At 52.0% G+C, this 229344-nt stretch overlaps 9 protein-coding genes across 15 annotated transcripts; 3 read left to right on the top strand and 6 right to left on the bottom strand.

The window, feature by feature from the left end:
• Window positions 1-26992: 26992 nt before the first annotated feature.
• On the top strand, window positions 26993-82341 carry RIMS4 (regulating synaptic membrane exocytosis 4). The gene is made up of 6 exons (XM_084296855.1): window positions 26993-27304; window positions 59109-59250; window positions 70632-70744; window positions 71393-71494; window positions 71779-71918; window positions 74519-82341. Exons 1-6 carry the CDS (start codon window positions 27208-27210, stop codon window positions 74735-74737), a joined length of 813 nt encoding a protein of 270 aa, XP_084152981.1. The 5' UTR covers window positions 26993-27207; the 3' UTR covers window positions 74738-82341.
• Window positions 82342-84503: 2162 nt separating this feature from the next.
• Window positions 84504-88026, bottom strand: KCNK15 (potassium two pore domain channel subfamily K member 15; the record flags this gene model as incomplete). Its single annotated transcript, XM_084296603.1, has 2 exons — window positions 84504-85595; window positions 87744-88026. 2 exons carry the CDS (start codon window positions 88024-88026, stop codon window positions 84685-84687), a joined length of 1194 nt encoding a protein of 397 aa, XP_084152729.1. The 3' UTR covers window positions 84504-84684.
• An 8743-nt stretch (window positions 88027-96769) lies between these two features.
• On the bottom strand, window positions 96770-97807 carry LOC311215630 (P2Y purinoceptor 1-like; the record flags this gene model as incomplete). Its single annotated transcript, XM_084296903.1, has 1 exon — window positions 96770-97807. The coding sequence occupies one exon, from the start codon at window positions 97805-97807 to the stop codon at window positions 96770-96772; it is 1038 nt and encodes a 345-aa protein (XP_084153029.1).
• Window positions 97808-100064: 2257 nt separating this feature from the next.
• Window positions 100065-104787, bottom strand: CCN5 (cellular communication network factor 5; the record flags this gene model as incomplete). The annotated part of the gene is made up of 5 exons (XM_084296902.1): window positions 104668-104787; window positions 102453-102660; window positions 101663-101908; window positions 101309-101502; window positions 100065-100295 (listed from the first exon to the last, which is right to left on the bottom strand). Exons 1-5 carry the CDS (start codon window positions 104725-104727, stop codon window positions 100065-100067), a joined length of 939 nt encoding a protein of 312 aa, XP_084153028.1. The 5' UTR covers window positions 104728-104787.
• Window positions 104788-121025: 16238 nt separating this feature from the next.
• On the top strand, window positions 121026-153386 carry ADA (adenosine deaminase). 3 transcript variants are annotated; one of them, XR_014618910.1, is made up of 12 exons: window positions 121026-121123; window positions 127448-127509; window positions 129572-129694; window positions 129791-129934; window positions 131121-131236; window positions 133095-133219; window positions 133853-133924; window positions 134042-134143; window positions 134534-134601; window positions 134872-135001; window positions 136166-136358; window positions 153034-153386. XR_014618910.1 is itself a non-coding variant. In XM_084296945.1 (12 exons), the coding sequence occupies exons 1-11, from the start codon at window positions 121088-121090 to the stop codon at window positions 136265-136267; spliced, it is 1080 nt and encodes a 359-aa protein (XP_084153071.1). In that variant the 5' UTR covers window positions 121026-121087; the 3' UTR covers window positions 136268-136307; window positions 153034-153386. The 3 variants fall into 3 exon arrangements, 2 of the variants coding, with proteins under 2 accessions (XP_084153071.1, XP_084153070.1); XM_084296945.1 differs by having other exon boundaries at window positions 136166-136307; XM_084296944.1 differs by lacking the exon at window positions 153034-153386 and having other exon boundaries at window positions 136166-137840.
• PKIG (cAMP-dependent protein kinase inhibitor gamma) lies at window positions 139651-155355 on the bottom strand. The gene is made up of 4 exons (XM_084296946.1): window positions 155199-155355; window positions 150072-150139; window positions 141679-141854; window positions 139651-140592 (listed from the first exon to the last, which is right to left on the bottom strand). The coding sequence occupies exons 3-4, from the start codon at window positions 141827-141829 to the stop codon at window positions 140513-140515; spliced, it is 231 nt and encodes a 76-aa protein (XP_084153072.1). The 5' UTR covers window positions 141830-141854; window positions 150072-150139; window positions 155199-155355; the 3' UTR covers window positions 139651-140512.
• A 14496-nt stretch (window positions 155356-169851) lies between these two features.
• SERINC3 (serine incorporator 3) lies at window positions 169852-177623 on the top strand. Its single transcript, XM_084296512.1, has 10 exons — window positions 169852-169957; window positions 170123-170284; window positions 170774-170967; window positions 171954-172033; window positions 172730-172867; window positions 173732-173901; window positions 174590-174680; window positions 175059-175236; window positions 175647-175874; window positions 176687-177623. The coding sequence occupies exons 1-10, from the start codon at window positions 169919-169921 to the stop codon at window positions 176823-176825; spliced, it is 1419 nt and encodes a 472-aa protein (XP_084152638.1). The 5' UTR covers window positions 169852-169918; the 3' UTR covers window positions 176826-177623.
• A 533-nt stretch (window positions 177624-178156) lies between these two features.
• Window positions 178157-186944, bottom strand: TTPAL (alpha tocopherol transfer protein like). Of its 2 annotated transcripts, XM_084296853.1 has the most exons (6): window positions 186894-186944; window positions 185550-186002; window positions 184651-184844; window positions 182440-182550; window positions 181555-181752; window positions 178157-179848 (listed from the first exon to the last, which is right to left on the bottom strand). In XM_084296853.1, the coding sequence occupies exons 2-6, from the start codon at window positions 185986-185988 to the stop codon at window positions 179789-179791; spliced, it is 1002 nt and encodes a 333-aa protein (XP_084152979.1). In that variant the 5' UTR covers window positions 185989-186002; window positions 186894-186944; the 3' UTR covers window positions 178157-179788. The 2 variants fall into 2 exon arrangements, with proteins under 2 accessions (XP_084152979.1, XP_084152978.1); XM_084296852.1 differs by lacking the exon at window positions 178157-179848 and having other exon boundaries at window positions 181142-181752.
• An 8945-nt stretch (window positions 186945-195889) lies between these two features.
• Window positions 195890-228212, bottom strand: HNF4A (hepatocyte nuclear factor 4 alpha; the record flags this gene model as incomplete). 4 transcript variants are annotated; one of them, XM_084296576.1, is made up of 10 exons in its annotated part: window positions 195890-196032; window positions 196691-196813; window positions 197483-197719; window positions 198010-198165; window positions 198647-198734; window positions 201976-202131; window positions 204302-204408; window positions 206696-206790; window positions 208618-208792; window positions 228164-228212. In XM_084296576.1, the coding sequence occupies 10 exons, from the start codon at window positions 228210-228212 to the stop codon at window positions 195890-195892; spliced, it is 1329 nt and encodes a 442-aa protein (XP_084152702.1). The 4 variants fall into 4 exon arrangements, with proteins under 4 accessions (XP_084152702.1, XP_084152700.1, XP_084152701.1 ...); XM_084296574.1 differs by lacking the exon at window positions 228164-228212 and adding an exon at window positions 212620-212740 and having other exon boundaries at window positions 208618-208795; XM_084296575.1 differs by lacking the exon at window positions 228164-228212 and adding an exon at window positions 212620-212740.
• Between the last annotated feature and the right edge of the window lie 1132 nt (window positions 228213-229344).

Below are 229344 nucleotides of genomic sequence, written 5' to 3'. Positions count from 1 at the left end.
CCTCAGTCCAAAGGTCAATGACTTTGGAAAGTCAGGAGGAAAACCACTCGGCGCCCATGCTTTATCTCCAGCCACGAGCACTGATTCAGCTGGAGCAGTTCTTACCATCTTTCCCTTGTTTCTCCTCCCAGGACCAAGCTTTCTTTTCCCCTGCTCTTCTCAACAGGCCTCATCTCCTTGGTTTGCACCCCGGGCTGCTCCCAGCGCTCTTGCTGACCTGTGGAGGTGCTGGGAGAGCTGGGAGAAGAGCTCCTAAACTTTGTGAAATGACAGCCATTATCTCAGGGACATGCTTGGTCCATGAACAAGCTCAACGTGTCCCCAAAAGAAGCATGTCTCAGGGGAACACGACCATCGTACCTGGCCCTGGCAGCTCATCCTGTGGATGTGCTCCAAGATCCTGCTATAGAAAAAAGAGACAGCCGACGGGGAGCCACTGTGGTAGAGGACAGGGTCGTGGTGTGGACAGAGAGCTTTCGTTCAGAAATAATATCTTGATAAATTACTCAGTTTTTGTAATTATTTTTTCTGTCATTTTATTTTGGAAGCAGCAGATCTCAGCTGATGTAGCTACCAGAAGCAAACAGGTGATGGCACTGCATGATCATCGTCCCTGCAGTGTAGGAATCCGTGGTTGCCCAGCAGTCTGTCACGGAATAAAAAATTCTCAAAATACTCAAAATATAATTGTGATCTATTAAATATAGTTTATTTCTTGATTCTTCTGTTACTTCGTTTTCTCTGTCTTCTGCTCTATCTTCCCTATCTCTTTGTGTTCTCTATCTACAGTCTGCACATTTCAGTTGTTCCACAGCTGGATCACATAGATCACTAAATCATGTACTAAGGGTAAGGGATGAATCCCGAGTGGTATCAGCATATTGGTTTATGGCATCTGCCATGGCTTCCCTATTAAAGCTGGTGAAAGGATGCCAGCAGGAGCCCAGGTGGTACGTTAAGAATTTCATCATTTGTCAGCTCTGGTTGTGGGGATGCTTGGAGTTGTATATGGTGGAGATAAGAAAGGAACCTAGTAAGGAAGCAACACTGAAGACAAGTGGGGAACCACCTTCATCAGAAGGGATGACAATCAGTGTCTTTTCAGATGGATACTTCTGCAATAGGAAAGAAAAAAAACCCAAGGGAAGAATTTCTACATTTCATGTCTGTCTTGTGTTTTCTCTCTGTACATGAACTGCTTGTGACATTGTGAACAGCTGTGACAAAGTTAAAACTGGAATTAGATTAGTTGGAATTAAATTTGCAGAAGATACTAGTACTTCTGAATGGACTGAACCTAAACTGGGATCGGGGATAAACATCTTGCATAGGATAGAATTAATATTAGCACTGTCAGTAACTTTAATTATAGTGACATTTAAAGCAAAGAGCAAAAGGTTTTTCTCGTGGTCTCTGCTAGTTAAATACTAGACTAAATAATACTTTCTTTGGGCATCTTTCAGTTCTTCCTTCTGTCCAAGGAATGCAAGTGGTTTAGTACAGATTTCTATTAAATGCAATTTGGACTGAGGTCAAAATGGCCATTTGAATTTGAAGTTGTTTGAAGGTCTGAAGGTGACTTTACAGAACACAGGTAAGAGCATGACTGCAAAGAGACAGAGCAACATATAGCAAGCGACTGTGAGAGCAAGAAAATATAAATGACCTAAATAGTATAAAATAGAATGATGGGAAATATGGGTAGAATAACTGTCTTGGACGGGATAGGAATTCAGCTCCAGGAATGCAATCTTGGCAATAGTGTCCCAAACAGAGAATGCTATTTCTGGGGAAGTGCTCTGAACTCTAGGTCATGAATCAAACTCAGGTAATTTATGTTCTGCTCATGAGTAGTGGCAGTGCAGAAAACAAACATAAATGGAACAGAATATATCGCTGTAAATTTTGGAGCTGTTGAGACCTGTAGAGTTGCTGTGCACTTCTGATGCCAGGTAATGGCTAAAAATACCAAGCCAAGGAACAAACAGCAAAGTCTTCAAAGCTGCCAGCTCAAGGACACCCAGCTTCCAAGCAGGGTAGGAGAGGGCTGGAGAAGTAACGTCCCAGCCCTGGTCCGTATTTATTAGCTGTTTCTGACAAGCCCTAAAAAGAGGCAGATGTCTTGATGTTTTGAGACTGAACGGCAAGTGTTCACTTGATAGGTAAGTCTGATCTTTAGGCAGTAAAAATACTGTTCCAGTTCTTGACTTCGCATGTTTTTCCTCTCAGTGTTTCCACCCATGTGCTGTGTCCCAGGCCAGCATCAGACCCTAGGCCTGGCTGCCCATGGCTCCGGCCTGCTCACCAGCAGCCCTCCTCCAGCTGCCTCTGAAGCATGGGTTCTGTTAGAAAAGCAGCTAGGAGAGCCCATAGCTCCATGTTGTGGTCAGGGCCAGGTCTGCTTGATTTTGGATGGTGTTTCACCCCACGGAGAAAGCTCCCCTAGGCAGGAGGAGGTCCTTTTGGGGCCTGATGAGTTCAGCTGTTGGGGCTTGATGGGACCAACGTTTGGGATCTGATAAGACCAACCTTTAATGAATGATGGGACCAACCCTTGGGGTCTGATAAGACCAACTTGTACAAGCCTGGGCTCCCTATGGCCCACATCAAAGAAACCTCCCCCTAGCTCATGGCACAGTGGAGCTCCTTTGGTGGAGCTGGACGTTTCTGCTGGATGGCAGCTCCAAGTCTTTGCAGGATGGCAGCTCTTGTGGCTCCATGTGTCTGGCTCAGGCCATACGTCAAAGCTCACCCTGGGCTTTTGATGTTTGTTGTGCTCTTTTTAAGTAAGGACTGTCTGGAGGCCTAAAAACCTGAAGCTTAAAGAATAACATTAGCTGCCTAGAGCACTGGAGAGGTTCTTTATAATGTTAATAAGTGCATGGATTGTTTAGCTTTCATCCTGTGCAAACCCTGACTTTCAAAAAAGAATTTACAGCATAGGGTGGAGCTTTATCCCCTTCTAAATAGGACAGTGATCTCCCTCCTCCCATTTCTGCCCAAGATCTTTGGTTCTGTTGTTTGATGTATCAACTGCAGAAGAAGAGGTGACTGTTCCTCCACCTCCCCATGCAATTGACTCTCAAAGACTTAATTGTTCTCAGTGAACTCATGGTGAGAGCTCTGAAGCAGCATGTCTCCAACTGGATTTTTGATCTTTATTCTGGCTTGTGGTTGAAGGTGTCTTTTCCTTAATAAACACCTACCACTAGACCATTACCAGTTTAACAATCCACAGGAGCTTCCAAGGAGATGGCTACTAGTGGTCAGAGCTGGGAAATAACTCTGAGGATGGCACAAGGCTGATAAAAGGATTAATAAGTCACAACACTGAGAGCTGCAAGGGCAGGTTTCTCTGAGACTGGCACTGAGGATTATTTCGTATATTCAGTGCTCGTAATTGCTTTCCCATCCCAGAAGTTCAGAATGAAGTTTTGGGATGGGCTTTCCAGAGCTTTCCCCAACAACCTAGACAAGATTTCTTTCCAATTCATGTTTATACTCCAGTGCTATCAGGAAGCAAGCTCTTGTATATGAGGTGTGCTGATTAAACTGATACAGGCAGAGGGCGTGGGGTGACACCCACTCTCACATCCATCATGGCAAAAGTAGAATATTTTTGCAGATTAAAACTGCAAACTACTCCAGCCAAGCTCCACGACTCCACTTTTCTTGGAATTGTTCCGTCGGTTTCTCTGAAAATTAAAGTCTGTTTTTCCTCCTGCCACCTGCTATTTCCATATTAAAGAACCGTTCTATCACGAAGGTAGCATCGCTCCCAAGGGCAAGCTAAGGACATTTCATCACACTGATCTGCATGAAATTTGAGGAACCAAATTCAGTACATTCCTAGAACTGATCTATTCCTTCACAAAGCAGGTAGAGCCTTGCAGGGAAATCTGAGCTCGTGTCTGTGGGTATTTACAAAGCAAAATGTAATCTCTCTGCTGAACTGGAAGAGTCAGATCCGGCAAAGCAAGAAAGAGAATCCAAAAGCAAGATTCACTTTAGCACTGAGTTGTATCTAGTTACAAGCATTTGGAAACCAGGGTATGTTTTCCAAACGCAGACCCTATTTTCATCCCAGGCACAGATGGAAGGATGCTGTGACCAGAAGTTTCTTCATGTCAACCTCTTGGTGAGAGGAACCATGGGACAACTGAGGTAGCCTGGGGTTTGTCTTCTGTGCAGAACAGCTTTTTGCAGATTCACTTGTGCTTTTCAAAAAACAACTTAAATTGCCCTTTGACTTCATGAGAAACTCTCCAAATAAATCATCTTTCACACCCATCTTCTAATGAAGCTTAACATCATGAGCCGGAGGAGAGCAGGGCTGATGATTCTCCAACAGTTTCTTCAGCAGGATCATGCTGACACATTCCCAGGTAAGAATCACAGAAAACTGACTGTCTTTCTCATGTTTGTACAGACAGAAAATTACAACCCAGCAGAGAGAGACAACACAAGACAGCCAGGAGTTTAATGTGCTGTTACTCTGTGTCTGCGGTCCTGGATGCGCTGTGGGAGACACCCACCAGGCTGCCCAGAGGCTTCTGCGTGGAGGTGGCTGGGACGCGGGCTGTGCTTTCAGCTATTCCCCAGGTTACTTTTCTGAGCAATGCAAACACAAACATAAAATGCGAAAAGACTGCCCCTTTCGGAGCTGTATGATTTCTCCTGGAAGCCTGGCATTCCCCTTGGTTGAGATGTACTCTTTCCAAAAGCTAATAAAGCATCTTTAGGGATGGAAAGGAATAGCCACTCTTTTGTTGCATTGACAGCTGAAGAGAAGACATCACTGATTTTCTGCTTAAATTCCCAGAAAGCCACCAACCATCACCAGATCTCTGGACGGGTGTTACAGCGGGTCTGAGAGTTTCCAGGTTCAGAAGAACAGAGAACCACGGAATCACAGAGTTGGCAGGGTTGGAAGGGACCTCTGAAGATCATGGAGTCCAACCCCCCTGCCAAGCAGGATCAGCTGGAGCACATTGAGCAGGATGGCATCCAAGTGGGTTTTGAATATTGCCAGAGAAGGAGACTGCACAACCTCTCTGGGCAAAGGACATTAGGAGCATTGATTTGGTTTTGACTCCTTTACACTTTTGTCCAAGGTGAATCCTGCAGGAATAAGGCATGGGGCCCATAACATCCTGAGGCTGTCTTGAAAATCCCAGCTGAGACTTCCCTATTCATATTAAAGATCTGCCTGTCTCTGCAAAACTTTATTTCAGACCTGATTCATTTATTGAATACTCACAGATCCACCAAAGGCCAGGAAAGTATATGGGAAAGTGTTAATGCATTTACCTTTGCATTGCCAGAACATTATCTAATTACCCATGTTAATGCCAGCCGCCTTGGAAGGCAAAAAAGCCCTTAATAAAGAAGCAACAGTGGCAAAGAAATTGCTGAAACGAAAATAGCAGGGGGTGGCTCCTCAAGCTGGGTGAGTCTGAGATGTGAATGGATAACAAAGCCACCATAAATGCATTCATAAACATTTTGCAAACCTAAGTGTATCAAGGAACGAAGCTATCTCAGAAACGGAGCCACATATCCACTGCTTTGTGCACGCTGCTTCTGCCTTCATTTAATTGCTCTGTCTTGTTGTTCAGAAGGTTTTGTGGATGTGACACGGGAGGAAGTTAAGAACAGGAAAGAAACAGAACGTGGTTCAAGCTTTCCAGGTCCTTCCCACCAAAGGTTTTAGAGACATGCACCTTCCAACATCCCAACGCCCACGCTTGGAAGGCCGAGGTCTTGTGACTTACCCGGTGACACCTCCTCTGTCCTCGCTCTCCCAGGCTCACTTGCCATTCGGTTGCTATTTCTTCTCTGCCAGAGTCGTAACACAGTCACACATACCAGGAACCAGCCAGCGTACCCAGTAAGGGAATGGGAGCAATTTCGTGTGATTCACCATCAGTCACAACTAAGCAACAAAGCAAAATCTTTGGCATTTGTTCCTGGGAGTAAGGACTCCAGAAAAAAAAAAAAAAAGATCTTGATCAGATTCAAAGAAAGAATGAAGCAGAGGAGTCTGCAACCTCCTCACAGACAGAAAGGGAGGCAGATTAATCTGGGACATTATTTTTGCAAACCACACATTGTACTGCTGGGTGAGGAGGGAGGAAGGTTTGTGTCTTAGCCACTGCCGTGCCACCACTTGCCTCTTCCCAACTATTCCTGCCAGAAGATAAGGAGAGTTGCAGGAGATAAGGCTGGATGTGGTAGCGCAGGGTTCTTGCAGTGCTCTGATCTCTTGCCTCCCCCCTCTGGGATATGTCAGGCACTAAGCAGGGTGAGGTAAAAATGGGGTTTGGAGGCAGAAGGGCTGCATGGGGGCATCTGCTCTGGTTCTGGTGCAAGCTGGGTGCTGTCATTTGTGTGTGGCAGGTCCTGAGGATGAATGAGAGAGGGCTAATGAGAACATCAGGAGGAAGCTGTTTCATAATGCTTTCCTTGTTAGGAAAATCCATCATATCCTTCTCCCCTCCCTTCCACCTTCCTCACACCCCAGTGGCACTGGGTGACGTTTTTAGCTTAGTCGTTTCATGAAGCCCGTGAGATAAATCACTGCCCAGTGAGGGAAATGAGCTCTGCACCATTTTTAACAGTGTGGGCTCTCATGAAATCTTAATGCAATGACCTCTATGTAGGAATAGAGCCAATCCACGCCACTGTCAGGGCACCATATCCTATCCCCCCGGGAAATGGATTCGATCAAATCCCATCATGGGCATCTCTGACAGCTCCGAGCCTGTGCTGCAAATAGGCCCCGCTCTGAAATGTGGCTCTCATTTAGTCTGATGAAAGAGCGCTGAGAGCTCATTTCTGCAGCCAGAGCTACCGGTGGAGAACCAAAGCCTTTTTCCCAGGCAGCGCTGGAACCTTCCAGCTGGTGACAGAGCCCTCAGCACCCAGGAGGGCAGGCACAGGCTCGGCGGGGTGCCCTGGTACCATCTACAAGCAGCGGGGAGGGGAGCGGGGTGTGCTGTGGCCCTGCTCTTCTGCAGTTTTCCTGCAGGAGCTGCCGGACAGGACTTTTGGCAGCACTAACAAAGCACAGTGACCCCACGGAGCTGCCGTGTCACACTCGGTCCCGGGGGAGCCCCGTGGCGGGCAGGGCAGCACCCAAACCGGCACAGCAGGACGGGCACCTCGCGCGGCACGGAGAGCGCGGCAGTTCGTGGCACGGCCTGGGCATGGGCAGTACCCGCGATAGGAGAGGGCAGCGTGTTGGCAGCCACATCCCCAAGGCCTGGCAATGCCAAATTCTCGCTGCAGCGGCCCCGATGGTGGGAGCAGATGGCAGCGGGACACGGGGCAGAGCGGGCTGTTTGAGCAGCTGAGCTCAGAGAGCCCAGGCTGCCGGGTGGCCCTGGTCTTCAAAGGACGGTTCTCATCACCCTTCGTATCGTGGTCCATTGATGCCCACTTCTCTCATACGGCCGTGCCTCTGTGGTCTCCTCTGCACGTGTATCTACATGACAAGAGAAATCAGAAGCTGCGATGCCGCCATGACCATCACCATCGGCCAGATCTGCCCCCCGGTTACAGATCGCTTGTGCCGCTTTTCTTCCAGAACCACGGGCATAAAGCGTTCCTTGGCGCAGAGAAGAGGCGCTGCCAGCTGGGCGTGATGCAGCAGATGGAGGTGGCCCAGACGGGCAGGGACAAGCAGCGCTCCTGGTTCGGCTGCGTGGCTCGTCCCCACCACACAGCAAGGAGGCAAAGGCGCAGCGCTCGGTGCCAGCGACAGAGGAGCGCTCGTCAGAGGCAGAGGGCTGCTCCTGCCAGCAGGCTGAGCTCCCAGCAGTGGGCTGCTGCTGCCGGGAAGCCTGGCAGAGCCTCGGGGAGCCGGTGACGCGGTGCTGCCTCGCCATCACACGCACGCCATCTGCCACCCCGCTGCGGGGCTGCTCGGCAGAGCAGGGCTGGAAGTCAGCTCCGAGGGGGGGTTGGTGACCACAGCCCCCCACACAGGGTCCTGAGCACAGCGTCGCAGTGAGCACAGCACCCGGAGCATCTCCCAGGCCCGGATACCCCCCGGGGAACACCTGCAGGACACAGCCTGTCCTTAATTCGCAGCACGGCCAGAATTACACACACCTTGCTCCCTCCCTGCCGCAGGGGCACGTGAAATGTGGAGGTGGCCGTGCCCTGGGCTCAGCCCCAGGGAGTCAAACATCTCCACGCAGCAGTGCTGGCAGCCAGCACAGTCTGCAGACACTGGGATGAGGAAGCCCCTTGGGACCTGGGGGAGAAAACAGCAGCCCCAGGCGGGTGTCGCTCTCGGAGCACAATTCTGCCATCGCGTGGGAGGCTGAAGGCTGAGAGAGGCTGCGACGGGGCTGCTGCTGCTGCACGCCTCTGCCAGGCCTTGGTCACCATCCCCAAACTACCAGGCACCGGTCTACCACCCAGCTCAAATTCAGAGGCTGCAAGAAGGGATGACTCTTACTGAACGCTGACTTGGTGGGCTCCTTCCCAGCGAGAAAAGCGAGGCTTTAAGGTGCAGCTCGTGTGCTCTGGTGTGTTACAGCAGTCAGCTGCAGCCTGGTAGCGCTGGGGCAATTTCAGCACCCCTGGGGCCGTGCTGTAGGTGGCAGAAGCCGGACAGGAGGAGCTGGCAGCTGTACGATTGCCCCTTGCCTGACCTTCTGCAAACTGGGATCAGGTTCAGCTGGTGAGGCTCGTGCCATATTGCGTTCGTGCGCACTGCCAAGCAGAAGGCACAGAGCCCCGGGACTCGTAAAGAGGCTGGGAGGTGAGCTCAAGCCCAGTGACAAAACTGACTCCTTCCTGCCCGAGGGCTGGGTGAGCTTCACAGGACGCTCCTGCAATGCAGGGTGAGTTACAGTGCCTGGAGCTTTTCCCCTCTACCCCCAAAAAAAGCCTCCTTCCTGAGGGAGGCGGTGCTGGAGTCCTTGAGGGGCTGTGTCACACTGAGCCAGCCCTCCTGACCTGTGCTCCTCCCGAGGAACCGTCCTGTGCCCAGGATGTGCCCCTTCTGGGGCTTGTGCCAGGCTGCCTTTGCTGATCATACAGGGCCAGTGCACCGGGCTTCCTCCTGGAGGAGACCAAGGTGCTTTTCCAGGAGCTGCTTCTGCTCGGTGCTCCTGAGCCTGACGAAAACCCTCTTGTCCCAGAGGAGCCGATGACCCTGGCTGAGGCACAGGAGCTCTGCTGGCATCGGGGACGTGTTGGGACCCAGGCACCGACCTCAGCTCTGAGCCCTGAGCCTCCCCTGGGCCCTCTCCTATCGCCGTGCGTCCCATCGCTCTCTAAGAACCATTTTTCTACTTAACCACCAGCCCCAACTTTGAAAGTTAATTGGGGCTGGCGAGGTATAAATAGACGCTGGGCCAGATGGAAACTCTGTCGTGATTTATAGCTAGCTGAGCTATCACATGTTCCTCCGGTAGCCCGAGCAAGGGCACTATTAATGATGACACTGCCCAGGCAGATTGCAGGGGAGGCTACGACAACGATATTCGAGCCGAGGACTTAAATATAACCCGGCTGTGACGTTTTGCTGAGTGAGCAGGGCGCGGGCACAGCCTGCCTGTTGTGGCCGCACAGTTTTCAGGGCGTTTCTCCAGCAAGCCAGGGGGCAGTGGCATTTTGGAGAGCTTCGGCTGGGCAAACACAGCCTCACTGCTACTTTGCAGTGACCGCTCCTCCTTCTCCAAGCGAAATGCAGTGCAGCCGGGGGCATTTCCTCTGTGCTATTTTCTCAGTTCCTGTTGCTCTCCAGCAGCTGCTTTGAGAAGAGCCCACGTTAGAGCATCTCCTTCTGACCCTGACAAAATCTCCTGCTCCAGACAAGGAATTAGGATGGAGTTTCCTCTGCAGGGCTTCTCCTACAGCCATTTCCATGCTGTGCTGGCTGCGTGGGGCATCTCCTGCAGGCACAGAGCATCACAGCACCGGTCCGCAGGGACACGATGCCCCGAGGGGCTGCGGTCCAGGCTGGGGGAGAGGGACAGGGGACTCGTCCCTTCCTGGGGGGATGCAGGGAGCAGGGGATTGCTGCACGTCCCCTGGCACTGCACCAGCTCTCATTCAGCTCTCCATTGTGAATTGGGATTTTGCTAATTACTGGAAGAAAGTGAAGCCCTGGGGCACAGGGGGCAGAGGGGAGGACGGCTGCTTCTGCTTTATCCTAAGCTTTTAGTCCCAAGGAGCAGATCCCCCTTCTTTTCTGAAGCAGGCATTTAGGGAACAGTCTGCAGATGTCCTGTTTTTTTTCTGGGACCTACTGCTAAGTGGTAAAATGAGAACAGGAGCGCAGCCTCCTCCTGCCTTTAGACACCATCGGCCTCGTGCACTGCGAGCACCGCGCGGTGCTCAAACCACACCCCAGCATCACGCAACATCCTCAGACATGGAGGAATCTTTGCAAAGCTTCCTTGGGAGCTCCTTGCATCACAGGCTGAATCAGATGTGCAATTACAGAGCCATGCCTTAAGAAGATAAAACCCTTCTGAGCTTGATGGAAGGTATCCGACTTACAAACAATATGGAGAAAGAATTTAATCTCGCGGGGACTGCAATTATTTGAGGGGAGAGATTGCGTTTGGGATTAAGAGCCAAATTACTGCATAAGTTTTTATTAAGTCTCTATATTTTCAGCCATACCTTGTTATGACTGTTTTGGGACAGGATCTTGGTTTTACGATGGGCATAAATCCAGAAAAATGTTGCAGCTTCTCTGGAACAGGCAAAACATGAACAAAAAAATGGATTTGGATCCTCTCTGAGCTACCGACTACTTAAAGCTCACATACAAATGTTTCATTAAGGCACGCAATTTTCCAAAAAGCTTCAAAAGGAGAGACAAATATCTGACTCCCCCGCTATTCCCAGAAGCCAAAGGGAGCCCCGAGCAGGTACCTACACCCCTCATTGGGAACCCCCCTTTCTGCATGCACTCCCGCTGGGCTGCACGGGGCCGAGCATCCCAGCAGCTCTGTTTGGAGCTGACCTCAGCACTGCCCCACCACAGCCGTGTTCACTCCGGGGCCCAAACTCCCTGCTCTGGTGGACCCCAAGGGACCCAACCCCATCCCCTCCTGTTCTGCCTGGGCCCGGACGGCTGCAGCAGCAGCGGGACGTGGTTGATGGCTTTGCAGCAGCGTGGGGTAACATCGTGCTGTGCGGCTGCCCCCTTGTCACCCGTGGCTGTCACCTGCCACCGCAGACCGAGCCGGGCTGAGGGCTCTCTGTCAGGCCAGCAGAGCGTGTCCGGGAGCAGCCGGGTTGGCTCCTGGCCCTACAGCAGGAGGGAAGGTGCCAAGCGGGAGCCGCTCATCCTGGCACCCAACGCAGCTCCAAAAAGCTTGAGTGATGCTGAGTGCCTAACGTGGGCTTGTGCCCAGCCAGCCCTGTACATCCTGGGACCACGCGGATCTGCACCTAGCACAAAGCCCCCGAAAATGTGTTGAGGAAGCATAGCGGGAGGTCAGCCCTAGCCAGCAGCTGCCCCTTTTTCAGAACTCCTCCCTCACTCACCTGCCGCTCGCTGTTGGCAGCTGCCTCCAGCACCCCGTGGGCCAAGGCTCCAGGTCGGGAGGCCACCCCGGGGCCCCTCTCCCCACATTCAGCTGCAGCTCTGGTGCCACCCCACCCCGCTCTGTGCCCCAGGTGCAGCAGGATGTGCCCACAGCCCAGCACATACAGTGCCCTTCTGCCTCGCCGGGACCCGCTGGCATGGAGACACAGCCAGCAGCAGAGCAACGAGACCAGGGCTGGCTTCTTGCTGGAGAAAGCAGGATGAGGGCTTTAATTTATGGTGACAGGGGGAAGCAATTTGATGTTTTCTGGCATCCGCGCTCCTCTATGAGCCGTAACTTAATCGCAGCTGTGCGGAGAGCTGGCTGAGCAGCCTGGACAGGGCTTCTCCCCGAGCACAGCAGCTTGGTGCCACGCTGCTTCCCCAAACTGCAGCACCAGCGCTGCAGGGGTGCAGCATCGAGCCGCCTCCCCGAACCCTCCCAGGATGGAAAAGATGCCCTGAGCACCAGCTCCGCAGCAGAGGGGGACCAGCGAGCCCCTGCCCTGCCCTCGTTGGTGGCCGGGCTCCCCTCCCCGCTCAGCCCCCAGCGACCCCAGCTCACTCCCGCTGCAGTGCTGGGTGATTAATTCGGCGTGAGTAATTTCGGAGCGGATGATCTCACTCACGTGGTCCCTGCTCTTTCTCTGGCGGAGAAGAGGAGGGGGCGAGGTGCTCGCCGTGCCTGCGCGGGGCACTGGGAGCAGGGCCAGGGCAGCGGGGCAAAGCGTGCGGCCCCCCGGGGCTGGGGGCCCTGTCCCAGCTGTCCCTGCAGGCACCAGGCTGTGGAGCATGCCGTGCTGCTCGCTGAGCAGAAGGAAATTTGCTGGCAAGTTGGTTTCCCTCGACAGAGGGCAATTTAATCAGTGAGGGTAATGAGGGCTCGGTCTTGGCTTTGCCACGGGAGCTGAAGGGCAGCCCTGCTTGCTCAGCTCCTGGGGGGCTGAAGGGCTCCTGAAGTGGGGTGGCCGAGCCATTGGGGGCTGCCAAGCTCTGCCCCTGCTAGGGCACAGGGAGGTTTGTGTCCCCTTCTTTTGGGGACCACAATCCTCTCTTACCAGTGGGGTTCCCATGGGATTTGGCAGCCTCCGGCTTCCTACTAAGAGAGCTGGGGATGCCAAAGAGATCTGAACGTGGTCCTAATCCATCATGTGTGCGTATGGGTGTGTAAAGGTGCAGGGCTTCACAAACACATCACAGCTCCATGCGAGGTTTGTGCCACTCCTCGTGCAGGGAGCAGAGCCGGGCTGCTGCAGAGCCCCAGCTGGCCCCGGGGGGCTGCAGGCTCGGGATGGGATTAGCAAAGCGGTTGAATTATTCTAAGCTAATAAATGCTCCAGTCCAGATGGCTCCCACCATCAATACTCTTAAAGAGAAAAAGTCGGGGTAAATTAGGAGATTTGAGGCTAACGCTTTTAATTCATCTGCAGAAGATGCTCCAGGGGTGGGAGCAGCCCCTGCCCCCCGGCTGCCTCCAGGGGCAGAGGGTTGGTGCCTCCCCACAGCCCTGCGGGGAGCAGGATGTGCTCCTGCCCACCCAGCTGCTGTTGTCCTTCCCTCCTGCTCTTCTTGCCTCCAGGCACTGCTGATTTGGAGGTCATGGAGCAATTTTCCTGCCACTTGCACTCAGACCTTGCTCTGGCTGAGCTCAGCTCTTCACACAGCCCACATGAGGAGCAGGCTCCTGATGGAGCCTCCCCTCGGCTGGCAGAGGCAAGACCCAACATTTCTGGGGCATTTCTGCTTTTTGAGGCAGTCTAGGCACTCTGCAGACCTTACAAGCTATGTTTTTAAGCAGCAGGCAAGGGGCCTGCAGGGACAGGGAGAAGCTGTGGCAGGGAGAAAGGAGCTGACTCCATCCTCGGACAAGAGGCGGCTGGCGTGTTTGGCTGCTGAATTACCCCGATGAGATGTTGTTATTTGTCCTACTTGATCTGAAGAAAGATGCCAGAGCTCCAGGAAGCTGCGGGGCAGGCCTCTGCTGAAGACATTGAAAGCCCTGGCTTAGAGGGCTGTTGGACAGGGTGAGGTGCAGCAATGGGCAGTAAAACCCTTGTTGTTCATTTCTCTTGGTGGTTTTGGGGGCTCTCTGGAGGTTGATGTGACCAGCGTGTGTGCCCAGCCCCGTGCTGAAGCTGTGCTTGCCCAGGAATTGATTCTCCATGCTTGAGATGGAAAGGAAGAAAGATTAAATTTAAGCGATTTGTTCACTATCTCAGTTATGCAACTGGACATCGAAGATTAGGGAAGGTGACCTCCTGTAGCGCAGGGGGGATTTGCTGACATGTTCAAGCAAATATTACACGTCCTGGGATCCAGCACGGCTCAGCATGGAGAAGGAGAGGGCTCCAGCCCCGCTCACAGCCGGCATCGGCGGCTGCACCGCCTGCGCTGTGCCCCTGCCCTCCCTGCTGCCTGTCGGAGGCCACGGGGCGGTTCGGTCGCTCCAGAGGCCATTAGTGGAGCAGCAATTTAAAATTTTAATCTGCGTGCTTAAAAAGGGAAAGAAGAGGAGCACGCTGGGCGAGGAGCACTGTGTGCCTTGCAAGCTGTCAGCGCCTGCTTGCTGACAGGTGCTGACTGACAGCAAGGTTTGTTGGAGGCCTTTGACAGCAGAGCGAGGGCTGGGGTGACGGCAGAGCCCTCCTCCTCACCGAGGTTTCTGGGCCCCGAAGGCTGCCCTCCGGCACCGACCTGCCTGAAACCCCTCTGTGGAGGAGGGGAAGATGCCTTCGTGCTGGATCCGCAGGGTCGTGCAGCTGCTGCACCTCTGACATCCCTGCACAGAGCCATCTGCCCGGGGCCAGCTCCTTCTCCCGCAGCCCTGACCTCCCTCTAGTCCCTTCCCTGGCTTCTTCCCCATTCAGACAACTCGTGAATGACCCAGGTTTGCTCTTCTGACGTGAGGCCTCCCAAATGGAAATGATTTGCCAGGAAAGCATCTGTTCCTCAGGCAGCGGCTGTACCACTGCAGGCATCCTCCCGAGATGTCGCTGGTCCTGTCTGCAAATGTTACATGAAATAAATAAATCAATAACAGCGGCGGCGGCAGCGAGGGATTTGGCTGTCCACGCTTGGAAATACCTGAGCCATGCAGGATAATCGCCCCGCGGCCACGCATGGATGGGTTTTCTGAGCCCCGGGACACCTGCTTGCTGACGGAGTGGTTCAGCCCATCTGCTCAGTGCTGGGCTCGCTGGGAAATTGTTTCTTTGCTTTGGCTTTAAATGATGAATTGTTGCCTGACAGATTATCCTTTGTTTATCTCCCTTTGTTCCAGTGACCCTCTTTGCTGCCTCCCCTCCCAGCCCAGCCCAGCAGCGCAGGACAGGGGCGTTATTCCCAGCCCTGGATCACGGGGCAGGGGCTCCTGCGCAGGGACAGGGACAGGGACAGGGACAGGGACAGAGGGACACGTGTCAGGGCTTGGGAATCACACCTTCAGCCCGAGAGGCTGCTGCTGCCAGGGCTGGGCACAGGGCGAGAGGTGCTGGGCTTGGAAGTGGCACCCGTGGGTGGCCCCAGCTCCACCCTGGCACCCAAAGCAGCAGAACACACGGGCACTTGGATGACCCGCAGGGTGAGGCCACTCAAATTGCCCCTCTATTTTGCCTTTCTCCGGCAGAATGGTCTCTAGACTAGGAATTTATCAGCTTTATTTGTGGTTTTGATGATCTCCCTCAGAAAAATCCCCGGGCCGTGACTCTCTTTGGGGTGCCAAGCCCAAACTGGGCTTGGTTTGCTGCTCTGGGGGTGCGCTGTGAAACCTTAAACACCCCAGGCCAGCTGGGGCTGCACGTGCCTGTATAAATCGATAGAAACAGAGACCCTCGTGGGAAGCTCCTCCTTCACCGAGGCGTTTCTGAAATCTGGAAGCCTGCATCCATCTCCATTTCCTGACAGAGCGAGCACGGAACAAGGTTTCCATGCAGATGAGTTTGCTGGGGGGGGAGCGGGGGGATCCACTCACCCGGTTTGCTCACAACTCACTGCTTGGACGAACGCTTCTGCTCGTTCGGGGGGGAGAGCAGGCATGGGCAGGCAGCCGAAGAAACCCAGCCATTTGCAGAACGGGGAGAGGCTCCCTGAGAAAGCCTTGCAGCATGGCACAGGAGGCAGAATAAAGCAGTGAATGCCAGGATGGGTTTGGCTGTAATTCGGGTAGAGCTGGGGTGGGGAAACTGCAGAAGGTCACGGTGACACTGGAGAAGGAACAAGTGTCTTGTAGCAAAGCCTGCTGAAGTTTTCGTGTCTCGGTAAAGGAGCTGGAGCATCTATAACTAGTAGCAGGTTATTTTTGGCATCCTAACCTATTTTGCAGCTCCCAGGAGGATGAAACTGCTTCTATTTGACTTTGCAAAGCCTGGATTTCTTTCTGTGTCTGCAGGATGCTGGAAGCTGCATTGAAATTCTCCTGCTGCCGCCTGCCTTAGCACAGACACACAGGTCCAGTTACTGTCCTCGCTTTGCACACAGCAGAGAGCCCACAGCCTGGAAGAGGGCTGCGTTGGCCAAAATGCTGTCCAAAATAACAATGCATAAGGCTGCCACGGCCTGACAAAGCCCAAAGTCTGAGCAGATGCGATCGGAGGGGGCACTCTGTTGTTCCCTCTCTTATGGCTGCATCACTGGGCCATGGACATCTGCCTGAGGTCACTGGGAGAGGCAGAAACAGAGGCTAGTATGGTACCAGAGCTTGGCAGGACTCATCCATGGCTCTTCATCTTCATTACCGTGTCCTTCCCCGAGCCGCCGATGCGCCCACTCCGTGTTCCCACCCTTCTGAAGGCTGTTTGCTAGGTGGGTGCCAGATCTCCGGTCCTCCAACACACTGGGTGACATCTGCTCTGCCTTCCCCGCACTTTTCCTGAACTGAGAATTAGAGATAGGCAGAAAAAATATTTAAGCCAGAACACACAGAGCCATCCTAATCAAAGCACTTTCACAAAACTGACTGCATTTCTCTGGAATTTTGTTTTGAAAGGAACCAACCAAACAAAAAGGTCTGGCAGCATTGAAACATCTTGTTTCGGCGTTTTCAGGAGAAAGAAAACCTTCCTGTTCTATTCTGAAAAGGCTTTTCACTGCTGAAATTGTTTCAGAAAATAGCTAAATCAAGCAGAAAGCAAATTAAGGAATCAAAGTCTTTTGGAGATGGGTCCAGTTTCCAGATTGTGCTGTGATTGGCAGTGCTGCTCCGAGCATCCCTTTGGCTCCCCGTGCGTGCAGGGTGTGCAGGTCCTGCTGCAACAGGAGAGCTTTAGGGAATCAGTGCTTAAACCTGGCCTCCGGTTACCCGAACATCTCATCTCTTGGAGTGTCAGCACTTCACTGCTGGATGTGTGCTGGCAGCAGCAGCACGGTCAAGCTGGGCAGGTGCCTGCAGGGTCTGAGAGAGGGGCGCGTGGGGCAGCACCTCCTCCAGAGTGTCCAGGGCTCCAGCACCAAGTGTGTTTAGCCTCGAAAAGCAAAAATAAGCAACTGCTCCAATCGCCATGGGAGCTGACATTTATGCTCACGGCACACACAAGTTTAATCAGGTGCTTTGTCTGGGAGAAATGGCAGTGGGCTTGAGCCACTGGAGCTCCCACGGAGCTGGATCAAAGGCTGAGGAGCTCGTTACCAGTGCAGAGCAGGGCTTGGGCAGACGCTGCTGGACAAACAAAACTACTGCCTCCTTTGAAGTGCATTTTAGATAGGCAGGAGGGAAAGAAACAAGTGAGGCGTTTGTAACACTGAAGAAAAACCTAAATCTGAATGTCCCTAATGGGTGTTTATGGTCCATCCAGTTCCCCGCGGATCCAAAGACGAGCTGCTCCCTTATGTGCAGATACACAATCAGTGATGTTACCTTCTTTCCATATTTCTCCATCCTCCACAATGCTATTGAAATAAACTGCAAGCAATTCCCGGGCCTTGTAAGACAAGGTAGTTATCTCCACAGCCAGCCAGCAGCAGATTTATCGACCTCGAAGACACATTAGAACCATATTTTCTCTCATATGACAAGTGTGCTATTTTATTAAAACAGTTTTTCAGCAATTCTGAATCCCTGCTGCAACTCCATTTTGTCAAAAGCAAACTGAAGATGTTTTCCACCAGAGACAAGGAAATTGAACACGCTGCCGTCCTGGCCTGTGACAACAGGGTGAAAAAAAACAACAGTTGAGACAGGTTTTGAGACAATAACGATCAACTCCTTAATAATTGAGCTTGGGAGTGAGGGAGTCCTTTTGGCAGCAAAATTAAAAAATCTGGTAAACTGTTTTCATGGTACTTTCACTGAGTATTTGAAGGAGTGGGGCTAATATTTTGAAGACTGGAAGCAATTTGGATGAACTTGAAGATTTCTGCCTAGCAAGAAGTGTGAAACCCAGCAGGAATTGCATTAGTAACGTTGGCAGCGCTGCACTCAAGAAGATTGACAAAGGTGAATGATTTGATGAGCGTGCAAACGTAAAAAAAAACAACATTGAAATTAAATGTGAAGAGGGGAATAAAAATGAGATCGGCGAGATAGGAAGTGGAGTGATATATTCAAGTACTTCGTGCAAAATATAAGCTCAGTAAAAACATGAAAACATTATCTGTGGTTTTACTGGCACTACCAGGAACCAATGTATCTTCACAGACAGATGATAAGAAATACAATAGCTCTGAAACCACTAAAGCAATCAACATAAAAATAAATTCCCAAGATATGCTTGCAGTGTGCTTTAGATTATGCTCCTTTAAATTTAAACTTTTGGAAGACATGCTCTGCCCAGTCCCTCAAATCCCCTCCTGTAGTTCCCTATAGTTAGAGACCTAAGAAAGGAGTTGGAGCACTCGGAAAAGCAGTCTGCTGATGGCACATAGAGACGAGGCACTTTGAAAGGTACAGCACATTATTTTTGGTTTTGGGACAGGTTATGTCAGAAGAGGAAAGAGTTGTGAAGCTAAATGTGAGCTTGCCGGTGAAGGCTCCAGCACATTATTGAGCTCTCTGCTTACTTTCAAGGTGATGCAATGTTTTAGGGCATTACGATAAAACTTGTGCTATCAGTTGGTTAGGCTGACCTTCGGGTTGTAGTTACATAGTTTGAGTCACAGCTTCGAGTTATTTGTCTTGTGTCGTCTGCTATAAACAGTCTGCTAAGGGTTTCTTATGTAACACCGTTCCTATCAACTTCAGCAAAAAATGCTGCGTCGTGAAAAATGTGCATAATGTGTAACAAATTTAGCCCCGTCGGTACCTACAGACAAGCGAGTCCTTTTCATCATTTTGGAGCAGTTATCACAGCCTGAAGGGAGGAGGAGGGGAAAAGGCAAAGCAAAAGAAGAAAAAGGGCAAAAGCAGCCTTTAAGGCAGCGAGCCATGAAAATGCAACCCCGTTTTGCCAAACTGTTGCTGGCTTTCGAGGTGAAGGAAAAGCGTTTTTGCCTTTCCTCCTCGGCTTCCAGGGTGTCGCCCAGCTGCCACACGCTGCAGGACACCGAGCCCTCCCTGGCTGCTCGCCGAGTCCAGCCTCAGCACAGGTGCCGGAGCAAGATGGTGACATTTGGAGTGAGCTGTCCTCAAGTGTTTGCAGCGACTGCGCCTTCCAAATGCAGCTTTGCAGTAGCTGCTATGTTGCATCACCTCTCATTCTATAAATCTGTCGCCGTCTATCCAAAGCCCGGAGCAAATCCATTTGCTACAACTTTTACAAGTACTAAAGCCCATCTGTGGGAAGTCACACACGGGATTATTTCTGTCCTCTCCTTATTACAGACTCAGCAGTCTCATTTAAAAGCTGTATTACCCAAACCAGGCTGGGAACGGGTGCGTGGCAGTCCCACAGCCAACGACTTCAGCCATGCCCACGATGCCCAACGTGCAGCCCCCGCGGAGGGAGCAGAAATGCCGAGGTGAGGTGTGCTGCAGCGAGCAGCACTTCGTCCACGTGGTTATTTGTTCCAGCAACCAAAGGACCCAGCTCATAACATTAAATCTGAATTAAATTACCATCCGCTGAGCTCCTTACAGGTACCTACTTTAAGAGGGTGTTTATGCCGCAGAGCTGCCCAAGCAAACCAGCTCCCAGCTAGCCCCCAGGGAGCATGGAGAAGCCCTCAATTTGCTGCTGCACAGAGCTCCTGTGGCCTCATCACCTGGGTTTGTTGGGCTCCTGGCCAGGGGGCTGCCGCTAGCCAAGCCACATCAAGCTGGCCCAGTGCCTCAGGGTGCCCAAGGCATGGGCTGGCCCCACTGCGATGGCTGGAGGAGTCCTGTGCTGAGGGCTACCAAACCCCAGTGCCTGGGGCCGGCTCATCCTAACCAGAAATCTCAGGTTCACACTTTCAGACTTAGAAGCTAATACTGGAAAGCTGAGAAGCTTCCTGTTTTCCTTCAGACCTGCAGGCAGGAAATTGCTAGTTGCACACGTAGAAGAGCTTCGCAGTCTTGGCACTGAATTTTGATGTTTCAACTGGATTTAAACATGTATTTGCCTTTCACACACACAAACATATGCCTACGTGTGTGCACAGGGGAATGGGGGGCAACTGCACTCCTTTTAAAGCCGGTGAGAGAAGTAAAGCCTGAATCTTTCTAAGCATGACTTGGGATGGGTGCCATACTATTGCTATGTAATTTGTCTTCATAGCTCTGAGCCATCTTAATTCTCCAGCCATCATTACTTTGCTTGGTTATCACTCATACATTTCTATATGCTAGTTTGCTTGGAGGAAAGAGGTTGGAAATTTACAGCCAGAGTGGATGAGTCTATATTTTTGGAATTGGAGCTAAATTACCCACCAGTTGAAGCATTATTGTGTTTTACAATAATTGCTGATTAAAATTCAAATGCACTAAATTCCACCTGTCATTCCCAGCATCGCCTCCGCTTGTGACAATGCCAAAGCCACGAGCGGGTATGAATGAGGGGAGGGAAGGAAGCAGTTTGTCTGCACAATTCCTTGCTTTCATTCAGCCACAATCTGCTAACCCCCCTCTCCCAAACTCTCATGATATTTTCCACAAAATGTCTGCTCCGTAGGATGCTTTGTACAGCACAGACACCGTGGTTCAGATTTTCAGAAGCAGCCTCTTTGTTTTGACACAGATGGAGGACAGACAGACATCTGCATGAGCCACAGCTCTCTTATTTGTGGCCAGTCAACCTGCTACCTTAATACACTTAACGATTGTTGATCTGTTTTCCAGGCTGGTTTTCCTCTTATGAAGCTTTTGAAAGGAGCTAGATGGGCTGTTCAAGTATGTCAGCTCCTACTTAGTGTCCCAGGTTTGCTCCTGGCCATAGGATGTGCTGCAAATCCATTTCTTTCTACCTGTCTTGAACTTTGCCATGGCTGCACAACTTCTTTTGACTAGTTAAACTCTCCAGTCTTTTCCTTCTCCCTTTGTGCCTCTTGCAGCTCAGCATTTTTGGTCTTCTTGCTTTTGATCTCCTATTCTCTTTTTCCCAGCTCTTCCAAGCTTCTCCTCACTGTGCCTAGCATTTCTGAGCCTGGAGAGCTGGGGAATAGCACAGCCCCTTGTGTTGATGATAAATCTGGGCAGTGGATACGCAAGTACCTGCTCCTAGCAGTATTTTCTCCACCTAGATATTTCTTCTTTCCTTTTGCTTGTTGCTGAGTGTCGCAACAGACAGCACGTGTCTGCAAATGAGGACTACATGCACTTCGTCAGTCTGGGCCCACAGTGAGCTGTTCAGAAAAGAAACAGCCTGATTTAACATCGTTCTCCATCCTTGCTGCCTGAACAAAACAAAACAAAGTAAAATAAAGCAAACAGGCAGACAAAACAACAACCAAACAAACCCAGCAAATAACATTTGGGAAGGCACGGCGAAGCAGAAGATGCTCAGCTCAATCATGTCCCACGGCAGTAGCCAACCCATTCACACACTCCAGCTCCAAAGGGGTGGAAGCCACCGGACAGCCTGAAGATGTCTGGATTTAGCAGATGCCAACAGTAATAACAGTGCAGAATCCAGTGTGAAGCCTCGAGTTTTCCTAACCCCTGGGAAAAGGCTGGCCAGACAAATGTGAGAAGAGGCAGGGATAGCAAGGAGAGGGAACGTGGGACCTAAGGCTGATGGCTCAGCGTCGCATTACTCACCCTCCCAGCTCTGTCTCACCACTGGTTTAGCACCTTTGTGGGCTTGGTTTTGATAGCTAAAGAGAGAGAGATGACTAAGACAGGATATTAGGAGAGAAGGGTGGAAGAACAGCAAGACTGTAAACAAATCTGCTTCTAGGTGGGGCTGGAGGTTTAAAGAAGGGCAGTGCAATGTGAACTGGTCCATGCATACAGCGTGCTGTGCTGGCTAGCTCCTGGCGGCAGCGTTTGCTGTGCCACAGCAAGGCAGGGATGTCGATGGGCTATCACAAAACCAGAGCACTCTCGGCTCACCTGGATCCCAGCCAGCAAAGGATGCTGTAAAAGCCTGTCTGGCTGCTTGGGCAATGTGCAGAATTTCCCATGGACAGTGTAATTTTGCTGAGGCCAGAAAATCAGAATGTTTGTATTAGTGGAAAGATGAAGGTAGGCTTGAGATCAAAGCAGGAAATCTGCATTCAATTCCCTGCTCCAGCAGAGCTTTTCCTTGTGGTCTTGGGCAAACCAAGTAAAACTCCCATGCTTTATACCCTGCACCGTATAAGAAAAAATATACTGCCTTCTGGTTTTTGTCTAGACTATGTAGACAGCGAGCACCTGGGGAAGAAAAAGTCTTTCACCGTTTATTTATACTGTGCCTGGCTCTTCGGGGCATCAGTCTTCAATATCCTCTCAGCACAAATAATGAAGAATAACAGATAAGTTAAAATGAGAATTGTTACACAAACGCACAATAACCAAATCCAGCCTAACTGTGGTACTCGGTGTAATTGGCCGTGAGTCAGTATCTCTCAGCGTCATCCCACGTCGATGCAGTGCCACCAGACAGGAGGTGGCAATGCCAGGCCGTTCTGCCGGGTTTAGTCCCCATTTCTGTGTCCCCATACTCCCCACGATCTCCTCTCCTGCCCTCCAGGCTGCTCAGGAAGACCAGGAGGAGCTCACATCAGGTGGGGGAAGCAGTCACAGCCCCGGAGAGCAGGGTGATCCATTTTGCATCTGCTTTTGGGAGCCAGAGCCCTTTGCATACCGCCAACTACACACTGCCCAGGCACCAGCAATGGCTTTGCCCTGGGAAAGGAAAGGGCAGGACAAGGCAGGGAGTTCCTCAGCCCTCCTTACTCTTAGGGCTGTTTGTCCTGAGCAGATTTATGCACGTGACGTGTTCTCACTAGCAGGGTTTGTCTCCCCACTGTGAGCTCCCAGCACAGGAACCCTTTTGAACAAGACAGGGCAGAGAGAGCATTATAAAGAAAGCAGGGAGTTTTTTTGTTTTGTTTTGTTTTGTTTTGTTTTTTTCCAAACAGGCATATGCAGAACAGTAGAGGAGTACAAGGGGGACAAGGCAGCATATCCTCCTACCCCAATACACGAAAAATAATCTCCCAGGCTGACCCAGACACCTAAGACTCACAACAAAAATATAAGCTACGTGACTAGCTGGAAGAGAAAGAGAAAGCAGGAAAAATCTATCAGAGCTTTCCATGGTTCAATCAGTCAGAGCCTGCTCCACTGGGAAAACAATCAATTAACCACTTCCACTAGTGCAGACACAGACGGGCTACTCTGGAGGTAGTAAATCTTTGAGTTTATTTGTTCTCAGTTGACTCTCAACTTATTTACAGCATGGCAGAAGTCTTCCTCCTTGCTTTTCCTCACTCCTCTGTTTCTCCCAAGGATCGCTCTGTCCACACTGACTGATGAAGAACACTTACAGACGAACATTTTCCAGTTTGACTGCTTATTTCCCTGAAACAAGCAACCAAAGCAAACTGTTTCCTCCAGGCATCTGGAGGCCATTGCAGCTTTAACTGTCCATCTGAATTCCAGCTGCCAATACATTTCATCTCACTTTAAGGCAGAGGTTTTTGGTTTAGGAAGCTTTGGACCAGCCAGAAATCAAGGAGCCTTGCGGTACACAAATTAGGCAGGACCCTGCTATGAGAGGCAAATGTGGGGTAGATGACGCCAAAGCTAAGGGAGGATGCTGAGGGCACGCAGCTCAAAACCCTCTGTAGTGGCAGGTTGCAAGAAAGGACTGGAGCACAGCTGGTACCACGGGTATGGTAAAAGAGACCCCTCTTTTTTACCAGGGTGTGAGCCTGTAAAAAGCACACAAAAGGAGCGTTGAGAGACATAACTAACATAAAGGGCAGGGCTCCCACAGGGATTTTGGAGGAAGTGGTGCTGAGAAGCTGCACAGGCACAAGGGGCTCAGACTGTGCCTGGAGAGGGAGACGAGGCTGGCAGAGGGATGGAGAGCGGAGAAAGGTGCACAGCTGTGATCTGGATGATGGAGATGTTCCTCCTCGGTGCCTGATATGTAGATCTCAAAGCACTTCAGTCCCAGTGTACAGCTGAATTAAAAAAAAAAAAAAAAGGACAGAAAAAAAGCATTGGAAATCACTTGGCAGCGGTGAGTACAGAGATCAGTCATCCAAACCACAGGCCTACGCTCCCTCCATTAGGCACTGCTACCTCTGCCATCACTGTGCTTTCAAAATGCAGTGAATTTGCAGGCATTTAGGTGGCCACAGCATAAAGTCAAGCCTGAATTGCTATTCCTTCTTTAAAATTTTCCTCCCTTGCTTTGAACAAACAGAAAGCAGCTCTCAGCACTTCTAGGTAGCTCCTGTGCCTGGGAACCTGGAAGCAGTTCTGATTCACAGATGTCCCTTGCTCCTCGGATCGAATGCACTGCCAGGACTGGTAGACAGGAGCTGTCTAACAGCTTTAATGCACTTGGATTTGTCCCGATAGTGGCGGTAATGCCTTGATTGGTGCTATTGAAACCTCTCCTAAGCATATGTTAATACATTCCTCACTGATGTTTCTGCCTTTCAGAACTCAGACCTGGAGTCATCGTTGTCTGCAGTAAGTTCATTCTGTTCCTGCTGCTTTACTGCCTGCCCAGCCAAGGTTTGATGAAGGAATTAATGTTATTTCAGAACAAACTTTGATTAGTTTTTGGATTAAGAAATATATTTTCTCTCGGTAAGCCTTGCAAACTCAGTTTGGCTTCTGATACTCAAATGACCTTCGCTATTCTGAATGGATCACCAGTAACAAAAACTGTGGATGTCAAAGCCAGGGAGTGCCTTAATTACCCTTATTTACTCTTATTACCCTTATTTACCTTTAATTACCCTGATGAGCCTTACCTGGGACTCCCACCAGACACTTCATTTAACCTGGGGTTCCTCCCTCTTGGAGGTGAGTCTTCCCCAGATATGTTCTTGAGCTGGTTTTTGGCTTTCTTTGGTTGACTTTGGAGCTGATGTATCAGTAGGACCCGTTTCCATTGCCACCCTGCTACCCCTGGTGCAGGAGTGTGCCTGGTTGGTGAGGTTGTTCCTGCCCTGAGCTGGGGGCTCCTTGCTCCCTTTCCCAGGCAGCAGCACTGCTCTGGCAGCCACAAACACTCTGCAGCTCTGGGAGGGTTTTCAGTAGATGCAAGATTGTTCATGGGCTTATTTATTAGCTGTTTGAGAGAAAAGTACAGGTGTTATTATGGACTATAATTCTTATGTTTCTTACTGCGCATGGAAATAAAAAAGAAAAGCAATGTTTGCAAGTATGAGGTCTTCAGCTCTGTTACAGCCTTAGAGCTTAAGTGGGGCTGAGCCAAGCCTTAGGCATAGCTGATCCCAGGGTGTCCTTCCCGGTCGTCTGCTGGTTTTCTGCAGCTGGGTTCTGGCACTTAGAAGTATTTTTTTAATTCAGGCTTTTGTTCTGCAGCACTCAACTTACAGCAGCTTTCTCCGTGCTTTATTCCTGGATGGAGACATAGGGCTCTGATATGCCTGTTGTAAGACCAGGCCTGTCACGTTGTTTGCTGTGGGACGGCATCTCCTTACAGTGATGGGTGGACAGAACAAGCATGTGAGAACGTCTTCCTTTGTGCCACCAGATGACAGCATCCTCGCTGGGGACACTGCGCTACAGTCAGCAAACATACTCCATGTCTCCATCTGAGGCCTATAGGCAGTGAATAAATCACAATAGGGCAGGTTCCCTTCCCCAGAACGGGCACAGGCGATGTCACGATGTCTGTGGCACTTGAGAGCAAGCGGTGTTCAGCTGGCACGTCTGAACTGGCACTGGTAATTCCTCACGGGGCCTGCCAGCAGAGGAATCCAAGCAGCCAGCCTTTGGGGATGAGCTGAAAATTCACTCTGTTGCTGTGGTGCCCCAAATTCCCAGCAGCATCTATCAAATGGCGTGTCGCAGAACCAGTTTAAATGCTAAGCAAGCTCTGCCTGGTAACTCAGATACCTCCACATTGTGTTTGTTTTTTATTTTTTTCTTGTTGATTTATTTATTTACTGGTATCCAAAGAGAATCATCTGGGGGAAAGAAGATGTTTTCTGATGAATGCCGATGGCACTGCCCTATGGCATGTGGGATGGGGGAGGAAGAGAGGCGCGAGGAAGTTCAACGCATGGCATTAAATGCCACCACGGCCAGGCTGGGTACAGACTTCTCCACGGCCGCAAAGGGACTTCTGAGACATGTAATGAGTGAAACCTCTTCTCAGAAATTTTCTTCTGAAGCAATTATTTCTGAAAATAAATGTTTCAGGAGAAAAAGGTATGGATTCTCCCATTGCTGCTGGGCCTTTAGTCTACAGGAACCACCGATGCCGTTCTCTGTCTCAAGTCAGAGCACTACGAGTGAGCTGCGTCCACCTCCTCTGGGGGACCTCCTGCCAGCCACCCCAGGTCTTCTCATGGCTGTTGCCTCTCTGACACGGTGCCCCTGGGAGCAATGTGCCCACCCCGTGTCCTAAAACCCTGCAGAGCATGGGGAAATGGGGCCCTGAGCCGTTTATGGCACCGAGCTGGGGAATGGGGCAGCTCCTGGTGTCCTTCACCTCCTCCATCCCCACATGGCGCCTCGCACCCCCTGCCAACAAATATCCTTCAATACAACCAGAAACGTGTACAGGGCAGACGGAGGCGGTAGGGCTCAGCGTGACGACCACCCTTGGGACCACATTTGTGAGAAAAACACCTTCAAACTCTAACTTTTGTGTTTATTTTTATATGGGGGAGGACGGGCACCGGACCGCAATGGCGGCACCCCCTTCACCGCACTGAGGCGAACCCGCTCCCGGGGCTCCCCTCACGAACCAGAGGGGCCGGGGGGCTGCGCTACGAGCCCGGCCGGAGGGCGGCGAGCCCGGGCTCGGGCCCTCCATCCCCTTCCCCTTCTCCTCCCCTCCCTCCCCTCAGGGCCGCCATTGGCGGCGCCGGTGCCGGGCGTGAGGCGGGGCCGCGGCCCCGGAGCGGGGCGGTGCCGGCAGCGGCGGGCGGCAGCAGGTGGCTCCGCACCGCTCGGCTCCGCTCGGCTCCGCTCCGCACCGCTCCGCTCCGCTCGGCCCCGCAGCGCCCCGCACCGCCTCGCCGAGGCCCCTGCCGCAGCCAAGACGCCGCGGGCCGTGCTCCGAGTGAAGAATGGCGCGGCCAAGCTGGCCAAGCCACCGGCGGCGGCGGCGGCGGCGGGGGAAGCCCCCGGCGGTGCCCCCGGCTCCGGGCTGTTCATGGAGCGGTCGCAGAGCCGCCTCAGCCTCTCCGCCTCCTTCGAGGCCCTGGCCATTTATTTCCCCTGCATGAACAGCTTCGACGAGGAGGACGCGGGTAGGGGGAGAGGGAGCGGTGCGGGCTCGGGGCTGGGTGGGGGAAGGAGCCGAAAGGGGCTGGGGAGGGGCTGTGGGGGGCGAGGGGACGGTGCCTGCCCGGCCACCGCTGTGCTGGGAGCGGGTAGCGAGGGGGCTGCGCTCCCAGGGGTCGGGGGCTGGCGGGGGAGCTGGGGGCTGTGGGGTGCCGGCACTCGCCCTGGCCCAAGGTGAGGGCTGGGGGTGTCGGTGGTCCCCACCTGTGGGCTCCTTTTGTGGTCCCCTTCGGCTCCCCGGCCACAAGGAGCGGCTGCCCAGGGGTGGTCCAGCGCCCACGGTGTGCCTGGCACTGGGATGCCCACCAGTATGCATCAGGGAGCGTGTGCCCGCGGAGGTTAGGAGGGAAGGCGTTTCGTGGCGATGAAACATGCTCTGTCTTCCCATCGGTATCGAAACCGGGGGAGATTTGCCAAAGAACGGCTTCAGCATCAGCCGCCTGGTGCTGGCTGCCTCCAGGGAGGAGGTGGGTTTGCTGCCGGACATCGCGGCCGGCTCTCAGGCTGGTTGGGCTGAGGGGTGCTGAGCCTTCAGGGCTGGGGAGCGGGGCAATCAGTCCCTTTAAACGAGAGTGAAGTGGATCATGACATACATGGAAGTGCAGAAGCCTCGCAGAGCGGGTGCGGTGGTTTTTGTCTGCTTTGTAAAGACGTTTCTGGCCTCAAAGAGTTGGCAGTGTCCATAAAATGAGACCGAGCTTCAAAAAGAGGGCTGTAGGGTAAGGAAAAGCAGGAAAGAAATTGGATTGAATGGGAAAGGAAGGGCACCGGGTGCTGGAGAAGGTGCCGGGAGTGGAGGGCAGCACAGCAGCTGTGTGGGTAGGGAGGGCACAAGGCAGTGGATGCAGTGGCTGTAAGTGCTTCATCCGTCCCCAGCGGCTCACTCGTAAATGAAAGATGTTTTTCACAGTCCGTGCTGTGCAAGAGACCGAACCCATACATGAATCTGAGCAGCAAATAATGAAAGTTGGTAACTAAGGCGTGTTTTAACATGGACTGTCATGGTTGCATCCCTCAAAATGCCGGCATGCTCCTTTGTCTGGGAGCTCATCCCAGGATGTGCAGATGCCAGCAGGAATACATGGGCAAATCAGCACTGCTGCACCTTTAACATTGTTGTTTCTAAAGGAATTGACGTAAGAATAAATTCATCATCTGTGTGATTAACTTCTGATTGTCATCAGCATCATGCAAGGATGCCAGGCAGCAGGCAGAAGATTGTATCCTCCAGTGGATAGATATTTATTTTAATGTTATCCTCAACATTTTGCTCTTGATTTATTTTCACTTCATGTTTGGTTTGGATGCCGGGGAGCATGCATGGCGATAACGGGAGCTTTGGGAAGTCTTGGCGCTGTTGCTTCAGAAATGACTGATGGTGAGACATGCTGGAGTACAAGCACCCGGCGCGAAGCCCTGAGCAGCATTTCGTTCCCTGCTGCCCAGCCCCTTTGCTCGGCGCTGGGCGATGGTTTAAGCAAATGCTTCCTGTTCCAGCGCTTAGAAAAATGGGTTTGCACACAATTGTATTTATTTATTCACACTTAGTGAATGCTCATGCATGAATGCTGATAGGCTGTCTTTATACAGCACAAGTGCTCACCTCTGAATTAAATAAATGTACAATTAAGACCTCATTCTCCAGCAGCTTATTAGAGGATCTTGCCTGTCTGAGTTAGCCTCATCAGTAAAGCTGTTTGGGGTGCTGTGCAGCACACCGGGGATGTTGCAGCGTTTGTTTCTGTATTTTGTGCCTTTGAATGTGTGTTCAGACACGTATGAGCAACCAGTAAGGATGAGTGTGTGCTGCTTTGTATTTGTGTGTGTGTGTTAAAACCAGAAGCCTGGATTTTTTTTTTTTCAAGGAAGTAAATGTCACAAAAGGGAAATGATAAATGATGAAATTGTGCCAGAAGAGATTCTGTAATTTTCATGCCCATGCGTAGAGTGAGGTTCTGACCAGTTTGGGTTGCAGTGTGATTTCTGTCCAAAAAAAAAAATAAAATCTTGATAGCTCATTCAGGGAGGTGAATGTTGCATATGGCAAGATGTTCTCCACAGGAGGTGGCAGCAAAAAAATAAATAAATTGATCCCACGAGCATTGGTAAAGTAAGCAAGCTTATTTCAAACAGGCACATCATCCATTTTGTCTGAAGCTGAGAAGCACATCTTTAGGAGAATGCTCATCCTACGGAAAAAGACGAGGAGTTGATAAATGGCCACACCACTCCTTCTGAACAGAGGTGCTTGGGAACTAATGAGAACTCAAATCATCAAACAAGGACAATTTTTGAGTTGTTTCATTTGAGTTACTACAGGTGGGTCAGATTAAAGGGATTAGAAGGAAGTTTTCAGGAGAGCCCATGCTGAGAGGTGTGGTGACATGGAAACAGCTAGCCAGGTTTGGCCAGTGCTGGAACCATCTGGGGGTTCTAGGATGTTCCACGTTTTCTCTTGAAAAATGGATCTGCTTTTGAGAAATGCTTTTACTTGTAATGTTTCCTTTTTTGTATTGGCCCTTTTGTTAGTGTCCATCTTTCAGGCAGCAGATGAGAAGGCTGTTCTCAGCTTCTCTTCTGCTTGCCACAAAACCGGTGATGATGTGAGAAAACTGATTTCTCGGCAGTGGAGTGGGTGCAGATGCTGCTCGTATCACAGTGCACAGAGGCTGGAGGCGAGTATACACAGGACAGTGATGGCAGTGAAGGACCTGGAGCGAGAAAGTGGATTTTCTGAATGCTTCCAGAGCTAATCACCCCGTGGGGAGGGGGTGATAGAGCCTCAGATGTGTGCCGTGGCAAATAAGATCACGTGCCTGTCTCTCCAAAGAGATGGATATGGAGTGGCACTGAAATTTGCTCTCCTGTGTTGTAATACCCTGTTCATTCCTCAGCTGCTTACACAAAGAGGATACTCTGAGCAAACACTGAGCTCTGTTCGCTGGTAAGCTGCAGTGGGGCTCTGAAATAACAGAAATTACTGTCTGCACTCAATAGTGTAAGGACTCGAGGTTAATAACTCTTTTGATCTCGGCATGGTAATGTTGCTGTGCTTCCTGCCGGCTGAGTGCTGCTGCCTTTGCTCCACGAAGGTCCCCATCAATGTCAGCGGAAGGTAAGGATTCTGAAACCGCGGTTATTATCTGCTTAGGTGTTGGTTTAACTTATGCAAATGCCTGTCCTGAACTCTGTTAGTTTTTCCCTAATGGAGTAGTAGACTAAAAAGAGTTGTTTGTTTTTTTTTAAAATTAAGCATAAATGTCCAAACGGTTACATGCCTCTCCGTACAAAGCAGGGTGGTTTGCCTTGGTTGCACTTGTCCTGGGGATTATTCCTCTGCCCTGCTGGCCTTTGAGGGCCTGCCTGCCATCCCGGGGCCCTCTCCTGACTTGCTTTGCCTGCTGTCCATCACCAGCATGTTAAATGTGACTGACTGCACTCTGTGCACATTTCTCTAGAAATGCAAGCCTTAAACCCATGCATATTTCTAATTAAGCACAAATCTTGGTTGTGTGAAGGATCCGCCTTGCTCCTGTTCTTGCTCCTGGCTGGAAGCAGCAATTTGCTGTGCTGGTGGCAACGTGTCAGAAGGGCCTGAACTGCCAGGTGGCAAGTGGCTTAAAAATAGGCTGTCAAGGACTTGCGATGGCTGTGGCAACCTGCCTTGGGGACAGCTCGCGAGCTCTGTGTGCAGGTTGCAGTCAAAAACCCCGAGCAGTGTGGAGCAGGGTGCTGGAAATCCACCGCGAGAGGTCTTGGCGCTGTCCAGGACCAAGGAGGATCCTTAGGGTCAGTGGGGATGTTCTGCTGAACCCTCTGCTTGCTGCAGAGGGCCTGCACGTCCCAGCTGTGGGGCTTGGAGTTTGGGGAAATTCTCTAAAGCAGAGCAGAAGGCGAGGATTTGGTAGAGAGCAGTAGCAGTGACTTGGAGCTGTAGGCGAAAAACCCGGTGGGCTTTGGGCAGGAGAGGGGAGGTGGTTGTACAGTGGGGGCAGTTGGTGTAAGAGGGGTCCTGGTGGGAATCCAGGAGCAGCCCTTGGCTCTGAGGAGAGGGGAGCCTCCAGCCAGGACCCTGTGCGCTGCAGAGGACACAGATCCTACCTGAAGACACACAGGTAGGGAAGGGCTAAAGATCACTGAAGTAAGGGCAGCCTGCTCTGAACTCTGTGGAACCTGCACGTCCTGCGGTGTCTCTGGGGAGTGGCATTGTCCTGAGTGCTCTCAGAGCTGGTCCTTGGGGTTGCTGGAGACACTGTGCGTGAACCTCAGGATCCAGGAGCACTTCTCGTGCCCGAGTGTCTGCTCCAGCTGTGCTGGGACTGAAGGGTGAGGGGCAGGCATGCACCAGCTCCTTTCTCCTCCATCCCGAGTCCTGCCTTCCTTGGGAAGGAAACCTGTTTGCACTGGGAGCAGGCATCTAAGGCATGCCCCGACAGAGAGACAGGTTGGATGTCTGGGAGCCTGTAACCACGGGTCGTGTTGCAGATACAGCTGCCCTGAAGTCCAGGCATCCCTGAGCATCCGCACAGGGGTAAACTCACGTGAGTTACAGGGATCCTACACCTGTGAAAGCCTGGAGAGTGAAGAGGCTTTGATGAGGAACCAGCAGGAGCCGTGGTGCAGCTGCAGAGGACACGTCGGAGTGCAGCAGGTCAGCGGGCCACGGCCACGAGACGGCAGGAGGAGATCGTGCCTCAGCCAGCTGGAGCCAAGTGTCTGGCAGAGAGAAAATGGTTTCCAAAGTCAAAATGTCTCCTAGATACTGCCAGTAAGCCTTCTTGTGGCAGCTGCTTGTTCGGAAGAGAGTTGAGCTCGAGATAAAATTCAGCCTCGGCTGCTGCTTTCACACGCTATCGAGTACTGGCAGATGCGCTGCGCCACGATCAATTGCTTTGAAGAGCAACTGTGTGAAATGTTAATTCAGTGGGTTGGTAAACGTTTAATACCGGGCTGGAACAATGGGCTGGGTGCAGGCTTCTAGGTTAGTTTAGAAAACTTTTTTGTCTGGGTTGTATCTGCTGAAATTCTCTAATTTTAAACATTTAACTTCTCTATAATTTTAAACATTAAAGAGCCGTGAAGTTATTAAATAGAGAGATCCCCTATGTAGGTTTTCAAGTTGCCATGGATATTTCTCAATGGCAACACTGTGCTGGATTGGGGTGCACATAATGTTAAAGAAAATGATGATTCAAGCATTAATCTTTTTTAAAAATATATATATTGAAATTGTTAAGTCCTTGTGGTCTGCTTTTCCTTCTTTTGGATGAAGCTAAGAGGTTTACAGGCTACCCCAAACCCACTTTTATTAATTATTTGGTAGGTAGGTAACCACATTCACACAGAGAACGTACGGAGGACAAGGCAAATTATTTGCACAGTGGGGATATTAAGTATGTTTCCTGTTAACCTTTTACAAGTGAGATGATAGTTCATCCCTGAAGCCCTGCACAAACCTAAAATCTGGGGCTCATCTGGCAATGCGTTACCCAGGGGATGCTGCAGGGCAAATCCGAATCAGCCTTGGAATAACCGGGTGTGGAGGGAGTTTGCTTGTGGCCTGATCCCTGCTATGAACCTCGCTGGCTCTCTTGTGCAGGAGGCAGTGAAAGCTGTGGCTTTTCATGGAACCATAGAATGAAAAAACATGGCTTTCACTGCCTCTCCGTGGGGTGTACCTTGGCCTCAGGTTGTCCTGGTTGGAAGGAGTGCCTTCCTCCCAGCTGGGCTCGTTCTGGCTCTGTGGAAGCAGACCTTTGCTTTACAAAGGGATTAAAACTAAAAATAGGAATGATTTTAGAGGAGCTGCTGGAACAATCACTCTTCCATCAAAGGAAGGTGTATGGAGTGAACCAACAGCAGAGGTGCCGTGGCTAATGGCTGCGGAGCCCTGTCAGGACTGAATCCGGATCAGACGTGATGAGTATCTTCCACCGCAGACCTCGGGTTGGCACGGAGCTTGCTGGATTGTGCTGTTCCTGCACCTCCTGTGCAGTGAGGACGCTGCACTGAACTCTTGGTCCTGCGGATCCACTGCCCGCTGTGTGACCGGTGTGCACGGGGAGGGCTGCAGAGACACAGTAAGGATTTGTTCGCCTTCGAGACCAGAAGGGAGCAAGAACCCCGTGAAAGAGTCAGCTTTAGGAGCGAGGGACTTGAAACCTTTTCCTTATTTTCCCTCTACCCACAGAACTTGCTTGCAGTCGTGGAGAGCACAGCGCTGCTTCCCTCGAAGGTGACGGCGCCCAGCCGGCCGTACATCTCCTGCCGGATGCTGAGAGGATGTTGGTGCTCCCCAGCCACGTGTGCAGGAGCTGTGGAGGGCTGCCTCTGCGTCATCTCCGCCAGCCACAGGGGAAGCGTCTCTCTTCCCCTTGTTTTGCTGTCAATTTGCTGCAAATAGAGAAGTGTGTCCCTGGAAAGCTTTCTGTCTAGGAGAAACTGTTTCCTTCCTGCTTCTATTTCATGTGAAATTAATTCTAATGCAACATTTATTAATTCAAAAGCACTCTGTTCTCCAGGCTAAAGAAAATAGTCTTTACTCCGTCAGGTTCCTGCATCAGAACAAGCTGGGAAGTGCTGGAAGTGCTTTGCTTCAGCGTTTCTGTTTGACAATGTATGAACCTGCTTCGTGTGGGGGGATAATCACGTTTGGTTGGAGTAGCTGTTCTGAGAAATAATTTATCTGTGCGATTATTTTTTGAAGCCCTATCTGCCCGTATTTGAGTGCCTCGGTTAGATTAGAAACATGAGGGTTTTAATTTAGGGGATGGTCTGCAAGCTGCCGACGCAGTTAGTGGGCAGTGGGACCTGCCTTACGCGGGCTTCTCGGGCCTCCCATCTCCTCCGCCCCTGCTCTTTCCCGCAGCCACCTGCCTCGAAGCACGGCCAGCATGGTTGAACGAGGATTTCTAGTCCTCTGCCGAGCTGCTCGGCACCATTTGAATATCCGTGTACCCAGGAATGCTCCTCTGAGGTTTGGCTTTGGCTTCTGGGACAGGCTGTGAGAGCTGCGCTGTGTGGGGATGTGTCAGGGCAGGGATCGTGCAACACGAGCGAGGCCTCAGCAGGTGCCAGTGCTCTGACCAGCTGCTGGCAGCACGCACGAACGGGGCACGCTCTGCTCGTGCTACCAAACTGTGCTTGCCTGGGATCAGCTTTTAAGCTGGATCTTTGGCTTTGCTTTTGCAAAGCAGCATGAATAAAAGGACTGGAAGCCCTGAGCCAGCTGAACTTCGCATAGGAATAAAGCAGAGCTCAGCACCCCCTGTTTTTTAACCAAATCTAGCCACAGTTCAGTCCCCGTGGCAGTTAATGGGTTTCAGCCTCGTGCCATTAGCGTTATATCACCTTCTTCCAACACACAAAGAACTCGCACGATCTTGCAGAAGCCAGTTAAAATGTTCAAGTGCTCAACAAGCTGGAGAGTACAGCGTGTACAGGGGTGAATCTCACATTTCTGTTAAACCTGGTTTATGACTAAGGAGCTCTTGCTCATGTCTGCGTGTCCTTACTCCGAGGAGCATAGGGGGGGGAGGTGTCCTTGAGAAGTCACTTGTCAGCACCCCAGCTTGTTGTCATCTTCCTGCTGAAGTTTCTAATTAGAAGGACAGCTTTCCCGAAAAATTCGACCTAAATCTTCATTGAAATTAAGCGCCTTACTGGTGTCTTGCTCCTAGTGACGCGGGAGGCAGCCGATCGCTGCTGGCTGTAGGGGAAGGCTTCGCTCCTCTTCCCCGTGCTGATACCCCGACGTCAGGAGGTGACCGTCATCGCCACGGTCACTCTCTCTCGTCCCTCTCCCTCCTTTTTAGCCTCTTGCTTTTTACACTAAAGAAGCCTGATTTGGTTCTTAGCACGGAGCACTTTGCCAGCACTGCGTTGCCCTCATTGCTGTGTGCAGGCTCTTGCTCGCGGAGCATCGTGCACAGTGCTCTGGCTGAGCTCTGCCCGGCTGCTAGCAGAGAGGAAATCATCCCCCACGCTTCGGGGACGACGTTCCTATAAATGCACAGCATTTGCAGGAGCACCCCTCTTCCTGACTCGCATTTGGGATGTGATCCGTGCCCCTTTCTAGATTGTTCTGTGCAGGATTGCTGCCTGGCTGCTCATTCCCTCTTTGGCCTTTGTGCATTTAATTTCTTTCTGCGTTCGGAGCCACTGCTTGGTGCCTTTGCTGAGTCTCCTCTCACTGATTTGTGGGGTGACCTATTTTATCCCGTCGGTACCCGCCTAAATTCTGTGTCTGCCGTTTACCCAGACCTGTGCTGCGGGACGTTGGTGGGATTTGGGGTTGGGGATGTGGCTATACCAGGGAGCTTTGTCCCCCCGGCTCTGGGCGCTCTGCACCGTTTTGGATGGTTTTGGCAGCCTGAGAAGCACAGACCTAAAACTGAGGATCCACAGGTGAACTGCAGCATCCCTGCAAACCTCTTGGGACTGTGAGGTGTCTCCCTCCCCATGGCACGTGTGATTTTGTCCCTCTCTGGATCTCACCATCCCCGTAGCTGTAAGAGCTCGGTGTTTGCGGGGTCAGGCCTGCCTCCAGTGCTGTGGGACTCCCGCCGGCTGCCCACCGATACCGCGAGTACTGACAGCTAGCAGGAAATGTGTCCTGCCACGGGGATGGGAAACATGGTAACTGTGTCACAACCAAGATGTCTAAGAAGATTAATGGTTTTTTTTTTTTTTTTTTTTTTTTTTTTTTTTTTTTTTTGTTGGAAATCCAGCTCCTCATTTAGCACTTCTCAGCATCTTGGAAGGATTGTGTGGGTGGCTGGTGTTTTGTTTTTGTTTTTTTTTAATTTTATTTCTACTATTTACCTTTCCTTTCTTGTATTCGATGCGTGAAATCGCAGCACAAGTAAAAAGGAAAATTTGACTCCAAATTTAAATGTTGCTGCTTTATATCCGTATTTTGTTTTTAATTGCATTGTCAGGGAAATAAATGAGAAGGCTTTTCCTCTTTCATGCTTGTCAGATTTCCAGCTGTTGTAGCCGGTTTGTTCCTAGAGAGCCACATCATGGCAAATACGACCCAGTAGCGCTCTGATGTCCATCACGTGCCGCCTCCCGCTGGCTGAAGCCCTGTTAGCCCATACGAGGTCTCACTGGTGGCCCATGGGATCGGGGCAGTTGCCCTGCAGCAGTTCTGCGGGGCCCTTTTACCTCCACAGGGGTTTTAAAATTCATCCGATGGTGCAGGTAGGTAGCGATCCATTCTAACTTCTGTGGTTTGATAGTTGGCCGCTGCTCCCCACCTCAACAAAACAAAAACCCCACAACCAGGATGAGTTGCTGTCACAGCCCACTGTTACGTTTCCCCTTTGGTCAGAGGTGATTTCGGTACCTGTCAGGAAGCACACGGTTTTGTACCTGGTCTGCCTGATCCCTGTACATCTGCCTTTGGGAATCACAGCCCACAGATGCATCCCCTCTGGATTTGGGATTTTTGTTTCTTTGTAATAAGATGAAACAGGCTAGGCTGGTGTAGCTCAAGATAAAAACAAGCTTTCTGCCACGGATCGTGGTTTTGACAACCAGAGTGTGTGCTTGTTTTAAATATTAAATATGGAAAGTTGGGCAGAAATGCCTGTGAGTTTTGGGCTCTACTTTTTATCGAAAAGGAATGGGATTTCGGGCCGCATCTGCCCACAGCCATTGTGAAAATCAGCAGCAGTCCTGCTTGTGTGAGGCTGAAGCTCTGCTGGTCCGGGCTTGAGCCAGCAAGCGGAGGAGCACCCTCGGGATGGGAACAGGCTGATGGAGGAGCACTGAGAACGCTGGTGTGGAAACCAGGGCAAGAAATGCCCCAGGTGGGTGTGCAGACCAGCGCCCGGCCTGGCAGACGGTACACATGAAATCAGAGTGATTTATGGAGCTGGTTTTGTTAAAAGCTTCCTCGTGTGTTTTTGAAAGCTGCCAGCTTGGTCAAAACCCACCACCCGGGCGCTCCGAAGGGGCTGCAGGGACACCCGTGGTGAAGCTCTGACAGCCCCCTCGTGCGGGTGTTGCAGGCTGCCACGTCCTCGCTGCCTCTCGGAAATCAGACGGTGTCAAAATGTTGTGCGGTACGAGGACATTTCCATGGTAACGTCAGCATCCCATGGCACCCGCTCCTGTGCCGTCGCTGTGCCTTCCTCCTGCGGCTGGGGCCGTCGCGGCACCCAGCTACGGGCTCTGTGAGCTGCGGGATGGGGCTGAGGCTGGAAGAGGTGCCCTCCGTGCCCGTCGGGGTGCCTGCAGTAAGGCAGGTATTCCTGCTTTCCACGGGGCGGTTCCTGCATAATTCAGCTTTAAAGCATCTGCCCCTGTTTTCCGCAGTGCCGGAGGAGCAGCATCTCGCTGGAAGATCTGCCGTGCTCCTGGCACCCCCAGCACCTGCTCCTACCTTCGGCTCCTTGTTGGGGGCTCCAAGATCACTCGATGGGGGAAATGACCTTGCCACACGTGGGGCCAATCCCTTCAGCAGCCTCCTGCATGCAATCCATCGGCTGCTCCGGGCGCTGCTGGCCCTGGGGCCACCTTGGACAGCAGCCTCAGGTCTTTGGGTAGAGCCCCCATGGTTTTGGTCTGCCTATAAATGCTTCAGTTCCTGCTGCTACTTCTGCGCTCACAGTGTCCCGCTAGGGTTCTCAGCATTTCCCATCTGTTTTTTCCCCCTTTTCTTTCTGTATTTACACGTTTCCACCAGGTGATGTTTTCCAAAATTAGCATCGTGGATTTCTTCGCGGTGCAGACAACACATGTTTGTTGGCTCCTTTCCCTTGACATCCAGAAAGCTGTTCTCAATGTTTTATTGATAAGCTAGAGACTTGGCAAGGAGCAAGCTGAAGATACTCTCTGTATGGCAGCCCGTGGCCGTTCCACCACTGATATTTTCCACTCCTGCTCGACTCTCTGGAGGAGCAGTGCAGTGGTCTTGGTTTTATCAGTGTGCACGTGCTGCTTCTGAGAATTGCATGGGTCAGGAGTCATTTACCTAGTGGTTTGTCTTTCTGAAATGCATGAGGTGAGGATGATCAAACCAGCACCACGTGAGTGCACGGCAGGCCCATCTCTCACATGGTGCTGTCGCGTAAAGGGGTCATGGTATCATGTATGATAAAAACCAGGCTTGTGGCTTCCCCACCTGGTCTAAAGGACTTCACTTGAAGGGAATGCGAGGATAGATGGAAGACTGGAGAAAGCACCGGTTGAAAATAAGGGAAGAGCTTGACTTTTGATCACGTCTGTTCCTTGGGACCCTCTTCTGGACTGTTTCACAACAGCAATTCTCAGCTCTCCCATTTGGCAGAGGGTTTCCTCTGCTTGAGCAATGCCAGAGACTTGAGCTATCTTTCTATAAACTTGTTTTTCATCTGTTTCCACTGAAATCCTAGCTTCTGGCTAGCATCACAAGTAAATCTGTTCTTGTGACCTGTCTGCTCTGTGTCTGGAGAAACACTTACTGCTCTGGGACAACAGTTTGTTTTTTGTTTTGTTTTGTTTTTAAATCCTAAACTCAATTTTGCCAAGACCCAGCCCAAGCCAGGTGCCCCTACCATGGCATCATGTTGGTCCTATTTCACTGTTTCCTATTTTTGACTCCATGCCACCCAGTTTACCTACTAGAGAGGCCCATGAAACATTGTATGGGTGGTTGAGGTGAAATTTGGCTTGCAGCTGTAGGAGTAATACCAGGCTAATTATCCACAGTCTGTTTTCGTTGGTGTACTTGACACCGTTTTCACAGTCTGTTCGCTGCAACCATCTGCTTGTAGGACAGACTGACTGTGGAAAATCAGGAAGTCTTCATTCGGGCCACAATTGTGCTTAATTTCCTGACATCTCTAAAACTGTTTATTTCCCTCAGCACCTGCCGTGGCGTCCAAAGGCTGGGCTTCCAGAGCTGAGCTGTCCAGGATATGAACCGCACACGAAGTGTTCGGGAGGCAGGCGGTGCAGGGGGAAGTGAATCCTGGCGGGGTGACATCATGATGGGCTGAAAACGTTTAATTGATCAAAATGCTCATGAATGATTTCCCAGGCTTCTGTCTGTCCTGTTACGAATGTTTTTGTGTACGGGCTGACTGATGCAAAAGTGTTCTGCAGGTGTCGTTAATGTTGATTCGAGCAGTATTTTGCCTCAGTAAATGGTTTGAAAGCTGGATTTTGCCTGCTCTAATGTAAATATCTATGATAGCAAAGATTCTCATCCTTTTATTTCAGTTTGTAAGGAAAAAAAGAAAGCTTAACATCTTGATATGAGTGCGTCTTGCTAGGCATTGTGAAAGATTCATTGACCTGTTCTCGTGAGCTCTTACAGTTCTCAGGTTCGAGATGAAATTGCAGTCAAAAGCAAACATTTTAAAACTTGCTGATCTAAGTGGTCTAATAGTCGATGTGTTTTTTCCCTTAATTTTCCTGTGCTTATCTCTTCAGAACTGCAGGTGTTCAGTCCACTAAGGCTGCAGCGCACAAAGAGGAAAAGAGCTGAAAAACTAGGACAGAGTTGGATTATATTTAACAATGTTCTATTTCAACTTGACAACCAGCTATCGAACACCTACAAGTTTGCGACTGTGATTCACTCGGAAGCTGACATAACTGATGTCACGTTGTATTAATAGCTACAGAATCGTAACTGCATTTAGCAGTGAGTTTCATTAACAGCCTCTACAAACACACTGACAATCGTTTGAAAACCTGAAAATATTAGGTGTATATAAAAATGGATTCTGCCATAAAGGAACCTCCCGATACTGCCAAATGTGTTTACAGCAAGTTCTTGCAGGTGTTATGCATAATAATTCCTCTTTAGCACTTTCAGTAGGTCTTACTGATGGCAAAAAAAAATAATGTTTGAGAACTGATCCACGCTCCTAAATTAATTCCAAGCTGCTGATCTGGTCGGGTTACACACGAGCATGCTTGGCGCTTGCGGCCACAGCAGTTTTCTTGGCAAGTGGAAGCTGTCCAACAGCCTCCTGAACGGGGCAGGCCGCTGTTTTGGGAGGCAGTCGGTAAGCCTGCAGGGGTTGTAGTTAAACACTTGGGTTTCAGCTGGAAGTGTTGTTCTGAAAGCTGCGTCTCAACAATTCTCTGCGAGCTGAACGGAGCTGCCTGAGTTCAGCTCCCTGTGGAGCTCCGCACGTTTTCCTCGGGTGGGCTGCTAGCCACCTCCGAGATTTTCCGGGGGAGGTGGGAGTGCTGAGCGTTTCCTCCCAGCTTTTTTTTGGAGATGCTGAGTCAGTAGCTAGCGATGGTGGCGTGTAACCGATCCTCACCAGCCTTGGTTAGCTGTCCCGGGCTGAACGAAGCCGTTACTCTGTGGCCTTTCCACTCTCCGTATGCACTGTCTTAGCGTTTGCATCACTGGCAGGAAAGGTCAAGACTGGCTCCAGAAGCGAAATGAAAACTGAGAGTCCAGAGGGCGTGTGGATGTCAAGATACGTGCTCAGACTCTTGCTGGGACCTGCAGCCTCCCCTCCCAAAATGTCTCTGGGAGTAATCTGTGGAGCCGTACGTACATTTTGGGTAGGCTTTCTAAACTCTGGGTACCTCTGAAAAGCAGTCCGCTGCTCCTCACGGCAACCATCTCCTTCCCTCAGTTCCTTCTGCCTGTTACATACTTTGCCTGGCCTCTTGTCTTCCTTCTTGCTATGAATAATTCAGTCGGGTTTAAATTTTATGATGACGCCTGTCTCATCCATCTACCACCCGTATTTGACACCTGTCACTTGGCTTTTGCCACATCCTGGCTTTTGCTGACCTCCGACATCCAGGCTGGCCTCCCCTGCCCTCTTTGAGAGGCTGCCAGTCTCCCGAGACCAGCAGGGGTGAATGACGAAAATGCAAACAACAGCCCTTTGAAAGGCAAGGGAACAGCATTATTTATTTTAAAAAGATGGAAACCATTGACATTTTTTCTCCTTGTACCTCACAGGGTTAGAAACATCGTCTTCAAGCACAACACCAAATGGCCCCTCTCCCTTCCTCCCCATAGAGTCCTAAGTAGCTGTCCAGACAATTAAGCATATTTTGTGATCTTCCCATGACGTGGCTTTGTTTTAAACGTTGCAGTGGCAAATCTGCATTGGACACAACCCAGCAAGCGATCGCACCACCTCGGGCTCACCGTGTCTGTGCTGAAGCAGCCTATGACAGCGAAGGAGTGTAATTAACAAGGCGCACAGAACGAGATTGAAAAAAGATGTGAAAATAAGCAGAAGGATTTGAAAAGGATTAGGAGAGTAAATGACAAACCAGTAGTTAAATGGTGCATGATTAATGACTGTAGAAGTAAAAGGTTGACTAAATATTGTGACTCTGTAATGGCTGCCCCAAAGTAATAGAAAATACTTAGTTCAGAAGGCTCCAGAAGTGGATTTGTATCGACGCATGCTGACTCTGGGGTTAGATGTGGCTTAGGTCTTAGACATTGGCTTAGGTCGAGGTGAGCACCCCGGGGCCCTTTCCTGGTTGAGTCGATGACCTGAAATCCATCTCCCACCTCTAATATTGCAGATCACCACCGAAGAGTCAGGTGCCCACTGAAGTCCTGCGGGGGTTTATTCCCGCTGTGAGCCTTGGCACAGGTGGTCATATCAAAACTGCCTGGAGTCACCGAGTCAACCGGTGGCTTTTTGTGGGATTAAAGGAAGTACGTCGGTACTGCAACATGTTGCTGTGTGCTGCAGAGCTTTGTGTGGGCAAACAGAGCCTGGAGGAGGTGCAGCTTCCACGGTGGTTAGAGGAACACCTAGGAGTTACTTGGGGTGACTGGAGGGAACCTGGAGTACCTCGCTCTAACTCTGTCCTCATGCTGCCTTTGTTGCTTCTGAACGTACCTCCTGATCTGGGGCTGGATTTTGTCTTTTTTTTGTGTCATTATTTCTTCATCCTGATTTTCAAGGAGGCACCAAACTCCTGTGTATATTTAGCAAATACACTGTTGAGAACTGAGCAAAATATGGGTGTTCTTTATTGATGTAGCACCCGTCTCTCTCACCTCTCTACTGTTTTAGGGTCCTTGCTGACGTTGTCTTTCCCTTCAAACTGTTTTCTTTAAGACACAGAAGAACAGATCTGAGGATGGCTGGAGGCCCCAAGCTGTATCGTTAGGTTTTAAAGGGCAAGATTTGTATCAAACCTCTAAAAGCCAACAGAAGTTCAGAGTGCCAACCCATAATATTGAGATGCCGACCAGAGATTTATAGCTGACCCAGTTTTTCCATTAGGAACATTAAAGCAGAGCTGCAAGGTAGGGAAACTTTGAAAGCAACTGAGAGGGCTGAGCACACGGTTTTGGCTATCATGAAGAAAATTTGCTGAGCATATTCTTTAACCTTTGGTTTTTGGTGCATATGCTGCTTAGAAGGGAGGAAGCTATGTAGGGCATCTGCTCTCTGTTCCTCACTGGGAAGATGTTCAACATTGGAGGAAACCGTTTCTATGGTTTTCTTCTTTTTTTAAGCAAAATCTCATTACTGTCAAGAGTAACATTTTTCCTTGTACTGCTTTTTTATGACAACAGCGTTGGCCATAACTCGTGAAATATAATTACAAGTTTCTTAGGTCTTTTTGCGTGCGGGCAACCAGCACAAACCTTCCTGAAGGGGATGAGATTTTAGGGAGATGGTCTTGTTGACTCTAGCAAGGAATCCCACAAGTCTTCTGGAGGCTGTAGGCACCTTCCCCCAAGTCAGAGGCCTGGGGTGTGCGGCGTTAATAGCCTGTAAGGCTGTAAATAATGAACTCTCAACAAAATGTCTGAGTGACTTTCATCCTGTTGGTAAAGTTGGCGTTAAAGGTGTATATTAAGAATCTCTTACTGTTCAAAGATAAAACCATCTATATAAGATGAGTCAATATGAAACGTGCTGTCCCTGTGGGATGAGGGACTGTATGAGAGATGGATTTCTATTACCCATTTGCTTTATAATTGGGATCCTTGAATAAGGTTCTGTGTTTGTTAAACACGAAGGAGTGTGTGAATTTAATTTGATGCAACTGCTGTTTTGTTTGTAGTGCTTTCAATAGGAACATCTTTCCACTGTAATATAACGGGCTGTGCAGGATGGGTTTGGCTATGGCAGGTAGGCTTTAGGAGAGTTCAGTTCTCTCCTGGGTGCGTTGCAGTGGGAGTTACTGGGAACAGCCAGCTGTGAAAGGAGAAGAATGGATCCCCAGGCCCATCCTGCATGTAAGAAATCTCGGAGGACTCTTACGCAGCGCCAGTCATATAAATTGAGTTCAGATGGAGAAGAGAGCTGTAAATAGGTTACTGTCAGCCACCCATCATCCGCCTCTTGGCTTCAGTGGAGTGAAGGTGGGAAACAGCCGTATGAAAGAACTCAGTGATTGCAAAGAGAAATTGCTTCTTAGATGAAATTGATGTCATCACTTGCCATGTTTTAACGAAGAGATAAGATGCAGCGTTTCCTCTTCCAGATTTTCAGCGGACTGGCAGCCTGAGCATATCAGTAAAGCTGTCCCAAGGAAAATCAGACTCCGTGTTCAGCAGCTCCCATCTTCTGCAGTTTAGTCTTTAAGCATTAAATTGCTTTGAGCTCAATAATTTATCTCCCTCCAACTGCCTTATTGTCACTTTGATTTATTAATGCGTTGGCTTGGGCAGCCGTCCTAATGCTGTATCACAGCAAAGCAAAACCAAGGGCTGTGCTGAGCACAGATTGCAAATGTGAGCACGTTTTGTGTGACCAATAAACCCTTCCTCTGTAGCTGGTCCCGGAGGGACGATGTGGTTGGTTGAATGGGCATGCAAAAACTGGAGCTCCTCAGCTCTAACCTCGTTTTAGCACTCGCTGTCTCTCTCTTCCAACACTCACCCTCTTCTTACCTTCTCTCGTTGTAGAAGAACTTGAGCTCATGCTCTCCTTCTTTCTTTTCCTTCCCAGGAGTAGGTTGCGATGCTTAATTAGATAATGTTTGCAGAGCGGTGAACAAAAATTGCCAAGGGTTACTGTCCTCGCTGGTATTATTAGAGCTGGAGAAAGGCTGCCAGAAGGTATTGATTACTTGGTAAAAATAAGCCCTTCAAACTTCTTTGGTCTTTATTCATTACTGCTTTTTATCTCTGCTTCCTGCAAACATTTCAGAGGGTGGATTTGTTTGCCAAAAGATCAAAACAAAGCGTTGACAAATCCCGGTGCCAGTTTGTAGCCTCCTGTGTGGGTGACATCAGAGGAGTTTTTGCAGTGCTCAGGAAAGTCTTTCTAGGATTTACATCCACTGGGATCCTGGAACGGCTTCGTGACCAAAGCGTCCAAGTAGCCAGGTAGGGGTAGGAAACGGAGTATCAGAAATAAGGAGAGAATTTCTCTGGGGTTTGTGAAATGCTGTTATTTGTAGAGGCTTGTATATAGTCTACAAAGTTGACGTTGGTTTGTTTAGTGAAGGTTGCTGGTGGGTTGGGTGCAAGCTGAGAGTTGTAATGTACAGGGGGTGCTGCTGAGGGCGTTGGGGCTGGCTGCTGGGAAGGGCTCGCTGCCTCCTGTGTTTTCCAGTTCATCTCACAGCGGTGCTGTACCTCGTGTACCTCAGTGTGAAAAACAAAATGTCACACTTTGAATTCATTAGGCAGCTGTGCAAAGGACTGGGGACCGTTGGAAGAGAAAGCTGCTTTACATAGCAGTAAAACGCAGTGGAGAAAGTCACATCTCTCTAGTAAAAAGAATGAAAAAGTCAAATTTTGCATAACTTTCACAGGGCCGAGTCGTGCTTTGTAAGATGAAATTTCTGAGAAGGGTTTTACAACAGAAGGACTCTGAGAAGGAATGTGACTCGCAGGGTGCCAGGAGGATGCACCGCAGTCTCCTGTGGATCCAGAGAGCTGGAATTGTGATTGGCTTCAAAATCAAACGCCTTATAGCCTACTCTGATTGAAGCGGGTGGTCGGAGCAGACGTGAAATCCAGTGCCTTTCTCCAGAGTAGGCCAAGGGCAAGGCATGGACCTCCGGCCATCTGCACACCTATGACCTGGTAACTGCTGCAGCAGGGAGACAGAAACCTGGGTTTGGGGGAGCCTGCGAGGTGCTGCTGTGCGTGTGTCAGACTCGCAGACGGGTTCTTTGGTTATCACAGCTCCCCTTCCTGTTCGTTTTCTGCCATTATTCCCAGCGCTGAGCTCCTGTGAATTAGCGTTTGGGTAACTGGGGAGGTTTTAAGCAAATACTGCTGACTGCACGCAGCGAGGGACCTCCAACAAGCTGAGACCCGACCTGTCGCAGAGCAGAGGGCACATCTGGTCAGAGCCATCCATTAGCAGGTCCTGTGCTGGCCTGGCACGCCAGCCTGCTTGCTGGCATCCCCTTCTGGGCCTGCTGGCCGTCATTACTCTGCAGCAGTCTTGACCAAACACCGGCTTCGTTCCTTTTAAGACTCATTGCAATTCATGAACAGAAATGACAAGAACCGTCAGCAGCTGCTGTAAACTCATCCCCCAGTGCTAGTTGCTCAGCTTTCTTCTAGAATTAACGAAGATGTGAGCAAGCTTTCCAGCTGCCTGCTGTGTGAAGGATGGGTGAAACAGGGATGTTTTTTTTTCCATTTTGTTAAATCAAGTGACAGAAGGAATGTGCAGCTGGGTAGGTACAGCACCAGGACGAGGCTAAAGGGAGGGGTGGTGCTGCTGCTAGGAAGTGGCAGAGAGGTTTCTTTTATTATTGAGATGTGTCATAACCCATCAGTATCTTACAGACGGCAGAAGAGCCATGGGACACCAGACAGCGAAGACATGAAGTATGTTTTTAACGTTGTCTCAGTGGAGCTGTTTGCATGTAGTTGCCTGTTTGAGGAAACCCCTGAGTATAGGATTACATAGGTAATCCTGCTGCTGCTCGGGAAGTCCTCGTGCGGGTGTTGCAGCATCCCAGTGGTCCAGGCACACTCAGCATGCCGAGGGGTGAAGAGCTGGTGCTCTGCGGGGCAAAAGGGTCCTGGTGGGCTGGGCACAGATGGTGACTGGTAACCAGTGATAGGACCAGAGGGAATGGCCTCAAGTTGTGCCAGGGGAGGTTCAGGCTGGAAATGAGGAGACATTTCTGCTCAGCAAGAGCAGTCGGGCACTGGGACGGGTTGCCCAGGGAGGTGGTGGAGTCACCGTCCCTGGGGGTGTTCAAGGGAAGGCTGGACATGGTGTTTGGGGACATGGCTTAGTGGGTGACATTGGTAGCAGGGCAATGGTTGGACCAGATGACCTTGGAGGTCTCTTCCAACCTTAATGATCCTGTGATTCAGGGCACAGGCCCAGCCTCCACCCACAGCCCAATGTATTCCTCTGCTCCTGATTTTTATCCCCTCCCTACTGGTTTAGTCCCGTTACTTTTCAGTCCCTTGTTAATGCCCAGCAGTGTCACGATGCCCCATGGCAAGGAGATGGCACTCGGCAGCGAGCAGAGTCCGCTGCCCCTCTCTCGTCCCGATGCCCTAAATCCTTGGGATGAGAGGTTTTGGGCCATGGGTTGCCACAGGGCTGCGGTGGGGCAGCCTTTAATTTTAGCACGTTACGCTGGATAATGACAGTAATAGAAAGTCAATTTATAGGCAAGAACAAATTGCCTTTTTATGTGGGGAGGAGGATAATTCCTCCCCTGTGTTACATTATTAAATTTGTAATCTTCATTTCTAATGCTTTTCAAAAGAGAATATTAACAGAATCTACAATACAGATTTTAAATTTATGAGCTGCATTTTTTTTCCCCAAATTCGTCAGATTGTATAATTTATCTTTAAAGGTGAACTTCAGCAAGGTTTTTTTTTTTTTAACTTAATGAATTAAAATCCCTTACTCGCTACCTATCTCTGGACAAGCTTAAAGGCTCCAAAGATACTTACATTTTAAATAGAAATAATGGAGATCTATTTCCATCTTTGCTGAGTGGTGAGTTCTGAGTTCAGGCTTATTCCCTAGCGATAAAAGACACCAGCAGAAAAAAATGACACATTTTCGTATGCCGTTTGCGAGGGAGAAGGCTGTGGTGATGCTCTTTTTTGTTGCCAGGGAAACCGAGCGCTGAACCGGTGGCAGGAGAGGGAGGAGAGGAGAGGAGAGGACGATGCTGCTCTGCTCCGAGCTCGCTCCGAAATTCTCACTTGTGGTCAGGGACTGCATGGGCTGGGACCTGGCGTCTCTCTCCAAAACCCATTTTCTGATGCGCCTGAGGTTCAGTTTCATGATAGCTGAAATAAGTGGGCAGTTGCAGCTCCGTCCTGGCACAGGTCGCTTCTGGCACACAGGCAGATGGATGCGGTCACCAGCGTGGTCCCTGCATGGGGTGCTCTGAAGACAGCTTGGGGGGAAAAGGGGTTGTGTGGCCAGGTACCAACCTCAAGAAATCCCAAGGCCTTTTTACCTCAGCACAGCCTCCACTTAAGCATGAGAAGGTGTGTACAAGTGAAATGCAGGTCCAAAAGCAAGCGGCTTGTGGCACGGACACTTGGCTAGCAAGGGTAACGCGCGGTGTCCTCTGCTGACCTCTGGGGCCTTGCTGTGCGTGGCCAGGAGCTGCCTGGTGACAAAGTTCCCACCAAAGGTTGTTTCTTTACGTTAAAACGTTCCCTCCCACCAAACAGAGATGCACATTGCTGTGTATTGCCTGCTCTTCCTGGGCAGGCAGTGTTGTCTGCAGAGCTGGCACTGTGGACGTGGTCATCTCTTCTCATTTCTGCTCCCCAGCTCAAGGGAGAGAAACCAGCGAGGTGCTCTAAAGCATTGTGTTCATCCCTGCTCCTTCTACAAAATGCATTTAGAAAGGTTTGGCACAAATCGTGGGCTTTTGGTGAACTTGCTGCCGTGTATGTGTCACTGGGTAATTCAAACCAAACGAGGTTTTTATGATTTTATACCCAGCGCTCCCGTTGTGCACGCAGGAGACAGATGCAGGAGGCGTTTCCGTGCCTGCCCTGTCTGTGGGTGAGCACGTCGCTTGGATGGAGAGTCCTGCACCTCTGCAGGGGCTGGGCTGTGCAACATTTTGCTTGGCTGGGAGCCTGCTAATGACCTTTCAGCGTCCCAGTTTTTAGTGGTGGATGGCGTTTTTCAGTGCTTGATGCGTTGCCTTGGCACCAGTTGAAGATGCCGTCGAGGCGGTGTGATTGACAGGGCAGTTCCCTGTGTGACATGACGCGGTGTTTTGACCACTTTGCTTTGTAATTCACCATGAACCGCTTATGTTGGAGCTTAAAATGCGACGGCTGGCCCTGTCCTGCCTCCAGGCACAGGAGGCCTGACCCTCTTCTTCCAGCAGCCAGAAATCGTGGCCACGAAGGGCAGGGTGCTCTGCTCGCACCCTACCTGAGCAGGACCCGGCGCTCGAGCTGTGTCAGGGTAATCCGTGCTCCTGAAAGGTGGCCGAGTGAGACAACCCGTGTGAGCAGCGTGCCTCCGTCTGCAAGAGCAAGTCTGCTGCAGGTACTCCGTGAAAGCACCTTTGCAGAAGCCTGCCCCAGGTGGTTGTATGGCCTGGTGAAACTCAGCCGAGGAGCCGAGTGCCTGGGATTGTTCGGCTCTGCTGGAAGCCAGGCCATCGTCTCCCTCTCTCTGCGTCTACAGTGGATCAAATAACTGCCTCCAAATGGACGCAAGTTATTAAGCAGTGTGTATAATTAAAGTCAGCTCCTTGTGAATTTGATCATTCATTTCCTTAAGGAAAATATGATGAAGTAATTACAACCCAAGCTAAACACAAATCAAATGCTATTCTAAGTGCGATTCTGCACCATGAGTCTAGTTTATGAATGACTCTGGGGCGCTGTGGCTTCGTGCCTGTTACAGAAACGTGGCTGCATTTTTAATTGTTTATAACAAATGAACAAAAGACTGCATGACTCATTTATTGTGTCAAGACCAATGCTCGCTCTTTGTGCTCACACACGTGGTTTTGACAAAGTGGCTTGCTCTTAAAAGAGCTTTGCAGGGACAGAAGAGAAGAGAAAAATCTCGTGAATGAGATCTCATATTAGAGCTTGTCAGCTTTTTCCCCTGAATTGTCTGAACGAAAACTAAACTTTACCCGCTTTAGCTGTGAATTTGAGAGGCAATTCAGTGCTGAAGCCAGATCCCAGTCCTCATGCTCTCCTCTCTCTTGGTCGCTCCTTTAACTGCAGCACAGGCTTTCCATTTCAGCTGAATTTGGTGGGGAGCTAGGAGAGACGCACACCCTACGAATGCTCTGAGAAGATGGCTATGGTGGGGAGAAAGATCCGAATTAGTGCCCCAGAAAGAAGGGCCTGATAAATTGTATATCCCCCGTATTGCAAGGTGTGTTGGCTTCTCTGAGAAGCTTGGGTTGCTCCAGGGTGCTCACAACCTCAAAGTCCCCATCCACATCAGGAGAGCACAGCTCAGGAGCAGGCTGTGCGAGGTGTTTTGCCCGTTGCCTTTTTGCAGTGAGGAGCAGTGAGGTGGGCTCTTCCCAGAGGTGAGCTTAGTGAGCAGGCAGGCTCAGAAGGCTCAGGAAGGGCAGAAGAGCTTCTTGCAAAGCTTCCTGGTTTAGCAAAGCACAGGCAGGGCAGCTCTTTCATCTTCTGCCGTCATTTTCTTACAGTGACGTTTTCTAGCTGCTTTATTTTTGAGAAGTCACCTCATTTTTGTGATCCTCTTCTAAACTGAGAGGTTTTCTGCAGCTCAGGCTCATTCATATTTCAGATCCCGGACTTAAACAATGTCCTCAGAGTTATTAATAGTTTAAGATGGATGGCAGAATTAGGACAGGGTGCTCTGCTTCAACTCCCTTGTAATTAACCAGAAATCCTGACCTGGCCTTTCTAACTGATGTTGGTCTGCTGGAGGACTTCCAAGGACACCTGTCGGCTCCACCGCTGGTCTTTCCTGTGAAATGAAAACGGGAAAGCTCAGGGATGGCCCTGGCAAATGAACTTGCCTCTCACCTTTTGGCTTTTCATGTTTTCATGATGCCCAAATCTTCATAGCTTGCAAAGTTTGGGGTTTTGAAGCGAGGAGGTTGTGCTTTGAAGCACTGGTCATTGTTAGTGCTGTGCCTGACATTTCCCCCGGCTTAATGGGGAACAAATATTGCCATGCAGTGGTAAACGAGTTTGTGTTATTTGTTGTTACTAATAGCCCGGGGCTGTGCCAAATGTACCTGCTGTGCTCTGAGCCGGCCAGCCCAACCTTCCTGGGCTGGGGGTGTGTTTAGGTAGCAGCCCCTGGCGCCTTCCAGCCGAGGAGGGGTGGTTAAACTCCAAGTGACCCTCAGGCCCCCCAAATCCAAGAAGTGGCAAGATTGCCTCCCCTCTTTGCTCTGCAGTGTGTATCTATGTCGCTCATTGCATTACAGCTATCATAGCAAGGCTTTATTTTTGTTTAAACGAATCGCTCCTCGCTCAGACAGGAAAGAAGAAGATGAAAAGCGCCCGGGCTGTGGCTGGGAGACGCGGCTCTGCCCGGGGCGGTCGCTGCAGCGTCAGCAGTGCCGTGCCTGCCTGTCCCTAGAGAGCTGGGCAGCCAGCAGGGAGGGATTTGGGTTTGCTGGGAGGCTGTTGAAGAATTGCTACAGCAGTGAACGTGCTGCCTGCACGCGGACGTTTCGTTTAATTGCTCTCTCCTGCAAAGCATGGCAGGTTGGGGTAGAGCAGGGGGCAGCGCGCTCCGTTTTCTTATAAAATAAAAATGCAGAACCAGCCAGCAGGAGAAGCTGTTCAGGTTCTGCTCCTGCAAATGGGGAAAGCAAAAAAGACACATGGAAAGAATTCTGAGAAGTCTCGCAGCAAAGCAGTTCCCATGAAATACTCTGAGAGAAATGATCAATTTTTTATAGTGCTGTGGTGCTGTAACTTTTTTTCAGTGGGGAAAAGCTTATTCCCTTTTTTTAAAAAATTATAGTCAAAAATCTCTTTAAAAGTCATTGGCAGCGCAGTATATAGGTTTACCTTTGGGTTTCTTAGCTTTGTCTCTTTTGTAGGTAGGAAAATTTGAGATTTTTTTTTTCCTTCGCTGACATGTGATTTGTTGAAAGTTGCAGAATATTAGGATTGCAGAACACAAGGATTGCAGAACTCATTAGAAATTTCTAAATGAGACCGTTGGCCTTTTTTTTTTCTCTTATACAGCTGAATTAGCAAAAAGGTCAAATAATTAAATGTAATATCATGGAAACCGTTTGTGTTTAACCTCAAAAGGAGCAGAAAAAATAGGACATTTTCCTAGTTTAAGGTAGGAAAGCGTGTCTCAGGAAGATGGGCAGCAAAGCAGGGATTCACTCGTGCTCCCCCAGCCCGGCGGTGGAGACGTGCGGGTATCGGCGGGGGGACAGCAAACCGCAGCCGGGGCAGCTTGGAGGAGCAAACTCCTGAGGAGCTGGGATCTGGGCTGCGGGGTGGCTGGGAGCTGCAGGCAGGCCTGAAAACAGACGTGTGGTTTTTGGAGCTTCCCCTGCTCAGGCTGGGAGGGAGGTGAAGGCAAAGTGCTCCTCAAAGGGCTGGGGTGGGTGGAGGGAAGGACGGGCTGCGCAGGGGAGCGCTGGATCTGCGCTAATTTTAGCGTTTATAGGAAGGATGAGGAAGAAAGTTAGCTTTGGCCGACCTAAATTAAGCCCTGATGGGCTTTAAAAATAGGACTGTTGCTGTACACAGACTTGCAGACGTCCCGTACCCCCCTGAGCTCTGTAATGCTCCTCCATGGGGCAGGGGAAGCTCCCTCCTGGGCATCCCGGTGGGTAAGGAAAGGAAGCCTCTGGGGCTGCTGCCGGCTGCCTTCTGCCAGCTACCTAATAAAAATAACCCTCTGAATGATCCTGGTCTCCTCCGTGGGTGCACTTAATCTGCACAGATTAAGAATGAACGTGTTAAAACATTTTTTCCACCCCACGGAAGATTTTCTGTTTAATTTGGGAAGAAAGGGTGTGACTTTATTAGTGGCTGAAACTAGGACAAGGGGAATGAAGCAAACAGCCTGATTGGTGCCCCTGTTTATCCCCAGCCATTTTCTGTCATTTCTGGTGGATTATTCAGGCTGTGATGATAGCCTGGCATGTTCTGGAGCATGGCACAAGCTGCCTCTCTTTAGGTGCTCATAATTCACACTCCATTGTGATGTCGACTTTGGGAATACTTGGCAGGATGTTGGAGCTTGCCAGGCATGATGAGATTGAGTTCATCTTGTTAAACTGCATTCCGAAATGGACTTATATATTTTTCCTTAGCAATAGCATCCCCTTAGGAGAACAGCGTGGCTCTCTCCAAGCACAGCTACCTCTGTAAAAGGGCTGGCGGTGCCCAATGCTGCCGCTCGGCTCGGTGTGTGCCAGGCTGCCACAGGTGCTGGCTGCTTGAGCACGGCTGTGGGAAGAGTCTCCTTTTTTTGTCTTTCTGATTCTGAACAATGCAGTTCTTTTATTAATCACAGAATTGTTTCATGGCACGCAAATCTTCGCACAGGTCTGTAGGGGTTCAGCATCTGACCAAACAGGAAGAAATCTCACATTTTTAAAGCCGTTAGGGACAACAGCGCAGTGACAAAGGGGAAGTGTGAGCGTGTTGGCTCTTTCTTGGTAGAGTATTGGAATATTAAAAGCGGGTACAGTGGGCAGTGCTTCAGCAGAACCCCACAGGGTGCTGAGCTGAGGTGCCCCCGCGTCTTGTTCTTTATGGCCAAAGGTGTGCCAGAGCCGGGCTGTTGGACTCGGGGATCCTTCCTCATCTCAGTGGGTGATGTTCTCCGGATGGGCGATCGGTGCTTTCCTTGTCCATTTTCAGCCCCAAACTGGCTCACACCTCCTCTTCTCTGGGGCAGACCTTCATGGAGGAGAAAGCCAGAATCGGCTTTGACCTCGGGAGTGAAGTCAGAGGCAGTGGAAAATGAACGGACTCGCAAGACCTCCTTTGTGCAGGCAGGTTCAGCACCGTCTGCTGTGCAGCTCGGGGAACATCTCTGCAGGCTGCCGGGTCCTGTCCCACCCATCCACACGCCCTGGTGCCCCTGGACGGGTGCTGGCAGCAGGCACGCGGCGCTGTCTCGTTCTTCTCCCTCATCTCTGCAGATCTCTGCTGCTCGTCTCTGCTTCTACACGCTCTGCAACGTGCTCCAAGGAGCGCGTCGGCTCAGTCGGATGGGTTTTTCTCTGTTTCCCTGCTGGGGTTGTCAATTCTCCACGCTGTACGAGTGCTGCTTTGTACCCGGGCCTCGGTTTGGAGCCGGGCAGATAATTCAGTTGTGGAGGAACCCAGGTGTGCAGCCAGAGAGCTGAGCATGCCCAGGTCGATATCCCACAGCATGCAGGGATGCACACCGATGCGCGCTGCCTGGCTGGTGTAAGAACACGACACAAATGCAGCCGCTTTGCTCAGGCTTGGACTGGTCTTTCCTGAAAAAGACAGACTTATTTTGGCCAGAGCTTTGCAGTAAGAGCAAATGCAACTGGAAAGTAAGCATCCGAGTGATTTCTCTTGCTGATTTTCCCCCTTGTACTCCGAGTTTGGGAAGGAAAATGCTGCCCGGGCTGCTCTGCTGGACGCGTAGGGTGTACGGGGTGGCCTCGCTGGTGCTGCTGGTCATGTGCTCTGGGTACCAGCACGTTCTGGGCTTCAAGCAGCTGGTTAATTTAGGAGCGAGGCTGATCGAGTTGAAATGCAGTCAATCTGTGATCTAAGGGTTAAATCAATACCAATTAATTCCGAAGCGTGGGAGGGCCTGTACCGCATCCATCGCGCTCTTTGTGGCGGTAGCATTCAGCGAGCCGAGCAAACAGAGGGGAAAATTGAAAACAAACCGGGAAAGAGAAGGAAGATACTGAGCACTTGGGTGGTGGTGGGATGGAGCAGCAGGAGGTGCTGGAGGGTGAGGTGAGGACAGCAGCGCGAGGGGCGCGCTGTGCCGCCAGCACCAGCACCACAGCCCCCATCGCGGTGTCATCCTGCGCGATAGCGCTAATTGCGTAACCACGACCTTGTAACGAGCTGCTGCAGAACCCGCGGAGATTTTCCAGACTCGCTGTTCTCTGAGCACAGAGACCTGCCAGTAACAGAACGAGCTTTAGCGAGCCAGGTGGCGGCTGATGGGGGAGAGCGGGAGAGACGGCGGCTGTTTCCCTGGGGAGAGGAGGAGGGTGCCACTGGTTTACTCTGTTTACTTCCCAGCCCCAAGATTAAAGCAGATACAGCTTTTGGGGCAGTCAGTTCAGCCATAGTATCCACATCATCCTCGTGAAGGGATGCCTCGCAGTGCAGCTGACGGATGACTGTATTTAGGGAAGAGGATGCTCCGAGGGGTGCTGAGCTCTGTACCTGTGCGGTCGCCTTACCCCTCCTCATCCACTGCTGGGTTCTCTGGAGGAAACTTCTGCTTTGTTGGTCTGATGCTGCTCCGAGGCAGAATTAAGGGAATCATGATAATGAGGTTTAATTACTACAGAACAAAATGGTGCGAATATAATTAATACCAGTCAAGAAGGATTTGGGGAAAGTGGGTCTTGTCAGACCTTTTTATGCCTGTTTTAGTGGAAGCAGGTATCTGGGTAAATGTGATGCGTATGTAAGGATTTTGACCTAGAACAACATGACCCTAAAAAACGTGGTAGTGACAAATAGATTAAAAACTTGCTTCACTTCTCAAAAAGCACTCGGCAAGGAAAACTCTTAAGACAAGAGGCTGTTTCCAAGGTCTGGTGCCATTCAGTGTTTTCATTTGGTGTGGAGCAAACATGGATTTAAATCTTACCAAATTCACAGGTGAGGAGCACATTAGCAGGGTAGTAAATAGCACTGAGGGTGGGAGAGTTGGATACAGCTGCATGGACTGTTTCCTAAGATGTCTTCGTTATTTTTTTTTATTACATTTTAAAGTTCTCCAAGGCCACACCAGCAGGGCATGCAGGGCTGCACAGCATCAGTGAGGCGTGATGCTCTACCAGGAGCTTACTGGGGTTTTGGGAGGTGCAAGGAGCAGCATTGAAGATGGGAGTACAAGCTGAATTCTACCTTTGTACTTTATTTTTTGCAATAAAATGCAGTCTTCAATTCCGACGCGCTTGTTCTCAACAGGGTGTTTAAAACCCAGGAAGGTCATTAAAATGATTCAAGGGCAAGAGGAAAAAAAAATGCCAGAGCATGAGAAACATAAAGAGCTCAGTCTGCTTAACTTGTCAGAAGAGATTGAGAGGTGACGACTACGCTGCAGAAGAGCCTTTCAGCGAGAGCACAAGGCAGCCCTCGTGGTGCAGAAGGACATTAAAAACCTGATGGCGAAAAGCTGGAACCAGGCAAACTTCAGTCACTTCTTTAAATGTCAGGCAGTGAAATAAACTGCACAGGCAAATGGCAGATTCTCCATCTCACTCTCTTCCAGGCCGGAGTGGGTACATTTTTAGAAGATATTCTTTAGCTAAATGTAAGTTGTTTGGCTGGTCCGAGCTGCTGTCAAGGCAGAAAGCCTGTTGAAGTGTCTGCTGCTCCCTTCTGGTCCTCGGCATCCACGAGGTGCTGGGTGCCCTCAGCTTGGGAATTGAGGCAAAATGTTTCTTCCCAAGGTCATTCTGAGCCTGGCTCTGCTCTTCAGCTGCGTGTTGTGCTGCAGGCTCCATCAGCTGCTTACCCTTCGCGGCTTACTGCTTGATTGGAGGAGGTGCAGGGAATAAATCCGGAGATGCTGCAGGAAACGTCAATACCACTCCAACTTGTTCCAGGTAGCACCAGCGATGGAGACAAATGGGTTTGCCAGGCAGTGCTCACAGGGGGCTGATCATTTACATTCTTGATCTGGAAAGGAGTTGAAGGCTTCGGGTTATAAGGGAGGAGGTCCTGCCCCGGCACGATGCTCCACGTTGCCCAGAGGCTGCTAAGAGCAGACAATTGCTTGCAAAATGTTTTCGGTGTGCAGGCAGGCAATGCAGGGTTGTGCTGACTCTTTCCAGGTATGTTACTTCTGACCCTGGTCTTCTCTCCCAGCTGAGGGAGTTGAAGGAACGTAAATTTTTGTTATGTGCCAACCCCAGGTAGGGTTTCACTGAGGGGTTTAAGCAGCTCAGGACCCTGCATCCCATCTCTGATGGCATCTGTGGTGCTCCTGCGGGTCTCGGGCGGCAGTGGTGTGGGAGCTTGCCTTTTTGGCAAGTCACATTCCTCCCCTTCTGCTCAAGGGAAGCTTCTGGCGAAAAGGTGAAGGGGAACGAGGCTGGGGAAACCTTTCTGTGGAGTAACTGAGGCTGGTTTGTTGGGTGCAGCCGTCCATGTGTGCTCCTACCTGGGAAAGGAGGGAGGGATGAAGGACTCGTCACTGCGGTCACAGCTCATCCTTTGCATCTGACCTGCTCCTGGCTGGTTTCCCAGAGTTTCCCCAGTACCATAATCCCCCTTTTTTTCCTTTTCCCTTTTAAGTAAGAACATCTACATGTCACAGAGGTGAATGTGATCAGGAATACTGAAAAACCACCCACTTGCAGAAGGCCTGGAAGAGCGAGTGAGGGGCATTTGGAATCGCCTGGCTCCCAACGCAGGAGGCAGTCTGCCTGCCTGCCCTCCCTCCTGGTCCCTGGTGCCCAGCAGCAGGTGGCTGTGCCCCAGCCTCCAGCTCTGGGTGATGCAAAGCCACGAGCGCCTTGCCTGGCCCCCAGCCTCTGTCTTATTGCCAGATGTGGACATCTCATCAAGCCATGTAAGCCTGCACGTCTCCAGGCATGGCTAACTAGATTGGAGAAATAACCTAGAGGATGTTTTTTTTTAGGCAGATGTTGTATAGCTGGGCTACTGGATGTTTTTCCTTTCTTTTCTATGTATTTGTCAATTTGTTACTTTGGCTCTGGTTGCCCACCCGGGTTGTAGTAATAACGAACCTCCAGGGTGCAGCAGAATGAGGGTGCTGAGAGTGCTCGTGTGGAGGAGGGCTGGGAACTGGTGGATGAGGTGCCTGAAAGGCTGTCTGGGGAGGTCAGTGAGAGACAGAAGTGAAACGGCCCATCGAGTCTGTCCGCAGGGCTGGGGGTGCTCTCTGCAAGGAACCCAGAAACCCCGTCAGAGGCTCCAAGCAAACCGCACAAGGCTTGTAGAGGTGCAGCAAAGGCAACTACTCTGCAGTGGTTGGGGAAATAGGTAAGGCCGTTTCATGAGGCTTTGCTTTTACTGGTGCCTTTACTAATATTCTTGCCCCAAGGTTGGATCTTGGAAGCACTTAAAAAATACCTGGTTTATGTTCGTGGGTCTTCCTGATTTATGCGACACGCTTCATACGTTGCTGCAGGCACACAAACAATCCCAGCTGTAGTTAACGTTAACTCAGAACATGTGTGTCCCAGCTTTTAGCCCACAGGGACGCACGGATACGTGCTGCAGCAGATGTGGGGACAGCTGCTGGTGCAGAGCCCGGGGGCCGATGTGGTTACCCGGTCGGAAACCTCGGGATACTGGAGGAAAAGGGACTTCTGGCTGAGCTTATAGGAGAAATTCTGTCGTTGCATTTCATTGCAATTAAAATTCGAGAAGTGGAATTGGAAGTATTCTGGTATCTTAGTGATTTGAAACATGCCTGTTACGCTAAGCCCCAAAGAGAAGTATTTTTAAGTCAAGCGGCTCGCTGCACAAAAAAGTGTTCTGCATATTTTAGAGGTTCGTACGGTTACCCGCATATTTCTCTAAAGTAGGAGGGAAAGACTTATTTCCTTTAATATTTGGAGAGCTGGGTCATTTCTTCTGCTGGGCACTACTTGAAGACTGGCAGATTTCTGAGAGCCGTGTGGCTTTGCAGCACTGCGCTCTCCTCGGTGCCATCAGGGAGGCTGCTGCCGTGTAACAAGAAGTAAATTAATAGAAATAATCAGGAGGTTTAGGGGGTTAGAGGTTTGTTCCTGAATCCGGATTTAACAGATAGGCACCTTTAAAAGGGTTTAGACATTGAGCTTTGTTCAGAGAACTTGCAGATGATGTGTTGCAGGATGAGCACTGTATGTGGGATGGAATTTGGAGCTTCCTCGCACCAGTTAAAGCAATTAATAGTAATGGTATTCATTACATGCTCATTACATAACGTGGCTTGTTCTGAGAAACAGACTGCTGGAGCAGGAGGATGGAAATAGCAACTGTTAATTTCAGAGGGCTGAGCCTCTCAAGGTTGCACCCAGGAGGGAAGAGAGCCTGCTTAATTCCCTTTGCGCTGCCCCAAGGGGTGTGCAAAGGGGAATAGGCCTCTCTGCGGGGTTTTCCACTGCTGGTGCCATTCCAGGTGCCAGCATCAGGGAATATTTTGGTTGTTCCCAGCTTTTCCCCTGCTGGGACGGTTCCTGCCCTCGCAGCACTCCTGGTGCTGCCTGGCCTTACCCATCCCTGCTGGTCCTTCGGTGCTGACCATGGGCTGTGGCTCTCAGCTGCTCCGCACAACCAGAGATGTCAGTGTGGGATTTAAGGAGTGTTTCCAGGCTTTTTCAAGCTGCACACCTCAGTCTGCCCATGGTTATTGTTGCTTGTCATCACAAATTGGGTAGCGTTACGCACAGAGCCAGCTTGCGTGCCTGTGTGCACCTGCGCTCGATGCATAATTAATTGGTACAAATGCCTGAAGTAGGTAGGGTGGTGTGTGTGTCTGGAGGATCTGCTGGGCCCTGGCTTGCTGGATCTCTGGGTTAGCTCCAGAGCCGGCTGGGAGCTGTTGCTGAAGCAGGGCTGAGAAACAAAACCCAGCGTGAGAGCAGAGTGCTGCCTGGCTGCCAGCTTGCCGGGCTGGGCTTCTGAAAGACCTTCCCTGCTTCTCCTTGACTCTGCTGCTGCAAAAGGCTGGGAGAGCAATAGCTGACTGACTGCCTCTTCTCCCCTTTTGTTCCTAGATGGGGATGGTCGGAGACTCAAGGGAGCCATCCAGAGGAGCACAGAAACGGGGCTGGCTGTCGAAATGCCCAGCCGGACCGTCCGTCAAGCCAGCCACGAGTCCATCGAGGACAGCATGAACAGCTACGGGTCCGAGGGAAAGTAAGTCACTGAAAGCATCTGGGTAATCGCTTGTGGGATGCTCAGTTCTTCTTACACCTATTAATTTTCCTCCAGTGTGATAGACGATGTCTCTGTCAGACTCATCTCAGCTGCAGGTGTACTGCCCATTCAATTACAGCAGGTCTCTCTGCCTGCATAGCTGGCACATCCTTTAGCTGTTTATATACTTTTTTAGTGTCCTCATTATTCTGAGCTGAAGCAGATACCCATTACTTTTAACAGCTTTGCTTTTAGAAGAATAATTCAGGGTGAATAGCTGAGGCCCATTACAGGTAATAAATTATAAGCCGGCAGTCTTTAATGTTGCACAATGGCTGTCTCCCCTGTTTCGAAAGAGCCTTTTGCTTTGGGAAACAAAAAATATCTAAAAAAAAAAAAATGTGCAAAGGTGATAAAAATGATGCAAGTAGCGAAATAATTATTCTGATATCAAAGTACATATTTAGAAACACTAGTTAAAAATACTTATTTAGAAACCGTAGTTAGAAGTTTTGTTAACAAACTTTCTTTTCTGTTTCATCTGAGTTAGTGTCCTAAAAAAATGTATTTTAGAACTGTTTTTTGACCCCAAGAAAGGTTATAACACCTCCTATTGCATTTAGGCCCTATAACTGAATGCAAAGCAGTGGATCCATTGTCCATAACTTCAAGGACTGACTTGTCTTCAATTCTCTTTTCTCTGTTTCCATTGTTTGAAGCCATAGATGGAGATTATCGTAATTTTATTAAGATGGCCATTCATGGGATCTCTGAAGAGGCTAAAAAAATAAAAACATAAGAAAACAAAACAGTATTTAAAAAGGGGCAGTCAATATATATATAATCAAATTCCATGCTTGTAGGTGTGAGACTAAAATGTTTGTGTACCTAAAATGAGTCCTGCTTATGTACCACACTCGGCTTCTCGCTGCGCGCTCTCCCTAGCCCCGTGAGGTATTCCAAGTACACCGTGCTGCTAAAATACCAGGGTAGTCCAAAGGCTCCCTCAAATAATTAATGCAATTCTGGTGCTAAATAAGTAACGGGCTGTAAATTAAGAGCTACTTTCTTTAGCTTTGGAAGTAGGCTAATTCTGGAAAGGCATCATAGATCTGTGCTGAAGGTTGGAAATAGTAATGAGGCACAGGCTGCGATAGCAATCTTGTCACTCCGGAGCTGTGATGTACCTTATCTCTTCCGTGAGCCCTTGTCTCTGGGGAAATATTCCTTCTACACCACCACAGTCCTGTGGCTTGGAGTTCTGCCTCTGCTACGAGATTCGGAGGATTAGTGATTAAGTTCAGTCCCTTGGCAATGCAGGGCAAGAATCTGCTTTTGTGCAGAGCAGAATATTTTTCTTTTTATATTTACATAGCTTATCCTCCTGGGAAGGGGGTGTAATTCTCTGTGTCCTGTCCTTGCACATGCTGGCTGCTTGGATTGGTCTTTCCTGGAGAGGGAATATTTCTGCCAATAAAATATTGCACCCGGCCGAGTGCTGTTTTACCCTGAGGACAAGCTGCGTGTAGCTACCAGTGCAACAAAGAAGTCAAAATCCTGTCTTGCAGTCCAGATGTCTTTATTAGAACAAGCCTGATGGCTGGTATTCAAGCCTCAAACGTGGCCAGAACGTCCTCACCAGCCCCTCTGCCAGGGATGGGACAGTTTCTGCTCCCACTTCTCTGCAGTGTGTGATAAGTGGTTCCTGGACTCTTTGTTCCTAGGTGGGATAATTGGGCTCTCTGGAGAGCCCACGGGAATTGCAGTTATCTGCCTGAACCACCAGCGATAAGCAAACGGGGCCGAGAGTACAAAGAGCAAAGAGGGCTCTATTCTCTTGAAACATGGTGGCAGGAGAGTTTCTCCGCTTTCTTTTCCCATTGCGAAGAAAGGAAGTATTGGGGGAATAGCCTCGAGGGGCAGAAATGTATTCAACTAAATCAGATTTCTGTTGGTTTCTCTTGTTTGCTGTAGCTGTGTTCCCAAGGAGGCAAAATGAGGATTCGGATGACTCCATTAACTGTGGCAAGTTTATTTTCTTTTTAATGCTGGCTTTCTGACTGGTGCAGATAGTCCTTGGTCAGAGACATTTGTTGGCAGTGTCTGTCAAAAACCTGGTTTCCAGCAGCACGAGGTTACCCTACTTCTTCCTGCCCGTGCACCTCTTTGGTATGTGGATGTGGGAAGAAAATTCATTTAAAACATCGTCTTTCCAAAGGGCTTGTTTCCAAAGGTCGGTATAGTTTCATAATCCTCTTCAGTTTAAGGGCTAAAAGGACAACTTCCAAAGGTGGCACACTGAAGCGATCAAACATTTATGTAAAATTTTGCTGCAGAAGGCCTTAAATACCTGCTCTGATACAAACACACTCTTGAAAAGTGATGCTGATGGACTGCTGTCGTGTTTCCTGCAAGGAGCTGTCTACAGCTGCTCAGCTCAAGTGCAAAGAACCACAATCGAAGACTTTTATGTATTGCATGATTCTGAGCAGCTCTGCTTATAGTGTGAGCACCAGAGTGCCTGAAATCTGGATCATTTTATGGAAGGCTTATTATACAGGGATGTACTTCTCAGATCCCCTAGGCCCTCCTTCAAGAAAATACGCATTTCAGGGTCTTACCCAAAGACTGGAGTATATGGAAGATTAGCGGGTCAGAAAGATGACTCTCCCAGAATTTAAACTCCTACGACGTGTCAGTAAGTGCTGACAATGTCTCACACTGCCCCATTTCATTTTTTTCCCAGCCGTATTATGCAGCTTTTGTACTGCACGGTAGTTGTGCACCAGTATAGGAAATTAATGTAATAAAACTCACTGTGTGCCCTTATAGAAGAGAAAGGTGGTATTTATTTTAAACAAAACTGTGTTCAGCCATTCAGACTTGTAGGTTTCTCTCACCAGCTCTCTCACCCCACGTGCAGGTGCCAAGCCTCGTGCATCTGGGTGCTCTGCCAGGCTTGGTTGGGTGCTGCGGGGAGGAAGCACCAGGGACACCATCTGTCAAGCCCTCACTGCGTCTTCTAGGTTGTTCTGCACAACAAGCTTGTTCTTGGACTGCTTTTTAAACACTTTCTAGGACTTGTTTCCTATTACGGGCTGATCTTTCACTTCAGGGTCTGATTTTCTTCATCCCCCATAAATCCCACACAGAGGTGTTTCCAATCGTAATTCACCCAGCCCAATCTGGTTCTGGTTACAAATCCCTACAGCAGTATTTTCTTCTGAGAACATATGTGGCAGCCTGCCTGAGAGGACAGCTACCCAGTATAGCAACTCTCAGGACAACACCAAGATTACCCAGCGATAACACTGAGCACAGAGGAGGAACTCCCCAGTAAACCCTTGGGATGCAGCAGGGCTCCCGCTCCGTCCTGGCTCCCACAGCCTACCTCTTGTTTTGGCTGCGTTTTGATGCAGCTGCACAAAACCATGTGCGACATTCAGCAAGCGACAGATTCTGGACTTAGGTGTGCTTTACTCCTGCCAAACGCTTTTCTTATTGAAAATGGAGCAGAAAGGCAAAAAGGGACCTGGAACAACAGACTGCTAGCGGCCCCAGTCCCTAATGTGTGGCACTTGACAGGTTTTTTGTTCTTGCTGGCTGCTGCTGAGATGATGGTCACAGAGAGCTCAGGTGACGTTTACCTTAGAAAAGCCCAGCAGGTGATGACCAGCAAACACTTAGAGATGTGTTCGTGCAATTTCTGAGATGAGCCTGCCTGTCCAGCAAGGACCATCCTAAAGGCTCGTGCTGGAGCTGTTCAGTGAGTGCCTCTTCTTCAACATCTGCAGCCGAGGGACTTCCAGACTCCTTTATGACAAATCACCTCTAGGGCTCTCCTTTTATCTGAGTCTTTTAAAAGAAGAAAAAAAAAAAGTGTTAATACAGCTCAGGCTGCGAGAAATCAAGGCCCAGAGGTCTCGATGGAAACCAGGGAAGGCACGGAGAATTGTTCCTGTAGCACACCGAGAAATTCATCGGCCTCTTCACCAGCAGCACACCTTCCTGTGCTGTTAAGCTTGACCAGTGTGGCTTGGAGAGGTCGCAGCCTTGAAAGCTGTACTTCCAAGACTGACTGCAGTGAATCCCACCTGCAGGAACCTCTTGAGGAGCAGGCAAAATTGCTCCCTGACGGCAGGGATCTTTTATTCAATGTGCCTGAGAAGTTGTGGTCTGTAAAACCGGAGCTTGCCTGGCGAGGTGGGGAATGGGGGAGGTCTTTGTACATAATTCCCTGCCTATTTTTTATAGCACAGCTTAGGTGGCAGAACTCATGCAGCAGAAGGATCCATACACAAAGGGAGTACAGGGTGTTACAGCACATAAGACAGTACGTCACGGTGCTAAAAATGCTGCAGAAAGCGGAGTGGCCAAGAGGGAGCGGAGCTTGTTGGGAGGCAGAGACGGGAACGCTGCCTGCCTGGGAGGAGATGTGCAGTTGGTGCTGTTCGCTTCATTTTAGGTGCTGCGGGGACAGGTGTTCACCAAAGCCTCTCACTGCCAACGTGGGGGCTCCTGCAGCACTCACATCCACTTGGACAAGGCACGGGGCCGTGTGCCCAGTCCCACGACGCTACGGTCAGACGTACAGTGCATTAATAATGCCTGATAGGCACTGTAAATATTTTAAAGGCAGGGGCAATGAATGTTAAACTAACCAGTTGTGCCTTCCTCCACAGCTGATAGATAGTGACTTCGCTTTTGTGTGTGTTAGATGCAATTTAAAAGAGCTCAACATCCAATATGGATGAGTGCGATTGTGAGGCAGTGCGCTCCTGCTCTCTGAAATTGGACTTCTGATGTCTTCTTTCTGCTCAGATAAAATAACTATTGAATACATTATCATTCTCAGAGGAGACTTTTTTCCCTCTTCTTCTGGATGAAGTGCGTCTTGCTGGCCCAGTTTTTAAAGGCAGAACAACTTCCACCTGCAGGAGATGCTGGATATATAGCAAATGGGTTAATTCGGCCACGCAGCTCAAGCCACTGCTGCATGTTTAGTTGCATGGCTGTGTTCAGGTAACCTGCTTATTAATTACCCCTTTGTGCACTAAGAGGATGAGAACAAGTCTTTTAGAAAATATTTACAGGAAGAGATCGGTGCTCTCTGAACCTCAGAAATGCCCAAACAAATTCCACGTATGTACTAGAGGCGGTGGAAGGAGCTCCCCTTTTAGGAGCAGATCACTTCTAAAGGCTCGAGCTGATGGCAAACAGGTGGTTGTGTGGACAGCACAACTACTTCACAAAAAGCAGAAGACAAAATGTTGTCTTCTGAAAATAGCTGCTCTCCGGGGGCGCAGGGTGGCTGTGGTGAGGCTGCAGGCTTCACGAGGACCCGCGGTGCTGACCCCACAGAGGTGCAGTGCTGCAGGAGTCGGGATGTGCAGCTGTACTGAGAGATGGAAACGGGGCCTGGGGCCCAGGGAGAGGACACGGAGTCACCTCAGAACAGCCCTGGTTGTGCCAGAGCTCTGTGACAGAAGGGCTGCCAGGGGAGCTCAACGCCTCGCTCTGCCTTCCTTTGGTGTGGACACAGCAGCCGGTACGTGGCCGTCACAGGCTGGGGCAACTGAGGGCAGTCCCAAGGTCTTGTAGGAGAGAATCACAAAGTGTTGTATCGAGGGCAAAGGAAAGGAAATAGGCTGGCTTGTGCTTCTAACTGACAGCTCAAAAAATGGTGTTGAGGGCTGCCTGGGAAGAGATGGGGAAGGAAAAAGTAAAACCCAGAGACAGATTGTCTGGGGGGTGATTTTTGGAAGAGGTTCATGAATGATGTGAACGAAGCTGCTCTGTCTCGAGGCCTGGCTGTGGACGGGGTGACCTGTGCAGGTGTTTCCTATCCTATTTCATACGAGTGCTGCGACGTCCTGACAAGCTGACTGTGCAGCCCTGTGCAGCAGAATAACGGCGGTACCTGGCATGCAGCATCCCAGAAGCGATTTAAAAATAGATTTAGAAAAGAGGTCAGACAAACTCCACATGGACAAGGGTAGAAATTAATGATACGTTTTCCCTGCACGTGTCTGTGCAGATGCACGCTGTGCATGCTGATGTGCAGCGAACAAGGGGTGGGGGTGAGCCGGAGGCTGAGCACAGCCACGGATGCAGGAGGAGAGGAATCGGCACAGGTGCTCCGAGTCCTCCTTGCACTGCTTGCTATTGAAACAAGCACTGTCCTTCTAGTCAGTCAAATCCTGACTGGTTTACAAGCGAAGTTACAGCTAGTTCTCCATCGGAATGGACGTGAAGGAGAGCAGCCGTGCTGTGACGGAACCGACTGCGGGGTGATCTCCGCGTGAGTTGTGAGTGCAGCCCAGGCAATGCTGCCACCTCTGAGGAGCAGAGGAGCAAGCAGCTGGCAAAGAGCCCTTCAGCCACTCCTCAGTTACACTAAAGAGGACAGATTTCATGTGCCCCGACCTGCAGCGTGCATCACAGGAGTGCAGTCTTCAGAGACTGCTGTGCAGATTTCCTAAATCATTGGAATTCTCACTGCTGTTAAAAATGCGCAGAAAAAACCAACTAGGCAATTTCAGCTCCAGCCTGAATACACAATTCTTCATATTCTGTGAACACGCAATTTTGTTTTACACATACACATGTCACAAAAGAGACAAACTCTTCATGCAGTCACCTTTTTCGTGAGGTCGGGAATGAGAACTAGGCGTGCGTTTGGCAGGGGCTGCATGCGGGCTCTGCTTGCGGCTGCCTGGAGCGGGCAGGGCTGGGCTCCCCGCTCTGCCTTCCAGCTGGAGCCTTGCAGGCGGTGCTGTGGGATCTTGTCTCCCTCTCGTGGGTGTCCCAGCGACTGCAAGGACAGCGATTGTCCCCTGCGGTCCCGAGGTGTGTCCGTGCTGCAGGTGCTGTGATGCCGTCAGCGTGGCGTGGAGGCACCCACGGTAGCTGGCTCATGTTCCTGGCTTGGTCTTTGCAAATGGCTCTTATCCATCCATCTGAATTGGGTTTTGCAGCTGGTACTGAGCCTGGAGGGCGCAGCTGATACCTGTGCAAACAAAATTAACGTTACTGCATTTTTTTGCTGATGCTGCTCAGCAGAGACAGCTTTGGTTGGCTCAGAGACCCCAGGATCAACCACATCCTGAGCTCTGTTATGCTGCTGCCTCTGCTTTGCCTCCTCACCTCCTGCAGGTGCTCGAGCACAATGTCCTGTGCTTGTCCTTGACAGCCTGGAGGTGTCCTTTTCCTCCCTGTGCCTTCAGGTCAGTAACAGAATCGCATTTACTTAAAAGCAATCCCACCGCACACCCCCTAATCTTTAACTTCATTAAAACCATCCTCATTCAGCTGGGGCAGAGCAGAGCCCATGAATCATGGCTAGCGAAAGCAGGGGGCCAAAGAAGAGACAATTAATTTCTTTCCAGCCCAAAAGGCTGGGCTGTGCTCTCTGGGTGGAGGATTTGTGCCCTTCCCCAGCAGGCTGACACGTGTCACCTGTTCATCCTTCTCGGCGCGCTGCTGTTCGGTTCCGTAGCAGCAGCCCCGCTCCCCAGGGCCATGCTATGACAGTTGCTATTTGCAAGTCAGCTGCAAAATGCTCCCTCTTTATTCCTGCAAGCTATTTTTAGCACTTCTCTTTACACTGAAATAGAAAAGACATCCTTTATTGGTGATAACCAGGTTACAGTAGCATTTTCTGCCCGTAAGGTGGAGCGTTTCGGGAGAAGGAAGGGTGCGGTGTGCCGGGGCGTGCTTTAAGTGATGGGACCAAAAGAGTCCTGTGCTCTCTCCTCTGGGTGGTGGAACACAAATGTGAAAGGCCTGTCGGGGCCAGAAGCTCCTCGTGCAAGGAGGGTGATGGCCCTGTCCCGGGGATGCTGAGGGGGCACCGTGTCCACCCCAGCAGCGAGCAGAGGAAGCGGTCGGGGCCGGGACAGGCTGGGTGGGTGCCCAAGCGCTCTCTAGGGCTGTGCTGGAGGAGCTCTCTTCCCCCCTGCTTCAGCTGTAGAAACAGCAGCTGAATGTATGGGGAGGGTCTGTCCCACAGACTCCAGCCCACACCGTCCTCAGCCCCCCTCACTTGCTCACTCCAGCTCCTCGCCGAGCACTTGGTGCACGGAGCTCAGCGAGCGGGATTTGAGCACCCTAAATTTAGCCGGTGCAGCTCAGTGGTTCCTGCTGTTTTCTCTTCCCATGCATGCTAAATGTCTGCAGTTGTGTTTTCCTCTCCCCCCTCTCCTCTCCAGGGAGAAGCAAGAGCTTTCTTGGAGATGGCTTATGATTTTTCCAGACAGAAATTGTTTCCATTCCAGGTTTATTGGCCATACCCGAAGAGATGTCCAAGAATCACTAAAAGCCCAGCAGCCTGATGCAGAGCTGGTGTTTCTGATGCCTATTAAAGCAGGGCTGCAAAAGCCCAGCCTCTGTACAACGTAACTGGCAGTCCCACCAGCTAATGGCATGATCTGTTAAAGAATTAATTCCCTGTATCTTCCTTCCCCAGCCAAACATAACAAAATGAGGGAACGTTAATTGTCTAATGTGATACTGAGGCTGGCAGCCAGACTGCTCGAGTCTTTGCCTTGGCCTGGGGTTAGAAAGGGGCTGTTGCCATCCCTCTGAAGATCAGCCTCACGGTAGGAAGCAGCACAGGAGCTTTGCTTCTCCCAGCTGCTCCTCACCAGTGGCGGTGGGCAGCCAGGCCGTGTGCCTGCAGCATGGCCCTGCTGTCCGGGTAGCGATGCCCTGCGGCCTGCCCCTCGCTCCAAGTGGCTCTGACAAGGGCACATCATTTCGAGGTAGTCCCAAACCCTCCGACTTCTGAGTCTGAGCAGAGATAACAGTGACATAGGTCTTGCTGCGAGCTCTTCCAGTCGCTGTTGTTCACCTCCAGCCCAGCAGCTCTTGTTCTCTCTGGTGCTTTGTATTTTTTTAACCTCGCTTTTCTCCTGCTCCTGCTGTTTTCCTCCGTGCTGGAACATGGTTGATGGAGCTGCAGCATCTGCTGCCCCATTAAGGGGTGCTCTAATTTGGTGGTTTGGAGGGGTGTGCAGGTGTGCAGGACCCTGTGCCATCCTGCCAAATAGTGGCATCAGCCTTCAATGTGAATCTGTGCCCCACAGGTAATGGGAAACAGCCCCATGGGGCGCACGTGGTGAAGTATTTGGAGTCCTCGGGGGGCAGAAAGGCTTCTCCTTGCTGTCCTGCAGTGAGCAGTAAGTGGGGTTTCTGCGGGTGGGCTTCTCCCAGCTGTGTCCCCACCACGGTCACTGGCCAAGTTTTGCCTCGCAGCCCTGCCCTTGGGACGGGGAACTCACAGAGCCCCGAGGCTGAGCTCGCTTTGGGCTCCTGCAGCTCCAGGCTTTGCTGCTGGACTCCTTTGTTACCCTAACCCTGGGCGTCCTGTCAATGAGACCGAGCATCTGCTCCGAGCACGGCGGTGAGCGTTTCCCTGAGCGAGGTGTCTCACCAGCTGGTTATTTACGCGCTCGTTCAGGTCACGTACTCCCCGGGGTAGGAGCGAGACCGAAGTTGTGCCCATTTATCTTCCACGAGTTGAAGAGAATAAAGAAAACATTTACCTTCTGGCTGAGAGTCCCTTCATCCCCTGCTGAATCATGTCTTTCTCTGTCGGATCTCCTGTTTTTCGAACTATTTTAGGTTCTCCAAGCACAACTTTTCATCCTTTTTTGACCCTCTGTGGACGGCTCACTGTGCTCAAGGAGCCTCGCTGGTCTCCCGTGCGGCAGAGCTCCCTCGTTCCCTCCTTGTATGGGCAAATAACCGGCCTTACACAGCCTGCCCGCTCCCCCTTCCCCTGTTTTCCCCGTCGTGTTTCCCTGTCCCTGCAGATTCAGCAGCCCTGCGTGTGCACGCATCTGTCCCCAGTGCATGACAGGTCCAGGATCTCTGTTCTGTGCCTTGTGCTCGGGGTGCTGCTCCTGGGGGCTGCCCCGTTGGGGATGGGGAGAGCTGGGCAGTGGGACAGGGACCCTGAACCCATGGGGTCCCTGCAGGAGGGACGGTGGCACTGGGGACGCACCCTGTGCCTGCGGGGAGTCGGTGACACTGAGAACAGGCTTAGATATTCTCCGCAATTAGTGCCAATTATAACTCCTGCTGCTTCTGTCGTGTCTCGGAGTACCACCTGGGGTGCTGGTGCGCGCCGTGGATGCAGGGTGAAGAAGCGCTGAGTCGAGGGAGGCTTCGGGGAAGTCTGCCCCGCTCGGAGCCCATCCCAAGGCTGCCTGTAGGATGCCAAGGCGCCCTCCTCCCTCCTCCTTTCCGCACAAGGTGGCTCGTAAGGAGCTGGAGGGCAGATGCTGAGCTTTGTATGCCGCCTTCCTCGGGGGAGTAAATAAATATCCCGCCAGGCTGAGACCGGGGCTGCGAGCAGCTAATGAGGGCTGAAACCTCAACCTGAAATTACCGCTCTTCTGGGTGAATGGGGTTAAAAAAAGGCTGATTATTTTTTTTTAATGTCTTTTAAATGTAACTGGCTTGCAGGGGGGATTCAATGGATCTTTGTGAGCCCGCAGTGCACAGCCCTCCCCGGAGGCAGGGCTTCTCCCCATCTTCATCACCAGGGTAAGCTGGAGGGAACATGTGGCCCTCCTCGCCCGTTCATTTCGACGGAATTAATTCCCAAAGCAGCGAGCTGTGTCACTGTGTGGGGAATGCCCCCCTCCAGGGGCCTTTGGAGAAGTGCCGGGGGCTGCACCTTGTGTGGCTGCCCTGCGCAGCACCTTCCCCGGGGGGCAGCACGCAAACCCGGCGCTGCAGCGGGGGTAACCCCACAAACCTCCTGCCGTGTGTTGCAGCGGCTGTGCCGCGGGCTGCTGGTGGAAGCAGGTGTCAAAACCACCCGGTGGGCGTGACTCCGGTGTTGAGTGATAGGAAATAGGGCTCTGGTCAAGAAATAGGTGAGTTGCTGTGTGTGTCTGAGAGAAATGGGGGATTCCGTCCCAAGGGGATGGATGTCAGCACCCCTAAGCTCCCCTCTGGCTACTACTCTAGCTGTGTTAATTCCTTCCCAAAACTGAAGGGTGGGAAAGGAGAGCTACCACGCCAAGCAGCTGCTCAGATGGCAGTGCTCCCTGGGAGGGGTGACAGGCTGCATGTGGGTCTGGGATGGCAGAGATGTGCCCTTGCAGACGATTCATTAGAGATAAGTACCAGCCGACTGGTGACTGCAACCATCATTGCCTTTTTTTTTTCTTTTTTTTTTTCCTCTGCAAGGAAAAGGATTTTAAATGGATCCCATGTAACAAAACTGCCTTTGAAATCACTGAGCTTTGCAGGGGAAAAGGCTTCTGCAGATGCCATTCATTTCAAGGATATATTAAATCAGGCTCTTTAGTTACCGGGTTGCTTTAAAATGCAAATTAACCACTTGCCAAAATCCATTTATTTTGCAGCTTGAATTTCAGTGGAGTCCATCTGGCATCTGCTGGGCAGTTTAGTGACTTCCTGGGGAGCATGGGCCCTGCACAATTTGTTGGGCGTCAGACCTTGGCCACCACCTCGATGGGTAAGGAACACAGAGATCTTACGTGGCTTAAATTGAATCTGGAACAGACCACTCCTACGGCCACCTAATAACGCGTCCAGCAGCTGCTGCTCTACCACTCCTCCGCTCTGTTTCTGCGTTAAATCAAGTAGGCTTGGCTGCGAGGGTTTGCTGATTGCTGCCAGTACAGCGTTAGCAGGGGAGCACCAGCTTTATGCTTTCCTCCACCAGAGCTGAAAGGCACAGACTAAGCAAAACGCAGCTAAAAACCTGAAAATGCGTCCTGTGCATCTTTCTGTTTGCCCTCCGCTGCCCATCAGGCTCTATACAGATTTTCTTACCGTATACCATAATTGCATTTTCCCAAGCAGCCTGCAACTCTGGGTGTTCCAGTTTGGGAGAGAATGGAGGCTTGCTGCCACTGAGGAGTATGAGACTGAGTCACCAAAGCCGTGTTAAAGGGCTGAAATTAGAGATTGCTTTTGGAAATGTGGGTTTGAATCACTGCAGAGCTTCTGCAGAGTGAAGCAGGAGGAGATCAGGCACTTAGGGCCTACGGTTCCTTACAGCTCATAGTGGGCATGACACAAAGATTGTTTGTTAACATTTTATTAGCCCACAAATGTATTGTTTTGAAAGTGTTCTGTCTGTTCTGACATTTTGGTTTAGGGGATGTGGAAATTGGCTTGCAAGAGCGAAACGGGCAGCTAGAAGTGGATATCATTCAGGCCCGAGGACTGACACCAAAACCCGGCTCCAAAACACTGCCAGGTAGTGTGCTTTGACCTCCTATAACAGCTCACTGAGCTTCAGCCTCCTGTCACGCTTGTGAAAAGGAAAATTTTGTATTCTGCTTGGCTTCTGTGGCAATAAGCAGTATTTTCGTTGTATGGAAAATAAGGCTGGCTGGGCAAATCTTTTCACTGCTGTACATGCCTTCTTTGGGAATAAGAGAGACAGAGACGTGGCACTCTGTCTTGTCTAAAGTGAGCATGAAGGTTTTTTCATATTTGACCATATTTGTGTTGTGTTTTTTTTTTTGTTTTTTTTTTCAGCTGCTTACATCAAAGCCTACCTGTTAGAGAACGGTGTGTGCATTGCGAAAAAGAAGACAAAAGTGGCCCGCAAATCTTTAGACCCTTTGTACAATCAGGTGTTACTGTTTCCTGAGAGCCCTCAGGGCAAGGTATTACAGGTAAGAGGAGTGGGTTTCAGGTCTGTCTCTTTCTCTCCCACCTGTGCTGGAACATACTAAGTCTGGCAAAGAATCTGGATAAATAACACAAATGAGAAAAAGCTAATAATGCTTTCATGGAACTGCATGCGCTCTGTCTGAACTTAACAAAAGGAAAAACCTTTTTTCTTGCTCAGACTGTTTATTATTTGATACCCTGCCAGGAAAAGGTTCCCTTTCTTTGCTTCCCAGGAAAAGGTTCTTGTTTTGTTTTCCAGTTAGGAGATAGACAGTATCCATAGGGGCTGAACAGCCTTGCACCATAGGTTTCTTCTGTGTTTATTTGCATTCAGAGCACTCTGCTTTGGCCATCACCCAGTCACATATCCTACCTATTTCTACCTCTGTTCTTTTCCTGCCATACATTCTCTGCCATACTCACGTTTTCAATCCTGCACGTATGTTTCCAGGGCAAAGAGTGAATGCCATTGGTTTATTCGTACCTAAATCATTCCCATCCAACAAACCCTGGCTAAAATCCACTGGGAATACTGATGCAATTAACCTGTGAGTTTCTGTTGCTTACCTCTGCTGGCATATGAATTGCCAGCTAATCTACTGGATCCTTCTCCTTAGTGAACTCTTCTTCGTTTACCTCAATCAGAAGCATTTTCCCCTGCTGCAGGCAGAGCACATGGTTTTGACTGAAATGTGGTAGGGCCTGGCTTGGTCTGGGTTTTCTTACCTGCAGCCTTGCTGCCGTGTGGGCCTTCACCCCGAGTTCTGTGGATCACAGCACAGCCACAGTGCTGTCACACGGAAGGTGGAAGCAAAGCAGGCAGCGTAAAGTACCCAAAAATTAGCTCACGAAAGGGGTTGAAGGTGTTAAGAACTACGGATTTTATCCTCAACAAGGATGGGAAGTTGAGTATGAAGCATAAATTAGTCTTCATTTCAGATATGTGAGCAGCATTTTCCAGATAGTCTCCAAGGAGGTCAGCTCGGGGTGGTGTGAGCTGGCAGAGCCCAGCTGCTCCTGGAAATGGTCCCCTGGGTGATCCAGTGCTGGGTCTCCCTCGCCACCATTTCACCTTCTGCCACACAACCATGGCTGAGAGGGTTCTCACGAGTCTTTGCCTTGATCTTGCTTTTATCAATAGACCTTTGTAATAGGACAGTGAGAAATGCCTCTGCCCTGCTTTGCCACTCATTCAGAAAGACTGCTGCCTTCCTACAGGCAGAGGCACAGCAGAAACCCAAAAGCAGGCAGTAACGGTCAGTATATGGTCCTCTGTGAGCCTTTCAAGCAGTATCCTAGCCATATCCTCGCCTTGGCAGCAGCCCTGGTGCAGGAGGACAGCCCTGCTGCAAAGAGGGGTGGAGTTGTGCCTGCCTCTTTGCAGCTCTGCTGTCCTGTGCTCTGCTCCATTTGTAGTTTCCAGTTTGTCTTAAGGACCGGTTTTAGTGTCTCATTGCACCTTGCACTGTCCCGTTGGAACTTATTAAAAGGGAATAAAATTAAGAGCCTGGCTCTCTGCCAGTTGCTGTGCCACCAACCCAGCTTTCCTCAGTGCTTTGCTCCATCCCGTGCTGACATAAACATTGATGTTTGATGTCTCTCCTACCTCGTTTTACAGAAAACTCTAATATTCTGGTTATTCGGAGCCTAGGGAAAGAAGCTCTCAGGATTAGCCAGAGATCCCTAGTCACCATCATAACCCATCGTCCTCATCCTCTCGTCTTCAGAACATGAACTCGCTCTGGAGTCAGTCGTCACCTTTGTCTTGAGCCACGTAGGGCCGCTCGGCCACACGCAGCCCTCCAGCATGCCTAAGCCCATGACCCTCACTACATCTGTGCCACCCACTGGTCTCCATCGTGTCGTAAGTGTGATTCAGCTTCCCCTGCTCGGCTGCCAGCTCTCTCATTAGACCCTCCTCTGCGTCTCCAAGCCGTTCTCGGCAGCCTGTTCTGCTCTCCCCGCATGCCGCCCCGTGTGTGCCCCTTACGTCACCAGTCCCGCTTGCCAGCGCTCGGCTCCTGCCCTTTCTCCAGGTGAGTGACCGTGCCTCGTGGCCATCTGCCACACACCATGAGGCCTGAGTGCGGATGTTAAGACACAGACTTTTCCTCAAATGGTTGGCTCTTGGCCCTAGTTATTGCCCTACTTGGATTTTGTTGGGTTATTTTTCCAGACCAGGAGCCCTTCCTTCCCTTTTCCCACCTTGTGCACACACTTGCCTTGTCCAGCAGTTAGAGCAGAAGAAGAGTGTTTCATCCACACGTGCTTTCATTTATTTTTTATTTTTCATGGGGAGAAAAAAAAAAAAAAGTCTGGTAACGTTCAGATTTGTAAAGCTGTGCTTAAAACAAAGGTAAAACCATCAGCCAAGCTTCACGTCACCAACAGCATAGCATATACCAGTGTATTCCTGTTGTAGTGTAAAACTTTCTGTTCTTCCCATGTAAAACTTTCTGCTCTTCCCAGACTCTAGTAAAGCCCAAGGAGGTTGGGTAAACAGAATGCAGAGATCCCTCTGATCCCTCTGATCAGATTGTTGCTTCCCAAGCAGGTGTACAAGTCTGAGGATTAATTGTGCTTCCCCCCTCTTGTTTCTCAGGTGATAGTCTGGGGGAACTACGGACGCATGGAGCGCAAGCACTTCATGGGAGTCGCCAGGGTCCTCCTGGAAGAACTGGATTTGTCAACTTTAGCAATTGGCTGGTACAAGCTCTTCCCAACCTCCTCGATGGTAGATCCCACTACGGGCCCGCTCCTGCGTCAGTCCTCACAGCTTTCCCTGGAGAGCACAGTGGGACCCTGCTGTGACAGGTCTTAGTGAGTAAGGAAGGGGGAACTGCTTTTGTTTTTTAAACATGCTGTCAAGGTTTTGTTTGCTGGAACTCTGACCTCAAGCGCAATGCATGTTCAATCAGTTCTCGTGGAGCTGGAAGAGGAGGATAAACCAGTGACCTTAGACAGAAGACGAGGGGGAGGGCGCTGTACCCTCTCCGTCCGAGGAGGAGGTGCCATGGGGCATGAGTCCTAGTTGTCAAATTAGACATACACCTCTTGTTTCACTTCTCTCGCTGTCATTCTTGGACCCTTGTTTCAGATCAGTATTAACCCTGGAAAGTTGCAGCATTTGAAAGAGTATGGGGGGAGTAAGGAAGGCATTTTGCTTAACCGTGCATCTTACAAATTTCTTAGGTTCTTTCTCACAGTACCTGAAAAATTCAGAGGCCAATTTCTGACCTAAAAAGAGCAGGAGTAGAAAGTTTGAGAGGAAGCATTCGTTTTTTCTGAGATCTTTCTTCTTGCAAGAAAGAAAAAGAAAGAAACCTGCAACCCTTAAGTACCAATTCCACGTCAGTGAGTCACGTTAACTGTAACGCTGTCGTTGCTGTGTTTTCAAACTGTGCCAAATTACCAGCAAGTGTCTTTGCCGCGTTACTTGTCTGCCACTGCTGATGAAGCATACTTGGTGGGAGAATAAGCGCCTACTTAGACCAGACAGTTTGAACAGAGTTCGAGTTTAGCAGTCTAATTAACTGCAATTTTGCTCAGTAAAAAAGCACTAGAAGTGGGAGCTGAACGTCAGACTTGCTGCTTGAGATAGGTTTTATACTGACTCCCTCGTTGCTGTGCGTCCTTCAGCCCCAATGTCTTCTCTCTCCTGCTTTTCTTTCATCTCCTTTGTGCTGGTACATATCTGCTGGAGATGCTGCCCTTCCTGTTGTGCTATTGCCTGACCTGAAACAGGACTGTTTTATTCTGCCACGGGAGAGGAGGTTGAGATTTCTGGGGGTACAGAAGAAAGAAACCTCAGGTTGTCATCTGACAAGAAGGTGCTGGAGGGCACACGATCCTCCTTGAGGAAAGAAAGTCGCTGTAGGCAATCTCAGTAATACACAGGCATTGGCAAGTGTCCTGAGAGAGGAGATGCTGTCCCCAGAGTATGGAGCAGTAGTGGGTGAGGAGTCTGGAGACCTGGTGGTCACAGCATGTATATTCTGTTATTTTAAGTGCAACACTAGCTGTAAAAGAGTCTCGTAGATGAACCCAGTAACGCACATTCTCTGAGCTGCTGAGCTACAGCAGCTGTTGTCAGCAGTCACATGCTGGAGTAAGGCATGCTAGATCCTTCAGACAAGTCAAAACTTCTATTTGAAAACACTGAATAGCCAAAATAATGGAGAATCTCCAACGATTTCCTGTTAAAAGGCCCTTTCTGGCTAGATTTTCTCATAGTCTTCATGAGGATTTGATGGCTGTGGTCTCCAAATGAGCTTTTGGAGATGTTTGACTGTGATTTAATAGTGAAGGTCCCATGTCATGTTCAGGAGGGAGCAGATTCTTGGCCTGTCGTTGAGGAATACTGAACATTTATTTCTGCATGCGGACCTTGGCTTCGTTAGAATAAAAGCATGAGTGTAGAGTGGATGGTAAAAGCAGTTGCTTTTGGTCCAAGCTTGTCTATGGCATTTTAAATTATTTTGAGATAAACTGCAGGATAGATGCAAAAATAATAGGCCTTACTTTAATGTCTGTAAAAATGGTATAATTACAAAGGAGAGGGAAGGAGGAGAAGGGACATAGAATTAATAGGTTTTTGAGTCTTAAGTGGCAAAAGCCTCAGCATTTCAGATAAATCTCTTAATTTCCTTGATCAAATATGTCTCTGGCCTCTCACTAATTATTTTTTCTAATCGTATTAGACAATTTCTATATATTAGATGAAGAAAGTTTGTTGCATGCTGATCAAACTATGTCGTGGCTCTCTTATTTTAAAAAGAAAAAGCACATTTACTGTAATTTAAGTCAGCATCCTTTCCTCTTGGTATGTAGTGAGTACTAGGCAATATTGTACAATATGTGTATGAACTAGAATAGATTAGGTAGATTTAGTGGTTTGTAGCACTGGATCTTTTAATAACTACGTCTTTAAAAGGACCGTGGGGAGCTCCGGGTACATTCCAAACCTGGTAACTGAGTAACAGGGCTTCTGTCTTAAGGAATGCTGAAAACTTCATGTTGGCAATCGTTTGGACATTACCTACTAGTAACAGCTAGTTAATCACATTTTTCCTGGGTCCAGTGAGATGAATGCAACATTTTTGCAGTCTTTCACGGGGAGTAGGAGACTATATATGCCAAAAAAAAATGACTTTATTTAATGACTCCGTTGAAAAGCTCGGTTCCTCTATGCCTGGCAAATGTAACGTGTCTCTGTATCTCATCCCTCCAAAAGCTCTGCAAGCTCAAAGTCGATTGGTTTTGTTAAAAGAGGACTACTTCACATCGAGGACTATCTTCCGTATGTTTTTAATCATGCTGAAAGTTCACTGTCAGGGTAAAACAAAGTTATGCTTCCACTTGTGTTACTTTAACATCTCAGGTTCTGAGTTTGGAGGCAGTTTTAGCAGTCTGCTCTGGACTGTTTTCTTCTGCATTTTTTCCATGGTTGACCATCGTCCAGTGATTCTCACTTTTGTTTCGAGTCACTTCCAAGTCCTGTTTCTCCACAGTAAGTGAACGTTACAATCCCTGGCTGCCATGCACAGCACAGTCATGTGAACTGGCGAGTCCAGAAATAAACCAAACAGACTCAACAAAACCAACAGCCCTTCGTAAACCAACAGACTCACAGGAGCCCTTTTCAGAGTGCCCATGGGGCGCAGAGTTTGGGGTCAGTAAAGTTGCACAGTACTGCCCAGCCTAAATTCTTGCTTCACTCATGCCCACGATTCCTGAGCTGACCAAGTCATATCATGGTTTAAAAAAATAAAGATCTTCTAGTTATCCATCAGTTTAAAGACCCCCCAGTGTAGCATCCAAGGCAAGTCTCAGGCTTGGGATAGCTTATTGTCATAAAACAGAAGCTTTTTTTTCCCCTCAAATTTGACTTGCCAGTTTCTGTCTAAGGTGTTGTAATGTGATAGTTGTGATTATCAGTGCGCTTGTGTAAAAAGTAGCAGCTTGCTAGGATGGTGAGCAGCTGAAAACTAAACTTTGGTCCCCTTTAGAAGTCCTGACTGAGTTTTTCTCCTGTGTCTGAGTCTAGCTGTTAGTTATAATCAGGGAGGGGGAGAGAGGGAGAGCGGGAGACTTAAAAAAGCCAACCAACCAAATAAAAATAATTGAACGTGATAATACGTTTGGTCTGTGAGTGGTGATGAGGGATGAGACTGAGGAGAGATGAATACCTGCCCAGCTTCAGGTTGGTTCCTTGATCCTTGTGCACAAAATACTACATCTCAATAGTAACGGGAAGGTTGCTTGCAGGAAAAGAAAAAAAAAAGGAGAGCTGATCCCTAAATGTTTCCTGCATTCCTGTTACTATGGAAAACGAGGAAATCCTGACGCTGAGAGCATCTCAGAGAGCAGTGATCTCTCCCCAGTGTCCCTCCCTGCACCTTGTGGTCTGAGCAGACAGCAGCCGTGACCGCAGTGAGCCCAGGTTTGTTCAGGTGCACATGTGATGTTCTCCTGGTGTCGCTTTCCCTTTGCCCCGACACAGCTGGGATGCCACAGAGACAACACGAGGTCCTCGTTCTGCAGTTAAATCCAAGGGTCCTCATCCTGCAGCCAAAGCCCCGGGGGCAGGCTGCTGTGCCTCCTTTGCACCGCGCAGGCGTCCGCCTCCGCACGGCCACGGCAGGATAGGGGCCGGGGGACGTCGCTGTTCTGCCGAGCACATCCCCAACACTCGGCCATGGGTTGTTTAAATGAATATTGCAGATTTCTTTGCTTTGAACGATGATATATATTTAATGTTTCTAGCTACTGGATCCTTTATCAATGTACTGTTCTAAATTGCAGGTCTTCTGGAGTCAGAATATCACAAGTTCCTGTAGAGGAGCTGTTTTTAAGGTGTTGAGGCAGTTAACAGAATCTCAACCTAAGCATGTTTAGCAATGTTTAGACAGCAAGACAACTTTTTTATGAAACTCATTTTAAGTTAGTTTATTACATGCTGTTAGTAATATTTTAAAGCAGGAAAAATATTTTTCTTTAAAGACCAAATGATGTATGTTTTTTAACGGATAGCATAATTTAGTGTTTTCAAAACTGTTTAATGTTCTCAGTATGGAGTTTACTCATTCTTTTGATTTCTGTGTTCCTTGTTATATTTTATCAACTTTTTTTTTTTTCCACAAGAAAAGAGGCATATGTAAATAAACACCAGAAAAGAGTCCTATAGGAAATTCTGTTCAAACTGACCATTAAATTATTAGTAAATATTTGTCACTGTTCATTAAATCTCAGCTACTATTCAAGCCTTTGTTGAAAAAGAATTGATGTTGTATTTTCAAGATGAAAACAACTTAGCTAGTTTTGTCATAATCCTGTACTCTGTATAAAAATCTTTTTATAAAGAAAGTCTAATAGGCTAACAAGCAATAATCTATTCCATTTGGTGTGCACAGATTGTGACTTGCAGGCTGTAGTACATATTGTTGATACAGTTTATAATTGTCTTCAATCTTAATTCCATCACTTTTGAAAAAGATCCATATGAACTTTGATTGTAAAAAGGAAGATTGGGCTGTTGCCTTGTAAGAAATACCCATCGTGTAGACTTCGCTGTGAGTATGTGTGCCCAGCGACATGAGATCTCTCCTAGGTGAAGGACGAAGCAGCTGTAGGTGACTTCGTACTACAGAGTTAACAAATCCTTTCGGTATGAACTCGACGACTGTTTCAAGCACCCTGTTTTTCTTAGGCTATTTAGTATTTGTAACTCAATACGAATGGTTCCCACTGCCACTGTAGCCCTGATTAAGCAAAAAAAGCCTTTGCACTCTGGGGCCACACAACTCTGCCCAGTAGCTGCCTGTTTTCCTCGGGATGGCAGGGGCAAGCTAACGGGAGTTTTTTTCAGAGCAGCAGATTGAGCTGCTCTTCTTTAAAGGCTTCGTGGGTTGTTTTGTCGATTTCATAGATGGTATTTGTCCATTCCGTTAGAAAATTCCACCCAAGGCAGAGGAAGGTTGCACCTTTGCAGAGGCTCGGGGGGATATCCCAGCCATGTGAGACGGGAGCAGGCTGTTCTGTGCCAGTCTTCAGATAATGCTGGGCTCGTCTACAGATTTTTCCAAAGTGGCAGGATCAGGATATTGGATTTTAAGGCAGCTCTATCATTGATGAGTGCATAAAATAACAGAGCTTCAAACCAGCATCCCAGTCCATTGCCTGTGGGCTCCTCGCAGCATTTCCCATAGGAGAAATCCCTGCCTCGTGCTCCAGGCGGCCAGCCACGCAGACAGCGGTGATGCTGGAAGCCCCAAGAAGTGATGAAATAATTCCCAGTCATTTTTGAAGTGCTTGGAGAGCAAAAAGAGCTGTGTAAATGCAAAGTGCCAGCAGTAGCCCGGGAAAACAAGCAGACCTTAAAGCACCTTTAGTAATGCAGAGGGACGCACGGAGACCTGGGGCAAGCACCTAACGCCAAATTGCAGCTCCCCAATTTGAGCCAAACATTTACAAAAGAGGACGATCTTTGAAATCCTTTCCACGTGTACCTCAGTGAACACCCAAAGCATGTTCTAGTGGTGTCCTCATGCGTGTGCAGCCAAAACTGCCCCCGCCTGCGGGGTGCTTGTGGCCCCTGCATGGCAGAGCCCCTGAGCTGCGCTCAGCACTGCTGCGCCCCGCCTGGGTCTGGGGGCTGCCTGGCTGCCAAGCGCATCCCAGCACAAGTCAGGGAATGTGGTAGTTCCCCTGGGAGTTTGTCAGCGGTTCGGTATTCTCTAAATGTGGCTTTTGAGTCTTAAACTCACATTGCCAGACTTCTCTCCGTGACCAGGCAGCCCCCAGTCCATGCCAAGCCCCCACTGCTCACCATGCAGCAGCATCAGGCTCTGCCAGGCACCTGCAGCGGTGCCAGCAGCCCTCTGCCCTCCCTTCCCTTCGGTAGTGGCTCCCATCCTCGGTGGGGCAGAGGAGCAGGGTCAGTTCCTTGTGTAGCATTTGGTCCTTTGCACTTTAGCAGCTGAAGCTGAGAGGGAGCCAGCACCAGCCCTCTACAGAGCACCAGCAAAAAGAGGCTGAGACCGAACGCTTTTCCCTTCATGACTTCCCAGAAGCTAAAATGACAACCAAAGTCATGGTGTTAAGCCCCGCTCTGCTGGGCCGGCGTAAAGGCAGCCTTTGCATTTATGCAGCACGCTGGGCACCTCGCTTGGGCTTGAGACCCCTGGCTCAGGAAGGAGAAGGCTTGGCTTTGCAGGAAGGACACAGCCCAGGGGCAGCAGCGAGCTCTGCTTGCTGAGCAGGGACGTGGGCAGAAGAGGGAGGAATCGAAGCACACCTGCTGCAGAAGCCCACGTGCTTTTCCAGTGGCTCGTTTTTAAGTTACCTGGGCACCACAAGCTCTGGTGGCTGCCCCCTGAGGGCTCCAGGTCCCCCTAAACACAGCCTGGGTTGTTAAATCTTGCAGCAGGTTTTTTTCTGGGGCTGTGGTTCCTTCCCCAGCGCTGCTCTCTGGTCTCTGCTTTGTGATTTCATCCCCTGGACCTCGAGCTGCTCTGGGCTTTCTTTGGAGCCAGGAAGAGCAAATCCACGGTGCATTCCCTCAGCCTCACTGCGCTGGGCTTGCCTCCCTGCTTCAGGTGGGAAGGACGTGCTGGGGGCGCAGCGCCTGCCCCTGAGACCCCTGACACAGCACTGCCATGGCCTGCCACCCGCCTGGGATCCGTGTCCCGGCTCTATTTTGTGGCATTTCAGACCGGGGGGGTCCTTCCGTGCCGTGCTTGGGTGGAGCTGGGGGTCAAACACATACCACACCATGCAGGCGGCCAGGAGACAGCAGGGACAGGCAGGAGCCTCTGCTTTGTGCTGCCCCCCAGATGCTCCCCATCCCTCTCCACCCGAGGCCTTACTGCAGCCCGTGGGGACGAGGCTGCCCAAAGCATCTCCCATGCTGAGCCGTCCGTCCCGCGGGGAGCCCGGGGCACTGCTGCAGAGCTGGCCTCTGCTCGGGGCCGGGGCTGCTCCCCTGGGGCCCAACCTTTGTGCTTTGTGAGCTGCTCCACAAACCCATCGCTTCCGGGGCGCTGAGCGGTTGCTGCCCATTCCTTTCGCCTTTCTGTAGGAGCAGGGGTGGCTGATCCCGCTCTCTGGGGGCTCTGTAACCTGCTCCAAAACCTTTTGGAGGTTTTTAACGCTGTCTGCTGAGATCTAACCTTGCGGGGCTGGAGGAACACAGGCGATGGAGCCAGGCAGCCTGCTTGCCCCCCGTGTCCCGTGCCCGGTGTTTTGCGAGGTGCGTGGGCTGCCTTGGGTGGAAGCGTTGGGCGCGGTGCCCGAAGCGCGGCGTGCCACGCCTGTGGCCGGAGAGGGTTCTGCTGTACTTTTTTCCTGTCTGTAGGTTTTATTCAGACAATATGTAACGATCGAGTGATTTACAATTCAGTGTTAAGCTAATGAAAACGTTGATAATGGTGACAATAAAAACCTTTTTTTTTTTTTTCCTGCGGTGTGTCGGAGGTGTTTCATGGAGTGTCTCTGCACTCGGCTGCCACCGGGATTGTCTCTGACCCCAAACGGCAGCTTTGTGAGCAATGTGGGATCAGGGGAGCCTGAGGATCCCCAGGGAAATGCAGGTGCCACCGGGTCCAGGGGAGCCCAAGCTGTGAGCCTGCAGGAGGGGAGGGCCTGGGGGCACTGCTTGGACACACGGGGCGCCCCAGGGGACCTGCACAAACCCTTTTGCCATGGGAACTATGAAGCATTGCAGAGCCCCAGTTTCCTGAGAATTTCCTAAAGGTTTTCTCATGCCTTCACATCCCTCTGCGGGTCAGCAGGGGCAGGACTTCGGGGCAGGGCAGCTCCCAGCCACCCTCCTGCTGCAGCCACCGGGCCCTGCCTGCCCTGAGGACAAGGAGGAGGAGGAGGCGGAGGAGGAAGATTCCTCCAGCCTGACGCAGGGGGGTTTGAATGGCATCTCCCACCCTCAGCCCATCTCCAGCTTCCAAAAGCAGGATGGGCTCAGGCAGTCACTAAGCAACGGGTGACCTTCCCAGCACAGCCTGGCAGCTCAGGCTGCGTGGAGGCAGCGATTAAAGCGAGCAGGAGCCCTGCCTTCTGCGCTCCCAGCTCGTCACCAGCTCCATGCACAGCACAAGATGAGCTCCACGGTGCAAATGTCACACCACGAGCCCCTTTCCCTTCGCATCGTCCTGCAGTGGGTTCTGCAGCTCACGGGCACAGAGCTGCTGAGCACACGGGTCTGCCCTGATCCCCGGGGAGAGGGAGAGCCTGGCTCAGCCTCTGCCTTGTGTTTTCTTTCCTGTATCCAGCTCCAGCAGGGCTGGCTGTCACTGGGTGTTTCACTGCCCTGCTCTCCTGCCAGCCCCTCGCTCTGCCCGTCCTGGTGTTGCCTGCTTGGGTCTCCTGCTGCAGAGCTCCGAGCCGAGCCATTGAGAGCTGGGAACAAGAACGTCCCAAATGTCAGCAGCCCACGCAGCTTTGGGTGATCGCAGGGGAGCCCGAGCACTAGGAAAGGTGGGAATGTGAATGTGGGGGTGGAGGAGTCTGGGGTGTCCCTGTGCAGGAACAAAGCCTCCACCCCACGGTGGGTGAGGAGCCCCAGCCTGGGACAGCCATGCAGCTCCCAGCTCCCTCGGGTGCCCAAATACCCCACACATCCACAGGGATGTCCCTGCTCATAAATGTGGTGGGGCACAGCGAGCCAGGCACTGGGCTCAGGCACACCTGGTCCCGCTCGTGACAAATACCCGACCACCACCAGCTGGATTCACCTTTTATTAAACTTCCCAGAACAAAAGGAGGAGAGAGCAAAGCCTGCCCTGGAGCCTCCCCAGTGCTGGCGCCCTGCATGCCTTCCCCACCAGCAGAAAAATGGAGAGGAAAACCACATCAGAGGGGGGGTCAGGTAGAACTAAAAGTGAAAATGTCTCTTTATTGGGGGGAAAAAATGAGATGGAGCTGCTCCTGCTGCCAGAGCCCTGTCCTGCTCCTGCAGATGAGGCAGGGTGGGCACGGGGCATGGAGGCACCAGCTGGAAGCAGCTTCCCCATTAGGGATTTTTGCTAATGATCTAATTAGGGCCAAACCCTTTGCAGGTGGTCTGGGGAGGTGCTCCCTGGGGCCGAGCCCTTCACACAGCCTGCAGTCCCTCCTGCCCAGGCCATCCCTGCAAGCAGGACGCTGCCCCCCAGCTGAGCCTGCAGGACCCCTGGCAGCGGGTGGGGAAGCAAGAGAGCGCGTGGGGCTCAGCTTGAGGGTCTCCAGCCACCCAGAGCCAGCTGTCCCCATGTGCTGAGGCAGAGGGAGGGCTGCAGCCCACCCCTGGTGCCATCCCAGCCATGATCCCGCTGTGTGGCACCGCCTCACCTGCGCCCAGGGCTGGGGGCAGCTTGCAGGAGACCCCCGGCCCTGCAGGGCTCACCCACACAGGCTTCATCCACAGGCTCGCAGCGAGCCTAACGCAGCCCATGATGCTGGGCAGGGGGGCGGAAGAGGAGGAGGAGGGCAGTAATAACTTAATTTTGGGAGCAGGGAGGCGGGAAAGCAAACCTACAGACTGCTGGTTTAACATCACGGGGCCTCTTGCCAGACCCAAACGCTCGAGCCCACCTGGGAGGAAGAGCAAAGAAAGCCGAGGGTGTGCAATTCCCTGCCCGCTCCCCTGCCAGGGGAAGGATCCTTTATCTCCTGGGCTTCGGGCTGCCAGCTGGGAGGGGAGAGGAGAAACGAGGGCGCCAGGAGGGACCTGAGGCCTCAGTTAATCGTCTGCCAAAGCAGGGCCCGAGTGTGCTCCTAGATGGATTTCCTCCGCGGCCGCGGGCGCTGCCGGCACCGGGGGCTGCCAGACGACAGCGTGCTCGCCGGGGAGGAGCCGGTCTGGCCCCGCGTGCTCAGGGACACCTCGTCGATTTTGTAGGAGATGGAGTTGTAGTAGACGGGGTTGGTGTGGCAGCTCAGCGTCTCGGGGTGGGAGGGCGCGGGGCTGCCGCACAGCGGGGCTCGGTAGCACAGGCAGGTGCAGAAGGAGGGCACCTTGGCCGAGGAGTTGGCCGAGCGCCGCCGCCTCTCCGCGTCCTCCTGGACCAGGGGGATCAGGTTCAGCTGGCTCGTCCGCTCCTCCGCCGGGAGGAAAATGGCCTTGCTGCTCCGGCCGGCCTCGCCAGGCGGCGGGTGGAGGTTGTTGCGGGCCCTGCGCAGCGAGGCCCTCTCCTCGGCGTCCCGCCGCTCGTCCTCCGAGTTCATGGTGAGGAAGCGCAGCACCACCAGGTTGAGGAAGGCGCCGATGACCGTCAGGCCCACCAGGATGTACATGAAGCTGAAAGCCACGTACGGGGGCTTCTTTTGCAGCGCCTCGTTCTTCTGCAGGGCCACGAAGTCGCCGAAGCCGATGGTGGTCAAGGTTATGAAGCAGTAATAGTATGCGTGGAAGAAGGTCCAGCCCTCGAAGTACGAGAAGGCCGCTGCCCCGATGCACAGCGTGCCCATGCAGGACAGAAAGCCCACCAGGACCATGTTCTCCATGGAGACGTTGGTTGTCCTCATGCCCAGGCATTTCTTGACCTTCTTGAGCAGCAGCCGCACGAGGGTGTTCATGCGCTCGCCCAGGCTCTGGAACATGACGAGGGTGAGGGGGATGCCCAGGATGGCGTAGAACATGCAGAAAACTTTGCCAGCGTCCGTGCCCGGGGCAGCGTGCCCATAGCCTGTGGAGGGAAGGGGACAGGCAGGCGTCAGGCCCTGGCGGGGGCTCCCCTGGGAGCCCCTCCCAGATTTAATTTCCCACCGCTGTGGGGAAATCTGTCACAGGACTCGAGGACAGGCACAGCGACGCCATGAGCCGTAGTGAGCTATTCACCGCCATCCCCCCGACCTCCGCTGTGCTGGCGCCCACCTCGCTTCGTTCGACCAGTCAAACCAAACCCCGCGGCCCCTGACCTAAAGGGACGAGTGAGCAACGCACTGCGAGCAGCCCAGCTGCGTGGGGGGCTCGGAGGAGGTGCCCAAAGCTTGCTGCTGGGTTTCCCTGAGAAACCACCAAGGCTGGAGACGCCTCTGAAGGTGCCTGCAGAGCAGCACCAGCGAGCAGCTCGCAAAGAGGGATCCTTCCTGCACTGCTGCCTGGCCTTTGGCAAACAGATATTTGTGTGTGTGTGGTTTTTTTTTTTTGTTCTTTTTTTTTTTCTTTTTCCTTTTTTTCCGGGTACCTGATGGACTTTTGCTGGAAGAAATGGGGAGAAAATGTGCTCTTTTTACTTTTGTTCAGAGCTCTGACTTGGCTCCACCTCTGTCTCCTTTGCCAGCGGATTTCCAGGGCTCTTAGGGGAAGAGTTAGCACAAAGTGATGGGAAGAGCAGAGGATGACAAACGCATTGTCCTGGGCCCTTGGCGCACCTCCCACTCCAGGAAACTCCTGCAGGTGGTAGGGCTGGGAGCAGAGGACAGCGTTACCCTTGGCCACGCTCTGAGCTGCAAATGCAGGGGCAGCAGGGAGTGACCGGTCTCTAATTGCCGGGTCTGTGCACAAACCCGTGCAATCACAAATGACCAACTTAATTCCTGCATAGCACATCTCTCAGAATACAGAGCAGAAATGCGACTGCAGTGGTAAAGGAGAAAAAAAAAAAAAAAAAAAAAAAAAAAGGCAGTCAGATCCCAGCCTAATAACTGAGTGCAATTATCAGGTCCTAGGCTACCAGGTAATACAACGAGAGCAATGAGGAGGTAAATACAATGATACAGAAGAGCAGTAAGTGGAAAAACAGCTGTTGTACCCTGAGAGGCTCCTGAAAGAGCATATGACTGATGCTTTCAAAATGACAAAAGGAATTAGAAAGAGTAAACACAGCTACGTTGGTGCTAAAGCTGAGATTCAGAGCGCAGCCCGATGGAGAGGGAGCTGACATGCCAGGCTTTTAAAATATGGCACCTGGGCTGAAATTATTTACTGCACGGGGCGTGTAACACGCTTCCCAATTGTTTGTCACAGGCGACAGAGGAATCATGTTAATGAAGCTATAACCTGTCGTGGGGTGAGGGGGATTTTCCCATTTGCCCCGAAACACAGTGTGTTCAGCTCCCCGATGTGTGTGGCCCTTCCACGAGGCTGAGATGAGGAGCTGCTGTTAGCTGCTGGCTGTGCAAGGCAGGATTTGGCCTCAGGGCTCCTGCCCCCAAAAAACATCTGCTGGTTGAGCTCCCAGCCCGAGGAATGACCCGAGCGGGGGTCCCACACCTGCCTGCCCTCGGGGGATGCTCGGGGTGCGTGGATTAATGGAAGTGGGTTAATTAAATGCTGCGAAACACCTATGTGGCTAACCTCAGAGTGAAGGCAGTCCTCGTTGAATTTAGTGTCATTTCATCGTGAGATAGCAGACAAACCACATCTGGGCTCTAGTAAGCGTGTCTACCTGGGGGCTCCATGCAACTCCATCATTCCCCCAACCCAACCCAACTCACCCCCATCCCCACCCCCTGTGGGTGTCCACACCTGTGTAGCTGCTGGGGCTCCCCGGAGCAGCTCTTGCACAGCCCCACAGCTGGAGTTTGGCGGACCCAGAGCCTCCTGCCCGGCTCCCCAGCCCACCTCTCTGCCTGCAACCCTCCGGGGGCCCGGCGTGGCTCCCACCCTTGCACCCAGCCAACTTCTGCAGCCCCGGGACCGGGGGCGCATCGCACCCCGCGGCTCCTGCCCCCCGCTGCGCCTCCCCAACCGCGGGGGGGCCGGCCGGGACCCCCCAGCGAGGCAGAGCCCCCCGCCTGGGGTACCCGGAGCAGGGGCTGGCTGGAGGGGGAGGACCCGGAGGGGATGCGGGGCCGGATGGAAGGGGGGCACCGCGCGCTCCGGCGCTCACCGATGGTGGTGATGACCGTGATGGCGAAGTAGAAGGAGCCGGCGAACTTCCACTGCCTGCCGGCTCGGTGGGGCTCGGCCTGCAGCACCAGCCGCTCCAGCTCCCGGTAATCGTCGGCGGAGAAGCGGTACTTCCTCCGCAGCTCCCCGCGCTTCTGCTCCAGCAGCCGCTTGCGGCCGCTCTCCGCCTCCGACTCCAGCGCATCGAAGACGGCGGCGCCCACCAGCAGGTAGGAGAAGATGCAGAGGATGAGCGCGGCCGTGCGCAGGTTCTGCCGCTTCATGGCTCAGCCCGGGCTCCGCATGGCCCCGCCGTGGGTCCCCCCCTTTCCCCGTCCCCCCCCTCCCCGTCCCCGGGCCCCGCCGCCGCGCCCCCGCGCAGCGCCCGCGCACCGCCCCCTGCGCGCCCCCTGCGCGCCCGCCGCCGCCTTGCGCGCCCCCAGCGGCACCTCGAGGTGCCCCCTGCGCGCCCCCGTGCCCGGCCGGGGGGTACTGGGGGCGCTGGGGGCGCGCAGTGGTGCTGGGGGTGCTCAGGACCCCCCCCGAGCTCTCCAGCAGAATGGGCTGCGGGAGGAGCCGGAGCCCGCGAAGCGGAGGCCCCGCTTTGTCGTCTCTGGCTTCCCGAGCTTTTATGTAAGCCTTCTGCTGCCTTTTTAAAAATAGGATACTTCACTGGTTGGATGGTGTCTGCCTCAAGAACTAAACTCCCCTCCTCTTGATCTGGAATAGGCAAAGCAGGCGAGCAGGATTACATCCCCTCCTGGTGCACCCACCCCACTCAGTCCGGAGAGGACAGGACGATTCGGGCTTTAGCTGCACAAAGGAGGTTTGAGTCAGACACAGTGAAACCTTCCTAACCCTGCAGACAGGGAAACACCAGAACGGATCACCTGGGAGGTTGTGGCAGCCTTGGCGTGGAGGAGTTTGAGGTGGGGAAGGGGACATCAGGCAGAAGTGCCGTGGGGACAGCTGATGGCCCCCGGGGCAGGACACCCCTCACTGCTCCTGCAGCCCCTCCAGCCCTGACCTGTCCACAGCCAGCACCAGGGACATGGCGCCTGTCCTGCTGCAACCCTGAGCTCCTTTCCACCCTGGCCACCTTCCCACTTCCTCGCGGCACCCCGGTGCCAGCACCAGTAGTGAAAGTTGTTCCCAAACAAAAACTGCAGGTGCTGGTGCCCACAAGCTGTGGGAGGATTGCTGTGTGCCACCGCAGCACTCACAGCCCCTAAATCACACGGCAAGGCCTCCGCTGGAGGAATGTGCCTGGTTTGTGTTCTCCTTGGCCTTGCTTGCAGCCCTGCCAATGGGTCCTGGGATGCTGTTGAGTCTCCAAACCTAGGGCAGTGTCAGGCCACCTGCAAGAGGAGACGCTCCTTGTGCTGCTGGTAATTCTTTCCACTGGTCAGCAACGACATCTGTGACATCCTACCTTGCAGGAAGGGCACAGCAGTGCTCCTGCTGGTTCCTGGAGAAGGACACAGATCTCGCAGTGACCACATCACTCTCTTAGGGGTGATTCTGGGGCCCCAGTGCCCTGCAGCTCCAGTTCTGAGTTCCCCAGGTACTTGGAGCATTAAGATGCTATCCAAAGCCAGCTGCTCCATGCAGCTGCTGCAGCAACGTGCCAGGGCAGGGCCAAATGTGCAAAACACAGGGAGACGCTCTGCAGCCACAGGAGAAGATGGGCACAAGCTGCCTGTGCAATCCCTTTAGCAGCAGCTGAAGGAAGGACATCACTGGCTTCTCTCTTGGGGGGTTGCTGTGGGCATGTGCACAGCCTCTGTGCAATAAAAGCAGCTCAGAAGGAACAAGGGCAGGGGCAGTCTCCCAGCAAGAACCCCCAGCACCAAACCCAGGTTGGAATCGTTTCGTGCTTCCCTGTGAAGCTCGCTCCGTTCAACCTTTGGCTTCCCAGCGCCTTCGCTGTGCTTGGGAAGGTTCACGTGGCACCGGCAGGACCAGAGCAGGCAGGGTAAGGTACCTCAGCATCGATTTCCAGTGAGAAGTTGCGTTATGAGATTAAATGCCTCATTTTTACTGCACGGGGAGGCAGAAGGCAGGTGAGAGCTCTGGAAATCGAGCAGCAGCTGCGTGGTGTGCTGCTGTTTTCAGAGCCTGTGAGCGGGACAGGCGCTCCTCATCCGGCCAGCCCTGAGTGCAAACAAAGCCAGACCTCATCTGTGCTTCAACAGGGCCTAATTAATGTGTCTAATTGGCTCACATCTAATAATTCGGGGCTGGAAAGGAATTTATTAAAAAGCTTTCCTAGTTTTAATGGATTGAAACAGGCAAAGCTGCTCAGCAGGCTCAGAGGAAAGAGGCTAACACAGGCCGGCAGCAGAGGCTGTTTGGGGGGCTCCCGGAGCTCCTGCTTCCCCCTGGGCAGGAGTTTGGGCAGCACACAGCGCCCTGCCCAGCCGTGCCCGTGCTCCTCTTTGCTAAAAGATAAGGGCAAAGCTGAAGCTGGGGTCTGAGTCCCTGCCTTCTGCTCCTTCCTATGGCTGAGGGACAAGGGGCCATAACTCCCTCCAGGCAGCTGCTTCCCTGTTCCTTCCTGGAGGTGGCTGTAGACGACACCTTGCAGTATCTTTGCATTCTGAAACATCTCAGCAATCTCTCTCCTCGCTGCTGTCTGATGTACGTAGAGATGGGTGCATGCTGCCAGCCGTGCTCCAGCTGCTCTGTGCCCCTCGCTCGGTGCTGGCCGGACCCAGCACCTTGGGGTCCCTGACACACCGCCTGCCCTCACACCACCTTCCACCCTTGGGTGTCACCGAGGGCTGGAGGCAGGGGGCTGGCACCTCCCCGTGCTGAGCTGTGGAGTGCTGCAGGTCGCCGAGTGGCTCAGAGAGCACCGTGGCACGCTCCTCTTCTTCGGTTATTGGAAAAGAACAAATAGATGTTTTCTTCTGCCTTAGTAAAAGCATCAGCTCTTCTGGCTTTAATGCCATTTAATACTGAGATTATAGCCTCGCAACGCCGCAGGATATTTTTAAAGCAATGGATTAGTTCATTTCTAAAAAGGATTAGATACTGAGATACGAGTGCCCACACCAGCTGCAGCAGGCTGGAGCTCCAGGGACTGCCCAGCAGCCCCAGGCGTGTGGGGCGGGGAGCTGGGCACAGTGAGTTGGGCACCTTTAGCTGGGCATGGTGAGCTGGGCATGGCAGCAATCCCCTCTCCACACCAGGTGCCGGCGATACCCTCTTCTGCAGATACAGAGACTGCTGCCCCGTGACTGCACTGATCGTCCTGCACAACACCCTCCTGCTAGCCAGAACTAGCCTGCCTCTCCTACAGGCCATGCCCTGGGCTATTCGAGGCTCCCCCTGTTTGTTTCCAGAGGTTTGCCCCTGCCGTAGCTGAGGGTGGGAGTCCTGGCACGCTGGGGTGCTGAGCATCACTCAGGATCCTCCTGGCTTTCCCTGGGCTCTGGGATCTCCCTGCTGCCTCCCCCCCGACTCTGTGCAGCCTGGATGGCCGCAGGCACTTTGCTGTGCAATCTGGAAGCTCAGGCAGTGAATTAATAAAGTGCTGGGTGTAGAATGAAAATACAAACCGGTCACCAATGCAGATTGCCTCCGTGTGGTTGCTACAGATGAGGCTTGAGGGTTGCAAACCCCAGGGTACGTGCGGGTGGGCACAGCCCCACGTGTGGCTGTCCTCAGCCTCCTTGCCTGCTCCCAGCCCTGCCAAACCTCGGCTGTGCCTCCTTCTGACACCCCAGCACCCCACAGCCGTGGCAGAGCCCTGCCCCATTTCCTGCCCCATTTCCCTGCCTGCCCGAAGTGGGTGCTGCAGCGCCCGCACGGCCCCATGCCCCTTGCTCCCCACCACAGCTGGAGCCTGGGCAAGGAGCGCAGCTGGGCCGCAGACGTTGATGGTGCTCTTGTCAGTTTGTGACCACAAACTCTATTTTCAGCCTAATAAGTTTTTTATGTGCTTGGAAAGCTGTCAGCTGAGCGTCAGCCAGGCACAAAGTACCTGCCATAAATGCCTGGCCAGCACCCAGCCGGGGAGGTGCTGCGCTGCTGCAGCGGGGTTTTGATCTCGGCCACTTCAGTTGGTTCATTTATTTACCTTGAGCACCTCGGCTTCAGTAATAAAACCAAGATAAAATAATAAAGTTCCTGCTTGCTAACCAGTGGAAATACTTGCTGAGAGGCTGCTGGAGCAGAGCAGCCCCGAGCTTGGATGAGTGCCCCCGCGCAGCCAGGCTGCTCCTGGGACAAGGGACAGAGGCTCGGTGAGGGCTGCCCAGCTCGGTGCCCTGCACGGTGACTCCGGGGACAAGCAGCCACAGCATCGGGCTCACTGCAGGGCCACAGCCACGTCAGAGCCTTGGCTGAAGGCAGAGCAGGGCCTGATCCTGCTCCCACCACGCGTAGTGTCACGGTGCTATATATAAACACCTTCCCCGCTGCGAGCCGGGGCGCAGAGGCTCTGGGAACGCATCGCAAATATTCAAGTATTGGAAATATCCCACTGTAACCGGGGAAAAGTGCGTTGATTATTCACAACGAGTGGTCCCTTCCCTGTGCTGCTGTCTGAAATCAGAGCTCGGGGACTGAGCGGCGCGGAGCTGACTGCCTTCCCCACACCGGCTGGAATGCGCCGGGCACTGGTGTGTTGGGATGCAGTTTGCTTCCTCTCTGGGAGGCTTAACTGGGGAGCTGAGAGACATCTGCCCTGAACTGCGAATGCGAAGGGTCCCCTGTGCCCGCCCCAGCCCTGCCCCTTGCTTCCCGGCGCTGCTCAGAGGCTGAGCTGGGTCCCTGGGGCACAGCAAGCGGCAGCAGAGCCACGGCTGCTCCAGGCACCAGCGCCCCGTGAGTCAGCCACAGGGAATCAAATGAGCCCCCGGTTTTTGGGGAGCCGGGCACACCGCCTGTGAGGAGCAGGAGAAGCAGCCTGAGGCTCCCCTGGGACGAGGAGCAGCTGGGTAACTTTCAGGTGTCTCCTTTGAGCCTCCTTTGGGGTGGGAGGTGATGCTGTCCTGGGTTACCATAGGGCACCTCCTAGCAGTGACAGACCCAGGGCATGGGGATTTGGGGTTTCTGGCTTGAGAAGCAGATGTCCACAGATGGAGCCTGCTGCTTGGTCCACCAGTGACCCTCCCGTCCTCACCCCGTGGCATGGGAAAGCAAAATAAAACCTCCCAGCCGGTGCTGTGCTGCTGTGCTGCTGGCTTTGCTCCCCTGGGGACTACCCAGAGCCACCGGCAGCAAGCCCAGGGACGAGGAGCTCTGAAAAGGAGCCAGCCAGGAGGGGGAAAAGGCGCTGACCCCTGCATATCCCCCCTGCACCAACACCCCTGCGCTGGGGGCTGCGGGCGGGCTGGGTGCGGGATGCTGGAGCTGCCGGCTCTGCCAGCAAGGGGCTCGGAGGAGGGATATTGAGAGGGATGCTCTAAAAACCAGCTCATCCCCGCTGAGCCTGGGCTCACGGAGCCCTCCAGGCCCGGTGCAGCCGCAGCTGCTCTGTAACACACATACAAATGCGTGCTACGGCTGCGGCTGCTGCCGAGCTGCAAGTCAGCGCCTCCCGGGCTCCTGCCCCACGCAGGTCCCACCCGCAGCACCTATTTATAACCCAGGCACTGCAGGAGTAATATCAGGCTGGTGGCCTCACACAGGCATGCTAAATGTTGTTCTATTTATACGCTTTGCTCTTCTTACAAGCTGTTGGTCTCCCAGATGCCAAAGCACTGCAGCACAGACAGACTCAGATTTCCTCCTTTCCTGAAATATCCACCAGCAGCACCCAGCCCCGCACATATTTACCATTTTACCATATTTACCGTTACACCTGCAGTAGCTGCAGCTGCTGTCCCTTTCCAAGTGCAGTGGATGCCCTCGGTACATGAGATAACCTGCCGGGTCTGCACCCCTCAAGCACAATGAGACCGTTGTGCTGGAGAGCTGAGCGCTGGGCCTGGGGCTGCATCTCCGGGTGATGGGGCTTTGGGTTTCCCCATCCCTCTTCCCATCCACCCCAGCCACCTTCTTTCAGGATGTACTAGCTGCACCAAGCTCCCTGGAGAGTTAATTTCAGCCATGCATCACACACTGTGAACGCCAGTGGGGGCAAATCCTCTTTTCAGGCTTCAGACTCCTTCTAAAAATCTGTGCAAAGTAAAAATAAAGATTTAAACGGAGCTGAGTCCTCTGCATCTAGCTGTCAATGGCAGGGATGTGTTCTTGCATGGGGTTCTGCATGCCAAGCCAAACAGTTTGGCATTCTAGGGAAATGAAGGGCTCGTGCGTCTCTGCCTCTGTGCTCGTGCCTGTTAATTTTGCCTGAACGGCTTCCCCAGGCTGTCGGCTCAGAATTGTCTTTAACATAATAAATCTCAACCGTGCTTGCAACAAACCCTCGAGTAAGAGAGGTTTATTTAATGAAAGAAGAAACGCTGCCAAATTTCTGGGCCTGATCTCGATCCCATTAATGCCAGCAGAATTCCCACCACGTTGGGTTGTTGGTTGAGCCTGACATGGGGAAAGTGATTAAAAATCTCTGTCAGTCTGATTCTGGTGGCTCACTGCTCTGCTGTGCTGTGCCAGGGCTGGGCAGGAGGGCAGGCACTGGGGGTGGGATTCCTCTCGCCTAATTTTGGGCAGCCAGCTGTCTGCAGCAGAGGGGACAGCTCTGGGTGCCAACCCAGGCACTGCTGTGGCTGCTCCGGGGGCACTGATCCTTTCTGCCACATGAGCACTGGGGCACAGCCCTGCCAAAACACTGCCAGCCCCCCAGGACAGGGGGAGGACAAGGAGAAGGAGGGACACAGCAGCTCCCTGCTGTCCCTGTCCCCTTGTTGGTCACCTAAGGGACACTGCCACCACACCGGGTGGCTCGGAGGGGCCAGAGGGTGCCCAGAGGTGCCCAGGCACCGAGATGTCCCCTGTGGGACAGCAGCTGATCCTTGCCAGGGAGCAAGGGCTGGAGGAAGAGTGGCTGCTTCGCTCTTCATCACCCAGCTGAGAGAGCCAGGCTCACGTGCCAGCAGTTGTGCTTAATTACATGCAGCTAATAAAGGGCAGGAGCTCGGCTGTGCTTGTAGAGAGCAGTGCTGGCTGAGGACTGGAGAGTACAAGGTACTACAAAAATCTCAGAGGCATCATCCCAGCCTGTGGTTCCTTAATGGCTTTTGGTGGTTTGAGAGCTGTGGGATGCAGAAAAATGAGCTGTGTTGGGACTGCAACAGTTCCTGGGGCTCGGAGCTGGGCCTTGGGATGCTGATCTGTAAATCATCCTTAATGAAGATGTGGGGGGCATTGGAGAAGGGAGGTGGGTGGGAGGGGGGTTCCTTTTTTTTTTTTTTTTTTATCAGGAAAGGAGTAAAAGAATCAGAGGAGTAAAAGGTCAGAGCTCTGGAAGAGCACAGATCCTGGGGACATACAAGCAGCAGAGGGCAGCCTTGGTCCTAATGCCCCAAACACCTGCTGCAGGGACAAAAGATCAGCTCACCCCAGAACTAAACTTTGCCTTTTGGTTTCCTGAGGATGAGGCAGGAGATGAAAGTTTTGGGGCTGTGCTGGATCCCAGCAGACCCAGAGTAGGCTCTGGGGATCTCTCTGCCAGCTGCCTGGGCACTCTCTCTGCAGAGCCTGGGGAGCTCCCCGCTGCTCCTGCCTGCCCGACAGCTGGCTCCTGTGCCCCTGTAAGGCTCTAACAGAAGTCAGACGACTCAGGACTGAAAGCAATAACTGTTTATTTGCACATTAGGCGTGTTAGCTCTGCCTGAAAGCCAGCCACGGCTTCCTGCACAGAGCAGCGAGGTGGGGCTGTGAGCAGCTGCCGCCTGGTAAGACTTTGCTCCGACACGCAGTGCTCCTGGGCTGGTGCTTTCCCAGCACAGGGCGCTTCTAACTCACAGCCCCCCTCCTTCAGCAGGGGTGCGAAAGCTGCTGCTGCAAAGCGCTTTGCAGGACTGAAGGCAGTCTCCATTTCACAAGGACCAAAACATTCCAGCTGTTTGTGGTGGGGAACATGGAGAGCAGGAGAACTGCTCAGGAGCCTCTGCAGCAGAGCCCCACGGCCACCCCCCAGGCACTGGTGCACATCCTGCCCTCCCCAGCCACCCTTACCTCCAGAAGTCTTCGAGCCTCTCTTCAGATGGCATTTGGACATCTAATTTGCACCAGACACGTCTAATTTTGAACATCCTCGTGGGGCTGGATGGGAGAGCAAGCTGCAGCCGCCCACCTGCAGGGCTCTGCGGGGAGCTGCCTGCCGAGCCCCAGGTTCGGGCTGCTGCTGTCATTTGCCTTGTAAAGAACAATAAGGATAAAAAAAAAACAACTTTGGAAACTTCTAAATGCCAATTTGTTGTTGCCTGCTATGTGGTGTTCCAGAAGAGAGTGAGTAATGCTGAAATACTTTTTTTTTTTTTTTTTTTTTTTTTTTCGTCTGTGAAGAAGGTGGGCAGCGGAGGATAACAGATCCTGAAGCAGCTCAATTGCCCAGAACATCTAGCCCAGCAGCTGGCATGGTTTAGTCATACGTTTAAACTGAGTTATTTTTATGAATATTTCCTTTTCCAAAGCACTTCCTCTCTCAGCAGCCCGGCAATAGTAGTTCAATTACCACTGCCCTCTCCTTGTGTGAGGGAGGGAGCCCACCTCCAGTCCATGTCCCCCCCAGAAGTCTGGCAGCTTGAGGGTGCTGCGGGGCCCAGCATCGCTCGTCCCCGTCCCTCACTCGTCGAGAAGCCCAAAATGCAGCCAAGGGCTGTTAACCCCCCTCAGACTGCTGCATTGGAGACAGGGTTGAGAAATATTTCAGGAATGGGGTGAAGGCAGCATCTATTTTGTTCCATCTCCTGGCATGTTGTAGGCAAAGCAGTTGGGTTTGGTAGCTTTACTCTAAAACCTCACCCCGCTTCGGTGTCTGATGCCCGTGGTCCTGTCTGTCCCTGGCACCAGGGTCAGGTGTGGTGGTGGGGACGAGGGGCTGATACCAAGAAGGAGCCAAGCACAAGCCAATGCAGCACATCGTTTGGGGAAGGAGTTGTGCTGGGTGCCTCAGAGCTCATCAGAAGCCTCCTGCTCACCGGAGATGTTGCTCATCCTCGTCTCAAGCGCTTGGCGAGAGTTTTCCCTTGTGAAGGCAGACTCCAGGGACTTCTTGGCCCTTCGGTAGATGGTTCTCAAACGTGAGGTGCAGTCCTTGCTGGTCATTACGTAGAGCAGGGGGTTGAGGGCACTGTTGAAGCTGGCCAGGCCCCTGGTCACCTGGTAGGAGACGTAGATGTCCCTTGAAGCCTGCGTGCAGGACCCTTGCAGTTGCCAGCGCCGGGACAGCAAGTTGAGGTTCCTGAAGACGTGGTAGGGGAGGAAGCAGACAGAGAAGAGGACCATCACGAGAACCACCAGTCTGATGCTCCTTCTCCTGAGGCCGGGGTCCATGGTGTCGTTCCTGCAGAGCACCACCACCACGTGGCAGTAGCAGCCGACGATGATGAGGAAGGGCACAACGAAGCCGGTGGCAGTGACGGCTGCGGTGTACGCCAGGTACCTGTCCAGGCTGTCCTGCTCCGTGGTGTCATGGCACTGCGTCCCCGCAGGGTTCATCTTGCTGAAGGCCAGGTCGGGGGCCACCTGCGCCACCACCCACCCCCAGACCGCGGCGCTGAGCCACGCGGAGGAGAAGAGCTCCTGGCACCTACCCCGCGCCCGCAGCGGGTGCACGATGCCCAGGTAGCGGTGGAGGCTGATGCAGGTGAGGAAGCCGATGCTGGCATAGAGGTTGAGGTGGAAGAGGCCCCGTGTCAGCCGGCACCAGGCCCTGCCGAAGGGCCAGGTCCTGCCCCGCAGGTAGTAGCTGATGAGGAAGGGCAGCGTGCCCACGTACAGCAGGTCGGCCAGGCCCAGGTTGCCCACCAGCAGGCTGAGGGGTCCGCGGGGGGTGGCCCGCAGGTGCCACAGCCCCAGCGCGTTCCCCACCAGCCCCAGCGGGGTCACCACCAGGTAGACGCCAGGCAAGAAGTGATGGGCGAAGGCGGCGTTGATGGGGCACGGGGCGCTGCTGGAGTTGCCCGAAAGCGGAGCCTGGGCCGCCATCGGGTGCTGCAGCAGCTGGCCGGGGGCTGGGGAGGAAACAGGGCGGTGCTGGCAGCGGCGGTGCCTGAGGCGGCGCTTGCAGCAGCAGCAGGATCCGGCCCGGGGCTCTGGCTGTCCTCACCTCCCCTCTCTGATGCCCTTTGGCCGGGGGCAAGGGGAGCAGAGAGCCCGGAGGTGGATGGCTGAGGCCGTCCCCTGCTCAGCACCCTGTTGTCAGCCCCTGGATGTATTTTGAGACCGGCGCCAGGGCTCCAGCTATTTCTGGTGGTGCTGGAGGGGGCGGGAGGAAGGGATGCATGCACGGGGGTGGCCCTGAATTGCAGCCGGTGGGAGAGCTCTGCAGCTCACTGCTGTGGCTCTGTCCCATCCCGTCGGGGTGAAGGGGGTCACCCCATCCCCCAAAACAGCCTAAGCACCCCGTGACAGCTTACTGCTGCTGCCCATCTTACATCCTTCCCCCAAACACAGACAGAAATCCTCCTCCTCCTCTGAGTAGTTTTGATCCATACTTTGTTATTGCTTGCCTGTGGGGTGAAGTCTGAGGGCTGCAGGCATCCCCAGGGTGTGCAGCTGCAAAGAGGTTCCCGTGGGGACGCGGCTTTTCCAACCATGGCAGGGTGGGGTATTTGTGGGACTGTGCTCCTGGCATGCCACTCCGTCCAGAAATTCACTCACACTAGAGGTGCACCAATACCAAAAATGCAAAAAAATCTTGTTTTGTTGTTCAGCACTGCACCCTTGTGCCCAGGGAGGTATGTAAAAGTGCTTAGTTTTACCGAGAGGCTCACCAGCCCTTTCCCAGCCATCTCCACATGTTTAAAAATCACCGGATGGAAAAAAAAAAAAAAAAAGGTTCTGCATGGTGTTTACTCATGCAGTGGCTCACAGTTTCTCTTTCGGAGGCTACATGTGCTTGCTAGGAAACGACCTGCGATGCATGGCTCACCGCGGGCGCAGCCGGATCACCCACTGCTCGTGCACGGATGTGGTGGTGGCGTGTGAGGGGAGCTGGGTTCTCCTTGGGGTTGGGGTTGAGCTTTAGGGGTGACCACAATTATCTGTGGGATAAACTCTCTGCATCCACACCCCGAAGGGCAGGCGAAGCCCAGAAATCACGGTGTCGGGGGCTGCGACAAGCACAAACCCCACAAAGGCATGTTTCCAGGGCAGCAGGGCTTCAGGGGGAACGGCAAATGTTGTGAGCCTCACAATCCAAACTCAAGAGTCGATTTCCCTCTTTCCTTGGGGAGAAATAGCTCTGATTTATTTGGATTCGTTAACTTATTGTTTAGGTGTTCTCTGCGGAGTGAATCAGGGAGAAGTGACATTTTGCTGCCAGGAAAACAAAACAAAAATGAAAAAAGAGGTGTGTAGAGTCATTGCTGTGTGGGATTTGCAGGTTGCCACTTAAAAAGTGACCTTTTTAGTGTTTGTTGTCATCCAGAGGTGGCTGAGAGCTGGGAAATCACCTTAGTGGCCTCGTCCCACCATGAGAACTGGCTTCAAAACAGAATTTTCAGTACACTGAACACGTCTTCTCAGTGTCAACAGAGGAACATTGTGGTTTTAAGGTCTATGTGAGCCTCATGTCACAGCTTTTGTGGCACAGCCACCACAGAAGTAAAAAGAAAGAAAAAAGGCCCAGAAAAGCTGTGGCTGGGGCCAGGTTCACTCTGCAGTTTGCTGCCTGCCAGAGGTTTGCCGTGTTCCGATAGCAAACTGAATTAAGGATCTGCACTCGGGCAGCACACCAGATGATCACGGTAAATAATTCTCGTTGTAAACAAGGTTTTGCTTTTACTGCGTGAGCAGCGAGATTTTGTTTTTCTTTATTATTTTTTTTTTCCTCAAAGAGGTGGCTGAAAGTGCCATTGACATTTATTTTCAGCACTTTCAGGGACTGGGGGAGCGGGCAAGCAGCTGCTCAGCCCTGCTGGTTTTTCCTGCTGCTGGCCCAGGGATGTATTTAATCCAGGCCGACACGCTGCCACAGAGGTTTCAACACTTTAATTCCATGGATACACACCCAAATCATGCATCCCTCGCCTGGACACACAGCCTAGACCACTGCTTCCTGGCCATGGGCCGTGCGATGCCTCTGCTCACTTCAGCGAGGCCGTTAGAGGGCATTTGGGCTGCGTTTCTGCATGGCCCCCATGAGGCTTATTGCTGGGGAAAAACAAACGCAGAGCTGCTCAGCAGCTCTCCAGCCTGTTGTCACAATTTGTTTTCCCTTCTCCTGCCTTTGCTTTGGCCCTCAGCTTTGGGGGTACGTGCCTGGGTGCTTGGTGGTGTCTGGTGCCACGGAGCGGTGCCTCCTCTGTCTGAGCTCCTCGCTCACCAAAGCCCTGCCAAACCGCCGGGGCTTTGGGGAGGAGGAGGCCAGGCGGGGCAGGAAGGGTCCTGCTGATCCTGGAGGGATGTGGGGAAGGTGAATGCGAGCAGCCACAGGGATGCCTCTGCTGACACCCAGGCACACGGTGGCTGCCTGGCAGTGGGATGGGTGAGCGCGTTGCTGAGCCCCACAGCCCGAGCCCTGGCACTGGGAGTCCCATTGGGGGTCTCCCTGTGCCAACCCCCACAGAGCAGAGCGGTGTGTGTGGTGCTCAGCACAGGAACAGCACTGCCCAGCCCTCTCCAAAGCCCCACCGGCCCAAGAAAGGACCAAGTCCCTGCTTCTCAGGTGGGTTCATGCTTGGGACGAGGTTTCCTCATTTCATGCAGCCGAAGAAACTTGGGGATGCTGCCCAGTAACCCGGCCTGGGGCAACAGGGTGCACGTGGTGGGCGTAGGGATCCTGTTCCCTATTTCCACCCTCCTTTGTAGGCAAGATCTGTCAGTTCTTCCTCAGTTTCCCCAAGGACAAGTCCTCCATCTCCGCTGAAACCACGGTGCCATGGGCTTGTGCCAGACTCTTTGCCGGGGCGAGGCGTTGGCTCCAGGCTGCAACCAGGGTGGGCATGGCCACAAACGCCCTCCTCATCCCCTCTGGAAAGGCAGAGCAGAGTGATGGGGTGGTGGAGGGGTGGTGACATGCTCCCCGCGTCTGGGGAGCTGGGACATGCAGCAGCAGGGGCACATGGAGCAGGAAAGTGCTGGCTGCATGTGATCGAGGCAGTTGTGCAGTGTGCTTACACTAGGGTCGTGCCAGGCTAATGAAAGGGATAGAAGAGCCCAGCCCCAGTGTACCCAGGCAGGAGCTGCAAGCACAGCCTCTGCCACAGGGACAGGTCCAGCCCGGCTGCAGGGTGCAGAGCCACACGGGACCCACGATGCTCTCAGATTCAGACATCCAGAGCCTCCAAACTCAGGGCTGCTCCTGCTGCTGGGTGGCTGGGGTACGTCCCAAGCGCACCCACCACCAGCAGGTGGTTTGTCTTGCCCAGGGATAGGTTTGGCTTGTGGCTGGGGTGTGCACGGGTACTCGTGCTGGCTGGAACACCCCGTTCCTGGTCAGAGTTGTTGCCCCGAGGTTTTGGCTGCCCCGAGGCCCTCGCTTACCGCAGGGGGTGCCACTGGCAGGGCCGGGCAGGGTCTGGCCATGCAGAGCCTCCTCTGTGTCTCCAGGCGGCAGGAGCGGTTCTGGTTGGAGACACGGGTGGAGATGCCCACGCCACAGGTGGCTGAGCAGGCGCTCCACTCCGTGCCCCACGGCCGGCACGGGTACGGCACCACCGGGGATGCTGCTGCGGGGGCTGGATGGAGACAGAGGATGGAGAAAGAGAGCTTGGAGCCCAGCACCACGCTGCGTGCCAGGATGGGTGCTGCGACGTGATCCTGCATGGTGGGGAGACGTGCAGCGAGGTGCCTCCTGTTGGTGCTCTCCAAGCCCTCACCACCATGTCCTCCTCTTACCTGCCCTGGCATCCTGGAGCCGCTCTCCAGCCTCGCAGACCCACTCGGGGCAGCACTTGCCCGGGATGTCCACGCGCCGCGGGTGGGGGCAGTCCGGGGTGGGCAGGCGCACGTCCTCCTGGCAGAGCGGGACGCAGGTGAAGCCCCCGTCCAAGCAGCGGCACTGCAGCTTGCAGCTGGGCTGGAAAACCTCCCCGTCCCGATAGACCCGGCCGTTCACCTCGCAGCCCTCCTCCACATCTTCAACTGCAATGACAGCCCCGGAGCCCGTCACGGACAGGGTAATGGTAAGGGGGGGAGGGCGGAGGGGTAAAAAGGGTGGCTAGGGGTTGCAAGGGGCAGAGTTGCAGGGTGGGTGCGGGTTTGCTGCTGATCACCTGCAGCAGTGTGTGCATCACCCCTCTTCCCCTTCCCTGCTCCCTCTGCTGAGCTCTTCACGTGTTTTTTTTCAGAGCAGTAGCTCACCAGTTGGTGAGAAACCCGCTGCCCTCTGGCTCTGCCTATATCCCTCAGGGTTTTCAGACTTAAAAAAAATTTCTCTGCAGCACCTCAGCCTCCAGCCCCAGCAGGGCGACTGGTACTGCAGCATCCCCACCCTGGTTCAAATCACCCCCAAAACCCATCTAGCAACCACTGGCTGGAGGAACAGCACAGCCCCAAGGCCATCTGCATGCATCATCCTCAATAGAGCTGCTCTTGAGGATGTGTCCAGGTCGCTGGTCGCAGGCTCCACGGTGCCTGGAGCCTGAGGGCTTCCTGGGGGGGGGGACACAGGCGCTGCGGTGCTCACAGTTGCAGGTGGCTCCGGTGCCCGTGCTGTAGTCACAGACGAGGCCCTGGCTGCGGTCGCAGACGTGGAGGAAGTCGCAGGGCTCTCCCAGGCGCCGTGCACACACCTTGCAGCAGCCGCAGCCATCCAGGACCAGGGGAGAGCCGCGGGGGCAGCGGGGAGGCACCCAGGGGCAGTAGCACGGCCGGCGGCACAGCTGGGCGCACACCTGCGGGGACAAAACCATCGCTGGCTGCTTGGCTGACGGCTGCTATTTCACTAGGACGGCCAGGGAACCCGCTCTGAATGTCGGTCACGGTGGGGTGGGGGCAGGGTTTTGGTGGAGGGAGGCTCCACACAGCCATAGGAATACGGCAAGGCAGCCTGGAATGGTGCCGTCCTCGTAGGGCGTGATGGGCACCTGCAGCTCCCATGGAAAACAGGGGGAACGAGGCACGTTTTGCATGATGGAGGCTTAACAGCTCTCATTTGGGCCGAGACATGGGGCAACGTGTTTGCAGTGGGGGAGCAGAAGCCAAATGAAGCTCACTGCTGTCCCTTCTGGTCCACCTGCCTCCTCTGCCCGGCTCGCTGGGTGAGGAGCACGTAGATAGATGGGCTTTCAGGGACTGGGAGCCGAATTTCTCCTCCCAGCTACGTGGAGTGATGACTTTGGCAGGTCTGTGCACCACGGTTGTTTGCCTGCCCTGCTGGCTGTTTTCCAGGGCCGTGCCTGCAGGGGCTGACCCAGGCAGGTAGGTGCTCATGCCCGTGGTTTGTGCTGCACACACCATTACCCCGGCACTAACAGCTTCTGCAGGCAGCGCTCGTCTCGTGTCCGACAGGGACGGCTGCTGGGGCTGTTGCATGTTGGGCCTGAAGCCAAATGGTTTGGACCTGCCATTTGGAAGCGAATTCTTTCCAATCCTGGCCCGGACAATGCCGGTATGGATGTGAGCCCTGCCTGCACGTGAGCCCCGTGCTCCCCTCCTGCAGCACTACGCCCATGGCACCTCCAGCACCTGCTCAGTGAATGCGCAACTCAAACCAGCCCTGTCCTGAGCCAGACATGGGTGTCTGCTGAGCCTGCCAGGAGATGATGGATTCAGCTGGAGCACATGGGTTTTACAAACCATCTTCCTCTCTTTTTTAGAATTTCTCCCTCCAGCATCAAGCCTGGCATGACCAGCTAGGGATGGGTACAGGTGTGCTGTCTGCTCACCTGCTTGCAGCAGTTCAGCTCACCAGATGTTTTTTTATTGACCTGTAGAAGTGTCAGTGCCAGGAATTAGAGATAAAATATGCCCAAAAAGGGCTGGGCAATCCCTGTTCCAGTTTTATCAATGAGCAGCAGAAGCCAGCGAGACCCGGGCAGGGACTGGAGGACCAGCTGTGATATGATGGCAAGGTCTGGGCTGGGGACAAGAGGCTGCTGGTGATGTTCCAGAAATTCACCGAGTACTCCTGGGGTAGGAGCCATTCCTCAGTCACAGCTTAACAGGGAGCCAAGAGCATTTTTCATCTTTCAGGTTTCTATTACAGAACAATATTTTAGAGAGATTAGCCAAGCCAACTCCATTAATCCATTTCCCCTTGCTCCCTGTAATTAACTCGTCATTAGATGACAATGTGGCTCCTATTAGAGATCTTAAGTGCCTGGGAAAGCAGTGAAATGGGCACGAAGCTGCTGAGATGTCCCTGCCTGCACAATGTCTGACTTGGGATTCAAGCAGCGATGAGAAGAATTTGGAGCTGCGCGTCCCCCCCCCGCCTTTCAAAACTCTGCACAGGGAGCGATGCCACGCAGAAAGGAGGGAAAAAACAAATCATAGAACAACCCAAATCCTGTCAGAGGTATCCGACAGCTCCGTGTGAGCATCCTGGGATGAGCAGATGGCTGGGCACCCCTGGGGCTGGTGCTCGCTGCCCGGCCAGCACAGAGCGAGGAACCTGTGGGAGCTGGCACGGAGCCACAGGGAAGGGACGAGCGAGCAGAGTACATCGCTGCCATTCCTGCCTGCACCATGACGGCATTTGGCCCACGAGCATTAAGACCCCGCTGATTAATTCGAGCTCTCTCCCAAGCACAGCTCTGCCTCTGCGAGGCTGCAGCAAGGCAGCCTGCCTGCCAGCGGGAGCTAGGGCTCGAGCCAGCACCGGAGCCTGAGCCTCCTTTTGGGAGAGCCGGGTGCTTCCCCGATGAGGCTACAGCCACCCGGTGCCCCGTCTCCCTTACCTTGGAGAGGATGCAGAGCAGGGAGAGGAAGAGGAGCTGTTTCTCCAGCCGGAGCCTCATGCTGCTCGCCCCGCGGCACTTGGGCACATCGCCCCCCGGGCGGCCAGAGGCAGCAGCGTGTTTGCGGGCTTTAAAGCCCTGAGTGGGTCCTGCTGGTGTTTATACTCTCCCTGCTCTGATGTCACTCCCAGGCTCCAATATAAACAGGAGTAGGTTTGGACGAGCCTCAAGATTTGCTTCTTTTCTTTTTTTTTTTTTTTCCAGCCGACATTCCAGCTGACATTTCCACTCCCCTCAAGGTGAGAGCGTGCTGCCTGCCAGGAGAGCAAGCGAAGGGAAGGGACGCTGTCCCCAGGGATGTGGGCATGGCAGAGGGGGCCACGGTGCCCGCAGAGATGGCCAAAGCCTCTGCCTGCTACGTGTTGGCTGCCAAACAGAGCCAGCACCGTTCTTCAGGGTTGTGAAAGGTCTGGGGTAGCTGTCCACCCGAAATCCAGTCTGGGAAATGCAACTCTGGCACTGCTGATTTCAAGCCTTGTAAACCCAAACTCAGCTCCTGAAAAAGCTGTGACCGAGTCCACGAGGACTTCGAAGCGGGTGACAGGTCCCCAGTTTCCTGCAGAGCCGTCCCTGAGCTCAGCCCCCCGGGCACAGAGCTGCCGCATGCGAGCATGGGGAGGGCAGGGCAGGAAGGCTGCAGGGCCAGCTCTGCGGTCACCGCCAGGATTCTCTGCTCTGGTTCTGCTTCGTTAGCTGCTGTCGGGCTGTTAACGAGGCTGTGGCAGCCCGTGCTGCTGGTCACCCCTCTGTGTCGAGGAGCGGTGCAGCCGCGGTGCCTCTACCAGCAGTGGCTCGAGAGGAGCCAGAGCCCTGATGTAGCCTTGCTGCAGGGGACAGGGAATTCAATTCATTATCCCGGGCTTGTTTATTGCAAATCCAGATTAATGGGCATGGCTTCATTTTCCAGTTAGAAACTGGGATCACGTGCTGATAAGGGAAGGAAAGCCTCGTCTTGTACCCACGGGGCTCTGCCTGCATGTCCCTGTGCTCACGGTGTCCCCATGTCCCCAGGCTCATGGTGTCCCCATGTCCCCAGGTCACCGTGTGGGGCTGTGGGCAGCGAGGGGCAGCGCAGGAGCCCTCGCACAGGTTCTGGTTCATGAAGCAGCACGTTAACAGCTCACTTTCTAAATACTCACTCACAACCCTTCCCATCCGGAGCATGTACCCCATATGTGTCCTGTACCATGCGTGTGATTTCATAGCTACTAATTAATTCCACATGTTGTGCTCCACAGTTTCCATGGTATTATTGTCAGCTTTTTTTTTTTTTTTTTTTTTTTTTTTGTGGTCAGTTGTGCAAGAAAATAGTTGATACAGGGATCTGAGTACGTCTCCTTTGAGTTAGCCGCTGGCAGACTCTGCTGTTTCTATAGGAATGAAGGAACTCACCCTGCGAATTTACATTTTAGACAGCTGTGTGTTTTTTTTTCATGGCTGTGCCATTTAACGTGCCATTGTGAATAGCACTGAGCGTGCACCCTGCTCATCTGGAATCGCACCCATCTGCAACAAGCTGTAGCTTCTTTTTGCTTCGGAGTCTCCCCACTTTTGCTCTGTGTCAGGTGCTGGGCGTCCCCTGGGCTGGTTGAAGTTGGAGCAGGGCTGGACGTCGGTCTCTGCTGGGCACCGAGACTGTCCTGCTCCTTGCTGGGTCTATTCCTCTTTGTATGAACAGGGAAATTGTCATAGGCAGAGCGAGAGCAGCCCCACACCTTGGAGGAGAAGACGTTCTCCTTGCTCCTGGCAGCCGAGGCGCAATCCCCGTGCCAGGGCAGCAGGGTGGTTGCAGGAGGGCAGGTGGCACTGGTGGGCAAACTGGGCAGACATCACGCTCAGGAGAGCCAGGAGCCCCAAGATGAAGAGGAGACACCCCAGGTCTCCCCTGGCTGCTGAGCCCTTAGGGGTAGCTGCTGGCTCTTTTTCATGAGACTTCTGGAAATAGCCTGGCTTTGGGAACCTTGGAAATACCTATGTTTTTGGCAGGATGGTGAAGTTGTTTCCTACCCAGAATGAATCCTGCTCCAGCTTCAGAGAGCAGAGCCAAGGGCTGGTTATGGCCATTTCCATCCCAGCCAGCCAGTTTTACCCCCCCTGGTTCCTGCACCTTAACCGGGGTGGGAGCGGGCTGGGACAACTGGCCATGGCGAGGGGCAAGGGACGGGCCCGGCAATCCTTTACCTTGAGGTCACTGCTTCCACCCCGAGCCCGGGCTAGGAGAGACTGAAAGTATTTACCATCTGGTGACCGGCCAAGTGACTTGTGAGAAAAGAATTCAGGGCTGCCGTCCAGTTCCTGATGGTCAGGCAACGGCAGCAGAAACCTCAGCTTTGGCTGGGACCGGCCGACCCCTGCAGGCTGCCAGGCACGGGGCTGGGGGCGAGCACAGCCCTCTGCCACCCCTAAAGGGTCTGCTGGATGGGAGCATGGTCCTGGCTTGTTTTTGGGGTGCTTTGAAGGAGATTGCATTAAAAAGAAGGTGATAAATGGGTCTCTGTGCTCGTGACCAAAACCCTGCAGTTGCCAAGAGGAAGGAGCTGAGAGATTGCCCGGGGGAGTGAATGGACTATCACAGCTGAGAAATGGCTTCCTTAGCCAAAACTATGGGAAAAGCTCATAATTCAAACAGAGGGCTTATCCCTACCACAGCCCAGCCATGTATCAACTGCTGTGAGAGGAGAAAGCTCTTTCTCAATAGGCGTATCAAACCCTGGGCAAGAATTCTGTGAGATTCTCTGCTGAAGTCCAGACGAGCAATTCGTAATCGTCCCCATAAGTTAAACATCCAGATAACCCACGGAATAAGAATTCTGTAAAACAAAGTCTGGAAACCTCAGCCCGATGAGTCTTCCCATTATTATTTGGAAAACTGTCAGAAATCATCACGTATCAAACATTATGGTCCTCGGAGAGTTTATTTTTGGTACGAAGCATCACCAAGCATAAGCTTCTTTTAAAATCTCACTACAAGTTTTGTCTTTCAGACAAGATATAAAACCCAGACCCTGACCTTGTGTGGTTCCTGACAGACCCTTGGTATTTTCCATCGAGCTGCATGGCTAACTCATGTTTCCCAATCAAATTGCTCATGCTTTTCGGCTATCTCTGTTTTTTCTTGTGGTTTCAGGCTAAAATAAGCCATATTTTTCCTCTGGTTCTTGTCCTGGTGGGGTGTGCTGCGTGTTCTCAGGCAACTGCCGTGTCTCTTGCAGCATCGTCAGTGCTACAAGCAGAGGCGTGCACAGAGCCAGCGGTGCCTTGGGGTCTCACCAAGCTCCCCTTCGAACCGCAGCCAGCTCTGCCTGCTGGAGGGAGAGCTTGGGCGATGTCTGTGCGTCCTCCAGGCCCTGGGTGCGGGACTCCACGAGGCCCCTGCAGGATGGTGCACGAGGTGTGGCTGTGATTTTGTGGCCGTTTCCTTCTCCAGAAGCTGGCCAGGTGCTCAGCCCTGCTGCACCCACCCCTTCCCCACGTCCTGCAGCACCGGGCTGCAGGGGCTGAGGGCCTGGCAGACCTTGAGCATGAACCTAGAGGAGCCTTGCACCCATGCTGAGGAAGAGGAGGTGCCGGGCACTGCAGGGACCTGCCGAGCACCCTGTGCAATGGGCACATCTCAGCACCCATGAAGGGTGGAGGAGCACACAGAAGGGCTTTCAGCTTTGGCACTGGGCACCTTGACAGGGCTCACCGTGGGCACTGTGAGGAGGATGGGAGAGCTGCCCATCCACCCACCCTGCACCCCTGCTTTGTTCACCACCAGCCCAAATTGTTGCTGTCCAAAACCAGTCAGGAAGAGGAGATGCTGCCGCTCCTTGGGGCTCACACTGCAGGCTTTGGGGCGAGCCCTGCCTCCTCCCTGCACCCAAGGAATGAAGCCAGCACCGGGCTGGCTCTGCATCTCCTAAACAAGCATCCCACCAGACTAAGAAGTCTGAGAGCAGCACTGCCTGTGTGTGCAGAGGGGTCCCAGGCCCCCAGCACTCCCCCACGCCCCATCCCAATGCCGGAGCCATCTCCCAAGCACGCACATCCCAAAAACCAGCTCCTCTTCTCCTCATCCGCAGCCAGGGCAATAAAGGCACGGCCGAAACCTTGAGTGTGTGTGTGGGATCCAGTCGAGAAAAACAAGCCTCTGGGTCTCACTACGGTTATAAAAGCAACGATGTCGCCCGGAAAGTATGTACCAGCGAGCGGAGCGCTGCCTGCCTCAAGAGGGGTGAGCGGAGGAGGTGGGCACCGGCTCAAATATGACTCAAAATCAGGGGAAATGATTTCTGCTGAACGTAATTACTCCGGCTCCAGCCCTGATCAATACGAGGAGCTGAAAGGCTCATAAACCGGCCGGGAATGCGAGCTATGCAGGGTGATTTGTAGAAGGTGCTTGGCTCCGGGCTCCTGCCTGCTGTCAGGCTGCCCATGGGCAGGAGACCTGCCGCGGGGGGGATGGCAGGGGGGCGGCTGGCTAATTGCAAACCCACAGCCCCTAACGAGAATCCCCCAAGAAGGAGCAGAGGTGGCTACCTCACGTAGGTCCCGATGCTAATTAGGAGTGAGCAGACGGCTGGGCTGGGCTGGTTTCACACCCCAACCGCAAGGCGAGAGCCGAGGCTGGCCCTTCGCAGCCAGGCTGCCTCACGCTGCCCCCCCTGTTCTGGGGGGCTTTGGGGGGGCTGGCACCCCTGCAGGGCGGGGAGGTCTCCTGCAGAGCGGTGCTTTCCTTGAGGTGGTGAGGGAAGGGGGTGACAGGGTTCTTGTCCTGCTGATCCCCTGGGAGACTGGGCACCCCCCTGCAGAGGTCTCCTCCTCTTCTCCTCCTCCACAGAGCATCCCTGGGCACCACGATGTGGAGAGGCAGCGATGGGAGATGAAGAACGACAGGGCTGGGAGCTCCCCAGGGACTGCTGGAGCAGGAGGAGCGGGAAGATGGACATTTCAGCAGCCCACGCTGCTCTGCGGATCTGAGCTGCTGCTGCACGGTGGCATCTCCACCTCCTGGGGTGGAACCTTCACCTTCTGGGGTGACATCCCCATCTTCTGGGGTGTTCTCTCCACCTTCTGGGGTGTCCTCTCCATCTCCTGGGGTGTCTTCTCCACCTTCTTTGGTGACATCTCCACCTTCAGCCAGCAGGGTGAGGCTGCAAGGCACGGCCACCACCTGCCTTGCCCTGATGGTACTCCCATGAGATGCTGGCTTAACAAACTCCCCATTAATTAACAGTTATTTAACTCTTTATTTAACAGTTATTTAACTCTTATTTAACAGTTCTTTGCTGGCTCTCACCATGCTAGCCCTGCCCTCTGGCCAACAAAACTCCGTGCTGTGCCACGGAAAGAGGTCCCTGCAGGTTCCCTGTGTCTCGGTGGTGAGGGGAGGCTGCTCTGGAAGGTTTTGCTCTTCTGCATGGGGCACTTTGTGGTGACCACAGGAAAGCAAAGCAGCTCCCTGTGACTCTGGGGGATGTGTCGGGTTCTGTCTACTTCTGAGCCGGACCCTTTCGCCACAGGTTGCTTTTTTTGCTTGTTTAACTGGGCTGGTTCTGGTTCTTCCATGCAGATCGGCTCCTCCCTGCCTCCAGCTGTGCCCCTGAGCTCTGCTCCCCCAGGGCTGCTGCTGGAGAGCTCCAGGAGGGGGCTCGGGCAGCCTGGGGTGAGGGGAGCCCACAGAGCACCGCTGTCAGACCCAGCACCCTGTCAGACCCAGCACCCTGCCCCACCAAGCGTCACCACCCTGCTGAGCACCAGCACCCCACCCAGCTGGCCGCAGCACCCCAGCCACACTGGAAACTGGGACGGGATGGGCTGTACCGGGAATTGCAAGGCTTCCTTCCTGGAGTCCTTAAATACAGACTGTTTGAGGCTGAGTTTTCACCTGCAGCAGGGCTTTGGGGGGAAATACAGAAGAGGAGGGTTTGGCTGTGGGGTCTGCCTGCACCCAGCCACACAGGGCTGGCGGTGGTGGCTCCGCTCGTCCTGCTCCAGCCAGGATTCCTCACCCGGTTGGTGTTACCAGAGCCCCAAGGGAGCACCTCAGGAGGCAGCTCCTCTTGTGGACCTGGCTCCAGAAACCACAGTGTAGCAGCAGGGACACAGATCTGCTCTGGCTGGGCAAAGGACAAGTCTTCTGCAGGTGCTGCCAGGCCAGGAGTGCAGGCAGAGCGCTCTGTGCACCCAGACCTCACTCGCAGCCCGGCTGGAGGATGCACTTCAGGTGCTTTTGGCTGCTGTGCACGCTGTCCGTGCTGCGCTTCTGGTGTCTGCTCCCCCAAGCACAGAGCTCCCCAGGCCACAGGGAGAAATCCTGGCCTCCCTCTGCCGGGACGTTGCTGGGAACGCGCAGCACAGCAGGGTTGGGGTTAGGAGCGCCGCTTCCCAGTGGTTCTCAGCACGCTCTGCAGCCACAAGCTGGCTGCAATCAAACCCCAGTTTTCTTTACACCCCCTTGTCCTGCTGAGATGTGGTCTGCCGCCCGCCCGCGCGAAGCCACGCTGCTGCCTGCCCTCCAGAAGCTGTGCTTCGCCTGCCGGGGAATTAAACACAAGCCCTGTGCCGACCGCACTCCTCGAGTGCAGGGCAGCGAGCCGAGGGCTGTCAAAGCTGGGGGAAGCTCCCCCGAGCAGCGTGGCACATGAAGCTGAGCAGCAAGTGCCGTGCTCTGCCATCTCCCCGTGCCTGCTCAGACCTCCTGTTGCTGCTGCTGCCCATCTCCAGTGGGGATGGTTCCCATCACAACAGCTACGTGCCCGTGAGGAGGTGATGGAGCTGCTGGCTGCTGGGACCTGATCACATCGTGCACAGCCTGGTTGTCATCTCCGTACCCACGCATGGCCACGGACACCTGCTCTGAGCCGTTTTTCCCCTCGCAGGACCTTCCCCTCCCTGGGCCAGCCTGCAGGGCGAGAGCCCAGCCTGTCTCCTCCCGCCTCGGAGCGCTGGCCCCTGGAAACATCTGCAAGGAAATAGCTGAAGGTATTGAAAGGGGAGCCAGGAAACGCTCTGAATTTTTTTTCTAAATATAATGACACTAATGCTGTTTGCAGTGTTAAAAATAGAAATCCAGAGAACCTGCCTTTTTCCTGTTTTCTTGGAGCTCTCACTATCCTGCCTGTCTCTGCAGTCTGAGGATCCATGTGAAAATAAACCTAAAAGAAAAGGTCTCAGCAGCAAACAAAGCCACACCACGTGGTTTTGGCTGCAGCTCCAGCTTCCCCAAGCAGGACTGTGCCCGCTGAGCAGCATGGGGAGCTTGGGGCGGTGGGCAAGGGGAGAGGGAGAGGGGCTGGGGGGCTGCGGAGGGACCTGCTGTGGTCCCTCCTGATGTGGTCCTTCATGATGTGGCCCTTCCTGCCACGACCAGCAGAGCTGTGCTCTCCCTGGGGCTGGATGTGCTGGTGCACCATCGCACCTGCGCCCATCCCTCCTACTGGAGACGTTTCCCTGGGTGCTTGGGGTCAGGTAGGAGCCCCCAGGCACATCCCTCCCACACCATGTGTACATTCCAAGGGCTCTCTGCAGCCACCCTTGGGTGCAGAGGTTGCTGCTGGCCTCTTACCACGTCATTTTGCAAGGCCACCTTCAACACCCGCACCACCGAATGCAAGAGGCCTGCGGGTCCAAGCTCACTTTGTCAGCGCTGGGCTGCACCAAGGCACCCGAGAGCTTGAGGGAACGGGACGTGGGAGCCTGCTCCTGCCCTGCACGGGGAAAAGATCACTGCTGGAGCACGGCGATCCATCCAGAAGGCAGTCTGAGAGCAGCAGCATGCCTTTCATCCAGCAGGCAGTGCCGCCCCCAGGGCAGCGCAGTTTCCTGCCCTCTGCAGGTGTTCAGACCAAAAGCTCCACGCTCGTGTTTCAGCAGGGCAGCACAGGCTCTGCGTGTCTTGGATGGAGGCTGCAGGCTGATTTATTGCAGGCTGTGCTCGAGGTGCCTCGGGAGAGCAGGCCCTGGCAGGGGATGAGAGGCGGGCGTGCAGCCGGGTGGATCGCGGCGAGCAAAGGGCGGCGTTGTGGTAGGGCTGCCTGCAGCCGGGAGCAGGATGAATGAGCCCACAGGGCTGGGGCACGTTCCTTGTTCCTCTGCCTTCCCTGCTCCTTCCTCATGTGGTGAAGGGCTGGGCGGGCAGCCCTGGGCTCCTGCTCTGTCCTGGGAAGCCCCGACAGGCCCCGGGTGGGAGCCTCACTGGGAACCCACTCCACCCGCAGCATCCTTCCCCCAAAAGGCTGAGATCCCCATCCTCCATCAGCTCACCTGCCTGACCCCAGGTTGTTCTTCCCAAAGCCCTCGGTTAGGTGGAAATGAGGTGTTTGAGATGTCACCGGGCTATCAGGAGCCCAACTACTGAGCTGCTTCTGTCGCAGACCCTGAGCCCACAGGGGGAACGGGATCCTGTCCCCAGCTGCCCCCTGCACCCAGCCGCAGAATTAACCAGGGCTGGTGGGGGGCTGTTGGTGGACAGAGCAACGGCCGTGGGGACAGACAGCCCACCCTGCCAGCTCCTTCCCAGCACACAGGAGGAGCAGACATCCCTCCGGAGGCCCTTTAAGCACAGCTCGTATATATGGCCACAGCTCGGTTGCTTGTCCCCGGCTGACCCCAGTACCCCAATCCCAGTCCCCCCTGCAGGCTGCCCCCAGCCCCTTGTCAGCTCCGGCCTCTGCCTTCCCTTGGCAGCACCTAGGGGGTCTTGCCAGGGGTTTTGGGGGTGAACGAGGCCAGCACCATCCCTGGGTATTCGCCTTTCCAGCAAAGCCCCCCTGCTGCTGCGGGGGATAAGCACCGCAGCCAGGCTTGCCTCATGCCCGGGGAATGGTTGGAAATGCAGCCAGCCTCGCCAGAGACAGCTGTCGAAAAATTGAGGCTGTTTTCTCCCCAATAATCTGTTTTCAATTTCTTCGGCAGCCCTCTGAGCCAAGAACAGAACAAAACAAGAGCTCCAGGAGATCCTATAGAATATTAATTGGGCTGGGGCCCTGGATTAGGCGAATTAAAGTGTCTCCAGACATTCCCAGCTCGAGGCAGGGAGGATCGCTTTCTCTGCAGACATTCCTTGCTGGAGCAGGAGCCCGTGCCCAGTCTGCCCAGGGCAGCGGCCAGGCAGACCCCGGGTGCCCCCCCCAGCACCATCCCCCATGGGACCGGGCACAGGGATAAGGGGACGAGCCCCCTGCTCCTCTCCTCCCCTTCACCTGCCTTTCTGTCCCTTCCTGCTGCTTCTCCCTGGTGCAGCACCCCACGCAATAACCCCAGTGCCTGGCAGTAATAGTTACATGGGCTGCCCGTGATACAGAGGCTGTTAGTGCCAAGAGATTTTTGGGTAGGAGAGATGATCCCCATGTCTACAGCATCCTCGGGGAATGCTCCTGGCTCCCAGCAGATCAGGTTGACTGGAGAGAGAGGCTGGGGAAGGCACACAGCCCAGACCCGCAGCCCTGTGGACCCCAAACCCCAATATCTGCTGGGTTTGACAGCACGGGGTGACAGAGGCGTCAGCAAATGTGCCCAGATGATGCTACAGGTGTCACTGAGGGCCCTCATGGCCCTGTCCAGCCTCACCTGGGTCCCCACAGCCCAGCCCAGGGGCTCTATTTAAGCTCATCTCAGGAGCTTGCTTTTCTTTTGGGCTGTGCAGGAGGGGTGTGCTGGTCTCCAGCTCAGCCTGGCCTTGGGGATCTTGAGCCTGACCGTAACCTGCTGTCTTCCTGGCACGGTGCTAGCCATGCCCCATCACTCAGGGCCTGCAGATGGACTGCCTGGCTCACCGTGGGACCTGTCACATTGTGGTGATGCTCTGTGCTCTTGGTTGGCCCTGGCTACCACCTCTGGGTTTGGGCACCCATCCATCTGTCTGTCTGGGGATGGAGGTGAAGGTGGGAATGGTGCTGGGCTCTTTAGTTTTGTGCTTCAGGTGGTACTAAAAAAAGCAAGGAGCCCTTGGGGCTCTGGTAGTGCCATGTACAGCCTGAGCTGGGTGCCTGGCTTGGAGCCTGTGATAACCCAGTGCTGCACCCTGCTGTGGTGGGGTTCAGACACGGGGTGCTTCCCCTGGTGCTGGGGTGCCCCCATGCAGTGGCTCCCATATCCTACTGCAGCCCTGCTCCCCTCCAAGGCAGTGCCTGGCCACGGCAGGGCAGGAGGGCGTCACGCTGAGCTGTAGGGTGTCACACAGAGCAATACAAGGTGGGGAAGGAGAGGGGGCTCTAGTTATGAAGGGGAGGCAGTAACTGGGCAGTGCTAATTCCTGCTGGGTAGGCACAGGCCAGGCCCCATCACAGAGCTGCCAGCTGTGCTTCTCTGGCATTGACAGAGGCAGGGCATATCTCTTCAGACACCATCATTTTTATTATTTTTTTTTAGGATTTTGTGGTTTGGGGTGAAGCTCAAACCCATCAGAGGAGGTCCTGTAACAGGCACCTGCCCATATCCTGCCCCACACCTTGCCACCCTCCACCACGCTGTGCAGGGGTTTGGGTGGTATCCTTCACCAAGTGCTCAACCTTAGAGAGAAAAGCAACACATTCTGCAGACCTTGAAGCAGGAGTGTGTTGGTCACAATACTCCAAAGCTGCTATAATTAGCCCACAGGGAGAGGAGGTACCACTCCTGATACCATCCACAAACCAACGTCCAGAGGAGGAAAAGAAGAGAGTGTAGCTCTTAATTTTCTCAAAGATAAGTTTCCAAGGGACAGAGATGATAGCAGTGCAGGGCCTGAATACCAGATTAGGCTCAAGGCCAGCGCTTTATAGCACAGCAAACTGGAGAAAAAAAAAAAAAAGCCTTTAACAAACTCTGACCTGATATGCAGTAGGAGGAAGAATGTGGCATGGATCACATAAAACATGATCACATAAAATATTAACAGCAAGCCAGAAAATATGGTGACTCACAACTAAGTATGTTAATTGTAAGTGTTTTGATCAAATTTACTGTTATCTCAGCCCTTTGAGCCCCACGTTGGGCATCAAAAAGGAGTTAATCCATCCCAGCCAGGCCCAGTACACAGCCCCATCCCAAATGCTGTGAGGGGGGGCTGGGAGCCCAGTTAAACCCCGAGCAGAATTACAAAGTTGATTGCGTGGAGCCCTGGGGAAAAAAATCGGCCTCCATAAAGTGCTCCCTTGACGTGCCTCGGGAGGGCTGAGGGGTTCAGCAGGAGATGGGAGCCCCCGGGTCCTGCCTGCTGGGGACCCTGGGCTTTGGGTTTTGCTGCTGGGGATGCAGCTGCGATGTTACGGAGTGTCTGAGGGGGGCAATGTTACTCCTCTGTGCTCGCTGCTCCGGCCCGACAGAAGCATCCTGGAGGATTTCGGGCTGGGTGAGAGCATTTTCTGTTTTCTATAGCAGGAGTGGGGATTTGTGGTGCTGGCCTCCAGCCCCGCAGGCTGCCGGAGGGGTGCTGTCCTCAGGGCAACTCTGTCCTTTGGTGGCCCTGGTGGCAGGATATGGCCGAGCACTGATAATCCAATTACCTGGCGTGTGCCGGGGTTGCTCAACACGTGCAGATAACCCCGGGCACGCAGGGTCTCCTCTGCTCTGGAGGAGGTTGGCTTGCTGTGGGTGGCTCTCAGGTGTGCACGCAGCAGCCTGGAGAGGTTTTGTGCTGTTCGTGTCACCCTGCCCTGTGCAGGGACTGCAGGTGGTGCTGGGGTGTGAAGCCTGAGCAAGCTCTTTTAGGCCTGGAGTGGTTGGGGAGCGTGGAAGTTCACTCCCAAGGCAGCCCTGGATAATGGGAGGAAGAGCTGTGGGAGCACCATGGGGTTTGGTCTGCAGAGCTTTGCCTACGTGTAAAAGTGCACAAGCCTCAGCTCCCTGGGCCCCATCCTGCAGAGATAAAATCAGCCGTGTGCCTCCTGATCACTTGTTCAGAAATGGGTTTGAATAGCGATGCATTCAGCAGCCACAGCTGGGCTAGCGCTTAGCTGCAGGAGCTGCATTTGAGCTGCTCTGTGACCGCCCTGCTCCTCACAGCATTTCCTAGTGAAGCGTGCAGGGAGGGGACCTGGCTCCCTTCCTCCTGCTCCTCCCTGCGAGCAGGATGGTCCTGGCGTGCTGTGGGGCTGAGTAGGCACCATCCTGGGCACAGTGCTGCTGCTGCTCCTGGGCAGGTTTGGCCCACAGGAGAGCTCTGGTTCTGGAGATGCAGAGAGCCACGGCGCAGACACCCCGGGCTGCAGGCACCGTGTGCTGCTCTCATCTGCAGGTGCTGAGGGCTCCGTGTGATGCAGAGCTGGGGGAGAGCAGGCTGCTGGCCTGGGATAACCTGTGGCTCTGAGCAGGCCTTGGAGGTGTTTCCAGGTCTGAAGCACTGCCAGACCCACACCGCTGCTCCTCTCCTTGGCACAAAGCAGTGACATTGTTTCCCTGCCTTTTCTCTGCTGCCTCTCCCCCAAATCCAGTGTCCTGGCGTCCTGGAGCTGCTTTTTGGCCCAGGAGATGTCCAGGACAGGTCGCAATACCTCAGCATGGCCTGATGCCCAGTGCAAGTTGGCTGTTTTATCCGTAATCCACTTAGAGGATGAGCTCGCAGCTCCCCACGTGGCTCTGCAGGTGTCTGTGCACCCATGGGCTTGTTGTCACCCAGCTGGGCACCCCCTGGTGTCCCTGGGACTGCACCACTGGTACATTAGGGTACCTATCAGTGGCTTGTTTTTTTCACTATGAAAACCAAATTATTTTTTTCAATTCTTAGGCTAGTGATGCATCCCGTGGAGCAAGCATCGTGGCTGCCCTTGGAGCAGCACCAGGCACTTGCCCCCAGCTGGCTGTGCAGCATCTCCTGGGCAAGGCCAGGAGCTTCCAGCCCCAAGGGGTGCTTGGTGGCCCCCCAGAGCCCCTGAGCACATCCCTCTGCTCTCAGCCTTCGGGCTGCTTCTACTCCTCCAAATGTGGTGTGGGAATGAAGTCCCCTTGGGGAAGCAGGGGGCTTTCTTTGCATTTCCCACTAACCGTGCAAGGTCCTGAGGTTTCCCAGCAGGAAACAAGTGGCTCCAGCACAGGGACCAGAGTGTGCTCAGCCTGGGCAGGGGTTTGCCCTGCAGGGGAGCTGCAGGAGTTAAATGATAAATGCTGGTATGAGTGAGGGCTTTGCCTCAAACATTTTTGCAATGGGTGTTTGGGCTGAGAGTTTCCACTCTTGCTGAAGTGTCACATTAATACACAGCATCAGCATTTACAGTCCCTTACTGGTAGAATTTAAACACTTTTCCCTTGCTTGGCCACTTATAATGGGCTGCAGTGTGACATTCTTTGGTGTCTTTTGTTAAAGAACAACAACAAAAGCCCACAAAGGTGTGAAAACAAGTCTTTTTGGATAATCTAAGTCTGGCACAAGCACACTTCCAGTATTTTTGGAAAGCTGTTTGGGGGAAGCAGGTGTCAGCAACCAGCTCCCAGCTGGTCTTCACCTGTGGGAGCAAGAGGAAAGGAGCAGGATTAAACATAGCCCCTAGGAAATAAGTGCTGGAATATCCACCAAGATTATGCTTCCCCCCCTAATTTACTGCCTGGGGTTTTCCTACAATTACAGAGGAGAGTTGAGGGTAGACCAGAGCCGTGGGCAGGCTGTGCAGAGCCTGTTTCTTCCCCCCAGGGACAGCCCCAGTGTGTGCCCAGAGCTCCCCAAGCTGGAGGTGATCCCGTCTCTCTTCCCTCCCTCCGAACTTGGGGCGGTGATGTGAACCAAGCAAGCAAAACCACACTGGGGCCCTTCATCACCTTGGTTTTTGCCCTGACTTGTTTCACTTTCTGTTCTGAATGGGGAGTGTCTGGTGCTGTTCCCCAAAACTGAGCTTAGTGTGGGGACGTCTTCCTTTGTAGGAGGGATTTAAAGGTGTGACTGAAATTGGAGAACAATGGGGACCTGAAGTGTTGGGCTGATAAATGTCCCCTGAGGAAAGCAAGCAGCTACTGGGATCAGGCAGGTCCCTGTCTGTGCCCCCCTGGTGTCACAGTTGGGAAACCAAAAAAACAAAGTTTCCCAGGTGGGAAACCAGCCCCGGCCATGAAGTGGCACAAAGCTTTGTTGTGCTTGAGCCTCCTGGCTGCAGGGGGCTGGGATGTTCTCAGCTGGAAAGCATTCACGTCATATCAGCAGCACTGCGACTGCCTGATTAGGCAGCAGTACAGATCGATGCAGTGAATGAGGGTAATTAAGACCAGCCCAAGGCTCATTTCTAAGGCTCCGGCAGAGCTGGGTGCTCCCAATAACAGTCCTGATGCTGACTCGCCTGGAAAAAGCTGAGTCTGCAGACAGAAGCACTTGCTCAGCAGAAGGAAAACCCCACACCATGCCAGCCCCCAGTCCAGCTCAGCTCCTCTCGCCTTCCTGACCTTTGCTAACAATGTTTCTCCCATCAGAAAATTACCTCCATGCTCTTTTTCCTTGTCATTTCCTTTAACATCAAATAAGGGCTGTAAGTGACCTCTGTCCTCCAGGCACAGGTGGCACAGGCAGCATGGCTGTGCGTGCAGGGGACCAGCAGAGCCCCGTGGGTTCACCCTGGGCCCATTTGTGCTGCGGCTGCTTTGCTGCAGAAGCCTGAGCTCCACGCGTGCGGTGCTGTGTGATGCTCTCCAGGCAAAGCAGATGTTTCCAAGTGGATGCTGAAAAGCCCGTGACCCAGAGATGAAGCAGGCCATGGGAGCTGGAGCTCTAAGGGGCAGTTTGATTTCACCCCCTAATTTTCACATTCAACCATTTAATTTCTGCCCAGAGCCTCTGGGCACACGCAGTAGTTTTACCTGAATTCAACACTCGTAGAGCTTTGGGAGCCTGGAAAATGCCACCTCTTGGTGGCTCCTGAAATCACAAGTTTTAGCACAGAAGATACCCACTGCTCTTTCCCCAGGTTTCCCAGGGCCTGGTGCAGCGTGGCTGCGTCCTGCAGGCTCCTGAAATCCCCGAGCACCGCTGTCCCCATGCCCTGCAGCTGGTGGTCACCTTCCCTGCCAGCTGCTGAGTCTCTGAGGATGCTTTTTGCTATTTAATTTTGGCTTTCATCTGGGCCATACTGATGTGGCAGGTGGTCAGGGCACCTCTGCTAGGTGCTGCTGATGACAAAGAACGTTTTGTTGAGCTTTCCTCCCCAGCCGAGCCTGGTGCCTGGCTCCATCCTCTTCCCACAGGCTCTGCTGCAGTGCGCTTACCTGAATTAGCTTGGGACTGGAGCTGAAAAATGGCCTTTCCCAGTGTCTACATGGCTTTGGGGCAGAAATCCCATCAAAGCCAGGGAAGAGGGACTGGGGATCACCCGTGACGTTTCCCTGTGGAGCGAGATCTGTGCAACGTGTCCCGCTGTGGTGTTGGGAGCACGCAGCCCTCCTCGTCCCCTGTGCAGGGCTGCAGCACTGCTAATCCCCCACAGAGGCTCTCCCAAACACTGTCCCTCTGCTATAAACACAGCTGGGCAAGGAGAAGAGGGAACTTTATTTTCTGTCCATTTGTGGTAGCGCTCACGCTTATGGCTCCAAGTGCTTACATACCACAAAAGTAATAATCATGTTTTACACTGATATAGTGACTTTTGTGCCCAAAGCTCCCCGCAGACCAGCCCCGAGGGCTGGGGACAGCCTCACCTGAGCAGGTGAACTCCAGTGGGGCAGGACCAAACCATGGTCCTTGGTTCAGCAGTGATTTTGGGGACATTGCCTGCCTGCTCAGCACCATCCGGGCAGCTCAGGACCTAGGGGACATTTCCCAGAGGACCAGGGAGGATCACTGCCTTGCAGCTTGGTGTGTGCCGAATGGGTGCTGCTTCGTGGGTGCTCCAGGCGTGCAGCAGCTTTCTTGCTCCTGCACCCTCGGGTGCTCCTCGGGTGCAGCTCGGCTCCCGGGAGGAGCGGGGTTTTCTGCCCCACTGTCCCTCAGTGATGTTGGCTGCCACGGGCATCACCTGGGGGAGAGCAAGGAGGGGGGCAAAGCAGGAAATGTGGCCGGGTGACTAAAAATAAGGAATTAAACTCTGAGCAGGAGTTGTAAAATGGGCCAAAAAAATCCTGAAAAGCCATCAACCAAAACGAGGGAGCAGCCGAGCGGCGCCTTTGTAAGCAGAAGAGGGGGAGTGAGGGCTGAGCACTTTAAAACCGAAGAACAAGGCAGTTCTTTTGGGGCTAAACCCCCACAAACCCGCATCCCCGCAGCGGCTGAGCACCGCAGCCAGGGCAGGCTGCGTGCTCTCGCTTTCTGCCCCCGGTGCAGCCCCGCCCGGGGGGCGCGGGGCCGGGGCGCAGCGGGGCGGGGAGTCCCCGGGGCCCCCCCGGGTTTCTCCCCCCGGTGCTCGGCGCTGCGCGGGGCGGAGCGGGGCGGGGCACGGCCGGGGCAGGCAGCGGAGGCTGAGGAGGCTGAGGAGGCGGTGGAGGCAGCATGGAGCAGCGGCTGCGGGTCTTCGACGGGCCCAAGGTGAGGCGGCTGCGGTGCTGTCGGGCTGGGAGCCGGCTGCGCGCCCTGCTCCGGAGCCGTGCACCGCGCACCGGGACCGGGCACACGGCTGGGAGCCGGCTGGGCGCCGTGCTCCGGGGCTGTGCACCGGCTCCGTGCCCCGTGCCCGTGCCCCGTGCCCCAGGTCCTTGCACTGTGCACCGCGCTGGGAGCCGGGGCGAGCGCCGTGCCGTGCCGTGCCGTGCCGTGCCGTGCCGTGCCGTGCCGTGCCGTGCCGTGCCGTGCCGTGCCACCCGCCTGTGCCGGCCGGGGTCTGTGCGTCCCGGGGCAGGCGAGGCGCTGGGATCCCCGCTGGGCATGGTCTAGGGAGTGGCAAGTCGCTGAGGGGTCCGGCAGCCCCACCGCTTTTTTGTTTTGTTTTGTTTTCTTCTTCTTCTTTCTCTTTCAATCTCTTAAGCGCTCAGTTCTGTTATTCTTAAGATACCACCCCGGTGGTTGCTATCTGAGGGTGCTCCGCTGTTCCAGTCTCACTATTTGCTGTATAAATATCCCCCAGATAGGATCATCCAGTAACGTGTTTCTTAATCGGGTTATAAGAGAGGTGAGAGAAGATGAAGCAGGTGTGTTCAGCAAGAGCCACCCATCTGGTGGCAGAGCACTGCTTTTTCCATGGGAAACCTCTGCTCTTGGGTTGAGGTCTCGGGTAAGCTGGCACATGGGGAAGGGTTTTCTTCTTTGGGTGTCTTTGGGCTCCGTGGTTGTGGGCAGGGGCAGAGGAGACAGAAAGCAGCGTGGGGTCTCCCAGCAGCTCTGGGAGAACGTGAGAGGCAGCAAGCATGTGTGGTTTCCTGGGGAAGAAGACTGCCTTTGAAAACCTCAGAGCGTGGTTTTGAGTGTGTGTGTGTTTGTTTGTTTGTTTTTAATTATTTTTTTTCCTACTGTTTGCATCCCCCACCACCCCTAAATCGTCTATCACTCTGTTTGAGCTTGCACCAGAGCAGCACGGCGTACTTGGAAAAGCCTCCGTGCACACGTCCGACACACGCTGCAGTCGGTTGCTGCCTGAGGTTTCCCTCCCAGGGGAGGAGACCCATCCACCAGCAGGGAAACCTTGATACCGAAATCCAGGGGGCACTGATATCTGTGAGTGGTTAAAGCTCTTCTCAGGCTGCTTCAGTTTTAGGAGACGTTGGCGTTTCATCAGCTCCGCTGAGAACAAAAGCTGTTGGTTTACCCCAGCGGTTTTACATTTTGGTCCAAAAGAAGCAAGTTAAGTTCTTCTTTCAGTCATGTTTCTTCCTGATTTTTCTGTGTGGGGCAGTAGGATGCAGAAGAGAGAGACCTGGGGAAACCACACCATGTTTGTGCGCTAAGGTCAAACTTGTGCTGTCTGCTTGTCGACGGTTACGAGCCCGGATTTCATGAGTCAGGCAGTCCCTTTCAGCCCTGCGAACCTGCTAAGTCAGGACTGGGAAGAAAAAACGAGATCTGAAGTCAGTTAATGAGCCCTGATCACCCCTATTCATCCCCCGGGACCCCCTGCCATTGGGAACAGCCAGTTTTGTGCATTAGGGACGTTTCTGGTAGCCAGGCGAGGGGCCGGGGCTGCCGCCTGCTTTTTGGGAACGCACTGACTCCCAGCCGCTGCGGCAGGCAGGCAGGGAGCTGCTGGGGCTGCTGTGGGGTGACTTTGACCCCTGCTTATCGTAGGCCATAAAAAAGCAGAAGAGACTGAGGACACCAACCATCAGCCTCTTCCCTCTGAGGCCGGGCTCTCTGAACCCCGAGCAGAGCCCGTGTCCGCGCAGGGGGCCGGGGACACGTGGTGCTCATCCTGCAGGTCACCCTGCACCACTTCTGTTGGTCACCTGGGGGCTTTTCCTCTGGCTTGCCGCCAAAATGGGGAGCCTGACACAGCTGAAATCCCAGCCCTAAAAGCCTCTTGCTGTAGCTGTCGGTGTCCCCATCAATGGCCAGCAGAGCCCCAGGTGACCTGACCCAGGAGTCACTTAAGGTGCCAGCTCTGCCATAGGGTCCTGTCCTCCAGCTGCATAAGACAGAGCAGCCTGGCTGTGCTGAGCAGATAGTGCAGGTATTTTGCCTTGGGTGCAAAGCTTAAAATAATAATAATAACTTGCTGGTAATTGCAGGGAGATAGGATCGGTCTTCCAGCACTCCCTGGGTGGGCACCCCTTGCCTTCACACTGCTTTGTGCAAGTGCACAAGGTCTCAGCTGGTTGCCCCAAGGAGGATGACATTTATTTCAGCACAGCCAGCTCAGTAGGGGCTGAGCTGTGGTGCTGGCAGCATCCTGGAGACCCCCGGCTGCATTGGGCTCTGCTGTGCTTTGAGCAGTGCTGTGCATGCTCGTGCTCCGGTACGCAGCGCAGGCACATTCCCTGATAACCCCATCACTGACGGCATTAATTGAGGCTGGTTGGTGCCGCTCGAAGGGCAAGGACTTTGGTTTTATTGCTCTGACGGCTTGCCTCTTCCAGCCCCACATGGCTCAGGCAGGGACAGGGCACTGCTGTCCCTGGGAGGTGACTCAGAGCCCCCTTCTCTTATCAGCATCCTGTGGCTCAGCAGCACCAGGAGCTCCATGCAGGGAGACTGAGTGGCTCATGCCACGAGGGGAGGCACCAAACACCACTCAGCATCCTCCTGGCCAGCCACCAAAGCCACAACACATTGTGTGAATGCTTCCCTAGAAAGCACAAACACCTCTTGCATGGAGCAGCAGGTCGCCTGGGTCTTGCAGTCCAACCCCTTTCTCTTTTAAAGACTCAAACCCCCAGGTTTGTCCACCAGTAGGCATTTAGGGGTTTCATTGGGCTTGGGAATACCGTGTCTCTGCTGCCTTTACATCCCTCCTGGTCCAGCTTCACCTGTTGCTTCCAAAATAGGGGTTTGTGGCAAGGTTATGAAGTTCACAGCTTAGCTCCTGGGAGTGTATCTCCCAGGAAAATAAATAATCTATATTTGGGGGAAAAAAATCTATATTTCAGGAACACAGTTCATTCTTTTTGCAGGGGTTAGCATTCATCTTATCTCTTGTGGAATTTTGATTACTGTTGTTCTCCCTTGCATCTTGACCAGTTAGAGCTGTAATCACTCCGTTATTGAAATCAATAAAGCAAACCTCAGATTATCACCTCTTAATGTGCTGATAAATAATCCTTACCAAAGTCACTTGCTAGGATTTTAAAGTGATGAAACCTCAGGAGCTGCCTGGCTTATCAATTAACATCTGCTAGAAACGGTCAAAATAAAAAGGCAAAGGTTTTACCCCGGCTTTAGGGCTCTTCAGCTTGTGCCCCAACCAGCTGACTGTGGTCATTGTATCAAAACAAAATTAAAGTAAAAGAACAAACACCTGGTACACAAACCCCTCGAGTGCCCCGGGCTGGATGGTGCTTTCCTTGCCACATAGGCAGGCTGAGCAGCGAACTGCTCTGTCGCGGTCCGCTGAGCAAACCACAGAGTAAGAGAGAACTGCTGGGTTGGCTGTAGTTGGAAATGCTTTGAATGTTTACTTATTTTTTTTCCTCCTCATTTTACTAAATTGAAAATAATCCGACTTGGAACGTGTTTGTTTGCAGTACTGTATTCTGGGTTTGAGTTTATTTTGAAGGTTATTAGGCTTGAAATAAAACATGACAATATTTTCAGAAGAGAGAGGTCAAGCCAGAACCCTTAAAGCTTCACTTTGTTTTGCTTAAAGCCACAACATCTTGCTGATAACTGCCCTAGTGTGCCAGGCACTGGGCCTGATCTAAAACTGCTTATTTTTGCATAGAAACAGCAAGCACTGTTTGCTCTCACAGCCTTACTAGGAGTCCTGTGTGTTCAGAGCACATACGTTTGGGCATTTCGTGTCCTTTGAACTCATCACTTGGGCTTTGGACCTCTCTCTAGCAAAACTGGGGGATTTTATTGACTTGCTTGGGTCCTGGACCTAGTGTGGAGATCCCCATTAATGCACATGCCTCAGATCAATCGGAGGGCTCGGGGTGAGATCCGCATGTTTGGGTCTGCCAGCTCTGCCTGGCCTCTGCTCAGGCTGCATCTCCTGGAGCCACAGCTCAGTGAAAACTGTTTCATCTTTATCTGGGCACTGGGCTTAAAGCAAGGTCGTGTCGCCCACTTCCATCTGCAAAAGTCTTAAGCTTTGTTTGCCCAGAGCAAACACAGAAGAAGGGAGCTGGGAGCTGCAGTGGAGCTCTGCAGCCTCCTGCGGACCCAGGGCTGGCAGAGCTCGCGCAGGAGACGGCTGGGGAGCTGAGCCTCATGTTCGCCCTCATGGGCTTGCTTTTAATTCTTTGCCTAAATGTCCCAAGAATCTAAATAGCCCAGGTTAGCTGCCAGCTGCAAGAAATGACCCCTGGGATCAACCCCACAAAGTTTTGGCTTGAGTCCAAGGCTCTTAGCAGTTTGCTTGGGTACCTCCAGGCCCCAAGAAGTGCAAGTTCGTAGAGGACGAGCCTGCTGGTGTCAGAGAGCAGCCTTGCTGCTTTGCAAGCATCTCACCTGCAGCAGGAGGTGGCTCGCGTGGTGAAGGACACCACTAAATTTGTTGTCCCATTGTTGGAAGTGTCACGTTGGGATGTTCTTGTAGGGATCATTCGAGAGATGTTTGGGGTATGCAGACCCCACTGGGTTTGGCTCGCTGGGTTTTCCTATCAGTGCGAGTGCGTCTCAAGCCTGTAACTGCACCAGAAGGTCACAAGGGCTGTTGAAAACCTCAAGGAATGGAGCTCGCGTGGTTTAGAAATTGGAATCGGAGCTCAAGAGTGGAAAACGTGCCAGGCGTCCACATCTGGCAGCGCGGATCGTGTCCACAGCCTGTTACTTTATCTGCTGCTTCTCAGGACATTTAGTCCTCGTAAGCAGAATTGCACAACTCCGGGCAGGGGGAAAGATCAAGCTTTGCCCTTTAAAAATCTTCATCTCTGTAGGTTCAGATCGTGTCCTAAGGGTAGGAGAAGTGACAGCAATATCCTTTTACAGCCTGCCGTGTCTGTGGGCATATTCCTGGCCCCTGGGCTGGCTGGCTGCAGCAGCACAGGGTTGGTGGCTCGCACTGCCCCAAGCCTGGTACCCACACTTTGCATCTCAGCATTTGCTGCACTGTTGCAGGCACTATCTCAGCAGTAGCTTTATGACCATCCCACACATCTTCCAAACCTGAGTGCTGCTGCACCCCAGCAGCCATGGACTTCTGTAGCAGTCCTGGTTGCTGAGAACCCCAACCATGAGCTGGGCACAAAGCACGCCTGGCTTGTACGGGGCGTTACGGGACTAGAGAAAATGTCCCTGAGTCACCTCTTACAAACCTATTTCCTAGGTGGTAATGGCCCCAGTTGTATCTTGTACAGTGTGGCAGTCTCTCTCTGGGTAGCTTAGTACTCAGATGCCTGAATTCACTGACATCTGAAAGACCTGGAATGAGCAAAGCTGGTCCTGCAGCCATTCCTTCCCAGTAACTGCTTTGTGCTTCATTGTCCTTCCTTTAATGTATATAATATACATGTATGTATGGTAGGCTATTCTGTTGCTTAAAAACAGACAGTTCTGGAAATAAGATCTAGCTGTAACATTTTACAGCTAAGATTTTCCTTCCCAGCTCAACTTCCAAATTACATTTGTCATGTATTTGTCATGTCCCTCCGAAGTCACAGCTGACTAATGGAGAAAGCTGGCTCTTTTCTATGGTGCCTCTTCCAAAATGCATTGTGTAAGCAATAATAAGGAAACAGGATTGAATTGATTTACTGTCCCGTTTTAACTTAACCATTTTATTTTGAAAGAAGCTTGTGAGCACTATGGGACAGCTCTTGTCCTTTTGCTTACAGCACCTTGTATCTTGGGACTCTGTGTAGCGTTAGAAATCCTGCAGGCTGTGATAATGCCTGGTAATTACCAATAAACCCAGAGCAGATTCGTGGAAGTGAAGCCTGACTTCTTGTGTAATGATGCTCCTATCAAGTTAATTGATGCTTGTTTGAGGGTCGGTATTGCTGTTCTTGTTTTCAGATCTTCCCAAACTCCAAGCTATGCAAGCTAAGTATGGGTAGGGCAGTTCCCGAAGCAGTGTGCAGATTACTGAAGACACAAGAAATTTGAAAGATCTCTTAAATCTGTGACCTGCAGTAGGAATAAGAAAATAATTGGACGATACTTAGATATTCAAAAATAATCATTTTAAAATGGTTTTGCACTTCCTTTTCATGACTTTGCCCTGTGTTAGCTGCATTTATGCCTGCGTTAGCACCACCCACCTACCTGTGAGCTTCTGCTGCAGCTCTAGGAGTACAACACTGATTTCTCTTTATTTTACTGCAGGTAGAACTTCACATCCACCTGGATGGAGCCATTAGACCAGAAACAATCCTATACTTTGGCAAGTGAGTATCTGGGGGAAGAAAGCTGTGAGTAATGGGTTAGCTGTGGGTAGCTGGTTAGCTTTGGCTGAGTAACCGGGGCGAGGACCCGGCTCCGTAGCTGGAGGCAGAATAAACTTAGGATTTCCTCCAGTGAGATTTCTGAAAAAGCAAAGGTACTGTAAAAGCAGATACGTGCCGATCAAGGATGTGTCAAGCCTAGAGACTGCAGAAAACAGCTGTTAAGCACAGCTCTGGTAATTCGGGGAAGAAGTCAATCTGGGGAGGGTGGGCAGTGGTTTTGGCATCCTGTGAGCCTAGTGGGTCCTGGGCAAAGTGATCCTGGGGGAGCTATTCTTTCTAAAGCTGCTTTTTCTATGGGGAATGGCCACAGATTCATCAGTCGAATACAGAGGCCAGGTTGAAGACATCCCCCTTGCTCACTGTGGGGTCAGGTTGCTGCTGCAGGGCTGCGGTGTGGGGATGAAAGTCCCTGTGAGCAAACAAATGGGGTCCCTGCTGCTGGTGCAGTGCCTGGCAGGGCAGCAGGGGCCTGGAGACCCAGGAGACAGCACCTGGCTGAGGATCCCCTGCTCCTCACTTGCCTAGGGCAGGAACGTTGGTTCCCCAGGAGCATGCTGAGCTCCCTCCTATTTTTAAGCAGCCCAGCGCTGCCAGCCCTCGGTGCCCAGCTGGGGTGGAGCAAGGCTGTGCTATTTGCAGGCTCTAAAACAAGTGTGTACACAAACCCCAAAGCAAAGGGGCAGTGCAGGACACTGCCTTGCAACCTCACCCTGGACACACAAAGCTGTTTGTGGTCTGTTTTTAAAGGCAAAGAGCTGGGAATCAATTTACCAGGTGGTGGCTGGACACGTACAGGTAGCACAAAGCTGCTGGGATGCACGAACCCCCAGGGGCAGCCCTGAACTCTGCAGTTCTTGGGGGTTTGGGCTCCACAGCAGCTCCAAAACCATGGTGGCCACATCCACCACCCTGCTCTGACAGAGAGCCAGCCCCAGCATCCTCGTGCTGGGGGTCGTCCCAAAGCACCATCACCGCTGGTGATTCTTTGGGGGTGTGTGGAGGGGGGCAGGAGAGCAGCTTGGCTGTGGGGCTCCGTGTTGTGTGTCTCCCTCGGCAGAGGAAGAGCTGAGAGCTCCCGGGGCACACGGCAATGTGTCACTGCCGTGGAAAGGGCAAGGCGGGGGGGAAAGCTGATGCCTTGGCAGCAGTGAGCAGCCCCCGCTGAGCGCCAGCAACTTAATCCCGACAGATTGCCTTTGAACGCTGCGCCCGGGGCTGCTTTCCTTTCTGCCCGAATGGGGAAACAAGCAGCGCTCACTCAGCCCAGGATCAGCGGCGTTTGGGCTGCTTTCCTGCGGATCGCTTCTCGGGACAGCTGCTGGCAGCAGGTTGCTGGACTTGTGGCTGGGGTTTGGTCTCTGTCAGCAGGGGGACATCCATCAGCCGGCCATAACTCATCGCGGCAGCACCGGGAAGGAAGGAAAGGGGATTAGAACCAAATGTCTGGTTGTTATTCCCAATTTTAGGCTGGCGTCCGCGGGCAGGTGACGTGGTGTGGGGATGGTGAAGAGCTTGGGTGGGCTTCGGCACCCACAGCCCCCTGGTGGGAGCTGCTGCTGGGGCCGGGCTCCCCCGCAGCAAAGCCGAGTGGTCCCGAGCCCACGCACCTCCCTGTCATTTCTCAGGCCCTTGAGCCTCCATAAGTAGAAATTAACTTTTCTAAGGAATGTTGGCAATTCTAGGAGGGGGAGATGCCAAGAAATAACGCAGAGCCCCTTCCGAGGAGCTCCATCTTAAGCCTGAAATGTGGCCTCTGGCCCCGCTCCCGCTGGGTCACCCTGGGCTTCCATCTCGATGTGCTCGTGTTTGTTTGGTGTCTTGGATCGTTGTGCTCCCTGCGGAGATCCAGGGCCACGTCTGCGAGGAGCTTTTGGAAGGACAGCTTGTGCCATATCTTTTCTGTGGAGAAACAGAGGCCGATGCTGCCAGCTAAGGCCGCGCTTAGAGACCTCTTCAAAACACGATAGCCTTCCCCGTCGGTAAATCACGACTTGTTTTCCAGGAAAAGAGGGATTCCTCTCCCCGGTGACACTGTGGATGAGCTCTTGAAGCACATCAGCTACAACACGCCGCTGTCACTTCCTGAGTTTCTAGAGAAATTTAATTACTACATGCCCGCCATCGCGTAAGTGCCCACTGCCTGCTTGTCCGCACTTGGTGGCGTCCCTGCGGGTCCCCTCCTGGTGCCGGTGGGTGACGGGTCCCATCGCTGTCCCTGCAGGGGGGACCGCGAGGCGGTGCGGAGGATTGCGTACGAGCTGGTGGAGACAAAAGCGAAGGAAGGTGTCGCCTACGTGGAGATCCGCTACAGCCCTCACCTCCTGGCCAACTGCTCCGTCAGCCCCATTCCCTGGGGACAAGCTGAGTGAGTGACCCCCCCGAGCACCCCCTCCATCCCTCCACCCCGTCCCACCCCATCCCAGAGGGGCAGCAGGGCAGGGCCGTGCCGATGGATGGGCTCGGCTCCGCTTGGCCACCCCATCATCCTTTCTTCTGAAAAGCTGCAGGGAAGGTGTCACAACGCAGTCAGATGTAAAGACTAATAATTTTTTTTCCCCTCTCACAACTTGCCACAGCGCGTTAATTAGTAAGATTTCGTCACGGCCTTTAACTTAATTGCCCCATACCTGTACGTGCTCCTGCCTGAGCTCCTCAGCTAGCACCCAGGAGCTGGGACCCGTGTGGGTGAGCCAGCACCTCTGGGTACCCAGGGCTGCTCGCTCTGCCGGTGCAGCCAGCTCTGGCACTTTTCTCTCCCTGCCCTGTCCGTAGCGTTTTTCCTCTTGTAATACCTCTGCATGCTGTCGTGTTTTGATGTGCCTTGTTGCAGGCACTTAATTCAGCATGTGCGAGGCAGCTGCGCTTGAGCTGTTGGCTGAAGCCATTCCCCTTGCGAGGGAAAGCCGGGCTCGGAGCGGGATTGCCTGCCTGCAAAGCAGAAGTTTGAGCCAGCGGGCAGTGTTGCAAGGGGCTGGCAATCTGCTCCCTTGTTTAAATGTCACCCCCGCGCTGCTGCCTGGTGCTCATTGAATCAGTGTTGGGCTTGGCGGCGCCTTGCAGGACGTGTCGTGGTGGCTTTGGGTGTGTTGTGCTCGCCACGCCGCAGGGAGCTGTGCAGCCTAATGAGCTCTCCTGGCAAACGAGAGGCTCTTGGGCTCAGCTCCTCGGGGCGTTCACTTGGACAGACGCTGACCAAAGCCTCAACTTGCCCCTGCAGGGCTCGCTGGCCAAAACTTGGCCCAGGCGCTCTGCAGGGCAGCCACATGGGGGGAGCCCTTTGGACGCAGAGCTCCCTGGGCACCTACTGCTGCAGAAGTGCCCAAGCAGCAGTGGCACCTAATTCCCTGAGGCTTTTCTAAATCTTCCTGAACGTGTCCACATGGCGTGGGTGCAAAAGGTGTTTGTTTGCTTGGGGTGGTCCTATTGGGTTCCAGGAGATGCTACCACCAGCGGGACCTGGGCTTAGTGGGGTCTCTGACTGGTCCCCGCAGCTCCTGCCCGCCCGCCCAGGCGGTGCCCAGCCTCTCACCACCACCTCTTCTGCCCCGCAGGGGAGACCTCACTCCGGATGAAGTTGTTCACCTCGTAAATCAGGGACTGCAGGATGGAGAAAGGGATTTCCACATCAAAGCCAGGTCTATTCTATGCTGCATGCGCCATATGCCAAGTAATGTATTGCAGCTCCCCTGCTGCTCTGCTCCCCTTCCCTGACGCGCGGCGGGGGGGGATATCCCCTGGGTTCAGGTCCCTGCGGAAATGTGGGAAAAGCACCGGCCCCGTGGCCCTGTGTGTGACGTGGGACCACATGGTGCTGAGAACGGGCTGCTCTTTCTGGATCAGGGTCCTCTGCTCCCTTACCCTTTGTGAAGTGAAGCTGGAAGTGAAAGCAGGGCTGTAGGCGCAGCCAGCGTCAGGAGAGCTAGCTGGAGGCCTTGCTAAAGGGACACAGAGCTCCTTTTTGCCTCTCCTGCTGGAGCTGGGATTTCTGCTCCTGCCTTGCTCCCTGCCCAGGGCTCGGAGCTCTCCTTGGGCTGGCTGAAACCGCTGCCAAAGCCAGCGGCCACATCTGCCATGACCATCCCATGGCTCTGGAAGAAATGGTCCCAGAGGAGGGCCAGGCTGATGTCCCACAGCTCTGGAGGCAGAAATTAAACCTTCCAGCTCACCATCATGCCGCTGCAGCAGCACGCGCCTTAGTTAGCTCCAGTGTGGGTTAGCCAGAGAATCTGCTGGCTGCTAACTCACTGTTGGTTTAAGCTGGAAAAACAAGCAAAACATGTTTAAGTCACAAATATAAAGTGTTATTCCTAAAACCAGCAGCTCTGAAATTCTTCCGTATCATTCTGTGTCAGGTGCTATGACACAGAATAGAAAAAAAAAAAATAATTCTCAGCATTTTGTTGAGCTGCTGAGCTTTGTGAACGTTTGCACCTAAGGAAAAGTATGGACAGAATGAGTTGCATTACACCGTTGTCTTACACTGAAACTTTGCTACAAATGCCTTCAGATCCTGACAAATTTTAGGCACGTTTAATAGGGCAAAAAGTTTTTGTAACAAACACACAGCTAATTTGTTCCTAGAAATACAAAGAAAATATATTCCTGGAAACTGGAAGATTTGAGGGTGTCCAGGTAGAGATAGGGGGAAAAAAAAAAAAGGCCAAACAATAATCTGAAACCCTGACCCTTGGGTTTCTGGTTTCTAGGAAGAAAACTTATTTCTTTGTAGAAACTGGAAGCTGTGACCCTGTCCCACATGTCTGTGGGGGCAGCCAGCAGCACGTGCAGTGTGCACTTGCACAGTGGCTGAGTTCCTCCTGCAAACAGCTGAGTCTGCGTTTTTGTGCATGTGCTACCTGAAGAGGTGGCTCTGGGCACAAACTCGTCCTGGGAAGCCACCCCAAAACTTGGGAAGTGTTGAGGGAGAGGCAGAAATACCATCAAGAGCTAGCTACGTCACAGTTATCAATGAAATAATGGCTCTGACCTGGCGAGTTCGAAACTGGTGATAAAAGAAGTTGTGGTTGCACCCATTTTCTTGTGTGTTCGTATGCCTTCAGGACTGTATGTGCACAGCAGGTGCTGGTTAATTATTAACTCTGCAGTTTATCTCTGTTTCTTGGCCTTCTTGCTAAGGCTAGGTGAAGTATCAGCTAATAGATGGGTTTGCTTTGTCAGAGATTATACTGCATCCTGATCAGAGATAACTCCTGGGTGGTTGTTGGCCATTTGTTACTCTCTCCCACTGATGCCAAAAAGATAAAACCGTGTGTTAAAGGTCAGCCTTTCAGGAGGTTGTGCAGCTCCTTTTCACCAGAAGTAGCATCCCTCATCCTGTCCGGGGGAGCGGAGGATGCTGTGCAGCAGGGCAGGGTGACTGCTGCGCAGGGAGCCTCTGGAGGTGCCCCAACTATTCCATGACACCACACCGTGAAAGCACGTTTTTTTTTTGTATTTAGAAAAAAAAATCTCAAAGTGTGACTATACAAAAGCTTTATCCTGAATCCTGCTGATGTCTCTTCCAGGCTGGTCTCCGGAGGTGGTGGAGCTCTGCAAGAAGTATCGAAACAACTCTGTGGTGGCCATAGACCTGGCCGGGGACGAGTCGCTGAAGGTGGAGGATACCTCTGGCCATAAGGAGGCTTACGAGGTTTGTCGGATAAGCTTCTTAATAGAAGCGATAAGAAAGCACACACTGAGTTATTCCTGGCTAGGCGACATGCAGCACTGTATCCAGACCACAAAGCAGCTGGGAGAGCTTAAAAATTGATTTTAGCAATTAAAAATATTTTGTTAAATAGCAAAGCTACTCCCATCTTATATCTCAGTGATTAAAGGCAGACATCGCTGCCTAACCACATCCTGAGAGCTGGAGCTCAGTGTGCGGTGCCAGGCACATCAAGCCAAAAAGCCCCAAGGCTGCCGAGCATCACCTCCCCCTGCCCCAGCAGCTTTAAATCCCCCCACGTGGCTGCTGCTGGAGTAGGAAGAAGCCCCACAGATGGGAGTTGCAGTGAGTCCATGGGCAGAGGCCAGTGGGTGGAGGAAGGAGCACCCCGGGCTTGCTGCCCCCGGGGAGGGGACAGCCCAGTGCTTATTAAAAAACCTCGGAGAAAGGCTGGGAGCTTTGTGTGGGAGGTGACCCAGCTTTTTGAGTGCTGCTGCTGGCCTTACTGTCCTGACCCCTCATGGGCTGGGAGCTCCGGGAGCCGAGCCTGCTGGCTGTGCCGGAGCTTTGCTCACCTTGCCCTCACACCGAAGCGTTTCCTCCCTCGCCTTTCAGGAGGCCGAACGATGCGGCATTCATCGCACCGTCCACGCCGGGGAGGCTGGGCCGCCTGCCATGATCAAAGAGGTATGAGGAGCTCAGGGCACTGGGGTTGGGAAGTCCCGAGGGGTTTCAGTGTTCAGGTGGTGGGCAGGGAGCTGGGCTGCGGCTCGGAGGCTGTAGCTGCTCCCCCGTGCTCTCCAGGCGGTGTATCTCCTGAAGACCGAGCGTATCGGCCATGGCTACCACGTGCTGGAGGACCCTGAGCTCTACAAGGAGCTGCTGAGAACCAAGATGCACTTTGAGGTGAGGACACCCCGCGGTGGAAGCCGGGTGCCCCGAGCTCCGCGGCAGGAGCGGCGCTGGTGCCTGGCTGCTGGCCGGGCTCTGGGCCGCACAGAGCACACAGCGGCTCACAGCAAGCATGTGGCAGAGGAAACGGATCCTGTTCTGGCTGAGGATATGTTTTGGACAGCTTATTTGCTGATTTATGGACCTCAAGCCTGCAGAATTATCCCACAAAGCAGGCTGCGGTACCAGAGCATGGCTGGGTGGAGGGTGGGAGCTCCCCAGGCTGTGAACAAAGCCCTGAACCTCCGTCTGGTTTGCCTGCTCGCCGCTATCTGCCTTCACAGTTGCAGTTCAGATCTGTGTGGCTGATGCTGTTTTCATGTTTCTTTTAACTCCCCCAACCAGGTCTGCCCCTGGTCCAGTTATCTGACAGGAGCATGTCTGCCAGACTTCAGGAAACACCCAGCCGTGCAGTAAGACGCGCGCGTAACGTTTAATCTCAAAGTCATTAACCCAAATCCTGGCTACTTATAGCTGCTTTATTGCTGTGTGAGGGAAATGCAAACCACCTGGGACAATGTGGTACGTCCCTGGGGTGTGGGTGAGTGGGTGGGTGCCCGGACCCACATGCAGCAGGTGCCCCGCACTCTGCTCCTTGCTGCTGGGAGGATTTTGCTTTTACCACATCTCACCCTTCGAAGTGCATGAACTGCTTCACCCACCATTTTTATATTCCCTTACAGATTTAGGAAGGATCGGGCTAACTATTCGATAAACACCGATGACCCCCTCATCTTCAATTCCACCATCGACACGGATTACAGCATAACGAAGGACTACATGGGCTTCACCGAGGAGGATTTCAAGAGAGTGGTAAGCTGGCCTCAGCTGGTGCTCTGCAGGGGTCCTGGTGAAGCCCAGAGACATCTGCTTGTTTTCTTTATAAGCTGAAGAGTTTTCAGGGGAAATAAAATCTTGCTGGGGGTGCAGCGAGTTGGAGGGGTTGAGCATGGCTTCGTGCAGGGGGGGCATTGGGGGTGGCAGCCCTCGTGTGGCTGCTTTGGGCTGTGGGGAGAACGGGTTAGGGTAGAAATGGTCCAGCAAAGTCTTCAAAACAGATCTGAACTGTAGGAAGGAAGCTGCCTGTTGCTTTTTTTTTTTTTTCCATGGATTTGGAATTACAGGGAGGTTATTTCAAGGCCTGGCCTGAAAGTCAGTAAGGTTCAGCATGCACAAAAGAGCTTGCTTGTGAACTGAACTGAAAACAAAGCGACTGCTGGCTTGGTGCGCAGCCACTTGTGTGTTTTCAATACATCCCCAAACCTGGCTTTATCCATTAGTTTTCCGAATTACTCACCCAAGGCAGAGAGACAGGATAACTGTTGGGGGTTTGGCTTATCCGTGTACCCAGGGAGCTTTCCAGGTTAGCGTTCAGTCATGCTCATGACTGCCACCTCCATGTCTGCAAAGACACGTGCTTGGAATTGGAAATGCAGGGTGCACTGAAGGGTGTGCTGTCCTGCCTGGAGCCCCCCAGGGAAGGAGCCCCTACTGCAGACCTGGCTCCCCGGGTGCACGAGAACAAGGGCAGCTCTGAGCCTGGGGTCCCTGGCTGCCTGCTGTCCTTTGCTGCCCTTGCAAAAGCCGTCCTGGCTCTGTGTAACGAAGGAAGGTCCCTGGAGATGCCCTTGTGCAGCTGGGCTTTGTCACAGCAGCGTGCGTCAGGCTGCCTGCACCAGCTGTGTTGGCACAAAGGGACACCTGGTGTGTAGGAACAGCTCTAAAGTGTGTACCCTACAAACTCCAGAGTATTGAAAGGCCCCCTCCCTGTGCTTGCCCTGTTCCTTTTGGGGTTGTTGGTGGTGGTGGGCCAAAATGGTTGCCCTGGGAAATGAGGCTGTGGAAATGTATCTTGGAGTGGAAACTTCACCTTCCCTGGCTCACTGATGGTCAGAGAGAGGTTTGGATGTGTACAGCGACATCTTCATCTCCAATGTGCCTTAATGTCTCCCTTCTGTTCCCCATCTGCCTTTCCAGAACATCAACGCAGCTCAGTCCAGCTTCTTACCCGAGAAAGAAAAGCAGGAACTTCTCAATACGCTGTATGAAGCCTACGGGATGGTGCCCAACGCATCGTGATGCGTCCCTGCCAGCCAGCGTGGAGCCGCGGCCCTTCTTCGTGCGTGCTCAACTCTCCTCTGGGCTGTGGGAGCGCCAGAAGGTGCCTGGGGTCAGTCTCCATTCCTGGCATCCCGTGTAAACCTTTACAGTGCTAAGCAGAATCAGGCTTCAATCACACCCCCCCCACCACCCCCGTGAACCGTCTCCCAAATGGACATCCAGCTTCCTCTGCTGCTGTGCACGCAGACCCTAACACCTCCCTTCGCGGCTGGTCCATCTGTACCATAACCGAGAGCAGAAGGACCTCTTGTGTCCTGCTGACCTGCCTTAGCCCTTGCCTGTGGTGCAGAAATAATCTCCTCTGGCTCTGACTGTCAGGGTTAATCTCCACCGTTCTAGGAAAAAGGTGTGCCAGGTCTGGAGTGAGTAGGTGTGAGGGTTTATCCCCATCCGTGCGGGTAGGGAGCTTTGGCTGCAGCTGTGTTTACCTGTGGTTAGTCTTGTGCTAACAAGCCCAGGACAAGAACAAACTGGAAGCTGGTGCACAGGTCTGAAGGTGTTTTGTTTTTTTTTAATATAAAAAAAAAGGCCTTTTTTGGCATCCTCCCTCAGCTAAGGAGATGTGTGTATCAGGCCTTACAACGTCGCTGCCGCAGAAGCGCACCCCGTGGGCTGCAGCTGAGCTCACAGCTGACCGTGAGCGTGCTCACACATGCATAGGAAGTTGGAACGGATTCTTACCATTTTGGGCCCAAATCTGCCTTCTGGGACTTTCCCAGTTTTGTACTCATCCTAGACGATTGCTGTAAACTGCATTTTGCTCTTCCTGCATCCTAGTTTAGGACCTTAGAAAAATTGTGCTCAATTGCCTGTTTTAACCATTCTGCTCTTTTTCTGACATGACATAATCTTACAGCACTATTAAACTCAGTGATTAATAAGCTAGGGCCCAATATCAAATATTGACTCAGGTCCCATCTGAATTGCTTTTCTCGCTTAACCACAACACCGGCTAGGAGTCAGACCTTCGGTTTGGTGGAGAACTTGCAAGGAAATATTCACCAAAATTCCTAAGCCGTTTTGGTGCATTACAGTATTTTTACTTACTATGCAATAGAGCCATGCAGCCAGAGAAGTGACAGTTTTCCTACTGACATAGAGCTCCTCGATGCACATGAGGAGGGAGCATGGTGTGTGTGGCATGCCTCAGCATCCCAGGCGTCTACAAAGGTGCTTGCTCCAAAGATACTACACCAAAAAGTTGCCTTTGGTGAAGGGCCGTGGTGGTCCTGGACAGTGGCTGCTCAGCCTCAGCCAGCAGCAACCGAGTGCTGGGAATGTTTCCTTTCTTTCTAGACTTCCATATTTGTCTTCTGAGTAAAATACTCGTCTCTGAAATACGTGGTGCATACACCTAGATAGATAGGAGAGAGTGAATTTCTTCCTTTTTTTTTTTTTTTTAAAAGCAAACGATAAATCATCACTTTTAAGAATATGGCTGCTGTTGGAGCCAGGCTTTTTTGAGTTAATTTTTCTCCAAAATTTGTTTCTGAAGAAGCTGCTTGTTTGGATTCTGGACAGTTGATTGTTAATCCCATTTAATAAAATAACAAATTTATATTAAAACAGAAATCCTCTCGCCTTTCTGCTCAAGGGACACCAGTAGGAGCCGTGTTCCGCGAGCTGCAGTGTGAGCCATTGTACCCCTGCTGGAGGCAGAGGGGTCAATCAGTTGGTGTGGCAGCCCAATTCCTGCCTCCTGCTGCTAGCAGGTAGCTTTGAAAGTTTTAATGTAGGGCACAGAAGAGGGCAGGTACTCGTGCTCCCTTGTTAGACTTGCAAGCTGGATTTATTGATGCAAGTTGTTCCAACCTCGTGTCTTTTCAGTAACCACAGAAATGCGTATCTTACCCCTAGAAGCAGCATCCTTATCGCTTTTTCTATCATGTATCACAAATAGTTGATATTTTTCCCCACTTCCTGAGTTTTGCACGCGTTGTTGATGCTGAGAGCCAGAAGCGGTACGGTCTGGGCCGCGAGGCTGCTGGGCTGTGGTATCAGCTCAGGCAGCAGGGTGCTTTGGGTGCTTTCTGATCAACTTTCCCATCGCTTAGCGCTCGGGTGGAGCTGGTGGAGGTCCCGCATGCCTGGATTTCCAGCCGAAATCAGGGGCTCAGAGCATCTGTGCACCCAGCAGCTCTGCGAGTCAGGACGTCGCTGGATTCACCCAGTGCCCTTGGTCCTGCAGCAATGGCAGCTGACCCGGCTCTTTTACTTGTGGGGGGAACCTGATGCCTGTGCTCCAAGGGTGGCTGGCCAGTGGATCACTAGTGATCTGCCTAAATATAACTGCAGCAGCTATCTTCTGACCAGGGAGACCCAGGATTAGCCCTCTCTCAACTGCTGGAGGTCATGCGTGGTGCACAGTCCCTCTGCACTGCCTTTCGGCTTGCTTCGTATGTGTGTCTGAGCCAAAAATACTGCTCGGTGGAGGCGAGAGCTGGAAATAGGGCCTAAACACTGAACTGCGTGTCAGCCAAGACCAGGAGCTACCTGCTGGTTTGCCCCCAAGCAAGGGGAAAAAGGAGCAGGCTCTTGGCCGCCATCTGGGAACAGAGCTGCAATAGTATCCAGGCAGCTCGGGGACAGCTCGTGTAGGGCTGCCAAGGAAGCAGATGCAGCCTCCACCTGGCTGCCAACTCCTTATTTCCTGGGCAGGCTGGAGCAACATCCATCTCTGTCCTGGTCCCACAGCCATTGCTTCTTGGAGACCCACAGACAATTCGCCCGCTGTCTGGCAGCAACTTCTCTGCTTATTTATGACCTTGTTTGCTCTGATAAATCTCAAAGTTGTAACGTTCAGTTCTCCCCGAAGCTGTCAAGGAGGTGCTTGTCCCCGTGTCACTGCTGGAGGCTTTCTCAGGCTGGCTCTGCCTTGCCCTGTCCATTGCAGGACTGATGCCTGTGGGGCTGGGGCCATCTCCCAGAGCTCTGCTGGGGTCATCTGTCCTGAGTGGGTGAAACGTGAGTGATGGATGTCCTTGTAGCTCGGTGCTGTGCTGAGGAAACCTCTTCCCACCAGCATCTCCTCTCCTGGCGTCTCGGCTGCTCTGCCAAGTCCTAAGCCAGCTTTACCCTGCTTGACTTCCACCAAACGTGGCAAAGCGCAGCCTTGCAGCAAACCTGGGCAAGTTGGGGCAGATTTTTGGCATCCTCCATCCCCATATTTAAATGTGCCTCTAACTGGGAGCTGCAAATGTTTGGGGAGGTTTCACAGGCCCAAACAGAAGGGACTCTCATGTCATACAGTTCTCTATCTCCCTGTTAGAGGCTGGTGTAACCTCCTTGCAGCCCAACCTGTTACAAGGTGAAACAGAGGAAGAACAACCATCCAGGCAGAACACCTTCGGTACTTGAAGGCTGTGTTATTTATTCCAACAGCTTATATAGTTTTATCAAACCATCTTTAACACAAAACATGTCTCCTAAAAGAGAGAATGGTGTGAGATCCTACCGGAGATAATCTCAGCTAACAGCTTGCAAAGTTAAGCCTGAATTTCAGCAGTCAAAACAGCAAAATGTTTCTCCCCTCCCCTTAACAATACCTTAAAATGCTAAAACCCAAAGAAAAGATGCCTGTGGCTGATGCTGCTGCGCCTGTCGGTGGAGCTTGTCCACACGGGGCTGTGCTTTGGTCCTTTCCTGGTGCTGAGCAGCAGCAGCGGGGCTGCACAGGGCTGGCCATGGATGCGTGGGACTGACGGGGTCCCCGCCGCTGCCTGCCCTGCAGAGCGGCCCCATGGGCGGTCCAGAGGCCAGCTCAGTTGTGAGATGCAGGATGAGGGCAGTGTGTGGAAAAAACAATTGTCTAAACTTCTAATCTATGGAAACAGAATAAATAATAGGCTAAATTTGCAATGGTGGGAAGGTACCTTGGACAGGAAAGTCTGGTGTGTATATTATTACTGAAATTGCCTTTTCCCATAGGGGAAAATTGCAGCTAAGGCATCTTGAGAATGGCTCATACCACTACAAACACTGCAGTGTTGCTCTAAATCGTTAGGGATGGGAGCAGAAGTCTTCTGGAGGTGCCAGTCCTTGTGCAGCATCTTGCGGTGCTCTAAACAAAACAGCTGCTGCAGAGGCGTGTGACAGACAACTGCCTGGTCCAGGTTGGCTTTTGTCCACAAATTCAATAGCAAATTCTCGTTTAACATTCACAGCAAGTCCCTCCTGCTGCCCCATCCCACCCCCTGCACGCTGTCATGGAGAGGGTTTGTTTTCTTGCTCCTTTGGTCGTGCTTCAGGGTCGCTCTCAGAAGAGGTGCTAGGTGCTTCGCTGTCTGCAGGAGGGAGGAGTGGGAGGAAAGCATGGTTACGCTGTGCTCAGGACACAAGGCATCAGTCATTGCTACAGCTGATTTCATGCAGCTCGCTAGCTGAAGCCCTATTGCCACCTATCTGCGGCCAGATATTTGGCTTAAATGTATAGGCTTGTCTTATCACGTTCCCAGAGCACAAACCCATCTCAAAGAAGAGTATCTGATGCTGCTGGGAGGGTGCCTCGGGTCTCAAAGGCAGGTGCAAGGAGTTTATATGACTGCAGGGTGCATGAATACAGCAGTCCTACACTGACAGTCCCTTTTAAAGCTCTCCTTGCCTAACTGACGAAGGCAAGCTCCAAGCAGACAGCCAGGCAGTTACCCGGGTTCTCTCTAGATGAGCTCCAGTTTGTCCTTATTGCAGACAGGTGTATGGACACGTGCTATTAGGGATATGTTTGAAGAGGTACAGCTGGGGTAATGCATTTTAAAGCATTTTTATGGGTACAGAGTGCAGCTTGGAGAAAGGGCTGGAAAGGAGTCTATTCCCTGCAGCTGTGCTTTGTGTTTGGTTGCTTGTTAGTGAACCCAGCCTCAGGCTCAGAGCTGAGGATTCGTGCATCCCATAGCCAGCTGGGCAGCAGCGTTGAGCAGGGCAATCCTGCCACGTCTGGGCTATGGGGGAGGCATGGAGATGGCTGGTGGTGATTAAAATTAATTCTGTTCCTATTTAAAATACTATTTGAAGGATAACTAGAGAAATGGAAAAAGCAAACTATAGCTCCCACCCCATGAATTTTATGAAGCCTAAGGTATTTTTGATGTGTACGTTGCCCTGAGAAGGCTGCTGGTTGGTGCTCATCCTGTTAAAACAGGACCAGGATCTTGGCTGCAGTGTTCTTGCACCAGGACCCCACGGACCACCCCGCTGGTTGCAAGAGGCCCTCGGCCTGTGAGCCTCCTGCTGGCTGCAGTGAGGGATGGGATCCCCTGAGCATCGCCCCGTTGCGCCTGGCTCCCAGGGACTTTGCTTTGCTGCAGTTTCATGACATGTCCTCCTAGGCTGGGCACCACGAGCTGTGGTTACCAGTGCCTGCAGCAGCTCACCTGCCCCTTCAACGGTGAGGTCACTGATGTCCTCGGTCAGCTTGCGCATGCTGATGGTGGTTGCATCTCGCTGGATGTCGTGGACAGCGTTCCTCCGGCCAGCCCGATCGCAGGAAATAAAGTCAGTGTATGTGCTGGACTCTACCTCCATTGAATTTCTATGCACATCCAAAATCCTGTAGAGAAAACACAACTCTGAGGTCAAGGATGCTTGGCCCTGGATGCACAGCTGCATCCAGGTTAGATGACTTTATGCAGGTAAATTACAGCCTGAAAAAAAAAAAAAAAAAAAAAAAAAGCCCCTACAACTCTGCTCCCAGGTGGAGCAGCTACTGAAATCTCAGGTAGCAACCTGCTGCTGGCTCTGCTGCCACCAGCTTTGTTCTCAGTGCACACCACGCGCCTGCTGCTTGGCTTCCCAGCACGATGGGGAACGGAGGCTGTCTTGGATTCAAAGCTCAGCATTTCAGCTCAACATCAGCCTGGCCCAAGCCCTTCTTCCTCCTCCAAATGCCATTTGTGGAGCTTTGAATGGAGGCTGAATTTGGCTCTCTGCACTGGGGGGGCTGATCCAACCTGAATTTGTAGTCAGAAATGGGGCTCCAGGAGGCAGCCACCCAAAAGCTCCAGGAGCCGGTGAGTGCTCCACATCAGTACTGGTGTGTTTGTCACATTCATGTAACGGACAGAGAGTTTGGTGAGATGGCTTTCTGATAAGCATTTTACCATGTGAAAATCAACCTTTCTGTGAGGTTTTTGGATCCCTTCGCTCCTGTCTGTGCCAAGTGCAGACTGCAGAGAAAGGTTCACAATGAACGCAAGCTGCCAGCCAGCTCTTGGTCCAGCCTGGTGGGTGTTTAAGCTGTTGGTTTTCATTTTAGCTGAGGCTTTAGCTTGCCAGCATTTGTCCTGCACACAGTGCAGGGAGCTGAGCAGCTTTAGGAACGTACCGCAAGCGTCTTGGCGCCTGGGCACAGAGCTAGCTGTCCCATGCTGCCTCGGCGATGGAAACCCGGTGCTCTTGGTTCCCTCTCCTGCTCACTGAGTTTGGCACTCAGTTTGTTTTTTTTTCCTGCATGGAAGTTAGAGGCTATCGGTTGGCTTATTTCACCCACTGGAAAGAACACCTTCCGCCCTGCTCCTCCACCTGGAGGAGGTGCCGATCAGGAACGTCGGCATCTAATGGAAAAAATGCAGTTTCTTGCATTCACTTGCTTTAGTGTTTTAGGGCTAACATGCCACTGAGAGGCTGGTTCAGCTCCTGCACCAATCCTGCTCAGTGCTCATCTCCCTACCAGGGCAGCCTGCTGGGAAGCCCAGCTCCTCAAACCCGCAGCTTCCACCGCCGAGGCTGGCGGACCTCAGCGTGCAAAGCGCCCCATCCTGGGGCACGGCGAGCGTCCAGCCATCCCCTTGCAAGTCCTCCTCGGAGCTCGGCAGCTCCGTGGGGAGCAGCAGTGACGATGCTGGGGCAGAAGCCGCCGGGAGGTGGCGGCTGAGCTCTGCCGCCCGGCTCAGCCCGCGGAGCCCCGCAGCGCCACCGGGGCCGGGGCGGCCGCTTCCCGCAGCGCCGGCCCCTTGCTCCAAGCTCTTGTCCCAGCCCCATGGTCCAAGCTCTTGTCCCGCTCTGCAGCCCCCCCCGGCCGGGCCAGGGGGGTCCCTGCCCGCCCCCATGGCCAGCAGGGTGCTGGGAAGCCCCTGCATCCAGGAGCCACAGCCTCACTTTTCAGGGGAGATGTGATTTTTCTGCAGCTCCTGGCAGGCTCAAACCAGCTCGGTGGGGTTTAGCCAGTGAAAAATCTCTTAACATCGGCCAGTGATCAGAAAGAACCACTTCCCTCCTGCCCGCAGAGTTGGAGCCGTGTCACTGTGGATGGATGGTCGTGGAGCGGTAGCTCCCCAGTTTAAAGCTCCTCGCCTTGCTGAAATAACCTTGCCCTGCCAAGCCTGCTGTTTGGCTCAAGCTTATTTTTCCATAGCATCTTGTGAGGACTGGAACAAAATGGGAGATCTGAGCCGCAACGGTCTCGGCTCTGCTGCTGTGGACGTGGTGTTTGGGGCAGGTTTTGGTGCCAGACCCCAGCTGGGCTCGCTGTCCTTCCCCGGGGAGCTCGTGGGCAGCGGGAGAAGCAGCTGGCTCTGCTCTCCGGGGTCTGAACTTCCCTGCTGCAGACCAGCGAGCCCTGCTCACACCCAGGTGGAATTTCACCCATTCAGAAGGTGTGGCTGCTAAGAAATTAGAGGGTTAAACGATTCATCTGCCTTTCAGTGTGCAAGAGAGCCGGAAAGGAGGGCACACCTCTCTATCTCTATCCAACAGACAAGCCAGCACCAAATTCCCATTCCCCCCTTGCCTGCTCCTCTGCAGCTCCCAGGCCCGTCACTACGAGCATGCAGGTACTGCAAGCACTGGGAGGTGGACAACGGCCTGGAAACACCCCTGGGGGGTTAAACACCAAGGGCCCCGCGCCCGCAGCGCACATATATGTCCCATGGCCTGTGTCCCATGGCTTGCAGGGCTCGGGTGGATTTTTGCAGTCACACCCAGCCCTGGACTCCAGTTTCAAAGGAAGCCCTTCGCATGACACTGCATCTGTCCCTCATCTAGGTTAACCTGTAAGCCAGCAAGAGCTATTTTCATGGCTAAGAAGAACTATTTTTGGACTGCACGCTACCAGCAGGCAGAATGGCCGTGCTGAGCTTGCCCCAGGCCTGCCTCTCTTACTTCAGGGTCCTGTCAGGCTTTTGCTCTACCAACTGGGCTTCACAGTAACTGCATAAACTGTCTGTGTCAGACAAATTCCTGCTCGCCTCCTGGTGGCACCTCCTGCTACAGGACACCCTGGAGCACTTCGTAGACATCCTTGTCCCTTGAGGGAGCCAGCCCAGCCCAGCGGGTGGCTAGAAGGGGGGAGGCACGAAGGTTAAACAGCAGCCGGTGTCTCTGCAGCGCTGAGCCTGAGCCCCCACGGCTTCCCTTCACGGGGGGGGGGATGGAATTGGGCCCTATCTTGCTTACCCCACTCCCAGGCGTGGCGCTGGGCAGGGCAGGGCCTGTGCCTGCCGTTGGTTCTGGGGCTGCACAGAGATGTCTCCGTTCCTCAAGGGCACGCTGTCCCCTGGGACACACGAGGAATGTCTCAGTGACCCCAGCAGGCAGCCGGCAAGGGCTGGCAGGGGACACGGAGCCCTGAAGTGCAGGAGTCCCCCACACTTACATCCCCAGTGCTCCCACCACCCGTTGCGAGCGGCAATTGGGACCAACAGCTCCGTGCCCACAGGGCCGGATCCTGCTCTCCCGGTGTCACACCAGGGGATCGAACTGCTGTGCTTGGCCTACGAACTTCGGGAGGCCCAGCCAAGCTTTTTTTCCCAAACCAAACTAAACCTTGCTGTGTTTGAACCTTGCAGGGGAAGAGGGATAAGGACCCTTTTTTCTGTTCAGGCTTCGCATCCTGCTTCTCTTCCCTTTACCACCAAGCTGCAGGGATGAGGGCATGGAGACGTACAATGCCATCGAGAGCTCCGCGTTGCACCCCTCGCCCTTTCATTCCCAGGTACCCTGACTATTATTAGCCCTCTCCTGCTGGGGGCAGATCCATAACAACAGCAAAATACACTCAACAGCCCTGCCGGGCTTGTAAAATATTTACAGCGTGAGATGGTTTGCTGCTGAGGGGGCCTGGTAGAGCACAGAGGCGGCAGCACCGGGGTTTCTGTGCTCCCTGCGGTCTGCTGTGAGGTTCCCTGCTGCGAGAGCCTCATCCAGCCAGGAGGGAAAAAATCCCACAGGGCAATAGCCAGCACTTGAGGTCAGGGGGTTTCCACCAACTGTCTGACAGCTTCCAGCTGGAATTTCAGCAAATTTTCCACTGGCTCTTGTCTGGGAACATGCGTGAGAGGTTGCACACCAAAGGATGAAGGCTCCATAATGCGGTTATCAGGGCTAGGGAGTATTTTTAGACCTGTGCCAGTGCCTTTACGACCTCGCTACAGCTCAAGACCCCCATGTCCTGGAGCTTTGATCCAGGCCCAGAAGCCAGGATGACACTGTAGAAGCCCTGCTGGGTCTCCAGTCCTGGTGGTGCTGGTAGGGCTGGCAGCAGGGCCTTCACGAGGCACAGAGCTCCCCTGCCCTCCTGCTGGGCCTGCATCCTCCAAAACATGGTGGTGGCCTTGTCCCTACCCGAACTGATGGGCTCCAAGCTGTGGAACCCCCAATTTCATGCCTGGGAGAGAAAACAGGCAGCAGCCTGATCTCCTGCCAAGGCACGGGTGTCCATCTCACGTGCTGAGCGGCGTGGAAAAGCCTCGCTGCGCTGTGGTGGTGAAGAAATGCCAAGGTTGGGCATGTCACATTGGTATTTTTGGAAGGCTTTCGCTGTGGGATTCCTCGTAGTAACTCTGCACCCTCTGGCTCTGACACTAAATGCAGTGAATTCAGCCAGCCCCGACATCACGGCGTCTCCTTCCACTGCAGGGATTCTGCAAAAACAGAGCTTTTAGGGTTCTCCAGGACTTGGTGGAAAAATATCATTCATAGAGCAGAAGAACAGGCACAGCAGGGAGATTGAGGCTCAGTGTGTAAAACAGATTCCATCTGTTGCTTTGGCCTTGTTTTGTGGCAGGAAGATCACTGGAGGCCTGTAGAGCTGCTAACTCACTGCTTAGCCTCTGATTTAAGATGTGGCTCAGCCTGACTCCTGTAGGATTTAGGACTTCACACCCCTTGCATTTAGCTTCTCCCTCACTCCTGCCCTTCAGCACATCCCCAGCCTGCTCTTGGGGACCCCTGCTCTGGGTCTCTGTGGGAGAACAGAGGAGATTGCTCAGCCCCCCAGCCCACAATGACACCTCTTTGTTAGCGTTACTCAGCGCCGATCTCCCCACTGGCCTGGCTCTGGCTCCAGCCCCATGTTGGTGGCTGCACAAAGATGCCAGTCATTGCCCTCCGCGAGGGGAAAAATCACATTTTTCCTTGGCAACCGAGCTTTTCTGGGGCTCCTCCCTTCCCGCAGCATCCAAACCTCATCTGCATTTTAAGCCTCTTCTGCAGCTTCTCACCAAGTTGATTAATGGAAATAATTGGTCTCTCCGTGCCTCTGGAGCCAGTTGCCGTGACAGCGGTTGTATTTGTGTTTTGTTCCCAGGTTGAGCTTGTTTTCTGCATCCCACAGCTTTGAGGTGCCGCTGTCCCCATCCCTGGGGCAGCCACACATCCCTCGGGGCTCAGGGAGACAGGGCCGGTCGGGATGAGCCCCAGTGCCATGGACTGGGGCCGGGGCAGCCCCACAACATGCAGGGAGAGCACCCAAATGGTGGGGGACATGTTGGCCTTGGGCTGTGGCCAGCTGGTGCCTTGCTCTCCCCTGTTTTCCCCTCCCAGTGCAGGCAGACACGGCTCCACCACATGCGCTGTGCGGAGCAGCAAGTCCAAGCCCTTCATCCAAGCACCCTTGGTCCCAAGAGCCCCCACCCCTCAGTCCCCCACAGAGACCCCATCAAAGCAAAGAGCATGAGGGGTGGGCTCCACCCAGCATTATTTTTATTTTTCCCCCTACTTCTTGTTTAGCTGCCTTTGTACGCGAATGCACTTTCACATGAGCAAAACCATGGCTGTGGAAGATTTGCTAATGGCTGAATTTGCAAAACAGACTAACCACAGACCAGACACTATAAGCCCTCCAGCTGTAACAGTCTCACAGCTGCTGTTGTAGTCATGTCCTAGGAGGACCCCTTGTATTGTCCCCACTTGTGATGTCCCAGCACGTCAGAGCCATTTGATGGGTTCCTTTGCAGTGGAGATCCCCACGAATCCCCTGCCTTCCCCCAGGCCATCCAGGCCTATGGAAGAAAAGTCCCTGCTGTCTTTCACCTCAAATTTCCTACAAAAGCTGGAAACTACCCAACGGTCCCACAGCTCTTCTGATTACCTCAGGGCATTGAATTCAGAGACTGTGACCTCCTCAATCCCTGCCTGGGATGCTCACCCAGCACACCAGCACCTTGCAGCCTCCCCAGGTGAGGAGGGCTTCCCTCAGCCCAGAGGAGATGCAGCTGGGGCCTATTTTCGAGCACAGCTGCCCTTGTTTGTATAAAAGGAAGGGGAAGGCCCAGCAGCTCTTGATGGGATGGCTCTGTTTGGGGGAAGACCTTTCTGTGAAGACTGAGGTATGTAGGCCTGGGTTTTTACTTCTGTATTAAGAGGGACAAAGAACAAATCCTGTGTGGCCTTGTTCTGTGGTCTGGAGAGCTGGGTTCAGCTGCTGTGTGGAAGTGCACCTAGCTGTAGTGCACACACCTTCTTGGCCCTGCTTCATGCAGGCTCATCCAGCCCCACGGGTGTCACAGCCACACTGGAGCAGCGTGTTCCCACTCCGTGTGGTGTGAGGGACTGTGGGAGAAGCCCTGCAGCCTCCTGAGGGGCCAGAGCCCTGGCAGCTCCCAGTGGGCCCTAAAAATAACCAGGGCAGCTCTTAAAAGTGTCACTATGGAATGAGGCAGGCTGATTAGCAGAAATGGGCTTAGCTCTGCTCCCTGGGGCTCTCCTGGCCGGTTCACTCGTGCTGCTGCACAGAGGAAAAATCACACATGTAACTCAGAGGAGAGGGGTAGTGGTTGCTTGGGAAATGGGGGTAGATCCCCATAGGAGCAGTGACAAGGGTCAGTGGCTGGGCTGCTGCTATTGGAGATTTGCTGACAGCTGAAATGGGAAGTGTAGGAGTAAAAGAAGAGCTGGTAGGAGCTGGCTGAGCTGAGTCCTTCTGTGTGACCCTGTGGCTCCTGTGACCCACTGAAAGCAGCAGCCCCTTTGGCTGTGCTGCCTTGCTGGAGCCCTGTGCACCCACCTCACAGCATTGCTGTGGTGGGGGGAGGTTTCTGGTACATTTGTGTTAGGTGTAGCAGCTGCTGAGCCTTGCTGCAGGCAGGGTAAGTCCCTGCACGTGAGTCACCAGGGATGTGAGATCTTGACATGAGTTGAAGTGGTGCTCGGCATCCTGGCTTGTATCAGGAACAGCGTGACCAGCAGGGCGAGGGAGGTGATCGTCCCCCTGTACTCAGCTCTGGTGAGGCCGCACCTCGAGTACTGTGTTCAGTTTTGGGCCCCTCGCTACAAGAAGGACATCGAGGTGCTTGAGCGGGTGCAGAGAAGGGCGACGAAGCTGGTGAGGGGCCTGGAGAACAAGTCCTACGAGGAGCGGCTGAGGGAGCTGGGCTTGTTCAGCCTGGAGAAGAGGAGGCTCAGGGGTGACCTTATCGCTCTTTATAGGTACCTCAAGGGAGGCTGTAGCGAGGTGGGGGTTGGTCTGTTCTCCCACGTGCCTGGTGACAGGACGAGGGGGAATGGGCTTAAGTTGAGCCAGGGGAGTTTTAGGTTAGATGTTAGGAAGAACTTCTTCACTGAAAGGGTTGTTAGACATTGGAACAGGCTGCCCAGGGAAGTGGTGGAGTCACCATCCCTGGAAGTCTTCAAAAGACGTTTAGATGTAGAGCTTAGGGATATGGTTTAGTGGAGGGCTGTTAGCGTTAGGTTGGAGGTTGGACTCGATGACCTTGAGGTCTCTTCCAACCTAGAAATTCTGTGTGATTCTATGTGATTCAAGATGCACCAAAACACTGTGCGTGTACTTGCAGAGATCCTTGCAAGCTATGGTCTCAGAAGGAAAAGTGCCACATTAAATGAGTTGCCAAATATTTTATGGTCCACTGAAATGCAGCCTGGGCACAGAAGGGCATGGGGCGTCCCCAGCATGCACAGAAATGTGTTGGTGTAGGTGAGCTGCTCTGAGACCTGCAGGGTGAAGGACAGTGCACCAGCCAGCCCTGAGATGTGTTGGTGCCAGATCTGCAGACACCTGCTCAGTGCAAACTGCCTGTAAGTGATGAGAGAAAGCAGCAAGGTGACCTGCACAGCCAGACATGGGGCTGAGAAGCTCTGAGCAGGAGACACAGAGCACAGGGAGGATTGTCTGAGCCAGCAGGCTCACCACTCACACAAGTGTCACAGAAAGGCTCAGAGCTGGCGATTCCCTGCACCTTGCTGGGCTGACCCTATCCACAGAGCAAAACTGGCATGGCCGCGTGGGAGCAGTGAGCTATCAGCCACACTGCAGGGCCATGCTATGCAGCTCATGCTAGGGCTGCCCAGGGAGCTGGCACCACGACACGGCTTGGTGTGTGTGGCTGCAAAGTATGGAAAATGCAGCGGGGAAGTCATTACAGCATGACTGTGGATATTGGTTTCCTCCTAGCAACTTCCTAGCAGCTAGTAAGACAGAATACAGAGGAGGTCAAATGACTTCTTACAAAACAGGAAGGAAAAATCTTTTCCCTGTTTATATAATACTTCCCTGCGAATACAAATCTTATCAGTCTGCAGTGTGAATCCCTACCTGGGTTAGTTGACTTTCCTTCTGGACATGACGTCAGACAAGCTTCATACACAGCAGGGCAGTGGCTTCTGGGGAAGGAAAATAAAATAAATGTAAGAAAATAGTGGCCATGCTCATGTCAGGAGGTGGAAAGCTTGGCAGCTTTTTCCACCACCTGTAACGGGGAGGGAGCGTGGGGTTGGTGAGCAGTGAGAGGCCTCAGGACACAGGTTCATCAGAAATGTTCTCAGCATGTGTTTTTCTGCATTAGAAGTGGTTTGCTTTGCTGGGTCTAAGAGCAAAGAAAGCCCAACCAGCGGCCTGTACTCGCAGAAGTTCCCTTTTGGTTTTACTTCTCCTTTCAACAACTTGATTTGAGCATGCTGGGAAGAACCGAAGCCTCTCGGTCCCCTGACCTGCACCACATGGAGGGCTGGGGGTTCGGTAATGGTGACAAAAGTATAAATAAATATTGGTTTGCAGCCCCACTGCCATTTAAAGAAGTGAAACTTCCATGTTAGCTGCTTTGAGGGGAGAAAGGGGGAAGTTTGTCTGGTACTTCAGTCACCTTGGTTTGCCTGGTGCTGTTTGGTTCTCTGCACACAGCTGTGCCTTCTCCCTTTGTCCCGAAGCCCTGCTCAAAGACATTTCCTCTGTGGCCTTAACATCTGTGGATGACTTGCAATCTCCTGACCTGCAGAGCCCAGCCAACAAGACACTTGCTTATTTTAGCAGCTGTTTCAGCTTTCAGACTTTTTGGAACATCATGGACTGCTTTTTTTTTTTTTTTTTTTACTTGGTCCCAGGGACACATCCTATCAGACAAAAAGCAAGAGATTAACCATGTAAGGAAGCAAGCAGTAGCTCATTCAGCAATTCTTCTGCCTCGTCCACCTGGGCTCTGGGCCACTCCGACTGCGGTCATTCTCCAAACCAGGACAGATCTGCAGACTTCCTCTTCGTTCCTTGACCCACTTCTAAAGCTGCCTCGTTGTTGGAGCCGAGGATTGCTCGCCTGCTCCAGCCCCGCCTCAAGGACAGGGCACTTGCTGCTTTTGTGTGTCAGTTTGCCCATCTGTTAAATGGAGCTATTAATACTCTTTCCTCATGAGATGTTTCAAATATTTGTAAAGCTTTGAGATCTGCAGATGACAGGCTTACAGAAGTGGAAAATACTAATTAAGATCGTGGCAGTGTCCAAGCACAGGCGCAAGGGTTTAACAATACACTTCTGTTAGTGTTTACCCCACTTACAGTGAAGTGCTTATTGAAAATGCTAGACAGGAAAAGAAACAGCATTCCCACAGCTCTGGGAATACACATCGCCCTTTTGGGGACACCAACTGGGCTGACAAAAGCAGGAAGGAAGAAAGCCAGCTTTGGAAATTCCCAATCCTCGATTTCCCCTCTTTGCATTCCTGCCTCACTCCGGCTCCTGTGTCAAAACCTCTGGCACTTCGCATGGATTGCGAAACTTCTCCAAATCTGTGGCCCTGTGCCAGGAGATGCTTAAAGCAAATTGGAACAAGGATGCTCTGAACTAGAAGAGCCATCACTAATCCTGGTCCTGAGGGGATGTCGGGGAAGCCCTGTTTTCTCTCAAAAGAGCTGATTTTGGAGAGAGGGATCCACTACTAGTGACTGGTCTTGGCTTCCCACCCCTCCGGCACCAGCTCCAGCTGGATGTTTCTCCCCATGGCCCTACCTTGGGGACTTGGGGTCCTGCAGAACGGCAGCTGGGTACCCTGCTCTGTCCTCTGCTGGCTCCCCCAGCCCCGGGGGTGCAGAGCTGTGAGACCCCATGTGCACAGGCAGGCAGCATCCCACACGGGGGGTCTGGGAGCTTGGGGCTGGTGATGGGGACTAGCCCTTGCAGTAGGGTAGGAATGGGCTGAAGTAACTTCTAAAATAATATTTTACTCTTCCTAATCTGGTGCTAAAGTGCATCAAGGTACTGTGTTATTTAGGGACCTTGTGGAAATGTCCAAGGGATAGCTAAACATCCATACCCAATGAGGAGGGAATTACAAGGGCACTGCCATCAGCATGGTACATACACACTGCTTGAGGTCCAGACTCTCTCACTGTTTTTCAGCTGTTACCCAGAAGGAACACACAAAACAAATGCACTGCTTCAAAATGAGTACATGTTCCAAGAAGCCCAGAGTGCTTTTTGGCAGAAATCAGCCCTATTCTATACAGCAGATGTCTTGGTGTTGCTTTTGATCCAGAGAGGAAATCCTTTTTTGGTTTCAACCAAGGTGATGGCAGCAAACAGAAGGTCGTTCTCGTAGCTCTTGACTCACGGGTAAACATCAGGCCAAATGCATCACTGATTAGAATGGGAGACTGCTCCTCCCGGGGCAGGCTGAAAGGCTGTCTAGCTCAGTATCCTGTCTCCAACAGCAGCTGGCATCCTTGGCTCAGAGATGCAAGAAGACTCGTAGTTGTGATGGGATATTTTTCACCAGTTACTAATTGCCCTGAACCAGGAGGTTTTATAATCCTTGAAATGCAATATCCTTATAACTGCAACCAGGATAGCTTTGTTACCTCCATAGCGACCTGGCATCCAACACAGCACCTTCTGCACTGAGTGCCAGGGCTATCTAGAGGCAATGAGCACCACTGAATGATTACTTTGTGGAAAGAGTAATTCCAGTGAAGTTGATGACACTCTGGTGGGGATGTTTGGCTTATTACGTCACTGTCAATATCAACAAATGTTGGCATTTGGGTCTTGGCCTGGGAGTTCCTGAGGCAGCAGCTTGTGGCCAGCAGCGTGCAGGCATGGAGGAGAGGCAGAGAGCCCTGTGCCTCCTGGGGCTGTGCCGGGAAGGAAGGCATTTAGGAACCTACAGCACAAGCCAGAAATGAGTGGTGCAAAGTACATAGCCCTGCAGGCTTGAAAGAAGTGAAAGTTTAGAAACGGGGGGAATAAATGGTTCATAGTTCACCCCTGCTCTTCCTGCTCATGCTACAGGTCCCAGGCTGAGCCCTGGAGCAACACCTCGGCGTCTCTGTCACTGCCGTCGGGAGGAGCTGGGGACAAAGTGCACACAGCCACCGACCCTCCCCACCGCACCAGCTGGTACCAGTAAGCTTCTGGGAGCAGCTCCCTTTATGGCTTGGCTGGGAGCATGTTGTTTGGTTTGTTTGTGTGGTTTTTTTGTTTGTTTTTGTTTTTTGTTTTTTCCCTTTCTCATCCTCTCTAAGGAACAGGTACTGTGTTGGAAAACTTGTTTGCTGGATTGTTCCATTTGTATGGCTCTGGTGACTCGAAGGAAACCCTCCGCAGTGTGGAGCAGCAGCTGGATCGAGGCTTTGAATATGAAAATTGAGATCAGGGTGGTGCAGTAAGGCAAATAAAAAGCAGTGTTGAAGCTTCTGCTGTTCCTTATTGAATTTCAGATTCATCCCCTGGTTCTGCTACAGACCTGTATGAGCCCAGGAAAAGCACCTGATTTGGTAAAACAGGGGTGATGCTGGTGTTTGGTTAGCCAGGCAGGTTGGAGGGATCAGTGCTGCAATAACTGGCCCTGAAACACGGGAGGTCCAGGAAACATTAGCAACCTGGGAAATGTTTTTCATAGCTGTGTTTTGGGGGGGGGGGGGGGCAGAGCTGCATGTCTGTGCGCAGGCTTCCAAGTGGGCTCAAAATTCTCTTTTCTTTGGTATAAGAGAATGGGGGGAAGTGAAACAGCACTTTAGCTCATTTTAGCCTTTACACCTCATCAGAATCAGCCACTGTGAGCACAGAAATTACAAGTGGTTGGATAGATGCAGGGTTCTTTGGGTTTTAGCATCTCCACTCTGATGCTACTTGTGTCAGCAGCCTATGTACTTTATTTTAATGGCCTCCAGCTCTTTGGGGCATCCAGGTCCTCACCCTCTGGCAAGTGTCCATGGCATGGAGGACATGGAGCCCAGCGCCCTGTCCTGTGCTCAGGGTGCAGGAAGCTTTGGTGTTTGCAAACAGCAATTTAATCCACATCCATGCTATGAATTAATTCAGCCTTAGAGGATCCCTTCATGCATCCTCGTTTCCCAGACACTGTCCCTCATTACAGTGAACACGTGATGGCTTCTCACTTGGGTGGCCCCACGTCACCAAGGTGGCCCCTTCCAGCCAAGAGCCCACAAAGCCAGAGCACATCCCCCAGCCAGCTGGATGGGGCACACTGATCTTGCCATGAGCAAGCACAGCCCAGAGCCTGAGGGCTGCCACCAGCCTACACTTCCCCTGGAGCTGTCCTCACTGCTTCAGCCACCCCGCCACAGCCACCTCTTGCTCATCCGGCACTGGCACGTCCTCCTTGTTCGTCCCACGGTCACAGCTGCCAGGGGCATTGCTCCTGGGAATACAGCTGAGCTTGGCTCTTGTTCCGTGGACACATTTACCTCTTCCAATGCAAGGGAAATGCTTCCCAAATGCTCCTCTAGGACCGAGGTGTTGCACTCGTGTGCCAGCTCGCTGCTGCTCGCTACCAGCTGCTTAGGGGAAACCGGAGAGAGGAGAGCGCCAGGCAGCTCCGAGGTGGAAGAATTTTCAAAGCCTCCTGAGAATATCGCCACGCAGCAGTTCTTTTTTTATCCCAACTCTGTGCCTTTTAAAACACTTGCTTGGGAAGCTGGATGCCTGTGAGTCTCTGAGCCTGCTTCCACCCCATTTGTGAGCCAGGGCTTGGGGTGGCCCCAACCCGCACCACGGGCAGGGAGCCCGGTGTCTGGCAGCCTGGCATTTGCTCCTGGACAGGCACAGCGTGGCCCCTGTGTCGTAAGGGATCCTGTCTGGCCAGTTTCTCAAAATAAATGGACAAACGGCAGAAAGGAGGCCAGAAATCCCCACGGGGGTCACTGAGCCAGTCCTTTGTGATCTCTAAGGCTGCTCTCCCCTCCGCAGCAAGCCCGGCACGACGCAATTTTCAAAGTGAAACGCAGCCACCTCCCTGCCACCGGCACGGCACAACGCCGGCACGCAGCCTTGCTTTTTCAGCCCACAGCTTGCGGGAAGCGAAATCCTGCTGCTGACAGTCCGTTAGGTAGAAGTTAAGTCTGTAAAGCAACCACCCATCGGCAGCCCCCAGCCGCGGACGAGCCCCTGGCAGCATCCTGCCCCTGGCACCCTGCTCCCCGCGTTTCACTTACAGGCACGACGGCTCCGGCTGCTGCTTGAGTCCCAAAGCCCCGCTGCTGCCAGAGGGATCGGGGCTGGAAACGCGCCCCACCAGCCAGGTTGGCCGCAGCCAGCTCCAGACTCGCGGCTTCCTTGTGCTGGGAGCCTCTAAATGAAGTTGCACTTGTGGGGCCGAGGGGCGTGTTCTGCTCCCCGCCGGGTGAGTCCCTGCCTGCTGTAATCCAATGCTCGGCCCGATGATGTCAAGCTGCCGCTGCTCGGCTCCTACCTTACAGGCGGCAGGAGGGATCCGTTTCCTTCTCGCGGGGATCTTTGTTTAGCTGTGCATTGTAACTTCATCTCCCGGCAGCTGCATGTGCCCGAACATCCTTCCTTCGATGCTGCTGGGTGCTTCCTCTGCGGGCTCCACCTGTCACCGGCAGCACCCACAGCTCCGCGAGGCATCTCGGGCGCATTGCTGGGATGCACGGCTCAGCTGCCCCCTGCCCTTCGTCCCCTCCAAGCCACGGGCTCCATCGCACCCGACACCGCCTGGGCGGCTTTGCCGGGTGGAAGAGCCTCCCAAGGAAATAGCTCCGTGTCTTTTTGGAGCGCCTTTTGCACTGTGGGCTCCTGAGGGGTATCTTTGGTGAAATTCAAGTGTGCTTGGGCTCATCTGCCCCTGTGACAGCCTTATTTGGGGGTGAAATGCAGAGCTGGTGACAGCATCCGAATGGAAGGGGGGAGGTCTTCATGGCGAGGCAGCGCTGCGTGCCAAGCACCTGCCTCTGCGCCCACCCCGCTGTGGAGGGCAGCAGGGGGCTCTTGGCAAACTCGGGCTGCTCCAGGAGAGGAAGCCCTGCCCAGGAATGTCACCCTGGGTAGTGTCACTTCCCTGCATCCCATCCGCCTTGAGGCGGCTCTGGGTGACAGAAGTCACACACAGCTGATGGCAGTGCTGTCCTGCCTGTCCTCCTCTGGCACAGCCCTGCTGGGCAGCTGTGGGCACCCAAGTGGGGTGTCCTGCCCCAAGCCCAGCCTGGAACCAGGGCTCGTTAGTGCTGATTGCTCCTCCAGCAGAGTGGAGGGTGTGTTTTTCCCTGCTGTAAGGATGCTACTGCCCGCGGCCTTGTAAAGGGGAGATTAGAGGGCATGACTTGGCTGGAGGGCATTTGCTGGGAACCTGATCCCGTCCTGCTGGAGCCACGGGAGGTTTAACTTCGGGCTGAGAGCCCAGTGAGCAGCGTGAGCTGGAGGACTCTGCTCCCAGGCTGCCACCTTGCAGAGCACAAGGCCCGACAGCAGTGTTTCTGCCCACCCTGGTGAGCAGGCACCAGCCGTCCCCTCCCAGCCACGAGCCCTGTTCCTGCAAGCTGCTGGTGATGGCAGATACCCACGCCCTGCCATCGCATGCAGGAAGAGATAAAAATACCAACAAAAGCAGCTGGCAGTGCAGGAAACACCCTGACGGCTCTAAGGAGATGCTGAGGAAGGGGAAAGAACCTCAATAAAACAAAACATCCCTGCGCTCAGTGCAGCCACGCTAACCTCTTACAGCTCCACCTCTCGATTCCCCTCTATTTTATTTCAAAACCAGCTCTGGGAAGACAGTTTGATTTCCAGAGATGTATCACTTGACTGAAACTAATCTCTCCCCAGTGCTTTTGGGTCATGCATTATTACTTACCCGGCGGTGATGGCAAGGAGCTGGCTGCGGTGCACTGCCGGGCAAGAGGGCCCAGGAGGGCTCTGCCCCCTGCCGAGGTGGCTGCGGCCTCAGGAGGCAGCTCGGCCGCCTTGGAAGAGCTGAAGGTTTCTGCTTTTACTCCAGCTTGTATTTGAAAGCGATCCAGGAGGCTGTAGTGCTTATCCTGACTCTCAGACCGCAGGGTCTGGAGGCCAGATCTTGCAGAGATACGAGTGCTGCCCCACCAGCAGCTGGGCCTTGCCTTGGCAGCAACCCGTGCAGCACATAGGAGTGGTAGTAGCAAAACACTTCAGAAATCCAGGAATACAGCACATGAGCATACGGTGTCTGCTAACTATTTGACGTATTCAAACCTCCAATCCTGTGCCTGGTCCTGGGATCAAGGAGCACCCATCAGGAGAGCTCTCTCCTCCCTCCCCACACCGTGTCCTGACGGTGCTCCATCCAGGCCCATCCCTGCAAGGACTGGCCTAACATTTTCCATCAAAACTCTTAAGCAGAAAAATGTACTTTGGGATTAAAGTGTTTTCTACGGAGCATTTTTTTTTCCACAAGGAAAAACCAAGCCATGAGATGCCAAATAGTTTTCAGTTTGTCTGAAATCTTAACGCATTAGGTTAAAAATGCTTTCGATGTATTCGTTCTTGCTATTTTTAAATGAAAGTTGTTATTTTTCTCTGGAAATCCACCCCAACTTCTAGCTACTTCTGAGGTTCACCATCTCTTATCCTATTGCTCTGTACAAGATGCCAGAGGCTTTGGCATCACAGGCACCCCAGGACATTCATCCTGAGCTGTGGGCTATGAATAAAGGAATAACTGCAGTTCCTCTCACAATAGGAGCAGACGTTATAGATGCCTGGCATGGCCCGCTCTGAATGGCAGACTGTGCTGCAGTGCTGAGCAGATTCAGCCGAAGCCACAATCAGCCTTTTGTGGCTTTCTCTACTTTCCTATGGCTTTGACTCCAGCCGACTAATCTGCTCCTCTTTGCTGAGGTTCTTGCTGCCTCTTGCATCCAGCTGCTCTGCGCTGTGCCACCCTGCATGGCCCAGGGATGGCATTGATGCCATCACCACCCTGCACAACGGGAGGCTTGGTTTTGCTCTGTTATACTGGTGTTGGTAGTGCAGTTGGTCTGCAGAGGATTGTGGTGATTTTTATTTTATTTTATTTAAGCTGTTAGCAGCTTTTCACTGGGGACAGCAACACCACAAGGAGGGGATGGGACCGTGACGCTGTGCAGGTACCAACTCCTCTGCTCTGTTGTGAGGAGCAAGCAGCTGCCCAAAAGGAAGGGTGACCAAAAGGAAGGGTGACCAAAAGGAAGGGTGACCAAAAGGAAGAGGGACAAGGAGCAGTCCTGTAGGGCACATCCCCAAATGAGGTGAGAGTATCCCAAAGGGTGCTAACATTCAGAAATCAATCCCCAGGGCAGTGCTGCAGTGCTGCTCATGCTCTGCGTGTTCCAGCGTGAAAAAGCATTGGCACAAAGGGTTGTCCAGGAGCTCTGAAGCCAAAGGAGCCAAACTGTCATTGCAGGAGGATCTGACCTGCTTCTGACCTGAACATTTGGCAGCCTGAGCTTCGTGTCCCTCCGAAGCTCGTGTTGCCACAGCCCTCACTTGTATCGTCAAATGTCCTCATACAAGAGCAACTTTCATGGCATTTCCCAGGCGCTGAGCTCTCCGTGTCACTTGATGTCATCAAGATCGCAAGGAAATGCGGAATGGCACAAATTAGACATGGAAAAAATGTGGTAAACTGATTTTTTCCAGATTTCCGCTCCCCAAAACAAATACTTTAAATAACCTCTGGATCAAAAAATGCAAAACATATTTCAACAGTCTTCTGGGCTCCCTCAGGAAAATGCTTATGTCTTAAGCCCTCGAATGACATCTTGTACTCGGATTCATGAGAAGGAGAGAAACCAGCAGGTAGAAGCAGCATTAGCGATGAGCCACCCTTTAAACTGCCACAGGAAGGACAGGTTGCTTAGATTAAGGACGAGAGTGGGTGTCTCGGTGAATTATTTGACATTCAGACCAATTTTGCTATTACAGGAGTTGTTAACCCAGAAAGGTTCCTCAACAAGTGGAACTCAGAGAAGCGTTAACGAGGCTGAGCTCATTAGCGAAGCACCCCCAGGGGCTGGGAGCCCAGCCTGGTGCCAAGGAGTGTGGGGCCACGAGGGCTGGCCCAGAGGCTCGGTGCGGGCTGGCGTGCCAGCAGGGCAGAGCGCGCTCAAAAAACTGTTTGCTTTAAGCTGCAGCTATTTTTGGCTCCAGTAATCTGTGCAGAGATGATAAAGCTTTGCAATGCAAAGTGAGTGGCTGTGCTGTGCTCCTGGGCAATTTCACCCCAGGAACTCATCCCACCCCCTTCTCAGCCACGGCAGGATGTTATCTCCTCAGTCTGCCGAGCCAGACACCTCCAAGGGCTCGCCCTGGTTAGATTGCTGACTGGAACCTCATCCCAGGCTTGCTTTTTTTTTTTTTTTTCCTTTTCCCTAGGGAAGGCATTCCGTTTGGAAAGTAAGAACGTGTTTTAAATAGCCTCCAAAATTTGTTTTGAGGCTTTTGTGGAAAGCAAATCTTGGCTGTGCACCTCCAATCATTCATTTCTACAAAACTCCTTCCAGCCAAAGGCCCTTGCAGAATAAGTCACTTGATAGTCACTCTCTGCAGCTGCAGCAAATACAAGAAGGTCTCAGAATCACATCTCCTGGCAAGCCAAGACCACGCAGTGACAGCACCGTCTCGTGCCGTGTTTTACCCCTAAGGGTCCCACAGCCCATTACAAACTCCCTTGCACACTATATAAGAAGCACTTTTTACCTGCTGTTGGTAGGAGAAAGCGTGGCAGCTGGTTAGCAGCACAAAGACTACAGAACAAGCATAAATCCTGCTTGTTAAGGGATTTGTTTGTCTAAAGGAATCCAGAAGCTTCTTCAGTATAAACCCACAAAGGTCACGCATCCAGCACATGCTTCACCAGAAAATCATCCCGCTGGCCAAAGCTTTCTTGTTTGTGACAGGGGTGGATAGCAGCATCTGTGTCAGCTCAGGGACATATTCAGAGAGGGGGAAATATGCAGGTATTAGTTAGATGGGTTCATTCTGCTTGTCCAGATTGATCAGATATCCAGAAAGGGCTGAAAATGACTGTCAGGATGAAAAGGTACAGCGGGGGATGTGTGAGGTTCAGGTGTTACTGCAAGGGAAGCAGGCATTCCTCACAGGCATGCACACAGGTGTTCCTTCCTTTCATCCCTCTGTTTCTGCTAGATGCAAGAGCTAGAGGAAGATAAGCAGCAGGCTAGGCTGGCAACAGCAATTATCCCTTTTGGAGAGCAAAGGGGCACACTAATAATTGAGAAAAAGTCATCTGTCAGCTCTGTACAAGATGTGCCAGAGCCACCCAGGCAACCATTACAGTTTTTCGTAGCCTTTGGCAGCCGGAGAAGGATTCCTGCTGCAGATGTGCAGAAGCCCTGTAAATATTTTGATCCCGACCCGTGCTCCCAGCTCAGCGGGCTTCCACGTGGTGTTGTCCCAGGGCTCTGCGCAGGGGGGATCAGACTGGGCTGGGTAATCCTCTGGTGAGGCAAAGGGCTTCACCGTGTGCGCTCACCCCGTACCTAAGGTCAGGAGGGACTTCAGCCTGCCCTCCTGGCACAGTTCCTTGCTTTCTGTGCCTGGTGAAGGGGTACGGGTAACTAGTACGAGTGCCGAAGCAACTCAGTAAAGCTGTCCCTGTGTCCGTGCCCTCAGGCCTGGCGGGTGCAGCAGCTCTGGAGACCCGGGCCTAGGAGAGGGGAGGTGCAGCAAGCTTCCCCGTGACTTGCTCAGAAAGCAGCAGGAGTTCAGGGCGCTCTGTGGGAAGGGCTCCGTGTTCTGGTCAGGGAACAAAATATTCTGTTTGTGCTAACAGCACGCACAACATAAAAGCAGGGTTTGTCTGGTGAGCTGGGAGCCTTCACCGAGGCGCCTCATGCAATCCTCAGCTCCCAGGCCTGGGTTGTGCTGTGGTGTGCTCCCGCTCCTGGCTGAGGTGTGACGGCCACTGCACGCTGACAAAAACTGGTTGTTGCTTCCTGACCATGGGCAGGGCACGATGATGGCTCCAGGGAGGCAGACAGGATGCAGGGACCTGCCAGGAAACAGGGCCGTCGGTTCTCAGTGCTGGCACCGGTGACCCTGGGGGTGTTGGAACCATGTTGGATCCACGCTTCAGCCCTGCTGTAGCAGGAGATGTTCAGGCACAGTCCCAGCCTCAGAAAGCTTAACCCTTTAAATAGCCAAAACAGACTACAGCTTTTGGGCTAGAGAGTTTAATGTCTCCATACAGTTCCCTGCTGCCACTCACTTGTGTGGATGAAGTTATTTCTTTTCATAACAACTCTCAAGTAATCATTTCCAACTTTGTAGAACTTGTCCTGATAAAGCATCAAGTATCTTTATTCAGATTATCCATCATAATAATCTAGCAATGGTGTTTAAATAGACATCAGCTTTCTCAAGCCATACATCAAAACCTTATCTCCACACAGTCCTGAGTTAGATGTCTTGTGAGAAGGTCCTGCAGAAGGGCGGTCAGCAGAAGCCTGCCATCCAGGCAGTCCCGCCTGTGTCCGAAGGCATTAGTCACATTTGACCCCCAAGTCTGGGTTTGCTCCAGTGTTCCTCGCCCTTTAATACTGAGTGAGAAGGAAATGTTGGTCCCCATCCAAACTATCCCTTGCTCAAAGCGCTCTGCTGCCCGATAGCTCTTCCCTGCATGCAGAGGTGGCTGCGGTGTTGGTGACCTGCCACGTACGCTGCAAGCTGTTGGTGTGACCGGCGTGCTGTTGTTTTTATATGGATAACTTTTGGCCATCCTACAAAGGCTCCTTCAAGGAAGCAACCTCCACAACAAGCTCTGTGTCTGTAAAACAACCACGCTTTGCGAGCTGCCTTTCTTGGGCTGGATGTGGTTGCTGGAAGGTGTCTGAGGCTCGGCGCGGGGCTGTTGCACCTCACTGGTGTGTGCCTTGGGAACAACAACCCAAATGGCCTCAGCTCTCCCCATTGCTATGGCAACCAGCGCGAGATCGCAGCATTTGGGCAAGAGGTGTGTGCTTCCCAGCAGCGCTGTGTGCCTTCCTGCAGAAATCAGGGTTCAAACAGAGGAACCACGAGGAAAAATCCTACTTCTTTTCACTAAGATGCCTCGTTAGTTGGTATTTAGCCAGGTTTCTAGGCATTGTAACATATTGTTCCTAATACAATTAAATCTTAGTGGTCTTAAAGGATGAGTTGAACAAGAATGGAGCCAGCTGGGCACCTAGAAGCATTCCTTTATGCCTCTTCATTACTATGGGAAGTTCATCCCGGCTCTCTCCTGCAGCTCTGCCAAACACGCTTCTCCTGTACCAAATGCAGCAGGCCACCAGCTTTCCAGTATCTATACCAAGCTGGGAAGCAAGTCTGCAAGCTGTTGCATATCTGGCTAACAAGACATTGTGTGACACTGAGAAATAGAATTAATGGAATAACAGATCCCCTTCTGCATTTGCAGGAAGGAAATTAAAAAAAAAAAAAAAAAAAAAGCCTTTGAATCAGCTGGTTTATTAGATAAATTTAAGATGCAAAATTAGAGAAGCCTCACAGACTTGATATGGAAAGGTTGGACGGAGGAATGTGTGATCCTGCTTGCCCTGGAATGACTGCTCACTGCATGGTGACAGCCTGTCCTGAAGACCTGCCTACGCAGAGAGTATGGTTCATCTGGGGCTGCAGAGGAAGTTTATAGCACGTTAACTAGTAACCACACTGCATGGCGAAACTTCACGCAAAGTAATTCCTAATCTGAAGCAAACCACTACAGATCTGTACCCCAAGATGTGGGGTGGAGTGGATTGTGTGCTATAAATTTCATCCTAATTTGCAACATACTGACTTTGTCATGTAAACGGGTCATTTTGGCAGAGCTCATGGCATGCTTACCACTATTTATTCTCCACTGCTTCAAGCTGGGGCACCGCTGAGTCCAAACAAATGCACTATGACTCCTGGCTATGGAAACAGGGATCTGAGGCTGGCATTGGCACTATCGGTGATGGCATCCAAACAAGCTAAGTTTGGGAAGCTGTTAGGAGTCATCCCTCATCATTCAGCATTTTCAGTTGGGTTCATTTAGTTCCAGGCTGGGTAATTACAGCCTCATTATTTTTCCTTTTACAATGAAGAAAAGACTGCAAGCCAGGCAGAATAATTCCTTCTGTTACCGTTGCCAAGATATGATAGCACGTCTACGCCATAAGGAATGTGTCACGGTGTCAGTTTTATTAACGGTAAATAATAGCTCTTCAGTTAAGCAATATCTTAGCTCTATCTGGTGCCTAGGCATAAAACACTAACCAAATTTCAGCCTCTGCAGATAACTGCACAGAGATCACAGCTGCCCGGCACATTCCTTGCTGACCAGGATGTGCCAGGTTCTGCACGTTATTATCTTCACTGCAATTAATATCTGGCTACAAACACACTTACATTATAGAACCACAAAAATTCATCTAAAGATAAGACACCAAAGTGCCCATGGCAGTAAGTAGAGGCTGGGACTAAGGAGCAGTGGCTTCTTCTGTCTGGAGGTAGAAAGAAAATATCCAGGAGAAGTGCATTGCTAGCCTATCAAAGCATTGGGTTTCACATGACTCCCTAAAAACACAGTAACAAATATACTCATACTAACACATGTTTTAAAACTGTAAGCAAGTCTTTAGTTTAACAACATAAAATAAAATAAAATAAAAAAATACCAAAATACCAAGCTTCTGCCATTTTCTCTGAGGAACAGTAAATTTGGAACTGAGCTAATATTTAGATTAAGGGAAAATTATTCTGATTCTGAAACGCCAGTGGAGGTCAAGCTCAGTGAGGTGCCTTGCTTTTGTGTTCTTGGGAATATTTTACATTTTGCAATACTGTGACACCTACCCAAGGTGTTTTAAAATTTGTGTGATTTTTTTAGCGAAGGTCCAGCATGTTCCCAAGGGTGTTTTGCAGCAGCGAGCCAAGTTTGTAAGACATCTCGATAAGCCAACACTCAGCCCTCAGTTCTTGCCCTGCCCTCCCTCCCAGCATTACGCTTGTGGCTGCTTCTGCACGGGGTGCACGTGGGCTCCGTGAATGCTGAGCCTTGTCAACTCTTGCCCAACACTGCCTCTGGGAAATGGCTTGATTTAGCCTCACTCAAGCAACAGCCCTATTGAAAACAGTGATGTGACTAGAGATGGGTATTGTATTATTAGACTCCCCTAGGGTATTTTTTTTTAAGTCATCTAGGATGGGAAAAACATTTATATAAAGAAGAATGTCATGACTCACTTTCCAAAGCCATGGAGATGCAGAGCAGCCAGAAAACAGTTAACAGCACAGCCACCCCCCAGTAGTATTTCAGAGTTTCTAAATTCAGAGTTCCTTTTCGATCTGGATGCCCATTTCTGTTATCTTAAAAGTATTTCTGGAACTCACGGCCTGACTCCTGGCCAGCTTTAAACAAACAAACAGGGAGAAATATTTGTGTAGATAATGTGGTCAAGAGTGTTTGGTTAGCGAGTCTAAGTTGAAGGGTTTCATTTTTATATTTCATTTCTTTAAAGCTTGTGAACACAAGAAAATAAGAAAGTTGTGGATATTAAATCACACAGCCATTCCAGCTATCGGCTTGGAATAACAATCATTCAACTTAGCAAATATCAAACGTGGGAAGGGATTTATCTGACGCATCTATACGATCATGTGAACTCCTTCCCCAAGGAGAAACAGTCTCTGTTGGAGACACAAGAGGAAGGAACTGTTTTCCCTTCTTAAAAAAAATAATACAACAACATAAGCCACTGTAACATGCTAAATGCTTCCTGGCTCAAGTGCAAAAATGTAACCTCTAAAATGTCAGCTGGTACACTGGGGGGATTTACATGATGTAAAAGATTTATGGGAAAGAAAAAAAAAATAAAAATCTCACCAGCTTCAGAATATCTTCTTGGAAAGCAGAAGCACCGGAATGGGGAGCAGCGGTAAAAGAGGGGAAAAAAAAAAAAAAAAAAAAAAAAAGCTAAAAGAAATGGCCATAGCTGGTATGATCCTACGGTGCTTTTTATTGTGAGAAAAGATTGGTGAAGCACTCATCTGATTTTAAGCTGGCAATGCTCAAGTAGCTAAGTCAGTTCAGACCTAGCTGGGGTGGGCTCTGGTTAGGTTTTAGGCTCCTGCCTGCTGCTGGCTCCCAGTCCCGCTGTGCAGCCACTCGCACCAGCAAGGCTGGGGAGCAGCTGCTCAGGGTCTGCATTTCCCTCTCTGAAAGATGAAGTGCCACGCTGCTGCTCGATGTGCTCCTTTTCTCACTTGACATGTTGACTCACCTAGTCCTGTGGCTCATCTGAAGCTGCACAGCTTGTTGCTGCTAGAGGCAGGATCAAACCCAGAAACCCCTGACTTCTCCTTCCCCTGGCGTTTCGGTGTGCGTTGTGCCACAGTGACTGCTGACCCACCGGGGCTGGCCAGCTGGGTGTCTGTGCAGGCTTTGTGGAGGAGATGAGGTCACAGAGAGAAGGGGAAAAAGGTCCTGGCTTAATAAAAAATGTGTGCCAGAAGAATGAAATCATTAAAACGTTTCAAGCAAGAAATTCAGCAACATTTTTTAAGTGTACTTGTGCGTTGCTCAAGTAGGAGATCAATTTGCTTTGTGACTAATCAGTGTTGAAGTGGCTACTGGAAAGCAGGACCTCTGATGTCCTGCACAGCCCCAGGTGCTCCAGCAGCAACACCAAGCCCAGCTCAGCACTGCTGAGGAGCAGGGGCTGACACCTGGCTCTGCACTAACGCAGTCTTGCTCGCAGTGACAGAGCGAGGTGCCAAGCTCCAGCAGCTCCTCTGGCTGCACGGCTCCTCCTGGGACAGCTGCTGGCATCAGCGGCAGCGGCAGAGCAGGGCTAAGGCTGCTTCAGCAGCCCTGGAAGAGCTGTGATGGCCCTTCTGTGCAAGACCCGGCTCCCTTTGGGGAGCGCCCTGTGCTGTTTGCAGGGATATCATGTTCACCTAGTACAAAAGGACACCTTTCACTCCCTCCTCCTTTTTACCAGCCATCTGTTGCTAGGCCCTTTCGTGGTTCATTCACAGCTGTCACTGCAGATCTTTTGTACAAAATATTCCCTCCAGCATATTTTTCCCTGTTGTTTTTTCTTTTTCCTAATTATTATTATTTTAAGCTGTTGTTGTTGTTCTTGTTATTTAAATATGTTTAAGTCTCACTAATGCTTCCATAAGTAACGAGATGAAAAAGTTTAGTAATATCATTGGGTAAAGATGAATGTTTCTCCATCTGTTTTACCAATAACCAAAACTAAAGCGGTTTCCAGACCAAAGCACATGACTTGAAGCGAACCAAAGTCAGCAAAAACATCTCCAGTGACATATACAGACTTGGAGCAGAATGAACAAAGGTGTCCTATAAAATAAAGTTCTGGCCAAACAAAACTGGAAAGACACAAAGATTACAATTTCTCTATCATAACAGGAGTGACTCATGCAGTTGCATAGTCACTTAGGGTGAAAAAGAAAACAGTTACTCAATCTCTTAGGGATTTAGACACAGAAGAATATATTATGCAAGTTTTAGCAGCGTTACTAATGGCCTTGAAGCGCACAACGTTACTATGACTCTCACTCAGCTCAGCAGATCACAAATAGGATGACTCATGTGTCCATGACATGATAGGAAAATAGTCTAAGAAGAGCAGAGGCAGGTGTTAATGCAGTCACAATGCATGCAGTCAAGGGAAGATGAAAATTATAAAATCGTGAGCAAAGGACTGAGAAGAAAAGAAGCTTGCATATTTAAAAACTCGAGTGTGGACTAGGTTGACTTTCACTGGTCTCCAGCTGCAGGGACCTGTGAGCCTAAAGCCAGCCTGTAAGCCACAAAAAAACCCTACACTGCTGGCACTGGTCCCTGTGCTTCGTGGGGAATCACAGCAAATGATACCTGCCGGCCCTGACGTGTTCACGGGGAATGCATACTTGTATTGATGGCGTGTGATAAGAATATGCCCCACCAAAAGTGGTCCGGGAGCTCCATAAACTTAATGATACTTATACCTGGGAGGACTTTCTACCCGGCTGGAACATCATGACTTTGTAGAAACTATTAACTCTATCCATGGAGAGGCAAACTCAACCCACTAGTGGCTTCAGCTGTAGCAGGGTTTGCCCATTATCTAATTGCTAACTTCCTCAGAGACAGTCCGCTTCGATGGCTACTTTGAAAGCATGGTTTAATATCAGTACTGTGGAATATAGCTCAGCCCAAAGCCTGAACTAAACAGCTGTAAAAACAGTTCTCCCATATGAAAACTCTGTAACTATGCTCTGGAGATCCAAACGAAGCACAGTTAAAAATACTGCTTTAAGCTAAACACTTCACAGGAGCCCAGTAAATCAGTGAGTTTTACTAGAAAGCTGACGCCAATACTTCAAACTTCTGAAGTTTATGCAGGCAGGAGCACAAGAAGATGTTTAGACCTGTATACAGGTCCTGTACATGTATACAGAAACACAGATTATATATGATTTTGTTTGTTTGTTTGTTTGTTTGTTTGTTTTGTTTTTGTTACAGTTGATTTAACCCAGCCATTCTAATTTGCAGTTCCCCCAGTTAAACACCTGCCTGAAAGATTCTGGTCAGTCAAAGGATTTTTGATTATAACCTGGATCTGTTACCTACAAAAATACAGCCTATGCAGAGCAGAGACCCTTGAATACTCCAGGGAACATCAGGAAAGTTCTGCATTTTTGATATCATGAAAGGGAGACCCTTGAGATTAACAAGAATAGCACTAACGCACAAGCTTGAGTGACATTTTTTTATTAGCTCTGTAGCAAAAAGAACTGCAGAGAACTACTTTCCAATGACTGTATCTGGCACATTTCCTTTAAATACCACCTAATTTCAAGGTAAAAAAAAATATCTAGGCACTTCAAACAACTAATATATAGATATGTATGTGATATAACATAGATATACATCATTTTATTCTGCTTTCAGAACTGATTAATATACCAGAGCGAGGTATTTTTGAACGACTAGGATAACCTCCTGCCATGTCCTGTCTTGTTCCCACAGCTGACAGTAACCAGGCTGGCTTCGTCCTTATCTCCTGTTAAATGTGTGTGCTTTGAGATGATGTTATGCAGAATCAGAGGGGTTTTATGTTGAAAGGAAATCTCTTGTTACATGGGCAGTAGAAGGCAAAACCCTTATATCTGTATACTTTTTCTTTCACATAATTGAGTAGAGGATCTCACAGTACTTAAAACTATTTAGGCTCATAAGTTTCTTGTGAAGAAAATGTTGTTAGACTGAGGATTTAGCTAAGCTTCATACCTTTTAGTAATATAATTATGAAGTGATTTATCCAAGATTACTGGGGAAGAAACGCAGAATTTTGGACTCTGCCTTCTGCATACATTCATAAGCACAAACAGTGAGGTAGCAGGGGTGTGACAAAAGCCTACAGATCCAGCTGGTGCTCCCAAAAGAGCAAGAAAAATACATTAATAATAAGGTAAAGGTTCACGTATTATCTGAGGCAAGCAGAGTTTGAATGATTTATGGTGCAATCTCTTTCTGAAAGAAGGCTCTATGTCTTCATGAATGAGGCTGATTGCAGGAGGGATGCTTCTGTTAACATCATGTTCATATACTCCGAGTGTTAAAGCTGCTGTGGAAAATAAGCGTCTGTCTTACTGGATGCTTTTTGTCATTTCTTGGCAATTTTAGAAGGCAGTAAAGCTGTCATCCTGATTATTTGTCACTGTGATGGACGTAGGTTTTTTCTGAGAGGGATTGTGTGAAGGAAAGAAGGGTCTGACGCAGCAGGAAGTGATGCTGGAACTACCATAGCCAAAATATCTCCTCTAACGCTAGCTGGTCAGCTCCAACCGTGACCTCTGGTATTTTGCAACACTGGCACCGATTAAATAGCTCCAGAGGGCTTGTGTCTGAACTTCTGTGTAAACCTTTGTCACCTTCCTGCTGCCGTTGGTTACGTCCTCAGGGCCAGCTCCCAGCCCTTTAATTTGCTCCAGATTTAGCTACGGAGCGCGGTCACCGCTGTTTAACTCCTGCAGGCTGCAAATCGGGCAGCACGCTGGTGACGAGAAGCTGGAGAGGCCCCTGGGCAGAACCATGATTGTTCTCACAGGCTGCCCTTCCTCCACGTTAAGGGTTTTACAGGCTGGACGTGGCGCTTGGGGACATGGGTTAGTGGGTGACATTGGTGGCAGGGGGTGGTTGGACCAGATGAGCCTGGAGGTTTCTTCCAACTTTAATGATCCTCCGGAGGACACAGCTGCGGCCGCACAGCCGAGAGCCTCGGGAACAGGGACTGAGTGCTTGTGGCTCCACAAACTGCCCGGCAGGCTGGGGGCTTCCCCCGCGTCCCGCTCCAGCCGCAGCCCGCTCAGGGCTCGGCTCAGCCCCACCGAGCCGGGGGGCTCCTGGCACGGCCGCTCCCTTGGGGCTGGGAGCGGGGCCGCCCCTCAGGGAGCGCCCCGCAGGGAGCGCCCCGCAGGGAGCCGCCCGCCATTCCGCGGCCCGGCCCCAGGCCCCGCCGCCCTGGCGCCTGCTGCCAGGGCAACCGCAGGGCGGCCGCAGCGCCCCTTGTGGCTTCAGGGAGAGGCGAGTATGGATTGGCTACAAGACCTGCCGATCAGAGCCCTGACGCCAATTAGCCTCGCTCATTGGTCACGCTGCTAGTGGAACCACCCACTCCCTTCTCTTCATCCAATCAGCGCTCTCCTCCTCACGACCACCGCTCGTCAAAGGACACAAACAGCGGGCGGGAGGGCGCTCTTTCCTCCCGCCACGCTTTCCCCCTTTCCTATTGGCGGGCGGTGTGGCGGGGACGACCAATGAGCGGCGGCGACGCTGGGGGGCGGCCGGCGGGCGCTGAGGGCGGAAGCAGGAAGCGGCCGGCGGGGGCTCGGTGGCGGCGGCGCGATGGGGGCCGTGCTGGGGCTGTGCTCGCTGGGCAGCTGGGTCAGGGCCGGGGCCGCGGGGAGGGCACGGGGGGGGGCGGGGGGAGGGCACCGGGAGGGCACCGGGGCGAGGAAGCGGAGCCCGGGTCCCCCCGGGGGTCTCCTCGGGGGTCCCCCCGGGGGTCCCCCCGGGGCTGCGGCCTGACGGGCTGTGCGTGTCCCGCAGGTGCCGTGCCTGTGCGGCGGCGCCTCCTGCCTGCTGTGCCGCTGCTGCCCCAGCAGCAGCAACTCCACCGTCACCCGCCTCATCTACGCCTTCCTCCTCCTCCTCAGCACCGCCGTCGCCTGCATCATGCTGGCGCCGGGCATGGAGGAGCAGCTGAAAAAGGTACGGGGGGGGAGGGGGTTGTGTCGGCTGTTAGCAAAGCCGGGGCGTCTGACAGCGGTGCTTGGTGGTTTGTACTTGGATCGGAGCACAACGGAGCCGCAAATGTGGTCCCCGAGGTGATTCCTGAGGTGGCAGCGCCCCCGAGTTAAGAACCCGCATGTACCAAGCGGCTCCCGCCTGAAATAGGCGATTCGTTAAGTGTGCATTTTTCAGAATGCCTTGTCTCTGAAACTCGACCAGACCCTAGAGATGGCTGGCTATTGGCAGCGCTGTCTGCAGCTCTGGTATCTCAATCTTCCTGAATGCTTTTAGTGATGGCTCGGGAAGCAACAGATGACAATGAGCTCTGTGCGGGCTGGCAGAGCAAAATGTCTTTTGTTAACAGATGTCCCAGCAGAGAGCTGACTGAGGAGCGTAGCTGTTAGAGTGCTTAAAGACTGTAACTGCAAACACAGAAGTTAATTCACCACTAAATGTGTCTCTGCTCAGGTGCCGGGATTTTGTGAGGAGGGGCTTCACACGCTGATACCACATCTGAACGGCTTTGTCAGCTGCGATGTGTTTGTCGGCTACAGAGCTGTCTATCGAATCAGCTTTGCCATGGCAGTGTTTTTCTTTGTCTTATCACTGATGATGATAGCAGTGAAAACAAGTAACGATCCAAGAGCAGCAGTGCACAACGGGTACGTTTGTAAGCCGCCTCTCTGGTCTCCTAACTAGCTTCCTTTCTTTCTTCTCTCAGGTTTCTCTGCTGAACACAGTGGAGAATTGCTAAAGCATATGTAGATAGCCTGGAGTTTCTTTTGAACAGAATAAAGAGCAATGCTTCGGTCTCCTAAGAGGCTTCCTGTTTGTGTAGCGTGTCGATGCATTGATAATGGAAAGCCAGACATCACTGCTAATGCAGAAGGGAGGTGATGACTCCTCCGTGTGTCAGCAGAGACGTCAGGTGCCAGGTGGTTTATGTCCCCTTCCCTGTGCTCTCTGTGGCATTCCTTGGCTTGTCCACAGGGCACTAGTCTGACTCTAATCCAGCAGAAACTGGGCTCTGATTTCCAGTTTCCTGCTGTCACTGAGTTAGTTTTGGGCTACATGAATGAATTATCAGAGCAGGACCAATATGGAGCAGGTGTTTGTGACCTTTCTGATTTTTTTGAACATCTCTAAGGGTTGCTTTGACCTCTCTGCACAGCCCATGTTTCTATTTTTGTGATATCTGACTGTAACTCATCTTTCTGCAACTTGTCTGTTGCTATTTGCCCTTTCACCTGCAAGAAGAGTCTGCACACTGTCAAAAGTCCTCACACCTTCCTTTAGGCAGCTGAGCACAGCTATTGGGTCTCCCTCTTTCCTTCTCCAAGCTGAACAGTGCAGCCTTCCCCCCTGCGAGGACCTGCTGCTGAACCATGCTCTGTTTGGAGCAGGAGCTCCTCATACAGCAAACCTTTGGCCCCAGCCTGTCCTGTTGCACGGAGTTTTTCTGTCCCAGGTGCAACACTTTGCGTTTGCGCTCCTCCCCCATTTGGTAAATATCTGTGTGTAATCCCACTGAACACAACTTTCGGGTTTGTTTCTTAGACGTTCATCTGTGTGCAGCAAGCTGTTGGTATGTTGTGGAAAAGCTGAATATTGTATGCGGAGTCAGACTGTGAACTTTCTTCTTTTCAAGGTTCTGGTTCTTCAAAATAGCTGCCATTGTGGGCATCATGGTCGGGGCGTTCTACATTCCTGAAGGGCCTTTCACAAGAGGTACAGTGACAAAATTCTTACCGTGTTAATTGCTATTAAACTCAAAACTTCTCAAGACTTGCTGGGCTATGGTTGTGATAGTGAAGTTACCTTGTAGAAAATGCAGATTCTGTCTTTCTTTAGAATTAATATTTTGGTTGCCCAGTGATGTAGTGACCAGCTGAAGTGATCCCTTCTCAAGCCCATAGGCGCTGCCTGTTACTAATACAGGGCTCTGACACTAACTGCTGGGCTGAGCCTCCTGATGCTGTTTTGATGAGAGCCCTCAGCGTGCTGTCTGCAATGAGTGCAAATTACTACCCCAGAGCCTTTGAAAAAAATCGCTGCGGGGTACCTCTGCTGTCTGGCCACATCACAGGCACTCGAGAGGGTTCTTGTTCCCTAAAGAAATGTGGCCCTGTGGCGCTTACTGACACAGAGGTATCTTGACTTGGATCTGGAATTCATTCTGACAACACCCAGGGCTAAGCATTTCCACGCTCAGCTTGACGAGAGTAGGCCACAGCTGTAAAGTAGCAGCAGTTCCTCACATGATTCTGCAGGATGGAGGCCAAAGCAAATAACGCTTCAAAATATAGTTTCAGATTTATTTTTGTTACTTGTCTGCAGTATAATTAGAAATAGGTGTTTTTCTATTTCCTGGGTTAACATGCAAATGATGAAAGTTAAGCTTGTTTTTGTTACTCTCTTTTCTAGCCTGGTTTGTTGTAGGTATTTTTGGAGCCTTCTGCTTCATTCTTATCCAGCTGGTGCTTCTTGTGGACTTTGCTCACTCCTGGAATGAGAACTGGGTTGAGAGAATGGAGGAGGGAAACTCTAAATGTTGGTATGCAGGTAGGAATCTTAAGCCGGCAGGGATTTATTTTGGCTGGCCAGCGCTCTGCAGAATATCATGTACTAGTTTGCAAACATGTCCTAGAATTATACACTCCAGTCTCCCTGAGTCACTACTGTAAGCGTTGGGAATTAATAACTGCAGTGTTGCCATTTTCTCATTAAATAAAATGTAAAATACTCCAGGCTTGCAACTAGCAGGTCTGACAGTAGTAATAAACAATACTTAACTTGTCTGGTTTGCGGAGTGAGTGCAGAACTAGCAGCCTGGATCTTTTTAGTTCTGATTTTGCCTTGTCGCCTCCCCTGCTGATGTTCTCAGGAAGTCCGTTATGTCGGTGATGGTGGCTGCTCTCCAACACAGTGTCACAGTGCGCGCCACTGACTTGACCACCAAAATCAGGGCACCAGCAGTTGTGGTTCTTTGTTACAGCTGTGAATGCTGCAACAGCGTTTTGTAGCTTCTTGTAAAGCACATAGCAGAATGGGAATGAAAACAGGTGGCCTTTAGCATAGAAGAGGAAATTCAGAGCTTGTAAACAGTAGATCATAGATTAAAGTGTGCAAAAAGTGCTCTTTGACACTGGCTTGACAACCCAGTAAAAGCAATTACCCTGCAGCTAGAAGGCAGGTCTTATTCCCCCGATGGCAGCGTTGGCTTTCTTCTGAGCTGCACTGCTTAGTGAGCTGAAGCAGACATTTGGCCATACCGAATGAAAATATATCCTGCTAGTCTAGCTTCCTGAACCAGATTTAGAAGTAAGGAAGGGGCCTGTCCATTTACAGCAGTAGCTAGCCACTGAAGTACCTTAGATGTACTGTTAAGCTATGGCTTTATTCTAACAGTTATTTTTTCCCCTCCAGCTCTGCTGTCCTGTACAAGCTTGTTCTACGGCTTGTCACTGGTTTTTGTTGTGCTTTTCTATGTTTTCTACACAAAGCCTGAGGATTGCGCTGAAAACAAGTTCTTCATAAGCATTAATATGATCCTGTGCATTGCTGTATCCATCGTTTCTATCCTTCCAAAAGTTCAGGTACTCTTTTTCTTTACTATTTTCATCTGACATGCAAAGCAGGGATGTAAGAAGGATGTCACATTCATTCAGCCAGGCAAAGAACTTGTAAGTTTGTCTGTTATACCTATGCTAGCTAGGGATATTTGAGAAATAAGTAAGATGTAAAAACAAACAAACAAAAAAATAAGTCCTTGATCTTATAGTGATGTATTTCCTGAAGATAAGGCTTTTTTTGGCTCACATTGTTCTGGACACTGTTTCCGGTGGTGGAGGTGGGGTCACTGCTGGTGTGGCTTTGGGGATCCAAAAAATTATGGCTTCAAAACAATGAGTACGAGCGTTTAATATCAGTAGAAAGTTTGCATGTTACTTGATTCTGAACTACTATTGCTCAAATAAATCACATGCTAGGTCTGTATTTACAGAACTGTTAAGCAACTTGGGATTAACTTGGCTAGAACTTGCACCTGAGTCTTCAGCACAGGAGAACTGGGTTTGGTTTCCGTATTCCTTCCATGTTTGCGTTATTGCTGCATACATTGTGTTGCTCTAAGGAGTTTCTTCCTGTCTTTTAAACGGAACAAAGCCAAACACATTTCTAAAAACTTTAGTTTTAAATGCCAACAGTTGTTATATCTATGGCCATAGGGTTTCATCCAGCTGTAGGTAAAAGCCACCCTTTTCCTCTTGTCTTGTCTTTGAACAGGAATATCAGCCTCACTCTGGCCTCCTGCAGTCCTCTATCATTACTCTGTACACCATGTACCTCACGTGGTCAGCCATGTCTAACGAGCCTGGTAAGTACCAGATTGTCCTGAGTGACATTACTTGGTGCGAAACTATTGGTGTGACCCAGTTATTACAGATCACCGTGTGGGCATTGCTGATCTTCTGTCTAGATAAAATCTAGTCAGAAAGTAAAGCTAAGTTTAGTGAAACCATCAAATTGCCTCTTTCAAGAATAAACTGGGGTATTTGTTGAGGGCATTCCAATTTTATTATTTAAATAATACACCCTTGCCTAATTCACAAGAACGAAAAATATTCCATGCTGTTACTGCCCCTGGTGAATTGAAGATATTAAAGGGAATGATAAATTGCAAGTTTGTCATCTTTTCTTAGCTACTTGCTTGCAAAGCTCACCTCATCTAAATCTGCCTCAAACTCCCTTTCAGAGCGAAACTGTAACCCAAGTTTGCTGAACATCATTACCCAGATAGCTACACCCACAGTTTTTCCAGCCAACACCACAGTTGTACCGGCTACTCCAGCTCCACCCAAGTCCCTGCAGTGGTGGGATGCCCAGAGTATTGTTGGATTGGTTATATTTGTTCTCTGCCTCCTGTATTCCAGGTAGGATCTGTGCTGCTATCAAATGACAAACAATTGAGTTTTGCCTTCTTGATTTGACTCTGGCTCCAGTGAAAAATATATTGGCATTTGCTCATGTCAAACTGTGGTCCCAGGCCCAAGCCAAATACAACTAATGAAACTGCATGTGCATAAATACAGGCTTTATTAGCCCAATTCTGGTAACACTCTGTGGTATAAGACCTGGCCTAGGACCGCTGTTTGATTTGGTTAATGAAAGCTCAGATTGAAACAGCTCTCTTCAAGGAGCTTCCTCGATGTTTCCAGATGGATTAAAAAATGCAATTGGCTAGTCCCAGACATTCATTCTCATCTGTTGCTTGTTTTATAAGCAAACATAGATACCTGAAAAGGGAGTTCCTAACCATCTTTTTCTTTGGGTTACCCTGCAGCATTCGCTCTTCAAGTAACAGCCAAGTGAACAAGCTGATGCTGTCTGGGAGCGACAGTGCCATTCTGGAGGAGGCTGGGGGAGCAGGCAGCGGGGCTGCCGAGGAAGGAGAAGTGCGCCGTGTCGTGGATAATGAGAAGGATGGTGTTCAGTACAGCTATACCTTCTTCCATTTCATGCTCTTCCTTGCCTCTCTTTATATCATGATGACACTCACGAACTGGTACAGGTAAGAGCAAGGCAGAAAATGACAGGTGGCATGTGCTAGCCGGTATTTCTAGGGGGACAGGGGATTCCTGTTCTGGCTACTCTGCCAAGTTGTTTATGTGCTGTCCCTACGCCAGCTGCATTACAGCTGTAGCTTCTCAATTTTGTGTTGCTGAATTAAAGACATGACAAAAAAAAAAAAAAAACTTGTAGAAAAGGCAAAAAATTAAATCAGTAGCTGTACTCCTAGTGGTCTGTTTCAGCTGCAAGGGCAGAAAGTGTGCTTACCAGACTTATTATGTAAGCAGCAGGAAGGATAGATACGAGTTCGGCTTAAAGGGGCATCCTGGGAAGTTTGTCAGAGGCCTGCCTAATGTCTTCACCATGGGAAAGCCATGCCAGGGCTGTGCCACTTAAACAGAGAGATGTTTTCCTACATCTGCTGGGAGTCGAACATGTCCTTAGCTTCTGCAGCTTATAATAGCTTTCCCCAGGACTGCAATATTGTGTAAATTAGCAAGTATGTTTACAGAGTGGCAACTATTGGGAGTCTGATATTGTAGCTCACTGGGAGACTTCCTTTAGGAGCAGCACATCAGTGTATGCAAGCAGGTTTGGTTTGAAAATGGGGAGCTGGGAGGAACAGGCCTACTATGGAGCCCTGGGAAACTGCTCTTTTAGTTCTCTCACTGTGGTCCCAGAAGGGCTCTGGTAATGGAGTGCCCCATCTGAGTTTGATGATTTGAATTGTCTGAGTTTGATGTGATTTGAGAGGTAGCAAGTAATGGTTGAAGGAGTCTTAGATATCTAATAATTGATTTCTTTGCTTTTTAGCCCTGATGCGGATTTTAAAACGATGACAAGTAAGTGGCCAGCTGTGTGGGTGAAGATAACCTCCAGCTGGCTGTGTCTCCTTCTCTACCTTTGGACCCTAGTGGCTCCCCTTGTCCTCACCAATAGGGACTTCAGTTAAATACCTGCACATGTCTGAGCTTACAAAAGTGGGGAATTTTTTGCTTAAAGCCAAAATGTTATGTATTGCTTTAGTTATTAAGGCAAATACTGTCTCTTCTTATGTTAATATTAACATGCAGGTGGATGGACAGTTACGTATTGCACAATGCTTGATGCAGGATCAAAATTATCATTTATCTTTCTATTTTAACCTTAACTCATGGTTAACTCTTTTTACTGTGTTTTAAAAATTCACTACAGCTGTGCTGTCAAAGCACAAAAAGTATCTGTTCTGTCCAATAGCCCCAACCTTAATATTGAACAGAAGCAACATTTAGCTAAATATGAAGTAATATATTTTAAAGAACAAGTTATGTTCAGCATAATGCACTAATGCTAACACTTCAGTTCCTGGAAGTGTAAGCCATACTGCTTAACTTCTACGTTCTGCTGCAAAGGTTTTGTTTAAAGCAGAAGTTGGTGATACTTATCTTTCTGTTTTGTGGCAAAAAAAACCTTACTCCTCACCAAAACAACAGAACTTTGAGGTTGAAAAGCTGTTAACGAATTCATTTTAAGAACAAATTTTCTCTTTCTAAGAGGCAACTTCTGTGATAATCTTTCTTAGTATGTTTGCCAAATATTGAGTAGTAAGTGTACGACTAGCTTAAATGACTTCATGATTATGGTGGAAAATAGAGCTACGTAATTTTCACTTGTCTAGTATGCTTATAAAAGTGTACACGAGATGATTATTATTGGCACTAAGGCATTTGCACTGTAAACTCATTTGAATAAAACTAACTACTGAAACTTTCCCAGCTCTGTTGAGAAGTGTTGAGGACTGGGGCAGTTATTCTCTACTGCAAAATATTGCATCTAAAGATTACAATGCTAATTAGCTGCTACAGTCACCACTTAGATCTGAGTGGATGTCTTCTCATGCAGCAAACAGTAAGTCATGATGTATTTTGAAAGTGCACCTTCGTGTGATTTTTTTTCTGAATGTCAAATCCTGTTCCTTGAAATTGCTTGGGTACTGTTCAAGTAAAATTTAGTTATGCGGTAGAAATCAACACCCTTTCTAATGTAATTCCTTGGCAATTATACTTAGTTGCAAGTATGTGTTTAGTGTGGAACTAAGTATACGTTGCTATTCGCTTTTACAATAAATACTCCAAGATGACGCAAGGAAAATGTATTCAAAACACCACATTAGCAGCTGTTACAATAATGTGTTTAATCACCCAGTCATGCATCATAAAATTACACATTTTGACCACTCCATTTTATAAAATGCAATATAAAAATAAATTTTGTCAAAATAAAATGTACACTTAACCACCCAACACCTCTAGGCCCACATACAACAAAAAGGTGAAATTATTAGTTTGAGTAACACTGATTAACTCATGCCAAAATGATTTAACAAAAAAAAAAATACTTCACCCACTTCCTGAAAATACCTCAGGGTTTGTAACACCCATTTGCAAGAGTATAAATTCAAGTATTTTTATGTACAGTATGCAGCTAACTGCTGTCCCACTTAATGCCAAAAGCCATGATGACCCAATGCAGTTTGAGTACCTTTCCTTAGGATGTGTTGCATTCATCAGGGATGGATTTCCAGAGGCATGTAACCTCTGGAAACAAAGCTATTTCATGTTGTGGGGGGGGAATCACATCAGTTTTAGTGCTGTGAAGTGGTGGGAAGGGGGGGGGGGGGGGGGATAAAAACCACAACCACCAAGCTAAACAGCTTTTCGTATCTATTCTGCAGATAAGGAGACTATATTTAAAGCAAGTGTTTATTTCACTAATCTGACAAGAAATTCTGAGACCAAAATTGTTTCTTTGCTAGTAAGTGCTAAAGCTCAAAGAACACTCCTTGGCTCTGTTGTCAGGTATGTATGAGACAGAGGTGTGCTTGCTGTAAGACAAGCTAAGCACTGGCTACAAACCTAAAAAGGGACATAGAGTTGCAAACTTAGTAAACTCTAAATTCTAAAGCCAAGGAAGAGCAAATCTAGAATATTAGTTAAATGACTGACACAGGTAAGCCTGTCTTAGTTCATGTATCCTGACATCGAGCATCCAGCTTTAAGGATAAAGTTCTGGAGGCATATCACAGGCTATTTTCAGCTTGGATAATGTAGCCTTACCTGTTATGTTTAAAAATAAAACAAATGATTTAGTTCCATTGTAAGCAGAACTGGAAAGGGGAGGGTAAGATCTGTTTTCTCTACCATGCAAGATAATCTAAGACCCTGGAAAAGGGTTTGGTTTCTTTGAAGGTTCCTCAAGTGCCACCTTCTGTTGGCCACCACTTTTTTTTTTTTTTAAGGGATATTAAAATTGAATTTTGAAAATTCACCTTTCCTCTCTAGTAGTTGTATAAGTGGATCAAAGTAGCTGTTCTTATAGTAGACGTTTCAAAATATATTTTTTAAATTGTACATTGTGGCTACAATTAAGAGGCACTCAAAGAATACAAACACCAGAGCAATCTCTGTGTTCTGGCAATTAAACAGGTTGGGTAGCCACTTACCTTTAAGTCGTGTACTGTGTATTAATGTGTCTTGCTAGGTGGTACAAAGAATTCAATCTCTGCAAAACATGCAGCCAGTTCTGGTCAGAAGTGAGGAGAAAGTGGCTAGCATTACTCTTTTACCTTATTTTACATAGCAGAAAATGGTATTTTTTTCTTCCTCTGCTTAAGGTATAACCGTCAAGTAAGAATAAGATGCCTTATAAAGGTAGGAAAAAATCAGATGCTTTAAGTGAGGGAAGTTAATTTGTTCCCACCTTTGTTCTAAAGCAGGTCAAGTGATGAGTTCCTTCCTCCCACTGAAATTCTGAACTGCTGCCCAGGAAAAAGCTTCGTGGCTTACCCCTTTTCAAAACCTAGTCTCCTTCTATAATGCTTGGATGACAGGTCTGGCATTTGCCACCCTTAGCTCCAGGATGAGGTCTGCTGCCAGGTCAGGAATTCATTACTGTGGTGGTGAAGGTTTTTAGCAGTGCAATCATGCTGTAGGGGGTCTGAGAGGAGAAAAAGACATTCAAAACAGAGTTTGGCACTTCGAGAAAAAAAAAAAAGTCTGAAATTCTCAAGATACTTTTGTTGTTTTTATATTTACAGAAACAAAACCGGTAATTATATCACACTTGGCACTAAATAAAGATTTCAGCCAGAGAAAGTGCTCTGGAGATAAGTCTCCTGGTAGAAGGGATTTCTTTTTCACCAAGAAGTGAAGTATTTCACCTTGAAATAATTGGGTGTGCTTTCTTGGTCCTAGTGAGGTTTCCCAGCTCTGCACTATTACAGTGCAAAAAAAGTGCTAAAAGTGTGTGACAGTTATGTTCTAATTCTATGTCATTCAACATTTGAACGTGGAGTGGGAACAGCTTATTTAGACATAGGATATCTTACCCTGATTTGACATTGGAGTCTTAGCTGTGTCTCTAGACAAAGACCTCTAAGCACAGGCATACAAGCTATGGGTAAATATTACAGAGATCATTAAAGTCTAACTTCATACAAGAACAAAGACAAAAGAGGTAAAAGCTGAAACTGAAGTTGTAACACTTCACAAAAGAGCAGACAAGCACAGGAAACAAAATGCTACAATACCAGGAAATTGAAGAATGTGCTTTCAAATAGCCTGTCTGCATTTGGTTTCACAAAGACCTAAGTTCAAAATCTGTCAAATGTAACAAGCTAAAGAAGCACCTTGCTTTCTTACATGAAGTATTGCCTTCTCTGTCATGCCAGCTGCTACAAAGCTGCCTTACAAATTCTACATGAGAGTTACTTACCAAATTCCTCGTAGCAATCAGCTGAAGAAAAAGAACAACTGATAATGCGGGAAGGTGGGTGACAGCCTTTTCTCATTTGGTCTCAAACCTCAGTATTTGGAGTTGTAGCCACTCAAAAGCCTCATTACCTGATCTGAGGAACTTACTGTTCTCTGCAAATGAAGATTGCATCTGTTTATAGTAAGCCTTGATATTGATGTTATAATAGTTAATTTCCCCATGTGAGGAAGCTTCAGAGAGAATTTCCACACTGGTCTTCATGGATTAAAAAAGTCTCCCTTGGCGTTAATTTGAGTTGAATATTCATTTGGGTATTCCAGAAGTGCCAAGTTACACTCTGAACCAAGAGATAGGGGACTGGCCAAGTTAGACTCTTACTGTTTTAAGCAATCTCTGCTGACTGAACTACATTTCACAGGGTTCAAAAGCAAACAGCAATTGTTTTTCTTGGGTTAGTGGGTGTTTTTAGAAGGGGAAGGGAATGGACAGTCACAAAGCTAGCAAATGGTTGTTGTCACTTTTAGTGGGTGGGGAGAAGAAACTATCAAGCTTACCATCCTGCATTTTTGTCTTTATCATAAGAAGCAACAGGCAGGTTTGCATCATCCACAGAGGTTAATGAACTTTAGGTATTCTGTGTAACTTGGCAACTCTGTGCTCTTTGCCTTTTTCCTCTGTGAATTCTGCCCTGCCCCCATTGTGCCCTCTTCAGCTTCCTTTGGTTCTATAGTGTAAAGTGCCTCAGCAGTCTGTTCCTAAACTGCGGGTTTAGGAGTAAGGCAGAGTTCACAACATCACCTATCAGAACAGAAGAGGTCTTAACTGCTGGAAAGGTTCCCTTCACCGATTTGCTAATAACAGTAGTAGAGCTGAGGTTTCATGCCTCGCAGGGAATCATCACATTGTTTTTCATCGGCATCCCCACTCACTAGCATGTCTTGGGGAGAGCTGTCACATGGGAGTACCAGCTGTGAGAAATCATGCAGAAAATCCTCTTCAGAGGCCAGCAGCAGCTCATTCCATGCTGATATATCCAGCTTCCCCGAAGTACCACCGTATTCTTCAGGCAGGATCACTGGAGGAATGTTTTGATGAAGGGAATTCAGATCACAGCCATGAAGAAAAAACTAGAGAGGAAAGACAAAAATAGCTTTAATAGCGTGTATCAAGCAGCGCAGCGTATAGTCAGCTAAAGAGGTTATTTTGTATTAAAGAGCGAATTCTGGAATTGATGCCATTACATGTAAGTGCCAGCATACAACATTGGGCAGGTGCTGTTGGATGCACTAGTGAGAGGAGTCTTGAGATGAGCCAAGTCTAGAGCAGCTTAAATCCCAGCAAAAAAGACTTGAGATTTGCTAGTCTCCACAGAAATTCTATATTCAGTTTATCCCCAAACCCATTTGTGGCACTTGAAGTACTTATCCTTGTGGAAAAGGGCATCGTTCTTTGCAACGATGTCCAGTCCTACGGTACAAGGAAAGGACAGTGCTATCTCCTATGATACCACCTTAGAAGCACACAGTGTTACTTGCCAAGACAGCCCAACCCCAGGGGTGGAATCAATGTCATGATTATATAGCATATGCATTAAATAGCCATGTTAATATTATGCCAGTATTTAAACTCCTCGAAGCTTCTTTCTCTAAAAGAATTTTCCTAACAGGATTTTTTTTAAAGATTAAAGCAGAAGAAAGGACCAGTTAGATCAGCGAAGTGGCACCAAGATTTTTCTAGCTGTGATATTTTTAAACAGATATAAGCAAGGAACTTAAAAACACCAGCATTAATGTTAGAATGATGCAGATCCTTACCCGGTTTGCTATCTTTTCCTTCAGAAAAGGCTTGATGATTGCAAAAATGCCTTTGAATATACGAGGTTCATTTATTATGTTAACAGCTTTTATTCGAATGGGAAATCCATCCTGAAGGGTAAAGAAGATTTTTGTAATGCAGTTTTAAAACATCTGCCGTTTTCCTCTTATTAAAACCTCCCAAGACTGACCGCCAGCACAACCCACTGGCTCCCAGACTTCATCTGAGATACCAACATAAGCTGATAATGGAACAGAAATGCACCTTCTAACAGGGAGCAGTACCAGGGCTGTGGGCATAAAAATAAAGGTGAGAGACGAGAAACGTTGGGAAACACTACTGCCACTAAGTCCTCCATTCTCATGTTGTTTGTCTCCCTGAAGAAAGATGCTGAGTGAGGTACCAGTGACTGTGCTTAGTCACAGGCACTGTCCTCTGGGTGTTCCCAATCCTGATGAGGATGCAGAGTTACGTGATTTACTATGAGCACTGGCACCAGCTGTGGGTGTCCCATCCCTGGAAATGTTTAAGGCCAGGCTGGATGGGGCTTTAGGCAACTTGGTCTAGCAGGAGGTGTCCCTGCCCATGGCAGGGGGGTGGCATGAGGTGGTCTTTAAGGTCCCTTCCAACCCAAACTGTTCTGTGTTCCTAGCTTCTGAGGAGTGCACCGTGCTGGGAGCCCAGCACAGGTTGCTTCTGTGTGTCCAGCTATGACATCTGGGTACCAAGCACATCTAAAATGTGCGTTTATAGGAGGAGGAAATCGTATAGCCCTATTTTTCTGCCATTTCAACATTTCATGCTAACTACAAAATACAAACAGGCTCTGCAACTACAGCTTCTTCCTTCCCTGCCCTTCCATGCAGTCAGGCAGGGCTGACAACCAGATCTGCTGCCAGCCGAGCACACAGCGCCTCCTGTACAGCCCACAGTCTAAAACAGTTAGCCACGAGATGTGTACTGAGGAATTAATTTCCATAAAGCTCTCCAAGCCAAAAGCTCATGATCAGCATTAGGATCTCACATGCCTCACAGAAGTTTCTTTCCCTTACGATCACCTCAACCTGTACAAAGAAAGCAGTCTGTTTTTAGGCTGAAAAGCAGATGCATGCACTGTGGGAGTATTTTTCTCCTTCTGAAGGTCAGAGAATTGGCTCCTCCTTCAGGAGATGCAGTTCAGCAAGGTTGATGCAACATGTTTATATGTTACCCACACCTTGTCCTTTACCTTCTTTGTTTTGTTAATAGCTTCCACTGACAGTAGCAGACACCCATTGCTGGGCTCAGACAGTTTAATGACATATTTAGATTATAATTTTAAGGATTATGTGACTTGTTACGCAGACATTCATAAACTCACTAGTCTTGTCTCCACAAACTCCTTATTCCCCTTATCCTTTGTTATCCCTCCACAGACACAGCATAAAATAGAACCAGCTCAGACCAGAAAGTAACAAGGAAATAAATCCATTCAAGAGAAATTTTCATCTTACTCCTTCATATAGCAGGGCAGAACATCAGCTAAACTCGTGAGAACTTCCTGCCGCTTTGACCAGGTTACGCCTTCACCTTCCTATGCTCTACAGCTCCACTTGTGCTTAGACCTTTTCTCTAACTTGCTTGTTGTCACTTTCCTCCCAACTGTGTAGTCTGAGATCCTTCTCATTGCTGTCTCTTGCTGCCCTCTGTGCTGAAGAACCCTTTCTTTCAGGGACTGGATGGAAATCCTCCCCAAATCACACACATTCAAAAATCCTCTGCAAAATTTTTGCAGCAGGACTTGCACTTGCCCTTGCCCAGTGGTCAGTGAGTGACACGTTCCATCCACAGGGGCTGACAGAAACATGTTTAGGAAGGAACCATTTAGATAACAAGAGACATTCCTTAGCATTCAGGCAAAGTGAAGTCCTCTGCCTAACTGTAACTCATTGCTCTGTTCCTCATCACGAGCTAGCAGAACTGGCCTTTTCTGTTCCAACTCAAAGTTTGCATTTCTAATGCAAAATTAATTTTAGGGAAGCACAAGTTAAAAACAGGAGAAGCAAGTTAAGTTGGCAAGGATCTGAGAAACTGGTTGGACAGGGACATGTTCTAACTCTTCTGGTAAAAGCCAAGTTGCTTAAGTTTCTGGTGACATAGTCAAGAACTCTAGACACAGAAGCAGTCATTTACAATGCACAAGCTTATTTTCCCACCAGTTCAGGTCTTACCTGAAGAATTCCAATCACTTTTTTGGCTACAAAAGGACCAAAATGAGACGCCTTAGATAAGCTGACTCCTTTGTAGTCTGCCAGGATTACAATTCCATTCACCTGGGTCTCTTCGGACTGAATGAGTTTTTCTAACGTTAAGTATATGGCACGAATGTTCTCAGTAATCGGATAATTACTGGGTGTCCATCTGTCTGAGGTTACAAGACATGGATGGTAAGTCGGAAAGTACAGATAAGCTAACAATACACATTCCAAAAACTGATTTTCTATGTTACTGGACTCTTAAAAGTTAGTCTTTAATAGCCACAGTCCTAGTTCAGAGCAGCCTTTCTTAAGCAAGAGATAAATGGCAACTCGATTTTACTTCAAGGAGCAAAGGCAATGGTTTTAAGAACCCCATTCTCTACCCAGCACAGCTCATTAGAAGCAGCTTCAGCTCAGAAAGAAAGCAGGTAAATGGAAAAGAGGAGGATGAATGAAGACAAATTTACAGCAAGCCTGGCAGCACCAAAAGCACGTTGAAGCCTCTGATTATTTGTACTGGAGTCACAGCCACAGGCTCCTCTCTCCACTCACTGTAAAAGCAAGTAATAAGCCAGCAGCCCTGCTTCAATTTGAGTTACTACACATTTTTTCTTGAATCACCTATGTTTCATCAGCCCACCTCACTGCATTTTGTTTTTTACTCAGCTGCAGTTATTGCTGAAACAGGAAAAGGAACTGGTACTACGTTGCCTAATGACAGAGGTGTCCCTTCGCAAGTTAGCTGTTCAAGTTTCAAAGAGAACCCACGCACTCTGTGTAAGTAACCAGTGTTCACAGGAGAGTAGGAAACAGATTTTTGGCCCAGAAACACCTTGAAGATGGAGAACGAAGCTATTCATGCATTTCAATACCTGGGCGGATGCAGACGATGTGGCGTCCCTCTGGGTCCAGACAAGGCAGCACAGTGACAAAACCAGACTCTAGGACAGGTTTTATTGCAGATGGCTTCAAATTGTTGAAGACCTCAGGCCAGCTCCTCCGGCAAGTGTGGTAGTTCACCAGAAGCTGAAGAGCTCGATCGTAATCGAATTTCCTGGCTCTGAGAAATCTTAGCAAAAAAGCATCGTCCAGGCACGTCCCCAGGGAGGGATAGTCTTTGCACACCATGTCTCGGAGTGCCTGCACGTCACGGAGCCTCCATTCAGGTTTCTCTTGGAGCTCTTCGCGGGCTTTGGTAATGAGATCAGGAGATAGCGAGCAAACATACTTAGGCCGATCTGGCAAGAATTCATTGTCGGACAGAGACCCTGCTGATGGACTTGTCCTCGTGCAGTCGCTGTCTCCTGACATGATGTGGCAGGAATCTGTCAAAAAACAAGCTTAGAAGTGACAAACAATCCCACAGACTAGTATTGAATATTTATGTCCCGCATCCCTCCACTTCCCTGCCAAAGAGAGAAATCCTTGCAAGAACCAGCCCTGCCGCCAGCACAGCCCAGACATCCTAATTCTCTTTCTGGGATTAGAAAGTGCAGGTTCCCTGATCTCTTTATCCTGCATAGCAGGTATAAAACAACCTAGCCAAATCCAAAAAGAATACAAGAACTGCACGGCTGCATTACAAAACACAGAATGTAATTTGCCTTAATGTGTATTTCCTACATCCAGCTGGAAACTAAAGCAAAGCGAACACGCCCTGGTTAGGCAGGATTGCTGGGTTCTGTACCAAAAACCTGTCAAATCGCACTCTGAGGAGCTCTCCCAGGCAGACCCAGACAGGACTGTGCAGGAGCTTGCCTGGCAAACCCCACATCGGTCGGGCAACCCCCCCATGCGACTGAGCGGCACGCTGGGAGCAGCACCCCAAGAGCACCCAGCTGGGGGCACGGGTCCGGGGGACACAACCGCTGCGGGGACAGCGGGGCAGGCCGCTGCTCATCCGCACCTCGCCTCCCGTGCCAAGCAGCAAGGCCAGGAGCCCGGCCGGCCTCCCGCTGCCTCCCCTGGGGCCGGGAGGGGACACCGAGCGGGGGCACCGAGCGGGGACAGCATCGCGCCGTGCCCCCCAGCCCCGAGCTGCCCCTGCTGTTGCACTGCGGCACGGGTCCGGCCGTGGGGCCGCCAGCCTCCAGCCCCCGCTGCCCGTGCCGGCTGCTCGTGCGGCAGCTCCGCTCCCCTCCCTCCCTCCCCTCCCCTCCGTCCATCCCCTCGTCCTCCCGGCCCTCCCGGCCCCAAACCCCCCTGCCCGGCCGTACCGGAGCGGCCCCGCTGGGCAGCGCCGTCTCCAGGCAGCGGCGCCCCGGAACCAAAGCGGCCGCCAGGAAGCGCCGGGCCCGGCCCGGCCCCGCTCGGAGCCCGCAGAGCCGGGAGCGGGCCCCCCCGTGCGGCCGCGGGGAGGGGAGCGGGGCCCGGCGGCTCCCGGGGGAGGGCTGAGGTGGGAAGGGGCGGCCAGGGGCGTCTGCCCCGGCCCCTGCCCCAGCCCCAGCAGGGACAGCCAGGGCCGCGTCCCGTCAGGGTTTGAACATGTCCGGAGGAGGAGGCTCCACAGCCCCTGTGGGCAGCCTGTGCTCAGTCACCCTCACAAGAAAGTCCTTCCTCACACCGTGATGAAACCTCCTGCGGTTCAATTTATAACAATTAACCCTCATCGTATCACAGAGAAGTTTGGCCCCATCCTCTTTACAGGGTCCCCTCAGGTTGAGATAGAGGTTGGTGAGATCCCTTCTCTAGGCTAAACGTGCCCAGTTTATTGAGTCTTTCCTCGTAAGACAGATGCCCCAATCCCTTAAACATCTTCATGGCTCCACGCTGGGCCCTCTCCAGAAGCTCTCCTCCCTCCTGTGCTGTGCCCAGCGCTGCACACCGTGTTCCAGGCGCAGCCCCACCAGAGCTGTGCAGAGGGGAGGATCACCTCCCGTCCTGCTGTCCGTGTCCCCCTGCAGCAGCTACGGCTCATGAGGGGCTGGGGGTGGGGTCCCACAGCGGGGTCCAGGCAAGTGGAGCCAACTCCTGGGATGGGGAAGAGGACTACAGGGGGGATTTTAGTGAGGGTAGAGGGAGACAGCACTAATGGAGAGCTGGCTTTGTGTTTTGAGAGGGCAGAAAACCCAGGAATGCAGACTGTGGGGCATGAAATGTGGTGTACTACTACTACTAGTACTACTAGTACTACTACTAATGGCCCCACCCCGGGCTTGCTGCTTTAAAAAGAGTCCAGCAGGGAGGGCTAGTGAGGGTGTAGGGAAAGAAGGGCTCACGTTTACCCCGCCGATCCATGGACAGAGGGAGGTGGCGCAAGGGGCTCAGCACCCGCTGGGCTCTGTGCCCCACCTGGGGGGTCCCTGGGGGGCGGTGGGCGCTGCTCCTGGCCTGGGTTGCAGCCTGTGCCTGCAGCCAGGAGAGGGAGTCGAGGACAGTTGGACAGCGGGAGCCCAGGGAGCCCTCAGTGGGAAGCCAGGCCTTTCCGTAGCATCTGATGTTCAGCCCTGATTTATTCCTCTTGGAGGTTTCACCCTTCTGAAATTGAAAAGATTGCAATGACACCGTGCCAGGCAAGAGATGCACCAATGTGGCAGTAAATTTAATATGCTGCAGGTGTTTACCTGCAGAGAGACGTTTCAGGAGAAGGGGAATACAGGGTTTGACCCATTGCCAGTGTTTCAGTCCAGCATGACTTTGGGTCCAGCCAGCTCAGAGCTGGGTGCAGCTGGGCAAGCTGGTGCCCTGTGCTGGGATGCTCTCTGTGAATTAGGCCTGCTTGTGATGTTATTTTGTGCCCTTTTCAGTAGATCAGGGGATAAATGAGGTTGTGAAGAGACTTCACAAGGGAGAACAAGAGGCCTTACATTGCCCCTCTTTACATTCTTACAGCTCCTGGGTCTGGAGCCCTGAAGCACAAGGAGAAAAGCAACCAGGCAGGACGTGGAGGCCCAGGGCATAGGTGAGAGCCTGAAGCTGACAGCTGTGGATGCATTTTGGAGGGAGCTGTCTCTGAGCAGGTAAAATCCCTCTGGAAGGAGGGAGAAGGAGCATGTTTGGAAGGCAGGTCTGTGGCCTCACAGCTGAAGGAGGTTCCCAGTTGCATTTAATCCCAGTTAATTGCTTGAGATTAGCAGGAGGTAGAGATGATCTGAGAAAAGGCTTAAGAACACCAAAGAGGTAGGAAATGCTGGAGTTGTGATCAGGAATTTGTGCTACAGGTGCAGAATTTGGTTGGAATTGTACTAGTGAGGATGGTTTAGCAGGGAGACAGTACCAGATCTGTTTATAGCTGCTGCAACAGGGCGTTGGGACCAAGCAGGGATGACTGGTGATACTAAAGGGTACTAAAATAAGAGCAGGAGCCTTGGGCTAATAAAGGAGGATAAGGAAGGATGTATAAGGAAAGATATATAAGGAAGGAATAAGTAGAAATGAGAATGCTGTGTAGTGAAGAAGGACTAGAGATGAAATACATGTACATTTTGGGGGTGGTCTCCAAATGAAGTAACTGTCTGGCTCCAGTTTTCCTTATGTGGAGAACGTGGAACTCAAGGGTGGTGGTGAATCAAAGTGAAGGTTTCAAGCTCTGAGCCACGTTACAGGGGGACTGTTAAAGTGCTGGCATGTGAAATCATGGGAACAGTAGCAAGAGTTTCTGTAGTTTAAGTGGTGTGGCATCCTGTGACTAGAAACCAGTAAAGGCAAAACATGTCTATAAGGAAGTAAAGCCAAAAAAAATGGAAACAAACACCGATAGTCCTCCCTTAGTTGGAGAGTTTTGCCTTACGCGTGGCTGCAGGAGGGAGGAGGACGTAGTGCATCACATGTGTGCAAACCTCCCCAGCTGAGAGGGGATGAGCTCTAGTGCTCTACTACTTCATCAGCCCCAAATCTATTGTATTTTGCATGAGTTTCAGTCAGGAGTTGTGTTGCCTGACCTTGGAGCCACACCTGGACCCCATGGGGAATCCAGCCGTTCTCATGTTCCTCTCTCCTATCGCTTGTGGTTCATACCTTTCTCAGCTCTGCTGCTCCTGGGTGCTCCCGCACCCTGCCGTTGTGTTATAAATGGATGGCTGTTGGTGTTGGTTGATATTTAATGAAGTTCATGTAATACTCTTCACTCATTTACTTATCCAAACAGTCTTAATACCCAGCCTGGGAAAGTTATCTTGGCTTCTTCAAGCTTTTCCACCATTAGCAATAAACATTTTACAGTCTTGGCAAGCTGAGGCTGAGACGAGAGCATGACTTCAAACAGCACTGCTAGCAGAGTAGGCTTTAAACTGATATTAAGTCGCTAAACTGTGCAAACATAACAGTCCTGTAATAAAGATAATCTCTGTACAGTTCAGGCCAAGAGGGGCTCTGGCCCTCGGGGTGCAGGTGGAAGCTCGGTGCCCTGTGGATTACACAAACCCTTTGGGCAGCTCAGCACCACGAGAGAGAGCCAGCAGTCCGTGATGCTGGGCGAGGCCTGCCCATGTGTGGGGCCGTGTTGTGTCCCAGGCCTGAGTTTCTGCTATTGAAGCAGTGCAGGAGGGTGAAAAGGAGCATTGGGGAATGGCAGACGATATTTATCCACCGAGCAGGGCCATGCCAGGCTGGTGCAAGCCTGCTCTGGATGTGGTAGCTTGCCCGTGGGGTGCTTGGCTGTGATGCAGTCCAACAGCTACTCCCCCATGCTTACAGGCACAAAGAGGGTGAAGTGAAAATATGCCCTAAATTACCATAAACATTCATGGTCTCAAAGCCTGGAAGACTCCTTCCAGCCAGTTGTCCATGCCTGCTCTTGCCCTGTGTGTCTCAGGGTGAGAAGGGGATCTCAGCTTTGGTTCTGAGAAGTAAGCATCCCTCTGCAGAGCTCTGCCCCTGCTCTGCACGTGTGGCGGGCCAGAGCCACATGCAAAGCTATGGGAACAGTCAGTAATATGCAAACACATTCAAAGCTGTCACATCTGCCTGGGAAGCAGCTGTATGCAGGCAGAGACCCCCTCCCAGCCACGTGAAAGTCATACTAACATGCAGTCAGCCTTGCAGCCAGGTCACAGTGTGACAGACACAGCCGTACCCATCCCAGGGCCTGAGAAAAGATTTCTTTCCTCCTTGGCTTTATTAGCTTCAAGACTAACCATGTTTTCGCAAAAGCTCGGTGAGGAATGTGCTTGGCAGGGCCTCTGAATGTTTTAAATATTACAGGATTTCTGTAGTTTAATTTATTCTGAACAGACTGTGTTTTCTCAGCCTTCCATCATGCTTCCCGGTGTCTTTGCACAGCGGAAGGAAAGCAGCTGGCTCCGTGGTGGGATGGGTCCCTGGCAGGATCAGCCCTTGCTGGGTGCTGTGGACCTGCTGCTCGGGGAGCTGTGTGCCCTGCCAGCACCTCCGTGGCGATGCCACAGCGCTGAGGGCTGTGTTAGAGCAGCACGAGCACTCGGTTTTGCTCCTCCAAACTCCAGCCTGTAAGAGGTGGGGGCAGGATGAAGGAAGCACTGCTGCTCCCTGGGTTGGACTGGGTGCTTTGCTCTGGGGATTTTCAACCTGGTACGCATCACAAGCCCTTATTTCAGTGGGAAGAAGTGAAGCAGTTTCTGTAGCCTGTATTTTCTGTGAGTAACCACCTGCAGCAGGGGTGGCCCCAGGCCTCTGAAACCTGATGAAGCAGCCAACCTGGCATCACTCCAGGCCCAAAACTAGAGTAAGCCTTGGAAATACAGTTCCCAAACCACCTTCCTTCCCAAGGCAGCTCAGACCAAGAGCTCTCCACCTCCAGGGCTTTAGCAGGGAGCACGCTGGTGACCGCAGCAGCCTCTTTTTTTTCCTACAAGGGCACCGAGCTGCAGGAAGTGACTGCCGTAGTGTTTGTGCCGAGCTCCCCTGCTCACTCTGCACGTAACGAAGCTGACAGTATATTGCCACCTTTATTGGCCTGGCTGGCAATTTTTCAGGTGCTAGGTGTGTTTATGGCTGTCAGGGTCACACCTGAATTAGGAATGGGGAGAGGGATTTTAAACGTACCCACACCTTACCCTTCCCTCTCTGGTCTGTCGGAGCAGAAGGGGATTGTGCAGCACAGGGCCTGAATTCCCAAACTGGTTGGTATTTTTTGCACTCAGCCTTGAAGGAACCTGACAGCCTGGCACTCAGAATTGCCTGGCTCAGCAGTGCCACGTTGCTGAGCTGTCCCAGCTGCCTCTTGTTTTTCATGACTATCTGTGCCTGTGTGTGCACTTGCAAGTTTAATAGCAGCAATAGTTGCTTCTGTCAGAGATGATATGCAGGCCATAAAGCTCATTTGCCATTTTTTTGTTTGTTTGTTTCTTTCCACTGAGATATGAAAGCTGTGGAAAAGGCTCCAAAGCCTGTTGGTGATTTCATGTGAGGGTTATATAAGGAATATGAAAAGAATGCATTTCTTAGTGGCCAGAGTACCTAAAAATACCGCTTCTGCAGATCTTTGTTTGAACATCATGAAAATATCTTGCAGCTGGAGATACTAATCTCTGGGATAATGTCCTCAGTTTAGGTAGCAAGCACAGAAGAGAGCAGTAAAAGGCTCTCTTGTCCAAAAACAATGTCAGGAAGTTGTCTCAAAAGTCAATACTTCTGTCCTTACAGAAGCCACCCCCTGTGTCATGGGACATTGCCTGCAGGCTCCAGGGAGCCCAGGAGGATAAAACACAGCCCGTGCATGGCAAAACCAGTGTCTCAGTGTGATTCCAGGCTGGAATGACAGAAGAGGTGAGGGCTGTGACTGAGGATACCTCATAAGGACAAAGTTGTCTCTGGGGCTGTTTGTAGTTTTTTTTCCAAGCAAGCTGAATCCAGCAATGAGAAAAATCTTCTAGGGACTGCACTGATTTAAGATTAACCAGGTAAAGGGCAACCTTGATAGAACAGTTCACGGGAAGGAATCCAGGAGAATTTATTGCTTCAAAGATTTGATATTGCATATGCAGAGCTATTAGGGCATATACCCAGGTGAAACCAACTGTGGGTCACGGGGTTCCTGTGCAGACAGAGCAGTCCTGGGTTTTATTCCACATTAAAGGCAAGGAACTAACTCCTTTTCCTTTTCTTGACTAATCACTCAGCCACTGTGTCTGGGCTGATATAACACATCTAGCAATGGCATTGTGGTTCTGGACCATCAGCTGGGGAAGGGTGCGTAGGTGCTGGGGTGTTTTGTTCGAGGCCTGCCCTATTCTGGGCCCTTGGTGTCTGACTGAAGGCAAACTTTAAGTTCTGTCTCCACACAGACCTCAAGCATAGCTGCATCTTGTACCTGTTGACAGGTATGAGATGTTTTCACCAACATGACTAACTGGAAGGTCACTGGATGCACAAGGAGGCTTGTGATGTGAGTAGCAGGCTGCAAAACCAGGCTGCCCCTCAAGCCCTTCTGCCTGGGGTGGGACTGTCCTCCTCACTTCACGTTAGGGGCAGGAGATGGGGGGACATGAAGGGCATCTCAGGTGGATCAGCACTGAAAATGCTAGATGTTGTTCCTCCCCAGATACCAAATCTTTATAGCAATCTAGACCTCTCTCCTCTCTTCCTGTTATCTTGCCATGAATGCTGCAGCTGAGAGCAGGCTCGCGTGATCAGAGCAGGTCATTAAGAGTCTTCTCTAATTATCAAGGCATTTCTTCACCTTTACAACTGGTGACAAGCTGACTTTCACTTTATTGTCTTATTGTGCCCTATAAGCTTACTCTGCCTTTGACTGCACCTGCTGTCAGCAGTAGGTTGGCTGTGTGTGAACCAAAGCAGAATCATTGCCCCCAAATACTAAAAAATGACCCTTAAAATATGAGAGGGACTTAGAAATGAATGGGTTCAAAATGCTAATAACATTTTATCTTCCATTGCTTGGCACTCAGAGTGTGGTTAATTGAAGTTTTTAAGCTCTTTGGAATCATGGAAGTAAATATTTATTCTTCGTGGTTGTTTTAATGAAAATTGGGGTTGTCATTCAACCTTATGATTCCAGCATACATGGCTTCAGGACAGACACCAGCTAACATTAGGCTCCCCATGAAATAGTGACAGCTGGCAGAGGCATCAAACACTTGTTTTTTAGTTTTTTCCTCAATACACATATGCTTTGTGCTCAGACCAACAGGGAGGTGAGCTCCTGAATTTAGAATAAATCTTCCCAGAAGAAAGAAATCCATCTGTCTGGGAAAAGTTAGAAAATATTTTGGCATTTATTATTATTATTTTTTTTTTTTTATGAATACAAACTCTAGTGAAGAAATATTCCTCTGTTTCCATTGGAAGGCAGTAACCAGCAAAAATTAATGTACAGTATCGAGGAATGCTCGGTGCAAATGGACCACAGTGATTCCCCACAGAGTATCTCTACATACGGGGAAAAAGGTTGCTGCAGTTGGAAAAGACAGCCTGGTTAATCTTTTTTTTTTTTTTTTTTTTTTTTTTTGCATTTAATCTCCCAATTATAAATAATCAATGTGATTTACAAAATAATTTACAGAAAATGATTGGATTCATCATTGCAATAAATTACTCAGTATAATGCCACCAGCTCTCAGGGACAATACAACGCTTCTGACGCCGTGGGCGCAAGGCGAGGTGTTCCATGTTTGCATTGGCGATCACGGCACAGAGCAGCAGCTCCTCTGGTGTGGCTGGCTCAGATTTGTCCCTGCTGGGGACCTGTCCCAGGCCCCATTTTTGCTGCGATTCCACCAGCTTCATGTCCCCACAGGGCCCACATCACCCCACATAGCCGGGACCCGCAGGAACGCAGTCTGTGGTTCGGTAGAGCTGCTGTTTCCCAGTGCTAAACCAGGATCTTTCTCCTTCCTGCTGGGTTTTCCAGGGCACAGATGCTGTGCATCTGCTGTCGGCCTTCTCTCACAAAAAACATTTGTTCCAGGTTTTCTCGGCACCTCTGCTGTGGTGCTGCCAAAACTGAACCTGAGGAGAGGCCTGGAGGCCGTGCCCGCGGAGGCGACAGGAGGGCTCCTTGCCTGATTTCAGCTGTAAACCAAAGGTCAAATCTGCATGGTTTCGGCCCTGGCAGGCCTCAGAGAGTAACAGAAATAGGCAGGCACAGGGAAACGGGGGCTAGGCTGTGCAGGCTGGGGCAGACCGAGGGGCTCTGGTGGGACAGGGCCCTTCCCTGGCCTCTGTCAGTCTTCGCTGTGGGACTCGAAGCACTGTGTTTTGAGGCTCTACTCTCAAACCTGCTGAGGTCTGGAGGAGCCATAATGAGTTCTTATCACATTGTGAAGCCCTATAAATCTGTTATCAGCCACTCACTCTAAGGAGGGAGTGTCACTGAACTGGACACGTAGATCATATGGCATGTCTTAGCCTTAAAGCAAAGGGTCTGAGCTGAACTCCTGGGTTACAACACTCCTGGCACTCAGGAGTCTGTTTGTGAGGCTCAGGCAATTCTCACCCTCACAGCCTGTGCTGGGGTGGCCCCATCCCACATTCCCCGGCTTCCCATGCTGGGTGGTGAGGAGGCAGTAGTGTAAAGGAATGATCTGGCTGCCTCTCTGAGCCCTGTGGTGGGACAGCAGCCATGGCATGGAAACAGCAAAACCCCTCAAAAGGCAGCAGGATACAAATAGTGGAAAATCCCAGTGGGCAAGTGTGCCTGTATCAGCTGAAAAGGTTTGGTAGAGCTGGCTGGGAGCTTAGTTTGCTGGAAGGTGACCATGGTAAGGTTTGGGGTGAGCTGAGGCTGAGGAACCATTCTCTCAGTGCTGCCTGGGCAAACCCCAGTGTGCTTCACCCGCAGCAATGCTCCTAGGGGAGCTGCCACCTCCGAGAAGTCTGGCAGGATGGGGGCTGTCTGGGGAGCTGGCATGGCTGTGGGTGGAGGCCCTCCTTTTGCACAGCACAGTGTCTTGGTTTGGAGAATTGCTTGTTCACAGGGTCTGGTGCATGCTGAACCGACGCAGAGAGGCAGCAATGGGGAACAGCCAGCTGCACTGTCCACAGCCAGTCCCTGCAAACCTCCCGATGGAGGCAGACAGAAATCTGGCCCTTCTTATGAGGAATGAGGGTTTCAGGAAGGCTTCAACCTTAGTTCTGTGACTCGAGGCTCTCCGTGGCATGCGCTGCCCATAGCTGCAGGAAGACAGCTTTTGGTAGTGGTGGACTAGTCCAATAAGCAAGTCTGTGTGTTTGTGCCTGAGGACCTCTGGATGGCTTCTCTTTTCACAGTGACAGAGGCAGCTCGGGTTTTTCTCCCACACGGTCTTCTCAACGAGGCCAGCCGGTCTGCAGCTTGCTAAATGACCTCCTGTTTTGTGATGGCAGGCTGTGGGATGGAGCTGGGCTGTTTCGCCACGGTTGCAATGGCTCCGGGCAGCAGCTTGTACTGCTCTGGCCCTGAGCCCGCGGGTGGAGATGGCTGGGGAGTTTCTGGAGTTGCTACAGAGAGAGACACAAAATTAGAAGAGGGCCACATGGACCTGATGGCAATGGGATCTATCCCCTATCCGTGCTAGGTTCAGCTGTAAGCCAGACAAAGGCTCTGTAGCAAAACGATAGCCCCTAATGGCTGGTGTGTTGGCTGCAGGGCAGCCCTGACATGCGGGCCTGGTTAGATGCCCTGGGAGAGCCACAGTGATGAACACTGGATGAAGGGAGCTACTGGGCTTTTAGCCTGTACTGGCCACAGTTTTTGGTCAGCTGAGATCGTTTCAGCCCAAATTCCCATGTGGTAACCTTTTGTGTTGGATCAGATTCTTCTGTTTTTGCACAGGGTGAAGTGAGGTGTGTTTGGACCATTCAAGGTAAGGGGAGCCTTTCCACTGCTCTCAGTAAGCACTGGGTGGGATCATCCATCTCTAAATTTAAGGGCTATGCAAAAATTACAGTCTGTCAGGGAGTATCTTGTTGAATCAGTCCATCCTGCTCTGATCTAATCCACTTCTCTGTTTGTCTTTCCCTCCTTTCTGCATTCTCTCACAGACTTTTATCAGAGACTGTCTTGCACTGAAATGTCCTTACAAGGTAGAAACTACCTCCACACATTGGAAAGCTCTCAGTTTTTCCCGGGGGCTCCCCTCCCTCTGGCAATACTCACACATCTGCCCATTGTGCATCTGAGGAGGCATTGTGTTGGCCACAATGACGTTTGTTCCCAGGTTCTCCTGGATCAGATGAGGGTGCAGGGGGTGGTGAGCATGCGGCGTTTCACTTGATGAACCTACAAACGTGCATATCATATTAGGTGCCACTACAGCAGAAAGAGACATCTCAGATGGGCAAAAAAACACTGCACCAAAATGCCCAGGCCTCCCCAGTTGTGCACGATCAGCTTGTACCTATCCCATATTTCTCCACAGATGCCTTGGGCTCAGTAACCCTGCCTGCATTTACTTTTATGTAGGGTTACATCCCTCTTCTCTTGAGACACATTTCTATGGTGAAAAATAGCACAGTGACTTCTCCCTCTCTCTCTCTTTTTTTTTTTTTTTCCCATTGGATGCTTCCAGTAGAAAATATGGGATGCACTTTCAAGCTGGTCTTTCAGACCCTTTAGATTAGACAACTCCCTCCTGACAGAGGAGGATCAGTGAAACAGCTGGCTCGTAGGAGTCTGGGGGTTGCATTGTGACACTTGTCTACATGCAGAGGGCTGGGGATTCCTCTCTGTAAGTAGCTGCAGAGGTAAAGCATCTCTTTAGGTGATTAGAATATAAATACTCTTTGTTATAACTGCAAATGACAGGAGGAGATGGTTTCATGCGAGTCAAGGGCTGACCTGCAGACAGGCTGGATCTCCACCTTTTTCAGATGGGGAACGGTGGCTGTGAGGGTTCCCAAAGGATCAGGAAGAACTGAGAGGCCTCTTGCAGGACCCTCAAACACTCACCTCCCAGCAGCATCTCCTGCAGCAGGTTGTCGATCTTAGCCATGCCGAAGAGCTTAACAAACTGGATCTGCTCTATCATCTGCCAGGTGATGCTCTGCAGCACGGGCAGCAGCAGGAGCAGCTCCCCGAAGCGGCCCCGTGAGTCGTACTGCCTGTCATTGATGTAGTCCTCCAGGCTGACCTGCACCTGGTACCGCATCCGCTTGATCTTGGAGGGGTCACTCAGTCCTTTGGCATCTGAAATAACCCACAGAGCAAACTATCCAGGCTGCTTCCCTAGGAACTGTCCTTCAGTAATAACATGAATTCTGGGCACAGGCTGAGGTGAGCTGTCTCTGATTCTCTACTGTCTGTGGCAGTGGACATTTTTCTTCTTCTTAGTCTGACTTCACCCCTCCCTCTATGAACAGCTTGGCCCCAGGAGGAGACCAGGCGGCACTTCCACAGCTCACAACTAATATTAGTTGGCATAACAGCGACTAGTTCCCTTTGACAATGAGCCTTGCCTGCTGCAAGACAGAGCATACCTGGGTCAAAGAAGATGATGGCTTTCAAGCAGGCGTATTCGTTATCATCTATCTGCAGCTCCTGGAAGGGGAGGACCAGCTCGTCCAGGATGCGGATGGCCACGCGGCTGACCTCCACCAGCTCGGGGCAGTTCCGTGGGATGATATGGTCGTTTCCTTTGGACAAGCAGCACAGAGACCATCACCCCGTCATTGACCAAAAATTCATAAGGGTGACAAGGAGTTCAAAACCCAGACAACTAATGGTGAGATGGAAGCCTTAAAAAGTTCCTGTTTCTGCCTAGTATGGCCCACCAGAAATGCTGATCTTTTCTGCCAGAGCAGCTTCTCCCCACTCAGGAGTCACTCAAGCAAGGAGAAGCTGATTGAGGAGCAAGAGCTTCTTCTCAATCACACCACAGCCTGCTTACACTAAACCTGATGGGGATGTTTATTGTCAACTACCTTTGCCACACCAACATGTCATGGTCCAGATGTGAATATGTGTCAGGCCTGGCTGCACACAAAAGGTTCCTTAAAAGCTCAAGCCACCACCCTGCAAAAAGGGTGCCTGCAAACACTGAACCACGCTCTCCTTTATCCCAGCAGGGAAGCTTAGCAGGAACAGAGCAGCAGGGAGCAGAAGCGCACTCTTTACCTAGCAGCAAGACATCCTTGAACACCATGGACCTCTTGGCAACTCCCAGTAACAGATGTTCGCCTGCATGTGCTCGCAGCAGTGCCACCTGCAAGGGTAGGGACAAGTTACTTGGGTGGTGCACAGACAGACACACACGGCTGTGATTTCATGTAAGCAGCAGAGGAAGCTGAGAATCTGTGTTACACTCAGGCTAGATGTATGGGAGGGGGAAGCAAGGGAGTGCTTAGGAAAGTGAGGTTCCATCTTAGGAAGAGACTGGGTGAAACCATGATGACTGAGGAGGAAGGCAGTGGGGAGAGACTGCAGAGCAGCCTGGTCACGGGGTGGGATGGGGCTGCAGGGCCCTACCAGGGCAGCACAGGGGGATTTTTGTAACCCAGCCCACGTGCGTCGTGCCCCTCGCTGAAAGCTCCCTGCTGCACTCAGTGACCCGGGATCAGAGGCCCAGGAATGAGCCTGAGGTGCCTGTGTGAGGGGAGATGAGGCTTTAGCTGTCTCTCACAGGACCAAGGAGGAGGGCTGCCGTGTCTCTGGGCAGTGCCCACAGGGACTCATGTCCACTGGCTGGGGGGTTGCTCTCTGGTCATTTGTTCCCTCCATAGCAGTGGGCATTTGGGCCAGGGAAGCCAAAGGGATGTTTTTCTGCCTTGGCGTTAATGATTGAAGTGTTTCATTTTACACCCTCCATTGGCTCCCGAGAATGTTCTGAATCTTTTGCCCTCCTTCGGTTAAAAATTTCAGAGATTTAGGCAGAAACAGAAGTTAACAATTGGACAGCCTGACATGGAGGCTCCTTAATATCCAGCCAGGAAACTCTGCTGAAGAAAACAATCATTAAACATTAAAGGAGAGATTCTGAAAAGTTTGTCCTGATGGGAATGGTCCCCTTTTCCAGTGGGTTATCTCTCAGCATCTGACAAAGCCAAGCAAAGTCCTACCCCACCAGAAATGTCAGGAAAGTGTGTCACCTGTGGAAGAAAGCGCTGGTTAAAAAAGATGCTGATGTCTGAGAGATGTTTTTTGGTGTTTTTTTTTTTTTTTTTTTTTTTTTCTTCCTGGGGGTGTAAAAGGGTTATGCAAAATAAACAGAGTGGAGGTCCTTGCAAAAAGACTATGCACACATGATGCTGGGGAACCTTTATCTGTATGCCCAAATCTAGCCTCTCTCTATCGCTGTCCAAACATGGGTGGGTGTACTAGCTGAGCTGTTCGTAATTAGTGGAGCTGCACAAAGCTGAGCTTTCCTATCTGCCGAAAATTTGAGAAGGTTGGAAAGACTGCAAGTCCCAATGGGGAACAAACCCCTCATGGAAATTTTCTGCCTAATCCAAATTCAAAAGCTCAGGTTGGAAACACCATTTTTGTATCCATACAATGTACTTTAAAGTTAAACTAAATTACTTCAGCAAAGCAAAAACATCTTAACTGTTCTTTGTTCTTGCAGTGATCACCCTGAGATACATCACTCCCTTGTCAACTAGGATAAATATAAAAGTTGTAACACCACAAAGTAGAACTTTAACTTTGAAGTGGAATGGCTTTGCCCCACCAAACCCAGTACTCTGACATTTTGGTGCAGAGGAAAAATGAGTTGGGTGTGACCTTTCCTATAAATATGCTGGCTGAGATGATTCATTCTGAGGCAGCATTTTAATGGCAGCGTCACAGCGTTTCCCAACATTACATGTTCCCACCGGACATGTCTTGACCAGCTCTCATGCCCCTTGGGCATTTGGCTCGCGTGTATTTTTGTTCATTCCTGCTCCTTGGCATGTCTGTCCTCCTTCCTGCACTCCCCTGAGTATCTGCTGTCTCTGTTCTCACACTCCGTCCTTCGAAAGCACGGATGTCATTAACTGATTAGGTTTAATGCAACACAGGCTTTCCTTTCAAGCCCTTTGGGACAGATTGGGAACTGCTCGTCACGGGGGAGCTGCTCATGGAAGTCATAACAGAGCTCTTTCTGTGGCATGTTCCGCGCGTGGCCTTTCACCTCTGGGAAGGCAGTGTTCAGACAGTCTCCTCTTTAGGTTTTGTTTTCATCTTCTGAAAAGTTTGACAGCCCCACAATTGTAAAATGAGCTCAGGTAGAAATTGCTGTAGTTTGCAGTTGTTAACCGGGTTTACTGCCTCTGTTCCAAATGGCAGAAGGGGTTATGCCGAGCTGCCCCAAGCCTCCCCTGGGCTGCAGCCTGTTTGCTGTGTAAATGTCATTTGCTGTTGGACTCCATTTTGTTTTTCATAATTTTTCAGTTGTATTTGCCTTAGGAGTTTAGCAGATTATCATTTTAAAAAATTTAACACTTTCACACAGTGTTAAAAAATAATGGAATTAACTGTGCTTTGAAAGATCGTTAGATTCCCTGGAGCTATGGGCTGCTAATTTTTTACTGAAGCTCTCAGCTTTAGCACTTAGGGGGTTTTGATCAGCTGGATACTCCCTGAAACTGGGCTGGAAACTAATCCTAGCTGAAGAGGACCCAGGCTAGTTTTGTGGCTGAACAGTGGCTGGATTGGAAATGCCTTCCTACATGTAAGAGGAGCTGTGCTGGCCGCTGCCAGAAGCGTCCCTTCCCACTGGAGCTTCCCCACCATCCTCACATACTGTTTGAGCCAGGATGCACATCGTGTCCTGTGACATCTGGTCTGATATTTAGACTTAGCTGAAGATAGCTCTTTGTGTCTCTGATGCAGCATGAGATGTTGCAGTACAGTTATACAGAGGAATTCAAACGCATGGTGCCTATCTTGGTTAGGAAATCCATAAATATTATTTTAGTTATTTGTGTTAAATGTAAATATATTCCTGCTTTTTAACTCCGAAGAGAGATTTTCTTATTGCCTTGGGAGCAAAATAGTGTTTAGTTTCAATAACTTCATGCTAGGAGAATGAATATCAGCATATCCCCAGGCAAGAAACAGAAACACAGACAGACAGCTAGACAGCTAGATTTGTTTGGTCTTGAGCAGGCTTTAGGTGAGAATTCCTGCTAATTCCAATTACCCTGAGCATTTGTACAGCACTTCAGGTTTTCAAAGTGCTGCACAAACTATAATCAATCCATGATCGACTGATAGATCCATACAAAATGCTCTCCTGATTGTGTGCCTAATTTCAGCTCGCTGTTATCACACCTGTGCTCGTGGGCTGATCAGTTGCACATGCAAATACCCTGAGTTGCCATTGTGTGTACGGGCTCCCCATCAGCTGCAGCAGCCCGATAAGGGAGTGAACAATGCGCATTTTCTTTGAAGGTCTCGGCTCTCGTTCGGCTCCCAGCCGCCTTGGTCGGGGCAGAGCGAGGCGGGTGGCCGCGGGCACTCACCTGGTCATCCAGGGGTAGCTCACAGAAGGCGGGGATGTACTTGGCCCACTCCACCAGCACCAGCAGCTGCTGCTTCATGGACTCGCAGACGTCAGCGATGTTGGCAATCTTCTTCCCTCGGATGTCTCCGTTCATCACAGGAACCGGGGATGATATCTGGAAGGAAAGAAAGGAGCCTTCAGCTTTCAATGCTGCAGAGGGAATGCAGACAGGAATATCCCAGGCCTGGGAGGCTCAGGGTTGTGTGCTGATGAAGACTCCAAGCAGAGTTTTATCTGCTGCACATCCAGCCTCCAGAATATGCAGCCCAGTTCATTTCAAAATGAGGTCAAATCGGGTATCTGTGAATAAGAAATGTTGCAAAGCTGAGACTGTGGATCACCTTGGTGAACTGTCAGGCCTTGAATAGTTCAAATTCAGTAGAATTACAGTATGAATGCTCCCAAAGCCAAGATCTTCCTCCAACTGAACAAATGTGCTCAGTCAAGATCCAAGAGGGAATGAAGGGGCTCATGTAGCAGTCAGCCTTTCCCTCTTGGTGTCCCTCTAACCTCCACACACACATTTAAGCCTTTTTTGCAAAACTGTACGTGTGCAAACATGCCCACAATGCAGGTCCCTTTTCTGCGTGGAGAATTATTTGGGATTGCAGAGGCAAATGGAGCCATTTCATATGCAAAGGCCTGACAACTCTGCCAGTCCCTTCACCCTGAGAAAGAACATCTCCCCCAAACCAGGCACCCAACCTCCTGCCTGGTTCTCATGCATAGCTGCTCACCCAGCTCATCTGAAAACTTGCCCTTAGTCACTACTTTATCCTCATGCTTCTGTAAGCAATTAACTCAACCCCATCACTGCCCTCTGCCTGCCCTGTCCGCTCATGTACAACATCAGCTCTTCCTGTCCTGTTCCTGCCAGCATTTTCAGCTTGGACCCTGCCAGCCTCCCTAAGGAAATGGAGTTCAAATGCCATCTGCGTGGTTTTTTTTGTTGTTGTTGAAGTTGCATTACCTGGAAGCTTTCCAGCTCTCGAGCTATTATTGAATAAATAAGATTGTAAAAATCTCACCACCTATTACCCTAATCAGAATGCCCTGGAAGGCTTAGCAAATAAATAAAGACCTCTGAGTGAGTGACCCAAGATCTTGGAGAAAACAGCTCCTCAGCAGTATCTCGTTCTAATTACTAGGAACATAAAAGTTACCAATTAGTGTGCCGGAGCCTGCCTTGTTTAATGAGTCTGCCTGTGCTCTGCGGGAGAGCAACAGCTCCCTGAGATTTGTCAATGGCTGTAGTTTCATCAGCAGACCCCACTCAAGCCTTACATATCATGTCACTGCAGGACCCAGAAATGCCCTTCCCTTGTAGGTCTGGTGACTTGAGACCCCATTATCTCACCTCTCCAGGAGCAGCACCAATGTTATTTTTGGAGGGTAGATAAATACATTAGGACCTGTGCAGGACAAAGTGAGACATGGGTACACTGCTGCTGTCAAGGCTTGGCCCTTAGCCGTTCTGATATATCCCCTCTTTAAGGAGCAGGACCTTACAGCCTGAGCACGGAGCCCAGAGTGTGGCGTGTCCTGTCCTGGGGTATCTCCCTGGGCACTCTGAGGGCAACGTGAGCCTTGGAGCAAGGAAGAACACGGACCACCAACTGGAACCCATCTTTGTTTTCAGGAGGACAAGGAGTGCTGCTCTCCTCAGCTCCCACGAAGGATGGCTGCTCCTGCCTCCAGCCATGGCCTGTGAGCTCCTGTCCTGTCCTGTGTCCTCCCACACAAAGCCCATTTGACAAACACTGTGTGCAGACTTCTAAACTGGAATCCTCTTTTCAGTGAATGCTCTAGGAAATCAGTTTTGGCAGTATGTTTGTGGCAATGAGGAACGTCAAGCAAGCACTGGAAAGAATATCTGCATAAAAAAGCATGAAACCGATTCCTTGTGAAACTGTGCAGGAAGCTAGAAACCAGGAGTTCCTAACGGGCATCGGGGAAGGGAAACTGCCTGTGCGAGGCCAGCCCCTCGGCTGGCACAGACTGCTGCAGCTCCTTGGATTGCAATAACTCTCCCGTTTTCTTCCAGCAGGCTCTCCAGCCTCCATGTGCCCCACATTGCCTATTATTACAGCACAGCTCCAGACCAAGGAGCATTAAGGGGAAAGTTTCAGGTAACAATGTCTTGAAAAACCGGCACTGAGTTGGCAGATAAGTTGCTTAGAAAATAGGCAGGGATCTGAAGACTCAGCTGTTAAATACTCACCAGGCCCTAGTGGTCAGATAGTGCCTGATGTTTCTGAATTTGCCAGGGAAGAAAGAAGAGGTACCTGCTGTGCCAGGACTTCTGCCTGCAGTAGGACATTGATGGAGGGCAAGCTGCTGTCTTCATAACTTGATCTCCGGGTGCTGATTCGGTCCCGTTCGTTTTGTACAGCTGCAAGAGAGCAATTTGGCATAGCTGCAGGTTATTCATGGAAATGCACAGCAAAAACTATCACAGTGTTTTGGCGTTCCCTCTCGCAGTGCTTTGGACCGCTTCCTGAGCTGCAATTTCCCAGCTTCCCTGCCTGGCAGGGCAGGGTGCAGCTGTCTCTGGTTTGTGACATGATGCCTGCGAGAGCTGACTACATTTAGTCATTCTGTGTTCACATTGCCTTTGTTAGGCTTTCCTGGGACTGGGGTGTTTCAGAGCTCAAGGACTTGATTCGAAACCTGTGGGGTTCAAGGGGAAAGTTTCATTTCAGAGGACCTGGCTCTCAAGTTTTTGATTTCAAGATATAGGATCAGTGTCTTAGGGGAATCTCTGAGACTGTGGCCTTGCTCACACACAGAGCCCCCATACATGTGACATCGAGCAGCTGAGTACCCACAGGGCTATTTTGTCTGTCCACGCGACTTCTGTGAGCTGCATTTGGGAAGCTCCTGCACTGCGTAGGTGCAGTTTGCAAACCTCTCTCAGCTACGGTAAGGAAGAAAATGCAGACCAGCTCCTGTGTTTCTATCCAGAGCAACAGAGTGCTCTCACACCTTAACACAAAGTGAGTCCCAGGACAGGTGTCACCCCAGCACGCCTCCCTGCTTGGTCTGCTCTTGAGCAGGGCCTGAGCTCCAAATCCGAGAGGCAGCAGCAGCCGGAGCAGCAGCAGGAATGCTGAGGAGGAGATTTTGCCTCTCTGCCTGCTCCGAGGCCGTGGGCTGCCCATAACTCACCACAGCCAAGCCAGTCACCCAAAGCCATCTGCTCAAATAAGGTATTGATCGATGGCAGGGGAAACAGAACAGTCTCTGCCTTAGGCTGTTGGCTCCCTGGATTGATACGTTCTCAATGTATAAATCCGCCTGATAAAAAGCAATAATGAGGCTGGGCCAGAAGCAAAGCCCTGCAGTCAGCGGCTGTAAATAGGAGCTCTCAAGGTTATGCCGCTTGTTATCAGTAGCAGGCCCCCGAGTTCAGTCACGCCATGATGTTTTCCAAATGTTTGCTCAGTATTAGCTGGTCATGCACCTAATGTAACTTCTATTGAATATTAACAGACAGCAGCAGAGCTCTGGGCACGGGATGAGCGGGCTCTGCGGGGAGAGGAGGATTCCTATGTTCTTCAGGAAAAGTCAGGCCCGGTTCCTTGCAACACCTCATCCGCTTTAACGGGGGAGAAATGCTCCTGCTCAGAGAACTTCCCACAGCCCCGTGTTCATGGGGCAGGGCCTTGGTGCCTCCACCAGCAGGGTCACCAGCGGGATCACTGGCAGCCCCAGGTGCCCTCACTGCTGTGAGGGCTTCTGAGAAGCGAGCAGGGCTGAGCAGGGGGTGAATCCTGCCCCGTCATGTCTGGGGCAGGGGACCCAGAACGACTGCAGAGACAGAGATGCAGGCGGGTCTGTGGGGTGCTCCCGGGCCATGCAGGCAGGTGGATGGACGTCTTTACTCATTTCGAGTAGAGGCATAGTTGAAATGCTCCACCTTGCTCTGGGTCCTTCCTGCCATGGCTGATGTATCAGGTAAAACTCAGCTGTCTACTGAGGGCCAACAAGAACCTACAGGCACACGAGGAAACAAAAGGGCAAAATGATAGCGGGACCCTTTGCTGGAGGCACCTGTCCTGCTGTGGATCTGATGGTGACCGTGGGCACTAGCACTGACAGCAATGTTCCCAAAGTGTTTCTGAATTGTCCAGGCCTTCTCTGACATTCCTGCATCTCACTGATATTAAGAAGTGTTCCCAGGTCGCTCGGATGTGGGAGCAGAGGTGATGTGTGTGTCAGTGTGAGAGTGCACTAAAGAGCCACGGGTGCAATTTGTATGTACAAGCATGGGAAGTTCTGGGACACAGGCACGGCCCTGGCTCTGTCTTTGCTGACCCCTGAAAAGGGCCCCTGAAATTGAATTTAGGAGCACACAGGGTCCCTGTGCTTTGCTTGGAAGCTTAATTGCCTGTTGGGATGAGAGCTGCTTGCAAAGCCCCAGTACAGATGGCAGCAGGGCAGGCTGGGCACATGCAGGGCTTATGATGAGGGGCCAAAACTCGCCCTAACCCCCCAGTGATGGAGGCCTGGATCTGTGCAGAGGGGAGGACTATGGAAGGAAGACGGGGCTAAGCTGGCTGAGCGAGCGTGCCCACGAACCGGCAGGGACTGGCCTTTGGCTGCAGGGGCTTCCTCAGACAGACAGACAGACAGTGAACCTCCTGAGGGCAGCAGGGGGAAGCCACGCTGTGACCCACCTTCTTTCTTCATTCCTGCTCGGAAGCACTTCTTAAGCCGGCAGTATCGGCACTGGTTCCTTTTGTCTTTGTCTACCACGCACTGCCTGTTAAACCTGGGAAGAAACAGGTGTGAGGAGCAGCAAGACCGAGCCTGTTACAGAAGTGAGGTGACAGGACAAGGCAGAGCCCCAGGCTCCACGATACACTTAGAGCAGATTTCCTGAGGCTCACCCTGAGAAAGGAGCCCCAATCCGTGCCACTTTCATGCTTGCTTTAATCTGAACTGAGCACCTCGGCCCTCTGCTCTACCCCTGGCTGAGTAACAAGGACAGGCTAGATCTGACAGTCACACATAGGAGCTCAGGCTGCTGCTTGTACATGCTGGCCACGAGGCAGAGATACTTGAGATGGAGCAACCACCCCAGGGAAGTTAAAAGTGTGAGCCAAGAGGGTCAGAGCTACCTTGGTAACCTTTATTATATGCTGGGATCCAGTTAGAAGGGAGGAAGAATGCGTTGATTATAAATTCAGAAAAAGGGTAGAAGTGAGTTTAGGTCCCTGCATCTCTCCAAGGCAGTGTGGGATCCCGGGAGGTTGCTCCTGACCTCCGGACAAGTTTGCTGGTCCACACACAGCTCTGCAGTCACCTCTGCTTCAGAGAGGAGGTGGCAAGCAACCAGATCTGGCCCTATACACTTGTATTACCACATCGATCACACATGGGTGCATACGCTGATCTCCCATGTGTGGTTCTTGTATGCAACACAAGCCAGGTAGCCATTTGCAGCAGGAATTTCACTTGCAAATATGCTCTAATTTGCTGCTGATTGATCGAGCTTGCAAAGCAAAGACAAAGGCAAACAGAACTGGGAAAGGGCTCCCAGCCACGCCGAGTTCTGTAGCTTTTGTTTCTGCTGTGCTTCTGGAAGCCCCGGGCTAAGATTTCCTCAAATGGTTGACTGAAAGCAGCCCTTTAAGCATTTTTGTAGCACTTCTGTAGAAGGTCTAGTGTCAAAAGAGCGGGACACCCGGGCTTTTCTCACTGGAGCTGTGTGGAGGGGGATCCCTGGGCAGCCAGGCTAAATAACCCTGGGAACAAGTGAAAATACGTTTCATGTGCACTGCTAAATCTGGGGCTTCTTTCCGTCACCCAGATTTGAGAGTCCCGTTGCTGTTCACGCTGTTCAAGTGGCTGTCAGGACATCAGGAGTGAATCACTCAAAGGCCCTGAGGGAGTCGGACACCGAGCTGAGGGTTCCTCGATTTCCCTGACTCCAGGTCTCGGTCGCTCAGAGCAGCGAGCAGGCAAGTTGCAGCCACTGGTGGCATGGGAGAGCCGTGGGCCTCCTGCCAGCAGCACTGGGTGAAGTGTGTGAGGTGCACGAGCAGCACGCATGTCTCGTCCCGTCACGGGTTGCGCAGCCACTTGCATGCCACGTTCCCCAGCTTGTTGCCTCCTTAGGTGCTCAGGGAGCGCAGCAGGGAGATGGCAGACACACCTCCACCTCGTGATGGAGAAGGGGAAGGAGGCCACTGAAGTGCCCCCAGGGAGTGAAAGGGGTTTGTGCTGCACTCGGAGCGCAGGGCAGCAGTGTGCTCAGCCCCTGGAACGGGGCTTCCCCACCAGCACCACCTGGCTTTTTGGTCGCATCCGTAGTTGGCAACACCTGTTTGCAAAGAACATGTGCTTGGCCCCTAAAGTACGAGCTCGCAGGGTCTTCCCTCAGTAATCCCATGAGGGCCATGCCAGAGGGAGAGCTGTTGTGTGCCTCTGGCCCTGCCCAGCCAGAGGATGAGGTGAGGGAATATGGTGGAGGATGCAGGGAGGATGAAGAGGATGAAGGAGCGTGCTGCCATGCTCTGAGAGCTTTCCTGTACAGAGCTTTGCTTCTGGGGACTGTTTTGCCTCTGCCACACATCTCGTCCCCCTCTGTCCTTACCTGCAGGAGTACATGTGGTTCTTCCTGACGCTCCTCCTGAAGAAGCCTTTGCAGCCATCACAGCTGGAAGCCCCGTAATGCTTCCCCGTGGCACGATCCCCGCAGATGGCACACAGCGCACTCACCCCGATGCTGTTGGAGGTGTTGAGGTTGGCTGCTTCTGATGGAGATGTGTCTGCTTGGGGAAGGACACAGGGAGAAGAGGGTGAGACAGCCAGCCAACATCTATCTCCTAGCTCAGTCTGCAGCGAGAGGCCTGATTTTTGGAGGAACCGGTCAGAGATGTGCGTGAGGAGTGGAGGTGCCTCAAGTGTCCTAAGTCACTGCAGCCCCCTTGAATGTGTACAAGCTGCTGGTGTGCCACGGTGAGACAGCTCTTCCCAAAGGTCTGCCTCCAGCAGTGCCTTCAGACTGTACAGAAACCCAGCTGTCACAGAGCACAGCCCAAATTCCTGGGGGATTTGCAGATGCTTTGGGCCGCTGTGGCATGGCCAGAGGGTGAGCTGGTGCAGAGTTAAAGCTGAGGCCTTACAGCTCAGGATGAGCTGCTGGGTTATGAGCATGGTGTTTGTGTTATAGCCCTGAAAGAGCCCAAGTCAGCCCTGAGCAGACGCTGTTACAAAAATGAGGTGCTGTAGAGCCTCTGCCAGGCATGGAGCTGCAGTCTGCACAGCATGTCTGCAGCTGAACGAGGCCTTCAGAGCACAGCAGGCTCAGCTGGAAAACTCATGGGCAAATACTAGCCATGCAAGGAAGCATGGATCAAGCTAACCCAGCAAGAAAGGGCGACACTGTACACAGAGGAGGTGGTGTGCTGGGTATCTTCCAGTCTGGTAACACTCCTGCTGGGACAGACAGGCCTCACAGTCCTTAAAAGCTGTAAGGGGACTGGCATGTGCAGGGCTCTTTTGGGAGGGTGGGGAATTGCAGCAGTCTCTGTAGGAAAGGACACCTGAAAGGCTCAAAACCATACAAGCCCTACACTTAAACCCCTGCAGCAAGCCAAACAAATCTCAAGGCTGAAGGGATCAGCTCGTAATTCAGTTGATCTAATTGTCCCCTCCTGTGCACATTTTCTTGTATCAGCATGAGCACATTCCCCTGCCTCAGTGGAAATCCCCTTTGCAAATGATACCCTGGATCTACAAAGCCATAGAAACCTGCTGAGACTTTAATACCTGAGTATATTGATCCCGACAGCCCCCATCAAATGACAGTCATGGAGATCAGCAGGACCAACAGAGGCTCTGACCAAGACAGCAGTGGTTTCTGCCAGAGGCACTGAAAGAACATCCTCAGGCACCACTCGTGTCCCTGCCTGCATCCCACAGCACAGAGGTGGGCATTGCACAATGAATGGGGCTCCCCAGAGGACGTTCATCCCCCATTTCTGGAGACCTGACAGTCAGACGCTGAGGGTGAGCCCTGATCTCCCCAGGTGTGTGGGCAACAGCTCTGCACTCCTGATCCCCCTCTTGCCTTCTCCCTCACCATGCTCCTCCTGGATTTGGCAGGGACACAGTTAATGCCTGCCCAGGGAGAGCCACAGCGGCTTCTACTTGGCACCCACCAGAAAGGGGCCGCAGGGCAGCTGGGGGCTATAAAAAGGCTGGTCACAGAGCAGCTGCCTTTACTAGCTGGAGCCTGTGTGCTGGGGGAAGGCTAAGGTAATGCCTCTGGGACTTTAATAGTAGCTTTTATTTAGTATGGGGATGTGCACAGCATCCTCGTGCCATCCCTTGGTTCAGATGGGTGGGCACAAGTAGCTTGGAGTGGATGCCATGACCCTGGCAGTAGGCTCACACAGGGCGTCTCGAGCCAGCCCTCCCCTGGCTCTGGCAGCAGTTTTCATTTCCCTGCTTGCTTTCTGGTTCCTTGTGTCCCTCCTATATTGCTTTCCTGAGTCACAGTTTGCTCCCTCTCTGAGCCTGGCACACCCGGCTGTACCTCAGGGCTGGAGGAGCTGTGTTCCTGGACGTGCTGCCCTGCCTGCTCGGGAAGCTCCTTCCCCTGCTCCCAAACCCCTGAGCCCCTTCCTCTGGGCCCATGTGTCCCTTGCCTCCGAAAACCTTCCTCTGAATGCATCCTGAAGGCTCAGCTGCCTCAGTGTTGTTCCAGAAAGTTAGATTTTCAGTTTGTTTTCAGTTTGCTTTCTATGTTTAAACATGGAGCTTGCAACCAAGAGGATAAAAGAGCCAATGCATCCATAATCACAATGCTTGTCTATCAGTGAAAGCCCAGATACATCCCTCCTAGTGGTGTATCGTGCTCTAAACAGAGGAATATATAACAGGAGAAACTGGCACCGTTATTGGAGAAATCTTTGTCTGATAGGAACTGGTTCTGTTTTTGGTGAGCTAATGGTAAGTTTCCTATCGAGTTTATTTTTATGGTGCCAGAAATATGGGCTCCTGGCTGTTGAAGGGAGTTTAATGGACATAGGTTTGGAGTTAAAGTAAATGGAGGAAGAAAAAAACAACAACACAGTTTGTGACCTCACAGCTATGTTAGGACGACAGGACCCCCTCAGGTTCCCCAAGCCAGCCCAAACACAGGATGCATTTGCAGTGGGACAGTGGCAAACTTCTCGGAGCTGAGTGGCCACCCCAGGCTGGAGCTGGGGAGCCCCACAGGGCACCAGCCGAGCTCTCTGGCACTCCATGGGCAATTGCCCTGGGGTGAGACCAGCCCCTCACCAGGACCTAGGCACATGAGGAGAGGGGTCAGTGCCTTGTAGCGCAGCTGACTCATCTGCCTCTAGGGCACATTTTGTGCTGCCCCTGAGCTAGCTGTAGGAAATTCCTGTGTCCCTCTGTCCCATGGAGCCCCGCTCGCAGCCCCATGCAGGGTGAGCTTTTCTGGTTTCCCCACATGGAAACCTCTGTGTGCTGTCTGGGAAAGGAGCACAGGAGCAAAGCCTGGGCTTGTCCTCAAGGGTCCCACTGGGTGCCAGCAGAGCCCAAGGGGGCTGCTTTTGGCTCTGAGCCCCCTAGGTGGTTAGGGTCAGCCCTGGGCACAGAGGGCAGGGGGAGGCGGTTGCCAATTTTGGCACCACGATGCCATATCTGCGGGGAGGGAGCTGCAGCTGGGGAAAGAGCTGTGCTGCTGGCACGGTCCTGCCAGCACAGGGGTGCCCAAGCAGCCCCGGTGACACGGCGAGCAAGAGGAAAGGGCTCAGGGAGTCATTTTCTGCAGTGTTACTTGTTTAGTCATTAACGTGTATTTAGAGAGATATTAGTGGGACTTGGAGAGGAGTCTCCTCTTATTGCCGAGTGTTAATTAACAGTACACCTTGGTCTCCAAATGGATGGGCCAGTATTGCAAATCCTGGTGGGTTACGTGTGATTCCACCCTCCTGAAGGGATGGGAGCTCTCAACAACCCCTGCCAGCTCCACTTGCTCCCCTCCCAACCAGGCTGAGCCCCCAGGGACCGCACTCCCACCCAGCACTGCACAGGTGAAGGGCTGTGGCCTCAGGGTGGCTCCTGGGGCAGTGCTTGAATCACCTTTTAAAGCAATTTCACCCTTACCAGGCACTAAGAAGCTTTCTGGGCTGGGGAAAACCTAGCTACAGCCACTCCTGGGATAGGACTGGCTTTCCGCTCGAGTCACAGGCTCGGTGGAGTTTCTGGTGAGTGTTGGGCAGCATTTCAGTTTGCAGCTTTGGAGGGTTTTTTTGTTTGTTTTTGTTTGTTTTCTTTCGGAGGCTGTGGGCACTGAGACCCACCTGTCCTCAGCTCAGGCCCTGGGCTGTGGCTCAATGCCCGGTGTGGACCGCTAATCCCACCGCGCTCTTGGTACGCGCCCATCCCCGGGGTGTCCGGGCACCATCCCTCCCATGCCCGGCACTGCTCCACCACCTCCATTTCTCTCCGGGTAAAGCAAGAAGCCCCCACAAGCCACTCAGCAGAGCCCCGTCGTGCCCCCAGCCCTCCCCAGGAGCGATTCGGCGACCACCTCGGGGCCTTGTCCCTCAGGAGAGGCGGCAGCGTAGGGACTTACCATTGCCCATAGCCAGCACCTGCATGTTCTCAAACTCCAGAGTGGTGTACGCCGGGTCCAATGCCGCGCTATAATCTGCCATCTCCATGTCTATCAGGGCTTTGGAAAGGCGCATTATCATCGGCAAACACGGGCCAGATTGTACTGATTCCCTTGTCCGAGGCTATTGGCCCTTATGCCTCTCTCTGCCTTCGCTGCGTCCCCTATCTGTTGTCTTTTATTTCAGATATTTCTCTGAAAGGATTTGCTGAGCCTCAAGGCCTATACTCCCCAGAGGGGTGGAGGCAGGAGGCAGGGGGTTAATCTTTAATCACCCACTGCTGAAGGCTGCTAGGCTGTGTGTGTGTTTTTTTTTTTTTTTGGTGGAGCAGCAGTGATTCTTGTTGACTGTTTATTATTGAATCTCGAGGCGCTGTGCTCATTTCAGCCCCAGGCACACGCAGGACCGCGGGAGAAGGCGCTCGCCACCCAGGAAACACCTTCCTGGGGCTATTGACCTTGATGCCGAGCTGCTGCTGTTGGTCTTAATTGTACCTGGGGTGGAAAACTTGGAAAAAACCCTGCCTAGAGAACAAGGCTGCTCTTCACTTCTGTCATCGCCTTCCCCTCTCCACCGTTCATTGCCTTCGCCCCCCGATTTCCCCTTCTGGCTCCCTCCCCCCCACAGCTCTTCCTTTTTTCTCCCTTTCCTCCCTGGGAAGGTCAGCGCCCGCATTGCAATTTACACGTTGCTATGCAAAGTAACAGCGTAGGGCTCGCTTTACTTCCCTATAAACCCGGTTTTACAGGGGCTGAGTGCCCTATAAACAGGTCCCACTCTGCAGCCGTGACCAAACAACCTTTGGGGTGAGGGTTTGCCGAGTGCCAGGCACGCAAGCAGAGCGGCGAGTGAGGGGCTGAGCCAGGCTGGGGCAGGCTCGGGCACCGGGGGCACGGCCGGGCCTGCTCCTGTCCCCTTCCTCCTGGTGCTAGAGCCACCCGCTGTCAGACACACCCCAGCCCCGCTTTGACTGACACGTCTTAAAAGTTTCATTGGGCGTTTTACAGCATAGCAGGGCTTTGCTCTGCAGTGTGGAGTTGCCTTCTGGGGATTCAACCTGCGCTGCCTTACAGGCCTCCAGCCTGCGGCATGGCCGACACCTTGGGGCAGACCCCAGGGGCACACAAGCAGCCAAGCTCTTGCTCTCTGGCCCAGAGCTGACCCAGGGCATGTCAGCCCTCTGCAGGACTGACAAGTTCCAGTGTAATGTGCACCACCTAAAAGCGTGAGATCAGTGAGTGGGTATTTAATTGATCACTGAATGGCGTCAGCTGGATTGCTCAGGAGAACAAGCAACTGATGATTCAGTATCAGCTTGCTCTGCATTGAAAACATCCCCGATTTCACAATCGGCTGTGTCCACGCTGCCAACGTGGGCTTCAAATATGTTTGTGTTTGTGCCTCTGGGTGCACCAATGCAGCCCTGGCTCCCTGGGCCATCCTCGCTGTGGTGGCCAAATTAGGATGTAGGTAGCGCTTCCAGATACCACCTTTACCTTTGGGCTACAGATCTGCAGGAGCAAAGCGGGGAACAGGGGAAAGCCCCTGATTTCCTACTTGGGACTAACAATAAATGATCCTTTTCTTCAGGGGAAACAGTCCTCTGCTCTGTGTTCTCAGGAGACAAGCTGGACCCTCTCTGCACTCACGTGGCTGGTTGTACTTTCCTTCAGCAGGAATAGTCCTGGGCTAAAAATGAATTTAATGATGTGCACCAGGGTGTATCTGGTAAGGTAGAGTGTAGCCCTGCTGTGGCCTCATTTCAGCGCCCTCCGTCCCAGTCCTGCTCAGGCCACAGTGATCCCTTTGATTAGATAAATGCTACAGACACTAGGTCAAATATGTGCAGGATTTGCCACAGTGTCTAGTAAAATATCATAAAAGCATGGTCTGTTTTGCTCTGTTCAGCAAAACAAGCCTTTTGCTTAAGTAGCCTGCTGACAAAATAAGGCTGCAAAGGCCATTTGCTCCTAGGGCAGGAAGGATTAAGAGGGCCGGGAATAGAAGATGGGGAGGCAGTGTGTGTGTGAGAGAGGCAGATAAGGAGCGGGGAAGTTTGGAGAGCATTAGGTGGCTCACGAGGCAGGGAGCTGTCAATGGGACGTGGAGCTTTCCGTCCCCAGGCTTGTGTTGACTGTTGTTTTCTCATTACCGGTGTCCTCTGCCTGGTGCACCCTCACAAAGCTCGTCTTAGCACAGAGGTGAAGGACCAGTCCATCAAGGACACGGCGCACTTCCTTTGCCCCCAAGATGGGCTCACAGCATGGGGACGAGCCCCCAGCTGGAAATGTGTCTGCTGCACGAGGCTGGTGTCCCCCTGGGGACAGGCTGCCTGGGGGGTCCTTGTCTCTGTCCCACATCTCTGCATGGCGGCTTAGGACCACGATGGCCTGTGGCTGTTTTAGAATGGATATGTGCTGACTTGAAGCTGGTTTGGAGGCTGATTTGAACACTTCTGCCTTACAGAAGGTGTTTAGTTTTTTTCTGTTTGAGGCAGAGACAACTCTAAGCTGGCAATCAATGGGGGACAGCCTGCTTGTCCTCGCTGGGCTGCCAGGATGTAAACCCAGGGGAAGGCAGGGTGTGCTCCAGGGGCACAAGCACGGCTGGAAGAGTACCTAGGCCTGGTATGTCCCATAGGAAGGAAAGGGCATTTTGGAAGGGCTTTAGCAATGCAATACAGGCACAGAGGGACCCCGTACTGCATCCCAAGCAGAGCCCTGGTAAAGCAAAGGCTGTTCCAAGCCAGGTGCTCAGGGGAATTTCAGCTTTCAGGCCATCTCCTTCTCCTTTTTCTGTCCCCTCCACCCATGCCAGAAGATGGCTGCAAAGGAAACTTTTACAGCTTCAGGCCATGGAGCCTTCTGCACTAAGTAATTATTTAATTTTTATCGGTTGAACAATAAATCCTTCAGCCTTTTTCCACTCTAGCACCTCATGACACTAATTCTGCCTTATCTGTGTATCTTTGGCAAATTAATCCAAAGCAGAAGGGGATTCCCTGAAAATAAGATCTATGCCTTTCAGCAAAGGAGGATGGGGAATAGACTCTGTAATGGAGCATTTATGGGAAGGATACCATCAGCTTCCACACTTGCTAGCTCTTTATGTCAAGTGGGTGAGCGGGCTCCTCCTGCCCTTCTTGAACAGTGTTGTAGGATCAAGAGACAATTCAAGCTGACAGGGACCTCAGAAATCTCCAATCCAGCCTCCTGCTCAGAGCAAACCTTTGGTTTTCACTGTTCCAGCTCTGCACTCTCAGGAAATACCTGGCAGAAGTGCCAGTGCCTGGAGCCAGCGAGACAAACCTCGCAGAGTGCTGGCGATGCTTCTGCTGCTGCTTGGCAGCCACCACTCCAGATCGCTCCGACCATGTCACTCCACAACTGGAGTGGCTTTTCCTTGGCAAGCAAGTGAAGTAGAGCTGGGCTCTGGATCTGAAATCTCTCCAGTCCAGGAAAGCCCTGAACAAGGTCAGGGCTTTGTAGCCAGCCCCAGGGCCACTGCTCAGGGACTATACCGGCAAAGCCCACCGCAGTTTTGCCAAGCAAGCTGGTGGGAAAGCACAAAGTTGAGGTACAAGACTAAGACCAAAAGTCCCAGGGGAACGTCGCCAGCATAGTCATCTCCACACATGCAAAGGTCCCTTCTGCTTTTTTTTTTTCCCCTTTGAAATTTCAAATTCCAGTTTGTGGACAAAGTCCTGCCTATCTGAGAATATAGATCTTCGACCACTGACCAAACTCCACTCCAAGCAGTCCTGAGGGCTGTGTTTCCCCTTGCCCACGGATGCCTCCGCTCAGTCCCTGGATCTGCCAGGATCTCACCGAAACTTTTGCACCAGAACAGAGCGCTCATACTTGCAGAAAGTGGATTTTGCACGTTTGAACCTTATCTTCAGTATCTTCCTTTCTGAACGTGGAATGGGAAGGACCATCTGTAATAACCAGGTAGGAGCCTTATCACCTGCAATTCATTTGGGCAGCCACAGAAAATGAGAAGGTGAAACAAGGGCTTCCATTGTGCTTATACTAGCAATTTTAGCTCATCATTTAAATTAGGGAAGGGGGAAAAAAAAAAGGCAGCTTCAGAAGGGATGGAAAACACGAGGGCACATTAGCTCTTGGAGGCAAAGCCACTCCATATGGTTAACTGATAACTCCAATTTGCCTCTTCCCTCTCATCTTTTCTGATTCTCTTGATTAAGCTCAACTTATTCTCATGCTAATCATTTCTTGACCTGTTTATTCTGCATTAAAAAATTAACAGAGAGCAGTTTACTGCATGACTTGTTCACACAGCAATGCTACAGATTAGCAGGCAGGCTTTAAGCCTCAACGCAAGCCTTTTGGGTGAAGCACCCCGTCTGCGCAGCTCGAGGATGAGGTTTTTTTTCCTGTTTTTAAAGAACGGCTTTTTCTAAAGTCAATATAAATCCCCCTCCCTTCATACCTTAAGTATATTTGCTCTGTGGCTATTTCCAAAGGGGAAAGATAAAGCCAAGGGCTAGTGTTTTGTCAGACTTTCTGTAAACAGGGATATTTAGGCCACACTGTCAAGCCCCTTTGCCTTCTACTGCAGAGAGTCATGACTTACGGGGCAGAGCTGCTGGCGTGTTAATAAGCAGCTCCAAGGAATTTGCAGGGGCTGCGGGGGACTGCAGGTCAGCACAGCTGAAACAAGCCCCGAGTTGAAGCAGAGGATCTTCGTTTAAGCTCCAGGCAATCATCTGGCTGACACACGGAAAGGTGTCAGTCCCCAAAACGTCCACGGCAGCAGAGAGAAGTCTCCAGGAAAACAGATCATTAACCAGAAGCTGTTTAGGGTCTGTCTGCCCCTTGCCAGCCCCATGCAGCACATCCCTGCCCTGGCAAAACACACAGAAGAGCCCTTGGTGGTGCACAGCTCACGTGGGAAGCAGATCAGGAGGTGACCAAAGTGACATGTCAGAGTGAGATTTGTGCCCTGGGGAAGATGCGGGCATTTTGTTCAATGACAAATTCTCTCCAGTGCTGAAGTTCCTGTGGCTGTGGTTGGGACAGATGTTGTTCGGAGGCCTTGGGGCGATGCTGCTGTGTCAGCCGGGATGCTGGACGGGGCAGTGCCGTAGCTAAGGCAGAGCAGCTCCCGAGCAGACGCCGGACATGTTGCCACTGCTGAGCCCTGGGACACGCAGCAGTGCCTGGGGCTCCCCAGCACAGCTCTGGAGGATGCAGACAGCTTTGCTGCAACCTCAGGTTATTTCTCACTGGTGCCAAAAGTTTTGAAAGGTAGCCAAACCAACCCGAACAGTCCAGGCCCCCAGGACATAAAATCACTGTACAGCGAACCAAGGCGATTTTTGGACATGCGCTTCAAAGGATGCAGACAACTCTGCTTGAAATCCTCTCCAAAAGCAACATGTGCTTTTCAACCGAAGCCGGGATGGATGTTGGAGCTGGAGGCAATGGAGCTAGAATAAATAGCTGCTATGTGAAAGTGGCAGAAAAAGAACTGCAAACACGGGGACAGACAGAGCATTTCGGCATATACTGCTTTAGCGATAACACCGTGCGTGCCTTTCATCCCGGGATCAGAAAAGGGTTTATTGTGCTGACTAACAAAGGCTCTGAGCCCTTGAGGAAGTAATTATTGTTACTCTTAGGAGCTGTTGTTTTGCAAGGACAGTAGAAACAAAGAAAGTTGGAGCTGTTTTCAGCATGGCAGCTGCGCTCAGAAATGTCAGCGCATTTGCCTATCTTGTTTGTGTTTGCAGTCGCTCGGGCTACATGGCAGCCCTCGAGAACGGTGCCCACGTGTCGGTAGCCACAAGTACGTGCTGCTGGCTCTGAAAATCTGGCTGGTGAGTTTTTGTGCAAAATCATGCAGCAAGCCCAAGCGAGGAAGAGGAACTATTAACTTGATCTTATCCCATCACACCGCAGCCTGCCGCTTGGCCCAAGTTACAGCTGCCACCTCCGATTCCTGCTGCCCCACCCAAATCCCTATAGTCTGTGACCATTGCGTCAGGTCCCAGACACAACCGAACGGAAACCCGGAAGCTTTCCAGCAAAATACTCTGCTGCCTGCTCGGGAGGAAATCAAGGAAAGCTCCAGAGCCACCTTGCCACGTGATGGTCCAGATTCGCGGGCTGTTGGCAGCCGCTCAGCCCCAATCCAACCATTTCAGCCCCCATCTGTAGGGGAACAGAAGTCGTGGGGAAGCAGCGGCACGGGAAGGAAAGTTTGCTGTCAGATTTTCTGCAGAGCCGTGTTCAGCAGGGAGCACCTATCGCTTCGTGCCTTGCCAGCTCACACATTTAGCATGACAGGGAGCTTGGCAGCACACGCCTGGACCTGTAGAGAACTTGTTCAACAGGCGAATGTGATCCCTTTGGAATTGAAGTAATCCTATAGTTTCCCAGGGAAAAAGATCCCTACACAGCCTATGGGCTGGCAGACAACCTGGGCTGTCCGTGCACCCCTGCCAGCTGTTTGCAGCGCTTTTAGGTTTCATTGCCTTTATACCCTTCTGCATGTTCCTTCTGCACATGGAACAGCCCCAGAATTGATCCAGCCAGTGGAGAAATAGGCTGAGGAGGAGAACAGCCAAAATCAACAGAGGTTACAAAGCAAATTTTGCTTATTTTTTTGTTTTGTTTAAATTTATCTTTTTGCAAAGGTGGATTTCATCAGCACTCCATGCCTGCTGGAAGTGACCTCCAGTCACTGCTGGGACTCTGGGGATCAGCCCTCGCTAGCTTCAGGGGGGGAGCTGATGAAATTAAGGCAAACGACTGCAAAACTAGTCAGGGTCTGAAGCACTGCAAGCATCAGGAGGGTGATGGAGGGATGGTCTAAACCTCTGTCCTTGGAGGATGGGTAAAATTTGAGAGATTCCAGTTTCTGGAGTCAGAAACAAGTTAGTGCAAAATGCTTTTTCTCCACAGGGGCATGCAGAGTGACCAAATAGCCTGGACTGGCCCTGATGTCCTCAGTCTCCTAAGGAAACAAGTGCCAAAGGAGTAGATGAAAGCAAAACAACCACCAGGAGCTTGCTGGTAGCACCTGCAGCCCGTGGACACCACGACACTCGTCTGCGTAGCGCTCCTGCCCTGTTTGCTGCCACAGAAATAAAAACCTGCAGGAGATAGCAAGGTACGGACAGATCTGAACTTTCTACGTGCAAGTTTTGTTGCGTGGGGTGGCAGCAAAGGGAGGGAATTACTTATCTCACCAGTCCCAAAACCACACGACCGGGACAGCGCCAATCGCCTGGCTCGCAGCTAACAAACATGGCAAACTGCTAATTCCCTTCGAGTATCTGACCTATGTCTCCAAGAGAGAATAACATTATTATTTGTCCCTTTATACTCCTGCAGGACCCAGTGCCATTGGCCTCTTCTGCCATAAAGAAATTAAAATATATTATGACCATAAACTACATCATTTAAGGAAATGAACCATTTCTAGTAAACGTATCATGGGATGCCAAAGCCATGAACTTTTCTAAATCAATCACCAGCTGATAAAGAGTGCAGGTATTTGCTGGGAGCAGCTCCCAGCTCATGGCTCCCCAAGCGGCTCCCAGCACGGTGCTGGTGTGGGGGGCCCGTCCCGCGCCGTGGTGGCTGGGGACACGCAGGGGACACAAATTATGCTGGAGCAGCCTCTGCAAGTGCAAAAACTCCGTGTGGGAATTGCTCATGCAAGAGGACCCCTAGGATAAGCCTTTCCCCACGAGCACCCTGACTCCAGGAGACCTCCTCACTGCCTCTCCCCTCGCCCCACTCCTCTGCACCAACCTCCCCGTGGGTGCTGGGGCAGGGGAGCAGCGCACAGAGCCAGCTCTCATCCTGCTAAGAGAACCTTTGGGAACACGTGTGGGTACCTGGTGTTTCCTGGAGCAGGTGGTATCTGCTGCCATGCATCTTCCAGGGGTGCCTGGCCCTGCAGGCAGAGCTAGGGGAGTCTCGCCCTCGCGTGGGGCCGCGAGCCCCCCGTGGGCTGTGGGGTGAGAGCCATGCCCAAGCGGGCGCTGGGGAGCTGGCTGCCGTGTGGCAGCAGGGCTCGGCTAATCCCTTAATGCTGGTCACAATGAGATTTGATGGGGAGCAGGAGTTTGTGCTGCAGAGCTGCAGGTTTTAAAGGGCTCTGGCCACTGCCTGGAGGGGAATTATAAGGTGGCTCGGGGTCTGTGCCCTGCTGGCGGTGCCCGTAGCGATGCTCGGTGCTTTCTGAGCCACCTTTCTGAGGTGCCCTCGCCCTGGTCTCTGGCCTGCTGCTGGATTTCTGCAGGGCAGGGGGGCCCGACTGCACGTGCAGCTGTGGAGGCTGCTCTGCAAAATGTGCCTGGGCACGTTTAACAACAGGAGCGGGTCAGGCTGTCTGGGGAGAGGCTGGGAGCTTTCTCTTTAAAATGTTTCTATATAAATACCCATAACACGGTATCAGTGAGAAACAACCTTTGTTTCACCTCCCAGCCACGCATGGGCGATCGATGTCAGGCAGCTGCCATTATGAAATGGGGAGAAGGGAGGTGTGAAGGCACAGCGGGTCAGCAGGCGGGGAGCTGTGCCTGGTGCTCCCCACCTTTGGGCAGCCTTCAGCTTTGTGTCTTGCAGAGCCCCCGGCAGCAGCTCCAGCGATTCAAACCGCCCCGCTGGCAGCTCTGCAGGAGCTCTGCTGCCCTGTGTCGGAGCCCTCCTCTCCTAAAGAAACTGGGAGCTGGAAAGCTCTCAGGGCTGAGGTTTTTTAATAGACCATGCACGTTGGTTCACCCAGCTCCTCTTGCTGGGCAGTTGGTGTCCATGCCCCAGGCAGCCTGAGCTTTTGGCTAGCATGGGCCCTGGATGTGCCTCTCGCTGTGGCCCAGCCAAGTCAAGCCCACCAGGCAGAACAGGGATTTTCCAGGTACCAAACGACAAGAGAACCCTCTCTGCCATTGCAGCACTGAGTTTTCTATTTATTTTTTTCTGGAGATATTGCTGCTACGGCACTCGTGTTGACCCAATGGCCCAGGTCCAGCGGGGAGCACAGAAGCTGCCAGGAGTGCTGGCACTGTGTGGCCCTGCTTAGGCTGGAGGAGTAAAATTAGGTGAGGGATTAGAGTGGCACTTCACTGAGTTTTCAGATGTTTAGAGCAATGAATTTAATGCTGAGACAGAGAACTAGGCAACTTTGCAATGCATCCGCGTGCTGCTTGGCAGCTGCCCTGATCAGGGCCAGGAGCAAGCGTGGCCTTTGTCAGCCCCCACACCTCAGGGAGCTATTGACATGGCCAAGCCCCTCTGAAACACAAACGTTCCTGCACTTTTCTTCCTCCTCAGAGAGCTTTCCTGCCGAGCCTGCCCCTCCTCTCACTGTGCAGAGGAGAGCTCGTTTCTGCTCTCCCAGAGATGCCAGACCCCTCGCTGCCCTCTCAAAAGCACGATTCTAATGGGCAAAATCGTGACTAAATTGTCCCTGCCCCACATCTGCAAGCCTCTGCTTCCACCCTGGGTTTCCTGGGACTCATCAGAATTAATTTTGGTAGCACAGCTGCCAGGGGCTGCCAGAAGGCTCCTGGTGAGCCACGGGTGGGGAATGGCGATTCAGTTCAAACAGAAGATGCTGTTCGGAGGGGAAGGCAAGTTTCAGTTTGGCTTTGAGGTTTAAAGAAGTGTGATGGATGTGAGATGTGGGGCCAGGAGGGACAGCCTGAGTCCCTCCGAGGAAGCCGGTGAGGGGACCCCAGCCCGGCAGGTCCATGCCCATGCCCCATGCTGGCCGGTGATGGGTGCAGATGCCCAGCGTGTCTGCATGGGACCAGAAGCAGCATCGTGTGCTGCCTGGAGGGCAGGGCCGGCTCTGAACTGTGCCTAACCCCGTGACACCTCCCTTCACCCGTCTGTTTCCACAGCGGAGCGTTAATTCCTGCAGCAGGGAAACACACCCAGCACGCAGAGATTGCTCCCAGACGCTGGCGGTCACCAGGCACACACCCAGGGATGGAGCTGTGGGCAGCACCCGCCTCTGCCTCCACCAGGATGTCCCCGTGGGGACCAAGCCACCACCATTTACTCCGTGACCTCAGCCCTCCAAGGCAGGGGGGGCAGACGGGGATGTGGATCCAAAGCCCTGCTGCTTGCCCCCCTGCTCCTCTTTCTCCCTACTCCACCCAAGGCCTTGATTTCCTGCTGCTGCCTTTGCCCTGCCGGTGCCGGTCCCTTTGGGGACCCACAGCATGGGGCACTTGTTTTTGTTTTTTTTATGCCTCCTGCTGTCCCCCACTGTTGCCCTATCTGTTAACCTGACCCTATTCAGCCTCACAGTCTGTGGCTGAATTTCCTTGGGGTGATCACTGATGAATCTTCATCCCAGGCTGCTGTGTCTCACCAGGGCAGCGGGGTGGGCCCTGGTTCCCCTATGGACAGGGCAGGGTTTGGGGCTTGTGCATCCTCTGGAAACGTGGAGCGGGCTGGGCTGGTGTGGTGGAAGGAGGAGCAGAAGCTTCTCATGTGGAGTCAAGGCTTTGGGGACCGTGTGGCAAAATTTGGGGCATCCCATCAGAGCGGAGAGGGCGAGAGGTGACGGAGCGTGGCGGTGGGAGCTGAGCTCTGCCGGCTGTGTCGGCGGCGCTGGGCCATAAACGCAGCCCGGGGGCTGTCAGCTACGTGTTGGCAAACATGTTGAGTGGGCTCGACTATTGATTCTTACCATATAAAACGAGTGTTGTGCCACTTGTTCAGGTTTGCGCAGGTTTTACAGCTCTTGTTCTGAGAAGTGCCCGTGTATTTGGTTTTGCTCCTTCCTCCAGGTCTATCTGTTGACATTGGCTCTCTTAAGCAGAGCGCAGAGCCACGCCAGGAAGTTGTGTACAGCTCTCCCTGCTCTTCCCCCTTTCCCAGGGGCTATCGCCTATAAAATCTTGCACACGCCCATGGCCAGGACAGCTTCCCCATGCGGAGGCAGGTGAAAGGTACCCGCGGGTCCCTCGCTGGTAGGTTCGGGTGCCCAGGCACGGTGGCAGGAGCTGAGCCACCCACCCAGCTGGATGTTTCGGGGTGTGTGGGCAAAGCAGCAAGGAAGGTGCTGCCGGGGGCTTGTGTCCTGGCCAGCCTGGGGTGGGATGAGCAAGGTAAGGGGAGAGACTCGTAGGGCTGCGATGAAAACCAGTGTGCACAAACCAGCTTGGATGTCTGGAGAAGGTGTCGGAGCTCCCAACACGTTGCCATGGAGGAGGCAGCACACATGGTGGCCCATTTGTCACCGTCCCCACTTCCACTCCTCTGCCCCTGGGGAAGTGCCAGCGCCCACTGAGCCCCCGGGGACACCTCCCTGCGGGGGTCTGGGCCCATGCTGGTGGCCCCCATCCGCCCCTCAGCACTGGGGCTCCTGGTCCCAGAGGATGCAACCAGAGTCCCTCTAGTGGCTGCAGCATTTTGGGATAGGAATCTGGTCCGGCCACGCACAGCCGTGGCTTTTTGAGCCAGGATCTGCTCCTCAGCTGCTGGTGCCTTTCTGCAGCCGCAGCTCTGCTTGAAGCTGCTTCCCGTGGAGCTTTGGTGCGTTGTCTCAAACATGTTATTTTCTTGAGGCTTGCATTTCCTGAAGGGATTTGCTAGGTGATTTCTGCTGATGCTCAGGCCGAAGCTTGGACGTGAGTTATTTTGGGGAGCAATTGCCTCTGGGACCTGGCTTAGCTCCGGGACCCTGGTGGAAATTTGGTGCCTGTGCCCAGCACCGGTGAGCAGAGCTGTCGGGTCCGGGTTCGCGATCCAGCCACTACCTCGAAATACTCTTTCCATGAAAATTCTGCAACATTTGCTGTTTCCACAAACATTTCTGCCAGGAAATTTGTTTGCTCGAACATTTGAGGAAAGCAAACAGAGGAGCCTGAACACAAACAGGCAGGGATGTTTTTTTTTGCAGTATTTGACACACTCTAACTCCGACACTTCCAGACGCTCGCCCTGCTCTGCCTGTGAACTACCCTGCTCCGGCTGCAGATATTGCTGTATTTACAGGAAATATTTACTACTCATTACCACTCAGCCATTTCTTGCCCCTGTAGGTGCTGCCCCACCAGCATTGGCCTCACAGCCCCTGGGAGCAGCTGGCAGGGATGGGAAGGGGGCTGCGGGAAGCACGTGGCTGTGGTGGGTGTCCCAACACTGCCTGTCCTTGACAGCCCTCGTGCAATGGACAAAGAAGAGACAGAGGTGTTAAATAGCAGCTAACGTGAGTATTCCAGGGGAAAAAGGCTCAGTTTGGGTCATATCGAATGGGAGCCAATACAAATTAAATCAATTTTATAATGAAAAGTACAAATATTCAGGAATTCTGCCTATTTTTATGTTCTTCAGCTGAAACTATTCACCACATCTGACCAAAATGCCTTAGCAGCTCTGACCTCTCACATTTTTCAGCTAATTTCCAAAGCTGCTTTACTGAGCTCGCCCCAATTATGCACTGCTGCCTGCTGAAAGCACCCAGCCAAGGCATCCCTGGCACCGAGAGCCTCTCCTGAAATAGGAAGGAGCGGTTCTGTGCTGGGCTTAGGGGCAGTTGCCCTGATTGTGCTGGTCTCACTGGGAGGAGAAAAGCAGAGACAGGCTCCTCTTCTCCATCCTGGAAGGAAGGAGGCCCCGGGCATCGCCCTCTCCATCCCATGTCCTCTCACAGACATTTACAGCCTCTCCTCCACCAGTGTTTTAGTACCAGTGTGCCGGCGTGGCAGGCACTGCTGGGGGGGCAGTTTCCATCCTACAGCCCTGAGCAGGGGCTGGGGAGGAGGCTGAACGTCCCCCCAGCCCCATGACCTCTCTCCCTTCTTGCTGAGCGTCCGTGCGGGGTTCAGGGGATCAGATACCTTCACCACGGCTCCCGCCGGGCATCCTCCAGCTCCTTTACACAAAGCACAGGCCCTGTGTTTTCGTGGGAACCCAGGAGGTGCTTTGGGGCTGGGGTGGACGGGGAGGATTGCTGTGAACATGCTGGGGGTGCCCCACTCTGGGCTCTTGCTCTTTGTCCCTGACTTCCAGTGGATGCTGTAATGCCGAAGCCCCTGAGACAGACGGAGAGGTGAAAATACCAGAAGCCAGCCTGGCATTGGTCACAGAAAGCCCTGCAAATAAGCTCACAGCACGGCTGGGGCTCAGCTCTGCCACGGCTCCAGGCAGCTCCCGCATTTCCTCACGAGGGAACAAACTCCCCGGTGGCTCTGGGCAGGGTTTGGCCACCCCGCTGCCACCCGCCCCGCAGCGTGTCCCGGTCCCCGTGTCCCGGTCCCCGTGCCCAGCCAGCTGCGCTGCCAGCCCAGGAAATGCACTGCAGGCTCCTGGGGAGGCGAGGGGCTGCCAGGGCTCCGTCTCCTCTGCCTGTTTGGATAACTTCTTCACCCGTTTTGTTTAGGAGGACTCCCCTCCTCCTGCCAACAGTCTGACTTTTCTCTCATTTCAGCCCGGGAGGCCCTTTTTCTCTTTTATTATTATTATTTTTTTCTCTCTTCCCCCTCGCGAGGCCCCAGGCTCAGCAGCCTGGCCCCGGCACAGCCTCGCAAGCCGCGGGTGTCTGCGCTGCCTTTGTTTGTGCTCCGAGCCAGATGGGGTGAGCGGCGCAGGTGGGATGTGGAGCAATTCTTCCCAAGCAGGCCCGCCCGCTGACCCTCAGCTGCTCCCCGGGGAGAATTACCAGCAGAGCTATTCGCCTGCCTTCCCCTACGGTCACCGATGTGCCAGGGCTGGCAAACGGCCGCTCGCTTAGAGCCAGATGCAAGCGGACGTCACAACTTAATCGTAAGTGAATAAACTGCTCGTCCAGCTCCTCAGGTATCGTCTGTCCTGCAAGGGCTGATGCTCGCTGAAGAAAAGTGGATGGCCTCGTGCCCCAGGGCAGAGGAGGGCACAGGCACCCTGGGTTTGGGACACCCGGACCCAGCCACCTCGCAGCACTCCCCCTGTGCTGTCACATCCCGTGGCTGTGACATCCACGTCATTTGTGCCTCCCCTTCTGCCCAGTTAAGGATCAGCATCCCAGGCCTCTGTGCTGGCCGGTGGCAGTGACCGTACCGAGGAGCAGAGCCTCCAGATCTCCCACAGGAATCAAGGCTTGGTTTACTGACAGCCCTCATCACACATCTCCCCGCGCACGGTCGCGATCTGCTCCGACCAGACCAAAAGCTGAGCGTGGTTTTGAGCTGGGCTTAATGCGAGAACCCCCGGCTCCTGTACGCTTAGGGTGTACAAATAAATGAGAGCAGACTAAACCAAAGAGTTTTGTACCTGTCACATATCTCCTGCGCCCCTGTAGCTCTCTGCTCCGTGCCCAGCCCGGGGATGCTGTTGCACATCCCAGACAATCCCTACACGTTTCTATTGCGAGGGGCCGTGCACCCGCTGATGTGCCGATGTGCCGTGTGTCACTGCAGGGCTGTGCATGGGGGCATTTGGGGCCCAAGAGCAAAGCAGGCTGGGGAATCCTGAAGTACATGGGGTGAGGAAACACAGGCCCCCACGGCAAGGACTCCCAGCATGGGACTGGCTTAGGGCTGAAGGTGGCAGGGACGTCCCCTGCTGTGGGCCTGGAGCCAGAGGAGCCATCACCCAAAATGTGGCTAGAGGCAAAGCATGGGTGGGTGGCCCGGGAGCCCAGCAAACCTCCTGGGGCTGGCTGCGGCACACATGGGGCATGGGCTGGTGGGGCTGTGACTTTGGGGCGAGTGTGGCAAAGGAGAAGAGGAGCAGGATGCCGAAAACAGTGAGGTGGCGTGACAGAGAGCCACGGGGATGTGATGGAGAGCCTCGTGACTGCGAGACCTCATCTGCTGCATCCCCGCTCTGCCCCCTGGCCATACCCAGGACTCTGGATGTCCCAGATCCCACAGGACCACACCAGCCCCAGCCCCTTGCCTCCTGGGGAAGCTGCAGCACGTCTGAGCCCAGAGGGTAACAGCGGGATGACGACAGCCTGGGCAGAGGGGACCTGTCCCCCAGCGCCCACGTGCCTCTGTGTGCTGTTGGCACCCGGCCCAGCACGAGAGCAGCCGCCTGGGGCTGCCCCAGGCCGGTGCAGGGGCAGGACGTGCTGCCTGGCACCCCGCACCACGGGGATGGGCGCTGAAATCCCCGCTGGGAGCCCTGCTCAGCATCACCCCGGCCCCTTCCCTTGGCCGCTTGGGCAGCCGGGGCATGGCGCCGACCAGACACAGCCTTGGTGTTTGGGGCTGGCTCTGTGTCCCGAGGCGGCACGTCGGGGGGCTTCGAGGCTGCTTCCACTTGCAGCTGGGCACCCGCTCCCCACGCAGGGCGCAGCGGCCCCTCGGCGAGCGGCTCGGCCCCGCTCCGCTCCCTCCAGCACCTTCCTTCTTCTTCCAGCCGAGCGGGGCAAGCGAGAACAGGGATCTTTGCATCTACCTCTAGGAGGCACGGGTAGGACCGGGGACCCTTTCTCTCCAGCACGTGGCGGAGCCCGCGGGGGCGGCGCGGCGGGGCCGGTGCCGCTGCCGTGTCCCAGCCCCGCTCCCCGCGGGGCCGCGCTACTCACCGTACGGAGCCTCCATCTTAGCGCTTAGCTGGGTGCTTACATTGACCATGTCGCGCCGGCTACCGCTACGGGGACTCGGGGCGAAAGGCGGAGGAAGTGTAGGAATTAAAAAAATAAAATTAAACTAAAAAAAAAATAAAATAAATAAATGGAAGTGTCTTTCTAAGGAACTAGGTGAAAGCAGGAGGGAGCGTGGAGAGGCAGGGCGAGGAAACCTGCCTCTCCTGTTATCTTATTGATTCGCTTAATCAGGGCTAATGTGGGTGGAGATGTTAAATAGTAACCCAGCTCTTATGGAAACCAATCTGCAAGGTGCTGTTGCTGTAGCTATAGTAACTGCTGCCAAGCTAGAAACTCAAACATGGCTTTTACTGGACTCTTTTGGGGCTCCTGCTGCCAGCCGGTGTCAAGGCCAGGGTGGCGGAGGCCGGGGCTCCCCCCAGCTGCAGGGAGGTCGGCAGCGCGGCGCCGCGGGGCTCACGGCATCGCCCGGCCGTGGGGGGAACAAAGGCGAGCGAGGGCAGAGCCACGTGGCGCCGGGCTGGGGATGGCAGAGAGGGGCCGGGGCAGAGCAGAGCCCGGCCAAGGGGGGAAATCCCCCGGCTGCAGCTCAGGGTTTGTGCCCTCGGTGCCAAACCGGGGGGGTCGGTGGGGCTGGGGATGCAGTGGTGGGATGCAGGGTGGTGCCCGCAGCGTGGGGCTGGTGCGTGGTGTTTGCAGCTCGCTCCTCACCTCCCTCTGCTCCCCAAACCCTTCCCTGCACCCCTGTTTCTGGCGGTCTCCTTGCAGGATGCTCTGTCTGTGCTCACGGAGCAGCAGGGAGAGCTGGCTGCCTTCCTGGGGTTCGTGGGGACCTGCGATGGCCTGGAGTGACCCGTGGACATCCGTGCTCCACCCAGGAGGACATCTGGGACCTCACAGTCACAAGGTGTGTGGATGCGACCCCACACTTGGGCAGGGCCCTGCGGGGAGGTTTGAGGGGGTTCCATTTGGGGGGCGCTGCTTGGCCTCCCCCCTTTCCTCCCGGGAGGCGTGCAGCAGGGGGAGGAAGGGGCATCTTGCCAGCGTGCCCACACCTGAGGCAACACCAACCCGGCTCTGCCAGGTGCTGGGGGACTGCTCTGCACCCCCCTCCCGGCAGCCCAGGCTGGGCCTGAGCCCCCTGTCGCCTCCAGGCTGGG

Source organism: Netta rufina, assembly GCF_964035555.1.
Source record: "Netta rufina genome assembly, chromosome: 16".
Classification (NCBI taxonomy): Eukaryota; Metazoa; Chordata; class Aves; order Anseriformes; family Anatidae; genus Netta; species Netta rufina.
Note: the sequence above shows the minus strand (reverse complement) of the source record. Positions and strands in the feature narration are given on the sequence as shown.

What these genes read in the sequence shown, in the direction of transcription:
- TTPAL (XM_084296852.1), bottom strand. Translation starts at nt 185,988, where the DNA reads ATGTCAGGAGACAGCGACTGCACGAGGACAAGTCCATCAGCAGGGTCT. An exon ending in CATCGTCTGCATCCGCCCAG is followed by an intron (nt 184,845 to 185,549) that starts GTATTGAAATGC and finishes TTGTAACCTCAG; the next exon opens with ACAGATGGACACCCAGTAAT. An exon ending in AGGAAAAGATAGCAAACCGG is followed by an intron (nt 181,753 to 182,439) that starts GTAAGGATCTGC and finishes TTTCCTCTCTAG; the next exon opens with TTTTTTCTTCATGGCTGTGA.
- PKIG (XM_084296946.1), bottom strand. Translation starts at nt 141,829, where the DNA reads ATGGAGGTAGAGTCCAGCACATACACTGACTTTATTTCCTGCGATCGG. An exon ending in CCTCACCGTTGAAGGGGCAG is followed by an intron (nt 140,593 to 141,678) that starts GTGAGCTGCTGC and finishes TCCCTCCTGCAG; the next exon opens with ACAGCGAAGCACCTAGCACC.
- SERINC3 (XM_084296512.1), top strand. Translation starts at nt 169,919, where the DNA reads ATGGGGGCCGTGCTGGGGCTGTGCTCGCTGGGCAGCTGG. An exon ending in CTATCCTTCCAAAAGTTCAG is followed by an intron (nt 173,902 to 174,589) that starts GTACTCTTTTTC and finishes GTCTTTGAACAG; the next exon opens with GAATATCAGCCTCACTCTGG. An exon ending in CTCTGCCTCCTGTATTCCAG is followed by an intron (nt 175,237 to 175,646) that starts GTAGGATCTGTG and finishes GTTACCCTGCAG; the next exon opens with CATTCGCTCTTCAAGTAACA.
- ADA (XM_084296945.1), top strand. Translation starts at nt 121,088, where the DNA reads ATGGAGCAGCGGCTGCGGGTCTTCGACGGGCCCAAG. An exon ending in ATTCCCTGGGGACAAGCTGA is followed by an intron (nt 129,935 to 131,120) that starts GTGAGTGACCCC and finishes TCTGCCCCGCAG; the next exon opens with GGGAGACCTCACTCCGGATG. An exon ending in AGGAAACACCCAGCCGTGCA is followed by an intron (nt 134,602 to 134,871) that starts GTAAGACGCGCG and finishes ATTCCCTTACAG; the next exon opens with ATTTAGGAAGGATCGGGCTA.
- RIMS4 (XM_084296855.1), top strand. Translation starts at nt 27,208, where the DNA reads ATGGAGCGGTCGCAGAGCCGCCTCAGCCTCTCCGCCTCCTTCGAGGCC. An exon ending in AGCTACGGGTCCGAGGGAAA is followed by an intron (nt 59,251 to 70,631) that starts GTAAGTCACTGA and finishes TTTATTTTGCAG; the next exon opens with CTTGAATTTCAGTGGAGTCC. An exon ending in CTTGGCCACCACCTCGATGG is followed by an intron (nt 70,745 to 71,392) that starts GTAAGGAACACA and finishes ATTTTGGTTTAG; the next exon opens with GGGATGTGGAAATTGGCTTG.